The following is a 227,747-nucleotide window of genomic DNA, read 5'->3' as shown; positions in this document are numbered from 1 at the left end:
AACCAGTTAGCAATATATTAACTTAAGTCTTATCTAGTTAACCAGTTAGTAAGTTACTTATACCGCAATATATTAACTTAAGTCTTATCTAGTTAACCAGTTAGTAAGTTACTTACTAAGTAGAATTCGCAAAAAAGCCAAAAATGCATTTATAGATAAGTGGTAACAGGAATCTTATCTAGTTAACCAGTTAGTATGTTACTTATTAAGTGGAATTCGCTAAACATAACTAGTTAACCTGTTAATGTTGTACAGCTAAAATAAGGTACAGATGGCAGTTCTGGGCTCTTTCAAGCCTGTTTTTAGTCTTATGATATTTATCTTACAGAAAAGGTTTCGCGAATATTGACTAGATAGCTAGATAATTTTCGCGAAAATTAAGTGGTTAGCACGAAACAATTCGCTAACATTAACAGGTTATCTAACGGCAGTTATATGCCACCATAGAACCCTTAGTGTTATTAAGTAAATTAAAAAAAATCGATATTTGTCCATCGCCGATTTGTTTTCAGTAAAGAATGACCGGTGCATGTGCAAAAAGGGTACCGTTTAAGTAGATTTCGCAAAGAGGGTACCGATATGGATACGCACCGTGACTTATGTATATTGTGAACTGTTTGATGCATTTGTGGCGTCCATACTTTAGAACGAATGAATGTAAAATGAGAGTAGAATAAATTATTAATTTATTACTGATGCATCTTAAATTTTGTTAACGTATATTAGGGGTAACATTGCCATGCATTTATACTGCAGTATGTGGGGAGTTGCATAGATAACCTTGGTTTGTTAACAGACACGCACGATTGATTATATACTGGATTTAAGTACTAAACACTGGCACTTGCAAAAATATAATTTTATTTACCCAAAGTGCAGAAGGGAGACAATTTCATTTGTGGTTTTGTCTCAATGACTTGTGTATATCTATTAAAAGCCTAGATTTGAGTATGAACATGATTTAGACATTGTAAGAAATATCATATACAGACGTTTAATCTCGCAGACGAGGGCATGTGCGCATAAATTGAGAATCGACACGGGTAAATATAGAAGAACCAGGATTGACAAGAATCAGCGACTATGTCAACCGTGTATCTCACAGGAGATAGAAGATGAGTTTCACTTCCTAATAAAATGTAACACTTACTGTGATTTCAGGGATTAAAGACACTACTGGGTGAATCCAAGCGAATATCAACTGTTAGAATGTCCTTACATGCAAAATGCTACTGAACTGTTTAGTGTGTACGATACATAGAAAACGCAATGCATAATATCATTTGACATAACTTGTTAAATTAAATCCATAGGCTGTTTTTTTGTTTGATATTTCATACACACATATTACCTATTTGCCTGTAAAGATAGTTATGTCAATTCCTTCTCATTTTTCTCAACTTTATTGCATTATATTTCTCTCATTTGACATGAAATTTAATACATTTAAATGTGCGCATATGTGTTTATATTCTACGTTATATGTTTATAATAACGAGACACTACAGTATGCATAGTTTAAGTCAATAAACGCTCGGTTTTGTTCTGTTCTGTTATGTGCATGCTCACATGCAACTTCTAACAAATTGAGATTTGCACTTTTGAATATTTAAGAACTAATAACGAAACGTAATAATAAATTTGCCACCTAAAGTTTTATCTTTGTTTCGAACAAATGGTATGGTATGTGTCACTGAAACGTAGGGTTTGAAGATTTTTGTTACAATGTTGTGAATTTTCGACGCTTTCATTTTGAATAGAAATCAATTGCCAACAGCTAAAAGGAGTTCAGGGGTATTATCAATGTATATAAGAGAACATTTTTTACTAATGATATGTTTATTTTGTCACACTCAACGCAAGTTTTATTTCACCACAGCAAATACATGTGGAAACACGAAACATAGTTATACATGGAACAATTAAGTTAAGATGGTGGGTTAATGGCGACCATATGTATTTGCAGACGATATGTGTATACTAGGCACGTCACCCCAAGATATACAAACTTCGTTTGATAGACTTTTTGAGACTTTTGTACAAAGTGGGGATAAGAAGTAAAAGTTGCAAAGACGAAAAATGAAGCATTGAGAAAAAGAGGTGGTTTTATAAGAAATAAGTCATGGATTTTTTGGTAACAAAACCGTCGACGTTGTAAATGATTTTAATTATCTTGGAGTTACATTAAATTATACTGGTAATTTTAACCTTAATATACAGGCTTTGCACGGAAAGGCATTGAAAAAAAATGAATACGTTGTTAAGTAAACTTACACAATATGATACTATGGGAAAAGTAGCATAACAGTTATTTGATGCTTTTGTATCCTCAATTGTTTCATAAAGTTGTGAAGTTTGGGGCTTTATTGAGTCTAAACTTTTAGAAAATATTCATCTTAAATTTTGTAAAACTTTACTTGTTTTAGGGGGTTCAGTTTTCGACGTCAAATATGTAATTGACGTCAAATTGTACAAAAAATGACTTTTGTTTTTGTTAAGTGCAAACGACTGCCTTACTCTTATATTAAATACTAGTGTTTTACATTGCCACACAGAGTTAGGTTTCTTCTTTTTTTTATAAACATTTTTTTTATCACAAACTATCTTATAGTTTACAAAGACCCAGTTGGTATAAGACAATCCGCTGACAACGCTGCTGTATACGGAGAGTTTGGACGTTTTTTTCACTGTATATAAATAGATACAATAAAATAATTAAGTTTTGGTTTAAGTTGTATCATACAGACAACATTATATTAAGGATATGATATCGAATAACCATTTGGGTGTTGAAAATAATAAACCAAACTGTTTGCTAACGTTAAGCAAATGTAAGGTATGAACGGATTTTATGAGATTTATTTGCATTGGAAGACTTCACTTTTGTGAATAGATATTTCAGCATGTATTATAGGCGAAAAAAACCGTGCTCTTTTAGTAACTATCTGTTTTCGACTGCTACAAGGGAGGAATCTTTTTTTCTGAGACGGCAAGGGAGTGCTTGTTGATTTAGGTGAACGACTGTAAAATACTTGTCTTGCAAATTTTGAGCTACGGAGTTATTTATTTTCTCGACATGAATGACACCGCCTCCTTTTCCCTTTAAAGACACCCATCTGAAAATATATAAACACAATCGTTAGATTTTTGCCTTATAATACCTGAAAATACAGAATAAGAATTACGACGATCATTTGCTATCAAGTTTTAATTTATTAGACACCAAATGAACCTTGAAGTTCGCGAAGCAGTTTGGTAGTTGGTCATACTTTAAAAAGATCGAAAATGATATTGATTCAATGAATTGTTAATTTTCATGTTATTAAATTGCTACAGTTCTTTCACAATTCGTTTCCTACTAAATTACAATTCACGAGCACCACAACCTATTCATTGCCACCACAACGTTCAGAAAATCGAGCATAGTGCAGCAAGTATAACAAATAAAGTTCTAAAATTTGTAACGAGGCAACCTTTTGTCAATAAAAAAGCTACACACATGTACAGAAAATGCTTAAACCTAAGGTACGAGAACAATTCTCACGAAAATCCAGGTGTTTACGTTGTCAACACTGACGTCTAGCAAGTTATGCAAGTTCTAGGCGATCAGATTTTAAATTTTATTTAGAACTTTTACATTTAGAACAACTCATAGCCATTCCTATGTGGAACTACATTCTCCAATTTTATAAATTTACTCGTGTTAACCTCTAAAAATGAAAAAAAAAAAAAACATGCTCACTGTTTACATCCATATTCCACTCATTGGCACTATAACGGAAGACGCGTTGGAGCATTTTCAACACATAACAAAATGGTATGGCTCCAATGATTGCCCGCCGAGCAATATTATTTTTTAAGTGAACATGCTTTATACCCTTTACCTTGTGAAATTGTTTAAACTTATATATTCGATATAAGAGTCATTCTTACCATGTGTTATTATCTTATGTATTGTATTTTCATGTGTTTAAATGTAATTTTCGTCACAAATACCTTTATAGTTTACGTGAATAAAACACTGTTCTGTTCTGTTTATATTAGAGTTGAATTTTGGCAATCTACAGAAAACAGATCGGACGTACCTCGGCCACAAAGAATTAGCTATATTTTACTTATGACACACTCTTTATAGGTGAGCTTTGGTGGAAAAAATGAAATTATTTATGAAACTTTGTTGTGCATTCGTTAGAATAGATCTTTGTAAAATTAATGAACAGAAAAAATGAAAATACTCAATTGGCATTGATCCACAAAATATGCAAACACTAATTCATGGTTAACGGTTTGTTGTTGTTGTAGTTGTTGTTGTTGTTGCTGTTGTAGTAGTTGTCGTAGTTGTTGTTGTTGTTGTTGTTGTTGTTGTTATATTTTAAACATTATAGATAATTAGGGGGAAAATCTGGTTAGTTATAATATGTGGTTAAATATGACAGAGCACATTTGATCATAGAAAAAGGTGAAAGAGGAGAATGTCGAAACAGAGTCAAAGGCAGCGGAAAACTCAATGAATGAGCTAAATAACTCCATTTTATGTGCTCTTATATTATTTATATGTAAATTACAAAGTGATGATGTAATCGCAAGTTGAATAGTTTGCGCGGAATACAGCTTATTTCCCTTGTTATACAGAAATTGGCAGTGTTTGCCAGCCTTTATTTTCGAGAAAATCAAATGTGAGCAAAACACATATATTAAAAAGAAACAATTTTTAGTATTCTATAACAACATTTGTGCTGATGATAGAACGATATTTTACAAAGCATTTGATACAGGAGGAATAGTTCTCATGAAAACAAATTATTAATGATTGAAACTAGGATCAAATATAAGGTAAGCTTAAGATAATTTAATTTTCAGAAAAAGAAAGAAAAGAGTATAGAACTTTTACAGCGCAATATAGAAATTCAAAATATTCAGATGGAAATCATTGAAAGAAGGTAGTGAGCAAAAAACAACAACACAACAATAGCATGGTCACATTAACAGTGGACTTTCGGGTCATAAATTATCACATCGATATAGAAAAGGAATAAGCTGACAACAATGTTATTTATTTTTTATAATACTACAATGCAGAACAAATTAATAGTTTGAAGAAGTTGACATGATAAATTGCAATCTGAATACTGGAAGCAGTTCAGGACCAGATCTAATGTTTAAATTATCTTTTTATATCAATGGGAAGACTGAATTTTCTTGTTAAAACTGTTTAATAAAATTTAAGACCTTGGATATTTTCCAGATAAATGGACTGGATGCTAAATTTTGTCAAATAAATTCATAAACAGGGAGTAACACTGACGTATACAACATAATACTTATTTCACCGTAAAGCGTACCTGGAAAATTATTACCGAATTAATTAATAGTATGTGTAACATAATGGCTTCAAGGGTTAATAAGTTAACTTAATTCATGAAATATTAATTGCATGATATTTTAATTGTTGAGTCATTTAATAAAGTGTCGTTTTATTACGTGTTATATACTGAATTGTGTTGATTAGAACAGTACAGAGAAATAGTTGACTGTTTGAATGACATATGGGTGAACCAAGCAAGAACTCAAATTAACACCACATCAATTATTCAAAGAATAACAGATATCTATAAACAGTCATGGTACTCAAGAATAAACAACTCTAGTAAACTTGAAACATACTGTCTATTTAAACACGAATTTGTACTTGAAAATTATCTAGACCGAATTAAATGTAAAAAGTACCGAATAGCATTAACCAAATTTAGAACCAGTTCTCACACACTACAAATAGAAACGGGGAGATATAACAATATACCAAGAACACAGAGAATTTGTACAAACTGCAGTCAAAACCAAGTAGAATCAAAATACCATTTTCTTTAAGTATGTCCAAAATTGTCAAGTCATTGAGTACATACAAAAACACGAGTTAGCTCAAGATATTCACGACTGGATAAATACTACTACATCTAACTTCTGTTAAACAAACACTCGGACTTTGGTGAATTAATTTTTGTTCTAGCAAATTGTTAATAACAAAATGTTTTATTTAAGCATTCTAGATCTACCTTTAATTACAAAATAATTTACTACTACTGACTAACAATCATTTATCTTTATGTTCACATTTAGTTTTATGCTTCTCGCTAAGTTCTACCTGTTTGCTCATAAACTGTTTGTATGCTATAGGCATTATTGCCTGAATGCATTAAAAGTTGTTGTTGTTGTTGTTGTTGTTGTTGTTTTACATACTTGGGTATTAAATTTACCTACAATGGTACTTTCAATGATGCTGTTAAAATGCTTAATAAACAAGCCTTAAATGCATATATTAACCTTTTATCTATATTAAGCAGAGTTAAGCTAGATGTGAAGACAAAATTATTACTATTTGATGCTTTAGTTGTGCCTATTATCACGTATGCTTGTGAAGTCTGGGGATTCTATTGTTTTACTCAGGTTGACAAGCTACACCTTAAGTTTTGTAAACACAATTGTGTTGTCCGACAACAGACCTCTAATGCAGCTGTGCGTGGTGAGCACCATGGTCGTTTCCCACTGTCTGTTTTATGTAAAGGGAGAGCTCTCAAATTCTGGTATAAGGTTATGAGTTCCCCAAACTAAATTATAAGATATGTTTATGTTGAAAAGGTTAGAGACATTTTATTCGTAAATATAAAAACTAAACTATGTTGGATTTAAGCTGTTGAACATCTTCTTAATGAACTTGGGTTTAATTATATTTTCTTAAATTTTAACTACGAAAGAAATTATTTTCCATTGCTCAAACAAAGGCTACGTGATAGTATGCAAAGTCTAAAAAGGAATTTCAATTTGAAAAATATATCGACACCATCGACAAAGAAAATCATCGAATTGCTTTATCAGGATTTAGACTGATTGCCCATTCGTTAGAGATTGAAACTGGAACACACAATAACATTATTAGAGAATATGGAAATGGAAATGAGTGTGTGTACTACCAATATGGTTGAATCAGAATATCACTTTTTATGTATTTGTCCTTTATATATGGACCTTAGAAATATATGTAACATAAACAGATCGTTTAACACTATTGAAACATTTGTATCTGCCTTATCTCGTAATAATTCAAGGAATATCAGGAACCTAGCGAAATTTGTATATTTTGCCATGTCCAAACAAAACGATGAACCGGTGTTTCTTGATTTGTTTAAATGTTACATACAGTAGCATTTTGATTGTATTAATATATGTGTGTATTTTATATGCGTGAATGTGAGCATGTGTGTGTAATCATGTGTAGCTTCCAAATGTAGTTATCAAATATGTTTGTAAGTTAATGTTTTTCTCTTTTCCTTTTTGTCTCCATCTTAGTGAACTTTGATGATAATTCTGGCCAAAAGCATGTATTTGTTGATATTGCCAATACATTGAAATTGCAATATTGTCAGAAAATGTATTACAATATTATGTTAAGTTTCTGTGTTTACAAGCTGTTTAAGTTTCTGTGTTTACAAGCTGTTTACAAAATTCGAAAGTCATGGAATACCATTAAAGTAAAGTGTCAAAAGTTCCACCACGTGGCAGGACTTCAAATGTCATGTCATTGTAAATATATGATACATTGTTTACAAGTTCGCCTTGGGCTTGTTTTTTTTGTTCGAACCTATCTTTGGCCGAAATATAAATATTTGATACATATTTTACTCTCGTGAGGGGAGATCGAATTGAAAAAAGGAAACCATTTCACTATACGATCAAGACGGAATGAACTCAAGGAACGTGGATATTCCTTATTAGTTAAGTATTGCAGCGTTACATATGTTATCAAATCGGGCACAACTGGACAATAGGAAGAACGGGCAGGTTTTTGGGCTATCATGGGAACCATAGACAATAGATTTGTATTGCATGGATTGACAAGTCACTGTTTTGATCATATTAAGCTATAATTCTGTACATTTATTGATTTAACTAAAGTAGTTGACTAGAATATAAGGGAAACCCTTCGGTTTAAGATATAAAGAAAAAGCTAGTACACAAAATGCTTTTATCCTAGCAGAGACGGGTAGACTAGCTCTTATGACGTTAAGGACATTAAACATGATTAAGCACTGGTTAAAGTCATTTGTTCTCCAAAACACAAAAACATTAATCTTACTTATAAATTAATGGTGGTTGATTTTGAAATTCGACTTTAAAAAATACGGGGCTAAACAGTAAAATTTGTTTCTAAGATCTTTAGGTTTAATCATATTTGATAATATCCCAAAATGTTGGAGATTAACTTATTTTTTGTTACATTTTAAACTAAGACTTGCAAATAATGAATAATTTTGTTTATAGTTGATTCAATTTGTCTTCAAGCGCATTGTTTTTTAGAAAAACATTTTTTTTTTAAATTTGATTCTCAATTTTATCTTAAACGTGTTAATGTTGAGAAATATAGGAATGCTCTCAGCTAGTTGAGATAGTCATCTCATAGAATAAGTAATGAAACTGGTAGATAGAATTATACACAATGATTTTGTTCAATAGACTTGTCCATCTCGTAACATTATAGAAAATGAGTTTCACTTTCATTTTGAATGCAACATGTATTCTAAAATTAGACAAAGATACCAAATAATGTAAATATACTTAAAAGCCTCGCTGTATTTGTATATAGAGCTTTTGAAAAAGGAAAACAGTTTGCTTTTTAGCTTAAACATGATTATAGATTTATTGGAATTATTTAAGAATATATCCGAAATCTATAGAAATGTCGAATGTCTTCTGAAAAGATAATAACTATCAACACGTCAAGGTCTATTTTTCTACTATTTCATTTAAAATCTAAATTATGTTTTAATAACAATTTGCCATGTTGCGTGCTCAAATGCTTTCATTTCATGTATTGACTCGCCGATCATCATTCATATATGAACACGTATTATTTCTTGTCAATGATCAAGTATATTTTCATTGTATATAATTATGAATGTTTGAACTGAACAAAAAATTATTCTGTATTATATACAGCAAATTCAACGTTCACAAAAATGTTAGATTTTAGGAGCATAAAACATTAAGAAACAATATTGGATTTCGAAATTATATTTTGATAATAGAATGACATTATTTTTCAAATTTGACGTACATTTTTTTAGTTAGGGAGCAGTCAGTCGTTATTTTTGGCATAAGCCGAATTCAAGGTAATAAACAAAAACTGTTCCTTGATTAAGAAGCAGCAGATACACATATAATGAGCCATTGCGTTGTGTCATTGCCCTTAACCCGAGACCAAACCAGTTCTATGCACAATATTGTAAACCGGCACATTATGTTACAATTCAGAGAAAACGCAACACAAGTAATCCGATGTCAAGATGTAGCATGTCTTAACTATTTTTGTTGTAGATTTTGTTTTTACTGTGACAATTTCGATGATTCTATTGAGTCGGTGAGTATCTCTAGCACATCATTAATAAACATGTTTAAAATTTAGTCATTATAATAAGGAACCTTGCTCTTCTGATATTTTTTCCAAAAAATACTCTAAGATATAAAATAGATTATTATGTCAACATGATCACTTTTCCAGTTTATAACATCATAGGTCATACAATAATATACATCAAAAGCGTGTTTAGCCACGTATATTTAGAGATATAATGCTCGAACTCCTTCAAGGAACTGAATTGTTTGAAATAACGATTTCCTTGTCGATGAGTCATGTGAGACTGTCTAGCAGAGTTAACACTACACGCGGGTGCCAACAGTACCATCGGGTTGTATTTTAATCGAAGCACCAATACGGGACTAAGAGACCAGTTACAGCAAATTTTTGCCAAAAATATCAGGTGTTTCTGACCACGGCAAAAGAACCCCGATCACTTTCATATTGGTACTATGTTTTTTTCGAGCAAGAAAAACAATAACAATATATAATTTGTTATAATATGATGTGGTGAATATCCTAGTGTATGGTCCATAATTTGGGATATTTGCCGATATAATCATACAGTACTTTTTTATTGCATATTGTAACATTCGGAACTCCTCGGCCATTTTTATCGAAAACCAACCCCGGATGTATTTGGACGGATTACATACACAAAAAGTGGTACGTTTTACAAGTAGATCGCGTAGTAATTTATTTTAGCAGTTAATCTCTATGACTTAACTCTTGGGAATCTTAATTATGTTTGCTATAAAACACTTTATTTGCAATCAATTTAAACTCAGATCAATAAATACAACTTGGAAACACTACATTGAATTAATGATATAATTAAAAAATACGAACTACTTCAAATGATGTACTGGCATACATTCGAGGTTATTTTCGATAAAAATGGCCGAGGAGCTCCGAATGATATTGTAACTGGAATGTTTAAAACATAACTTATTGTTTATCAAATATTAGCTGATAAACTTTCTGAGACAGTATATATAATTATAGAATCGGTTACGAGTCGTCCCATAATGCAGAATGTTATTCAACGAGTTCAAGAAATACAATTGTGCATTTTATAATGACGAGTGCCAATATTATCTTGGTATTAAGGTATTGCATGTGATAAACTCTCTTATGTAACAGTTCATGTATGTGTACATGTATGTACTGTATACTACTAATTCATTATCTTTATTGACAATAGTTTTTAGTATTTTTGGTAGCATTTATACAAATTATGAGAAGTTTTAGCGGGAAACTTAAAATTAAAAACAACTGCCAAAGATGGTTTTTCCATTTAACCTACGCTCAATGTTACATTGAAAGTGAAAATGTGAAAAGAGCTAACTGATTTTTGAACTAATGGCGGGGGTCTTATCTAACAAAACAATAACGTTTTCTAGCAATGCAACAGTCCACAATCGGTTTGGATGCCATTGTTAAAATAGTATTAAATGATTTACTATCTTCTCTGTTGGCACAGAAACTGCATGATTTGTTTGACATAACTAGGAAATGAATTTCGTTATTTTATTGAATACCTTTCTTATTTGAAAAGATATGATCAGTCACTCACAAGACACCCACTTTTTACTGTGGAAGGCCCTTGAAAACTAAGTGTTTTTGCACTGCATTTTAAGCGTACGGTCAATACTTAGAAAATCAGTGATGGTTAAAAAAATGACGGTAAACTCTCGAAGACTAAAAAATGGAATTTTTAAAAGGAACTATTGGAAATTGTAGAAAACAGAAGTCATATTTTGAAATATTTGATACGAACATGGCGCCAATATTACCGTATGGTTCAGCGCTATGGGGCACTGAAGAACGCCTCATGAAAGATGTGTGCGTCTTGTATATGATGTGCTCAAATACATGGTCAAATTGGGACACAACATTGGACTACAAGGGTTAAACATGCTGAATGTGACAGGGTATAGCTATGTATGGATGGATCAACATGGTCATAATGAAAAAGGTTTGCCAACATTGTGCGAAGACATAACAAGATCAATGTGGTTGGAAAAGGAAAAAGCATATTTAGAAATTTGAACACTGATTTCAGTCACGCACCATCCTTAATGTAAAAATAAAAGTTTAAAGGGCTTTAGCTTGGATGTTCCGCCCCAAGTTAAATCGGGCAGATATTATTATCCCCAGTAACCGAGTACCATTTTACAAATGTATAATAAAGTGTTCTACTTTTAATGATCCGAGGATCAAATAACGTTTTGCCCACTATCCACATACCGAGTTATTTTTAATAAGTCAAGGGACATAACTCTGCATTACTATGTCTGACAAAAATAAATAACGTGCATAACCTCCACATTGCCCTCTTGTTTTAACCCATGTCCAATATTCCTTGAGCAATTGCAGGACAAGCTTTAGATTCCAAAAGTATGAATTTGAAATTGGACCAAGATATAAGAATTTGAAACTGAAAGACATTTAAATTCATTTACATGAAGCAAAACATATTCGAGGTCAATATCACTTATTTTGAGTTAAGATTTAGTTCCAGATATGTCAATATATCACTTCTATGTCCTGACATGTGACTAGTAACAGTTATTTAAAGATCACATTATAATACAGACTGAAATTTACAAAAAAAAGTCACCATCTTTTACAACAAGCACATATAACCAACGTTCAATTAACCCACAATATTGCCATTTGTAACACGTGAATCTTGAACTGAGGAAGAAAAAATCTTTTTAACACTTTATTACATAGAAAGTTGACTACAAATGGAACATCATGACAAGACTCATGGGTTTTTTGTAATGAAAAATAGATATTGAGAAATTGTAAGTACGAACACATGCACATAGCTATAAGAACATTTGACAACAAATAATGTTGAACCCTTCAATATATTGGTCGGCATCTATTAAACGAAGAAATGAGAAGACTCCTGGATCTTTTTTAAGAAAAATATGAGACATTCAAGACATTTGCTTCACAACATTTTCTTCAGAAAAGAGCTCAACCCAGAATACTTGAACATGCAGACAATGCAGGGTCTCTGTAACGGGTACAGCTGAAATGGCTAAATGTATGCAAAGGTGAATGAAGTTATGTGAAGAAACAGAAACACAACACTAATGACTGAATCTGACCAAACAGGCAAACAGGATTATATACACACTTGATAAGCAACAAGAAAACCCTAAGAAGACTATTCCTCACTTCACATTCAATAAATCATTAAATAACAATACATATTAATAATTCAACTGAAACACACTGATCAGCAACAAGAAAATATGTATTTCAGTGATTAAGTATTGAAAAAACACATTTACATTGCTAATATTGTACGAATATTATTGTAATACAATGTGTTCACAAAGGACAACTCCATCTAAATAGCAATATACAATTTAACGTCTAGTAGTTCCTGCAAACCAAAGCCACTTCTATAATCAAGTTTAATTATTTTCTTCTTCTCGACAGAAGAAACATTGTTTATAGTAGTTTGATGGCAATGTTGCAGCCATCCCCCACCAGGGAGGACTACACTGTTAGATAGCGACACTGCAGCACCTTCCCACCAGGGCACCCAGCTGTTTACTTTGTGTCCATAGATTCATCCTCCTTCTTATCCTTCTTTTCTGCAGCTGTAAAATCAACATTAAAAACTTGAAAGGGAAGACCATGGATATTTTAAGATGAGAGAACCATTAGAAATAATTCATGAAAATTCTTCTTGCATACCGGAGACATGCATATCGTTACCAAACATGGAAATCTCGTTCACAACTCACAGGCAACAACTTCATTAAGAATTAAATGCATTTTAATGCACCATTAAATGTACAATGTTTTAGAATTTTAGTCAAAATATCAAAATCCCCCCACATACATAAATAGCAAAGGTTCAAAAGCTAACCTTTAATTCATTTTATCTATTATGCTCAAGCGCAAACACTGTCTATCAAGACAACAATGAACAAGATGTGTGTGAATGTATGTTACCCGTCAGTGTGCATGTATGTTACCCATCTTATGTCAGTGTGCATGTGTGTTACCTGTGTTATGTCAGTGTGCATGTATGTTACCTGTGTTATGTCAGTGTGCATGTATGTAACTCGTGTTATGTCAAGTGTGCATGTATGTTACTCATGTTATGCCAGTGTGCATGTATGAAACTCGTGTTATGTCAGTGTGCATGTATGTTACTCGTGTTATGTCAGTGTGCATGTATGTAACTCGTGTTATGTCAGTGAACATGTATGTAACTCGTGTTATGTCAGTGAACATGTATGTTACTCGTGTTATGTCAGTGAACATGTATGTTACTCGTGTTATGTCAGTGTGCATGTATGTAACTCGTGTTATGTCATTGTGCATGTATGTTACTCGTGTTATGTCAGTGTGCATGTATGTTACTCGTGTAATGTCAGTGAACATGTATGTTACTCGTGTTCTGTCAGTGTGCATGTATGTAACTCGTGCTATGTCAGTGAACATGTATGTTACTCGTGTTATGTCAGTATGCATGTATGTAACTCGTGTTATGTCAGTGACCATGTATGTTACTCGTGTTATGTCAGTGTGCATGTATGTTACTCGTGTTATGTCAGTGTGCACTCGTGTTATGTCAGTGTGCATGTATGTAACTCGTGTTATGTCAGTGAACATGTATGTTACTCATGTTATGTCAGTGTGCATGTATGTAACTAGTGTTATGTCAGTGTGCATGTATGTTACTCATGTTATGTCAGTGTGCATGTATGTTACTCGTGTTATGTCAGTGTGCATGTATGTTACCCATCTTATGTCAGTGTGCATGTATGTAACTCGTGTTATGTCAGTGAACATATATGTTACTTGTGTTATGTCAGTGTACATGTATGTAACTAGTTTTATGTCAGTGTGCATGTATGTAACTCATGTCAGTGTACATGTATGTAACTCGTGTTATGTCAGTGTGCATGTATGTTACCTGTGCCTTCCCCTTCACCATCAGCTTGTGTGCTGTCTGTGCGGCGGCGTTTGCGGTTGGCAAAAGGTCGTCTGGCAAACCTTGGAACTGGGAGAGCGTCCATACCCAGAACTTTGTGGATCTGCCGGTATGCTATCAGCCGCAATGCATGCTGCAAATATATATAAAATGGTCAGAGATTATTTTTCTAAAAATCCTATGATTGGCCAAACTGTTAATGTTATGTACAACAACAAGAGGCCCAAAGGGGCCTATGCTCTACTGGCATGGCTTTTGTGGTCATATCAATCCAGAGCATGTATGTATGGGTAAAAGGCAACAGACATATACTTTATGTTTTGTGTTTGGGTTACCTGAAAACGTAGCACGTTCAACATCTGAGCCAGAAAGTATTGTAAGCAGATTAGTTGCATGAACTATTTTAATATGTGCCAAGTAAAAGTCATCTGACAAAAAAAAAAAAATGCTTTCAAAACTGTACTCATAGTAAAAATTTCTGTAGTTTTAAAAGTTAAAAAAAAGTTGGTCAAAAGGTCAAAGTCAAGGGCATCCTTGATCAATTTGAATAAACATTCACAATCAATTGTGCTGAGATGGATGCACGAACACACAAAAAGATTTTCAAACCTTTCCAGATTTATGTTTACCAAACCTGTGAACCCTGGGTGTGGCCAGTAATGACACCAGGTGCATAACTTAAACATTCACAACCAATTTTGTTAAGATGAATGCGCAAACTACAGAACTTAAAGCTAAAAAATGGCCTTTGGGCTTTCAACAAGAACAAAGCAGAGTAATTCACAAAATCAACTGCAGAAGCAAAAAGCAAATTGTCTCTCAAAATCCTAGACTTGCAAATTGTCTCCCTTAACTCTAGACTTGAATTTACATATACATGTAAACGTGGCTAAAAATAGAATTCGCTCATGCAGACCTGACTAAAAATAGAAAGCATTTCTTTAAAACTTTCATGGCCCATAATCTAGGCATTCATGGGCGGATCTTGCTGGTTTTCGAAAGGAACCAAGCTCTAATGGATATCTAGATACTGTACAAGTTTCATCGAGATACAATCAAAACTGAAGACTGTATCGTGTTCACAACCAATTGTATACACAATAGCATTTTTTTATACTATCAAGGGCCATAATCTAGGCATGCATGGGCGGATCTAGCTGGTTTTCGAAAGGAACCGAGCTCTAATGGATATCTAGATACTGTACAAGACTGTATCGTGTTCACAAGCAATTGTTTACAGACGCACGAACGCAGGGACGCAAGACCGCACATACTACGTACACATAACCATGGCATAAGCTCTTCTGGCCTTTGGCCAGTAGAGCTAAAAATCAAACCTACAGTTTATCGAGTCATTCCCTTCTCCACTCCATAGCTTTCATAACTCACATGTATTGCAAAATAGCTTATGAAGCTAACATTGCTCCCAACTACATAAATGAGGCGTTTCTCACCTGTGCTGATGCTGTGATGTCTTCACGCTCCTGGTTGCTGAGGCCGGACGCAGCATCCACAGGGTCCTTCTCGCATGGGTCAAGCAGTCCAGGACCTCCTGTTGGTTAATAATAGAAACAAGTAAGGCTCATATCTTTTGAATAGTTGCCGGTAAATATAGTTTTAACAACATTGTGAACATTCTGAACAACACAAAGTCTTATATCTAAGTAACATCAACAATAGTAACTGTTACAGAAGTAAAATTACATTCATTCGCTATCTGAAACATGTGATTTTTAAATGGAACTTAAATTAATCATAGCAAAAGTAAATCCTAGATCATCATTGTTTAAGGATAAAATAGGCATAATCATGCACCTTGAATTAAAGGGATATCCCCTCACTTGTAAGTTTACTTGGCGTTATGTGTGACATACCTGGCAGTAAAACTCCAGAAGCAATACACTCAAACAATCTGCGGAGGGCATCCCCAGGACTGAGAGGGGTCGGGGCGGAGCTCACACACTTCTCAACCAGCAACTCCATGGCCTGCACACAAAATTAAGAACATGCCACTAAGATATAGATCTATGAATTGAAATAATCAAGTTATTTTGAGATTTCCTTACACTTATGATACAAAGATAAAGATATTACAGACAGATATAATAGTAGTTGTAAGTTTACTCACCCATTCATTAAGCGGAGTCCAGGTTGGTACACGCTGACATAGATCCCTCAAGATTCGGATGACAATCACACATGACTGCAGACCATTGGCTCTAGCCTACAGTGCATATAAAAAACTCTTTTAAACCTGATCTCAGGAGTTTACGGCAAGGGTTGGAGCAACAATCTGGAATCTTCCTTAATTAGTATTGAGAATTCTTTATAATTTGTATATGCTATGAAAGATTCAACTGCCACACACACCTACACCTGTCATTATATAACCATTTTTATATATATTTCAGTGTAAACCAATACTAACGAAGGAGTGGCAGTTGGTCTTCATAAAAAATATTTGGAACTGGGGTCGCATTGTATTTTAAAACATCTTTTGGGGCACTAAGCACATTGAAGAGTACATCAGAACAACACTTGAATAGTATTTCTCAGCGCAATATTTCCGAAATAATATCTTTTAACACATTAAGATCTTTAAACAGCAAATAGAAGGGCCGTGCAACACATGACTTAGACTTGCTGTAAAATGGCGTAACTTAGTTTCCAACTTCTTCAATGTTTCACAAAAGATCAGACCTTTACCCGATGAAGGGCGCAAATGTACAGAGTCCAGATTGGTTGCTATAGGGCAGGTGTATGGAACTAGGGTCAGATTGCAAGCCTCCACCAAGTAGGGTGTACTTGGGGCAAGCTGGCATCCGCCACGCTACCTTTCCAGCCTCATGTGTTTTCATATCAATGATCAATCTTCTTGAACAGTCTCAAGGCCAGGTTAAAGTGATGGAACAGTTTCAAGCTTCATATCTCGCAGTAATCTTTATTTTACAACGACTGGCTTTGTTCACAACCGCCATACCCATAAACACACATCAAATAAAATACAGCACAAGAACTGTTCCAATCAAAGGCAATATCATTCATACACTACATTCAATCATCAAATGTCCATGAACTGGGGAAGTATATGACAATATGTTTCATAAAATATGAATACAATTAGCATACAAATATAGGAATAGTAAAAATTTGATGATTAATTGTACTGATGCCTAGAAATCTCGGACAGCAATCACAGAATGCCAAGTGTGTTTATATGTGCAGATTTAATGAGAAACTATCAGAGACTACCAACTAATAAACTAACATCTACAGTCAACTATGTGAAAGTCACAGTAAACATTTAGCAGCAACTGTGAAAGAAAGAATCATGCTTTGACCTTGATCTTCCCTTTCCAGGTCGGCAGAAATGCAAACGTTGATTTTCATATAGGGGAAACGAGGTATACATATGGAGTACTTTGAACACATTATAAAACTTAAAGATTGATCATTCATAAAGTCCTAACCCTACTTGTAATGAGCAAACATCAAATAAGGAAAATATGATGAAATATATATGAACACAAGTGATCACAAGGCTGAAAAGTAGTAAGAAAGTGTTACTAAACCTGGAACCATTTTGCATGTCGAAGGGCTGCCAGGGCATCAAGGCATTTCTGCCTATCCAGAACATCTGGTGGATCTTTCACTGTGCTGGCCTCTGTTATTGCAAACAACGATTGCCATATGGGTGTTTGATCATAAGAGCCTGGGTTCTGGGCTGTGACTAGGCCACATATAGGGTGTAGGGTGTGCACCCAAATTACACCCAATAGGGGTCACTTCGCTTGGAGAACAAGAGAAAAATACCTATTTGATCAACTCAAAAAAGTGTGATCCAATGTTTAATTTTTACGACACATAAACTTGTGTTCTTGAGGTTCTCTTGACTTGAGCATTTTAATGCTACCAAATAAGTGATGCAAACATTACTCAGAAAATATTTAACTGACTACTAAACTTTCGTTGAATGTCAAGAAATAGCTTCCTCTATAAACAAAAAAACTTCTTATTTATCAAAAAAGATTTAAAAATAAAATCCTATGGCTTTATTGACATAATAATATTGGCTTTATTATCAATAACAAATATTTAACAAAGCTCTGCCTATCATTCCTTAACAGCAAAGTGATCCCCCCACCCACAGACCCAGAAACCCTGACCATGGTCAAAAATCCATCTATACTGAACCCTGGCTCGACACTGCTTGCAAGAGAAGGCTTCACAACAAATGTCAGCATGATATTGAATACAATGTCAATTCAAGAACTAGTAAATGGTCAACTTTTAAGCAGTTATTCAGAATTTCTTTATTTCATGAACGTAACATTTTGTAAGCCTTCAACTTATGTAGCGAATAATTTTGAAGGAATTTGAAGCAGATAGGTCATGACATATATTAAGCATTAAAGCATAGATTAAGATGACAAATAATAATATCTGCAGCATTATATGTAGGAAACTGATTAAAATCTCATAAAAAGAAGCCATGACCACTCCACAAAGATGCCAAATACAAAATGCAACCCTAATGAAACAAATATTAACTGTAAACAGATGCATTTGTGGAGGCATACCTGCTTCAGCCGTCTCACGCATGATGGGGGATGTGAGGGTGATGGTGCATGACACATGGGGCTCCATGTTGTTGGTCACGATGATGGCAGCCTCCTCCACACAACGCTTCACATCATACTTCTCCTCCGTCACAGTCTGACATAAACGTTACATATTAGAACAGCCAGTTGTTGCTTTTAAACATATAAAGATACATGTAAATGCTCAGAAATCATACAAACATCGCTATTTACCGTTGGAATTTATATAATCAGCTCTTATTCCAGTATTACTTTTTTAACATTCAAAGATGAGGGACAAGAGTCATAAAGAATAACGGTCAACTCACAGTGAGCTGTTTTGGTAGGCCATCAGCAACCCTCTCAAGAAGAGTGCGTGTGGGTTTCTCTGAGCAGAGAACAACCAGATGAACGTTGAGGTCCCCATGCAGCAGAAGTCCCTTCGCCAGCACCCCAACCCTCATTACGCCCTTCAGCACACGAGGAGGGGCGGAGTCATCTGGTGTATCTCGGTGACCAAAACAACCAGTCGCACTATTATCAAATACAGAAGCTTTGTTTATTCTCAACATTTATCTTACATTTGTACACTGTTACTTTCAGGGATGTGAATGCTTGGTCACAAAATCTGCTGAAAATGGGGTCACCCCCATTAAACTTACAAAGTAAAATCAATTTTGAAAATTTCGAACCAGCTTCAAAATAATTTATAATTATTTTTTGGGGGCAAAAACAGCTGAAATCAGCTGATCCACTAAAGATTCTTATCCCTGTAGTTTAAATATTTATACACAAAAAAACGTGTAAACCATTATTTCTTATTCATCTTAAGTTATTAAGATTTAAAAATATTCTGTCACTCCAGCAAGGAGCAATGCTTACCCCTCCTTAATATCATCATCCTTTTTCGGGTCCGACGATGTTGCTACGGGCTTGATGGGCTTAGGAGCCTCTTTTTTGGGGGCCACTGGCTCCTTCTTTGGCGCCGCCACAGACTCCTTCTTCACCTCCACCTTGCTCACCTTCGCATCACTGTAGCAACAACGGAATATGGTATTATCTCACTTCTTACAGTGAAGAACTTGGAACCTAACATTTTATGTTTCAATCAGATAATACATGTGTGCCACATTGAAATGGGTATATTGATCTAGCACTCAGACTATTGGTTGGGTGAATGTGTATCACCAGTTCTGCATCTGTGTGGTACATGGTTGTCATCACTGTGCTACAAAATTAGTTTCATACTTAATTTACTCAAGTTTTCTCAAAAAGCACATTTTAATATAACAAGGGCCATGTTTTCTTGAAGCACTCAGATTATTGGTTGGGTGAATGTATATCACCAGTTCTGCATCTGTGTGGTACATGGTTGTCATCACTGTGCTACAATGATATTTTAAAAGTGTCAACGACAGTTTCTATTTTTGACACAAGGGCCAAACAGGTTTTCCAATATATACATTCAACTATTAACTGGTATTACAATGTGCAAGTTTCCGGAAATATATCAGGTCCAACAGAACAGAAATATGGCCATGAAATCAACAAAAACTTTCACAAGAAATAACTTTGTCATTTATGAAGAGGTTTTAGAGCCAGAATAAACTCAGACATTTAAGATGAAAGTTTCCTGGCAGTAAATTGACAAATTAAGCATGGCTGATTTCAAAATGAACAAAAACAAGGAAACTGGCAATTAGCAGTGCTAGATATTGTTTGTAAATACATTAACCTTTAGGAATAAATGCCAGATAAAATAATCCTTTGTCAGAGATATTATCATTTATAAAAAAAATAAGGAAACATTAAGAGTAAAAACACCTGGTGAACATTTGGTCACGGCCTGATTCATGTCAGCTTTAGTTTATGAGCATGATCTCACCTTTCAGCGACTTGGTCAGAGACAAGTTTAAGCCCCTTTTCACAAGCAGACACAATGTTTTGCACATGCTGGAGCTCATCTTCATTAGGGTAGATGGCAGCATGCTTTGCCATCACATGTCGGTCATCAGAGGAGTCAGGCTTCCTGATACCCTGCAAAAACACAATACATTCTGAATCCTGCATCAGACGTGCTTATAATGTTAGCGGTCTACAGGCCATGATACAATGCATCTTGTGGGACTCAAACATATATATGATATATACAGATACCTCAACTGTAATATGGATCTTAATTCTAGCACTTTCTCACATACTTATAGCTATAGTTCATTATAAAGTCGCACACCCAGGGCTTGACGCTTATTCTAATACTTGGTTGCGCTTCGGGCAACAACCAAGCCATTTCACTTGCCAGAATAAAATTTTTACTTGCCCAATTTATTAGACAATCTGTGCCATACCACAAATCTCATTTTATATTCACACTCACCTTGATTGCTTTAACTATATGAAACGTTTATAAAAGAATGTATCTATACACTCACCTTGATTGCTTTAACTATATGAAACGTTTATAAAAGAATGTATCTATTTTGGCTCAGCAAAAGTGTACTTGTTGCATAGTTTATCTCCAAAAAGCATTTAAAATGTAACAAAAACAAAGGCAGCTAAGCATTTGAAACAATCAGAATGGTCTCATAAAAGAACTGTAAAAAAACATTAAGAGTTGGTTGCGAATCTTATTTCGGTACGATCAGGATCAGGTACAAATGTCCATTTAGCTCTGCTTTTATTTACATGTGTTTGGTTAAAAAATCAATATGCTAACATTTTAAAATCAAATGAAATTGAAAATATCTGTTCTTAAAGGAAATATTACAAATACATACAAGAAGGTTGCAAAATAAACCCCTAAAATTGTTTAGACAAAATAGCGATCTCGCTGCATCCTCCATTTTGTAACATCTTAGACATGAGGAGTCAGGTTATTGATTTTCTTAGCGCCACCTCGCCAATAACAATAACCGTCTACTTCAAAAATGGCGTGATTTGTTTGTACAATACAAATATTAATTATGCAAGACAACATTTTTCTTGATAATGTCGCCTTTTCTATCGCATATTAACAAACTTAAATCATTTGATTAGGGTTTTCTCAATGTACATTCTTATTGCTTGCAGTTCAGCCTACTGGCGATCTTTTAATAATTGGATGATACATGACCCAATTATTGGATTAAGAGATTACCGATTATAAATAGCTAATTGCAATGTTTTAACAGCTTGAATAATGGCCAAATACTCATTGATTGACAGATTTACAATATGCTAAAAATTTGGCGGAGTCAATGTTGCTTTGATGTCACAAATAGGCGAAGTCTGGGAATTTTAGGCGACCACTTGGCCCCCGCGCGAGAGCCCTATTTTGATTTGGTAAAGCTCACATGATTGGTCAACCGATCTGGACAGAATTATTCGAGCTCTATTGGAAAATATTCGGCAATTTCCGCCATGCATTGTTTAAAACAAAATGGTCCGTATGACCCGATTTCAGAGAATACAAGCAATGAAAGCATTGGTTTCGGTTTCATAAATACTCCCCAGAAAGGAGATGCTCAATAAATGATGCAATATTCTTTTTTACCAGAAACTTGCCAATTTGACGATTTTTTTCTATTACTGTCGCTTGGGCAGGTAGATTCTTAAAACTACAGCCCGTCTACCAAAATTACTTGCCCCAGGCAATCGGGCAGTGGTTAATGTCGAGCCCTGACACCATCAATGCCACTTATTACATGTGGGTGCATTGACAACCTGTGGTGATGACAAAGTTTGGCACATTGATAACTTACAGGAGGAAGAGGTCCGAAGCGCGGTGGGGGCATGCCAGGGCGGCCCATGCGGTGCCACTCATACATTTCCATTTCCTGGAACCGACGCTGCTCAGCCCAGTAATACTCCTCCTCCATCCTGAAACATCAAACATGGGAATATTCAGAACCTCAACAGTATCATGCTGCAATGAAAGCATTTCAGACATCATACTTGTTAGGGACTCGCTTCGAGAATGAGATGATTGGTGATTGTATATAACCAGTTCTGTGTCTGTGTGGTGCATGGAGGTCAGCACTGTGCAAGAATGTACTTTTAACAGTTACAAAAACCATTGACAGCACATTTTCCTTAAGTTCAAATATCTCACAATTATAGAATGTAATAATTCTTGGTCAAATTAACCATAAGACAACAACCCAAACACTGCATACACCTTATACATTCCTTACAGACAAACCCTACCTCTGTTCCTGTTCCTTCCTGCGCCAGAACTCTTCCTTCTGTGCCTGTCTCCGCAGCTTCTCCTCCTGAATCTTCCGTACACGGATACTTGGCTTGATCTCAACCTGCAGGCTGGGGTCTACCTTTTTCTGGAATACAATGGGAATACAGGATTTTAGTATTTTGACAGAGTTTAAAAAAACAATTCATGATTATATAGCCGTTTGGCAAAACATGTTGTTTTTCTGGCTCATGTTACAAACAAGTTGGTCTAATTTCATTGTGTTGTATTTAAATTTATGTTACACACGGTACATTCTAGCAATAAGTTTGGTTACATTCTCTTTCCACTACAATCAGAAGCTGAGGGTTGCCCAATTCCAGATGACAGACAGATGTGTAGCACATTTGATGACAGACCAACGATTCTATGTGCTAATCAATAGTTCAGTATAATACCAAGTGGTTTACCTTGTACTGCAGTCTGTGTCTACGTCCCTTCATGTGCATGTCCTTGGCGTTGGGATCATTGAACTTGCACTCACACAGTTTACAGTTGAAGCTGATAATCTTCCCTGTCGCCTCATTCTTGATCTCTTCTATGTACTCATGACCTTCAAATATTAGTTCACAAGCTTAATACAATTATTCAAATATAATTATTCAAATATATGTTTTACTATTCTCCACCATTGTTATAAGCTGGAGGACCAATTATTAACATAGTTAAAAGAAGCAAAAATTTGAGTTAACATTAATACTAGCATATTATGACCAATTGACACATTGCCTTTATGCACTGAACACATGTGCAAAGTACTTGAAAAAATATCCTCGTGCATGACAAAGTTACAACCTTAACACGACCAACTTAACTTCATATGCTAATAATATGCAGCATTCAATAATGATAACACTTCAAGTGTGACCTTGAAATTTTAAGATGGGTTGTTGGTCTTAATAAATTACATCTCATTCATCGAACACATGCACATAAATGTTAAAATCCTTCAGTTCATGTCAAAGTTATAGCCAGACGGTACACAACCAACCATACAATATATGCATATATGCAGCATTCTAAACAATATTTCTATCTAAGATATGGTTCATGTGCATTGCACTTCTCCTTAATATGATCTATCTGTATATGAAGTTAGAAGTCAATACCTCAAAAGACTTTTGGAGTCAAGCTGTTGACAGGTCACTTCGACATTTTAACAAAATTTCGCAAACAAATAAAACTTCAATAATCTGTTTTGGTTATTTAAGCAATAACATCACTATATGCTCATTGCATACATCCTTATTATTCATATTCACTGATAAAAATAAACACTTATTAATCATGTGACTGATTTTCTGCATTTATGGAAGCTGCCAATGTGTCAGTCACGACTATATAGTTTATTCAGATTTGAACGCAGCCATTGCATTGGTTGATGAATTAGGCTATATCATCAAAATTAACTCCAATTAACCTAGATTGATGAATGCAGAGAATCAGAATGCATCAGCCATGGGTAACTGATGATGTTTGAGAAGACGCAGAAGAGCTACCTACCAACAGGGGCCACATCTTTTTCTCCAAGAATATTCAGTGGTCCATCATCCCCGTCATCAGCTTGAAAACAAAGACAAAACTTACAACAAAAGCAAAATATGATTAAGCAAGACACCCTTATTCAGTTTAACAAGCTCGGTGAGGAGTGAATGCATAAACTTGTTTATCATTTTTCACTAAGCACACAAACATTGTCTCGGCAAACAGTGTACTACCTGTGTGATTATCTTAGGACGGTTTTAGAGAAATGGCACAGGTTTTTGCATTTTGACGAAGACACCAAAGCTAGGACAGTTCCTATAAATTTCCTTAAAAAGAACAACAACAGAAGAAGTAAAATCCCCAACAGCACTTCAATATGGGATATAATATTCATCAGTGTGTGTATACCACATGATAAATTGCTTCAAATGAAGACTTTAAACTAAGATAACTTCACTATTTCTTCATCATTTAAAATGACACATAGCGCAGTCTACGCCGCTTATTGAGCCCTGCCTTCGGTCTTTTACCAGAATTTGATTTTAAACAAAATATTGCCTTCCGACCAGCATGTATGACGTAATTTATCAAGTGGTGTACACACACTGTTCATAATCAAATGTAGGAAAAACAAAATATCAGTGAGCTACATCAGACACTGTCATACATACTTATAGAACAGACAACTTTTGTTTACGTACAATCCATAGGAGCTGCCTGGGTTGCAGCCGGGGCTGGAGCAGCTTTCACCTCCTCCATCTTGATGCCAGTTGTCTTCAGCTGGTTCCCACCTGGGAGAAAAATAGGCATCTATACTACATTTTCCAGAACAACATTGGCAGAATGGGACAGACAATTTAACACAAAATAATTAAAAAATACTGGCTTCATTTTTAACACATGTAAACAATATACATGTGTAAGGTACATGTCAAAGAACCACTGTCAAAACTTACCAACAAAGGTGATTTTTGGTGTGGCAAGGACTTTCTTGACAGCAGCAGTGCTGGCAGCAGTTATGGTGGCAGTTGGGACCTTCGGTGCGACAGCTACAGGTTTGACTGCTGTGGAAGAGGTTGTAGACTTTGTCTGTCCCACCACAACAGGGTCAGATGAGGGGATTGGCTTGCCAAGTTTTGTATGCAGCTTCAATACCTGACAGGTGAGAGAGAAAAAGCTGACATGATGGTATTGAATGACTCTTCTTAAAAGGAATGAAATCTTACTTACAAAGATTCCATGAAAAACTCCAATCAAGACTTACCAGTGCAATTTAACTACATTTGTACATTAAAACGTGACAAGATACTGGGATCAGTCAGAAGCTAGAAGATACATCATTTTTTTTCCAATTATTTATTTATGCATTGCAATCTTACCTTTTGATGCTTTGCTCCTCTTACATGGGCAGCATAGGCATCCGCTCCTGTGCATGTGACATCACACAGCTCACAGCGAAGCTGATTCTGCCCGCCCCTTGCTGTAGAGGAAGCGAGTCCTGCTTTGGCTGCAGCCTCCTTCTTCTTGTGTTTCTGACCCTCCAGGTGCTCCCTGTATGTCTACAAGATCAGCAATATGACAACATTGGCATTTAATCACTTTCTTTTTACAGGTAATTTAAATTAAGAAAACTATTGCTAATAGTTGTAAACAAAGTAACACTTATGTCATGATCTGTCATATTAAATGTCTACATCATATTATATAATATAGGTCTACTTCCAATACCTCGTACACCTTATTAGAATTGAAACACATGAGACTTCATGAAATAACAAGAGATGTTTGGCAAACATCATGCCTCTCTAGGCGCAATGTTGTCCGAAATATTTGGACAATTGAAAGAAATATGCAAGGATGGAAATGCCAGCTGATTTAACCTGATGACCTCAAAATCAATAGGTGTCATGGTCGCAACATGTCAAGTTTCAGGACCATATGCTTAAAGGCCACTGTGACCTTTGACCCAATGACCTTAAAATCAAATGGGGTCATCTTCTGGTCAGGTCCAGTCTCCTTATCAACTCCAAAAGACCATTAGGTATGGGCATTAACAGGAAGGGGGGCATAATAATTATGTATGGAATAAACAATAGTTACCTGTGGGCCAGCACAGCTGATTTTGCAGACATCACAGTAGTGAAGCTGAGGTGGTTTATTAACCTTGGGTTTTCCTGCCACTCCGTTCTTTCCCAGTGTTGTGGGGCCGGCCTTTTTCAGGGTGGACCAGTTACCAGTGGCCTTGGCTGCCTGCTGCTGCTGATAGTAGCTGGTAGCAGCTGAGTACAGAGCAGCATCATAACCTGAAAAACAGGGTAACTCCAATAACAGCTTGTCAAAGAAGAAACTTAATAATCGGAAGTTACCTTCATGCCCTAAATCGCCCACCTGAGTGAAACCTTCAGTTTCTTACCTCTAGACATTGTTCAAAACCAAATATATTAGTTGTAGGCCTTTTGGTTTCAGACAATAAGATTTTTATTTTTTGCCTTTATATCCCTATGAAACACAGGTGACACCTTTGGATGGGCCAATTTAGAACCCAGGCATAATTTGAACAATCTTGGTAGAGGACCACTAGACGGAGCTACAAATTAACTATCTAAGCTTGATATTTGTAATCAAAACTGTATACATGGTCTTAATTTAATTGTTATAGCTTCAACGATAAAAAAGATGGTCAAAATGTCAGCTGTCAATATTGACATTTGTTTTCAAAACTGTACATATGGTCCAAATTTCATTACTAAAGCTTCAAATAAAGAAAGTAGGTCAAAAGGTCACAGTCAAGGTCATCGAGGACAACATTGATTTGATTGTTTGCAAAACTATACATGTGGTCAAAATTTCATTGCTGTCGATGCAAAAATAAGAAAGTATTTCAAAAGGGATGGGGACAGCTTTGACCCTAGGTGCATAATTTGAACAAACCTGGTAGAGGGCTATCACATGATGCTACATGCCAAATATGCAAGGTCTTGGACTAGTAACTGAGACGAGAAGAATATAAAACAAGAGCTGTCACAGTATGTGACGAATGCCCCCGAATGTGACACTGATGTACAAACAAGGTCAGTACATGAAAAGTTGATCTTGCCTTTACGTGTCAAATACATATGGCAAGTTATTTTAAATTGCCTCTGAACATAAAAAAATACCACCCATACTTGACAACCCACACTGTTATGTCCTTATATTCAGAATTCCCTTGTGAATAAACACTAAGTGTGACCTTGACCTTTGAGGTAGGGACACGAGTCTTGCACGCCACACGTCGTCTTGGTGTGTGGAACACATGTGGCAAGTTATTTTAAAATCTGTCCATACAAGGGAAAGTTATAGAGCCGGACGGACGGTGCAATTTTAATATGCCCACCTTCGGGGGCATAAAAAACACTTATATCAAGAGTATGGCCAGCAGTTTCGAACAAGAAGATTTCCTATATATCTTAATGAAAAACAGGTAATCCCTATGTCATGGTCAATTTAACCAAAGGGGCTTTTTAGAAAACCACTACACAATGTTACACACTAAATATCAAAGCTCTAACTTCTAAGCCTTATGCTTTTTGTCGAAATATATTTTTTTTCTTTTTTTTCTTTCAGATGCCTTAACCCTTTAGCACATAGGCAAGTGGCCAGATTACACCTCCCAGTCAATAGCCAACTAACTGATTAGCAGGCCCTTTTTAGGGGTATTGGAAAAGTGCAAATTTATACAGCAGTATGACCTTTAGATTGATATAACTCCCAAAATTTGTGGCCAAATCTTTTTAATATGAATATATTTTTTACAGATAAATTAAATTATCTAATAAATGGTGTCAATGATGAAATATTAAATTATTTTATTTCATCTGTGAATGCATTTTCAAGATGGACTTGTACCATTACTTTGAAATGTCATAATTTTATTCAATCAATGGGTTAATAAAACTACTGGGATCAATCTTAATTTTTTTACCCCTATCATAAAAAAGCCCCATCCAGATAAAAAAGCCGACCATTGAGGTTCATGTGTATAATACACAGAAATGTGGCAGGAATATCCTGTGTCATCCAGCAGAGAGATCAAGACGCCGCTGGTCATCCCTGTGTGTCAGCCTTGGTTCGGGATGACACAAAAATAAACTGATTGCTACAAATACTACATTGTACCATATGTTTCACATAACTGGATCAAGACATACAAGCATTACGTTTGTATCACTGAACCGCTTCTCAGTATGTGATAGTAACAAGTGTTTTACCAGAGTATGTTGATGTGGTAGCACTTGTGGTGGACTGGTAGGTGGTGGCAGGGTTGTATGTGGACACCGACTGGGTAGAAGCTCCAGCTGTGTACACATAGTTGGTCGGAGCTGAGGTCACCTGCACAGTTTGAACTTTAGGAACTGTTGCCTGCCTCTGAGCAGTGTATGTTGTTCCAGTTGTGTAGGATGGTTTTACTACCACTGAAATTAAGTTTAGCAAGTCTGTTGATACCACAATAACTGCAAAATAAATTGACCTTACCCTTAATGCAATTTCAACACACCTCAAGGAATGGACATATAACAAGAATATCCATTAAAATGAAAAGTTCATTAACTTATATTGATGCTTAAAAATGTAACTTCCCATTTAAAAAGCTATAAATATCTGTAATGTCTACGTACCGGCCTGCTGTTGGTACTGGGTTTCTCCAGTAGTGTACGTGGCTGCCGCCTGTGCTGGCTGGTAATACATTTTCTGTTCATATGTGGCTGCAGGCTGAAATTAATTCAATTATTGTTTTAGATTAAACATCTTAACTATCAGCAATTAACAAATCTTATTGTATTATTTCTCAAGCAGCAAACCTAACAACACCAATAAATGTGTAAATTGTATCTTTCGATAAATATTTCAATCAACAGTCATACTGTAACTGCAACTTGTGTCCTGGCATATGCATATTGTGGGGTTGTATGTTGTGTTTGATAAGCATCATAAGCCTGTCCAGCCCTTGGAGCAGTTGCATATGCTGCAGCCTGAGGAGTGGCTGCGACAAACGCTGTCTGCACAGCAGCTGGGTATGTCGGTGCAGACTGGGCAGCATTAGCTGTTGGGTACACGTAGTGTGCCATCAGAAATTGCCTGGAATGGAAAACAATCGGATAAACATAAATAAAAACACTAGCTTGCAGAGCTATTTTCCCACATAAAGCACTAGTATAACTTCACAACAAAGCTATTAAGTGCGTGATGATAGTTAAAACAATGCTTGCCTCGCACAAAAATATTGATTTGGTTTGTTGCTCAACTCTAATTGAGGTCCAAAGGAAATATCTCTTACAATTGAAATTTTATCTAATTTCCGGCCGTTGGAATAACAAGTATCTACAAATAACAAGTATCTACTATGTTCAATGAAGCAAAAACATCACCACATATAATTGGTTGTACATTATGGCCAATATTTTTTTATATCCAAGATATTTCAAAAAGATTTTTATCTTTTTCGTCTATACTCATTTGCCCATAAAGTCAGAAACAATTGGAATGTTTTACCAGTAGATATTGTAAATACAAATAATGTGATTATGTTTCAGTCAAAGCTAGATAAACTGTAGCAAGGTTTACTCTTGAAAATGAGTACTGATTAGATCCAAAACTAGATACTATTAAAAATATGCCAAACCGGACATTGGGGGGAAAGACAGGCCTTCGGGGCCTTACAGTTTCCCTCAAGAACCAGGTAGAACCAGGTAATTGGATTATATAAAAAGAACGCAAACATTGACAGGTTCTGCAAGTAAATTGGTTTGTTATTGCTTAAGCAAGTTCTACTGTGTTACAAAAGTTTGAATATTTATCAAACAAAACATGTCAACGAAGTTTACAAATTGCAATTTTAAAGAAATAGTTGAACTTTACGTCATAAAGTCCTACCACAGCGAAGAAACAATGACAAATTTGTCTTCCGACGAAATATGATGAGATGCCCGGATGTTCGCACGGCGTGCGCTACTTGAAATAAATTTATTTGTAAAAAACAGTGCTGAAATATTTAGTCAAAACGTCACCCAGTCACCCGGCGCGCGCCCCTCTAAAGTTGTCGAAATTTACTTTTTATATCAATATTGGAGAAAAAGGTTATAAAATAAGCTCAGAATGTACCATTTCCGACTACAAATTGCTCAATTTACCTTAAGGGAGTAACCCAAGATCCACATTAAAACAGGATATGCCATATACATGAACTTTCGGTTCTGAGGGAGGGGCGCAACGTTTTAACATGCGCCCCTAGGTTACGCCCCCTCTTACGTCAATTCCTGGATCCGCCCCTGTGATGAAAACCTTGTATCAGGCCTGACTCTTTGATAGTGGCTCTTGAGCTTGATGATAAGTTGCGCCTGAGGAAGGTTGTTTTGTTATTTGCCTTATCGATATGGGCATGCTAGGACAGGTTGGTGGTGAGGACAGCTCCAAGATATTTTGATATCTCTGACTTGATAAGCTGTTGGGCCATGGATGTTTTTTTTGCGGTTATGTTCTCCCACTTCTTAGAGATACGGAGGACCACAAACTTGTCAGGGTTGAACTCCATAAGCCACTTTTTCCCCCAAGCCTGTAATTTGTCAAGGTCATCCTGTAGGGCCTGAGCAACTGCAGCGGTTTTGATGATCATATACATCAGAAAGTTACTTGCAAACAGTCTAGTGGTAGACTGGACAGTTTGAGGATGGTCATTGATATACACCAAGAACAAGAGAGGACCATGCATATTAACGGTTCCTTGAGGGGCACCTGATGCTACCGGTGCAGACCTTGAAGACTTCCCTTCAAGGAGATCCACTGGCTTCGGTTAATTAGAAAGCTATTAATCCAATCCAACAACAAAATCTTAACTTAAAATAACCCTAAACAGTTTAAACACGCAGACACCCTAACAGTACATTGTGCACTATTATTCTCTGGAAATATTTGAACATTTACACTACATTTTGAAACAAGAGGCCCAAAAGGGCCTATGCTCTACTGGCATGGCTTTTGTGGTCATATCAATCTACAGCATGTATGTATGGGTAAAAGGCAACAGACATATAGTTTATGTTTTGTGTTTGGGTTACCTGAAAACGTAGCACGTTCAACATCTGAGCCCAGAAAGTATTGTAAGCAGATTAGTTGCCTGAACTATTTTAATATGTGCCAAGTAAAAGTCATCTGACAAAAAAAAATGCTTTCAAAACTGTACTCATAGTAAAAATTTCTGTAGTTTTAAAAGTTAAAAAAAGTTGGTCAAAAGGTCAAAGTCAAGGGCATCCTAGGACAACATTGATCAATTTGAACAAACATTCGCAATCAATTGTGCTGAGATGGATGCACGAACACACAAAAAAAAAAATTCAAACCTTTCCAGATTTATGTTTACCAAACCTGTGAACCCTGGGTGTGGCCAGTAATGACACCAGGTGCGTAACTTAAACATTCACAACTAATTGTGTTAAGATGAATGCGCAAACTACAGAACTTAAAGCTAAAAAATGGCCTTTGGGCTTTCAACAAGAACAAGGCAGAGTAATTCACAAAATCAACTGCAGAAGCAAAAAGCAAATTGTCTCTCAAAATCCTAGACTTGCAAATTGTCTCCCTTAACTCTAGACTCGAATTTACATGTACATGTAAACTTGGCTAAAAATAGAATTCGCTCATGCAGACCTGGCTAAAAATAGAAAGCATTTCTTTAAAACTTTCATGGCCCATAATCTAGGCATTTATGGGCGGATCTGGCTGGTTTTCGAAAGGAACCGAGCTCTAATGGATATCTAGATACTGTACAAAACTGAAGACTGTATCGTGTTCACAACCAATTGTTTACAGACGCACGAACGCACAACCGCACGGACGCACGGATGCACATACTACGTACACATTACCATCGCATAAGCCCTTTGGTCAGTAGAGCTAAAAACCAAACAACCAAATATACTCTTAATTTCTTTTGTTATTATTGTTGTCAATTTTATTTACACCTTATAAGACATATATACATCTAAGTTGAAATGTAAGGATAAACAGTAAATGTACTTGCACACATGTTTGCAATTTCGAAACATGGACCCTAAAAGCACCCCTCTAAAAGTCGAGTCTGCAAATATGTAGCGTTGTTTTATGTTTGCATTGCTCAGTTAACCTTGCTCAGGTCTGTTAAGAGGTTAAATTTTAGGATAACAATTCGTCGTTTTTTCTTGATTTTTTTCCCTACCCAATAGGTAGGTTGTGAAATTTGAACACGCTAAACAAAGAAACAGTTTGCACTATACCATAGTTTCTATTGCATTTGTACAAAGGATTTTTTTCTACAATGTTTATTGGTTCAATTTATAGCCAATGGCATTTATAGCATGTTCCGTAAATTAATTAAGACTGCATGGGCACAAGCCCCATCTTGCAAGACTGCCCTGGACTTTGCTTTAGCTAAAGCCCAGAAGCATTATATCCATAATCATATCCATGATATCATAAGCTAGTCATTTTTTATCATGATAAAATTCTTATGCAAGAAATGACTTGTAAAATTAACCAGTTTTGCATTTTTTAACTGAGCAGTATATCCCTAGGCAGAAGTAACACATTATGTTTGCGGATGTTACCCAACAATGAGGCATTTGGAATACACAAACATTAACTGTTCTCTTTTTTATTTGATACTATAAATCTATGAAAAAGGTTACACAAGAGACTAGTTTAAAACATACATTGTAGTTCAGGAAACAATATGACTAGAATTTGAAACAATTTACATGTAAATGCAGTGTTAAGAAAAATATACATATACAAAAGATAACAGCAATAAAAGAATGTAAATCATAATACAATAACATAACAATATGATAAATGTAAACACTAAAGATGGTACCCAAATCGTTTTTTAATAATTCCATTACGTGCAAAAGACTGACCAAGTGATTTTAAATTTCTTCATTTGATTTATGTGCATAATGGTAAAATGTTTGTGTACATTTCAAAAATAATCTAGAAGTAAACAAATGACATGATCGACATGTAAAGCTGCTGCTGTCCAAGAGCAATAACAAGTGAACAATGAACACAGTGTCTATAACGAACTATTGCACATGGGTATAGTTTGGAATTCAAAAATACAAATTTCATAATAAATCCAAGTTGCACTGTTTAGGGGACAAGGCAGAAAACTGGATAATAATATAATTTAAATTGGTGTATCTTTGTTTCGGTTCACAGCTTCTACATATCTGAGCATCTAGGAATACAGAACAGAATAACAGAAAGATATCTGGAAACTATGAAAAAATCGAGGCCTAAAAAAAACTAAAATGTCTCCCTCTTTAGGGTAACCAGGCGGTTTCTAAAAATATATGGCAGACTGTAGGATTTCTTTTACTGATATAGAATAATTAGGCTACTGAAATAAGCTTATAGGAAAATTATGAACGTTTACACATTTGACATATTTTACTCGTTTTAGATTGTAACCAATAAACTTCTCAAACAAGTTATATTCTTATGAACATGTTCATTACAGGTCTTTAAAAAATGAGAGAAGCAAATGAATTCGGAAGTAAAATATACCATATCAAAAACTCTCTAATGCGTCCAAATAGCAATCAGATCAGACCAGCTCATCTACAACCTTCCAACCACATTTACGAAGATAAAAGGCAGATGACGGCAACTTTTTATCTTTGGAAAAGTTAAAGTAAAAAAATAACAACATGCAGAAACTAAGTCATCATATACGTAACAAAACATACAAAAGTACATGAACATAGGGAATCTATTGCACATCATTATAAGTTTAAAATGTACCATTAAATATCCTGACAATGAACATTATTAACAGCATTTGGAAATGGTCCCGAGAGATCTGTTAATAGGTTACTCAACAATTCATACATGTCCTCCGTGCGAAAATATCTTCATCAATGTAGGCTTCAACCAACAGTACCAGAAGCTTCACTTGAAAATCCATTAATTCAAGTCAATAATGATATCCTATTTATGGTCAATATAGCAAACAACATCTGGAACCCTATTACAGAAATTACTTGTAAACCATTCTGCTTTTTTAAAAACATTTCCATCATTTGTCAAGGTGTAATATACAGTACATCTTTATGGGTTTTAAGTCCGTTAAAACAATATAATCATTCTTTATAAGACTTTTGAGATAACGGCTTGTTAACTCTTTCCTACAGAAATTACTAGCAAAGGAAACCTAATCAATTTTCCATGAGATTCTCAGATTAAATGATGTGGAAGAATTAGGAGCTAACAATGACAATAAAAGTATGTGGAGTTTAGTTAGACATAAAGAAGTAGATATATTGATTATTCACTTCATAAAATTTCCATTTACATTTTGGCTATCGTTACTTATTTGTCCCAATTTTGCCACAACTACAGAAAGTTTTAAGGAAAGTAGTTCATCTGCATTTTAATTGATTTTACTACATTTGCAAATTAACTTGCTCTTCAATTAGTTAAACAAAGCATGATCCTAATGCCATTTTGCCAAAAGTGACATTCAATTTGTGCTGCCTGAATGGCACCTTTGAGAAGTCAGTTTCAATAATTCAAAGAGTTTTGTTTGTAACTGTGCAGTTTTTGCGATTGTTATTTAAAGCTATGATTTAATTGAATCGTTGAACTGAAACCAATGTAAACCTTTTATGTATGAATACCACCTTATATATATGTCACAAAGAGAATGCCAAATCAGTCAGTGTTTCATTGAAGTGTTTCAAATCCATTTAGTGTTCTTGTGCGGAGGAATAGACATGATCATTCAATCCCTCAAAACCTTGAAATGCTAAGTTCATTTGCAAACACAGTTGAAGTAGGTTCATGGAATCCTTCAATATATTTTCATTATTGTGCTTTCTCCAACCCAACTTTTTCGGATAAAAACAAATAAACATCGATTGTAGTCCTCTAGAACTGGACTCCAATCATTCAAGAATTAGGCCCACACCTGAAAAAAATGAACCACAACTTATTTTCCATTAATATGACAACACAAAATTATGTGCAAAATTATTGTATCGATTGAGGAAATTGAAATATTTAAAGAATATATAAACCTTACCTTAATCTAAGAATTACTTGTATTAAAAAATATATTTTTGAAAATGATAAATTATAATAAGTTTAAGGCAGAAGAGGAACACTTGCATCAGTATATCTTCTTTTTAACGGTTTTATTATTCATTAAACATTTGCCTATGCAATGGACCTGTGCAAAGATATGTGTAATGTACCTTAAGTGTGTTATCCCAGCTGCCGGTGCAGAGTGCGGTGCCATCAGGGGAGATACCCAGGCAGCTTACACGGTTCTCGTGCGCATACAATTTTGTCACACGGTTACCCTTTAACACGTCCCAAACATTCACTGTATGGTCGTTGTACCCCCCAAACAACAGGCGCCCTAAAGTCAGGATTACACAGCATGTATACACACAAACAAAGGATGCAACAGTATTAAAATATTATGTCATCATTTACAGTATTTGAATGAGTTAGGAAGTACTCATGTAATAACTGTAAAATGTCATGACATGATGTACAAGCACTTTGGTTTAAAATAGTCACAGAGTTATTATTCTTGTACATCACACAATATCACATAGTTACCAATTGATTCTAAAAGTTTCATTGACAAAAATCCAATATTGTTCAACAACTTCAGACGAAAAGTAAATTAATTTGCTAAAACACAATGGTTGCAATTCGGAAATAGTGGGACCAAAGAGTAGTGAATAAGCAAAATAGGCCCATAAATCCAGCAATATTTAAGTTGGAGTTATATAGTGGTTATAAAAGTGTGTATTGTTACTGTTATCAAATATACGAAGTTGATATCTTTTCGACAGACTTTTATATGATTTTGAAGGAATTAAGAATATACATAAATCATGTGGACAGACGGACAGACAGACAGGATGATGACTATAGGGCACCCACATTTTGTGCAGGGTCCTTATAAAAACATATGTGATTTAAGAGTTCCTACCACTAATGGAGAAATCCACAGAGTTGCATCCAAAAATAATACTCTCCATTTTGTAACAGTTGGCTTCCCTGTCTGCTCTCAGATCAAACAGGCGACACTGCAATTGGCCATTAAATCCCACCAATGATTAAGGTTTTCAAATTCAAAATCTTAGTTATCAGTTATTCATGATTCTTCTAAATAAATGAAGCATAACATTTAAAATTTGGAGTATATCGTAAGGATACATTTAAAATTTGGCATAACATTTAAAATTTGGAGTATATCGTAAGGATACTTGAATAATCAGAATTATTTTGAACCAAAAAGTATTAACCAGTATGATCTTGTACAAAGTGGAACTCTCTGTGAGTTTGTCACCTACCGTGGCATCATCTGAGCCAGTGGCTCATCGTAAGGATACTTGAATAATCAGAATTATTTTGAACCAAAAAGTATTAACCAGTATGATCTTGTACAAAGTGGAACTCTCTGTGAGTTTGTCACCTACCGTGGCATCATCTGAGCCAGTGGCGAAGGCATCACCGCTCGGGTAGAAGCGTACATTGTTGATGTCAGACTCGTGTCCCTCAAACACCTGCACACATTCTCCAAACCTCATGTCCCAAACCATGGCAGTCTTGTCACAGCCCTAAAATATGGAAAAATATTTTTTCTGCTACAAAATAAAACACTAAACTTAGGACCAACTTTTTAAAGGTCAATTGAAATATAATTTTGACCAAGAGCAATGGTTCCAATTTTCAAATTTTACGTACTATGACGAAAGATAATGGCACAAGCTTATTACAGAACACAAAACATGATATGACTTCACAAACAAATAGTAAATGAAAATACTTGATATTTACCCCAGATACAAAAAGGTTTCCTGTTTCTGAAGGTGAAAGGTCAATGCTCATGACGTCCCCTGCATGTCCATGGAAACTCTGAATCAACTGACCGCTCTCAACATCCCACAATGCACAGGTGCTGTCACCACTTCCTGTCAGGATCTGAAAACTCACAATCATTAAAAGTCAACTAACCATGTAGTAAAACTAGAGTTCAACAAATGTCACCAACTTAAGCCACCCTTATGATAAATGTAATAGTTAATTAAATGGTTATAGCTCTTGAGTGAATAATGCATTGTAGCTGTTAATGGAACCAGTATGGTTATAATTTGATGCGAATTGCAAGTAGGTTAACATGAAAGTGTGCCACCACAGACAACAACAATGAAGAAGCCGGATATCATGATTCCTATATATCTGCAATGCTGCACAGAAAACACAATAAATGTGTAATGATATGTTTCCACCAAATAATCAATAAAATGCATATGCTCCATCATAAAATTTAGAAAAATGTACTATCAAATGAAATTTCATTCAAATAAGCTTTCTGAGATTTAAGGAGATGAAGAAATAGTAAATTAATCTATTCTCTTGTAAGTTCAATATAACAACTGTGTAAGGAATTCTTCTCTTTAAAGTACATTTATAACTAATACGGTCAAACACCTGGTTGTCTGAGCTGGTAAAGGAACAACACGAAAGGTAGCTGGTGTGCGTGGCCACTGCCTTTTTCTTGCTTGATATGTCTGTCTCCTCAAAACTCAGGGGGTATATTGTACACTTGTTGTCCAGGCCACTGCATAAAGTCAATGCATCAGTTTGCATGATCAACAGCTACCAATTAATGTTAAGCAGGAATAACATACTTATTTTTTAATAAAGCTAAGATATGATTTCTACAATTATCAAAGAAACAGATAAAAAAATTATGAAAAGGCAAATTATAATAATGCATGACAATATCCATGAAAATCATCAATGAAATATTCATAAAACAAGATCACTGAAATAGATATATTACTGAGTTATCAATACAATTGAATTCAGTAGAATGTAAATGAACATACCCACATGCGACCTTTGTTCCAGAAGGGCCATAAGCACAGGCCATGACCCAGGTTGTTGGCATGGTAACTGCATGTTCCTGAGACAACAAAGGCAGCCAGTAAGCATTGTAATATTGTATGTTTGACCAAAAAAATCTAAAAAGGTCATATATGTTTTAAATTTATATCGCAAAATCAACTGCATCAAACATTATATAAATTAATGGAATATTTCAAAATACAAACTAACCATTGGCCTCACCTTATTAGTAGTAAATGCATCCCAAACAAGCATTTTCCCATCCTGAAAGAAAGAGAAGTTTGAACAGTTAATGGCAGTTTTGGTTCAACTCTGACTAACTCTTACTCTGTTAGTAAATCCTGTAAAACTCATAAAACATTAAATGTTCTTTTTCTTAAAAAAAATGGTGAGGAGTCATTTCTAACTCAGGCCTTTTTCTGCCCATTTTGGGAAAAAGACCATTGACATTTTGGGAAAACTTGCATTGAGTAATATGCCTTATTGAAAATAAATCATCACTCCACTTCTACAGTTAAATGAACTAGCTATTCTGTCTCCTGCAGATGAGAAAATTATTAATATATAAATTTCTTTTCCCTTTCAATAGTCCTGAAATGACTAAAATATCAACACATATAAGCGTAAATACATATTGCAATAAATCATCACAGTTTATAGTGCATACTGATCTCTTAATGTAATGATAAACAAGGGTTTCTGATTTCATTAATCCCCAAAACTTTACATCATACTATTCATTAGGATGCTGAATAAACAAATACAAGTAAAAAAACCTAATACTTTATTATTATGTTTTATTTTTTATTGGGATTGGTTTCTCCAGATTGGGAAAAACTAGAGCTATCACTGAATGTGATTAATATCCCCCGAACGCCTTCCTGATATGAAATTGCAGTCAACTATTTGGAAAGCCTACCTATAAATGACAACTTTATTTTATGGACTATCGTCATTTATTCATTTTTTTATTATGTTTTTAAAAGTAAGAAAAAAGGCTTTAAACAATATCAGTCATGCTAATACTGAGATGTTAATACTTATATATTTGATGTTCTAAAGCACAGAACATACGATTGCCCATGACCATATGACCATCTATAAATAATCGGGACAAGAAAAAAGTATTAAAGGCCATAACTCTGTATTTAGCTAAAATAGAGTTATGGTTCTTGTGCACTGCACTTCCTCTCATTGTGCTTTACCATTGTATGAAGTTTCAATAAATTCCATCTAGTAGTTTGCAAGTTAATGTCTGGAAAAAAATTGACAGCAAAAAAACAAATAAAGGGCAATAACTCAGTAATTAGCTAAAGTAGAGTTATGGTTCTTGAACACTGCACTTCCTCTCATTGTGCTTTACCATTGTATGAAGTTCCAATGAATTCCATCCAGTACTTTTCAAGTTATACTCTGGACAAAAAAGTAACAATGGGCAATAACTCAGTAACAAGCAAGAATAGAGTTATGGTTATTGTACACTGCACTTCCTCTCATTATGCTCTACCATTGTATGAAGTGTAATTCAATTCCATCCAGTAGTTTTTAAGTTATGCTCCGGACAAGGTAAATTGCAACGGACCGACCGACAAACCGACTGACCGACCACAGGGTGACTCCAATATACCCCCTTCAAACTTCGTTTGTCAGGGGTATAATAACACTTCTTTTGATTGGGTCCGATAGTCTGACCTGTTGATACTAAAAAGGCCTGCAACTGTACTGTAAACCAATCTGTGGAGATGAAGATGTCAAAGTACATGTATGTACCTGTGAGGAGCTGACAATGTGGCGTTTGTCTGTGGACCAGTCCATGCACAGAACCTTGCCCTGGTGGCCCTTCAGGTGGCGGCGCTGTTTCATGCTGAAGTTGGTGATGATATCCAACTTCCCTGCTGCCTTACACACTGGAAGAATGTACAATCCAAACTTTAAAGGCAATTACTGTATATCTTAAAATGATTTACAGTCAAAACGTCCCCAGGGCAAAACGTCCTATGGTCAAAACATCCCCAGTGGCTCGACAAAACATCCCCCTTCATTTTGACCAAAAGAAAACCATACATTTGGTAAGTACTTTTTTCTTGTATTTTAACAAACTAGTTATGAAGTTGTTAAGATGCATGTATTTTCAAGTGCATACTATTTTGAAAGCAGTAATAGTGTACAACGTTTTCGGATATCTACAGCTGTAAAAATAAATAAACATGTATGATTATCATGTTTTGTAATGTATGCTACCAATTGTAGCGAACATTACACAGTTTGGATTGTTGTTATTATTTATCACAAGTGGTTCCAAATGACGAAAAATGTTACTTATTTATTTAATACTGTTCTCTTTACATTAAAATTACTTAAAACATCATAAATAATTACAAAATGGTTATGTGAATTAGAAACCTAATGAGAAATAAAGTAAAAGAGACACATTCTTACACTATTTGAAGTATTTCTCATGTCATCTTCTGGTGATACTTAAATACTCTGGAAATGATGTATTTCACTAGTTCACTCATCATACTTCATTTGAATATAAGTTTGATAAAACTATGATGCTACATATATGATACAATGCTAATTATCTTGGTCTTGAACCTTACTACATAGATGTCGCGAACATTACATGATGTTAAACCCCATTTTAACTTGTTTTTCACAGAAAACAATGGTGAAATCAAAATCAGAAATTTGTAGATATTACCAAAAATGATTAAAAGAGAAGGACACTGAATGAGACCTAACTAGGGAACGAGTAAGCAGAAGAAAAACCTATGTGCCAACAAAACTACTAAGTGAATTTGAAAAACCTGAAAGGCGGCAAAATTGTTGAGAGGCTGTAAGAAGATGCTGTGAACGATAGAGATACAAGAAACAATGTAAACGACGTTTACATTGTTTCTTGTTAATTATAACCCATTATGTACAAAATTTAAGATTTAAGCTGCACTCGCACAGATTTTGAAAACTTTTTTTATTTTTGTCTTGGAATGAGCCAATTTTTGCGAATATGCATAGAAACCAGTTATATAAGACCGCTGACAAAAAATTAGATTGCAGATTTTTATTTTTCAGTTAAAAAATTGACGTACTGAATGCTTGCAGTGGGTTCTTTGAAATAACGAGGCTTCTAAAGACATTTTAAATGAAAAAAGAAAACAATAAATTTGTTAATTATATATTTCTATCTAGGTTGTAAGTAACAAAGAACAATTGTTTATATCTACGTAATTATTATTATTATAATAATAAAAAACAATATATAATAAAATATTAGTGGGGGCATTTTTGACTAGCTATTGGAGATGTTTTGACTTTTGGTGGAGATGTTTTGACTTTTGGTGGGGACGTTTTTACCAAAATGGGGACGTTTTAACCTGGGGACGTTTTGACCTGCAATCCTTAAAATCCAAGCCGATGACCTACCATACCATACACTTTCATTATTGCCTCTACTGCAAAAAATAATACGTAGGTTGCATGAGAAACATATACAGTAACGTATCAACATTCAGCCCACAAATATATGAGGAAATATCCTATAACATAGAAGACATTGACAAACATATTGACTTGGGTTATTCATATAATGGGCCGCTGAACTGGAAATGCACCAACATTTATAGTTATACAAGGGAAGTTTAACTTAAGCCCAACACATATATACTTAAAACAGTTCAAACCGAAAAACTGCAAGCGTTCAGTACGTGGTTCTCTAGCCCCTGATCTATCAAAAGCCAAATGAAAATCATATAAAAAAAAAAACGGAAATCACTCTTGATCTAATCAATGAGCAAACTGTTATCATCGATTTCAGGTGTATCCCGTTCATTTTCAAGAAAAGAAATATTATCATACTTTCCACATCTTTCAACTTTGCTTTTTCTTCCTCCAATCGTTTCTTCAGTTCCTCTGCTTCTCGCTGTAAAGCTTCAATTGAGTCCTGTGTTTCAACTTTCAGCACCTCAGTCGCCATATTGAATTTAAATGTCAAAATTGACAAATAATTGGTTTATAAAAGTCGCACTTCAAATATGTTTCCCGTACTATTGCGTACCATAGTTCATCATCATCATCATCATCATCATCATCATCATCATCATCATCATCATCATCATCATCATCATCATCATCATCATCATCATCATCATCATCGGTGGTTGTGGTGGTTGTGGTGGTGGTGACGGTGGTGTTGTGGCGGTGGTGTTGACAGTGGCAATAGCAGAAGCAGTAGTGGTAGTATCAACAGCAATAGCTGCAGCATCACCACCTGTATTACTAAGACTTAACAGCACACGTATTAAATGACCAACATAGTCGGTTCTGTTCGGTGGGGTTAAATAACTATTTACAGTAACTATCGTTGGGAGTCATGTTATTATTTGGGGTGTGGGGGTGTGTCAATATTTTTTCTGTAACGGATCTCAGGACAATTATCTAATGGAATGTGTTACGCTTTGATATCATAATTGTAAAAAAAAAGTACCAAAATGAAAAAAAAAATTGTGTCGGAGACCGGGTTCGAACCCGTGTCGCCAAAATTGCAGTCCAGTGTCGTATCCACTGAGCTACGACGGCGTACTCTTTTATACACGTAACTCGGTTATATCACGTGATACCACCGACTAGGAAATCACGCATAAGGAATGAATTCTACCTGTTAGACATACCCAGTAATCGTTTTAATGGAAAAAATACGAAATAACTGCTAAACTTAAATAAATTGTAAACTATGTGGTACTTCAGTCAGTAAGTTTCAGTGCATTGTACATATCGATGCCAAGTTTATGTTAGTGTTCGACAATTTTCTTTTTTTCCGCTATTTTAACATACGGAGTACAGCCCCTTTAAGCAGATTTTCGACATCCACAGATAAACGACTCCCCGGTATCATTTTGTTAAATATACATGAGTCATAACATTTTGAGCCGGTAGTCGATAAGTTTGACTGGGGTTCGTGATTCTATTTGGGTCAAAATACATCCTCACGCCGACCAAATCCTAATATCCTCTTATAGAACAATACCGTAATCAAGTTGTTAAATTAAACGACTTGATTACGGTATTGTTCTGAGTCAAAGTATGAAGTTCCTTGGCCCAAGCGTTCGTTAGTTATTGAGCGGAAAGAAGTGTGTCCCTACAGATGCCAAAATCAATAGGGTCATCAACTAGTCATGAACAACTGACATACCAAGAATGAAGGTACTGGTGCAAGCGTTCTGTAGCGGACACCGTTTTTATGCCTCATGCTCACTGCTACATATACTACGACCTTATAGCCTTTGATCTACTGTTAAAAATAATTAATAGGTGTCATTAACTACTTTTTTTCACATTAAGGTCACCGCGACCTTGACCTTTAATGAAGTAATCTCAAAGTCAATGAGGTCGTCTAACAATCATGACCAACTGACAAAATATATTATGTTCTTGGTTGGAAGTGTTATTTAGCTATTGCATATGTATTGGAATATGTTTCCCTTCAAGGTCAATGCGATGCTGACCTTTGACCAACTGATCCCAAAATATGTAGGAGTCATCGACTAGTCATGACCAATTGGCATGTCAAGTATGAAGTTCCTGGGTGCAAGCGTTCTTTAGTTATTGAGCGGAAACCGTTTTTTTTTCGCGCAAAGTCACCGCGACATTGACCTTTGACCTATTGATCCAAAACCAGTAGGAGTCATCAACTAGTCATGACCAATTGGTATACCAAGTATTAATTAAAGTTCCCTGGTGCAAGCGTTCTTTAGTTATTCAACTAGAAACGGCTTTTACCTCAATGTCACCTTAAATCAATAAGGGTCATCAACTAGTCATGACCAACTGGCATACCAAGTATGACGAACCTGAGTGAAAGTGTTCTAAAGTAATTGAGTGGAAACCATTTTTTCACCTCAATGTCACCTTGACCTTTGACATACTGATCTCAACATCAGTAGGACTCATATCTACTAGTCATGACCAACTGGTATACCAAGTATGAAGTTCCTGGGTCCAAGCGTTCTTTAGTAATTGTGGTTATTGGGCAGAATGAAGTGTGGCGTACTTTTTGAGTAAGATACTAGATGGTCTTTTGTCAATTTGCTGTTGAAAAGACTGTTATAAAGACGATAGTAGTCATGTTGTTTTATATGTCTTTCTTTCGGTCGGTTTTCAGAATACAATATAAGACATGTTTTTATACACAAAAATATACTACTAAGACATAATCAACTTCTATGGATGTACATAGTCGAATACTATTGCCCTCGTTTGAAGCGATTTAGCCACCCGTAACCAGCGAAGAAAAATACGTCTTGAACAACATGTACAGTTTTTTGCAAAGCATTTAATATAAGAACACAAAAATACGAAATAGCACACGACATCATTAAAGGCAGAGCTGTCATGGAACACTTGCAGTGGACGATCAAGCACTATCAAGCCAATGGTTAACGTCTGTATCTGATTGAAATAACATAAACGACGAAGAACAGCACGAAATAAACAAAAAAGGGCGAAACCGTCATAAATGAAATAATATTTTTCATGATCAGGTTTTAAATCAGTTTTACTCGGACAGGAAGAGACGAGAAAAAGTATTGAAATCATTAAGCCAACATTCCATTGTGGCTGATCTTTATGTTTCGTGTTAGCGGGTTTTCAGAGCGAAAGGGCGTAACGCCGCCATGGAAAAACCTGCTACGTGAAAGTACGCGAAGGCGAAAAGCCACCAAATCATGCGCAAATACGCGTCAAAAGTAGACCCGTCATTGCAATAAACCGCCACATTAATATGCCATTGCTCTCGATTTGGTGACCTTTTACCTACAGTTTTGCGGTGTTCGTGTTTTCACGAGCGGGGCTTTCAATATTTAGGCCCGGCCTCTACCTGTACTTTTTTGTCAAATCTGTTGGATGCCTGCAGAACTGACTTTCATGGAATGTATCTCGTATACTTTTATAGCGGGAGACTTCAAACATATCAGGGTAGGAGATCTTGTCACATAGCTGACACAGAGCACTCTGGTAGATGAGATGGTAAGGCATGTTCTTAAACACGTTCTTCTTTTCCAGCATGTTTGCATAGCGTGGAACATCATCAATCAAACTTTTCAGGTGAGTGGCTAAAGCCTTCGGGTTCGGAAAGTCGTTAGCGTCGACGTACACGTCTTCGGGGATTATTTCCTTGTAATTCGCGTCCACGCCTCCCCGTGCCACCATAACTGTGTCATAATCGTAGTTCTCGAAGAACTTTTCCGTTATATAGTCTTCGCATAGCGCGTTCTCAAAGGCTAGATAAAACTTGTATGCATTTAGCTTTGAGAAGCATTGGTCGTGGTAATGGCGTTGCCCGCACGTCCATGGTTTCATGTTGGGAGAACATCGCCCGTATATGTCCACGTCAATGTACTTTTGTAACTCCTTAACATACTGTTCCCTCCAAGAAAACGTGTGGCAGTTCGAGGCGACCCAAAGCACTGATCTTGTCTTGTTTTCGGCCACTGCTGCGAAGTCCTTTGGTTCCGGCGGACTCTTCGGTACAAGTTTTCCGTACGGTACATAAACGTCGCTCCTTCTATGATAGGTCATCGTAAGGTTAAACTCGCCAGACTGATAGAATAAAAAAACACACAAGTATATTTATCTTCAGATACTAGCATAATACTAACTAGTAAAATAGTATTTAAAAATGTATAAATAGATTTGATTAAAAAATAATGTTACATGTACATTAAACATGACGGTAAAGTTGGAAGGTAGTTGGTAGTTGGGGATTCGAATAATCAACTACTTACCAGTTGCCAGTTGGGGATACGAATATTCAACTACCTGCTAGTTGCCAGTTGGGGATTCGACAAACACTGTTTTAATTCACTTTTATTGGTATATTCGCCAGTCGGATATTCGACCATTTCCAGTCGATTATTCGCGAATGTTCAACTGCTAACCAGTCAGTAGTTGGGGATTCAGATTATGTCTATATGTATGGTTTTAAAGGTCACATATGGGAAAATTAATCGCCAAATGTTTCTTTATGCATGTTCACATATGTATCTTTGCGACAAACACTGAAAATGGTCGAATATCCGACTGGCGAATATACCAATAAAAGTGAATTAAAACAGTGTTTGTCGAATCCCCAACTGGCAATTAGCAGGTAGTTGAATATTCGAATCCCCAACTGGCAACTGGTAAGTAGTTGAATATTCGAATTCCCAACTACGAACTACCAACTACCTTCCAACTTTACCGTCATACATTAAACGCATTATTACCAACATTAGCCCAACATCTACAGTGAATACAAGCCACTTTGACGTTATTTTTACAATTACATTCGTTATTGTTAAATCAGATCTTGTATGTTTTTTATCTCTTTTTTTCGGACGTGTGATTCGTATTTCAGCAAGTGAAAAGTTGTTACTTCATCAATTGTGCTTACAAATTCCTCCCAACCCTCCCCTGTCTCATAGTACTTGGACGGCGGCTCGTTTGCCCACCATACCCACAGCTGACCATACGGACGGCTGAAATTCCGGTAGTGGTGCGCAATCCGCCGTCCATCGAATATGACTGCCTTAGCCCGCGCAGCTTCCTCAAGGTCGAACGTAAGGCGGCAATGGGCCGCCGGACAAGCATCAAACGAGCGGGCGAGGGCTGTAGGCCGGTTCTGCAGATATATGGACGGATTATACCAGAGAACGACGTGGCGGTCGTCATGCACCGTCATATCCGGCGATACCAGTACTCGCAACTGCAGCACCGCGACAACCAGCACCAATTGCAGGACTGCGAACACTGCAAAAAGAAGGGGACATTTGAGACTACTGATAAACAGTATCACACTATATTTGGTACAATTCGGTACTGCTTGGACAACTCCTACAACATAAACAAATAAATAAAATAGCATAAATAACACTTTGTAAAAATACCGGTCAGTCTTATTGATGATGATTGGTTAAAGACAATTACCGATTGGCCCTAGGCTTACAGATAGTAATGTGCACCTCACGGTTAAACAAAGCATACTGGTTAATTATTCATATCCACATTGTACTCGATATCGATATTCACATATCTCGCCAAAAGTCGTTGCCATGGATTTGCATATTCTAATACAAACAAAGTAAATATTTATTGTAGCAGTTGGAAATGACGAGACTTACATTTCAAAGCGTTTGGCGCGTTCTTAATCACCGAGACCCGGATGGAGAAAACCATTGTATTACACTCGCACACTGTAAAGGAAATCTTATTATCATCAATTTGAAATAACATAAAGAGAATCCTAGCAAATATATCATTACATATTCTATATATGTTGAAAGAGTGATATTATTTAAACTTGTTATCCGTTATCATCATAAACAATAAAAGACAAATAATGAAATATTCGACCTACTTATTATTTTGAAAAGTAAACATATTTTGCAAGATTGTTAACATGTTTCCGATATCTGTTTGACATAATCAGTTTGAAGTGGGCCACCAATGGCCAAGTATCCTTCATTTTTTGTTTCTGTTTTAACAACGGTGAGCAATTAAAAGATCCCGCCGACTGTTTGGAACTTTTTAAAGTTAACAAGGTTGATAACACCATCGCTGTAAACTTTCAAAGCAGTTAAATGGACAGACTTGTATATGCTGTATTTCTAACAAGATTTAAGACAACTGTGTTTGTCTGTTTGTTTATTTGTAAATACATAAGAACATCATAGAAAACGTTTTTTTTAACGATGCCGTTAGTCACGTTGTTAACTTTAACAAAGTTGTGAACAATCGCCCCATTGTCACGTAACAAGTTTGCAGGACATTTCATCACTTCTATCATCGTCAGCCTGACACGAATATTATCAAATTAACTATAAAAATATTTTTGAAAATGTGAATGACCCGCGTGTGAAATTAAGAAATTGAAATCGAACAATGCTTAAACCGTCAATATATTAACTCTTAACTGCAATATTTTTATTTTAATAATGCCAGATTTTCAGTTGATTTTGTTTCTACACAAAATACAGTAGTATTTTTCAAAACGTTAAATAAGTACTTTTATAACACCGCCTACCTTTGCTGGTTCATCCCATAACGTGCACAGTAATTTGCAGGTGACAATACGAATGGCAGTTTAACCACCAGTGCAGATTCAATAATGATTCTAAAATGTCCAATATTCAATTCAACGCGGATCCATAATTCATGTGGCCAGTGACTGTATGGTTGTACATAAAACAAAGGTCATCCTTTAAGTTGACGTTATGGAAACCGAACTTTCAAGACCGCAACAACCAAGTTTCAAGTGTTCAAGTTTTATTCGTTCTCTTGGCCCATATGGGCATGCCAGGTAACTAAACATGTATCAAAACAAAAAACTGCAGGAAGAATAGAAATATGAGATGAACAGAAACACAAAAAAACACAAAAAAAAAACACAAACATATCAGCTCATCATGAAAAGTTTATTTTAGAATAAGATTAAGGAAGATGATTCGAATAAAATTCAGCATTATTATTTTTTGCAAAGAGTGCTAGCTTTATCAGTTTTTTATCAGTACTACACATTACATTTTTATAGTTCAAAATGTTTGAATATCTAAAGAAGTTATGATTAACATATTTACGTCTTTCATAAATAAAGTGATTACAATTAAAAAATATAATGAAATTCGTCTTCAATACTTGTCTATCACACAGTCTTTTTCCTCTTTCAATGCCATAGAAACGACCCTTTTCTATAGGTAAATTAAAATTTAGGCATCTAAATCAACAATGATCAATAGCCAAATCACGCGCGGAACCGAATACGTGAATCAAGCGCGGAACCGAATACCTGAATCACGCGAGGAACCGAATACGTGAATCAGGCGCGGAACCGAATACGTGAATCAAGCGCGGAACCGAATACCTGAATCACGCGAGGAACCGAATACGTGAATCAAGCGCGGAACCAAATACGTGAATCAAGCGCGGAACCGAATACCTGAATCACGCGAGGAACCGAATACGTTAATCACGCACAGAGCCCTGTCCACACTCTGGCGAACATGATCGGAGCAAAAGTAACGACAATCAGGAGTCACATTGGACTCATTTAAAAACGTCATTCCGTGTAGTGTACATTGTTACCAAGAATAGGAAGATGCATTGACACACTGCAAATGAAAAAAAAATCATTTGTTGATCGGTAACCGTGTTATAATCAATATGATTACGAATCAAGGTTTCATATTCCCTTCATTTCAACCTGGGTTTTCGTTTTAGAGGGCCGATGCATTACTCGGAAGACATCAATGGAGCATTGTCACAAGCAAACAGTATACAATTTATTTATTTTAAAAATAAAAGTCTTAACAAACATGCATATAGTATATTCCTACTGAATTTGAATTTGTACAAACCCGTCAACAATTGAACATGAATATATTATAATTATATTATGCACAGACACAATAACATCGGTAATGTTGGTTCTCTTGTTAGAGTCAAAACGTATGTCGACAAACACGAATGTAATTTTGAAGTATTGTCAACGCAACATATTCTACGGAATGCTGTTAGGGCCACCGTCTGTTTCGTGATCGAGTATCGCGTTTCAGATCAACACATTCACAGGCAATGACCCTAACGGCACTCCGTACCAAACGGTAGATGAAAGCAAGATCCAAATAAAGCCAAGCCGATAAATAAGATCTAGTAATATTATGGCACATAATTGTCATTTAATAAGTTCAGTGTGCGAAGATGTTTGGTTGACGTCGGTCTAGGCATGTAAGTTCTTTGAGACGGAATTCAGGTCGAAGTACGTTAGATAGGGTTGGGTAAAACGTCGACTTTTAAGTAGACTACGCGGGGGTGTCAGAGACGGTTTGGATTTTTAACGAAGCGTTAGACGGCTCCGCCCATGTTCTTCTCGACTATGACGACGGCACCGTTGTTATCGTCTTTCTCTACCAGCTCAGCGAACGCACGGGACACGTCATCCAAGCTGTAGACAAAATGGAAAAGTTTGTGAACAAGATCCAACGAGTTCAAACGTGTTCCTGTAGGGTTTTTTTTTCATCAGATTGGATTGAAAACAGTTTTATTTAATGATGCACCCTTACTCTCAAATAAGATTTATGACAATTCATAATATTGTTTTAATATTACAAAAAAGATGAATAAATGTCGTAAAACAATGATTCTTATGTAGGATTCCGATTTTTACACGGATTTTCTACATTATGAGACTATAGAAGATAACAGTTAATCTTTAAGCATTCACCAATCATTTAATATTTGTGCGTTTTCTGCTATTAAATACTCGGTTACAATCTTGTTATTAGTATTTAATATTTTCCATAAATGCACTATTTAGTAAGAAGTTAAAGGTTTATGATCCAAAAATAATTCTTGTTACACATGTTTATGTATTGATTTTGAATAAGAGAGTAACTTTAAATATATATGAATATAAAATGACTGTTGTTTTCGCAATCTACGGTATGTTTTTTACCCGTCTAACTAATCACTGCATGAACATGTAACGCCGAGTACCTGTTGACGCCTATTTTCTTGACTGTTGCGACAACCTGCTCCTTGTTCTCTTGGTAGGCGACGAGGGGCGGGTCGGGGCCGTCTAGGGCCAAAGACAGCATGCTCGTGTCGGAGAAGGCGTGGCACAGGACCGCCCAGCTCACAACCAAACCTCGCCTGGCACGGGTTCGACTACAAACAAAACACGATATTGAGGTGGTTTTAACAGGGCAAAATTTTAATTATACAAGAGATGTTTGTCAAACATTATGCCCCCCGACCCCCCCCCCCCCCCCCCCCCCCCCCCTGCGCGCCAGGTTGTCAGGAATTTTGGACAATTGAATGAAATATGCATGGACCGAAATGACAGCTAATTTGTCATTGGCATTGGATGCCTTTGAGACAGTTTTAAGATTAACGCCATTCAAAGTGTGAGGATAGTGGGCACAGTTTTTAATCATGTTCAGATGATGGCCGATATTTCCAGATAAACATGTATTCTCTTAGCAGCAGAGAATAAGTAAATATGACATAAATTATATTGACCTATATGAGCTGTGACCTTGACCAGTTTCTCTATGACCTCAAAATCTATAGGGATCAACTACTGCTCACCCACCACCTTAATGTCAAGTTTGAGGGTCATGGGCACAGGCAATGTCGAGTTATCACACAGACAGGATTTTTGTATTCAAGGTCACCGTGACCTTGACCTTTGACCAAATGACCCCTTAAATCAAAAGGGGTCATCTCTGGTCAGGCCGAACCTCCAAGTCAAGTTTGACCTGGGTGCAAGCATTGATAAGTTATCACCTTGACCTTTGACAAGATGACCCCTAAAATCAATAGGGGTCATATACTGGCATTGTTGAGTTATCACTCGACGAAGCTTTGTCAACCTTTTCGCGTTAAAGGGCACTGTGACCTTGGACTTTGACCCGATGGGCCCTAAAATCAATAGGGGTCATCTACTGGTCAGGCCCAATCTTATTGTCAAGTTTGATGACGATAGGTCCACTAAATAATCCTGACAACATGGCGCTCGGGGGGGCATAATGTTTGACAAACATCTCTTGTTATAATAGTGTTTCAACTATGGCGTACATATTGCATATGTGTATATTTATGTACGTTTTTTGTATAATGGAACGATAACTCACGGCCCAGCTGCGGGTAAATCCGACGAGGGCGTACTTGGAGGCCGCATACGTGGGTATGAAGAACACGGGGAACAACACTGAAACAAGTTATAATAACACTCAAAACTCGTGTGTTGAAATGTTTTGATTAGTTATGCTTGAAATATCAAATTATATCTGTTGCCTTTTCACCTACAAAGGATCATTATTACAAATACTAGGGTGTCGCCAAAATAATTCATATGCGTTAAACTACCAAATCAGGACTGTATATCTAAACCGCCTGTAACCCGCCCACAGGCGAAGCGGCATACCTCCGGTGGAAGCGACGTTGATGATGACTCCGCCCTTCCCTCCCCGGTCCTTCCGCATGTGTTCGAACGCCATCATCGAGCCCCGCATGGCTCCCATCTGACACCAAAAGAAAAACACCAATAGGACTCTCGCATTATATAACTTCTGCAGTATTATTTTCCATTTCATATGTCTAGTCTGAGTTTATGTTTGTCAATAAATCAAGAGCAAGTGCATGTGTAACTGCATATTTGATATGCATATAGCCGCACTTGGATGTTCTCGAAATTTCGCTTGTTGTTATAACGACCCTGTTGTGTCCGCACAGAGCGAGAGGTCGTGTGTTCGATCCTCGCCATATGCACATAGCATTTCATGTACTAGAGCATATTGCTCGCGACGGTTGAGCATAGTTTGTGGATAACTTTAGTAAAAGAAAAGGAAGCGTTGGTTAAGGCTGCGAGTATCTCACAAGGTTGATCTGCACAGTCTCCTCCACGAGGATTTCGTTCATGATGCCGACTTGTTCACCATCAGGTCCACCGTTGTGAATCGTTCCACCGCCACTCGTCACAGATCTGCAGTGATATTTGTATAACCGACGCAAAGAGATGGTTAGTCAATTGGTAAGAAATCATGATCTGTATGCATTGTTTGCCCTTCCAGAAACTCTACACATGAGAAAGATTTTGGAAGGCAAAATAATTGAGAATGCACCCAAACAAAATGGAACGGCATAATGACCATTATTTCACCCTTTCACGTATCATTTTGCGATTGCAAATGCTTTCACACATTGCATTTGATGATGTAAAACACGGAACGGGATATGGGGACCTCCAGAAACAGTTTAAAGTTTGTAGATTACATTGAACTACTGCATCAACTCATACAACGAGTTAAAAACGTTCACCTTTCATGTCGTTTTCCTTGCTAACGTCACATTTAACAAAGAGCGCCTTGTCCGCCCCGTATTGTCGCTGCAGTGCCGCCTCCGCCTGACGGCCCTCCGTCTCATTGATGTCCGCAACACACACCTGGGGACAGCAGATATTATCAGTGCAGGACAATAACAATTGAAAAGAGGTCTTGTAACGGGGCTCGCTTTTAGTTCTGACAGCAGTGCTACAGGATCTTCATTATCATAGCGGATTTTGCGTAACTATCGCTTGAAAACTATTAAACGTTCCATTGTTTAATGGGCCGATTGTTCAGAACAATCCTAATAATTGTTACCAACGTTATAAATGGTGTCGTCGTTAACATTCAAATATTGCTCTGGGAGTTTCACGGATACACTTATGCTCCGCAGATTTCCTAACAAGATTTGAGACAATGTTACCAACGATGCCGTTGAAAGTTTTTTGAAAAAATGGTCCATTCAGTGCTTGTTTGGGCGCATAATTATGCTATAGGTGCAACATCACACGAACTATACTCAGTACAAATGGAGCGATACTGAAGTACGCTATACTATACGCTTGTACGAAATTACAAGTTATTTTTAAAAGTCTCACCCTAGCGCCTCGTTTCAGCAACTCAACAGAGAATGCTCGACCAAACCCACGAGAACCGCCTGTTACTACGGCAACTGCGCCCGGTATCTTCATTCTTGAAAGTTAAAGAGGCCTTCACCTGTAAAATAGATCTTACAGAAAAAGCCAATCATGCATTTTTTCAATGTTCAACAGCTTCAGTGGTTCAGTATGATTCATCTGTTCTAGTGAATAGTATTGAAAATGTACTAATTAGGCATCGAAAAGAAATTTATAAACTGAGTTATTTAAATAAAATATACTTTAAATGACTTACTATTATTCCATATAGCATTCATGTTATTCTGGGCATTTCTAACAATACAAAGTTCCATCCGTTTCTACGCCAGTGGCCCAAGATATCCAAGTTATATTATTCCTTTCAATGATTGCATTCTCAATCCAGAACTTGGTCAGCCTACTTTTAAATTATGAAACCCAAATCAACATAAACTCAAATGCTTGAAAAGCTCTTCAAAAAATTAGAGAGGTCTTCAATTCAATTTAAGAGAGTTCCAATGGTAGTAATCTACGCACCTAGTTGATTTAGAGCGGATATCCGTCTATATCATTTGGAGAGCTCTTCAATCCAATTGAAGATATGCCCAAATCGACTGAATTGAATGGCTCTGCAATTAAAATCAATTAGATTGAACTAGCTCATCAAATATTTGAGTTTATGTGGATTAGGCCAAAAAAGTACATTCCTATCTGGAAACAGCACGTGTAAACAGTAGAACACAGAGACATTTTATTGATGTTATGCTTCTGTGTGTAGGTGATACCATTCCATTCCGAAATACCAGAAAAAAACAAACGTATGATTTGATGAACAACCAAAACAGTCTTCAAATTTAAGTTCACTTTAAAATTTCGTATGAAGCGGACATTTTCCTGACTGGCAAGCGCTCACATGATAGCAGTTTCCGACTACCGAATAAGACGAGAATGGGACATTGATTTTGGTTAGTTCGTCTAAAGACTATACAGTTATACCAACATAACACATACCATTTTAAAGGGAATCGATTCCGCTGTTCGTGGCACCTAGTTAAAAATGGATTTTTTTCTATACTGATTATGAAATTTGGACAACTGGACTCTACTGTGAGAGATCCGGTAAGTTTGAGTTACATACCTTGTATCTTTCTTGTATATAAAAGGCATAAAATATCTTCAGATGTGTTGTTTACCTCATCATATGTACCCAAAATGATATAAATCAACATTTTAGACACAAACAATGAGCCAGACGCCTGTGGATTTGGCGTCATAATATTAAATGAGTTTTAAAGGTGTAGCTGCTTGGCAATGTAATTCAAGGAGTGAACAACCCTCGGGCTCACAAGCGCCGTCCTGTCCTCAGTTCGTGATATATATATATTGTGTTTAATATTTTGAATGCATTATCCCTGGTACCATCACCGTACCTCATCCCCCGTCAAAATCTCATGTCATGGAATTTAGATGAGAACTGCTTTGAAAATTATCAGCCATTTTTATTGCAGTACAAACAACATTCTTGAAAAGCAATCGTGTTCTAAAATATAACATTTGCATAAGCAACAATACACGTACCTTTATCGAAGTGAATGATCATTTGTTCCTTTCAAATAATCAAAGTATTCATGATAATAGACCGGTGCTAATTATTGACCTTCCTTGATACATTAATGTACGGGTCTCACCAGGTCAAGGATAACCCGTGAAAGTGCAAGCACCTATTTCCAACGGGGTCTTTTGTTTTTGCCGAAGGGACGGCACGCGGAAGAGACAGTGGTGGGATACAAAGAAATCCGGTGCGATACCCTAGCTCTTTTTCGAAGAGACCCCTTGATTCTTTTACGTGCTCTGTGTAAAGCACCGATACACGGGGTACAACATTCCTGGGTTAAACCAGTACTGAGTACACCATTTTTCCAAACACTGCCCTTTAAATGCCGTGTGCCAGGCAAGGGAGCTACTTGTACCAACTTTTAACGTATTTCGGTATGACGCGGCCAGGGATCGAACCCACGACCTCCCGCTCCGTAGGCGGCTGCCTTAACCACTAGGAGACGGTGGCCGACAATGACCCAAACAACACGGAACTATCTAATAAAATGGAAACATCATGTAACGGGGTGATCTTAAATACGCAACATCAAACTCCAAGTCCAAGATAAATATTTTTAATAGAATACTTCTTAAAACAGCATTTCAACTCTTCTCTGCTCTGGAACACTCAGTTTATATACAAATCATTAATGTCAGCCGACATTTCAGCTAGGAGAACAGATATTTCAGCTTCTAACTTTGTTTGTACAAAATGACAATCAAGTTACTTTTAATAGATTATAGCTAATAAAGCTATATATAACGTGTAATGTGCTCTAACATTGAGCAATATAGAACAAGTTAACACAATAAACAAGGAAAACGTATCTAACATAATTATATATAATATGTATACATTTAGTTACACATATGTACATTGGATGCTTTTGTTTTTAGGTTTTGTATTCTATTTTTTCATCTTATAACGGGTCCACATTGTTATTTGAGCTAGCGATTTAATTAGAGATTATAAACATAGCTGTGATGAGTGTAATAACAGGAATGTATAAGAAAACGATGCATGCATTGTATGCAAGTATTGCTGTGTAATCACCCTAACGAAACAGAACAAGAGGCTTTTACGGAACATGTTTCTATACTGTTCGGTTTAACTGTGTACGTAGATAAGTTGAGGTAAACGTGATTATGATTATGGTTATAATCGGTAGTTGATTAGCAACCAAGCTACGGTTATTATGATAAGCGCTATTAAATGTCGCTTCAGCAAACTGTAGTCAAAGTATGCACGTATACATCGTAATGTATAATTGTATGAACATTGCAGAAGTAGAGCGTTGTTGTCCGTGTCTATAAAAGGTTCTAAAGGTGCTCCGAGAAGTAGCAGAGTCCATTGTATTTGTTCTCAGTTATTTAAGCTTTCATAGTCATGTCCATTCAAAATAGTATTCATTTGGGTAGTAAAGTCTTCTCTAATTGCCAATGTGTGGTAACACTCGCTTAGTATATGTACAAGCTCTTCTTGAAAGGTTAAGTTACACTTAGCACAATGTCTGTTTCGTAAAATCGACGGTCTGCACCACAATTTTGCTAATCCTTGCTGTGTGACGAAAACTACTTTTTCTTGAAATAGTATACATAATAGCAGGTTGTAAACATGGATGAAGAATACGATATAACATAAAATCGCAATCATTGGAAGTACGGATATCCCAGCATAACTTGCATTTAAGTATAACAGCATTGTTAACCATGCGTTTCCAAGTTTGTTTATCTGGGGTGGCTCTTTCTACGGAGAAGTAGCTATTTAGCACAAATTGCATGTTGTATTTGGTCAGCAGCTTACATATATCTGGTATAAATCCTCGTTTGATTGAGTTGTTATCAAGAATGTAAGAAATATATTTTCTCACAAAAATTTGTTTGCTTATACATTTGTTTGGAAGCATTAACAACTTGTGTAAGAACATCAGTTGTCTTTTTTCGACGTAGGTATATAACTTATTTAATCCTAGAATAGATTCCGACATATCCGATCTGGTACAGATAGGCAGTCCTTGTATCTTTTTGGCTACGAAGTGTTGGAGACGGTTGATAGCTAAGGTGTCAACGTTAGTCATTGAGTTTCAGAGTTCGGAGCCGTAGAGAGCAATGGGAATTACAATTTTTTTGTAAAGACTTGTGGATACTAAGGGGTTCACACCGAGATGGTGGACACCCTGACCCACCATTAAAAAAAGCATTTCTAGCTTTCTGTAAGCGTTCTGAAATGCGTGTACGTATTTTAAGGCTGCCCTCTTGGGAAATGCCTAGGTGCGTTATTGATGTAACCTGTTTTATTTCTTGGTCCCCATAGGTGATGTATACTTGTGGGACTCGGCGGGCTTGAGTAAATACGACTACGTTAGATTTATCGACATTGATATCAACGTGCCAACGTTTACAGTAACTATACACAATATCCACCATGCATTGCAGCTTATACGGAGATAACGAGATGGGAGAGATGTCGTCGGCAAATGTTGGGCTGCCGCAATTAACAGACATAAGCCGAGAGTCATTCTTACTTATCTCGAAGTTTTGTAATAGGCTATCGAGATAAACGAGATAGTAAAAACTGGACAAGACTCCCCCTTGACGCACGCCGCGGACTACGTCGAAGGTATCTGACATTAGGTCTCGACAAACACGTACGGTGCATTTAGGGATTCATAAGAGGACTTGATGGCCCTTAGTAGTTTACCTTTAAGGCCAAGTCGACCTAATTTGAGGATTAATGCAGAGTGCCTCACTGTGTCCAAGGCGGCTTTCTGATCAAGACATGCAACATATGCGTTGCTACCTTTGTCTATAGCATAGAAAATTGTTTCTTCGAGATTAAAGGATGTGGTCACACAACTGAGACCCTTTTGGAATCCGTTTTGTTGTAGGCTTGGGAAGGTGTTACTTGCTGACGACACATGAGAGTTGATCCGTTCGGCCATAACCTTTTCGAAAATTTTGCAAAAACAAGGGAGTAATGATATAGGTCTGTAGCTTGAAAGGTCACGTTTGTCTTTTCCTTTACCTTTACATACAGGGATGATAACGCTGGTTTTCCAATCTAAATTGAATAGTAGTGTGAGCGCTTTTGTAACAGCAAGTCCGCCAAATATGACATGTTCATTCATTATACCATCAAGACCAGGGCTTTTTCTCTTCGCGAGGGATTTGATTATTTTGTTAACCTCATCTTAGCTAATTGGGGTGACGGTGTTGTTAGTTGTTTTACATGTAAGATAACACTGAAGTTCGAACAAATCATCTTCTGATAGGATGTCATGCTCGTTTGGGTGACTAAAAACTTTTGAATAGTGGTTTTTAAATCCGTCAGTCACTCTGTCATCTTTATAACTCGTGTCGTCTATTTTCAACTCAGAGCAAGTCTCAAAAGATCGTTTGCTGTTTCGTTTTAACAACTTCCATAACATTCGATAGTCTACTTCAGCTGTTCTATTAAGTTCGTCATATTATTGGTTTTCATGGGACTCGCGACAATTCCGCTGTATTCTCCTGAAAGTGCGTTTGGCTTGTTTATAGTTTATGAATGAGTCTGACATTGTACTGGGGGTTCTGCCTTGAACTAACCATATATGCCGAGCGCGCCGGGCCTGCGCATGCGCCGCTTTGACCTCTTCCGTCCAATACGGTTTGGCTTTTCGGTTAAACTTACTTACAGGAAGTTGTGAGGCGGCCTGTTTTAAAGCATTGCAAAGCTATTTAATTCGCTACTTAGTTGGGTTTGGTAGTTCGATATGTTCTATGCACTGTGGGTTGTGCATTTCTCCCTAGGTCAAGGTTTATAGAAAATAATATTGGGGCATGATCTGAGGTAAGTATGTCTCTTTCAGGTATAACCGAGAATGAGTGAAACATATCTAATGATGAGTTATGGACTAAGACATGATCTATTGTCGACTTCGTCGGGTGGACAGTATATTTGTTGGTATTTCCTATGTGCTCTTTCAGCGACGTAAGTTGGTGTTTAGCTACAAACTCTGTAAAAATACGGGATTTTGGGGTGGATGACTGTGGGCCGAATTGAGAGTTTATTTGCGCATTGAAATCCCCGGCCAATATTACATTTCCGATCCGGGAGTAGAAGTTAAGAGAGCACAGACGTCTTTAAGGGTTTCCTTAAATAGTTCAATGTCGCTACAAGACGGCATGTATATGCAGAAAAGATACGTCGGAACCTTTTTGTGAGAAATAAATCGACCGCTGATATTCTATCATTATCTATGGCTGTGATTTTACTTATTTTACAACCAATAGTGTTCTTAATCATAATTGCTGTCCCTCCCTTACCACATTTTAAGAAATTAAAGTGTCCCAGCGATTCATCAATAGTGTAATATGAGGTATAATTCGGATGAACACTATCCAAAAAATGGGCTGAGTGAGGTAACAAATTATGCTCAGTAAGAAGGGCGATATCAATCGTATTGTCATCGAGTAACTTAGAGAGAGAGTATGCTGATGACATGATACCTCTAACATTCCATACTAAAATATTAAGTGACATAGGTACGATGAAAACAATAACAAAATGAGTCCAAAAAGAGTATGGCATTATAAAATGATGCTTGTAAGACTGGATCTTGTCAGTATTTTGCATCACTAAATATAATTGTTAGTCCCTCGATGGGTCCAACTCATCAATATCGTGGTAGTCGTCTCTATCAGAGTACCATGGGCTGTTCCTGTCGTTGTCATGTGAGCTGGTGTCTTCGACTCTGTGTTGTCGTTTGTTGTAGGAGTCATCGTATATCGGTGGTAATGCCGGTATGGCTGGTGCCTTAGGTGGTCACGACGTCGCTGACGTGACTCCTCCCGTTCGCGCTCCCACTCTTGTTTGCTGACCCACCGACGCCACGTTACATTTTCGGGCCAAAATGAGTTATCTTCAACTGTTTCTTCGTCTTCCGGATATATGTTTAGTCGTGCGGATGAACCATGACGTCCACGAAATAGTGTAAGACGTTTCACTCGAACTTTCATATCTGTCATGTAATCATGGATATCATGTTCGACGACGTCTGGGTCAATATTCCCCAAGAAGTATGATCTAGTCTGGCGGTGTTTCACGGCGATGAATCGATTGTTCGGGTGGGGAGTTGTATCGCTTGGTTCCGGTGTAGGATGTTTTGTGAAGTTTGTTCTACTTTCCTCGCTTCGATTTTCAGACCTTAGGCTTTGTTTTGAGCAAGAATTGGCAGTGTTTCTGTTATTTCCCGTTGCAGCGTAAGAAGTAGATTGCAAGGTGGTATGCTCTTTTGGAGCGATATGGGTTGGGTTTGCATTGCTATCGGCATTCGTTTTTATTTGTTCGGTAGAAATCGTTTCCATGCTGGGAGCTGTAATATGCGTTTGCATATGGTTTTGAGCTTTAGCATTTGAGTCGTTTGAAATTCGCACGGGAGATGGAGAACTAACGACCTCGCTGTACATCATTGGCTGATCCTTTTTCGGTATATTGACGTTTGTATGCGTTACCTTGATTTGCCAACGAATCGCTTGTTTATAGTTGTGACTGCTGACTCAAGCTTGTCCATATCACTTTGGAGTTTAGTTACCATTGCACTTCCGGCCGAATGCAGAGAGGCAAGAATGCTGTTTAAAGTTCCTTGAAACCGGCGGAATGCTATCGCTATATTGCAGACGTCTGTGTACGTCTGCTGAATTATGACGGAATCTTCAGTTTGTTTGCGCGTTATGTCTTCGACACTCGACTGGATACTGAACAAAACTGCATAAATATCTGGTTTAATAAAGTCATTTTCAGTGTCACATTCGATTACTTCGGCCTCCTGAGTCACTGTCGATGGACATGTAAAAACGTCATTTATTTCACGTGACCGTTTGCCATCAATGAATGATTGAATAACGTGACAATCGTTAGCACATTTTTTTTCTTTGCTTGCAGCGGACGAATTTTTCCTGTTAACAAGTCTTGTTTCGGGACACCATGGAGTTCCACGGGTCCTCTCAGCGAGTCTCTCGCGATAGGCATTTATTTTGATAGTTTGAAGTTTTGTTTGCAAATCGTCATTAATTCATCTACATATGATTCTTTAGGTAGATTAGACAAGTTATTATCTAGTTTCTGGTAGAAGCGTTGTGGCAGAATAGAGGGCTGTGATGATTCGACTTCGTTGTTGCATACTTCGTCGTAGTCGTAGTCATCGTCGCCGAGGCTCGAGTTCATTTTACTTTCATTAATCATTTCTTTTTTGATACGGAGTATGCTTGCATTTATTAAGCGCTTCGGGTCAGTTTCATCAGGATCGCTAGCCGACTCCATAACTGTTAATGCGTAATCCCTTTTGGGAAGGTTCGTATATATATATATATAGTTTGAGAGATCAAGCGAGTGGTTAGTTAATTGGGCATTTCCATTAACGGTAAATCAAACCAGTCATGCGTGACGATCCGATCTTCAGGGGTTTGTGAGCGTCGCTCACTCTCTCCGTGACATCTTTGACCTCTAAAACATAGCTTCTTTATTCATATTTTGAAGACAAAGCGTATATAGTTTGATGTCAAGAAATCAATTTAGCCTTCAAAATTCTTCACGAAACTTGAGATACTCACAATAACCGGTCAACTCTTCATAACTAAACACGTGGTGTTTACCTACGAAGTCACGTTGTACAATTGCATCAGAAACTCTGTCCTTAGCATTTTAGACTTATGATTTGAATAAGAGCCAAATGTAAACATTCCTGTATTTGACTAATATTGTCGTATTTTATACTTCATAGATATTTACATGAAAACACAGCCGAGACGTTTGAATACCATAACATATAATAATTATCAATCAAATATAACATACATAATTAATTTCAATATTACATTAATTAATTACACAAATATAAGGCCAACATAGGCCACTATGGTACACTCATCACTTGAGATATTGGGTCATTCCAAGACAAAATTCACTCCTTTAGTGCAAGACTTAGAGAAAAAGGTGCCTACGGTGTTCCAAAGGTTAAAGGTTTTGGATTAAAGTCATTCTGTTACTTAGGTTGTAGCCTTTGGAACAAATTGCCTGCAAGTATATCTCCCAAATTGTTCATATAGTGAATTTTAAGGTTGCTGTTAAGCGTCACATGCTTGATAATTTAGTATTATGATATGTTCATTTTTAAATAGTGTGTGTATGTGATTTTTTTTATTAAAAAATAATATTTCACAAGTAAATCGATGGAGGATTTAAATTTGTGGTTTTGTTTTAAGACAATTTCAGTAAGTGCATAATTGTATTTAATCTTATTATGTAACTCTTATGATAACTTTTAAAATCTTATTAATTGTGCAAGTCAGCATTATATTGTGATATTTTTCTAAACTCTGTGATTTGCTTTGTAAGTTATGTTATACGTGTAATAAAATACAAAAAATCTACTAATTTAAAGCGATATGAATATATATGTGTGTGGTTTTAATTATTTTTATTGTTAAGTTAAAAATGCCTCTCTATGTCATGCCACCGACATTAAGGACCTCAATGGAAAAAGGGTTCTCTGTGACCCTTTTTGAGTAATCCTTATTGCTGGTGTGCAGGGCATTGACTATTCATATTTACATGTATTATTTTTATTTTTACTGTACATGTTGTTTTCATTGTCCATGTTATGCACTCATTGCCGAAATAAATATATCTACATAAATTATCAAATGGGATTACGAAACAAGGTTTCATATTGTCTTCATTTCAGCCTGGGTTTTTGTTTAAGAAGGCCGATGCATTACTCGGAGGACATCAATGGAGTATTGTCAAAAGCAAACAGTGTAAAAATAATTTATTTTAAAAATAAAAGTCTAAACAAACAGCTTTTATACATATAATATATACCTACTGAATTTTAATTTGTACAAACCCGTCAACAATTGAACAATTTACATAAATATATAATAATTATATTATGCACTGACACAACAACATGGGTAATGTTGGTTCTCATGCTAGGGTCAAAACGTATGTCGACACACACGAATGTAATTTTAAAGTATTGTCAACGCAACAGACAGTAAATGAAAGCAAGATCCAAATAAAACCAAGCCGAAAATGATTTAAATAAGATCTAGTAATATTATGGCACATTGTCATTTAATAAGTTCAGTGTGCGAAGATGTTTGGTTGACGTCGGTCTAGGTATGTAAGTTCTTTGAGACGGAATTCAGGTCGAAGTACGTTAGATAGGGTTGGGTAAAACGTCGACTTTTAAGTATACGCGGTGGTGTCAGAGACGGTTTGGATTTTTAACGAAGCGGTAGACGGCTCCGCCCATCTTCTTCTCGACTGTGACGACGGCTCCGTTGTTATCGTCTTTCTCTACCAGCTCAACGAACGCACGGGACACGTCATCCACGCTGTAGACAGAATGGAAAACTTTGTGAACAAGATCCAACGAGTTCAAACGTGTTCCTGTAGGGTTAATTCATCTGCTTGGATTGAGAACAGTTTTATTTAAATATATATGAATATAAAGTGACTGTTGTTTTCGTAATCTAAGGTATGTTTTTGACCCGTCTAACTAGTAACTGCATGAACATGTAACGCCGAGTACCTGTTGATGCCTATTGACTTGACCGTGGTGACAACCATCTCCTTGTTCTCTTGGTAGGTGACGAGGGGCGGGTCGGAGCCATCAATGGCCAAGGACAGCATGCTCGTGTCGGTGAAGGCGGGGCACAGGACCGCCCAGCTCACACCAAACCTCGCCTGGCACGGGTTCGACTACAAACACAAAATGATAATTGAGTTGGCTTTAACAGAGCAAAATTTATATTATATAAGTAAAGGAAGTAAACTTCTATGATACATTTAAGTATTTCTGAATGCTGGAGTCATATTGCTAAGATGATTGGCCATATCTACAGTCCGAATTTCTATTATTCGTTACCACCGATATAGCTGGTTTATAATAGTGTTTCAACTATGGCGTACATATTGCATATGTGTACATATGAACGTTTTTTTTTGTATAAAGGAACGATAACTCACGGCCCAGCTGCGAGTAAATCCGACGAGGGCGTACTTGGAGGCCGCATACGTGGGCATGAAGAACACAGGGAACAACCCTGAAACAAGTTACAATAACACTCACAACTCGTGTGTTGAAATGTTTTGATTAGTTATGCTTGAAATATCAAATTATATCTGTTGCCTTTTCACTTACAAACGATCATATTACTAATACGACATTCTGATTTATTTACTAGGGTGCCGCGTATATAATTCATATGCGTTAAACTTGCAACACATGACTGTTTAACTAAACCGCCCACAGGCGGAGAGGCATACCTGCGGTGGAAGCGACGTTGATGATGACTCCGCCCTTCCCTCCCCGGTCCTTCCGCATGTGTTCGAACGCCATCATCGAGCCCCGCATGGCTCCCATCTGACACCAAAAGAAACACACAAATAGGCCTCTCGCAATGTATAACTTCTGCAGTATTTTTTCCATTTCTTCTTTCTAGTGTGATTTTATGTTTGTCAATAAATCAAGAGCAAGAACATGTGTAACTGGATATTTGATATGCATATAGCGGCACTTGGATGGTCTCGAAATTTAGCGTGTTGTTATAGCGACCCTGTTGTGTCCGCACGGAGCGAGAGGTCGTGTGTTCGATCCTCGGCATATGAACATAGCATTTCATGTACTACGGCATATTGCACGCGACGGTTGAGCATAGTATGTGGATAACTTTAGTTATAGGAAGCGTTGGTAAAGGCTGCGAGTATCTCACCAGGTTGATCTGCACAGTCTCCTCCACGAGAGTTTCGTTCATGATGCCGGCGTTGTTCACCATCAGGTCGACCGTCGTGAAGCGTTCCACCGCCACCCGCCACAGATCTGCAGTGATATTTGTATAAACAACGCCAAGAGATTGAAAGAAATCATGATGGGTGGTGCTTAAAGCCGGTACCCGATATCGCACGGTACCCGGTACCACTTGTCGATACCGGATTAAGTGCTACCGGAATGTTAACAGATGACTAATCTCATTGTGGCATGACCCGCTTTTTTATCGCCTATTGAAGGTATCGTTATCGGATAAAGATTTCTGATGTTGGCGGTATGCTTTATTGTTCTATTTTACCTGGTTTGTTAAATAGTGTGAGTTATAAAGCAATAACTGTTTTAACGGAGTGCAAAATAATACCAAAACAGAATTTAATTTGTTTAAAAAATATATATACATATGTATCTTTGAATTTAAAAACAGAAATAACAAAGAATAACGCATCAATGTGAAAACCCCGGTATCAAGACAATCTGGTATCATAGATAGTGATACCCGCTTTTCCCAATATCGATACCGGGTACCGGCTTTTAGCACCAAGCAATCATGATAAGTATGCATTGTTTGACCTTCCAGAAACTTTACACATGAGAAAGATTTTGGAAGACAAAATAATTGAGAATGCACCCTAACAGAATGGAACGGTATAAGGGCCATTATTTGACCCTTTCACGTATCATTTTGCGACTGCAAAGAGTTTCACACATTGCATTGGATGATGTAAAACATCGGAACGGGATATGGGGACCTCGATATGTACAGACACAGTGGAAAGAAGTTTTCATATCATAGTGTGAACATAAACCACTGTTTACTCTCATATAACGAGGTAAAACGTTCACCTTTCATGTCGTTATCCTTTGTTACGTCACATTTAACAAAGAGCGCCTTGTCCGCCCCGTATTGTCGCTGCAGTGCCGCCTCCGTCTGACGGCCCTCCGCCTCGTTGATGTCCGCAACACACACCTGGGGACAGCAGATATTATCAGTGCAGGATAATAACAATTGAAAGGATGCTTGTAACGGGGCTCGCTTTTAGTTCTACTGTACAATGCTACAGGAAGTTCGCTTGAAAACTATTAAACGTTCCATTGTTTAATGCATTATTATGGTCCGGTCGTTCAGAACAATGCTTATATTTGTTTCCAACGTTGTAAAAGTCATCGTCGTTAACTTTCAAATCTATATTCCGTCTCATTGATGTCCGCAACACACACCTGGGGACAGCAGATACTATTAGTGTATGATAATAACAATTGGCAAGATGTCTTGTAACGGGGGGCTGTTTGTTCAGAAAAATGCTAATAATTGTTACCAACGTTGTCAATGTCATCGTCGTTAACTGTCAAATCTATATTGCTCTGGGAGTTCACTTGCCTAACAAAATTTGGGACCGTGAATGTTTAAGCTGTAATTGTTTTATTGAAAAATATATACAGGCTATCATATACCATTTCACCTTTAAAAAGTAAACAACGATGTCGTTGACAGTTTTTTTGAAAAATTGGCCCATTCAGTGCTTGTTTGTGCGCATAATTATGCTATAGGCGCAACATCACACGAACTATACTCAGTGCAAACGGAGCGATACTGAAGCATGTTGTATACCTTGTTTAAACATAGCCGTTGTAACTTGATATCACATGATAAGCTATGAATATATACACTGCCCGTGCATGCTGTGGTGCTTTTGCCTAGATATTCACTATATACAATATAAATAAACTGTACATAATTGTACATCGACTGTTTCTTATTGAACCCACAAACTAATATATAACAAAGTGCGCTATAACTTGACATGCTTGTACACGTTTATAAGTTATACTTTAAAGGTCTCACCCTGGCGCCTCGCTTCAGCAACTCCACAGAGAATGCTCGACCAAGCCCACGGGAACCGCCCGTTACTATGGCAACTGCGCCCGGTATCTTCATTCTTGAAAGTTAAAGAGGCCTCTTACTGTTAAATAGATCATCCAGAAATAATGTCAAGTGGTCATTTAGCACGCGTACATGTACACAAAGCAAAGTCCGGTTTAAATAGTATAGTGAATCGTTCATGACTAGTTCCGACACATTTATATCACAGGGACGTAGCAGACTCATGAATATAAATACATTATTACCAAGATAAAGTCTATCATACATTTTTCAAAGTTAACATACTTAATTTATTATCATCAATGTTATGATCTGGCCGCTAAGATGGGCAAGGTTAGGGGCAATGAAACTGTCATGGCGGAGCTTTCCGGGGACAGTAGCACTACCTCTTCTCCAGTCCCTCCCTAACCCTCTCATTAATTTAAAAACAAAATCAGACAGTCAACATAGTTATGGTTTGTGTACAAAACATACAACAGCTTCAATTGTATATAACAAGGGCAGTGACGTCAGGTGCGTCCAGGTTTCCTGGCTCATTGTTTTGGCTAAAAACGTCCTCGATTCGGTGAGTATTAACACTATATGTTTCACCGATATATTTTATTACAGACCATGCGCACCGAATGAAGAGCCATTGCTTGTTTACGATGACGCTTGTTTTGGATGAAAGTTATGTCTGTATTAAAATATCTCGTGAAACAATGCATGTTTTTACTAGGCTTACCGACTCACTAAATGCATTTTATTCTTGAAAACTACGATTTAAAAACATTCTTTTTCGTGCAAACCTTATCCAATGCATTGTTTTAGTCAATGGCAGTATTGTAATTGTTTTCCGAGTGCACGTAGCCAGTTTTGGAGATAAATCGGCAACTCTAAGGAAATGCTTACTGGTTCATTCTGCACATTTTTAGAACCTAGGTACATCCATCCCAAATCTGGTAAATTTATGGCACACTAAAATAACGATTAAAATGCGACGATTGCTTTCCTAGTCCATGTATATTACTACAATACGTCTAAGAAGGGTCATTTTGATCCGAACTCTCTGTTTAAAGTAGATCTGTCATTATATTGTATAGGTAATATATTAAGCCGAGATACGACTAGCTCATTCGATTGAAGACGTCTCCAAATCGACTGAATTGAAAGGCTCTGCAATTGAAATCGATTGGATGGAACCGTAGCTCATCAAATATTTGAGTATATTTGGATTTGGCCAAAACAGTACATTCCAATCTGAAAATAGCACGTGTAAACAGCACTACACACAGAAACATTTAAGTGATTTTATGCTTGTGTATAGGTGATACAATTCCATTCCGAAAACATGACCTCAAAAAGACCGTTGAATCGTATGATTTGATCATCGGAACAACCATAACCGAGTCCAGTGCCGTAAGCCAGACTTAAAAAAACACCGAGGCAGAACGGTCTAGGGGGGTCCAGGGGCATGCCCCCCCCCCTCTCCCTCCCCCGGAATATATTATTTTTTTTGTAAGAAGCGATTTCCTGCATTCTGGAATATCTTTGGTCGATGGTTTGTGTACATTGAGGCAAATGAAGTAAGTCGAAAAGAGTTATTTTTAGAGCAACAGAAATTGTTATATGCCCCTCGGTGTGCCTCAGTGCAGCTACGGCACGGGAGTCTCCAAATTTAAATTCACTTTAAAATTTCGTATGAAGCGGCCATTTTCCTGACTGGCAATCGCTCAGATGATAGCAGTTTCCGACTGCCGAAAAAGACGAAAATGGGACATTGAATTTGAATTGTTCGTCTAAAGACAATACAGTTATACCAACATGTCGCATACCATTTTAAAGGGAATCGATTCCGCTGCTCATGGCACCTAGTTAAAAATGGATTGTTTCTATATTTATTAAAAAACTGGATTCTACCATGACGGATCTGGTAAATTTGAGTTACATACCTTGAATCTTTCTTGTATATCAAAGGCATTAAATATCTTCAGATGTGTTGTTTACCTCATTATATGTACCCAAAATGATATTAATTAACATTTTAGACACAAACAATGAGACGCCTGTGGATTTGGCGTCATCATATAAATGATTTTCAAAAGGTGTAGATGCTTGGCAATGGAATTCAATGAGTTTACAACCCTCGGACCCACAAGCGACCTCCTCTCCTCAGTTCTGGATATGTATTGTGTTTAATATTTTGAATGCATTATCCCTGGTTCCATCATAGAGCCGTAACTCATCCCCGTCAAAATCTCATGGAATTTAGATAAGAACTGCTTTGAAAATGAAATTATCAGCCTTTTTAATGCAGTACAGACAGCATTCCTGAAAAGCAATCGTGTTCTAAAATGTAACATTTGCTAAAGCAACAAGACACGTACCTTTATCAAAGTGAATGTTTATTTGTTCCTTTCAAATGATCAAAGTTTTCATGATGGTAGACCAGTGCTAATTATTGACCTTCCTTGATACATTTATGTACGGGTCTCACCATGTATTTTATCGATAACGTCGTTTAAGTCGTGTAAGTACGAGATTTAGTAAGCGATTACGCCAAGTAAATTCGTTAAAATATACAGAGCGGGAGATTCAAGATGGCCGATGACCCAAACAACACGGAAATATCTAATAAAATGGAAACATCATCACTTGAAAACGAAATAAAACCTGGAAAACGAATGAAGGCATTGCGAGACGTCATGAGCAAAACAATATCGTCTTACACGAATAACTTGAGGTACCTATTGTAATTTACTTCAACTGGGTTTATAGTTATTTCGTACCCAGACCATTTCGTGAACCGTGATTTTTGGTCATTTCGTACCCTTTAGATAGTCATTTCGTACCCGACCTATAGTCATTTCGTGCCCTATATTTAATTTATATTTAAAGTTATTTTTCATATGAAAAACTATTTATAATGGAGTGATTATAGACTCAATTAGTTAACATATACTGTATTAGTCCAAATAATTGTACGTTGACGGATTTTTTTTAGATTTTTGATATGGCAAATCCTTCACGTACAAATTGTTTAGTATCAAAAGTGGGTAGTTGTTCCAATCAGGATTCCGGGTTAAAGCATAAAGTGTCTATAAAATATCATAAAAAAAAGAAATATTACCAGATAATGTTATTTTATATTAGTTCCGTACACAAAAAATAAATATCAAACTTATAATTATGAGTTTGATGGCTTTTCTTCATTTCTTTCTGTCAAAGCAACGATATATACATGAAGGGCACCTGCAAGGCTTTAGGGCACAGTTTTAAATCGCTCGGAATATTTCGGCCATGGCCGAGTTGTTACGATTGTATAATGAGGTCTATCTCGAAGTTTTGTCAGAGGAGGCTGAGTTATTACGATTGTATCGAGTTGTTCCACTTCGCATAATTGTTGCCTGTGTCAGTCAACTTTCGTTTTATTGGAAAGGTAAACAGCTTGTTTTAATGCATTGAATGCTTGTTTAGTGCAAAATAACATTTCACTTACATGGTTAAATATGAATATAACTCTTTATGATCAATTTCAACCATAAAACGCTTCACTTAAAACAATTTCAATTTTTTTAAAACACCCCCATTTTTTGCACATTCCCGTTTAGACGTTAGGGATTGGAAGAATCCTGTATAACACGTCTATTATTTAGACTAATACTGTATATGAAAAAAAATGAATCTATACGCTCTTTAGACTTCTGATTTTATTAGTAGATTCTTTAATGAGGTGCTAATTGAGGCGAGACAACTTTAATTGATCAGACGGGCTGGTTTAAAATAATCAAGACGTGTGAAGTTCTTTGAGTATTCCTGGTAAGTTTTGTCACTTGTTATATTTCTTCTGACATGATAATTTTCTTTTTAAAGTGACAATAGTAACAAACAGCTCGATCAAATACATTATTATTTATTTCATTTCAACTGTCAAGCATATATTAAAACAGTAATTTTATACATACGTTAGGAAAATACAGCTCCTTATCGGTCGTCGACCCAGCCTGATTGTTGACCTACCTCATTTATCTCAAGAATTGCAATATTTTAGTTAGTAAATTCTTATCACCTCATAAATGGAAGTAATCAGGGATCAAATTTAATGGCCGCTAACTTGCAAAATGCGAGAAAATATCGAAAAATGCAAGTAGAAAATCCTGGCACTAGAAAGTTTATGCGACCGCATATATAATTGACGAATTAGCTCAAACTGTTTGCGCTTTAAATTTCCTTTCCGGAAGTTTATAATAGATAATCATGTTACCGTGTATGGACGCTTGCCGCTGTATACAAATGTTATTATCGGATATTTAAGTAAGCGCCTCGAAGAGAATTGTTTTCGATAATCATGTGACCGTGTATGGACAGACATACCACTGTACTCAAATGTTATTATCAGATATTAAAGTAAGAGCATTGAAGATAACTGTTTTCGTCTGGTTTGTGACTTGCAAATGCCAAAAATGGAGAGGAAAATAGCCAGTTTATTCACGCAATCAAAGGGCCTGTAGAAGGTAAAAAGGCTGATGTCGACGCAGATTGACGCAAAGGCTCCCAAGACGTCCGAATCTGGCGAAAAGCATCCATCATCAGTACTTTGTCGCAAAACCAAAATGTCCCTGTCCGATTCCATGGCATCTGTTAGAACCATCAAAAAATAGAAAATGAAGCTGAGCATAAAACTTGTATAAAACAAAAGAGAATGATAGCAATATTTTTGTCAGAATGAGGAGTGATAATACTAGATCCTCCATGCTTTGGCCAATTGTGCAAAATACATAACCATCAAAAAATGTTAATCTACGTAGTAATTTTCAAGAGAAAAACATCTACTCTGTGACGGATTTGAACCTATGAACCCCTGCTTGCAAGTCTGGTCCTATACCCAACTGGACTTGCCAGGCACATGGCTACTCAGAAGCCTTGAATTGCTAATAAAGACTGTAACTCTCCTCCCCACTTTACTTTTTGAAAGTATATTCTTAGGTGGGGAGGAGTGTAGTCACTAACTACTAGTGATGCAAGGCTTTGAGTAACCGGAAGCTTAGTTAGCACAGCTGGGTATATGACTTAGTCTTTGTATGAATTAATAACAAAATGTAAAGGTTTATAGTTTATTCTTATCTCAGTTTACTTGGTAAAGAGTTGTACATAATGCAAGAACAAAACAACTTATTAATTTGGCAACTTACAGCAAGTAAAACAGCCTTTAAATAAATGCTAGTTGAAAACACCATTTTGCTAGTTGAAAAAAATGGCACTAGCAAAAAAATGCTAGTGGCAAAAAGTTAAATTTGATCCCTTGTAATAGTCATCATTGCTAGTATACCTGTATTGTCACATCCTCTATGCTGCCAGCTTATACATACATCAAATTCTACAGCCTGGTTGTGGTTGAGAACACGTTTTGTACATACGATACACAGGTAAATTGTTATGGAAGTCATTGTTGCTTTGAAATAAGTGATTATACATGTGTTTCTTTTGCTCCCTTATTTATGCAAATACTTTGTTTTTTTTAGTTTTTCACTATGACTGGCAAAATGTGATATTACTGTTGAAATGATCAAAATAATTATGAAAATATGTGCTTATTTGCCATACTTTAAGTGCCGTTAATTCTTATATCTCAAGACGTGTGAAATTCTTTAAAAAAAAATAACACCTTTATTGAATTGCAATTAATTGTTACAATTAACTGACGAAATAACCACATTCTGAGATAATAACTTTTTTTCATAAAGCAGTATCAGTAATAATATCAAATTGGTAGTAAAGACATGAGCGAAAATCGAGGAATTACATTTATGGAATTTTATGATGAATGTAAGCATGAATGAAAATTTCTCTGTAGTTCCAAAGTTAGTTCTACTTTCATTGGAAGATGACTAGTTTTTTAGCTCCACTGGCCGAAGGCCATGGAGCTTATGTCGTCACAGATTGTCCGTCGTGAGTGCGTGCGTGCGTGGGTAAACTTTTACTTTAAACGACATCTCCTCTGAAACTGATAAGCGGATTTTGACAAAACTTCACAGGAATGTTCCTTTGGTGGTCCTTTACCAAAATTGCTCAAATGGTTCCGGTCCATTGCACAATATGGCCGCCAGAGCTAAAAATAGCAAAATCTTTAAACGACATCTCCTCTGAAACGGTTCGGCAGATTTTGATGAAACTTGACAGTAATGTTCCTTGGGTGGTCCTTTATTAAAATTGCTCAAATGGTTCTGGTCTATTGCACAATATGGCCGCCACAGCTAAAAATAGCAAAATCTTTAAACGACATCTCCTCTGAAACGGATAGGCAGATTTTGATGAAACTTGACAGAATTGTTCCTTGGGTGGTCCTTAACCAAAATTGCTCAAATGGTTCCGGTCCGCTGCACAACATAGCTGCCAGGGCAAAAAAATAGAAAAACCTTTAAAGAACATCTTCTCAGAAACCGATGATCAGATTTTGATGAAACTTAACAGAAATGTTCCTTGGATGGTCCTTTATCAAATTTGCTTCAATGGTTTCGGTCCACTGCACAAGATGGCCCCCAGAGGTAAAAATAGAAAAACCTTTAAACGACTTCTCCTCAGAAACCGATGATCATAGTCCTTAACCAAAATAGCCCAAACAGTTCTGGTCTGCTGCACAACATGGGCACCAGAGCTAAGAATAAAAAAAAACGTTAAACTACATCTTCTCAGAAACCGATTATCAGATTTTGATGAAACTTTACATAAATGTTCATTGGGATGCCCTTTAACCAAAATTGCCCAAATGGTTCCGGTCCGCTGCACAACATGGCTGCGAGAGTTAAAAATAGAAAAACCTTTAAGGACTTCTCGTCCGCAGTCTTCACGAAAAACATTTTAACCTACTAGCCAGTTGGACTAGCATAATGGCATATTTTACTAGTCCGAATGACAATCTAGTAGTCCGACTATTTTGCCACATTATAAAACTGTATGCTTGAGGTAAATACCTATTTCAATTGAGCAGCTTGCAGTTTGAGTAAACATTTCTTTATTATGATGCTCATGCAGTGATAGGGAGTGACATCCTTCTGTTGGGAATAGTGCTCCTTGTTTTTCAGAACCTATGGGTACTATGTAAAAACAAAAGGCATCTTGCTTGAATAGACTGTAATAATATCAACATGGTTAGAAAAGAAATGCCATGCTTTAATAGCTTTGATTACATTTTACTACTGAATTACCTCCCTTTAATAGAAAAAAAAATAATGTCTTAATTTTTCACGTATAGCATCTTTAAATAATTTTTAAACAATAATAATTTATGAGTAAACATATAAGCATAAAGTTCTCACAAAAAGATCAATTTAAAAACCTTACATTTATACATAGGAAAGTATATATAGACTGAACATTAATTTTCGTTTAAGTGACATTCTGAAAGTTTATGAAACAGCTATTTTTAGTAACTTAAATGGCCGAAAAGTGTAAGTGAAACACCAAGTCGATTCTATCTCGTCAGTTCTTGTTCAGGTTAGATATTTGCTTCATAATCTATTCAGATTAAATGTTAACCGACGATCAGATTTTGATGAAACTTGACAGAAATGTTCCTTGGGTGGTCATTAACCAAAATTTGTTAAATGGTTCCAGTCCACTGCACACCATGGCTGCCAGAGCTAAAAAATAAAAAAAAACTTTATACGACTTGTCGTCGAAACTGATGACCTTTTTTCGATAAAACTTGACAGAAATGTTTGTTTGGTGCTCCTTTACTCAAATTGCCCAAATCATTTCGGTCCACTGCACAACATGGCAGCCAGAGCTATTAAAGTAAAAAAAATTTTTAAATAACTTCTCCTCAAAAATTGATGATTGTATTTCTATGAAACTTGACGAAAATGTTCGTTAGGTGGTCTTTGCTTGAACCTTTTGGCCAGTGGAGCACAGGCACTGATGTGCCTCTTGTTTAAAACTAATTTTGATCAAACTAAAACACACAAATCACACATTAGAGTCATATATGTAATAATACAATACGTCTATATATTCATATAAGCATTGTATTTCAGGACTAAAACCAAAAAAAAAACAGGGTACAAAATGACTTAAGGGTATGAAATGACTATTTAAAGGGTATGAAATGACCAAAAATCGGAGGGTACGAAATGACTAGTTCCCCTTCAAATGTAGGAGTTTTGATTCACCGTGGAAAATTTCTTTCACAGTAGACGAGGTGTAACACCAATAGGTGGGATGTTGTTACGGGATTACAGTTTGTAATATTAAAAATCATACACAATTACGCGATATAATTTGCCACATCTAATTACTTTTTATGCTATTTTTTCATACGGTGTTCACATACATACATGTTCAATTATGATTAAAAGATAGAGATAAGGGGAATATCACGTTATGATCACATTACAGCTGCCACAGAACTGCATTGTATACCAGATACTCACAGAGTGGACTTACAGATTCTTGTTCTCAAATACAAAGCATTACATGACCAATTACTGATAAAAATCAAAGACATTCTTCAACTCTTATCAGCCAGCAAGTCATATCAGATCCAAGAACTACTCAAAACAACTAGATGTTCCGAAAAGCAGAACTGTGAATTATGGTGATCATTGTTATACCTTCCTCCGAAGAAGAGCGGTATCTTGCTTTGCACATGTGGGAAGTTTGATCGATAAGTCGGTAGACCAAAGCTTGACAATGCTGTGACCTACAGTCCTGAAACTTGACTTTGAGGTTGGGCATGACCGGTAGATGACCACTATTTATTTGGGTTATGACATCATGTGGTGATGTCAGATTAAGTATTCAAAATGCGCAATACATAGTCTCACTTGTAAAGACGTATCTTATGCAATATAAGCTGAAATTCACTTCCTGAAATGCCATTAAATTCAAATACTCAAAAAATAATAAAAGCAAGTGTATGTCCGAAGGTCCAAAATGGCGCAATGCAGCTTATATAATGTTTATCTTTCGTTTAATGTTTATCTTTCCTTTACAGGTTGATAAAGAGATTGAATAATGTGGACAGCAAAATCTTAAAACAACTAGAAAAAGACACAGTTTCACAGCTGAAAGGCAATATTCAGGTAATCCGTTCTGATTCACTTTTGCATTATCAATTTATAAATACTTTCATATTGGCGAGGACTGGTGTAAATAAAGTTGTATTCAATTGTGTTATTTGACGGTTGACAATTGTGTACAACTTTATGTCATACAGCCAATAAGATACATAATCACCTTATTTATAATTATTCATTATTAATACAGGCTAAGAGTTTTTATCAAAGTCCATAGACCGACTTTAGTACTGTTGTAATGTTATCAGTTAGGGCCTCTCTTTTTTTTATTCAACATACATATTACCAAACTTGTTGTCTAAAAGTCAATTAAGTATTATATCTTGGATGAGTTTAATTAAGAACCAAATCAGTTGTTAGGCCAGAGTAATAGCCCGTTAATTGTCAGAATTTGACTATATAATTGATTTTTGTCAACTTTGGAACCTGAACAACATTTAGCCTTTGATAAGCAAACTTGATTGTTCTGTCATTTATCAAAACCCAGCCAGATTGTTCTGTCACATATCAGTAACCATCCAGATAGATTTTGTCACATATCAATTACCAGCCAGATTGTTCTGTCACATTTCAGTTACCAGCCAGATCGCTTGTGTCACACCAGGGTTAGCAGATATGGTTGAACTTGTAATGTCGTTAATAACTATTTAAGGGTCCCTTATAAAGACTATTATTTAAATGTGGGCTGGTATTGGATGTTTCAGACGGAGCTGGAGCAGATGTTTGAGGAAGAGCAGGTGGAGCCTCTTCTCAACAACCTTGACACCTTGGCAGACCACACACCCTCACACAACACAGCATGGTGAGACATGATCAGCCACTCAATAACAGTACCCTTTCTCAACATAACAACATTTCAGAAAACTTAACTGCATCAAATTTTCATATAAACACAAAATAAGGACCAAGAGTGGTCATGTGATTAAGGTACTGGTTTCCACAGAGTTCATATCAGCTTTCATCTGTCTTCACAATCAAGTTAAAATGAGTATAAACAAGTCTTTCTGTAAGGGTTATATTACATTGAAATGATTATGCACCAGTCAATTGTAACCACAGCCCCCCTAGGTCTGGGGAAAAGTGGTGACTTTGACTTTCGGTCCAGCCAAGCCCGGGTAAAATCAAATGCCCCCTAAGTAAGGCCCATTCCCCGCTACTTTTGGTGCCAAGACAAGACCACCACATTCACCTGGCACTGCGTGGCCTCCTGGAAGATAAAAACACGGCCAATTTCTCTGGCTATTCCTGGTATACCCCCAGACCTTGTTGGTTGAGGGGCAATTGACTGGTGCATTACTGGAAAACTAATGTTATCACTTGTAGCAGAAAACAAAATCCTTGCTGACTGTTACTGTTAAGATTTAGAAGTTTAAAACAATTATTTGCTCATGTGTTTGTGTCATGTAGGCGACCTTGCGGTGATGTACGGAATGACTCTGTGGCCCACCTTGCGGCCCTCAATCGGGAGAAGCTGAAGGTGCTACAGGGACAGCTATCAGAGCTGGAGGCACAGAACAGGCTCATGGTACATAAGGTCGGCAAGAGGGAAGAACACCTGTTTAGGACCAAGGACAAGATCATCAACTGCACACATGATTTTAAACAGGTGAGCTTCCATGTGTTTGTGCTCCAGGATCATTACCCTACTGCATAAAGCAATACTTACACAGATTTTGTTTGGATTTTCAAGACGCTGTAGTGGATCTCTCTGTTAAATGATACAAATTTTTAAGAGGCCAAAATGGTTTGCAGATAGGTTTGCCATTTAGGCCCTTAATAGTACTCTTGAACAAACCTCAAATCATATGTTTATACAACCAGACACATAAATCATAACTTCACTGCATTTTCATAAACAAAACATGCCCTTTATTTATCCAAAATTACCCAAAGATTGATCCTCAAACCACTGTGTAACATATAAATTTCAAAGTCTACAGTCAATGGTCCTGAAATTTCATAGTTAATCTTCAAACTTGCCTCATAACTTGCAAAATTAAATTCAGTTGAACAGGAAGAGAACAAGTGGTTAATTGGCTTCATTTCCCTTCATAGTTAAAACCACTAGTATTAAAAGTGGACATATATCATTCCGGTGAACAATGACTCATCTCTCTCTCTCAAACTAGTCTAAGGTGATTTGCAATCAAGCTTAGTTTTGTATTAAAGTGAAATAAAAGTGGTTTGTTTACTATGGCATTATTTTGAAAGCAATAAAATAATAGATGCAAACTAGTTCGTTATGAACCAAATCATTTTGGAATGTTAATAATTGTTTATATTTCCAGACCCTAATGGAAGAGAATGCTTTGATAAAAAGCTTGTCAGGGAGGTGAAGCAGTCAACATAATCTGAAATAGAACTCCTCCCAGAAAAGGGACCCACAGCAAAGGGACACACGGAATGCCACTGGAGCAAATTCACGTTGTAGAATAACGCATGGATTCATGCACCCATCTTTCAGTAAAGGAGGACAAAATGATCTAGTTTCCAGTTTGGGCCCATATTCTAAACTCCACGGAACCTTAGTGTATTATTATCAATTACTTTGCAGTTGATATATCACTCAATTGTTGGGAAATATAATAACTGTTTACATTTTAATGTTTATTTTAAAACTGATATTAAATGATTATGTATAATAATAAAATATTTTAAAAATATTACACACACATGTTTATATGTACAATAAAATGTATAATTATTAAACTAATACCATGATGTTGTAATATAAAAAAATAAGATATAAAAGGCCATGCATACAATATATGTTTGTTTCATGGAAAAGTAGCATGCTAACCTAGGTTTATTTTTATAAGCATTTGCTTTTTGTGACAAACACACAACCGATTTTAATACCCACTTAACATGGTATGTACTTGATGTAGTCGTGCATCAGTTGTTTTTTGTAACGAACATTTCCTTCACTTTGATTGCAAACCAATCCATGAAAATGTCCAATATTCCACAACGTCATGGACACTGTCAATATAAGTTGTGTTGTACACAGCTTTAACCAAAAGGCATCTACCAGTTCAGGCTTTAACCAAAAGGCATCTTTCAGTTAAGTACTATTGATAGCAGCAGTCATGCAGTCTCGCTAACCAGTCATGCAGTTTCTCTACCCAGTCATGCAGTTCTACCCAGTCTTGCAGTCTCACTTTCCCATTTATTAGTATGCTGTCACACTATACCACACAATATCTTAATGCATGGTTTCTCTGCCTCACAGTTCGACTGCCGCCGGATTTGTTCTGGAAAAAAAATCGTCATTGATTATGCATAATTGCCATTACTGTGACAAGGCAGACAGAATGACACTTTATTGGCATGTTGTTTTGAGTAAAACGTTATCCCTGTTTGACTCTTGATGAATTAGTTATGACACAAGTTAGGAAATTTCAATTTTTGCTTATTCAAGGGTCATAACTCTGGAAATACTGTGTGCAGTGGCACACATAACCAAAATTGCACAACTTCATCACGTGAACAACATTACCCTACGTTTAATGACTGAACTAGTTTTAGAGTTTTGACAAGTCAAGGGCCATAACTTTGTTTTTACTAAGTGCAGCGGGACACAAAACTCAGATGCACATCTTCATCACCCTAGCGACATTCCCCTAAGCTTTCGTGACTCTAAGATACAATTTATTTCGAATTTTGTGCGACAGAAGTCCAGAAATGCCATTTTTTTCCTAATTAACGGTCCATAACTTGTTTTTTCAAATTGCAGCGAGGAACGAAACTCCCATTTACTATCTACAGCTGCAAACGAAACCCCATGTGCACAACTTCATCATATAACAATATTTCCCCTATGATTTCCGGGTAAAATAGTTTGAGAGTTTGAATGACACATGTTCGCATAATACTTGCGGACTGACCCACGCACGCACGAACGGAAGAAGGCAAATCTATATGCCCCCACCCGCCATATGTGGGGACATTAAGAGTACCATGTCCTGATTGCAACATTTGTTCCCTACGTACTGCACAAACTCGCTACATAAATAAGTTTGCAGGCAAACCAAAGCCTTGACTTATCCCACTACCTGCGAGATGTCGGCGGTCGATGGCAACGAGGGCCTCAAATAAAAGCTTGGTGACGTTCTCATCCTTCCGGACGCCGTGCAGCCAGATCATTAGCAACCGGAAACCGTGTTCCTTGTAGCTGTTTGTACCTGTGGATAATAAGTCATGTGGGCGAATACTTGAACTACGACACAAAGATACCGAATGTACTACCTGTACAATATTATAAGATATATTATCCGCAGCTTAAATCATTTAAGGTGGGATTTTTGGCTGCAAACTATTAACAGGGAAACAATTGGGCAAATATTGATAACCTTTAGAAATTACATAATTATTATGTTCTCTCGGAATCTCCGCTAACCTCATAAACAGCGAGTAGCACGAGCACATAAATGCACTCCTGATCGTGGTATCATCACGCATGGTATCAACAATCATACGCCGTGAGACAATCTGGATATATTGTCCTCGGATGGCTTGGAATTGCTTCCGCATTTACAGATGATTCATGTGCTCCACTTCTTGACGTGCTTGTTACCGTTATTGGACCTACCTGTGTACTGGTGCTCAATACAGCGTATATGCTCCGCGGTGAACTTCCAGTGGACGGCGAGCTTTTTCCAGTCTGTGCTCTTGAGGTGCTTAGTTGCGAGCGTCCAGAGTGTCTCCTTCATCTGGGGCCAGGAGGGGTGGGTGGGTTGGCGCAGGTAGCGATGGGCGTCCACCGAGTCCAGGTCCGTGTCGTGGTATTCCTGTGAACGACGAGTGGTTCGTATCATCAAGTGCATCAACAATCAATCTTACTTTGGCACTGGTTATTACGAGGGTTCCAGATTGGCGATTCCTGGTCCTATGCAGTCATTATGACTGTAGGTATTTCGTGTTACTGTATTACTGCGTATTTCGGACATTACGACTTACCCTGTTGAGGGAGAAATATCTCTCAGCCTTGACGATCATGTCCACAATGGTTACGAAGCTTCCCCGGGCCGCCAGGTGGAGCGCCGTCTTTCCGGACTGCGCAAAATATAGATGCTTTTAGTGTTTGAATTCACATCATGTTAGAACATAGATAAAATACAAGCTACATTTTTATTCCTATTACATGGCGATTACAAGTGTTTTCTGGCATGCGATCTATGTGAAGTTACCATATTAAGGATTGAGTGGATATATCGCGGGCAGTTATCATTAATCGATAGTTATCATTTTCATAGGCCCACAAGGCAAGTATGAATACCCTGACTGGCATACCTTTTCCCGTGCAGCAAGACTGGCGCTCCCGACCAGCAACACCTCGACCACGTCTTGAAGGCCGCTCTCCACCGCCACGTGCAAGGCCGTCTGCAGCCGCTACAACAACACGTATCATCGGCTCTAAGTATCGTGTCCCCAATTGCATACATCTAACACATGTATCACTGAGTCTGAACACAAACTACTGTGCTTTACAGAGACGGTAATAAGGCAGGATTAGAAAAAAACGCACAAATAATGTTTGTAACTAGCGTCAAATGATTTTGTTTACGCATTACTAAACAGCTTACGTGATTTGGAAGGTCGATTTCCGCCTTACTGGCTACTAATACTTGGCTGAGATCGCGGAAGTTGCCCATGACGGCGAGATGTAATGCCGTGTTTCCTTGCTGCAAGAATATAACAAAATACAAAAAGCAAAATAAGAGTACGTGGAAGATTCTTTAACGAGATACGACGCAGTATCAAGCAATGTGGTTTTTAGCACTCTCATTTTATTGGAAAATTACAGTCCATCGTTAATGTACGTACATGGTTTTGGGCGTTGATGTTAGCACCGTATTTAATGAGTGAGAGACAGACGGAAGTTAGGCCCTTTGCGGAAGCACAATGCAGTGGCGTGAATTCCTTCTGGAATATAAGCAGAACATGTAATTTATAGATGCTATGGGAAAGTGCATGCACAAGTGTTTTTAAAGATGAATACTACTGTTATTGATATGTTTGGTCCGAATGGTAATGGCGTCAACTTGGTGTCAATGCAATTTCGGTTATGGAACATATTAATGGCTGTTAAAAGTTATTGTGTGAGACATACTGTTCTTAAAATATCAAAGATGAAACAAAAGATTAAACCCACAATGTTTTCAACGTTCGTGCCGGCGTTGAAGTCCAAAAGGACCTCGACAGCCTCCACGTGCCCCTCCTCAGCCGCCATATGGAGCGCCGTCTGTCCCTCCTGTAAAATCAGGGTATACAAGACCGTACAAGTACTGGATGGCCATTCTATTATGCTAACATTCGGCGTCGCGGTTTTTTTCACCCATGGCACCAGTTAATTCTGAATTGCGGCGCCTCTGTCTCTTACTTATGGTATACATTATGCTAGGTTATGCTTACTTACGGCGTCAGCTTATGCCAACATACGGTACGGCGTTATTATTACTCACTTTAAATCGTTATACGGACTTTTGGCGCTACATTAAGCATACTTACGGCGTCCCTGTCGTCCACGTTGACGCCGACCATGAGCAGCCGCTTGACGACCTCGTGGTGGCCATGGCGCGCCGCCAGGTGCACCGCCGAGCTGCAGTCCTAGAAATATCATAACACACTTAAACTAATCGAATGTAATGACGCTACATTGAAGAAATTATAGCGTCATCACAGTCGATTAGATTGAAAGTAATTCAGTTAAAAATAATAATAAGATTCTAAATATCTTCTATGTATTGACGTGTGATATTCATGTTTCCCTAATTGAAGCCCGAACATCACGAAAATACATTAGACTGACATGTCTCAAAGCTTTTAAAGCGCGTTATAGATTATACTGATAGAAATATGTGACCAACTACGAGTATTTCGATATTCTGTATCTTCTAACACCGTATATGCTCACGCACCATGACTTATTGCTCAGGAATAAAGAGTTGTATTCAATTGTTGAATGCATAAGAAATGACGTTACTTAAATTTCACAACTGGCATTTAGTTTTATACTAAATTGAAGCAGTAAACCAGAATTTGAATCTAACAGGAATCCTTGTATACACTAGATTTTAAGTAATATATTCAGTCTAGTCAAATCTTAAGCACTTTTGTGATTCTGTATAAGGGTGCATATTTTGAGGAAACAAGGTATAATGATGTTATCCATGTGTGGAGTGTATCAGTGACGTGTTACCGCGTCTCTCTTGTTGACGTCTGCCCGCAGGTCGATGAGCCTCATGACGGCGTCCAAATGTCCCTCCTCCGCCGCCAAGTGCAAGGCCGTCTTCTCGTGCTGAAACACAACTACACATACACACTCTGGCTATGGTTTAATTTTCACTCTTGGTATTATGATTGCAAACTATTAAATATTGATTTATGATATGAAACACAAAGACATACTAAGACCCCTATGCTAGAGATAATGCTCCAAAGGAATGTCGTATGCATGTATGTGCATCGTATAAACGCCAGGAAATGTTCAAAACGTTGTCTTTCAGTGAGCTACATTTAATAGTCCAGAAAGTGACATACATGCTGAAGAAATACATTATTATGCAATTAAATGTAGGCGTTTATTTCCGAAATACCATACCTTTTCGGCACAGTTTATGTCGACATTTTCAAGCGCCTCGAAGATGAAGTTCATAACGTGAATGTGGTTGTTCTGGGCAGCGCAGTGAAGGAGACCCATACCCTGCTGTAACCGCAACATTGTTCAATTACTACATACACATATCATGTTCATGTTATGTGCCTCTTTCAGTTATGAGTTCGCTTTGGTGTTCTTGTTCTTCCGTAATCATTGTTTGGACGACTACAGAAAAAGATGATTACATCAAGAAATAATCACCACAAATTATCTATATCCGTCCACATGTGCTTACCCTGTTTGTGCACGTGGCAACAGCTCCGGCATTCACGAGGAAGCGAAGTACATCCAAGTGCCCGTACAGCGCCGCCCACAGCAACGCCCGCATCCCGTACTGAAACACATGGACATATCAAAATCAAAATCCGTTACTGAACTGTACACATATGCTTAGAATCACTTACTAAACTGCACACATATGCTCAGAACCACGTACCGAAATGTACACATATGCTCAGAATCACGTACTCAACTGCACACATATGCTCAGAATCACGTACTCAACTGCACACATATGCTCAGAACCACGTACCGAAATGTACATATATGCTCAGAACCACGTACCGAAATGTACACATATGCTCAGAATCACGTACTCAACTGCACACATATGCTCAGAATCACCTAGTGAAAAGTACACATATGCTCAGAATCACGTACTAAACTGTACAAACATGCTCAGAATCACGTACTGAATTAAACACACATGCTCAGAATCACGCACTGAAATGTAAACATATGCTCAGAATCACGTACTGAAATGTACACATATGCTCAGAATCACGTACTGGAGTGTACACATATGCTCGGAATCACGTATTGAACTGTACCTATATATGCTTAGACTCACGTACTGAAATGTACACATATGCTCAGAATCACGTACTGAAATGTGCACATATGCTCAGAATCACGTACTGGAGTGTACACATATGCTCAGAATCACATACTTGAGTGTACACATATGCTCAGAATCACGTTCTGAAATGTACACATATGCTCAGAATCACATACTTGAGTGTACACATATGCTCAGAATTACCTACTGGAGTGTACACATATGCCCAGAATCACGTTCTGAAATGTACACATATGCTCAGAATCACATACTTGAGTGTACACATATGCTCAGAATTACGTACTTGAGTGTACATAATGCTCAGAATCACGTACTGGAGTGTACACATATGCCCAGAATCACGTTCTGAAATGTACACATATGCTCAGAATCACATACTTGAGTGTACACATATGCTCAGAATTACGTACTGGAGTGTACACATATGCCCAGAATCACGTTCTGAAATGTACACATATGCTCAGAATCACATACTTGAGTGTACACATATGCTCAGAATTACGTACTTGAGTGTACATAATGCTCAGAATCACACACTGAAACCTACAAATATAAATCCTTGAAGTATGGACTCATACATGAACATTTTAACTTGAATCACGTACTGGAATGTATTAGAAGTGAACTAAGTATAACTGAAACGTTTTGATAAAGGTTAGGTTTGAACATAGGTTCAAAACACGGTCTTGCGAAAGTGAATTCCTGCTCTTCAAGGCAAGTGCGGGTTTGTATTCAGTAAGTTTGTTTAAAACGTTCAGGTTGACTTGGCAAGGGATGAAAACGGTTTGGGATACCTTTTTGAAATGAATATAATTATAAAACAAGAGCTGTCAGAGAGACAGCGTGCTCGACTATTCCACCGCTTTTCAGTGTAAGGAATTGCGGCAAATTAACTTAAAATTAACTACTATTGAAAAACAGATGCATGGTCGATCGATAACATTGGAAAGTTGACAGAGTCGTCTGTGACAGTCTAAGGCTGAACTTGCTTCACGAATCCTGGAAAAAAAAATATCAAAGAAAAGGAGCATCAGTTATAATTCGGTATGGGATAATTATCTCATTTGAGGAAGTACTCCCGTGATTTCATAAGGGTGACTTTGGAAGAGAGCGTATTGATCGTGCATGCACAAATTATAGATAAACGGTGCTCCGTTGTTTCTAATATTGAAGAAAGTATTTAAAGCTAGACAATGACATTAATATTTGATCAGCTAATGGAGGGATACACATAACAATTGCTTATCGTATAACAAATGTGAAATTGCACAACGATCTTGCAGTCCATTTTCCAACGCAATCGCCAGAGGTCGATCAACTTGCGTTCCTAAAGTATACACTAACAATGGCATCGCATCAATCAGGGAAGTATAATCCAGCTTCAAATATTATATCTTCCATAATATATAATTTGAAGAGACTTCTATTTCCGACAGGGGACTAATCATATCGATTCAAGGACAGTGGCTTATTGATTTCCGGGGCCGGGAAATGACCTTTGTTTCACTATCACTGTCATGGATGTTCCATTGTTAGCCGGCTAGTCATATTTCCCCTGACTCCTATGTTATTCGCAAAAAAGGATTTTATGGAGACGAACCAGTCAGTCACTAACTCATTGACAACAACATACGGTCGAGTAGGTCATTCCCCGCAAGCACAAGAAATAAAGACGTCAGCTGGTTCCGACGTCGGCTTTACATTCGGATATTAAAGGTTTTTTTCCGACGTCAAAGGTCAAAATTATACAGTCATACTGTGAAAGTTTGACATATTATTTATTTTTTTAAAAACTGTTGCATTTATCCAATTTCCATAATATAGCAATTTTAATTGAATGTATAGCCAGTGTTGGTAAAACGTCAATGGAAATAGCTGTCCTAAACGGCCGATTTACCACTGAACCAAATGACAAATATTTTATCCCTGGATATTCGCCTATATATATAATGCTACATGTATTGAAGATACAAAACCGATGGGACAAAACGTTCATTCTCACGAACACAAACGAATACATAATTATAGTGTATGTAATATTACAATATATCATGGTTACTAAATACATTTATATAATTTTTGTTTTTTGTTACCACGGTATTCGTATTCATAGATTTCGATCTATTTAAGAGATATTTGTGTTCGCTCCTGCGAAATGTAACCCTACATCAAGTTCAAAATGTGAATCATGTCTGAAATACAAAACTAAACGCCGAATGGCACCATGCCGCGCCCGTTGAAAGAGCATTTGACGCCCCCCCCCCCCCCCCCCCCCCCTCCCATGCTATAGCAACTGAGTTGAACATTTTGGGGAAACTACATCTTTATTCTTGCTTGGTATACTCAGTGTACAGGAGGCAGTGATCGAAGTAACGTTTTGCTTTAATATTAACTTTTGATTAATTTCAAATATAACCATTTACATTTGAACTAATTGCCCGTTCTGTCAAAGATTACCTTGTCTTTGGCCTCTAGGTCGGCGCCATGTTCGAACAGCAGCTCAACGACCGGAAGGTGGCCTTTTGCGCATGCCCAATGCAGTGGTGTCCGGTCAAGCTAGTGTATGCAGGGTGAGTAAATCGTTACTTAATGCTTGTAATACAGCATCGGTACAATACGTTTAGTCATTCTCATGTATGTAAGTATATTAGTTTACGTTGAATTTAAGATTTAACAAACAACGCCACAGATAAAGATGAATGTTATTTACACATTATTACTATATATATAATTCGTGAACACGGTCAGTGCGTGTTTGTGTTGGTGGGTATTTCTTACATTGTTCTTACAGTTTATGTCCATCCTGTCCTGTAGGAGTTTGGCCACAGTTTCCACCCGGTTGCATTTGCACGCCTCGTGCAAAGCCACCTCCCGCCGCAGCACTACAAAAAAAAACCCTAGTATGTAGTTATACTAGTTACTAATTGTTATAATACAAGTCATAGGTAGTTCACTTGAAACCCATACTTACGATTAATTTGCTAGGATAAAAAGTCTCAGCTTATATAAATTTAATAAAATCTAGAGCAAGTTATGTGTGTGGCCGGTCAAGATTAGGAAGGTCACCATGTCAAATATTTAAAAAAAAAACATAAATTAAATAATACACATGACTGAACACGAGCTAATTGTTTCTAGACACGCAATCTGGTCATGTTTAATAAAAAAAACAAGAGCTGACACAGAGACAGCGCGCTCGACTATTTCATCTCTTTAAATCAAAGGACAGAACAGTTTTGTTGAAACATGCATCGATCGCTGTATAATAAGATTACATGCAAAACCTTAGCCAACATTTCCAAGTTGAATAATAAAGGGTCATAATTAACATTACATGCACAAAAAGTCATCTAACTTGATTATTATGTTTAGTCGCTGAATATCTTTGTGCAAAGTCTTAGTGCAATACATCAAGTAGTTGCGGAGATATTAACCTATGTTTGCTTAAAGGGAAAACCCTAACAAGAATTTCAAAGTCGAATAATAAAGGGAAATAATTAGATTTAGTTATTTAACTCGATTAATGAAGTAGGTTGGATAGTTTGAAACACAAATCTAAAGTTGCAATGCAATACAAATACATGATGTATTTGCTGAGATGTTGACTTAAATATGGTTACATGCGAAACTCGAACCTGTTTTCATGTCGAATAATAAAGGGTCATTATTTGCATAATATGCAAAAAAAAGAGTTATGCACCAGTCAATTGTAACCCCCCCCCCCCCCCAGGTCCGGGGAATAGCGGGGACTTTGACTTACAGACCAGCCAATCCCGGGTAAAATCCCCGCCTTGCGGGTACGAACTGGTCCGGACCTGGGGGCCCGTGGTTACAATTGACTGGTGCATTACCTTACTTGGTTTTTAGATCGGATTTTGCATGAAAAACCTTCACATGAATTTCTTAATTCGAAAAGGCCTATAACAGGACCAAGCGGAGCTCATCAATATTTCGTTTTGGTATAACTTGTGCGATTTTCTCATTTTAGAAAGTTTTGATACTTTAAAAATAAATTATTATAAAAATTATCATGATAAATTACTTTCGCCATGTAAAATCAAAGGCAAGGATGTTTTTCGTCTAAAAGAAATAAGAGATTTAAACCTGTTATGGTTAAGCTTTTTCGAAAACAAACCCAAGACTTTTCGAGAAATTTGGGCCCGACATGACCATAATCGACTTTACCTAGATTTCAAAAGGCACATATTTTGACCAAATTCTATGACAATTAGGCTGAAGGTTTGGCTGTTACGAAGTATGTGCTAAGAAGAAGAATTTTGACGCAAATAAGAACAAAAACAAAGACTGATCACAAAAGGGCAATCTTATGGCCGAGGTGTTCCGATTGAAAGGGCAATATTAGAATATACATCCGACCCGAGGGCACGTGCGAAAACATGCAACCTGCAAGAAGAGCGGATTTTTCCATTCGTAAAGAAAACACATAATTGATGCTTTTCCTTGCAGTCCTTAAAATGTTAATCACCAATCAATTTGACGTCAAAATGCGCGTTTAATAACGTCATGACGCGCAATAAATCACCCATCACAATCGAACATGTGTGCCGGATTATAATTGATGTGTATCTCACCTTAGAAAAAGATATGTACACGTGAGTATGACTTACGGTTATTTTACCCCGGCAAACCAGAAGCTGTACATACGTTTTTAAATGATGACAAAAGGGAGGTAAGGAAGGCGACATATTTGCCCTATTTGCCAGTGCTTTATTAGCCAACAAAACCAATCGAAAGAATGTGCAACATGATAGTGATTTATAATACCAGCGTTGTTTACATATTCCATAGCGTCCAAGGGTGTCATACTCCTGAACAAGCAAGTAGCGAAACATTATTTATTTGTTTCCAAGGCAACCATCTTCCATTAAGAAAAGACGGCATATTTTTGTATTGACCCATAAATAAATGCCACCATAATGGCAAACTAAATTTGCTTGTATGTTTCAAGTAAAATTAAGATGAGATTGCCTGTGTCCTACCCCAATGGAAAAACCCACGAGCCGTCTATTACCGCCTTATCATTAAGTTGATCATATCTGCATTTAGAAACTGTCCATATATGCAGCTTACAAACTCTGACCCCATGGATGTCCACTGAGCTTATTCTCCTTTAAATCCAAAAGGCATACTTTGTACTTATCTTATGTCGAACACGTGACTTCCAAATGTATTTCGTTCAAAAGAAATGTGCTTAATTGCCTCCGGTTATTTATAAAATATTGCAACTGCAGAATAGGGTGTATTCATTATTTTGAGGAGTATATAATATTTGTATTTATTGAATGCCTTTTGTAAAATGCAGACAGGGCGACCCACAGGAATTCCTTATGGAGCTCCTGACCGTAACTTGTAGCTAGATATACAACACAGAGATAGGCAATTTTCCATTTGTTTCCATAAATGCTGGATACTCAACGGCTACCGAGCCTGTGTTAGACGTGTGAGGACATCTGGGATATCTGGATGAATAATAACGAGGCCGGATTAAATAAATTGTATATAAAACATACACATGCATCAAACTTGCATACTTAATTAAACCACTGGTCATGATTAGCGTGGTATCGCTTTAGTGAAGTAAACTTGTTTGAATACCCCCCCCCCCCTCCCCTGCCGTATCTAAACGTTTGACTGACCACAGTCCTGTATGTGAGAAATGAAGATTGTGTCAAAATTGAACTCCAATTGACTAATCAGAGTAATGCAAATTTCACCAGATATGTATTAAGGATAAAAATATACTAGGTGATCCTAACAACCCAATCCCACGGTCTTGTATTGTTATTGTTGTCCAACCACACAGCCTCACCACACCATCCCACGGTATTGTATTGCTATTTTTTATACGTAGTATGCATTAACTTTGTGCATTAACTTCAGTAAAGATCACCTTCTATCAATGCTGGCGCGGAGAGCGGTAACTCTAGTATGATGGACGTGTGTTGCTCGATTAGCAAATATTTGAAATGTACGCGATTTACGACAGCTCTGCTTCGTTTCAATGAAAAAAAAACTGTAAAAACTCCTGAATACCCATGCCAGGGGCGGATCCAAGATTCGAAATTAGAAGGGGCGTAACTCAGGGGGCTTTCGGACCTTTTGACTTGCGCCACTCTCTCAGAACAGAAATTAATATGGTTTCAAGCGTTGATAAGGGTTATTCAGGGGTAATCTATCATGAAAATTTTAACAATTTGTTGTCCGAATTGGCGCATTTTGGGCGTATTTTATTACCTTTTACTAAGTTATTGAAATAAATAGTAAACTTGAAACCGCTCGTGCATGGCCGCATCGAAGGAGACAAAGCTAGATAATTTAAACCCGTTAAACGCATTATTCAGCGGGGTGGTCCGACTTGTGTTATAGACTGTGTAGGGGTCCAGTATCTGTATACAAGAAGGTGTGAGGTACAGACGGACTCTCACCCACTTTATAAAGCAAGACGGGTATCTGGTCTGAAGTTAGTCCAAATAATTGTACGTTGACGGATTTTTTACGATTTTTGATATGGCAAAATGGAAAAATCCCGTATAAAACGTCTTTTATTAGACTAGTCTGAAGCACGATATGTCTTATAGAGTACTCACTTGCGGTTGGTTGAAGAATGGTTGACATGGCGCAGTCATCCTCCCGTCCGCCCCGCCGCGGGTCCTCGTCTATCTGAAACCCACGAGGCAAGCACAGTGAGTCCTGCCGGAACATAACCGACACACCCAATCAAAATACCCGCTTAACCAACACCACGTCATGCAAATAATCCTTTTATGCTCGTTTCAAGCATCTATTTAAGCAATTCATAGTGGTAACGTCTCACTAACTCGTTATTTACATTTTCCGATCTTACAAACATCTTTAATTATGCTAAATATGTCGCATCATTTAATGAGCACAGCACTGTCTAATACTTCATACACAACTTCTATCGATGGTAGACATTGTGGTCAACGTGGGCATATGACATCTGTGTTTCATAAAATCCAATACTTCGTCACTACATTCAATGTGGATCGGTATTGTACGAATTGTACTTTCTCCTTCCTTTATGGATTCATTACACATAACGCTATGTTAAAATGCTTCCCGGTCAAAATAAATAATGCAGTAATATCTCATTACTGAACATCTTAATATAATTTTTACTAGCTCAGTTTATGACTTGATAAATGCATCGGGGGATTCAAATTTTGGGCAAAATCGTGCAGAGTGCATAATAACAATATATTTGCAGTATACTTAATAGAGCATATTCATGTAAAATGTGTTAATTTAAACGTAAATATTTACTTCAAACATAATTCATATAAAGTTCACTTATGATGAATATATTAGTACCACTTAAATCACTCAGTGTTTAAAGGAAGTCCCACCGTATATTTTGGAAGATTAGTTTTATTAGTACAACAGCATGGAAACGAAAATAGAAATTAATTTAATTCGATTCAAATATGTACTAAATCATATGTTCGCTCTTACTAAACTTAAAGTATATAATTATACTGTGTGCAGGAAAACTTGCAAAGCATATACTCGGCAGTCAATTAATAAGATCACGTTCACAATCTCTTTTGCAACAAAAGCTGTTTCGAACATTTCTCGGCACTTCAACGACATTCGTTTGTAGCATCGCTGTCTTTGTGGGCGTTATTTACTATGATTTAATTCGATGCAAAACCAATGCAAAAATGTACTTGTGCTGATGCTCTGTCGAGGGTTAGAGCCCGCATCTTTATTAGTTAGTTCATGGTGATTCCCCAAAGTATATAACAAATCTTTGATGCCTGCATGCGGTGTCCTTTGATGTGGGAAGTCCATCGATAGGCTTGATTCTAAATTCACTTCTTTGATTTAGGTGGACATAAAGCCACTATCAGTCAATGCATCAAATACTTGAAATACTAAATTCATTTTCAAACAATAAGAGTAGTAAATTATGTCCTGCTGTACTATCAGCTATCTTACCGCGCCCTTTAGTTTAGTTAAAACAGAAACTACATATCAAACATCAGACTGCAACATGGTATGTTATACTATTATAAAAGAATAACGAATTGAAAAAAAGCAGAGCTTGAAATGAGTCTCTCCGGTGCTCTTTGGTGATTTGCATCAATGATTTACTTGTTGCCATTCCAGCAAGAGGAATAAAACATATTTATTGTGTGCTTTCCGGAGGTAAATAGAGATTTATCAGTGAAATAAAATTGATATCTCACTGTGTCAAACAGAAAGTAACATTTTGATAAACTGGTTTACTTCCTATCAAATGCAGGCTAACCCTGACAAATTCCAAGCAATTTCAGTTGGCTCAAAGTCTGTTGAAGAAATAATACAATTCAATATACTTAATCACACCATTGTTTGTGAAGAGCAAGTGAAACTTTTAGGTGTTGAGGTAGAAAGTTTATTAAATTAGATGCCAAGAGTTCTACAATGTGCAAAAAATCAGCTAAGCAATAATATTCTTCAAAGACTACGCAATTTTTTGACAACCAATACCAAGCTTATTTTCTTTAAATCTTTTATCAGATCCAATTCCAACTCCTGTCCTGTCGTATGGCATTTTTATGTATAGAAAGACTAACATAGAAAAATTGGAAAAGATTCAATATAGAGCTTTAAATTCTTTTTTAATGATTACACCTCAACTTAGGAAAATCTTCTTCATAGAGTTCAACTGCCAACATTACATTTGAGCAGGGTAAGATACATTGCTATTAAAACTTATAAATGTCTGTATGATTTCTCACCAGAATATGTTCGAAACCTTGTAACTTTTAAGACATGTAATTTTAATCTAAGATACGAAAACTGTATAGATGTTCCATCAGTAAGTACAACTAAATATGGGAAAATCTCTTTCCGCTTTGAGGCCAGTCAGATTTGGAACAGCCTCCCATAGGAAATAATGTGCTCCCAAAACTACCTGGAACTTAGAAGGCTGATCCGCACCTGGACATGTCCATCTTGTAAATGTTCAATGTGTAAATAATACCCTTTTGCTTTAAAAGATAAAAGAATATGAGAAGTATAAGATGTTTCACTGATTATAGTTTATTCTTTGTCTTAACGGAGTTTTGTTTTCAGTTGGATGGCTTACACCCACTGGACAAGATATGGCATTCAAATACCAGAAAAGATTTCAGCGGACTTTTTGAATAAAATAACAACTTATTAAATTAAATAACATGGGCTGATATATATTATTGATTGTTTCAAATTTATATAACATCTGTCGAACACATACAAGACCAGATTATTTTGGGTCATGTCTTTAGAATAAAAAATGGCATAGCCCCGGACTATATGGGAGACAATTTTATCTCCAAAGATACTGTACACACACATAGGACAAGGTTATGTCAGAAAGGGGCTTATGCTGTTCCAGAAGTCAAAGGTTTTTGGTTCAAGTCCTTCTTCTTTTCTGGCATTTCCTTATGGAACAAATTGCCATCTCGTATAGCACAGATTAAGAAATTACCTGATTTTAAATTGCTAATAAAGAACCTTTTTTTAAATAATTTGGCATAATTAGTTATGCTATTAAAAGGCAGGATTTTAATAAAGTTTTTTTTTCATTTTTTTATTTAAAGATTTTCAGTAAAGGAACTATTTTAACGTATCCTCCCATTTTATAAGTACTACATACTGTCATATTCATACTACAATGTGATAATTATATATCTTTCTAAACTTATAACTTATTATGTATAATGAATGTGATACAACTAATGAAATATTTATTTTAATGCATAAAGACTAACTTTTAATATATTTGTGCAATTTCGAGTACAGCTATATTATTACTTAAATATGCAATGCCTCCCTATGCCATGCCAGCAAAACAAAGGACCACAATGGAAATAATAGTTTTTATCTTTTTGTATCATCCTTGGTTCGGTGTGCCTGTCATGGCTATTGATAATATCATGTATGTATAATGTTATTTACTATACATTTTGTTTATTTTAAATGTCCATGTATGTGCGTTCCTTACTAAAATAAGTCTATCCATCTGTCTATAACTACTTGTGTTTATCTTTCAGCAAGTATTTTGTTTGGGTGTTACGACTTTACTTTTTCAATTGACATTTTTACAGTGATAGGTGTAATATCAAAATAACATGATACGTATAATACCTCCTCTAAGAAATACTTTCCAAAGTTTTTTCCTATCAAGCTATATTAATTTTAATTAATATTAAGTTGTTGTTTTTTTAACAACTATACATCGATGTACAAATCTGTTATTCCCTTGTATATTTTGCTACTTACAATTTTGCTGCTTCAATGTATATGATTACCCTTTAAGTTATACTTTTGAAAGAACTGACCATTCTACAGTGGTATGTCAACTAGTGGAACTAGTAATTACTTGTAATTACCTCCCTTGTTGAAGACTGTCGACTGTAGCATCATTGAAACCTTGTCTTGTGGCAATATTGAGAACGTTATTTAATTATTTCTCGCTTCAAATGTCACCATAAAACAGTTTTCACGCACCATTCAAGAAATAATGCTTCACTCTCGTTAGACCGATTTGATTATTAACATAATCTGAATCACTGTGCGCATATCCATGACAACCACGAAATATTGCATATCCATACGCAATTATTTTCACTAAGCACAAAAGAGTTCCAGCAAAAAAAAACATTTTTACTTAATTTTGTTTAACTGAGGTGGGAGTATAAGTATCTTCCATGGCCGAGAGTGTAAGATAGGTTCATTCCGACCCGAGCGTAGGGTGTTTTGCGGAAACGAGGTTTACCGAGTTTCCGCAAAACACCCTGCGCGAGGGTCGGGATAAACATTTCTCCCACCTCAGATTATAAGTATCTTCCATGGCCGAGAGTGTAAGATAGATTCATTCTGACCCGGGCGTAGGGTGTTTTGCGGAAACGAGGTTTACCGAGTTTCGGCAAAACACCCTGCGCGAGGGTCGGGATGAACCTATCTTACACGAGCGGCTATGGTAGATGCTTTTTTCTCCCACCTCAGATAAGTAGATCCATTAATTTAACCATGCTAGAAATTCTTATCTTGCCCACGGGCGAAGATAAAATGCCCGTATGGAACTTAATGGTCACCACATTGTAATTACCTCCCTTGTTGAAGACTGTCGTCTGTAGCGCATCAAGGAAACCTTGTCTGGTGGCAATATTTAGAACGGGAGTTAATTATTTCTCGCTTCAAATGTCACCAGAAAACATTTTTCACGCACCATTCAAGAAATAATGCTTCACTCTTCTTAGAACTATTTAAAGACCGATCAGAACATTTACATACTCTGAAACACTGCGCGAATATCCATGACAACCACGAATTATTGCATATCCGTACGCAATTATGCACAAAAGTGTTCCTGCAAAAAATACATTTTTGCTTAATTTTGTTTAACTGAGGTGGGAGAAAAGCATCTACCATAGCCGCTCGTGTAAGATAGGTTTATCCCGACCCTCGCGCAGGGTGTTTTGCGGAAACTCGGTAAACCTCGTTTCCGCAAAATACCCTACGCTCGGGTCGGAATGAACCTATCTTACACTCTCGGCCATGGAAGATACTTATACTCCAACTTCAGTTAAACAAAATTAAGTAAAAATGTTGTTTTTTTTGCTGGAACTCTTTTGTGCTTAGTGAAAATAATTGCGTATGGATATGCGATAGCACGTGGTTGTCATGGATATCCGCGCAGTGATCCAGTTAATGTTAAAAGTCAAATCGGTATTTTTAAATAGTTCTAAGGAGAATGAAGCATTATTTCTTAAATGGTGCGTGAAAACTGTTTTATGGTAACATTTGAAGCGAGCAATAATTAATCAGCATTCTAAATATTACCATAAGACAAGATTTCCTTGATGCTACTGACGACAGTCTTCAACAAGGGAGGTAATTACAATGTGGTGACCATTAAAAGAAGTTCCATACGGGCATTTTATCTTCGCCCGTGGGCAAGATAAGATTTTCTAGCATGCTTAAATTATTGGATCTACTTTTCTCCCACCTCAGATAAGTAGATCCATTAATTTAACCATGCTAGAAAATCTTATCTTGCCCACGGGCGAAGATAAAATGCCCGTATGGAACTTCTTTTAATGGTCACCAAATTGTAATTACCTCCCTTGTTGAAGACTGTTGTCTGTAGCGCATCATGGAAACCTTGTCTGGTGGCAATATTTAGAACGCGAGTTAATTATTTCTCGCTTCAAATGTCACCATAAAACAGTTTTCACGCACCATTCAAGAAATAATGCTTCACTCTTCTTAAAACTATTTAAAGACCGATCAGACCATTTACATACTCTGAATCACTGCGCGAATATCCATGACAACCACGAATTATTGCATATCCGTACGCAATTATTTTCACTAAGCACAAAAGAGTTCTGGCAAAAAAATATATTTTTACTTAATTTTGTTTAACTGAGGTGGGAGAAAAAGCATCTACCATAGCCGCTCGTGTAAGATAGGTTTATCCCGACCCTCCTGCAGGGTGTTTTGCGAAAACTCGGTAAACCTCGTTTCCGCAAAACACCCTACGCTCGGGTCGGAATGAACCTATCTTACACTCTCGGCCATGGAAGATAATTATAATCTGAGGTGGGAGAAATGTTTATCCCGACCCTCGCGCAGGGTGTTTTGCGGAAACTCGGTAAACCTCGTTTCCACAAAACACCCTACGCTCGGGCCGGAATGAACCTATCTTACACGAGCGGCCATGGAAGATACTTATATTCAACGACGCCATTTACGAAATGCGCATACAATTTGGCGCGCTTTTCTAAAAAATGCATCTAAATGTCATTTGATATCGTTTTTATGCATACATTAAAAATAAAAATAAAGGTTTATTTCGCAATATATTTCACCTCGTGAACACCAAAAGTGAATATTTCACTCGACGCTGCCCCACTCGTGAAATATAGCTTTTGTTGCTCACTCGGTGAAATATATAACGATGTGAAACGAACAAGTATCCTCTATTTAATTGTGCCTAATTTTAATCAATGGAATACGATGGGCATACACACATGTCATATAGATAGCTGATGGGCGAGTTATAGGCTCGGTCGACACTGACAGTATAGATAGCTGATGGGCGAGTTATAGGCTCGGTCGACACTGTCATATATTTGATGGGTGCAGTTATACTTTCGGTCGGAAATGACTATCATTCAATGCGATAATCGAACTCTCTTAAATTCTTCATTTTATTTTCTCGAAAATAGATTAATAATTCAGTTTGCTAACCGCAACAGTCACCGAATTAGTCATTAAACTGAACGACGGGAATTATTTTTGACAACACTTCGGTAAGTCTTACCTTTTGTTGGCGCGTCATGGCCACGATCGTCGCACATAGCACAGAGTGCCGACACAACTGTCTCCACGAATCTCACAAGTAATGCATAAACAACTATATCCTTCTGTCCTGTAGCTTGTCGCACTCAACATTCCGATTGCTAATCTAAATTCAGCCCGCTTTTAGAAGCGCTTGTACCTTTCAGGGCCAATTTTACGGAATACCCTAGAGACCATGATAGAAGAATGGATATGCTGTAATTGTTCTTTATTCGGTATATTTCCGTTCCATTTCATCGACTCACAGGTAATATGAACCAATACTTGGCAATTTCCTCGCTATAGATTGTTCCAGGGCCCTACAGATACGATGATCTAATTGCATAAAACATATTGACTCAGTCGCTCAGTATGAAATATTCATAAACCTCTAGAACCTTGGCATTCCACTGTTCACTGTAGAAATTCAACAAGCAATGATTTTGGAATGCCGCTGTCGCCTGCATACATACATTATTGCGGAACGCAGGACAAAGATGTTTGACCAGTAAAACTTGAAGAGCCCTCGGGGAAGGTGACCTACCAATATGGCAAACATTTGAGCGGACTTCATTCAACATAACCCCATTTCTATGGATCACCAAATCTAAATACACTCTAATAGGTCTTGTCCGGTTAGCGCAGTGGTTGGGCTCGATTACCGGCCTGGGCATGTCATGTGAGATTGGTTTGTGGCCACCAAACCGGACAAGTAGGGTTTCCCCGAGTACTCCTGGTTTTCCAACAACACAAGACCATCCTCTCGCGTAACATCGTGCCAACGAGAGTGATTAATATAATTGTAATAACGTGTTATACAATCTTTAATTCAATCAAAGAGGGCTCCAATTGAATTTATGAGAGCATCAATTAAATTCGAGACCTATTCAAATCCTTTAGAGACATGAATTTAGGCAACATATTGTTTTAAATGAAGAGCAAAACAATATAAAGGATTTGGTTCTTAATACTAAATATTTGGGGCGTATCAATGACAAATGATACAGTCGTTACATAATCTTTTGTGCATCGGTATAGTTTTCTATGCATAATTGAAAATATATTATGTTTATATTGACATTACGTTTCAATGCGCCTGGAGTTATTAATCGATGCATACCAACTGTGATGATATTGTTTTATAACACTTGAATCCATAAGCATTTAAAACTGATTCCCCAAAAACTAGCCAAGCCCGTATTCAGTTAGAATTTGTTTAACTTTATATGCCCAGTTATAGGCCTTAAAGTTAAGTTCGTTTTCTGTGTCAGTTTTGAGCATGTTACATGTTTTATATTTTATAGAATTGTCATTCAATGTGATTAGTTTGATCCAGTATTTAATCATTTATAGTTTTCTGTGAACTGACATAGGTATTTTACCAAGTTCACCGTAGAGAGTTTCAAGATTAGTAGGGCGTCTCATACCTAATTTTGCGACAAATTCAGAATGTATATTTTCGAAATCCGCTCCTTCATGTTAGCCCCATATTTCTGCCCCATAATTAAATGTTGGTAGTAAAAGTGAGTTGAACAATTCAATTATATTACTGACCGGGTGGTCCAGATTATTGTAAACAGCAAACAGGCTATAGAGTGAGAACGACTCTTTGCTGAGTCCGAAGCCGGTTTCCATTTTTTAAAAGAAGCCCACCTAAATATTTGAACGAGAAAGCTACATCCACCCTTGAGTTAGATATGTAAAAGTCAACCACTTAATTTGTCTGTTTACAAGTAACTTTGAGTATATTTTCGCTGATATATTATTGATTTCGCGAAAGTTCTCTGCCTAACAAGCCTCGCCTTTGAATATTGGAACAATGATACCCTCGTCCCAGTTCTCTGGAAAAACGACATCGTTGAATAGTTTGTTGTTGAAATTTAGTAACATATGAGATGTTATGTCGAACGAGTTTTTAAATAGTTTGGCAATAAGCAGGACTTTTATAATTATTTTGTGCAAACACAACACTTTCAACTCAGATTCTGTAAACTCAGCATCCACGTCAATATCATACCTATCTGTATCTGTTTGATTCGTTGTCTGGTTTGTATTAATGGTTGCGTGTGTGTGTGGGTATGTATGTGTGTATGTAAGAGTATATGTGTATCTGTGTATATATGTAAATGTGTATGTATATATACCAGTCAGTTAGACTGCAAGTCAAATTTATGACTCTACGATATCCTATGCTGGGTAACACATTCTGAATTCAAGCATAAAACTGCCGCCAAACCATGAATGTACATGTATATTGTATAAAACTCATTTGCCATACATTAATATATGGTATAATGAGAGAATAAACGCTGATTGATATGATTTGACTATAGACAGAACATGTCTTAAGCATACTTTAACGCATTCCCATGGATGTTTTGATGAAGTCTAAATTTAAAAATAGTTTAAAAGACTAGTACAATAGTTTAGGCTAACTATTGTATGTCCATATATACGGTTGTTAATTAATGATTGTGTATGGATTTACACACAGAAATACAATTTGAACGAGGATTTGCAATATGCCACTAACTCTCTTTACAGAGACATTAAATCGAGTGTGTGGTTATCTGACGGATGAGTGAGTTGTCTCCCCTATCTGATGTAATGTCAAAGCGTATATATATATTAGGATATTGACTTCCTGTCACTTGTCTACCCGGACCTTGTCTACCCTTCGCCAGGGTTGAGTTGGGTTTGTTTTGTTTCTTCGAAAAAAGTCGAGGTTTGGTCAAACCATTAATGCCGTTTTCGGTCGAAATGGGTTCCTTGTTCAACTGAGAAAAAAACAACAGCATTGGTTCCCGTGGTTCCTATGGGATGCCATGTAGCCTTGCCGTAACCTTCGCTCTCACATGTAGTGTGCGGGCGTGCAAGATATATGCACGCGTTCACCCACCACTACGTCGGCTAGTCGACGGCTAAAGAGGCTGTGATATATTACATAATTAAGTAGAATAGACTCTATGGTGTTGGGACTGAATACATCATATTGCACTCTTGTAAGTGCTCTTATTACTTTGATTTGCCTCAGTAATTACCGAGCAATGCCAGTGCGAGTTTTAAGGTAACGTCGCGCATCATTGTTTATTTGAACCTCGATTAATTAAGGGAACTGTTCCCACAATTGAGTTATCATGACATTATTACTATAAAAAGCTTCGTCAAAATGAGGTGTAATAATTGTTCATGTTTTTTTTTATAGAGGAAATATGATTATTTCGACACAGCCATCAAATATTTACCTGCAAGCAGTTTTTTGATGATTCCGGCATGGACACTGAGTCGAGAGAAGTCTGACTACGGCAGTTGTGTTGAATTGGCCGGCATCCCAAAGGGTGGAGTTTATTCCCAGGGCGAGGCGGGGTGCCCATGCTGAGTGATACCCCCGCCCTCCAAACGGCGTTTGACGCCTTTCGGCGTGGCGGGGTGGCATACCCCGCAGGGACAGACGGCTGGGTCCGCTGGGCGCTCTGGCAGCTGATAGAATTCCTCGACACCGAGGCCCGCTGAACACTCAGGTGTTCATCAAACGCCGACTTCGGTGTGTCTGTTGACAACAGTGCAGGCGATTCAACGTTTTCTGATTTCATTTCAACGACCAACTCTCCACTTTTACCACATGTTTTATGGTCAATTTCGCTGTTTGCAGACTGCTGTATGGTGTCTCCTTGAAACCGTCCATAGCGATCCGGAGCGCCATTACTTCTCGGCATCTGTGTTAAAAGTGTCTCAGACCTATTGTACTTTAATGTCACACATTTCTTTACAAATATGTCATTTGTCTCGTTATTACCGCACCGGCAACAGTTACCGCAGATTCCCTTCTTTGGCTTGGATAAAACTGCGCTGACATGTCTAGTTGGAGAAGAGTATCTCCTGATAAATGTCCCTGTTTACACAATGTCTCGTTTGCCATTCCTTATACGAACGTATACGAACTTTTATTAAAATTCAGAACATTAAACGACCGAGTTTAATCCATCTTCTACTACAATAACAGTACTGTATTATTGGACCCGCAGCATGAAAACCCTCCATGACAGTAGTTTCGAGAAAATATCATTAATAATTTCCATCATATTTAAACTGATTCAGTTCAGCTAAATGATGACGCTCTACTCCCGTAAGTCACCAGCTCGTAACAATGCAGCCCAGGTCGTCTGCATCTGGCTCCTGTCAAAGTGTCCTCAGCAGATGCTAACGACGCCTGTTCCGACAGAAACATCGATCACAATCCGAGCATATATATTTTATATGCATTCAACACAATTAAGAGGTGAATCCAATCGGATGTCTACTACTCTATAGTTCATTGATCTAATAACGATTATTCTGTCACATCAAAGGTTGCTGTTGTGAGATTCGACAATAATCCCTTCATGGAAATATTGTTAATATTCCATTTGAAATCCCTCGAGAAAACAAAGAATAAATGTTTTTAAGTAAACTTCAGATCAATTTCAGCACTTTACCGTGAGCCATAGAATCAAGAATTTACAAAAGAAATCACACACTGCAACATTTATCCTACAGACAAGGGGGATCATTGATCCACTAAAACAATCATTTAAAGCAGCAGACCTTACATAAGCCAGTCTCGGGCAACAGCAAACGTGGCGAGAGCACGTCCCAGTGGGCTGCTTTAGCGGTGTTGACGGACGGCGGTCGCGTCTCGGTTAAATCTGCACACACCAATTAGATTAACGAAATAAAATCATAATAAAAGCTCATAAATGTGTTTTTCCTAAGAAGTATTCCATATCGACTAAGGGCCCGTGACGTCGCGTCCATGCCAATTAGTGCCGTATTGGAATGTGTGACGAGCTCAAACGATCCTGGAGGGGAAATCGATAACATCGGATGCTTAAAGTGTTCTCTTCTCGCTTATAATTAAATTGCCTTGAACATAATTGATGACTCTTTGTAAGATTTGTCACTGAAACAGTACCTCAAGGTCATTGTGAGAAAAAATAGCAGCGCAAAGTACTGCCAGATAATTAACATTAAGTTTTAATACATGCTTTTGGGGATGAATGATCCCTCAGTTCATGTTTACATCCAATAAATAGTCGTACGAAGATATGTCTAAACTAAACTAGGAATAGAACATTGTGAGCTTCGGGATGCTATAATGCGGCAATGTCATTGAATTTGTGGGGCATCTCATGATAACTAAACCATGAAGCCTTTTTTTATCAGACGTCATGGCGTTTCACTGCTTCTGACGTTGTTACCATGACAAAAATGACGTGAGAAAATGTGCGTCTATACTAAATAACCAGCTATGTCAAATGGTATAACCGACGGACACGACTATTTCACGAGCACCTCGGAGGCGAGGGAATGGTTTTACCAGTTTGACAAGCGGTCAAATTTCCAGCCTCGCGTCCATCTCATAGTTCTAGCCGACCACAGGGACGTCACGGACAGGATGAGTGTCCTCATGACGGAACTTTCCCACAAGTGCCTATACACATACTTTTACCCGCATGGTGACGCCGTAAGTGTATCTTGGAAAGACAGGTAATTACATATTTATATGCGCGCGTTTGCCTTAAAAAGTAGAATATAAAAAAGTCATGTACAATATTATATTTTTTCACTTTCCTTATGTCTTATACTAACTAATTGAATGTAAGATGGCATATCCAGAAGCGTAGGGACTGGGTTGGCAGGGGCGGTGGCCGCCGCTCAAACATTTCGAGAAGCGGGAAAATTAAATTTGCCTTTTTATGAAAAAGTTACTATCATGGTGAAAAACTTGTGACTGTTCTGAATGTTGTGCTAGTGATGCCAGCAAAGATCGCGACCAGTTGATAATCGATAATATTATTATTGACATATGATTTTTAACGTTGTCAAAAATGTTGTTAATCTTCCTTTTAACATCTTAATCAATAATACAGGAAGACTCTTTACAATGGCATAGTTGAAAGGATACAAAACAACGAGCGTATATGCGCTGTGGACACGCTAGATGAACTGACCAGGTTTGAGATGAGCTTCACGGACGCCAGGGCGATCCTCTTCCTATGCGCGGAGGCGGAGGCATTCCGGCACAGACACAGTCTGAGCTTCCTGGAGACGCTGGCTGTCAGTCTACGCACGAAACCAGAGGCCATACTGCACGTGAATATGGAACACATGCCGCGAGATTTGTGAACATACACGTGGAGTGATACAGTTTGTCCACGTGTAAGGGTTAAATGAATATATGTCATCGTAAACATCGCATGCTTAACATTCATTATTCACTGTACAAGTATTTCAATAGATTTATCGATATATGAATAAAATAGCCCGACCTGTACAAACGTCTCTTTTTGTTGCCAGGACTCCGTCAGAACTAGCTGTTTTTCAGGAAAAAATGTACGCATTTGAGAATCGCTTAACTGTTCATCGAAGCAAAGTTATGAAAGTGCAACTTATGAGAGCTGCATAGTATCTGGTTTAGGCTATCAATTTTACATTATTATCAAAACTAACTGTTCGCAGTGGTTTACAATCAGATCAGACCTATTAATTATCTGCCGCAATTGACACTGACGGATCCAGGGTTGGGCAAACTCCTCCCACCTACAAATGATGGCCAAGTTAACGTTTTATGACGATGTGGTAGAAATGGTTTGCACTCATTGCACTGCATACATAAAAATACACAATTGCATACAGAAATAAACAAATATTGTCTTGAGGGTGAAATATTATCTGTTTCGTTTCCGAGGAAATGGGCGCCAGTAGCGATGTTGTGTTACATCCCCTCTTCCTTTAAATCATGGAGCCGCCACTAAATAGTGCTGTATGGTTTTAAACTTGATGTATTATTCATGTTTACTTTGTGTCTATGTATCTTCTTTATACTTTGTCATTAAAACTGACTCCCATAAGGGCCAAGTTCTTAATGGAAGTGAAAACATATTTATGACGTGGCCTTTTATGTCAGGACTGTATAAAACGCAGATAACAAAGATATATAGTTACGCAGATAATACAAACGAAGAAATGCATTTCCAAGGCGTTGTTGCGCATATAACATATGTACTGTATAATGTGTATAGGTTTTTATTTTGAATTTATACTTCAATATTGTATGCATGTAATTTCAATATTAAATAAGAGTGTTTGTAATATATAATAAAAAAATCATTAATCTTAAGTAATAGAGTTATGCTGTTCGATGAGTGTTACTGATGGAAATAAATAATGAGTACTCTATTGCCAAGACTATTTAACCAGTTCTGACAAATTCGAATGCATGACAAAACCTCCCTGAAAAATATTTTAATAATTCGTGAAATTCACCTTTGTATTCATTCTGACAAACGATTATGGCGATATAATGTCCAGGATGGTATGTTTTGACCACCATTTCAAAATGTTAGGGATGTTTTTTCCACCTTGTCAAAAGTACATGGGAGGTTTTGTCCATAGGAGGTTTTGTCCGGCTCCCGTCAAATTTTGTTTAATACGTTTCTGCTAGAAACATTGTATTTGTATGCAATACACACTAGATATGAATTCATTCCTCGCCGCGAACGTGGTGTCACCTTCAATAAAACACTTGTTATCTATAAAAAAAACACCACATGCAAAAGGTTGTGAAATTTATGGTTCATCCCAGCGTAACAAAGGTTACAGAATAAACGGAGGCAGTGCATTAAAGCATAGAGTCAATGCCCTTCTTTTATGGTGTCCATACATTTTTCTTGACATTCATACATGTAAACGACATAAATACAGACAATAACAATGTTGTTCTCTGAAATTTGTGAACTCTAGTGAAACAGTATCAAAGTATGGTTACATTTCATAAGCATCCAACAGTTGCATCCGTATATTAAAGGAACACGATACAAGCTCTTTATTTAAAGTAGGGTAAATGATACCAAGGAACATTAATTCAATGAGCCTTTTTCCGACATGAATAACAGACATGCATAACATAACAAAACATATCAATGATCTGGTGACCTAAATAGGTTATATAATGGAAAATGTAATTACAAAAAAACAACGTTTTTTATCATATTTGTGCAGAAAGATACAAAAAGTAAGATGGATAAGAGCAATGTATACAATGATAATTAGTTGATGATTCCCATATCTGAGATAAAATTCATGTCTTAAATGCTTCAAGGTTTGAACACATTCTGTTGAGATACCATACAGACATTTGTAAGTTTCAAAAGCGATCATCTTACTCTGATCAAATGTAATGTTGGCAATTAAACTATATAAAGAAGATGTTCATTGTAACCACTCTAGACAATTTTTAAAGATCTATATCGAATAGTTTCTAATTTTGTTGATCGTGCTTCAAAAATGCCAAACAACAGGCAAGTAATTGAAATTGCATCTGATAAAAGATTTAAAATAATAAGTACTGATTGTCATACAATTGCTTAGTCTTTAAAAGAAACACAGTTGTTAACAGCTTCTTAACAGCGTGTTTGCACATATTAGAAATATGGGCATCAAAATGTAATACTCTACCTCAACGCCTAAAAGTTTAACTTAACTATACAAACTATAGCGTGATTAAGTATTTCGATTGCATTGTTTCTTTAACAGACTTAAAGTCAACTGAAATTGCTTGAAATATGACTGGGTAAGTCTGCATTTCATTGAAAGTAAACCAGTTTATCAAAATGCTACTTTCTTTTCCAAGAGTGGTTTTCAACAAAATCAGGATTTTATCACACACAGAAAGAGCATTGCTATCTGCATTATACAAGGCTGACATATTGATAAAGGAGAAGATGTCGTTGAGAAATATGTTAAGACCATAATATTGATCCTTGCGGGACGCCTTATAGGATGGAGTCCCAATCACTGGTAATTTGACTAAGTTTGACCCGTTGTTTTGTGTGTGTACGATAGCTGTGCTTTAGTTTATATGGTGGGGTCTAGAGACCATATGTATTAAGGTTGTCTACGATGAGGTCATGGGGTAGGCAGTCGAATGCTTTTTAGAAGTCCATAAGAACTTCGTCTACATATTTGTACTCATCAAAGTTTTTTTCCAGCCTTCCACCAGTCTTAACAGGGTTATGTGACATCCGTATGTTGTTCTGAAAGCTGTCTGGAAAAAGTGAAAAATGTTATTAAAATGACTGATCGGTGCGCACTAATAACCCTTTCATATAATTTGGACATTGAAGGTAAAATACTGACTGGTCTATGGTTACTTTCTATAAATGTGTCATCTTTTTTAACATAGGGGTAACTTGTGCTTTTTTAAGACCTTGGCTCATGATTTTATTAACCATGTTAACCAGGATGGAAACTTTTGAAGTATCTTTGCCCGCAAATGATGATTTTGGAGGAAACAGATCTATTCCAGTTGCTAGTTTTTGGATTTAACCAATCAATTTTTTTTCAATATTTTTATCGGTGACCAGGATTAAATGAAAATCAGCTGACATATGGCAATTTTCCTGTATTTTGTAAATACTAGGGGGGTTATATTTTAACTGAGTTCAAGATATTCTAATAATTTCCGCTATTTTTGTGTGAAATAAGATTTGCCACCAGCTTTTGATCAGAAACCAAATTTCCTATGCTTTCTTTGAATATTATTAGGTTATCCGATTTATTTGTAGGTTTCTATGAGAGAAAAAGGTTTAATTGTCAGGCAATAAGTCTTTAGATTTGGGTTCTCCACTGCACCGTTCTTGGAAATAAACAGCTTTAGATTCTCTTTTGACTTTGGTTTAGAGGTTATTAAATTGTATATGTTCAGATACGGGATTCATTAACTCATTTAAACTAATCTTATTTTCCAACTAAGAATAGCTTGAGTACAAAATGTTGACAGATGTATTAACTAATGTTTCCATATCCTTGTTAGTATTGGTTAACAACAATATTTTCTTTCAACTCTACTAAAACATCGACTAAGTCGCCTTATGAAAAGGTCAAATGTTATATATTTTGAAGTTTGATTTAGTTAATGTTATCATTGCACTGATATTTAATGTGGGGTTAAAGTTATATGATGCTCCCACCTGTAGAGTTTAACTATACTCTTATACTGCTAAGCAAACGGTTGAAAAGCATGGCCTATTATCAGATATCACATTTTCTGGAAAGCCATTTTTTCAAATATGGCTTTCATACGGCTGATAAGCGTAACTGCTTTTCAAGTTTGGCAATTATTTTTTCTCCCACCTTAGATAAGCAAATCCAATAATTTAACCATGCTAGAAATTCTTATCTTGCCCACGTATGGAATTCCTTTTTAATGGTCACCGCATTGTAATTACCTCCCTTGTTGAAGACAGTCGTCTATAACATCATAGAAACCTTGTCTTGTGCCAATATTTAGTGTGCTAATTAACTATTTCTCGCTTCAAGTGTCACCAGAAAAAAAGTTTTCACGCTCCTTTCAAGAAATAATGCTCCACTCTCCTCCGAACTATTTAAAGACCGATTTGACTATTAACACAATCTGAATCACTGCGCGCATATCCATGACAACTACGAATTATCAAATATCCATACGCATTTATTTTCACTACAAACAAAAGAGTTCCAGTAAAAATTACATTTTTACTTAATTTTGTTTAACTGAGGTGGGAGAAAAAGCATCTACCATAGCCGCTCGTGTAAGATTAATAATATCTATCATGTGTTACCGTTCCGGATAGAAAAATCCGACCCGAGGGCACCTGCGTTGCCAGGTAACGAGGCTTGCCGAGTTACCGACAACGCAGCGTGCCCGAGGGTCGGATTTTTCTATCCGGAACGGACACACATGATAGATATTTTTTTCTAGCACAAATCAAATTACATTTTTGTGAAGAAAATACATAAAAAAGCGCATTTTTGTACATGGCACCAAAAAGCGCGTGCGATGATGTTTACTGACGTCATGACGCGCAGTAATTTGTATTCACTGCATACGTCAATAAGTTCCTTTAATATCACGTCTTTTAAGGGTAATTTTGTTTTGTTTTTGAAAGTACATTTTTGTAAAGTTAATGCTAATGGAACTCATCTATTTAAATCTCATAAATATGATTACATAAAGTGTATTATAAAAGGAATTGAAATTATTACGTCACAACGCGTGACTCATCTGGCATGGGGGGATGCCAGATGGAGTTTTCCAGCACGGCTGACGTCACCGGAAATGCCTATCCGGTGTGCTAGAAAGGTTCATCCCGATCCGAGCGCTTGGAAGATACTTATAATCTCAAAGAAATGGTAATAGTAATCTAAAACAAGTAGCTTTTTTATCATCTATTGAAAACAGATCTGTGGCTACCATTTGCCATGGATATTTTGAAATATCATGAGATTGCATGGGTTCTTTTGTGAGTTTCTGTGCACTTAGCATATAATAGAGCTCAAAACTAACATTTTAATTTCCTCTGAAATTCGAGGCAAAAAAATGACATCTCGTGTCCTTTTCAAGCACTCGTCCATACCAAAATGCATGAACAATGTCTAAACATGTTTTTCTGAGATAATTGGGTATGACAACTTTGTTTCCTTTCACACCAACATCTATAATTCCAGAAGTCTAGTATTTCTGACTTATAATTCTTTATATTGTTAGGCCACCCTTGCAAATTACTTGCTTCAATGGGACAAGTTGAGAGTCTGTGTCTGTCTCTGTCCTAATTTCTGTCATTTTCTGATCATTTATCGGTGAACTAACCATAACCATGTTTACTTGTGTGTCAATGTCTTCAGTCAGACTTGGGCATGTATTAGGAACATATTTCCTAGATAACTTATCTGGAATAGGCATGTTCTTGCCCGGTTGATATTTTACTTCAATGTCATAACGCTGCATTTGAAAGAGCATACGTTGAACTAGCCTTGCTGGGGCATTATTCAAATTCCTTTCTTGCTTGCTATAGGCGTGACAGAAAACACCTTTTAAAAACAAATGAGCGCTTCAATTGTTTATAGGTTGACTTTCGGAGTGATAGCGAAAATCCTTCTCTGGCACCCTCGAACTATGTCACCATATGAAAATGTTCGCACGCCAAATTTTGTGACCAAACCCGTGAATCTGTCAACTCAGTATATATCACAAGATACGTCTGACAGGTTTAACCCAAAGCAATTATTTTTTTACATGAATCAAGTCTGTGAATAAAAATGCTATTCTGCTTTTAAAATATTCGGAACATTATCAATACATTAAATTGGGGATAACAAACATCTAAAAAACTGATCTCTCCTTCGTAATCAATTGACTGCGTGACATATCATGTCCTTTTGTATATGATTTTTGCATATGACAATGCCCTTATTCGCTTATATCATCTGCGTAACCATTTTCTTGCATACCGGCCGTGTTTTTCCGGTCATGTGACCAGTGCTGGAAATACTCATCTTACACCACCCATGTAAGATGAGTCACACTCAACAACGCGCCACTTCATATTTCTTTTATTGTATGGTTTATGAAAAGTATATAGTGCAATTTCACTAAAGCGGAATCAAAAATATGATTATACAATACTTTTAATAAAAATTGAAAATAAATAATCGTTAAAGCGCCATTTTTAAAGAAACTATTTGACGTCGGTAGTGATTTAAAATTACTGCGCTTATGACGTCAGAACACAACGACGCACGCGCTTTTTGGTGAAATGTACAAAAGTGCGTTTTCTACGTCAATTTTCCACAAATTCATAATTTTAGGTATGCATGAAAAAATATCAATCATGTTTTTCCGGTTCGGATCGAAAAATCCGACCCTCGAGCACGCTGCGTGACCGGTAACTCGGCAAGTCTTGTTACCGGCTTACGCGCGTGCCCTCGGGTCGGATTTTTCTATCCGTACCGGAAACACATGATAGATACTTATAATCTGCGTTTTATCCTGCAGTTTTATGTCTAAAGCCGTTTTGACTAACTGCCTTAGTTTTTTTATGTTTTTGTTATTGTTTCGTTTTGCTGTGGGGAATGCTAAGTGTTTCTATTAAAGTTTATTCTTGCCAACGTTTAAGTTTGCTCTTCTTCTTATAAACCGATTGTCATAAAGCGGTCATCCAAGTTAAAAGCATAAATAAAACGGTTGAGCAGTGACTGCCATGACTATTAAGTGCATCGCAGTAGCTGGCTAACCAGGTCACAGAAGGACACGTAATTATCAACTGTCATTTCTAAATTTAAGTATGTAAAACATTTTGGAATATACAAACATGTCGTCAAATTACATGTGATTGCATAGGAGCACATGCAGTCAGAGTGTTAACATAGCAATTGACCAAGAAAAGGATTATATTTTATATCATAAATAAAAAAATATTTACTGTTACATACATGTACTGTACATGTGTAGTTTCATTATTCAATGGATTAACTTTAAAAGAACTTGCAAAACAACCACAGCAATTGATTTTGGTGACTGCAGGGTCAAATGTAACTGGATTGAAGGATTTTTTTACTTTCTTTGACATGGCACTTGATTCTTCCATAGATTAGTAAAATGCTTAATGTATAATTGTTTCCCAGAATAATTATAATAAATGCAAGTCTGCTGTATGTGCATTTGTTTGTCCATGATTTTTTCACAGATTTTCATTTAATAAATGATTATGATTATTTAAAATGTGCATCTTGTTTCCGAGTAAATTCTGAGATGAAATGTTCTTTTGTTCATGAATGTTTGAAAACTTTGGGGGGTTTTACAATGATTAAATGATGATAATAATAATGATGTGATGATAAATGCACAATTTACAGTACACATGAAGATAAAGGGAGGAAAAGAAATTGTAAATGTTAAGTGTACAGACTATTTCATTTTCAGTGGAGGTAGTCATAACACAAGAACTGTGATGTCTGACACTGAGATGTCAGAGGGCACATGTGAGGATTGGGCATTCGTTACTTCTGCTGGCGGGATTCCTGTAATTAGCCTATTACTGTTCACTGTGCCCCTTCATGTGCATCTCCTCCAATTAGCAACAAAAAATGTTGGCGGATTTTTCTTATATTTTGAAAGTGTAAACAATATCTGTGAAATTCATGGAATGGTCTGCACTATAGTCTACAAATAAGGAGGCAAACAATAGTTTTACAAGGCTGGTTAATGTGCATACATGTCCTATTACCAAATCAATTTCAATGAAAGTTTCAAATAAAAACAGAAAGAGGTGGAGTTAACTATAAGCCAGTTCACATTTTAAAATTATATTACAGTAAGACCCTATGGTTGCTAAATGCTTTGCCATATTTAAAAAAAAAAATGTTTTATTTTGTCAATTAAAAACATATTCAAAGCATAGTATTCATGATACATTATTGCAGATTTTTAATAACAATTTAACATTTTTGTCATTTGTTCCATTACTTATTTTTCAACATTGACCATCAGTGAAAGCAAGGTCAATTGTATGTCGTAATGATGAACATATCAGCTCTTTAGAGATTTTAAAGCAAATAAAATTAATTGTATTGCATAAACCTTTTGTTATCATCAAGTGCCACTATACTTGTCTTCTTTCATGAAAACAGTGACATTTTATTTGCATGTTTGTTGTCAGGATGATGAGACTGACAGCAGCTCGAGTTCGGTGGAGATTGTGGGTGATAGAGAGGAGGATTCAGGGGAGGAAACCCTGCAACAGGTCAACACAGCCAGGACGGGACCCGTGTATGTCCTCAGTCTACCCTCCAGGAATGCCGCAGGTATTTTTATAGATGTATTGTCTGACAGGTAGACTTAATTTAGAGTCATCCATTTGAAATTAGGGAATAAGACTATTCCAGTACTTGCTATTATAAACATTTTTAGCTCGACTATTCAAAGAATAAGGAGGGCTTTACTACTCACCCCAGCGTCAGCATCCGGTTAAAGTTTTAGGGCAAGTTAGGCTTTTCACTTATAAGTCCAATACCCTTCATTCAATTCCCTTGATACTTCACACAGTTGTTTATGGCCATCACATAATGAGGTTAGATAACTCCATATTATCCTTTATACAAATTATAGCCCCTGATTGACTATGGAACTTAGGTTAAAGTTTTAGGGCAGGTTGGGATACTTATTTATAGCTTCTATACCCTTCATTCAATTGACTTGATACTTCACACAGTTGTTCAAGACCATCACATAATGAGGTTAGATAACTCCATATTGTCCTTAATACAAATTATGGCCCCTGATTAACTTTTGAACTTAGGTTTAAGTTTTAGGGCAGGTTGGGATATTTATTAATAACATCTATAACCCTTCCTTTAATTGAATTAATGTTTCACACAGTTGTTTAGGACCATCACATAATGAGGTTAGATAACTCCATATTATCCTTTATACAAATTATGGCCCCTGATTGACTTTGGAACTTATGTTAAAGTTTAAGGGCAGGTTGGGATCTTCATTAATAACTTCTATACCCTTCATTCAATTGACTTAATGTTTCACACAGTTGTTCAGGACCATCACGAGCAAACTTGATATATATAAAGAGTTTATAGAGACCTTTCATGAGATTGTGTTTCGGGCTCCCTACAGTAATTATCACTGTTTACTTTTTAATTTGATTTTTATTGCTTTTGACAGGCACATACATCAATATTGTATTCACTTCTAAGTCAAAACTCTTGTTCTGTAATATATTTTCTAGTAGTAGAGACAGATGAGGAAACTGTATCTATCCCGCCACAGAGATTGACTGACTCTAGCCCTTCCACCACAACAGTCACTGACCTGTCACCCACCTCCAGTTCACTGCCACAGGTATTCCAATAGTTGTTAGATACATGTACTAAGTGTTGCTCTGGACTGGCAGTCCAATTGACTCATTATACATGTGCTCTTACATAATGTTATTGTGGACATTTTTTGTGGAAATTAGGAGAGAGATCATAAGTTTGGGTGTATTCCTGTTGAAGATGAATGTTTTCCAATGGCATGGTGGGATCATTTTTTTTGTGAAGCTGATATGCCATGTAAATGTTGCAGGCAAGCTACGAGCGTCAGGTGTCTGCTGAAGAGTTGGAGGAGCTGTGTAGAACCCTCGACTGCATCAAAGACAAACTCAGACCCCTTGACACAGCAGGACAGTGCAGGCATAATAGGTAGAGTCACTGACCATTTCTAATAGTGAACCTCAATGATCATTAGAATGGTGTCATTTGTAGTTCATGCTGTAAGAATACGCTAGCCATATTAGACCAGTCATTAGTATACATGTGGAGATGTTTGTACCATTGGATTGCAATCAATACTTTGTTTCAGTGTGACAAGTGACCAGTCTTTGGATGTGTCTATCAGTTCTCAGTACAGCTTGCTCCAAACTCCTGGCCAAGGTAACCAGTCTAGTGTCATTAGAATAACACCAGAAAACCTTCCGTTTTTATGCCTCTAAAGGATGGCAGTAATTAGACTGTCTGTCTGTCCCGACAGTTTCCGATCAATAACTTAATGCTCAGTTCTGAAGAACTCAAACTTGGTAGGCAGGTTGGTTATGCCCTGCAGATAAATGTTATTGTTTTTGAAGTAGTGGGACAAAGGTAAAGGTTGTGGTGACATTAAGCTTAAAATCTGTTTGTGTTCAAAAACTGAAGAATGTCAGGGACAAGGGATTCAAACTTTGTATGCTGGTTGGTCATAACCAGCAGATGAACCATATTGAGGTCAGTGGGTCATCATAGTCATGATGACCATGAGCTAAAAAACTGTTTTAATCAATAACTGAAGAACGCCTTAAGCTTGGTAGGCAAGTTGGTCATGACCAGCATATAAACTCTTACAATTTAGAGGTCAATGGTTAAGGTCAAGGATTGATGAACACTTTGGCCTTGGAAACTTATACTTGGTAGGCAGTTTGAACACTACCAGCGAATGACCCTATTGATGAAAATCATTCACTTAAAAGTTAGTGCTAGTTATTTTGTTTCCCCATACCAGTAATAGTTTAAAAAAATCATACCATTTTCCAATCTACTTCTATCAAATTCTGTTAACCATTTGCTTTTTGTATAGTTCTTGTTGTATATATATTTTGAAACTGTTAAAAAAGGAAATCAAATATCTTATCTGCACGCTGATTTTATTTGAAAATATATATGTTTTTATTTTGCATACTGAATGATTTTCAGAGAAGTTTAAAATGTGTTATACATTTCAGCGGCTGGTGAAGGTGTTGAGGACTTGGAGATGGCAGACACTGAGTTTCTTGGTGAAAAACAGGCACTGCCGCCACAGGAGGCAATTTTGGAGCAGGAAGCTGCAGATATTAGAGGCCGAGCTGTTGGGGTGGGGGAGAGGGACGGAAGAGATGGAGGCGTGAAACACGAGACTCTCCCGTGGTGTACTGGTAATAGAAATTCTGGGATGAAATACTTCCCAGTACACATTTTGAAGTAGAAATCACATTCATATTTGGAAGTATGAATTACAGTAAAACTGCAATTGCTCGAGGTCGCCAGGGACCGAGCCAAAACCTTGTTTCGAACGACCCGATTTTCAATTTTCCAGTTTCATACAATGTATGAAATATCTTTCAGTGTATTTTACAGTAAGTTTGAAGTCGTCAAACAGACTGTTTACTAATACACTGATTATGTGTTGCGTTGTGGAAATCGCCAATATGTTGACGTAAACTAAATGTAAAACGCAGAAGAAAAAACAATAAATGATTGAATAGAAATGTCTATTTTAACAAAAAAGCACATTTTCGTAACAAGCAACATTTGAATGACAGAACATATTGTGGCATTAGTCAGATTTAAGTTTCGCAAAATCAAGGTTTGTCGATTGGCGCATCTTGTCTGTTTCGCGAAACTGTTCAATCGTAATGTGACGTGACAGCGTACAGAGCGTCTGAAGATCACGGTCAGCATCGGCAGTGAATTCAAAGAACCTTCTGACCACATCTAAAGCGTTAACTTCTCTTCATTAACTTCTCATAATTATCATCTCAAATGCCCATATCAACTTATATCGGTCATGCGTTAACAGTGAAAAACGATTTTTCACACCTTATCAAATTGCCTTTCAACTGTCATTGCAATTTTTACTACTTACGAAAATTTTACCACCTAGCAATTGTTTGTTTATTTTGGAACACGCGTTCGGGAAAAAGTGTGAAATTATGTCCTTGAGGGAGCCATAAGGTCTTGTGCACGATTTGTGTACTTGGGACCGAGGATATTGCTTGACTGCTCAACATAATTAGGTTTCGATGCAGTGTGGGTATATTTTATATGAAAATAGAAGGAAAAAAGTTCGGGACCAAGCTCCGACCTCGAGGGAACGCCGGTTCTCGAAAGACCGCTTGTTTGAGGGAACGCAGTTTCACTGTAGTTTACTATAGGGCCTAAAATCGAATATTAAATGCTTCCTCTCCCAAGACTGACCTGACCCAATTAATTATATTGCTAAAATAGATATGTTATGGACTATTGTGATTTGGTGATTGTCCGTTGTGTGTCCGTCATCTGTCTGTCATCAACATTTTCCTTCAAACAACTTCTCCTCCTTTAGCACTGGAACAATTTCAACCAAACTTCACAGGAAAGTTCCTTGAGTGGTCTTCGTCTGGATTCAATAAGTAGTTCCTTGCAGAATTCTGGTTGGCATGGCAACTGAAAGAAAAAGCTTTGAAAATCTTAACAGAAACCACTGGCTGGATATACAAAAAAATCACAAAAATGTTTTTTAGGTGACCCTCTATCAAATTAATAAAAAAGCATGGCCGCCAGGGGCTTGGCTAGTTACCACTACATTTCTATATGTAACACTTTGATAATCTTCCCTTCAGAAACCATTACCTGATATCAAAATAATTTCTCAGAAATGTTCCTTAGGGGACCATATTTCAAATTCCTTGAGCCAATTGTGATTCATAAAAAAACATGGCTGCCAGGGTTGGAGCTAGTTTTCACTATATGTCTATATGGGATTCTGAAAATATTTTCTTTAAAAACCATTGGCACGATTTTAAAATATGTTCACAGAAATTGTCCTTATGTTATTATTTATATTTCAACTTCAAACTTCATGATCTTATTCACATTAAAAGTGTGCTAATTTGTGAAGAAATATAACTCCAACTTAAATAAACTACGAGTGGCCCTTTTTAACCTTATTAAACAAAATCATATTTTTAGATCGACTATTTGAAGAATGAGGAGAGCTATACCACTAACCCAAGCGTTGGCGTTGGTGTCAGCGTCACACCTTGGTTAAGGTTTTGCATGTAAGCACATTTAAGTCATTATCTCAGTTAATGCATCATTTATTGCATTGAAACTTTGGATATGTATTCCCAATTATCTAATCTACTAAATTAATGAAGTTAGATAACACTTTTTTGAATTTAATGCAAAAAATGGGCCTTTATTATTTGACTTAGAAATTCTGGTTAAGGTTTTGCATGTAAGCACACATAGGTTAATATCTCAGCAACTACTTGATGCATTGCATTGAGACTTTACACAATGGTACTCAACCATCCAACCTACTTAATTAACCAAATGAGATAACTCTAGTTTGTATTTAATGCAAATTATTGCCCTTTATTATTCGACTTAAAAATTCTGGTTAAGGTTTTTCATGTAGGCACACATAGGTTAATATCTCAGCAACTACTTGATGTGTTGCATTGAGACTTTATACAATGGTACTCAACCATACAGTCTACTTAAATAAACAAGGAAGATAACTCTAATTTGCATTAAATTCAAATAATGGCCCTTTTTATTCGACATAGAAATGGTTAAGGTTTTTCATGTTACCACTTATAAGTCAATACCTAAGCGAATACATCATGTATTGCATTGAAACTTTATACACAGGTTCCCAACCATTCAACCTTCTTAATTAATCAAGTAAGATAACTTTATCTTGCATATTTTATCATTTTTGCCCCTTTATTATGCGACTTAGAAATTCTGGTTAAGGTTTTGCATGTTAGCACACATAGGTTAATATCTCAGCGACTACTTGATGTATTGCATTGAGATTTGATACAATGGTACTCAACCACCCAACCTACTTGAATAACCAAGTTAGATAACTGTACTTTGAAAATAATGGCCCTTTAATATTGGAATTAGAAATTCTGGTTAAAATTTTGCATGTTACCAAATTTATGTTAATATCTCAGCAAATACATCATGTATTGCATTGAAATCTAATTTTACAGTGATCTATGCATGTTTCCCCAAATCTTTTCAATCCTTACACTGAAAAGCGGCGGAATAGTCGAGCGCGCTGTTTCTGTGACAGCTCTTGTTGATGTTTTTGTACACCGTTTAAAAAACAGGATGTGTTATAGTTTCACCTGTGGTGGGTTGTTTGGGCCGGTGGGGTCAAGTATGTTGTCCAATCAATAACTTTAGAACCCTTTGCCCATCGGGTGAGCTATATAGGCCATTTTGGCCCTCTTGTTTATTTTTTGCAGCCTGGAATAAAAACTGTTAGTTTCAAACACAGTTTTGGCTATATTTTTCTCAATCACTTCCCTTGCAGAATACTTAAATTAATGTATTTGAATATGTGTGGTTCTGCAAGTCCCCCATGGCATGTCATGCTATTCTACAATACACCATGGCATGTCAAGCTATTCTACAAATACACCATAGCAGGTCAAGCTATTCTTCTAGCTTGGCAATGAAAATATTTTCCAATTAATAACTGAAGAACTCTTAGGCCCAGAGACATCAAACTTGGCAGGCAGGTTGGTTATGACTAGCAGACGAACTCTTTGATTTTGGAATCAATGGATAGCTAAGAGACCTTGAACTTGGTAGGCATTTTGTTAATGATCAACAGATGAACCTTTTTGATTTTGAGGTCAGTGGGTCAAAGATCAAGGCTGTGGTGACCTTAAGCTGAAAATGAGTTTCTGATCAATAACTGAAGAACATTAGGCATACACATGTAGTGGCGGGTTGACATCCATTGTATCTTGCAGTGACATAATTTCCATATGCCGGTGCATACTTTGCTCTTTAAAAATGTTGTAGATCAATATTTCCAAACTTCATGGGAAGGTATTGGAGGTCATCATAAAAAGAAGTTATATGAAGGCTATGTGTCTGCACAAGTCCACATACTTACCTGTTAAACGAGGCTATTTGGGGGCATTTCTCACATTTTTGTGACAGCTCCTGTTTTAATTGATCTTATAGTTTTTGCCAAGAATGCTCTCTCAACACAGCAAATGTAGCAGTATTTCTCTTTGTCTGTTCGGCCCAGTTCTTTTAATGAAAAAAGCAACATCACTTCTTTTGTTTATTGTGGAAAAATATAGAAACAAAACTTTGTATCAACCAACTGACCTACACTTTACCTATCTGTGTCGAGGGACATGAAACAAAGAATATTTGAAGCCTGGCGACGACAGTTAATACTACTAGTATTTTAAGCAGCACTTAAATTATCGTGATACACCCGTTGATACCATCATTTTTAACCATAATTGAGATATATCTAGGCTTTAATGTCAATCATAAGCTATCAGAAAAAGTAAATATACAATCATTTGTTCAATAAAACTGTACAACTAGATTTGAGATCATGACATAACATCACATGACTTTAATCCTTCTTGTAGTACCTGAAGTGCTGTTTTTCCTCCTGTTGGCAGTCTTTTCTGTTCTGGCGGCATCATTTTGCATACTCTACATGAATAACACTTCTTCCGGTATTCATGTGTAAGTTGGTTTAACTTTGTTGATCATGGCTTCATTATATATGGATCTAAACAATTACTCATGTTATAAATTAGCTTATTCTTGATTACTTGTTTCAATTGTTTCTGTTATCTTTTTTCTCCCATTGCAATGGGCTCATGGGGCGGTCTTGTGCATTATTTACAGGAAGCCTGTTCAACAGGACTCTGGAGCTCAAGCGGACTGCTCAACATGGAGGCAGCAAGCAACACTGGTACTTCTTGATCTCCTCAACATGGAAGAGCCATTCGTATATCAAGGTGACCTTGTTCAAACTCTGGCTGATGTTAAGAAGACATTTGGGGATATGGAAGCATTCAACAAGCAAGCAGTTGATACTTTAAAGGCTAGGCAATATGAAGCTATCAATGAAAAAGACTACTTGGAGGCTGAACTAAGTCATAAACAAGAATTGGAAGAAGAAATACAGAGATTAAGGTTGGCAACAGAAAAAAAATCCTCAGTCATAAAAGAACAGGCAAGTGAAATCCTGACATTGAAGGATGAATTAAAAAAAGCGGATGGTTTTGAAAGAACAGGGCAGACCTGGGAAGGCTGCTTCAGTGAGCTCAGTGATGCCTTAAGAACAGAAATGTCAAAGGTAAATATCCTGATCGCATTCTTTTATTTCTTCTCTTTCTGATGCTGATGTCGCCCATGATTTCTTAACTGATTTGACTTTTCAAACCCTGATAAAGATACTATTCTGTCATTTGCAGATGAATGTAGCATGGTCAGAGGTCGGAGCCGGCCTGCATGAGTACGCTGATAAACATCTGCCGCACACTGTATTGGAGTTCCTGAAGTCGAGTGGGGTGTTTACAGGACCCACCCAGGATGTACCTCACCAGGGGGACAATACCTATAAGGAACCTCAGAGGGATTACAATACACAAGGGAGGAAACCTTACAAAAAAGACGAACCCGAGTCAAATGTACATGAGGAACATACACAGACGAAAGAAACATTTTCAAATACAGGCCATAAAGTTGCTGATGAGGGAAGTGAAAGTTCTGGAGAGCAGCATGCAGACAATTTGTGGACAGAAACAGTTTTCAAGATGATGAACAAAACACGAGGGCAGATTGAACATGCCTGGGAGAAGGTAGTGACTCTAACTTTCATAAAACAGCAACAAGTTTGAGTTTTAGAGGATAATGTTGTAATAAATGGTTAAATTTTGTATAAAATCAGTGTATGCTTTTTACCTTTAATTATATGCTTTGAGGTTGAAGCGCTTGCTATATATTGCTATATATTGTGTCTGTTGCATCAGTTCAGGTTGAAGCATACATACATGCCATATCCCCCGGCGGGGGTGCGGAATCCCCCGGAATTTCGACCCATCCCTTGGTCCCCCGCTGGGGGATCCACATCCCCTGGAATTTAAAAAAAAAAAATGTTTTTCTTTTTCAAAACTTGCTTAAGGTTGACAGTGGAAAGCATCAATAATATTATGTGTGTGAAATTCCATGAAGGACCATGATGACTAAGTCCAAAAATTATTGTAATTTGAATGTATTTCTGTATTTATTCTTATATTATAAATGCAGATATTGGGCAAAATTTCGTCGCGTAAAAATCCCCTGGTGTAATATCAAAATCCTGCATAGAACAATGAATTTTCGAATGTGAACAAAATAATTAAACCGATGGTTCAGAACTTAAAGTTAATAACGTGATTTACAACATCTTGTTATTTTTTTACGTGAAATTTGAACTATTTGATAATGTGCTCACATTTAAATGAAACCAGTATAGCTGAAACAGTTGTTATTGTGATAGAAATACTGCAGATCACAAGTGAATCAATTAATATTCAGAGCAATAAAGATGTGAAAGTTAACAACGATGACATTAAAAACAATGTTAACTTTAACAAAGTTCTGAACAATTGGCCCAATGGCATACAAAATAATTGTGACGTAGTCGGCAGAAAGGCTAGTGAAACCTAATTTCATTAGGAGAAAGGACAAGGCAGACTTAAAACAATTTGGCAACTTAGAAAATTTTAAAAATTTGTAAAAATAGCTATGATTGCTTGATTATGCTTGACCATATTCTCCTAGGTGAGGAACATTTCTGGTCAGTTCTGGGAGGATAATGAGCCGTCTGTCATGCGCATCCAGCAGACATTCACTGACCGCCTGCAGCAGCTCACTGACCGTTTCCACCAGAAAATGACCAATAAAGTGAACAAGTGGTTCCACAAAGGAAAATCACATCCTCGTGGCAACAAGAAGGGTGGAAAAAGCTGTAAAGAGAAGAAAACCTTCGATGAGAATGATAACTTAAAGGCGAACACAAAAAGGAGGAAGTTTGGTTCAAAAGTTGGTAAGTTCACTGATTTACCTATAGAGACATAGGGTTTCATTTTTTTTAAGATTTAAAAAACACTTGTCTAAATAGTTGAATTTATGAGCTTTGATTTCACTAATTTGTATAGTGAGCATGGAAGTAAGAAATTGCCTTCTTTATTTTTTTGCTTAATTCAATATTGCTTATTTCAGACAACAACGAAATGACAACGGCAGAGAAAGCGGAGGATGTGAGTAAGACAATCAGCAGCCTGAATGCCAAACAGTACCGACGTCTCATGGAGTCTGATCCATGGCAACTGATATCGCTTGCAGACTTCTTCTTTAACTATACTGGTTTGTTGTCATTACGTCCTTTGCTACGTGGAAAAATACACACGCGGGTTTACTGATTAAATTTATTTGCCCAACTAGCGTATGTCCGTCCTGCTCGTGTCAAATAAGCACCACATCGAGATGACGTGCAAAACCAACATTACAGGATCGCAGGCTCAAGGTCTAGGCTTCGAGTCGTACATTTCATGTCCACTCTGTACCCCCTAAACCCTTGAGACCCACTCTTTATCTCCTTAACCTTTTGTAGGATGTTCACGAAACTCGGTCAAAATATTTACCCCATAGACACAACACCCAAAATGCAATCAGGTTGAACAGAATGAGACAAGCAATGCATGGTTTGGAACATACTTTTGTTTTCAAAACAATAGTTTAGCAAGAATTTTCATGTAAAGTGCAGTGCATAAATTATATTAACTCTTACAAACTCAGCAAGTAACATGATGCCTATCACATTGTTGTAGAGGGTATGATGGTGCCGTTGCTTAGTGAAGCTGGGCAAGGGTGGTTTGCCAAACAGAGGCAGTGGTGGAGGCACCAGGCGGGCATTGAAATCTCCCCTCTACCCCAGGGCGATGACGACCATCGCTTCCTGTGCTGCTGGCAGGTACATGTCGCCAATGGTAACAGGAACTACTGTCGCAGAAAGAAGAAGATGCTTGCCATAAGTAAGTGACGTAACACCTCCATAAACGTGATATGGATGGAAATACAGCAGTGGTGTGTGTCACCTGGGACTAATAAGAAGTCCTACTCCCAGGTGTCACTCAAACTGTTTATTGATTTACACTATTTTGCAACTCTTAGTGGTTTTCTTCCTTGATTAAATTTTTAATATAAGTTATACTTCATAATAGAAAAAGCTTGTTTTCAAGTGACAATCATGTTTTAATTGTTAATCTGTGATTTGGTTGTTATTTCAGAAGAAAATTCATGTATTTTGAGTGAAATCAATCTCGAACCAGCAAACAAAAAATCAATAAAAGATTCGGAACAGAAAAAGACTAATACAGAGGAGAGGTTTAAAGGCACAAAAGACAAAAATGCACAGGAGCAAGGGTCTAGTGATGATTTCCTGCAACAGAACATTGATGGAAACAGTGATGCCCCACCAAGCAGGAAATACACGAAACACGCAAACGAAAAGATTCAAAACACTGATAAAATAAAGTTCAGTGACAACCAGCATTCACAGAGTTCAATGAATGATAACGGGGATGATGATAACTGGTACCTGTCGCTTGGCGAGGGTCGAGAGTATCTTCACCAGGTGCCCGACACATGGTACTTCCGCAGGAGTCAAGACCGCGAAAACAAGAATTTCTACCAGGGCGCACACAGTCCAGAGTGGGTGGAAAGTGGCGAGGACAACTTCGATGGAGATTTTATGAATGTGGATGAAACAGTAACGAGGAGAAAGCGTAGACCATTCTGTGTTGACTTATAGATCTGATATAGTCGCCAGTTGAATACATTTGTTATTGTGAAGTTATTATTTTAAAGTGAGCAGTTTTTCCCGTTCTTCATTTTATCTTTTGATAAATGTGTTTATTTATGATCACATTTCATTAGATAATTGTTATTTGAATTCAATTTGCATGGAATTGATTGAGCTGTATTGCTGAAAAAAGAAGAAGCATTTATTGCATAAACTGATGGATGACTTTTAGCACCATGAAATAACCTTATATAGTCATCAATATATTAAATCGTACGTTGTCGTCATTCCTTCATTTATGAAGTGTTGCATGGCATCTAACCAGTCAAGTTGGTACCTATCACTGTTCATGTTGTATATCTCACAGCTGCCTTTGCTGTTTGCTTATTTCACTCATTCCGGTTACCTTAAGTGTAACAGTTTTTGTTACAGTGCGTTCATTTACATCAGTTATGTTTGTCTGTTTGTTTGTTTTTAAGTAAAATAAGTAAATCTAGTTATTGTCCTTGCCTTTCTGTCGACGACGGCGTACAGAGACTTAAATCTTGGGGATAACCCCAACTGTACAAGTGTACTTTGGTACATGCGTTGCCAGGGACAATACGCGCACATACAGCAAGGCACATAACTCTGGATGTCATACTTGTTGCGTTTTTTGTTGGTGTTCGCTCTGCAGCATTCTTGTTATATTTATACTAAGATGTTTTAGTTATTACAGGCACTATATGGATATTTCACGGTGTGTTGGACTGTATTACAACAATTAGAATGCATGCACCCGTATATATAAATGTGCAATTGCCTTTTTATGAATAGTCTGGTTTATTTAGTGAGCGTCTGTGTACTTTAATTGCATGATAATTATGTTTTTGAAATGGTACTGTTATATAAGATATTATCAAACTTCGGGGATTGTGTTACTGTTAAGTTTCAATGCTTTGTTTGTCATTATATGATATTATCAAATTCACCTTTGTTAAACTATTCTCCACACAATGAGGTCATCCTATTGCGCCCATAGAATGTTAATGTTTATTAAATGGTTAATAAAATAACAATGTTGTGAACTTCCCTTGTAAGAGATCGGGAACAGTTGTGTTGGTTATAGAGCAGCAATAAAACCGGTGGCCCGTCGCTTGTCAATCGGTCTGTTTTGTCTGTGACTGTTTTAACCACCTTTTGTTTTGTACACTGAGGCGGAGATGTCTGTCTCCTCATAAAACATAGGATACACTTGTCGTAATGAAATTAAAACTATTAGAAGCTGGTGTCCTTACCTTGACTATGTCTTGCAAAGCATGGAAGACATAGATGATAATTGTGTGTTTCCGTGGAAGATCGCAATATATTTCACCGCAATCATCGTACACGGAAACAAACCTTTCCTTGTTTAGTATGTGCCGAAAAGAGATACAATATGTCGTTTTTTTGTAGTTTTACCAGAAAGGCAAGCCAAATTGTATGCGATTATATCGTCATTTCGGATATAACGTCGTTATTTTGTGTCCAAGCCCTGTGCGCTTAAATCTCAATTATTAGAGGTTCGACAATGCTCAATCTAACGTACAGCATTATCACTCTGGTGTAAAAGAATCATGTGTGCGCGCCAATCACATTCAAATCAGATTCACGATACTCGTTTCGGTATGTACACAACGTAATGAACTGATCATCACGATAGATATGTTTTTAATGAGTGTATGCGCGCTGACGTTTGATATATAAATTATGAGTGAGCGCGAGCTAAAGCAACAAAAAGCATGTAATAAAACCTTTTAAATACGGGAAATCTTATTTGAAAGCTGGAAGTCATATTTGAAACCTGGTAGTCTTATTTAAAAGCTGGAAGTCGTATTTGAAAGCTGGAAGTCGAATTTGAAAGTCGAAGTTGGAAGTGATATTTGAAACCTGGAAGTCATATTTACAAACTAGCAGTCTTATTTGAAACCTGGAAGTCATATTTACAAACTAGCAGTCTTATTTGAAACCTGGAAGTCTTTTTTGAAACGTGGAAGTCATATTTGAAAGCTGGATGTCATATTTAAACGGAAAAATCGCTCCGTCCGTCAGGTTTCCAGTGCCTAGGCAGTAACTTTGTCATTCATGGAGGGATTCTAAAATTACTTGGCTCATGTGCGCAGTACTAAAGACGACGTGCCGCGTGCAAGACCGACGACCCTACATCAACGTTCAAGGGCACCATTGGAGTTAAATCATTCTGGAATGCTGTAAATATGCATTTACAGTATGGTTGGTCGTGTCCGGGCTGTAGCTTTGTATAACACAGCGTGATTTTAAAACAAATTGGCACACAAGATTACAGAAGCATCTTAATTGAAATTTTACATTTTCCTTAAATTCAACAATTTCCTTTACTGATTTTTTTTCATTTAAAGAAAGTTTAATGCTAATTGTACATTCTTCAATTAAACCATGGACACTCATGTTTTTAAATGAAAACTCCATTTTAAAGAACTAGTTTTATAAGAAATATATCAATTCTAAATTTTACACTTAAATATGTTAAAAAATTCTTGAGGCGCTTCTGTATTACAGACCCAGTGCATATAGGCGATGTGTCGCATGTAAGACCCTACTTCAAAGTTCAAGGTCACGGAGTTTAATCACTATGCTACATATATGCATAGACAGAAGAGTTGGTCGTGTCCGGGCTATAACTGTATCATGTATGGAGGGATTTTACAATTAATTGCACATGTCTTTGGTACATAAAGGCAAGACCCATGTCCCTACCGCTTACGGCATCACTCGTCCACACTTGATGTCAACCATCATGGAGACCGGCATATGCTTTTTGTTTATGATAGCTCTGCCGGAATAAAGGCATATGAGTAATTGCATACTCCATTGAACTGGTAGGCACTTCGGGGGCATTTGTCACTTACTGTGACATATATCTTGTTTAGGATTAAGGCTTGATTCAGATCTTGCAATCAATGATATCCTTAACATGAAATGACATCATATCTGAAGAGGCAAACCCTGGCAGATAGCCTGACAGTTTTAGACAGTTTATTAACATAACATATAGACAAGTCCATGAGTATACATATATCCAAATTCATGTATACAATAAAATCAATAAAAACATACAAAATCAAAATATTTGTAATTACAGTCGAACCCCGTTGGCTCGAACTCCCAGGGACCGGCGAAAATACATCGAGCCTCGGAAAATTCGAGCCAAGCGGTATTTTTTGATATAAAGAAATTGGTCCTTTTACATCTAGTACGAGCAAACGAGGAATTCGAGCCAAGCGAGTTCAAGCCAACGGGGTTCGACTGTATAGATAAATATATAATTAGCTATAATAATAAAGTATGCGATAGCGAGAGGACAGTGTGTTTAAAGTTTCTGGTTGTTAATATTTTAATCTTATTATTCATAATAGTAAAATAACACGTTTTCGGATTTGAAAGCATAGTGGGCAAACCCTGGCAGATATATGAAGGAGATCTGTTGGCAACAGGTAAGATCCCGGCACTCTTGAAGTTTCCCGGTTCAATACACGTATACCAATTCCACCGGAGATGTGTTATATGGGTATATGGGTATGTGCTGAACGTTTCCTATGACACCTGTCTTATTCGGAGTAACTGAAAGATTACATATAGTTTTTTTGTATGGCCCGATCTGAACGGGGGACACAAGGACCCCGCACGTTCTTCCTAGACAGCTATATGGCCAATAAACTTGGTTAGAATGATTGTGTAACTTGACGCTGATTGAATTTACGTTGTTTACCTTTCAGAAAGTATCATATTTAGTTCGGGACCAATAACTTTTTAGGTAGAATAAATCTTCCTTGTTGAATTGATTGACCCCCGATAGCGTGCAATGATTTGTCAATATGTTGGTTATCTGTGCGGTAGACGTTGTTTGTCTACAAGCTCAAGAGTTAAAGCTGTGACAGAATCAGTCAAATCAATCTTTTTTAATAGCATTTTTGAGATAAGAGTTCTTAGAGTTCTTTTTATTTTACTGATAGGAACATAAAACAAAAATAAGCGTGTGTCAGAAACGGTGCAAACAATTGTGGATTCTAAGTAGTGCTTTAGATTTCTGCGACTATGTCAGGATTTAAAATCTGACGCGTGAAGAAGTGTTAACAAAAAGAAAGTTCTAGACACTCGGTAAGATCAACATTTTAGATCAGTCGGATTTGAACAAAGGTAATCTTTATGTGTTTTTTTTTTTAAATGGAGCAAAATAACTCACTTATTTGTATTTTACGCTCCATATAAACAAAATAGTTCATATTTTATTACAGGTTATTGCCCCTCTTAGACAGGACACAAACATGCACCCAAAGGTAACATGTTGCTTTTGGCCGACATTTTGAAGCAATGAAATTTTGCAAAAGAATGTATAATTTAATTATGTAAATTATTTTATTATCTCATGCATGAATATATACTTTGAACTAAGTAAATACATGTATTACGATTTTCAGTTTATCAAGTATTTATATTTACCAATTCAATAAATGATTTTTGTTTGCACTAAATAACACTAAATAATGACAGGAGCGTGGCGGAAAGCTGTTAGATGCCCTGTTAGCGGGCAAGGACGAGGATGCTCGCCAGCTGCTCAACGTCCGCTCACTGCGAGACATAGACTTCACCGTGGAAAATGTACGTGTTAACAACAGCAATAGAGCAGGAGACATATCTGACATCCCGCTCAAACCTTTCTTTAACGAGTTGCCCGGTCGTAAACGAAGTTAAATTGTCAAGCGAATGAAGACAAGTTATGTTGTCAAAAATAATCATTGTAGAAAAGTGGCCGACAATAATTATCGAACACGACCACAAGCACCGGATTAGGTTTGCAACTCAATTAACAAACTTTGACTACATTTGTTTTAATGCAAATGATTAATTGATAAATGGATTGATGGTTGGTTGTAGAGTTAGTAAAAACAATACATGTATATCATAAGTATCCTGACAGTGTGCATGTGTATTGTGCGTTTCAGAGGGGGGACAACCCGCTCCACCTTGCGGCGCGGCGCGGCAAACTCGAGCTCGTTAAGTTGATGGAAGCGGTAGGGGAGGACCTGCAGAGAACAAACATGGTCAGTACCATCCCTCTCCTTTATTCTTGCATCTGAGATGTTCAAACACACAAATTATAACAGCCAGGGTGTATCACTTCTATCGAGTACGAACAAACGTGTACTGGATACTTACACTTCCAAACACCAACATTCAGCCAAGGATACTGACACTTGCTGCATGTCCAAACACCAACATTCAGCCAAGGATACTGACACTTGCTGCATGTCCTAACACCAACATTCAGCCAAGGATACTGACACTTGCTGCATGTCCTAACACCAACATTCAGCCAAGGATACTGACACTTGCTGCATGTCCAAACACCAACATTCAGCCAAGGATACTGACACTTGCTGCATGTCCAAACACCAACATTCAGCCAAGGATACTGACACTTGCTGCATGTCCAAACACCAACATTCAGCCAAGGATACTGACACTTGCTGCATGTCCAAACACCAACATTCAGCCAAGGACACTGACACTTGCGCCATGTCCAAACACCAACATTCAGCCAAGGAGACTGACACTTGCTGCATGTCCAAACACCAACATTCAGCCAAGGATAATGACACTTGCTGCATGTCCTAACACCAACATTCAGCCAAGGATACTGACACTTGCTGCATGTCCTAACACCAACATTCAGCCAAGGATACTGACACTTGCTGCATGTCCTAACACCAACATTCAGCCAAGGATACTGACACTTGCTGCATGTCCTAACACCAACATTCAGCCAAGGATACTGACACTTGCTGCATGTCCAAACACCAACATTCAGCCAAGGATACTGACACTTGCTGCATGTCCAAACACCAACATTCAGCCAAGGACACTGAAACTTGCTGCATGTCCAAACACCAACATTCAGCCAAGGACACTGACACTTGCTGCATGTCCTAACACCAACATTCAGCCAAGGACACTGACACTTGCTGCATGTCCTAACACCAACATTCAGCCAAGGACACTGACACTTGCTGCATGTCCTAACACCAACATTCAGCCAAGGACACTGACACTTGCTGCATGTCCTAACACCAACATTCAGCCAATGATACTGACACTTGCTGCATGTCCTAACACCAACATTCAGCCAAGGATACTGACACTTGCTGCATGTCCAAACACCAACATTTAGCCAAGGATACAGACATTTGCTGCATGTCCAAACACCAACATTCAGCCAAGGATACTGACACTTGTGTCAGGCCCAAACACAAACATTCAGCCAAGGATACTGACACTTGTGTCAGGCGCAAACACAAACATTCAGCCAAGGATACTGACACTTGTGTCATGCCCAAACACAAACATTCAGCCAAGGATACTGACACTTGCTGTATGTCCAAACACCAACATTCAGCCAAGGATACTGACACTTGGATCATGTCCAAACACCAACATTCAGCCAATGATACTGACACTTGCTGCATGTCCTAACACCAACATTCAGCCAAGGATACTGACACTTGCTGCATGTCCAAACACCAACATTTAGCCAAGGATACAGACATTTGCTGCATGTCCAAACACCAACATTCAGCCAAGGATACTGACACTTGTGTCAGGCCCAAACACAAACATTCAGCCAAGGATACTGACACTTGTGTCATGCCCAAACACAAACATTCAGCCAAGGATACTGACACTTGCTGTATGTCCAAACACCAACATTCAGCCAAGGATACTGACACTTGGATCATGTCCAAACACAAACATTCAGCCAAGGATACTGACACTTGTGTCATGTCCAAACACAAACATTCAGCCAAGGATACTGACACTTGCTGCATGTCCTAACACCAACATTCAGCCAAGGATACTGACACTTGCTGCATGTCCAAACACAAACATTCAGCGAAGGATACTGACACTTGTGTCATGTCCTAACACAAACATTCAGCCAAGGATACTGACACTTGTGTTATGCCTTAACACAAACATTCAGCTTAGGATTCTGACACTTGTGTCATGTCCTAACACAAACATTCAGCCAAGGATACTGACACTTGCTGCATGTCCAAATACCAACATTCAGCCAAGGAGACTGACACTTGTGTCATGTCCAAACACAAACATTCACCCAAGGAGACTGACACTTGTGTCATGTCCAAACACAAACATTCAGCCAAGGAGACTGACACTTGTGTCATGTCCTAACTCAAACATTCAGCCAAGGATACTGACACTGACACTTGCTGCATGTCCAAACACCAACATCCAGTCAAGGAGACTGACACTTGTGTCATGTCCAAACACAAACATTCAGCCAAGGAGACTGACACTTGTGTCATGTCCAAACACAAACATTCAGCCAAGGATACTGACACTTGTGTCATGTCCTAACACAAACATTCAGCCAAGGATACTGACACTTGCGTCATGTCCAAACACCACAAACATTCAGCCAAGGATACTGACACTTGTGTCATGTCCAAACACAAACATTTAGCCAAGGGTACTGACACTTGCATCATGTCCTAACACAAACATTCAGCCAAGGATACTGATACTTTCATCATGTCCTAGCACAAACATATAGCCAAGGAGACTGATACTTTCATCGTGTCCAAACATTAACATTCAGCCAAGGATACTGACACTTGAATCATGTCCTAACACGAGCATTCAGCCAAGGATACTGACACTTGTGTCATGCCCAAACACAAATATTCAGCCAATGATAATGACACTTGTGTCATGTCCTAACACAAACTATCAGCCAAGGATACTGACACTTGTGTCATGCCCAAACACAAACATTCAGCCAAGGATACTGACACTTGTGTCATGTCCTAACACAAACATTCAGCCAAGGATACTGACACGTGCGTCATGTCCTAACACAAACATTCAGCCAAGGATACTGACACTTGTGTCATGTCCTAACACAAACATTCAGCCAAGGATACTGACAATTGCATCATGTCCTAACACAAACATTCAGCCAATGGTACTGACACTTGCATCATGTCCTAACACAAACATTCAGCCAAGGAGACTGACACTTGTGTCATGTCCTAACACAAACATTCAGCCAAGGATACTGACACGTGCGTCATGTCCTAACACAAACATTCAGCCAAGGATACTGACACTTGTGTCATGTCCTAACACAAACATTCAGCCAAGGATACTGACAATTGCATCATGTCCTAACACAAACATTCAGCCAAGGGTACTGACACTTGCTGCATGTCCTAACACAAACATTCAGCCAGGGATACTGACACTTTTGACATGTCCTAACACAAATATTTAGCCAAGGATACTGACAATTGCATCATGTCCATACATAAACATTCAGCCAGGGATACTGACACCTGTGTCATGTCCTAACACAAACATTCAGCCAAGGAGACTGATAATTGTACCATGTTCAAACAAAAATATTCAGCCATGGATACTGACACTTGTTGCATGTCCTAACACAAACATTCAGCCAAGGAGACTGATACTTTCATCGTGTCCATACACTAACATCCAGCCATGGATACTGACACTTGTGTCATGTCCTTACACAATTATTCAGCCAAGGATACTGACACTTGTGTCATGTCCTAACACAAATATTCAGCCATGGATACTGACACTTGTGTCATGTCCTTACACAAACATTCAGCCATGAATACTGACACTTGTGTCATGTCCTAACACAAATATTCAGCCATGGATACTGACACTTGTGTCATGTCCTTACACAAACATTCAGCCATGGATACTGACACTTGTGTCATGTCCTAACACAAAAATTCAGCCATGTTTACTGATACTTGCATCGTGTCCAGACACAAACATTCAACCAAGGATACTGACACTTGTGTCATGTCCTAACACAAACATTCAGCCAAGGAGACTGATATTTGCATCATGTCCAAACACAAACATTCAGCCAATGACGCACATATTCAACACTCTGTGATAATTGCACCAGGGTTCAAACACACATTAAACCAGGGAGGTTTTTTAAGCAAGTAGTTTTTTTTAATTTACATGGTAACTTTCGGACACTGTCGGTTTAATTTGGCAGTTTGTTATCTAAGATGCACATACGTATTTGGCATAACCCTGTGCTATACTTAATAAAAAGGACAATTGATCATAATTTTATTGATCATCATCGATTTTGTTTTTCTCACTGGTTGGTTTTTATTAATGATGACTCTTCCAGTCGTCTGTATGATCCAGCACGGGAACAGGACGATCATGAATCCTATAGTCGTCTATCCTTCCCAGAACCGGAACACGGCGATAATAAATACTTTAATCATCTATTCTTCCTGGAACTGGAAAATGGCGTTTATAAGTCCTCTCGTCGTCTATTATTCCCAGAACGGGAACACGGCGATAAGGCCCCAAAAAAAAACAACCTGTGTTTCCGGTAACCCGACCGACCCTATTTTTTCCTCGCCGACCCTTATCGTTTTTTAGGCATAAAAGTAAAAAAAAATCATATATTATTTCGTCGTTATTTTCGTTGTTTGGCTGTCTCTGTTCTCGGAAAATAAACTTTCATGCCTGATTATGTATTACCGAGACGCTTTGTCAACAGGGAAACAAAATGGCGGAGTTCGGCGATCCCTGTCCGATATCTTTAAATTGGCAAACGCATGTTTATGGTCCAAACACGTGGTTGATCACAGGAGACGCATTTTGCTGTCTTTATAATGAAAATATTTAGGATATAGTTCGCGTTGTTATTTATCCACGTCCAAAATAGAACTTACGTTTTTTAAATTAGGCTTTGCGTATATCATGCAGGCTTCTTACGATTAGGCTTTGCGAATTCATGCAGGCTTATCTGCGAGGTTCACATTTCATTAATCGTTACATTAATGTATCCGCAGTTATCAATGTTAATTTATTTCGCATAATTTAAGTCCCATCAATTGAAATCCAAACAAAAACCTGCGAAAGTTATAACAACACATGTATAGGAATGTGTCTGCCGCAGATCAAACAGTACAATTTGTGACGTCATAGCACGAGCTATAAGATCAGAGGTGCGTAGCTATGGTTTGTATTTAAATCGGTCGGTTGAATACCGTATGATACCATTTGATTGCCAGGATTTCTTCTAGGTTGGTAAGAAAATTAACCTACCTCCATATAAGAGAGCTTAAATAGTTTACAAGAAAATCGGCTATTTTCTTCAAGCAAATTAACAAATTTAGTTGATAAATGACTGTTTCGCTAGAACATCATCATAGATTTGTAGAAATTGAAGTGCTGGATTTGTTCTGAAAAACCGATCGCGACTTATAAAGGAGTATTGTATACAAAAACAAACAAATTTCATCGGCAAAATTGGCGGGAAAATACGGTAGTCGAAGGCAAGGATTTATTTAAACAATGCTTTTTTCTGACTATCTGTTACGTATGGAATGCTTGGATATAATAAAATTGATATGATGCACAGGATTTTGCATAAAATCGAAACTGTAAAAAAAAAAAAAAAACCAGACCGACCGACCCTATTTTTTTCGCCATGTTACCGGAAACACAGGTATATTATTTTTTTGGCCTAATATATCCTTTAATCATCTATTCTTCCCGGAACTGGAAAATGGCGATTATAAATCCTCATCTATTATTCCCAGAACGGGAACACGGCGATAATATATCCTTTCCTCGTTTTAATTCCAAGCAGCGGAACGCGGCGATTTTAAATCCTCTAGTCGTCTATTATTCCCAGAACGGGAACACAACAATAAATCCTCTCATCGTCTAAAGTTAATTCCCAGAACGGAAACACGGCGATAATAAATCCTCTCATCGTCTTTAATTCCCAGAACGGGAACACGGCGATTATAAATCCTCTTGTCGTCTTCTAATTCCAGCACGGGAACACGGCGATGCACTACGCAGCGCGGGGTGGCTATCTCGACCTTGTCCGATACCTGAAACACCGGAAATGCGCTCTAAACCCCCTCAATCAACTCGTGAGCTACATATTACAGTCATTTAATTAATGCTGTTTTGGTTTATTTGATGGGACGTGTTACGCATGTGTGTAATTACATGTGGTACATTTGCTACATACCAAGCGCGATAAAACTCTTTTTTACCGTTTGCCACAGGAGGGTGACGCGCCACTACACAAAGCTATACTCTCCCAGACCATGGACGTCATAGAGACGCTTGTCGACCTCGGCATGGACCCGAACGTGAAGAATAAAGTACGTTTAAGGCCTATATTTAAATATTTGTAATAGTTTTTTATAATTATTTCATACGCAGATCTATGCCATATCCGTCAAAGTCTATGCAGGTTCTTTTTAGTGTTTTAGGCAACTCGATTATATCTTGTGATTCTGTACGTTTCAGCTGACGGGAGATACGCCGCTCCACACGGCGCTGGCGACCGGAGCACAGGAAGCCATGGAAGGACTGCTCATTAAAGGCGCCAATACCGCTGCCACTAACAATGTAGATATACTGTGTCCACAAACTAATTAAGAAAATAGAGCCAGCACAGACGTACATTTCTATGAATATTAAAATAGCGACAACACAGACGTACATTTCTATGAATATTTAAATAGTGACAGCACAGACGTACATTTCTATGAATATTTAAATAGCGACAGCACAGACGTACATTTCTATGAATATTTAACACTAGCACAAACATGTTTTAAACAACCCCAAAATTCAATTTTGATAAAAACATTACAATATGAAGTATTTCAATTTACATCTGTAGTTGTTGTATATGCTTATTCGATATTCAGGCTTATTTCTAGTTAATTGTTATATTTTGTAATGCATTTATGAATGCACAATGTACACACATTGTAATTGTATTTTTATTTGTCTTTATGGGCAATGGCCTTCTGGGTATTTTGTAAATCAACCTTAAAACTTGAGTCCATATACATGTACTCGTTAAAATCATGTCTTCCTTTACGTGCAATACTGTCTTTTTAGACAGCACCCGCAAGGCGTGTTTACTTTTGTTGTTTCCCTGTAGTTTATGATGGATAGTAAACTTTCGATGCTTATATTCATGTAGTCGCTTTTACACAGGAGAAAAAGAGGCCTGAAGATGTCGCAAAGAACAGCTCCATCCGGGAGAATCTACGTATGTATGCCACCCTGCTGATCGCTATGAGCGCCGGGTACGATCCCTTTATATGTTTACTAGTATACCACACTAATCATATAGATTAATCATAAATGTGATAGTCACTTGTTGTAATACATTTTTTTTTCCAAAAGAAAATCACTAAATCTATTGACTCGTGTAGGTACATACATCGCTCAATCTACTGACTCGTGTAGGTACATACATCACTTAATCTACTGACTCGTGTTGGTACATACATCACTCAATCTACTGACTCGTGTTGGAACATACATCACTCAATCTATTGACTCGTGTTGGAACATACATCACTCAATCTATTGACTCGTGTTGGAACATACATCACTCAATCTACTGACTCGTGTAGGTACATACATCACTCAGTCTAATGACTCGTGCAGGTACATACATCACTCAGTCTACTGACTCGTGTAGGTACATACATCACTCAATCTAGTGACTCGTGAAGGTACATACATCACCCAATCTACTGACTCGTGCAGGTACATCACCCAATCTACTGACTCGTGCAGGTACATACATCACTCAATCTACTGACTCGTGTAGGTACATACATCACCCAATCTACTCACTCGTGCAGGTACATACATCACTCAATCTACTGACTCGTGTAGGTACATACATCACCCAATCTACTGACTCGTGCAGGTACATACATCACCCAATCTACTGACTCGTGCAGGTACATACATCACTCAATCTACTGACTCGTGTTGGAACATACATCACTCAATCTACTGACTCGTGCAGGTACATACATCACCCAATCTACTGACTCGTGCAGGTACATACATCACCCAATCTACTGACTCGTGTAGGTACATACATCACTCAATCTACTGACTCGTGCAGGTACATACATCACCCAATCTACTGACTCTTGCAGGTACATACATCACTCAATCTACTGACTCGTGCAGGTACATACATCACCCAATCTACTGACTCGTGTAGGTACATACATCACTCAATCTACTGACTCGTGCAGGTACATACATCACCCAATCTACTGACTCGTGCAGGTACATACATCACTCAATCTACTGACTCGTGTAGGTACATACATCACTCAATCTACTGACTCGTGTTGGAACATACATCACTCAATCTACTGACTCGTGCAGGTACATACATCACCCAATCTACTGACTCGTGCAGGTACATACATCACTCAATCTATTGACTCGTGTTGGAACATACATCACTCAATCTACTGACTCGTGCAGGTACATACATCACCCAATCTACTGACTCGTGCAGGTACATACATCACCCAATCTACTGACTCGTGCAGGTACATACATCACTCAATCTACTGACTCGTGTTGGAACATACATCACTCAATCTACTGACTCGTGCAGGTACATACATCACCCAATCTACTGACTCGTGTTGGAACATACATCACCCAATCTACTGACTCGTGCAGGTACATACATCACTCAATCTACTGACTCGTGTAGGTACATACATCACCCAATCTACTCACTCGTGCAGGTACATACATCACTCAATCTACTGACTCGTGTAGGTACATACATCACCCAATCTACTGACTCGTGCAGGTACATACATCACCCAATCTACTGACTCGTGCAGGTACATACATCACCCAATCTACTGACTCGTGCAGGTACATACATCACCCAATCTACTGACTCGTGTAGGTACATACATCACTAAATCTAGTGACTTGTGTTGGTACATACATCACTCAATCTATTGACTCGTGTAGCGTGCAGGTACATACATCACTCAATCTATTGACTCGTGCAGGTACATACATCACTCAATCTACTGACTCGTGTTGGAACATACATCACTCAATCTATTGACTCGTGCAGGTACATACATCACTCAATCTACTGACTCGTGCAGGCAGATGCATCACTCAATCTACTGACTCGTGTAGGTACATACATCACTAGATCTATTGACTCGTGTAGCGTGCAGGTACATACATCACTCAATCTATTGACTCGTGTAGGTACATACATCACTCAATCTAGTGACTCGTGTTGGTACATACATCACTCAATCTAGTGACTCGTGTAGGTACATACATCACTCAATCTACTCACTCGTGCAGGTAAATACATCACTCAATCTACTGACTCGTGTAGGTACATACATCACTCAATCTACTGACTCGTGTTGGTACATACATCACTCAATCTAGTGACTCGTGTTGGTACATACATCACTCAATCTAGTGACTCGTGTTGGTACATACATCACTCAATCTAGTGACTCGTGTTGGTACACACATCACTCAATCTACTGACTCGTGTTGGTACACACATCACTCAGTCTACTAACTCGTGCAGGTACATACATCACTCAGTCTACTAACTCGTGTAGGTACATACATCACTCAATCTACTGACTCGTGTTGGTACACACATCACTCAATCTACTGACTCGTGTAGGTACACACATCACTCAGTCTACTGACTCGTGTAGGTACATACATCACTCAGTCTACTAACTCGTGCAGGTACATACATCACTCAGTCTACTGACTCGTGTAGGTACATACATCTCTCAATCTAGTGACTCGTGTAGGTACATACATCACTCAATCTACTGACTCGTGTAGGTACATACATCACTCAATCTACTGACTCGTGTTGGTACACACATCACTCAGTCTACTGACTCGTGTAGGTACATACATCACTCAGTCTACTGACTCGTGTAGGTACATACATCACTCAGTCTACTAACTCGTGCAGGTACATACATCACTCAGTCTACTGACTCGTGTAGGTACATACATCTCTCAATCTAGTGACTCGTGTAGGTACATACATCACTCAATCTAGTGACTCGTGTAGGTACATACATCACTCAATCTACTGACTCGTGTTGATACATACATCACTCAATCTACTGACTCGTGCAGGTAAATACATCACTCAATCTATTGTCTCTTGTAGGTACATACAGGCCAAAGGAATGAAAATCAGCAGACGTCAAGTGGAAAAGGCAATGAAAATCGAGCGTGTCGGGGTCATAATCACAAAGTTTGACATTCCTGGGGAGTTTCCGACGGGGTTTTACTGCCGCCGGGAAAAGGCGGAAAACAGCTCGATGTCCTTGCCCCAGCACGCTGAAGAGACGGTTCTGAGCGACGTGTTTCACATCCGGGTGTTCGAAGTGAACAAGGACTGTCCGGCTGTAATCCACCTCCCGCTGTACAAGGCACCCTCTGAAAAGGAGCAGATGGTCCTCAGGTTCATCAACTGCAAGGACGAGGACCGGTCTGTGGAGGCCTGTGTCACAGAGAATAAGGTCGGTGGACACATTCACCTTGTACTTAAAATAGGGGATATACATAAAACCTAATACTGTTTCCCATTGCTCGTAAGAAACGATCTAAGATACCAACCAGCTATTATTTGAGAAAAACAAACAAATGGAAAATACATGCAGTTGCGATAGTTGTCCCCTTGCTCATTCCTACAATACAATGTTCCCTCGCTTTATAGGTTCACTACTGCCCCCTGGAGGTGGTGCTTGTACCAGAAACCAACTGTGTATGCGTGGTGTTCCTCCGTCCGCGGCGCGAGGAGAATCGTGTCTGCGCAGACGAGGGGACTAGCATCACCTCCGACATGGAGCAGCAGTTTCGACTGGATGTGACCGCGGGGACCTTCGAGGAGGACACTGTGCTCAGTCTGCAGGTAGGCGGCTAGCTGGCTGGATAAGGAACGTATAGCAATAAAAAGAGTATTTGCTACTTGAAAACGTGTTCATGGTCATAAATAAGTCATATATTGTGATGTAGAAACTTCAAAACTTCCGCCAGATTTTTTTTAAATCAGACCGGTATAATATTATGTCTCTAAAGCGCTAAGGTCACATCGAGCGGATACTGATCCTAAATCAATGTTAAAATTTATCGATATAAACTGATTGTTCCAGGTGTATGAGACGCACGACGAGGGCGGGGAGGAGTCGGTTGAGGAGCTGGAGCCGGGCGGTGACCAGCCAGGGGGTTCTGGTGGTAAGGCCCCGGATAAACCTGCCTCGCGAGGACAGATGAAATCCGGAAAGAGTGACTCTCGGACATCCAAAACAAAAGCCGTCAGACCTCCGCCGGTCGTGCAAAATCCAAACTTGCTGACGGACGTCTATCAAATAAATGTTCAAGGTTAAATTAAATATTTTCATTTCGGTTGTTTATTAAATTTGAACAATGAACGTAGTGTCAGTCAACATTTCTATCTAGAATATCAACCGATGCTTTAAAAAAATTGATCATGCGAGCGATAATTTTTTATTGTCCATGATGTTAGCCTTTTTATAAGAGTAGTTGATCCCCATTCATCGGAAGCTCATTATTCAATACCGCCCTCTTTCTGGGGGATAATATTTGTTTAATATAGATGTTTTCAGGTATTTGAACTCGCGATGGTTTACAAAACAATCATACTGATGTATAAACCTCTGTGCAGGAAAGCAGCCCAAAAAGGGCGTGCATGTACAGATCCCGATGTGTGCCGGTATGCGGCCGGATGACGAGATTGCGGTGGTTTGCGCGGACGAGGGGCTGCTGGAGGCAAGCGATGAAGCCCTCGAGGTGCTCCCCCTTAAACCGAGAGTAGTGGACTGTAACATCATCTTTGAAGTGACGCACTTCAGCATGTAAGCCGAGCATTACTAGTATATTGACATGCACTTAAGTTGCACTTGACATGATGCACGTTTGGATTTATAGGAATGATAATCAAGTACCAATATCAGAACAACAAATAATGCCATACTGTTTACTACCGAAGAAACGCAATTCAGCTGTTTAAATCGTAAAATGATTACGAGCATAATATTATGCATATGTAGTTTATCACTGTACATTACAATCTTATCGGCCAGAAATTAAGGCATACATTTTTACCGAAAAATACTGGTTATTGAATTCGCTGGATGGCAGGATTGCGCCAAAAAAGTAGTTTCAGCTCAAACACTTTATAAAGATTAAAAACTGCGTATCCGCAAAGTTTCATTACGATACATCGAGTCTTATGCACAAAGTTTCATCACCATACATCGAGTCTTATGCACAAAGTTTCATCACCATACATCGAGTCTTATGCACAAAGTTTCATCACCATATATCGAGTCCTATGCACAAAGTTTCACAACCATACATCGAGTCCTATGCACAAAGTTTCATAACCATACATCGAGTCCTATGCACAAAGTTTCACAACCATACATCGAGTCCTATGCACAAAGTTTCATAACCATACATCGAGTCCTATGCACAAAGTTAGTCACCATACATCGAGTCCTATGCACAAAGTTTCACAACCATACATCGAGTCCTATGCACAAAGTTTCATAACCATACATCGAGTCCTATGCACAAAGTTTCATAACCATACATCGAGTCCTATGCACAAAGTTTCATAACCATACATCGAGTCCTATGCACAAAGTTTCATCACCATACATCGAGTCTTATGCACAAAGTTTCATCACCATACATCGAGTCCTATGCACAAAGTTTCATCACCATACATCGAGTCCTATGCACAAAGTTTCATAGCCATACATCGAGTCCTATGCACAAAGTTTCATAACCATACATCGAGTCCTATGCACAAAGTTTCATAACCATACATCGAGTCCTATGCACAAAGTTTCATAACCATACATCGAGTCCTATGCACAAAGTTTCATAACCATACATCGAGTCCTATGCACAAAGTTTCATAACCATACATCGAGTCCTATGTACAAAGTTTCATATCCACAAAGTTTCATCACCATACATCGAGTCTTATCCACAAAGTTTCATCACCATACATCGAGTCCTATGCACAAAGTTTCATAACCATACATCGAGTCCTATGCACAAAGTTTCATAACCATACATCGAGTCCTATGCACAAAGTTTCATAACCATACATCGAGTCTTATCCACAAAGTTTCATAACCATACATCGTGTCTTATCCACAAAGTTTCATAACCATACATCGAGTCTTATCCACAAAGTTTCATCACCATACATCGAGTTTTATGCACAAAGTTTCATCACCATACATCGAGTCCTATGCACAAAGTTTCATCACCAAACATCGAGTCATATGCACAAAGTTTCATCACCATACATCGAGTCCTATGCACAAAGTTTCATCACCATACATCGAGTTTTATCCACAAAGTTTCATCACCATACATCGAGTTTTATCCACAAAGTTTCATCACCATACATCGAGTCCTATGCACAAAGTTTCATCACCATACATCGAGTCTTATGCACAAAGTTTCATCACCATACATCGAGTCTTATGCACAAAATTTCATCACCATACATCGAGTCTTATGCACAAAGTTTCATCACCATACATCGAGTCCTATGCACAAAGTTTCACAACCATACATCGAGTCCTATGCACAAAGTTTCACAACCATACATCTAGTCCTATGCACAAAGTTTCACAACCATACATCGAGTCCTATGCACAAAGTTTCATCACCATACATCGAGTCCTATGCACAAAGTTTCAAAGTTTTATAACCATACATCGAGTCTTATCCACAAAGTTTCATAACCAAACATCGAGTCCAATGCACAAAGTTTCTTCACCATACATCGAGTCTTATGCACAAAGTTTCTTCACCATACATCGAGTCTTATGTACAAAGTTTCATAACCATACATCGAGTCTTATGCACAAAGTTTCATCACCATACATCGAGTCCTATGCACAAAGTTTCATAACCATACATCGAGTCCTATGCACAAAGTTTCATCACCATACATCGAGTCCTATGCACAAAGTTTCATCATCATACATCGAGTCCTATGCACAAAGTTTCATCACCATACATCGAGTTTTATCCACAAAGTTTCATCACCATACATCGAGTCTTATGCACAAAGTTTCATCACCATACATCGAGTCTTATGCACAAAGTTTCATAACCATACATCGAGTTTTATCCACAAAGTTTCATCACCATACATCGAGTCCTATGCACAAAGTTTCATAACCATACATCGAGTCCTATGCACAAAGTTTCATCACCATACATCGAGTCTTATGCACAAAGTTTCATCACCATACATCGAGTCTTATGCACAAAGTTTCATCACCATACATCGAGTCTTATGCACAAAGTTTCATCACCATACATCGAGTCTTATGCACAAAGTTTCATCACGATACATCGATTCTTATCCTCATCACCATACATCGAGTCTTATGCACAAAGTTTCATCACCATACATCGATTCTTATCCTCATCACCATACATCGAGTCTTATGCACAAAGTTTCATAACCATACATCGAGTCCTATGCACAAAGTTTCATCACCATACATCGAGTCCTACGCACAAAGTTTCATCACCATACATCGAGTCTTATCCGCAAAGTTTCATCAATGGCCATACGTCGATTCTTACCCACAAACTTTCATCACCATACATCGATCCCTACCCACAAAGTTTCATCACCATACATCGATTCTTACCCACAAAGTTTCATCAATGGCCATACATCGATCCTTACCCACAAAGTTTCATCAATGGCCATACATCGATACTTACCCACAAAGTTTCATCACCATACATCGATACTTACCCACAAAGTTTCATCACCATACATCGATACTTACCCACAAAGTTTCATCACCATACATCGATCCTTACCCACAAAGTTTCATCACCATACATCGATTCTTATCCACAAAGTTTCATCACCATTATGCATACATAGATTCGTATGGTAATGAAACATTGTGCATATGACGATTATGTGAATAAATACTCTAGGATTATTAGTAAATTATTTTGGGTCAAAGTTAAGGTCGCTCTTATACAGTGTACAGTGTTTGATTAAGGTCAGAAAAATGGAAAACACTTTTGGCGTATGTTGCGTTTATATGACAAGGTTTACCCTCAGAGGAACATTTCCCCGTAGGCAATTTTAACCCCAGGGGGGGGCAAATTTGTGCATACAAAAGCACATACCCACGAGGTAATTTTTTCCATCTGGAGAAAATTTGTCTCTAGTCTGGAGGTGTGGTAAATTTTACCGCGTGGTCATTTCATGCCATATGAACGCAGCAAATGATTAGCCTCTAGATATATTTTGATTCTGTGCAGTGTTTTACAAATAAAATATAGTAAAGGATGGAAAAATTTCTAAATACAACAATTCATTTATTCTGTCAAACTTTCTTGAACATTCTCGGCAGACTGTTTCTACAAAGGACAATAATGTTTGAAAAACAATGCTTATGTCTAATTTTCAAGTTTGCAATATTTAGTTCTTCTTTGAGACTCATGTGCTATCAGAATTGAGTACAACTTATATCGAAGCTATCGCACTCCTGTTTCAGCTGATATTTTGGAAGTATCGATCTTCTCTGAATCGCCTCATCCCTACTTAAGCTTTATTCTGCAGTATGTCTACAAACTATTGGCATTTATTAAGAATATTTAATATACCGTTCTAGTCCGTTCTTTGTATTTCGTAAAATGCATCGCGTAATGATAAAATTCACTGTTTATTTAAGTTTTATTTATCCGTTATCTCAATAGCACATTCTTCGTGGTTATATTCGTATATAGGACCCGCCGTTATATAATCAATAACATTAATGTTTTGGTTATTACTACATGTATATGTATATCACCAGTAATATAACTGTACAGTTTCCTAACCACTTTCTAGCTACGTGGCGACGTGGAAAAAGAAGGTCGGGACGTCGGAGGAGCGGCAGCAGCTGCAGCGGCAGATCAGTAGCGCGCGGGAGAAGCGCCGCCCAGCCGCCTTCTTCACCGTCATCCGGAAGGACGACACCGATCCCGCCGGTAAGCGGTGGGTGAGAGGGTCTTAGGGGATGGGATTAGGGTATTCATGGTCGTGACACGCGCAGAACTATACTTATTTGTATGACTTCATCCCAATGAGCTATGGTAAAATCAGTTTAAGAACTTCGACCGCTTTCACCCATTTCACGGAGATTGTGTGTTTATTATATACAGTCAAACCCCGCTTTGTCGAAGTCGTTGATACCCCGGGAAATACCTCGAAATAAGTGTATAACTAGACCCAACACATGCGAAAAGTGTCGATATAGCCAATACTTCGAAATAACGAGTTTCGACTATGTATGAAATTATAATTGTCATAAATCAAAGGACAAAAAGACGCTCGATATCAGGTCGTATATTATATTCATAGCATTTTATTTATTATATTAATATTTTATATAGATTTTAAATTATTTCCAGCTGTTCTCCTATTAACCATAACAGAATTAATTTTTAAAAACCGGCGTCGTCGCTTTTCATTGCCAGTATTCATTTCACTTCAAGTCCAACAATCCATGTGTTCTTCTCTGTAGGTCGGCGGCACATTCTGGTAGTCGAGTGTGTCCAGGCAAGCAGGAGCGATGAGCGGCGGGCGCGCTGGCTGGAGCGCGACTACGATGAGCAGAATCCGCCGGAAACGGGCGCCATTATGATGACTCCTGGCGACACATTCTTCGTGGACGTCATCGTGAGTTGTATACTTGGCATGTTCTTAACACGGTTTTTCAAACGAAATGATTCTATTAATCTGTCTTAAATGTAATGATGTAATACTTTTTTCTGAAAACAACAACAACACGCATTGTTTATCAGGGGAACTCTAGCCTTGAGGATAAGTCAGACTCTACTGGGCGGAGGTTGCAGTTTTCTCAGTGCCGCTCCAGCTTTCAAGCCTTTCGTATTATCCTCCATGACGGCATTTACGACGCCGACCAAGCGTTCGGCCACGTTGTCATATCCCAGAAGACGGACGAAGGACTGGAGGAGGCCGCCCGGCTCCGGGTCCGCCTAACGCCTCCACCGCCACCGCCAAAGACCCCCACCAGTGCTATTCAAGATTTCTCCCGTAAACAGGCAGGTGCGTACCAAATAAAGGTCCTTTAATGTAAATATAATTTCGATCATCTTTATATTAACATAATGCTATATATTTACAACAGGGACGATATACAAGTTGCTTAAGTATCATTGATTTGGCCTGGCGACTTTTCTTCTTTTCAGCAAGACCTAAAATCAAGTTAAAGCGGTACCCAGATGTTAAGCCATTCTTTAAGCAGGAATGATAACTTAATTGAGTGCATGGTAATTCATTATCATGCGAGTTTTAGATGTTCCATGCTTGAACAGATCGCACGTTTGATTACACCTATTCAGAAAATTGTGTATCATTTACATTCATGGATTTTCTTGCATTCGCCATATAGCCATGCATGTGTTTCTAACTCTTTACCTACGCACATGCTTTATCGATGTGTTTCAGCTCTGCTATCTTTAATAGATTTCGTGCATATGACTATATAAGACATGTCTGAATGATAAAGTTAAAATGTATCATCATTTCTTTCGATTGAAATTTTCTTTGTAACAAAAGTAACAATTAATGGTCCCTTTGTCTTTAAACTTACTGTGGTATATGATGATTGTGTTAACGCTATGTACTGCAGACCACCGGCCACCCAGGTCCGTGTCGGACACCATCCTCGGCTTCCTCCGCCTCACGCCCCGGTCGTCCACTCCCGCCGCCTCGAAGTGACCACCGCAACCATCCCAGGCAGACGTGGGACAATAAGCGCTTTATGCATCGCTTTTGTCGTAGAGACAATAAAGAAGAGACTCATTCGTGATTTTATTTGGCAATCATATTTGTTCATTTTTTTCTAAAAATATTCTTCAAACGTAATTTCCTCGTGAAATATTTTTCCTAATGATTTTATTAGAATAATTTGTTTTAATTTTGAGATTGTAGAATAGATTGTTAATTGTAACAGTAGACTAATATTTTCAGTGACAATTAATATAATTATATTTCATGATATCGTGTTATCGACATATCTACTTGTATGTTTTAACTGTATATAAATTATTTATTTGATATAAGTTATCAAACGACGACCAAGTCTATGACAATTTTCATATCGCTTGAAGTCTATTGTTCTTATTAAAGGCTAAACAATCGAAGGGGTGCGTATTGTTATTCCAACTTCGAAGAAGGAGTGTGTTATGCTACCGTTTATAAAATGCTACATATGTAAAACACTGCGCCATTTGTCATAGAAACTCCATCAGATGTGACCTAATGTCAAATCTTTTTGCACCAGTAAAATATATTATCCATCTTGTAGCTACTGAGTCAAATGATTTCTTCAGGCATAAAACTCATTTTTGTTTGAAGAAAATAATAGTACAATGGAAAATGAATACGCAAGAAGATTCCCAAGAATTACAAAACATTCCTGCGCTGTGCTCAACATTTCATTGCCATATATCAATGCCCACTGTTTAATTCAGCTTCATTCAGCAGTTTCTAATTATTTTTAAATCAAATTTCAAAGTACTTCAAAGTACAAGAGGACATACCTTTGTCAAGAAATGTTGAAGACTAAAATTTCTTGCGCTGTGTAAAAATTCACATTACTATAAAGAAATGTTCAAACTTTCATTCAATCTCCTCTCGTAGTTTGCAAGTTATGTCTTGGGCGAATATTTTTAAATAATCAAAAGAGCAAAGGGAGATTACTATGCGATAATTGAACAAGAGTTATAGATAACTGTACGGATTCATTCAGATCCGGTCTGTTGGATTTCAACCAGATCCAGCGTGAAGGGTTTCATCCAGATCCGGCCTGTATGGTGTCATCCAGACCCGGCCTGTAGAGTTTCATCCAGACCCGGCCTGTATGGTGTCATCCAGATCCGGCCTGTAGAGTTTCATCCAGATCCGGCCTGTAGGGTTTCATCCAGATCCGGCCTGTATGGTGTCATCCAGATCCGGCCTGTAGAGTTTCATCCAGATCCGGCCTGTAGCGTTTCATCCAGACCCGGCCTGTATGGTGTCATCCAGATCCGGCCTGTAGAGTTTCATTCAGATCCGACCTGTATGGTGTCATCCAGACCCGGCCTGTATGGTGTCATCCAGATCAAGCCTGTAGAGTTTCATCCAGATCCGGCCAGTAGGGTTTCATCCAGATCTGGTCTGTAGAGTTTCATCCAGATCCGGCCTATAGAATTTCATCCAGATCCGGCCTGTAGAGTTTCATACAGACCCGGCATGTCGTGTTTCTTCAATATCCGGCCTACAGAGATTCATCCAGTTCCGGCCTGTAGGGTTTCATCCAGATTCGGCCTGTAGAGTTTCACCCAGACCTGGTATGAAGGGTTTCATCAAAAACACGGCATGAAGAGTTTCATCCAGACCCGGCCTGTAGGGTTTTATCTAGATCCGGAATGTAGGGTTTCATCCAGACCCGGCATGTAGGGTGTCGTCCAGATCCGGCTTGTAGGGTTTCTTTCAGATCCGGAGAGTAACATCCAGATCCGGTCTGAAGAGATTCATCCAGATCTGGCCTGTGGAGTTTCATCCAGATCCAGCATGCAGGTTTTCGTCCAGATCAGGCCTGGAGAGTTTCATCAAGATCCGGCCTGAGGAGCTTCATCCAGATCTGGCTTGAAGAGTTTCATCCAGATCCGGCCTGTAAAGTTTCATCCAGATCCGGCCTGTATGGATTCATGAAGATCCGGTCTGAAGAGATTCATCCAGATCCGGCCTGTAGAGATTCATCCAGATCCGGTCTGTAGGGTTTCATCCATATCCGGCCTGCAGCGTTTCTTTCGGATCCGGCCTGTGGGGTTTCATCCAGATCCGGCCTGTGGGGTTTCATGCAGATCCGGCCTGCAGGGTTTCATCCAGATCCGCCCTGCAGGGTTTCATCCAGATTCGGCTGTAGTTTTTTTATATAGATCCGGCTTGTAGGGTTCCATCCAGATCCGGCCTGTAGAGTTTCATCCAGACCAGGCCTGTAGGGTTTCATCCAGATCCGGCCTGTAGAGTTTCATCCATATCCGGCCTGCAGCGTTTCTTTCGGAACCGGCCTGTAGGGTTTTATCCAGATCCGGCCTGTGGGGTTTCATGCAGATCTGGCCTGTGGGGTTTCATCCAGATCCGGCCTGTAGGGTTTCATATAGATCCCGCTTGTAAGGTTTCATCCAGATCCATCTTGTAGGGTTTAATCCAGATCCGGCCTGTGGGGTTCATCCAGATCAGGCCTGTGGGGTTTCATCCATATCCGGCCTGCAGGGTTTCTTTCGGATCCGGCCTGTGGGGTTTCATCCAGATCCGGCCTGTGGGGTTTCATGAAGATCCGGCCTGTAGGGTTTCATCCAGATCCGGCTTGTAGGGTTTCATCCAGATCCGGCCTGTGGGGTTTCATCCAGATCCGGCCTGTAGGGTTTCATCCATATCCGGCCTGTGGGGTTTCATGAAGATCCGGCTTGTAGGGTTTCATCCAGATCCGGCTTGTAGGGTTTCATCCATATCCGGCCTGCAGGGTTTCTTTCGGATCATGCCTGTGGGGTTTCATCCAGATCATGCCTGTGGGGTTTCATGAAGATCCGGCTTGTAGGGTTTCATCCAGATCCGGCTTGTAGGGTTTCATCCATATCCGGCCTGTGGGGTTTCATCCATATCCGGCCTGTGGGGTTTCATGAAGATCAGGCTTGCAGGGTTTCATCCAGATCCGGCTTGTAGGGTTTCATCCATATCCGGCCTGCAGGGTTTCTTTCGGATCCGGCCTGTGGGGTTTCATGCAGATCCGGCCTGAAGAGTTCCACCCAGATCCGCCCTGTAGGGTTTCATCCAGATCCGGCCTGAAGAGTTCCACCCAGATCCGCCCTGTAGGGTTTCATCCAGATCCGGCCTGTAGGGTTTTTATATAGATCCGGACTGTAGGGTTTCATCCATATCCGGCCTGCAGGGTTTCTTTCGGATCCGGCCTGTGGGGTTTCATGCAGATCCGGCCTGAAGAGTTCCACCCAGATCCGCCCTGTAGGGTTTCATCCAGATCCGGCCTGAAGAGTTCCACCCAGATCCGCCCTGTAGGGTTTCATCCAGATCCGGCCTGTAGGGTTTTTATATAGATCCGGCTTGTAGGGTTCCATCCAGATCCGGCCTGTGGGGTTTCATCCAGATCCGGCCTGTAGGGTTTCATCCATATCCGGCCTGTAGGGTTTCTTTCGGATCCGGCCTGTGGGGTTTCTTCCAGATCCGGCCTGTGGGGTTTCATCCAGATCCGGTCTGGAGAGTTCCATCCAGATCCGGTCTGAAGAGATTCATCCAGATCTGGCCTGTGGAGTTTCATCCAGATCCGGCCTGTGGGGGTTCATCCAGATCCGGTCGCTAGAGATTTATCCAGATTTGGCTTGTAGGGCTTCATCCATAAACGGCTTGTAGTGTTCCATCCAGATCCGGCTTGTAGGGTTTTAACCAGATCCGGTTTGTGGGGTTTCATCCAGTTACGGCCTGTAGAGTTTCATCCGATCCGGCTTGTAGGGTTTCATCCAGATACGGCCTGTAGGGTTTCATCCAGATACGGCTTGTAGGGTTTCATCCAGATACGGCCTGTAGGGTTTCATCCAGATACGGCCTGTAGGGTTTCATCCAGATACGGCTTGTAGGGTTTCATCCAGATACGGCCTGTAGGGTTTCATCCAGATCCGGCTTGTTGGGTTTATCCAGATCCGGCCTGTAGAGTTTCATCCATATCAGGCCTGTGGAGTTTCATCCAGATCCGGCCAGTGAAGTTTCATCCAGATCCGGCCTGAAGAATTCCATCCAGATCCGGTGTGTAGGTTTTCATCCATATCAGGCCTGTAGTGTTTTTGAAAATGAAGCTCGTACAAAAATATCGACTAATGTACACTATATTAAAAAGAAAATAGCAAAGTGTCATAACTTGATAACAGTTTGACATAATGATCATAAAACATAAACTATAATGGATCCCCTTGACCATTAAGTGACCTCTATTGTTTGCGATCGGGACAATGTCCGTGAAAATTCTTTTGTATATTCTAGCTAGACGAAACTCTAACCAGTAAAGTCAACATGTTTGTTCTCTCAAAATCGACGACTTTATAATAGGTGACCGAACGGAATCGCATCACCGTTTCATCGAAATTGGAAATACGTATTTCTAGCAGACAATCTATAATGATAGCCGGCCTTCAGAAGACAATAAGTCAACACAATATGTATATGATTGTGGCCATCAACTTTTATTTGATACAGAGGTGAAAGGGGTGATCAATGACGAGTTCATTGTGACCTTTGAATGTTGAATTCCAAATACTAGTAAATTATTTTGTGTTGGACATAAATGACCTTGTAAACTTCTTTCCAATACACTGAAACGATGTACTAAAGTTTGTGAACGTATACATTTGTATTCACTAACCCTCGAAAGAAAAAAATGGTTTGATAAAACATGCAAATCGCTTTAGTATCATAAACAGAAAATGTTAGGATAGATAGCTGTGATATAAATTCGCAAGCTAATATATTAGCAAGAAAGGAATATAAAGATTATTGTGACAAAGGGAAAGGAGATTTTAATGACTATGTACCGGGTACTGAACGACTTGATAGATAATTGCAATGACACTAAATCTGTCTGGTTAAAATTTAAACGTTTATTCAGCACTCGATGAACTGAGAATACTATATCTATTGAAGAGTGGAAAACGCTCTTTGCAGTTTAAAGACATTGATATTACGGACATGACATTTCCATATGAAACTTAAATTAAATCTAATGAAATAACAGATACAATCTTAAATGTAAACATTTGAGATGACGAAATTATTCGAGCCATAAAACTGCTTAAGCCTTGTAAAAGTGTCGGTAGTAATGGTTTAGTGCCAGAATGCTTCATACACAGTATACACGAAGGGTGCATGGCCTCGCCTATACTCTTTATATTGTTTGCAAATGACTTTATAAGCCTTTTACAACCACCGAAATACAATCGGAGACATTTTTGTTCGGACTCGACACTTATAAATTCTTTGTATGTATGTATATATTTCTTTAGACCTTGCGATCAAGGATAACCCGTGAAAGTGCAAGCACTTATTTCCAACGGGGTCCTTTGTTTTTGCTGAAGAGACAGTACGCTGAAGAGACAGTGGTGGGATACAAGGAAGTCCGGGTGCGAGACCCTAGCTCTTTTTCGAAGAGACCCCTTGGTTCTTTTACGTGCTCGGTGTAAAGCACCGATACACGGGGTACAACTTTCCTGGGTTAAACCAGTACTGAGTACACCACTTTTCCAAGCACTACCCTTTAAATGCCAAGCGCCAGGCAAGGGAGCTACTTGTACCAACTTTTAACGTCTTTTGGTATGACGCGGCCAGGGATGGAACCCACGACCTCCCGCTCCGTAGGCGGACGCTTATCCACTAGGCCACGGAGACGGTTCTTTATTCTTTGCTGACGGTCTTACTATGCTAGCGGATATACCATGTGGTCTCCAACCTCTACTAAATGTACTCGATGACTTAAGTGATGATGACTAAAATTATAGTTTTAAAAAATGGCGGAAAACTATCAAGAGCGGAAAAATGGTATAATCACGTTGAACAAATAGAGGTTGCAACTAGTTTTATGTCGGCGTTACCTTAACCTTATCACTACCAAAAATTGCAGGGAAACAAGCAAACAAATCGGCGAAACGAATTCTAATATATATTTTGTCTAAACTATATGAGTACGGCCAATAAACTAAATCATCATTATTTAAAATAGTAAAGTTGCGCCAATAGTGTTATATGGTTCAGAGATTTGGGGTGTAGAACGGTTATGTTTAGTAGAACAAGTCCACATTGATGCCTGTGAGCGCTATATGAGCTTACCACTAAAAACTACAAATCTTGATGTTTTAGGCTAGCGTGGGCGTTTTCTTATGAACATGTATGTTGAATCTGCAAAGCGTGTTATGAATTACTGGATTAGAACGTTGAAGGTCAAAATGATATGTATATTAAAAAGGTTTATAATATGCTTATGATGGCAGACCAACCTGGTCATAGAAATTGGGTGGCTCATGCTGCTTAACTATAGATTCGGATACGTTTGGTATAACCAAGATGTATTAAATGGAACTTATTTTATTGTTTGTTGAAAAAAATCACTTAATGAACAATATCGCCAGGAATGGCGCTCTTCTGTTATAAATTCTGAAAACTTAATTTCTACACTTATTTTAAATCAAGTTCGTGTCAATTTACTTAGACTGCGTCAATATACGCAAATTCAGAAATGATCTTGCTTGTTTCCGATGCTCATCACATACCCTTGAGATCAAATATGGTCGATACTCTAATATTTATCGAGATCAAAGGTTTTGTAAATAATGTAATGATGCTTTTATTAAAACACTACTAGCATACCATTTTTTGCTTAAATATTCTTGTTATTACAATATTAGAAAAATGAAAAATATGAAAATGCTAATTTTAACAAGTGTATCATCTTGATGTGTACAAAAAATTAAAATTTGTTATGGGATATTGCTATGTATTTATACTTTGCTATGCAACAAAGAAATAACTTACTACAAGCTTTGCAAAAATGTAATGATTAGTGTTTACACTTATTTTAGCCATTTGTGATTTTTTTAGCAATTATGATTGTAGTTGTGTCACATCTGTAGTTGCCTGTGATATCGGGGTCGTGTGTAGGTTTGGTTGGCCATCGGTGTGCACCACTAGATCAACCGCACGCGTGGGTGGCTGTCTCGGTGACTTAGTTGGGATGTAAGTTAATGCATGGGTGTTTCTGAAGCTATATGTGCTATAGTATAGGATCATGTATAATATTTGATTACAATGTACTCCTTTACTCCCTTTTATTTCGTTTCGAAAAGGTATTTAATGCATGCTATACACTCAAACTTGTAAACTTCGAATTTGTATTCCAACTTGTACTTCCTTATTTCTTTACTCTTTAGTTTTTTTTTGTAATTGTGTTTGTATCATATTGTACAGGTTACCAATGTTGCGTATGCACATTCGCAATAAACATATTTGTTGTTTTTGGCTGGTGGCCCTTGGCAAAGACATATTAAACTTGAACTTGATGATTACAATTCAACAAAACATTTGTGTATGGAGAGGGATGGTGACTAGAGGGCCATTTGGGGAGATAGAAGGAACGAATGGATGAACAGAAGGTACAGATGGTAGGGAAGTACCTGGTGGTAGGAAGGGCGGAATGGAGGTGTAAAAGATGGATACAATGGGAGATAAGGCCGAACTTAACACAAGGAACCTATAACAGAATGGAAACACGCGGGTCAGACTGGTCGCGTGGCAAGGCGGACTGTCAGTAAACCTGCTCTTGGGATTATAAAGTCAACAGTGATTTATTTAGGTAATCCGACCCACAAAGTCAAAAATCAGTCGGAACGCCGTGCTGTAATTTAATTTTGAATACAATAGAGATCAAATGATAAAACGGATTTCTTTACCAACACCATTGGCAGACTAGCGAAAAACAATTGATATATCATGGCTCGTTATTTCAAGGCTTTGAGATCTATCGACCAACACGTGTAGAGCTAGACTTATGAATGATCTGTTTTGGAATGAGGAAAACACAAATGCGTACGGTGCATTCAGAATAATAATTCCCTTACGTCTCAGATACAACTGGATCTATTAATTTATATAGAAAATGGCATTGAAAGTATGAGACGCTAAGATTGATTTATCATTACAACAAAAGGCTTTACGAGTTATTATAGAAAGGCAAACCCGGAAACGAAATAACGACTGTTGATGCCCTGGGAAAGGGATGTGCCTTGGATTTGACGCTTAATTGAAGTAAGACATGTTTAACTTATATTTTTATCCTTAAGTTTCAGTTAATACTTTATCTAGACTATTCGACATCCATTTCATGCTTATTTTTATGTGTTAGGTCCATTATCTACAGTTATAAAGTAAAAGAACACGACACTATTGAAATACATATTTTGAAGTTCGAAGGTTGAAAATAAATCTTATTCTTGAACTATATATGTACGTACAGAATATTGGGGCAAGGGCTAAATATTCCATCAAGAGTCGTTAACATCCCAAACTAGGGTTGAGTTTCCATTGATCGATTGTGGAGACAGTTGTATGCTAATATGAAGATCTCTCGAGTCTAAGTATTAGTTAGATAACATGAAGTTAAATCGTCATGATTAAGAAAGGGCGCAGTGAGTGTAGCGAACGAGCCCTTTCTTTTTGATTTAGCTATTGCATGTACTTCATGGCATCTAACTGACCTAATATACAAACTCAATGGCTGACATATTGCCAACGCAAAATCTGACACAGGGATTGTGTATCGGACGAGTGGCAGTCGGCGGACCTTTAAACACCCGGGAAAGCTGAATTTTTTAACGATCAAGTCTATTTCTTAATCATTGCCTATCTGCAGTTTTCATTGGCTGAAAGAATAGTTTAATTGTGTTTTGATTCCTGGATAGAAGTCAGAATATTGTTGACATATCTATTACTTTCCCTTGGTTAGGATCCAACCCACGACCTCCTTGATGTTTGCATTTCTGTGTGGGCCAATGTCAGTCGAGGATTTTCTATTCGCTTGTTTAACGTAGATCGATTCTGATGAATGAACCATGTAGACGGAGGTAGCACGTTCTATTTTCTTTAGATCGCCAAAATCGAATTCTAACATTAAACAAAGTTATATATTTCTGTTGGCAGTTTTCGGAACCAAGAAGTTTGGTAATTAGAAGCGGCCAAATGGTTTAAATCAACCCATTTTGCTCTATATTCGTGAACATTAATTATTGAATCCCAATCTCTATAAATCAGCTAGTTTACTCCTTTTTAGTTTTTACGAATACAGAAACAAAACTCATATTGAACTATGCCTCTCGTGAGAGTGGGCTAGTGGTGTAGGGATTCGGCCTCCCACCGCCCCCACAAAGTATATATATGTTAGAGTTCAATTTTAGAAAAAAATGAAAACAAATTCGTTTACCATTGGCCCACACAAAAATGCAAACACCAAAGTATGTTAAAATAACTCATACGCAATAAACATGAACTTGTTAAACGAAGTAATACCGCATGTCGTACATTACGTTACATAAAACCCGTCACGTTCACAATATCTGTGGCCGGGAGGTAAACACGTTTTATATGTAATTGAATATTTCATCTTCGTATATCTATGTTTGTGTGTGTGTTTTTTACTGCATCAACTAAGATAAATTAAAGTTTGTCTTTAATAAACCTTTAAATACTAGCATGTTCTTATCTCGTTTTTGCAAAATGTACCCAAATGATATGGTTGTCTTTGCTTATTTCACGCCGGGCAGATCAAGACCTCAGGTACCCCCCCCCCCCTCCTCTCGCCCTACATCCCGTTCCCGGGCTGCAGATGGAGGAGGACAGCCGGTCGTGGGAGGAGCGCTGTGACCGCTACTTCTCATCCATCTCTGACACGGAGAAGGACCGTGGCCAGGAAAAACACCTGCCGCCTCCAACCACCCCCGAGTACACACCGGCCGCGGGAAATGGCCATTCTCAACAGATACCTGGTACTGATCGCGTAGAGGATAACGTCCAACCATGGTCGAATCTGTCAGATCTAAAACTTCCACTGGCGAAGAATAAGGTTTTGCGTCGTGTTCAGTCCGGTGCTTTAGCGCGTGTTGATGTCCACGGTACAAGAATGCTCGCGACATCTACATCGTTGTTAGAAGCTGCTGTCTGGTCTGTCTTTATGTTAGGAAGTCTCGCGGTAACAGCGTACTTAGGCTATCTTATTGTATCGAACTTCCAAACGAGTGGTACAGTATTCAAACTCCAAGAACACGCATTGAAAAGAAAAGAGTTCCGTTTTTCAGTATGCAATTTGAATTTAGTTAAAAAGTCTTCCATAGAAAACTCCCCTTCGAGTTCCTTCCTAGAGGAGCTTATAGGCCGCACAAACGAATCATCAAGGACGGAACAGTTGAAGAGGGATGTGAAACAGGTGCTGGAATCTAACGGGCACTTCTCGGAGTGGATTGAGGACGACGCATTTATAGAATATCTGGAGGCGGACGTGGTTGTGCAGGAGATGCAGAAGTTGAGCGGCGGGTCCCTGGTTCGGCGGCTGGCGGCCTACCAGAACCCGGGACTGTTGAGGCGACTAGGAGCCGTGGCGACCGCGGACGTGCAGAGGCACGGCCATACGGCAAGCGGTGCGTTGCTGGATTGTTGGATGGGCAACAGGCGCTGTCAGCAAACGTGAGTGCTAAGTCTGTATATATCAAGCGTGCAATGTACAAGTATATGCGACATTTTAAACTACATACCTCCACATACACCTTTAACTTGACAATTTTAATTTTAATGACATCTCGATTGCCGTTGTAAAGCTCAAACCATGTCTATGTTTTCGAAGAAGATTATAGTTATGATGAGTGCTAAAATTATATGGCCTGCTCCAGTAGTATATAACAAGAGGGTCCATAGGGCCATGGATTGCTCACCTCAAACATAGAACTTTGGCCGTGGAATGCACATAGTATTTAGATTTCAGATATGATTTGACATAGTGTCCTACTTTTTCATCTGGCAAAGCCTAAATTTAATCATGACATAGATTTGAAAAAGACAATCATCATGAGCCTTGCTGAAAATTAAACTTAAATTAAAAGACCTATATTTGAACTTGGTCGATATTTAACCAAGGCAAATACATAACTCAGATTGGATGATAAAAGCAGCCTCTGTTGCGTAAAGATTTGTCTAATATTTGACCTGTTGGCCTAGTTTTTGACCCGACAAGAGCCATATTCGCACTCGTCAGAGAATTCAACAAGACGACCAGTTTTTACCAAATTTCACAAGTTTAAACTTCTGTTCTCTACAAAGAAGACAAACCACTTTTAGACGGAAGGCGAACAAAAAAATAATCACAAAAACTCACCCTTTACCAATTCATGTGAGATGAGCTATACAACAAATACTGAAAACGGGATTTTTCTGATTGTAGTGACTACAGCAACCACGTGGACGGGACGACCGGCGGGTGTTTGACATTTTCCATCCTTCCACGTACCAGGGAGATCGTTGTTACCATGGACATACAGATCAGCGAGTACATACCCGACCTCACTACGGGGGTCGGGATAGCGGTGTACATCCACCCAAAGGACACCCCGCCTAACACAGGGACAAGAATCATAGCTACACATGGGGCCCAGCATATTATTGATATACAGAAGGTAGGTCGGGTTCGACGCGTTCTTTCTATCAATATAATACTGAGCTAATTGTTCGTGGCTTTTGAAGCTTCGTGCATTTTTACTGAACAATACGTTTGGTCACCGATTGCAAAATGTATTGTATTGTTCTTGTGGAACAGATTGTTCTATTTGTTCTCACTAATTGAGATTTATTTTGTATTTGTTCTTAGGTAAAATCAATTATAAGAAAACAGCATGACTGTGACAGCGGATCCAAAACCATTCAGGTAGGTTGTTTTGTTTCAGGTACCGAATGTCAACAATGCAAAAGTTAAGTGCAATATGTATTAAGCACAAGTGGCATTTTTGTTTAAAATGCTGTCTTTTACTACTCTCCTGTAAATTATCGTACTAGTATATCTGTGTGTATTCCATTGAAATAAGATTACCAACAAACTATGAAGATATAATTTTACTAGCCAATCCTGAACTTGCCCGATTGGGGGAGGCGGGTGGCGGGAGGGAGCCCACCTAAGAAAGATCAAGACACTTGGGACTTGCAAAGTGTTTCCTCTGAATACTGCCTTTAGCTGTCGATTTCATAAAACTTTCATAGTCGAATGAAAAGAAAATAAAGCAAAAATATTAAATGATTGGTGAATGCTAAAAGATTTACTGTGGTCTACTATAGTCCAATAAGGAATAAATACCGTGTTTTATGCACATTTCTTTCAAATTAAACTCAGTATCCTTCATAAGAACCATTGTGTTTTTTTGGAATATTAAAACAATAGTATTGATTGTGGTCAATCTTATTTGGTAGTAAGAGTGCATCTTTAAACGATTCCATCTTTTAATTGGATTAATAATTTGATTTCATAAACTAAAACTTCAAAAAGCTTGATTTTACAGCAGTTTGTCTTTAAAAGTATTTGTAAAATTCTAAATCTATGATAAAAGCAGCCATGCGGAACCAATGTTAAAAGATGTCCCCTTTTCCGGTGGGGCAAACTATTCTAGAAAATACTACCCTATAATGTTTGGGATGTAACTTCTCATTTCATATTTCTCGGCAAAATATGCCGTATTGTATATTCAGTATATAATTTGAAGCATTTTCCATCCAAATGTTTCAGGAATCTGAGCGAGCGTGCCTGGACGAGCGTGTGAATGTCGCGTGCGGCTGTCAACTGCGTGGAGACACTGATGGCGCGTGTGATCTACTCAGCTATGACACGTGTACGCAAATGGCTTTCTTAAACTCATGAGAAAATCTTGTCAACTTAATTTTTATGAAAATTGCTTTTGATGTTTAAATTTCTTTTTTCATCTTTATTTTTTGTTTAACCACGATCATTTAGCTACTGAAAACTATTTTCACATAAGCGGACGAAAAACAAACACACAACAACACACGTTTCAAGTTTATTTAACGCTTTAGAAAAGCGAACATATTTCCCATGTTATTAATATTTAGAATGATGTATCTGAACAATTACAACTGTGTTCTTCCCTCTAAACGTAAGAAAGGTAAAACAACCCGTTTCAGTATTCCGGAAGTTGTCAGAGACATATAATAACAAGCGTTTTGCGTTGCTTGGTGCAAACAGGAAAATAGTTTGGGCATTTTGTGTGATTTTTTGTTGACAAAAAAGAGTGGTCAGTCAAAATTATTTTGTTGCATTTTCTGATTTGCCCTCATGATTATATATTGCGCTCTTTACAGACATATGCTACCAAGCGGTTGTACAGGCGTTGAATATCAAGCAGGACTGTCCACTTGCGTGCCAGTAAGTTGTCCTTCTCAACATCTGGAACTAAATTAAATACGCTGTATGCAGGACTTAACTTTCTGTATTCAAAACCTATACATACATATCTCAGCTTTACAAGAAAAACGTATATTATGTAACATAAGTAACATAAGTAACATAATTCAACCAATAAGAATGCATTATTGTCCTTTATTCTGTTTCTCCGTGCCTTTTTAGGGAGACGCTATTTCAAGCAGATATGAAGAGTGACGGACTTTTCACCGAGGCCGACCTGGTATGACGTTTGAATGTACCCCTGTTTGGGGCTCTTCCGTAATGTTTGTATTCCTAATGGCTTATTACAATTTACTACAATATGTTGTTATGTTTTATATTATAAACATATGCACGGATATTTCAGAGATCGTTGCAAGATCTTCTTGGACATGGAAGAGGTCACTCCAATGTTTCTGCGAGCACTGTCCAGTAAGTGTATTTAACCAAGTTATAGGCACACCCCTTTTGATGTTAATTTGCATATTCTAGAAACACAGTGGGTTTTTTTGTATGAATATTGTTTGATTTACATAAGTATCTGTTGTTTCACGTTATTTCTCATTCAGAGATAACGTTGTCCGGGTGACGTTAGACGTCAGTCACGTTGTAGAGGAGGTGTGGCGGGAAGACGTCGAGATGAGCGTAAGTTGAATTATTCTTCCTAAACCTGATAGGTATTTTCCCTTCCAATACTGTTAAAAAGATGAGTTGCACCACGGAAAAATGCCATATTTATTTTACAAGATGGCAACTTCAACAAAATATAATGTAATAATGAAGACCTTTTCATTATCCCTCCTTGTATCTGATGTTCCCCCTTTCTTCATAACACTCTTTTGGTTTGTATCAGGTGCTGGCGCTGCTATCGGGACTTGGTGGATTGTCGGCCCTGGTTGCGGGCGTCTCCCTCATAACCGTGCTCCAGGTCGCCTGGCTGCTTGCTTCCTCCGCCGTCCGCGCCTGTCGCAAGTCATGTTGCAGGTATAACTCGTAAATGCTTTAGATAATAATTTGTTTATTGTCGCTTATAATTGTGTGTCATCTAAATTATCCTAATTTATTTAGCCAGACATAATGAACTCAAGGTGATCTATAATAATACCAAACCGTCACCGGAGTGAAGAACACTCCCACACGCATGGACACACTGGAATGATAAACTATTTCTTTGAAACAAACATTTGTTCATCAAAGTCGAATTTGACCTGTATTTTGTAGTGTTAACACGTGTACCACGGCACCCGAACACCAACATTTTGCAAATTAAAATTCAAAATCGGGGTCAAAAATTGGTAGTGTGTAAATAAAGTAAAACAAAATGACCTGTATGTTTTGGTGTTGAACATGTGTTCCAAAAAAATATTTTAATCCGTCGACCTTGTCAAAAATTATCATCCAGTTTTCTTGCTGTTGCGAATTTGAAAAGGGTACATACTCCATTACAAAATGGTTGTTTTGTCACGAAAGTCTAACTTGTCCTGTATGTTATGGTGTTAAAGATTTGTACCAAATATTAGTTAAGTTTGTCAGAATCATTGGCAAACTCTTGGTTGAAAAGATGCAAAAACCCAAATTAGTCGTTTGTATCCTAAGACGAACTTTCATGAGTGGTTGTCCGGACATCTTATTTTGGCAAATTCTAAGTTGAAAAGGGGTCATAAATATTTAAAAAAATGTTTGTAACAGTAGTTGAACATGACCTGTACTTAAACATGTGCATAAAATATCTTCGACTTTCCATTCGTTATCGTAAGGACAATATTGACCGACCGACCAACCGTCCGCCCGACCGACAAGCTCGCTCCTATATACCCCATCCAAAAGTTTGTTTTGTGGCTGTATAAATATGTGAGTTTTATAAATGCAGGAGATCAAGTGAGCCTCAGCTGCAGCGTCTTAGTGACTCGGAGATAACGTCGATCACGTGGGCCATGTTCCGTCAGCGGCGACGTCTGGAGGAGACGCGGAACATCACTTACAACGAACGATTGAAAAACGCGCAGGCGGATGACGTGCAGGTCTCGGCAATTTCCGGGAATGTCAACAGTCGCCTTTCAAAGCGATTAAGCTACCTGTCCTCTGGGAGCCGCAAAGAAATATCAGATAAAAACAAGACGGTGACAGAGGGTGAATCTTACTCCAGCCGTATACACGGCGGCCATGCGTACCAGCGCAGGTACAGTTCAAATTATGGCCGGCCTGACCCGCATAGTAGTGGCAGTAGAGAAATGGACAACAAAACAAACATACTTTACAAAGACGCAAACAATGTTCATACAATTACAAGTGAAAGTGAAGTTTACAGACCAAACAGAATAATGGAGTCCACTAACGGGCAGCTCGACCACAGCGCGTCTTGTGGTGTGTTTAGAGACACTCGTCTGGCCCCAGTGCACGAGGCCGTGTCGTATAGGGACGGAACGTTTACCAAAGAAGCGATGCAGGCAGTGAACAGAGACGCAGTTCAGTTTTACAAAGGTTCGATGGCTCATTATACTTCTAATAATATAAGTGAGCCCGTCTACCTCTAAATATGTCCGGTTCCTCATTGTTTTTTTTTTGTAATTTATAGAATCAATGATTTTATATTGATCTATATAAAGTTATATTATTGATCTATGCTCATATTTCGTATGAACTCATATGTAATTGATGAATAAATAAAATTTCACACTTTGTTCTAGAGTCTAATAACAGTTCAACAACTTGATAGTGGAAACAGTGCATTGAAGTGCATATACTATTTGATTTTTATCGACGCCGGAAACAAGCGAAATTTAAAATGTGTGATCATGTATGCACTTTAGCTCAGTGGTTTAAGAATAGGTGAGCGATTGTGATCCGTAATGGTACTCTTGGAAAACTTAAATTCATATGTTATATACCCCGACACATAAATCAGACCGAACTAGAAATGCATAGCTGTATAAGTGTAAAGTGATGAAACTCCATGACCACAACAGCTGGACACGATATGTTATCAGTGTAACTGCCAGCGGTTAGGATAAAATGGACACGTGCAATCTTTTGCAAAGTTTTTGTTTCAAACAACTTTCATTGATCAGGATGTTCGATCCCCACGTATGGCCGCTCAAAAAGGACACACTTATAGCCAGGATACGGACTCGAGCTCCCAGTTGCCTTTACAATCAACTTGTCAATGATCGTGACTTAATGCCCCAGATCAACAGGGTCATCTGATGGTCGAATGATAACAATAGGACGACGAAGGCACTATATCAATAAAATGACCGGACCATTGCTGTTGATGCGAAGACCGTGTATAACAAAAGGCATGAGTTTTCGAACAAATAACCTTCATGCAGTGACCAATGTTTTACCAAGACATGACCCAGGACTTCGATTTTTGGTGAGGCATAAGATATAACAAAGAATGATGTAAGACAAGGCATAAAGTGTAAACAAGCTCTTCGTAATAATTGACCTTGAAACTATTTAACTCGACATGACCCATACTCAAACTTGCACTTATTGTCAATGAGACACACTGTCTGGCCAAGTTTCGAAACGAGTAGATGGAATATGTTGTTAAGTTAAAAAATATCGAAAATTTGACCTAATGACCTATATCAACAAGAACTTAATTACAGACGATCGGGCTTCGTTGTAAAAAACGTGTGACTGAACATGTGCAGCACAGATTGGCAACTACTTTAGTTCTTCTCAACATGACCCATTACCATACTACAGATACACTTTATGGGTTTTTATTCTGGACCATTTTAATGAAGATCGAGAATGTGGCGTTTATGGTGTTGTCTTAATAAAATATTATCTACAGGCCGGACAGGATGTTCATAGTGGCCTGCTTTTTGATACACTATCGTACTTGACCATATTTGTTAGAAACGGTAGTATTTGTGTTATAAAAAGGTATGATGGCCTTCTTTCAGTCCCGACATAACCCATAGTCAAAGGATCTTAAGTTAAAAGGAAACATTCTGTCAACGTTTTATGATGACAAACACTTGCAGCCTCGGCTATATTTGACCTCGACCTAGTTTCAAGACACAAAATATCAAAGTGACCTTGACCTACGACGAGGACGTTTTCTACTATGTATGTGCTTAAAGCGACAAAAATACATCAAGGTCGGCATTTAATCGACTGACGGATATTTGTAAGGCTACTTGACAAGTGTAGACACATGTCATATGGTGCAAAGGTTGAATGAATAATGACATGTACAGTTTTATCAATTTATTGTTTTAATGAACCAACGGTTCAATGGTTGCGTAGTTTTATAACAAATATGCACACACCGTGATAAAATTCAATGACAAAAAACAAGCAAAGTGCGAACAAATGACCACTGTATGTCAAACATGATGAATATGTACGAACACAGCAATAACTGCCACTTGGGGAAAATGCATTATAGGCCCGGAATGAACATAGCTAGTATTGGCTTGTGAGCACCAAATATTGTCATCTTTTAACTACACATCTAACCAACCTGTTCTATTATACATTTACTCCAACTCACTACCGCCAATTAAGACACTATCCAGACCATTTTCCACAACTCATAAAATCATCAGCCAGTAACTTCAATTCTTATTCCAACCAATTACGTGAAGTAAAAATAAAATCTTAAATATTGCACAAAAATACAAACTACATGTACAAGACTGGCACACAACTCAATGCGTCAATATAGTATATACAAAAGTAATACAACCGCTTGTTCAAAACACAACATGCTATACTGACTTATCAAAACACATATTCGACTGTCACTTCGTATAAAACATTAACATAGATTTCAAAATATATTATAACACAACAGTACCTTGATTAGCTGCATAATAAATGTAAGACTTACATAACATTTTTTCTCACCCACAAAGAAATCTGAATGATTATATTTCATGGCTTTCAGCATTAATTAAATTCAGCAATTGTTATCCAGAAATTGAATCTACAAACATAAAGTGAAATTATGAATTGTTTGAAATATACATATTAATACAAGTGTTTGCCTCAAGCAGAACAATGGCATCAAATTGACACATTGAACAACAAACTTATATAACAGTTGTGATGGCTGTTCACCTTTAAATCAGCCCCCACATGGATGTGTACAGCTATTTTATCAATTTCAACCTGTCTTATTACAATGGTGTTCACCAGTTCCACTCGGTAGCTTTCCACTACTCCCTGTTAGTGGTAAATAACTTATAACTTAAGTTACATGTTCAAAATCAGCAAATGCTGTCTCAGAGCATTTGTGTATGGCCACATTACTCAATTTAAATTTTCAAACTGAATTGGGTTCTAATATGAAGTGAGTATTACACTGATAAATATTTCAAAATAATTTTTAAAAAGAATTCCAAATAAGATAACCGCTTTAACAATAGGTCTTACATATAACATATCAACATAGGCAAAGAAATCAGAAATATTCTATTTCCTGACATTCCAGACTAGCATGTCAGGCTAATATATACATGAAAGTAACGCTCACATAAATGCTGTTATCAAATTGGTTATACTGTCGTTATTATGCATTTCCGTTTGCCTCCATTTTCCTCCCCATCATCAGACTTTTCGTGTGTAGATGAGATCTGGGCCTGTCTCCGGGCCTGGAGCATCTCAGTCTTGGTCAGATGTTGCCCCGGTGAGGATTTACTAGAAGAAAGGGACCAGTCATTGCTCCCAGACTCACTGAGGTCACTGTAAGACAGATCATTGGCACATGGGTCAGCACTGATTGAGTTATTTGATGGCATATTGGAAGAGCTTTTAGGACCTAAAGATTTTGTTTTAGGTGTTGGAATGGAACTATGACTGGTAGCATTACTAAAAACTTCATCATCATCGGATCTATCAATGTCAATAAGATCTTCTGCACTTTTCTTCATACTGGAGGTTGATGATCTGCCATCTTCGAGATCACCACTTTTTTTACTTTTAGAACTTTTGCTGGACTTTTTCAATGTTTTCTGCAAACTTTTGTTCATTTTAACCTCTGCTTTCTTTTCAGCCTTTTGCTCGGCTTTTGAAAGTTTATATTCAGATTTGTTGATTTTGGAGTCCTCTTTTTCCTTCTTAGGTTTACTGCTTATAGTAATAAAGGATTTACTCTGTTGATCAGACACTTTTTTTGACCCCCCACTGAACATTTTACTGACTGCATTAAGGAACCCAGAAGAGCCCTTAAAACCCCGTTTCTTCTTGGACATTGTCATGTCAGATGCTCTGAATCTGTCATCCCTGCGAATCCACACATCCTGACCATCGTCATACTCTATATGGGACACACCCAGATGGGCGGTCAGGTTGAGGCTTTCAGATCTCTTGACCAATGGCAGGGTTCTACTAGTCTCATCAGCATTGGGTAAAGCTGCAAACTCATTCTGAGATTTCTTCTTGGTCCAAGTTCCAGAGTGTATCCGGCCAAACTCGAGCTGAATCTCGCTCATGGAGCCACTCTTGCTCAACCTATTAGCGGGCGAGTTGGTCAGGTCCATCTTACTGGTATCCACAAAGTCATCATAGAAGGTACTTCCGTCAATCTTGTTTTTGTTCTCTTCTATACTTCTAGACATACTTTCAATAGATTTTTCAATATTAGATGCCCATGCTTCTTCAAGATCATATTCTACTCCTATTTCAAACACAGAAATGTCTCTGCATGTTTTGTTTAGTGAACTGTCATCAAAGATTGGCTTTGCCTTACTGACATCAGCACTATTGAAGCAGGACATATTTCCACTCTTCCGCACATCTGTTTGACTTGTTCTCATTCCATCATGGCTTGGAATTTGACTTGCATCATTGATGGCATTTAGTTTATCATAAGTAGAACTTTTGCTTATTCCGTCAACAGTTGATTCAGGTAAGATGTATGTATTCCTATTTGAATTTTTGTGAATGGAATCATTTTTCTTGAATTCCTCTTTACCTTCAGATTTTTTGTTTTTCCCTTTTGTTTTTGCCACTGGTAACTTTGATACTGATTTTTTCTCAGACTTTGTCTTGTTTTTCTTGTTTTCAGACTTCCACAAGCCTGTTATTTTGCTTGTCACAGTTTTCTTCTCATTCTTTGCATTGCCTATGCTATCAATGGACCCCTTTCTGTTACTCATGACAACTGGAGTAGTTGGCCTTGAACCAATCTGTTTTAAGCTGTTGTTAGAACCAGTCACTTTAAGGCTTGACCCACTGCTGGATTTTACAACCTTCTCAGATCCCTTCTTTAGACTCTGCCCACTCGATGACTTATTCAGCATACTTCTGCTTGGACTAGGTATCTTACTATGTTGAGCATCGTTCATCAAATTTCTCCTCACATTACTTCCCTTTCTCTTTCCGTCCTGGTCTGCCTTAAAATTGTATGTATGGAGTGTTTTGGCCCAGGAATCAGGAGGGCTGTCACTGGAGGAGGTTGAGAAGCTATTACTGACATTGGAATTATTGCTGTAATTTGATGACCCACTAGAGTTCCTGTTGGTTTGGGAAGATTCACTAGGTTTCTTTTGGCGCATCTTTACACCATTTGTTGAATCAATGTTTTTAGACTTATCACTGGGGGAAATAACAGGGGCATTCTTATTTGTAGATTCTTTAATAAAAGTTCCTTGCTTTGACAATGCCCTTGGCTGTGCCTGATTGTCTTGAGAATTAGATCTGTTCACAGGGCTAGCTTTATTTCTAGACTGATTACTAAGGTTCTGAGACATGTTTGAGCTAACCCTATTCACAGAAGCACTTCTATTTGATCCGCTACTTCTGTTAGCAGAATCACTTCTATTGGCTGATGTGTTTCTACTGCCCCTCGGGTCACGACCTTGAGACCTTTGGTCCAGAGAGCTTGATCTCTTGTGTGGCTGTGTTTGGTAGGGTGAGGTATACTGGGCAGGGGAGCCAGACTTGACAGGAGTACTGCAGGCCTGGGGTATGGTCTTCAGTGTGTGGCCCTTTCTGCTCTCCCTGCTTGTGTTGCTGCCGGAGGTCACATTAGGGGAAGCAGCACCAATCACCGTCCGGCCTGATGTCACTTTAGGGGAAGCAGCACCAGTCACCGTCCTGACTGAGGTCATGTTAGGAGAAGCACCAGTCACTGTTCTGCCTGAAGTCACCGTTGGGGAAGGAGCACCAGTCACCATTCTGAAATATACAACAAAGACTAAGAAAACTACCAAACAGCTGTATAGCTAAAATGAGTCAATACATGTACCCTCATTAAGACTTCACTTAATGAGCAATTCATATTCTAAAGCAACACCATGTTAATAATCATTTAGTTTGAATTTCTTCATTTTAGTTTTACTTTAACAGCATGAATCAGTCTCAGGTCGATTTTATTGGCAGAAACCAATTATGGTGTCATTTTAGAGAGACCAAAAAAACATTCAATGTTTGAGCGCATAACCTCTTGGGTGAAAGGCAGACACATACAACTTTCACCATCTTAATTTTCATTTGTTTAATAAACAATTTAGAAATGTCAATACCATCTGTGATCGGATGTAGTTTCTTATACTTGTGTAAAGTAGCATAAGGTGCTTGGGAAATCCCAATTAGGTAAAACAGTACAAAAATGCTACAAGTACTAATCACTTGCCTTGGTGAAAGCTTTGCTGGACCTGTAGTTTTGGCCTTGTCTGCCTTCTTGCTTGCTTGATTAGGTGGTGTTGATGGTTTACCCGGGTACAGGGGCTTCCTCCGGCCCCTAACTCCCTTCTGCTCCTCACCCTGGACAGGCCTCTCAGCTTCTACCTTGTTCTCCGGCTTTATGATGCGTGGTCTCCGACTCGACTGTGAGCCGTCGCAGCCTTGACTGTTAGATCCTTCACTCCGCTGGTCTGATGCTGCAGACCACGTGTTTGAAGCCTCAGATGCTGTGTCTGACATGTAGTCATTGGATACAAGAGACAAGGTCTCATTTTCGATAAATCGGTCCTCATCCACTGTTGACACACCAGACAGGATCATCTGCTGCATATCCATTTCTGACATGACAATACTAACATTCTCAGCTAGAGCTCGTTCATCTTCTGAGGTGATGCTTGCTTGCATCCCGTTTATCATCCCATGATGCTGTTGCCTTGCTTGTGTAAAAGAGCTATTAAAAGACCTCCTATTCTTCTCAGTAAGCGTTCTGTCCCCATTACCATGGTGACCATCTGCATCATTTCTGTAATCCAAAACTGAGTCATCAAGAATGTCATCATCTGTATCTGGGGCCATGCTGCTGGGGAATGACTGTTTGCTGATATTTTCAACACTGATCTCTGTATTGCCACTGCAGCTCATGAAGAAGTTGTAGTCACTTGCCGGGGAGTCAGTCTTTTCACTCTGGTTATCCCCCTTCTCTACACTGCGAGTCATTTGCATCATCTGCTGAGTGAAATTCTTGGTTTCCGAGATCACTTGCTGCTGGTGGTTGGTTATTTGCATAAAGGCTGATTGGGTTTTGGCCAGTGAGTCAAAGGAACCTCTATGGACAGTGTTCCTTCCAAACACTTCAGCAAGTTGCTGGTTTGACAGATCTTTATTGCGTTTTTCATTATCTTGTGAGCGTGACCTGCACGGTCTACCTTTTGAATCGGCTACAGGTTTTCGGAACAGCTCATCACTGGACCTGTGTGGCTCTTTTCTCCACGCTGACATTCTAGAATCATGTGAACCTGTTTGGTCTAGTTCATCAGCAGACAATGCCTGGTTGGTGCGGGGCTTTCCTGCCAAGCTACTTATTCGCCCCTCCTTGGCTGGTCGGGTGCGGGGCGGTAAAGCAGAGCTTATACAGTCCTCCAGCAGAGCAAGGTCATCTGGATCTTCATCGTCATCATCTGACTGAACACTTAGTGAACTCAATGAACTGTTTCTAGAAAAGCATATTGGTGTATGTTCCACCTTATACCCAGACTTTTCATCTCTGGATGCTTGCTTGTTATTCAACATTTGTTTTGATTTAGGTGATTTGTTTGTTCTGTTGTCAGTCACAGTAACATGTATGTCACTAGCCTGATCCTGGTGGTCATCTTCATGAACAGACTGGTCCTCGCTTGACTGACCTATCACCTGTCTCTCCAGCTCTATCGGATAATACTGGGAACTGTTACTGAGGTTTGATGTTTGAGATCCAGATCTTTCCTTGTCTAAAGCTGCTTTCTGGTTTAAAGTAGATTGAGCATCAACTGGTACAGATGATTTTTGAGAATCTGTTTTAATATCTAGGTTACAAATCAGCCTATTTGCAAGGGCTTTCACCTGTTGTGCTACAATATTTGAAGATGAATCATCATCCATAATTCCAAGGGAGCTAAGTGAGTCATTACAAGAGAAGCTCTGTGGTGTTCCCTCCATTTTAAAGACTCTCATGGAGTCACCACCCCCTTCTGCTTGCAGAAATACTGAATTATTGCCTGCTGAATAGGTCATGGACTGCTGATAGTTTGTTGAAAGACTAGAGTTGTTCTGACTTGACACTGTGGGCCCAATGGGTTTACCCTTACTCTGCATGTTCCGGTTTTGGCTAAGGAAAGAATCAGTTGTCAGGTCACTGAATGAGGTAGAGTTGGACATGTTTGGTGTTCCTTCCTCAGCAAATGTCTTCACCTGATCATTGTCTGGTTCAGACATTACTCTTTGAAGATGGGACTTTTTACTTTTTTCACCATCCTGTGCAAGGCTAGATGTTCTTTGGGGTTGAAAATGGGAGGGGTAGAATGGCTCCTTACTCTGAGAATTCTTATAACGGTTAAGACGCATGTTGTCTTTCTCAGATGCCTCGGCCCCTTCTGCCTTTCTGTCCATTGACCTTCTGGACTTGGAACCTGGTCTAGGGGCTGGCATTGCTGACTGGATCATTTCTGACAACAAATCCTCATTGTCATCAAGGGAACTGCTGTCTGATTTGTCATCATCAATCGGAATGGGCTGTTCAATAATAGGTGGAGCAGGTTTGCCCGTGGCTAGAGCCCTTTTTTGTGAACTATCATGATAAGCACCTTGTCCACTTCGATCAATTTTAACTTTTTCCTCAAAGTTGGCATTCAAGCTGCTTAAATCACTGAAAGAACCAGTTGTAGAAAAATTCTGTGGTGTTCCTTCAGTAGCGTATGATTTGATAGCATCATCTCCATCATCATCATAATCATCTAGATAGCCAATGTTGTTGAGAATCTGGGGGTTAAACTGGGGATGTTTGGTGGGTAGTCTGCTGGGAGCATTGGTTTGTGGTACCGGGTGACTCTGGGAACCCTGCACATATGGCTTTTGTTGGAAATTCTGAACATTTTGAACTTTATTTTGTGCAACAATAGTGCTGGGTTCCTGGGATTCCTTTACAGAGACTTGTTTTCTCCCCATTTTAGGAGAGCCAACAGCTGATCCACTAAATGGAGTGTCCTCTGTGTTGTAACACTTGACAGTGTCAGATTCTATATCTATATCACCATTAGCAAAGTGGAGACGCTCGTTTTCTGCTGGAGGTGATCCAGGAATTGAGCCATTGAATGGGGTATCCTCAGTAGCAAATGTTTTCAGGCAGTCTTGGTTCTGGTCAGCATACATGACATGGTCTGGATATTTTCTCCCCATCTTTGGAGATGTGGGTATAGATCCTGAGAAAGGAGTGTCTTCTGTGGCATAGGTCTTGCATCCTTCACCTTCATCATCATAGTCAATATTGGAAAGGTTCCTGGCTTTCTGCAGTATCAGAGGACTTGGCTTTACAGCAGGCTTGGATTTTTGTGCAGACCTGTTAATCACTGACTGGGTGTTTGAGACATTGAATGGTGATTCTTCATCTTGGTACGTACGCGTCGAGTCGTGGCTTGTATCTAGCATACCTAACTGCTGTATCTGCCTGTGTTGAAGAGGTCTAGGGATCTGGGACTTGTGTTTCCCAGGGGATGATCCTTGAGACTTTTCATCTTTAACACTTTGTTTGCAGTCTGGTGAATTCTCCTTTGATGATTTGCTACTTGTTTTAGTGGGTTTCTTGGCGGAACTGTTAACACTGGAAGATTTACTAGAAGACCCAGACTGAGGCTGGGACTTTGCTGGAGTCTTGGATCTCGAACTTGAACCACTGTCTGGCTTACTGGAACTAGATTTCCTCCTCGAACTGCTGTCAGAACTTTTCTTAGCTTTCTTGGTGCTTATTGGCATTGCTGAATTGATAAAGTTAGCCAGAATTTCATCCTCACCTTCAGAAACATCAGAATTGGAAGACAGGGCCTTTTCTTCTGCTTTTAGGACAGTTACAACCTTTTCTTCTGTAATACAGGTAGTAACTAAGTTTTTCTCGCCCTCTTCTTGTTTTGAATCTACCGGTTCTGATGAAAATCCTACACCATTTTCTTGCACAGATGTTTTGTTAGGAAGTTCAACTTGGTTGAAATTATTATCAGCATTCTTTGTAACTACCTTCTTTGGTTCATTACAACCTTCCTCATTAGTATTTTCATCCTTCCATAGACTGGATGGTTGACTTGAGGTTATTGTGATGTCAACTGTTCTATTTCCACTACTGCCTTGGCTCTTAGCTCCTGGAGTTAGATGGCCCTGACTACCAACTAGCGTTCTTTCATTTATGTTATAGTTATCACCAGTAATGCAACTAAGCTCACTCAGATTGTCATTGAATATAGGTGGAGTCCCTTCATCCGCATAAACAACCGGTGCTTCAGATTTGCAGGAGCCTGTTTCATAATCTATTTGCTTCATCATCATTTGATTCATGGCCATCAGCTGTCGGGTTGGGTTAACAAGCTGTGCACAGTGACTGGCGCTGGTGGTGAACTGCTGTGGTGGGAAATGCTGGGGTGGGAAGAGTTCTTGTTTCACGTTTCTGACTCCCCCAGCATGTCTCTCTGGTGACTTGGTCCTCCTGGGGCTCGGTGGCATGGTCTCACTTGGGGAATCTGGCAGCTCACTTGGAGACACCACCTCACTGGCCCGCCGACTGTACTCGCTGAACACGGAGCTATGCACTGACTGGGTATCAAAACTGCTGAGGGAGCCAAGTGAAGTTGACCTGCTGAACATCATCGGTGTCTCCTGAATCTGCTCCTTGTCATCAAATGTTACAGTCTTGTGCTCTTTCTCGCTGCTGTTGTCCATCATGGACCGGGTGTCCTTCTGTCTGTACCCCTGAGGTGACCGGGACTGGGAGGGCCTCTTGAGGACGCTGCCATTCATATCCTCCGTCTCTTCAATCCTCTGTAGGGGCCCAGCTGGCCTCTTCTCCTGCCTGTCTGCTGCCTCACTGCTGTGCAGGGAGCTCAGGGAGCTGACCCTTGAGAAACATACCGGGGTACCTTCCTCACAGTATGTCTTCATCTGGTCTGGAGGAGCATGATCATTTCTGTTGTCATGAAAACTGCGTTCTTGCATTTCCTCACTCTGGTGTGTCTGGGATTCCTGCGACTGTCTATCAGCCTTGATGTGGTAGTTGGTGATGACAGTAGTGCCTGTCTGGATGTCAGTCATGTTACTGCCTGTCCGTGAACTCTTCTCTCCATCATGCCTTCCTCCTTTCTGGCCATCATCATGCTCACAAGACTGTTGTCTCTGGCCTGGATCATTTTCACCATATTTAGAACTAAAATTGTGTGTTTCATCACCACTGTAATCTCTTTCATCAGCTGGGCACTGTTGTTCAGCTTCCTCCAGTATTTTCACAGCAGTGCTTAGGTCAGTGAGGGATGTAGCTGTGCTGAGGTATGGAGTACCCTCAGTACAGAATGTCTTGATCTGATCCTCATCGATGGCCTGATCCAGCCGGTCATTGTATCTCCTCGCCTCTTCAAGCTTGCAGTCTGCACAGTTTGGATCTGACTCCTGATACCCTGAACTGTAGTTTACCCTTTCATCTTGGTTGTATTCTACACCATATCTGGCTCCGTAATCAGTCGGTTGTTCTGGATCATCCAAGTCAGTTTCAGCATATGCAGCGTTGTAGTGATACCTTTTGTTTATTTGCTGGTTCATACCAGGACGAGGAAGGTATGGCCTTGGACCAGACCCTGGAAATGGACCCCTCATATTTGCTTGAACATTGCCCATATAGCTACTGGGTTGAGGTTTTGGAGGATTCAATGGAAACCTTGGTCCAGCATGATGCTTCTGTTGCTGCTGCTGCTGCTGCTGCTTCTGGTGAGGAATACTGGAGCCACTCTCCTGGTACTTCATACTGTAATCAAGCGGCTTTTCGTCACTATCATCATCATCTGGTTGGAGTCTTTGGTTTGTCGCCATGGTGTAGTTTATTGAGGTGCTGTGGGCTGGGACAGTTGTCATTATGTATCTTTGGTATGCCATTGACTGTGCCTGGCTCATCATCTGAGTCAGGTAGACTGGATTTTGTTGGGATGAACTGATGTGTTGACTAGATGCTGCTGATGAAGATGGCATGTGGTGTTGCTGTTGCTGTTGTTGTCTCAAACTTGTTACTGGATATGGGACTTTAAATACTGATGTGTCATTTTCATTATGTTGACCATTTATCCCAGCATGCAATGCAACCTCCTGCATGACTTGCAATATTCTGCTGTTTGGTGAACCAAGTGGGTTTCTCTCTGTCCTGCCCTCGATACTGCCTCTATGGTTGAGTATGGAGCCCTCTTTGTACCTGTCTAGACTGCCGCCCATGAGGGAGTGTGTGCGAGGCCCAGATGGGTGTCTAGCTCGGTCGTGGGAGATGTCAGAGTGGGTACTGCCTACACTGTCCTGGCTTCCCGACCTCGCTACTCCATGCTGCTGGCCCTTGTCTGTATACAGGCTTGTATCTCCACTCTGGCTGCGGGGCATCACAGGAGCCCTCACCATAGGCCGTCGTGGGTCACCATCTTGTAGCTGATACACTGGGTACACAAAGTGGTCACTCTCCTGTTTCTTGCCTTCAACAGGACTGTCTCTTGGGCTTTCCATATTTTCACAGGTTTCTGATAGATTTTGGTCTATTTCAGATTCTAATGCCCTTTGTTTTCTTACATGTAATGTAGGTCTATTTTGATTAGAGTTCTTTTTGAGTTCAATGTTTTTCATGGCAGGCCTTGCAGCAAGGAGATTCTTTAAGGCAGCACTACTGCCCATGGAGATCATTTTGTGTTTAGAGTGTACGAGATTCCTCAGCATGCCAATGGCTCCCATTTCCCAGAGTGCCTGCTGGTCCTCGGCACAACGAGCAGAGAGGTTCCACAATGTACCACAGGCATTACTCACTATAGTGAGACTTGTGGCGCGTAAATGTTTCAGCAGAATCTGTAGACAGCCATGCTGCCTGAGAATTTTCCTGTAGTCCTCTCTTACTGCCAAGTGACTGCTTACATTTCTAAGAATTCCGCCACCATTTTCCATTATTGCAGAGGTCTTTGATGGACTTTTGTAAGTCAAGGAACAGATCAAGAACTCCAGTGCACCTTCAACTGCACAGATATCGGCCTTGTTTTCACTACAATGAGCAGACAAGTTCCAAAGTGCACTTAGAATACTTTTCAGCGTTGTCTCTTTTTGTACTTTCATAGAAGCCCTCATGAGCGATGTAACTGCTCCAACTTCTCTGAGTGTCTTTTTACTGGCCAGATCAGCCTTCCAGGAGAGGTTACGGAGCACACTAGCGGCAACCTGGCACAGCTCCTCATTGGAACTGAAGAGCTGTGCGACGAGAGCCTCCATGCTGGTTTTCATTGAGCATAGCAGGGCCTTGTTGGTACCATCCCCGAATGTCAGGTTGGTAAGAGCCATGCACGCATATCGCCGCATTGTGATGTTGTACTGCTCACTTGTGTCGGCGTTCACATCATTGTCAACCTGCATCAGCTCTGCTATGGCATGAAGGCCTCCTAGAAAACAATTATGAGAGATTTGAATTTTAAAAAGAAATCACATTACCGTAACTACATAATCTGGAAGAAAAATTATTATTATGTAATAACAAAGGCTGTCACTAGCAGCCTGGCCACAGGAATGGAAAACTGCTTCTTTGAAAAGGGGCCATAACTCAGTAGCACATAAGTTGATTGTAACCAAAGTCAAACCTGACCTTTATTTGAACAAGAGAATATAATCCGCCGAATTGAGAACAGTATCAACTTCACCTTATGACAAAGAATAACAATGGACATAAACAAGAGCTGTCACAGAGACAGCGCGCTCGACTATTCCGCCGCTTTTCAATGTAAGGATTGAAAAGTTTTGGCAAAACATGCATGGATCACTGTTAGATTAGATTTCAATGCAATACATGGTGTGTTGAGATATTGACATAAATGTGGTTTCATGCAAAATTTTAACGAGAATTACTAAGTCTAATAATAAAGGGCCATTATTTGCAAAATACAGTTATCTAACTTGGTTATTCAATTAAGTTGGGTGGTTGAATACCATTGTATCAAGTCTCAATGCAATACCTGAAGTAGTTGCTGAGATATTAACCTATGTGTGCTTACACGCAAAACCTTAACCAGAATTTCTAAGTCGAATAATAAAGGGCAATTATTTGCATTAAATGCAAACTAGAGTTATCTTACTTGGTTAATTTAGTAGGTTGGATGGTTGAGTACCATTGTATCAAGAATCATATCCAAAGTTTCAATGCAATAACTGATGTATTTACTGAGATAATGACTTAAAGGTGCTTACATGCAAAACTTTAATCAAGGTGTGACGCCGAGGCCGCCGCCGCCGCTGCCAGGGTGAGTAGTATAGCTCTCCTTATTCTTCGAATAGTCGAGCTAAAAAGGGCATTAACTAAAAAAAAACCTGCACCCAGAGTTATGGCTCCTGTGCATTGTTTTTCTCCGGAATAAAATCAATCTTTCTAGCACAACAGACAGGCATTTCCGGTAAATTCAGTCGTGCTGGAAAACTCCATCTGGCATCCCCCCATGCCAGATGAGTCACGCGCTGTGACGTAATACTTTCAATTTCTTTTATTAAACACTTAATGTAACCATAGTTATCAGATTTCAATAGACGAGTTCCATTAACATTAACTTTACAAAAATATTCCTTAACAAGAAACGCCGCAATGCAACGAAACCAATGATTTTTAATGATTGACAGAAGAACTTCAGCCGGTGTCTGTTTTTCTATTTTTAGTAAGTGACCTTGAACCTAGGGACCCCAAATGCAATCCATTGAAAGGTATCCATAAACTCTTCCTTTATACCAAGTTGTGTCAGGATATGTCAACCCTAACTTAAGTTGTTCAGTTTCAACCATTTTTCTATTTTTAGCAACAGTGACCTTGACCTTGAATCTAGGGACCCCAAACACAATCCCATGAAAGGTATCCATAAACTTTTCCTTTATATCTGGTTTGGTCAAGATATGTAGACCCTGACTAAAATAATTCAGTTTCAACTGTTTTTCTATTTTTAGTTACAGTGACCTTGACCTTGAATCTAGGGACCCCAAAACGCAATCCCATGAAAAGTCTCCATAAACTCTTCCTATAGACCAAGTTTGGTCAAGAAATGTCAACCCTAACTAAAGATATTCAGTTTGAACTGTTTTTCTATTTTTAGTAACAGTGACCTTGACCCTAGGGACCCCAAACGCAATCCCATGAAAAGTCTCCATAAACTCTTCCTATAGACCAAGTTTGGTCAAGATATGTCAACCCTACCTAGGGTTATTCAGTTTCAACTGTTTTTCTATTTTCAGTAACAGTGACCTTGACCCTAGGGACCCCAAATGTAATCCCATGAAAGGTATCTATAAACTCTTCCTGTACATCAAGTTTAGTCAAGATATGTCATCCCGAACTAAAGTTATTTAGTTTCAACCGTTTTTCTATTTTAAGTAACAGTGACCAGGACCTTGAACCTAGGGACCCCAATCAAAATCCCATGAAAGGTAACCATAAACTCTTTCTATAGACCAAGTTTGGTCAAGATATGTCAACCCTTACTAAAGTTATTCAGTTTCATAGGTGAGTTTGACGCCGACCAACGTGATAGGGAAGGAACTTATTGACGTATGCAGTGAATACAAATTACTGCGCGTCATGACGTCAGTAAACATCATCGCACGCGCTTTTTGGTGAAATGTACAAAAACACGCTTTCTTATGTATTTTCTTCACAAAAAAAATGTAATTTAAGGTATGCTAGAAAAAATATCTATCATGCGTGTCTGTTCCGGATAGAAAAATCCGACCCTTGGGCACGCTGCGTAGCCGGTAACTCGGCAAGCCTCGTTACCTGGCAACGTAGGTGCCCTCGGGTCGGATTTTTCTATCCGGAACGGGAACACATGACAGATATTATTAGTATATCTGGTTTGAAGTCAATAACTTAAAGCCTTTTCAAGTTATGCCCCGGACAAAAAAATATGTATTGGGCATTTATTAAGGCAATAACTAAAAAAATAGTTATAATCCTTGTACACTGCAATTCTCCTCAGTGAGATCTGTTGTCTATGTCATTACCTCAAGAAATTTTCAAGCTATGCTACAGACAAAAAATAAGTAAGAAAATTAACAAAAGGCATTAACTCAAAAAAAAAAATACAGCTAGAGTTATGGTTACTGTGCACTGCACTTCTCCTCAATGAGATCTATTTGTATAAGAAGTTTAATGTCAATACCTCAAGGACTTTTTGAGATTTGCTCCAGGCAAAATATAAATATGAAATTAACACAGGATAATTACTAAAAAAATACTGGATCCAGAATTGTGGTTCCTATGCATTGCACTTCTCCTAAATTATATATATTTGCATACAAACTCTGAAGTCAATACCTTAAGGACTTTTTTTAAGTTATGCTCCGGACAAAAATCAACTGTAAAAGTTAACAAAGGGTAATAACTCAAAACATACTACACCCAGAGTTAAGGTTCCTGGGCAGTGCACATTTCCTCAAAGTTTTTTATGGTGTTGAACATGTGTACCAAAAAAACCAAACCCGTTGGCCCTGTCATAAGTAATTGACCAGAAACCATATTTGCTAAATGCAAATATTAAGTTGAAAAGTGACCATTGCACCGCAAACAATTGGTAGTTTGTAACCAAAGTAGAACTTGTCTTGTATTTCATTTTTGTGTGTACACACTTGACCTGCATTTTATTGTGTTAAGCATGTGAATTAAAAGCATGGGTAAAAGTTGAGAATTTTGAAAATCCTGAAAAATGCTGGGGGCCTGGGGGCCGCAGGGCCCCCGGTCGGGTCCAGGGCGAAGCCTTGGCCAGGGGTCCAGAGGCCCCCGGAAGCTCCTTGAACATAGCCATTTTAGTGGATATGAAATGCCTTTTCCAGGCTTTAATTTTAAATAATGAGGAGTATTGGAATAAGGTTTTTCAGACAAATATGACTATGAAAAAAGTTTTAAAAAGTATTTACATCTGTCTACTCTTTCATGAATTATCATCCAGAGAAAAAACGCCAAGAAACACTCACACCTATAAATCCCACTCCCCCCAAAACTTTTGCAAAGGGGTATTATATGGTACAAAAACTTTTAGTCAACAAAATATCATTTCAAATCATTTTATTAGATTAGACATACCTAGAGTGCAAATAGCATGCCGGTGTTCCTCATCAAAAGAGAGTTTCATGAGCGTAGCAATAGCTGGCCCCGGGTGGTGGTCCATGGGATCTGGAGGGGGCACTGTAAACAATGTACACGTCAAAACACACTCAAAAATACAGTTGTTGTACATTATAACAACACTGTAAAACATTATTTCGAACAGAAAATTGTCAATATGCTCAAAATTTCTCCTATTTAAAAGCTGACACCCGATTTTCTTTACCCACATAATGATTATAATGAAAACAATAAAATTTGTCATATTCATTTTTCAACAAATCTATTTAATTAAAGAATTCATAGTGTAATCAAAATACAGATTTTTAAGCAATGTGAAGTTAATCTTTGTAAAGTCTTTGGAAGTGCTTAAGTTTTATGTATTACAGAAGGGATAACAGTTTAATAATAACAGTTATGCTGCATGACCAAATAAATTATATACCAAGTTGTCTGCCCTCCTCCTCTTCCTCGTCCGATGAGGTGTCACGGAGCTGGTCACAGTGGCCACGTATCTGTTCCAGTAGTCTGAGCACCCGTGCCTCACGCCTCCCCCTCTTGTCATCTGGGTGTGAGTGAACAATGTTGTGAAGGGCGGCCGCAGCCCGGGCTCGTGCTGCCTTGCTGCCCCTGGTGTTGCCTAGCAACCCAGAGTCCTGGTCAGAACCATGCAGCAGTTGAATCAGCAGCGGCAGACAACCTGCAAACATGAGGATTTGCTGGAGTGAAACCAACATTGAGTGAATTGCAGAATATTGTAATTCCGCTTGTTGTTTACAAATAAATATGACCAGTAGAATGCCTTATAGTCCTCAATTATGGATAAAAAAGTTAGTGGTTCATGGATAAATGAAAACACAATAATCCATGCACTTGGTCAATGGTTTTTTACAGCAAGGAAACCAAATACTAAACATTGAATGTTACTACAGGGCTAGACATTAACTTTTTATCAGGTATCCAGCAGGATAACCTAATCTTATAAGTTTACAGGGTGTAGGGTATAATTTCACAAAAAAGTGATGTTTTGTAAAGTTGCATTTATTTCTATACATTAAATTCAGAAGCAATCTAAAGGCGTTGTTATCAGTAAATCTTTGTTATTCAGCTACGGTTTTGGTTACATTTGGAGTGCACAAGATGTAGGAAACATAGATGTATTTAAAGATACTTTTAGACAAGGACTAATTGACTGGATCGTCCAAAACTTGCATAACAATGTTAGAAGTTCTTCAAGGTGGCACCATCATAAACATTACAAAACATTACTAAATACAGAAAGGTACATACATTTGGAAATTCCATAAAAGTATAAGATTGATTTTGCTAGATTTCGCTAGATTTCGCTGTTCAAACCATAAACGAAAAATGGAACTTGGTAGATATATAAATACTCCACAAGATGAGAGACTTTGTTTATATTGACTGGATCAAAATATGACAGTTATTGATTGAGAATATCATGCATTCTTCAATGTCCTAAATTCGATATTATTCATAGACAGTATCTTCTGAATTGGTATTCATCTTGTAATAATTTAAATCATTTATTCTCTTTAATGTCTACTGAAAATGATTATACAATATTAAAGTACAATCTGTAAACAATCTGTTAAACATGATAAATATTTATATCTTATGTTGCAACTATAATGTTTTTTTGTTGTGTATTTTGGGTCGGTGGCCTTAGCTTACTTGAATAACTTGAACTGAATTGAATAAATAAATTGAAAAATAAGTAAGATCATGCAAATTCTAAAACAAGATCCCTCACCAAGTACATTGCTATTTTCGCTGTTTGATCGTTTTGACAACTTTATTTGTCTTAAATGAGCCATTTCTTGCATAAATGTGTGGAACCCAGTGAGATAAGACTGCTGACAAAATATCAGATCACAGTTTTTAATTTTGACGTTCTGAATTTTTGTAATCTTGTAAAAACGATACTAACGCTTAAAGAACAAGAGGCCCAAAAGGGCCTATGCTCTACTGGCATGGCTTTTGTGGTCATATCAATCTACAGCATGTATGTATGATAAAAGGCAACAGACATATAGTTTATGTTTTGTGTTTGGGTTACCTGAAAACGTAGCACGTTCAACATCTGAGCCCAGAAAGTATTGTAAGCAGATTAGTTGCATGAACTATTTTAATATGTGCCAAGTAAAAGTCATCTGACAAAAAAAAAATGCTTTCAAAACTGTACTCATAGTAAAAATTTCTGTAGTTTTAAAAGTTAAAAAAAGTTGGTCAAAAGGTCAAAGTCAAGGGCATCCTAGGACAACATTGATCAATTTGAACAAACATTCACAATCAATTGTGCTGAGATGGATGCACGAACACACAAAAAGATTTTCAAACCTTTCCAGATTTATGTTTACCAAACCTGTGAACCCTGGGTGTGGCCAGTAATGACACCAGGTGCATAACTTAAACATTCACAACCAATTTTGTTAAGATGAATGCGCAAACTACAGAACTTAAAGCTAAAAAATGGCCTTTGGGCTTTCAACAAGAACAAGGCAGAGTAATTCACAAAATCAACTGCAGAAGCAAAAAGCAAATTGTCTCTCAAAATCCTAGACTTGCAAATTGTCTCCCTTAACTCTAGACTTGAATTTACATGTACATGTAAAATAGAATTCGCTCATGCAGACCTGGCTAAAAATAGAAAGCATTTCTTTAAAACTTTCATGGCCCATAATCTAGGCATTTATGGGCGGATTTGGCTGGTTTTCGAAAGGAACCGAGCTCTAATGGATATCTAGATACTGTACAAGTTTCATCGAGATACAATCAAAACTGAAGACTGTATCGTGTTCACAACCAATTGTTTACAGACACACGAACGCACAACCGCACAGACGCACATACTACGTATACATTACCATCGCATAAGCTCTTCTGGCCTTTGGCCAGTAGAGCTAAAAATGAAAATTTCAGCAGTTTTCCAAACAATTGAGATTTGCTCTAAAATGAGTTATCTTATGTGACTGAATTGAGGGTAATGATGCCAAAATAAGCTGTTTCTAAGACAATTTAAAAAAATATATGTCAAAACGGTCAATCTGTGAGAGCGCAGCTTTAAAGGTTACTTTAAAACTCTTGTGTGCATGACCTACATCAAGACACGACCACTAAAACACTGTCTTTAATAAAACTGCTACCTCTTGAATGTAAAAAAAAACAATTGTTGTTACCTACTTTTCTTATCAAAGATGATGCATTTCAGCAATTAATGAAGATTTTATCAACACATTAATTTAATCAGGATTCGTGATGATCCAATGAAAAAGCAGCCTCTATTGTGTACAGAAGGTTAATCTTAGATTTGACCTAATAAACTAATCTTTGACTGATGGCGCTATTACCTGACTGCCTCATGGCTATACAGCTGTCCTGGGAGCTGGACATGGCTAGCAAGGTCTTGCTCATGTCATCCTTGTCATGGGTGCCCAACATCGACAGCAGCCCGTACACCATCTCCACCTGGGCAAACACACACAGGAAACACACATGTAGCAGAGGAGGACAAGAGAATAAAGAGACCAGTTATTCAAAGAAAGCTAATATGGATCAAATGCAATTTTAATAGGTAACAAAAAATGATATTTCAGAGATTTTAAATGAAATAAAAACTCTTAAATGATGTATATTTAAGTTACAGGGCATAAATGGCATTAAAAAGGAGCTTAATTGATATTGAAGCTAAAAAAACAGTTACTCACAGGTTAATAGCGAGATGTGTGTAATCCCCCAAGGTTTACATTTCTATTGCTTTTATTTGATTTTAACCCTCCACTTTTGAATGAAAGGTTTTAAAGTTTGCTCTTGTAAAACCACCACAGTGGTTACAAAATTGAAAGCAAAATCTGATCAATACAACTTGCAGTAGCTTCTAACTGCACAATAATGATAATACGGTACAAGATCATTGCAGTTGACAACAAACCATAAACCTTTACCTTTGTGCCCAGTTGTTGGGGAGGAATTTGAAGAGAAATTGGACCCACTTGCTGGTGATTCTGTTGTGACCTTGACTGGGTTTGACCTTTCACACCTGACCCTCGGGAGCTGCTGGTGTTGGTAGAGTTGAAGGACATCACACTGGCAAGGTCACCATGGTGACCTCCACTCTGGGACCTTGGAATTCCTTCTTCTGTACAAAGAATTTGTGGGGTATTTAAATATACATATATGTATCTGAACAATATATATATCTATATGGTACACATGTTACTACATATAGTAATACTAATTCTGCTGAGATATATAAATTATTCCAGCGAAATGGCTAGGGTTATTCAAGGACAGATTCTTATGAAGCTGCTCCTAGGCCTGATCGACCCTTGCTGTGCTCAAATATATTAAAATTAAAGTCAAATTGGACGATGTAAATACAAGAAATACTTGAAGAATGGAAATATTGCCACTTGGGCAAATATCAACCAAATGCCATGGTCAACTTGATATTAATCTATAAATGATGAATAACTTTGCTATTAAGTTCATGGAGCCCATGCTTTATATTTTTCATTTTAGGCCTTATGGCTACAACTTTATTTTACACTAGAGTTATTGCTTCAAACACTGAATATCAGGACATTATTTCATGAAACAATCGCTATCACAGGAACGTGACAAATGCCCCTGAAAATTCTTGTTGGGCAGATCAGAATCAGTAGTAACACTTAAGATGTGAGATGAATATACTATAACATTAATTTGCTGAAATCCCTTTTGAAGTCTTGAAAATATTGTCAAGTAGTTGGTACAAGTATATTTAACAAAACCAATTACAGATGAGGAAAACCTTAAAGAATGATGCATGAGGGTATGATTTAACTAGCACCAACACTTGGAGGCGGACCCAAATGGAAAAGGCAGAACTCATGTAAATTGTGTACAAAATTCTATATCATTCAAATGAGAATAATAAACATGTTTGCATTGGTCCAAGGTAAGCAAAGGCTAAAAAGCTTTTTTTTTATTTGTCTCTTCCTTCTGGTATCAAACAAGACTTCTAAAGGCAAAGCTTATGCAAGTAACTTAAATTATTGATTTAAAATTATAAGGTCAATATTGGGAAATGATTTGGAAACAAAAAATTACAAGAATAAAAGAAATGACTGTACAAGCCTAGTTTGATTGGTGCCATATGTATCGTCATTGAAAATGTTAAAAAAAGCAAGCAAAAAACATGGAATGCTCAAGACTCACACCGTTACACCTCAGAATGACTAGGGGTCATTTGCAGGTAATGTTCTATCTGCAAGTATGAGGTTCATCAGCCGAAGTGTTTATCAATTATTGACCTTAACCTTTGACCAAATAACCTCAAAAGGGGTCATGTGCAAGTTATTGATCGGCAAACTGGGATGGAGAGTGCGATTACTAGGGGGAGGGAGGGTGTGTGTGTGTGTGTGTGGGGGGGGGGGGGGGGGCATTGAAATCTATAATTGAAGTCCTATTGCCAATAAAACAATAGTCCTTACCTAACTGCCAAGCCCCATGATAAATGGCCCCTGGTATATTCTGTCCATATGTAAATGCACTATCTCCGTGCTCTGCATCCTCAGTCTGTGTTGCCATGGTGATTGTGTCAAGCTCCTCCCCCTCGCTGGGCGATGAGTGGGCAGAGTCTGTGGATGAGTGGTGGCGCAGACGACCCTCACCCTCAAGGTGGCTCGGGTTTTCTTCTTGTAGGATCTGAATAAGAAACCATTATCTTAACATCTCACAATGATGCCTTGACTTTTGGTTCAACCAGTAAAATAAATGCAAATCTTGATGTAAACTAATTTGCTTCTCCTACAATGTTGTCTTTTTCTCTCCTGTTCAAACTGGAAACATTGTATTAGGTTTTGAGCTATTGTCTTTATATTTGTTTCACTTTTCCCCCTGCATGTGGCTGTTTTTTGGTTACCTGTTGCCTGTGTTGTTGGAGTGACTGCATCTCCATGACTAGACGGTGTATGCGGTGCATGCGGGCATCACGGCGCTGGCTGATCTGCTCGTTGGAGCCAAAGCTCTCTAGCATGGTGTCATGGAGTCGCTGGATCTCAAGCTCCAGGTGCTTCCTTGCTGGACCCTGCTGCTGCTTCCCAGGGTGCTGCAAACATGTAGAGCTGTTACATTTCCTCTAACCCACACCTTGTTAAATGGTTTGGATGAATTTGACAATCATGAGAACTGAATTGAATTTAGCTTCATTCTGAATTTTCTAGTGTAAACTACTCTTTTTTGGTAATGAAATGCTCAAGAAGACAGTCAAAATAGCAGTCATTCCAACCTGTCCACTATTATGAGTTTATGACTGTATCTTTAACTTCTTTCAGGTTTAAATGGAGTATGACAGAGAGAAAAGGAGGTAACTAATTAACGTTTAAATTTGTTTGTTTTGATAGTTCATGCCTAAAGATTCAGAATGAGAATGTTCTGCAATATGGCTTGCTTCAGATTTAGCATTCATTTCCAATAACTCTGCAAAAACAAGCAGCAAAGTGCTCAGTATGCAGAATTGTTTGCAGAAAATAAAACTTGCCAACTCCTGGAAAATTTCCCAGGAAAAACATGGTGAGCCAATGTTATAAAAACAGTGAGTCTATTTTTTTCCCAATTAAGCAGCTCTGTGGCTTCAGCACACTAGGCAAATCAATGGCAGTGTTCACTGGGCTGACATGTCAATCAATCAGGGCTAGAAGAGAGTAGTTGCTCTATGAGCAAGTGTGATAATCTCTGGGGGGACTTATCCTTTAATTATTTGGGAAAATATTGACATAATTGATTGATACAATACTGTGTGCTTATGTTGACCCTTTTAACCATTATCAAAGGAATTGCATTTGCCAGTGCTGGTTGATGTTTACTTCTTTTCAAATACTTTTACATGTTCAAATAATAAAGGTAAACTGCCTTTGCAAAAGGTGCACCCAATGCTCAACAAACATTTAATTGCTTTTATCAAAAAGCATGCATCCAAACATAATAACTTGCGATAACATGGTTATATTAAGATCCCAACATTATCACAGAGATGTAAGGGTACAGTGATGTTCCCCAAGTTTACTCAGGTATCTCTATTCCCGGGTAGTTACATCAGGGCCATTCTAGAACACTCATGATGAAGAAAGTGAAAACCTTCAATGAGCAGAGCAAACCCATTTGTAAACTGGCCCTGATCCAACTACTACTAGTGATCATTATTACAGCCCAGGTACATCCTCCTAATGTTAGACATACAATGTGTTCAGAAATGTTACCATTTGTGTCTCTCTCATCTATTGTGACATTCAAACAATTTAGCAATTCCATACAATCAATGATTCCATTCTTATAAAAGCTATATCCTTTCAACTCAATGAGCAACACAAGTAATAGGGACTAGTGACTGATACCTGTCCACATTACAAAAAGGGGCATTTCAGATTGGTTGGAAATAGATAAGCAAAAATTGGTGAAAGGGGCATTTTAGGATTGTTGAAAGTGGAAAAGCAAAAATTGGTGAAAGGGGCATTTTAGGCTCGTTGAAAGTGGAAAAGCAAAATTGGTGAAAGGGGCATTTTAGGCTCGTTGAAAGTGGAAAAGCAAAATTGGTGGAAGGGGCATTTTAGGCTCGTTGAAAGTGGAAAAGCAAAAATTGGTGGAAGGGGCATTTTAGGATTGTTGAAAGTGGAAAAGCAAAATTGGTGAAAGGGGCATTTTAGGCTCGTTGAAAGTGGAAAAGCAAAATTGGTGGAAGGGGCATTTTAGGCTCGTTGAAAGTGGAAAAGCAAAATTGGTGAAAGGGGCATATCATAACCAGTTGAAAATGAAAACAAAAAACTCATTAACTAAAAAAAAAAGAAAGAAAAAAAGGCTTCCCTTTCTTTTGTAGGCATGAAGAGCAGAGAATGAATGAAAATCTAAGCTTCTGATCAACTACATAGTTCTCGAATGATAAAAAGAACTAAAGTTTTTTGCAGTTTAATGGAATGATTATGGTTCAGAAAAACCTAAAGTTTTTTGCAGTTTAATGGAATGATTATGGTTCAGAAAAACCTATTTCGCTCAACAGTTCCAATCAACCACACTGATGCTATCAAGACAGGGCTTCCCCAGTATAACTACACACAGATCAGTATTCAAAAAAGGAGCATTATCACATATATTAAATTGTATAAGCATATGGTGTAATACTGCATTTGTCTGACAACCACCGATCCTCAATTAGAAAGTCTTGGTTTGGAGAACTATCACTGAACAACCACAACATCAGTAGTTAGACTCTGAAGAAAACTAACAATCTCACATTTGGTATTCATTTACAGTTCTTAAGCAAGTACCTCTGTTTTCTTACAGTTGTTTTTCACCAAAGTAAACTTTAAAGTGAAATGTTCTTTCATCAATGATTTTAAGTAAAGTATGGGTTTAAACACTACCACCATCATCATACATCTAAGGGGGTTTAAACACTACCATCATCATCATACATCTAAGGTCATGAATCCCTCCCATGTAGTCTGAATTAATGGTCTAAGAACATCTAGGTTTATAATCATAAATATGGTATCAATTAGCTAAACGGAAGCTTGAAATTAAACCCATGCAGGTCTGTTATGCTTCATAGGTATTATAGGATGTTAAACTGTTTTTTATAAGATGACAGTGTTTATTTTTCTCAAGATTTTGGGCTAAAAAAAACAAAAACATCTTCCATTGGATTGTTCAGAAGGGTAAAAGTTTTATGAAATAAATAAACATGTACATTTTTGATTTTTCAATACAGGCATTGGGGTTGTTTATTTCACTCTCTGGAAAAAATAATATGTTTTAGAAATTGGAATGACACCAAATTGTCCAGACCCCCCACCCCCCTCTCAACTTAGATATGACTATTTCATTGATTAATATTGTAATGATTATATCTGTTATTTAAAAAAATAAACATAAACAAAATAACACAATACTCTATAATGATAATCAAACATGATTACTCTGGAATATTGGAAACACTGTTTTGCAAGCAATTATTTTTCACTACTTAAATATTTAAATTTACTTCATATATCTTTAACTTGAAAAATGCCTTAAAAAACTTAAAGTTGTACCTACATGACAAAAAACTTTATAATTAGAAACACACTTTTTATAAAAAGTATTGTTTAAGTGAACCACTGTACCCATTCCATCCTGCCCAAGACACCTCAGGTTTATGTACATACCCCATCTGTGACGGGGAGTGAGCGTATGCGACGGGAGATCTTGTCAATCTCATCGTAATACCACTTCCTGTTCTTCTCCTCAGACTCGATCTGCTGTATCAGGTTGGTTCTACAACACACAAACAAGGCTTGAACCAATGTAACTAGGCTGCATCAAGGATGGGACAACGAAATGGGACATCATGCCACTATACCCCTCTATCAATCTGAGTGACATGGCTTTCAATGAGAATGCCAATGTACATATTAATAGAACTAAACATAAGAACGCTTCACCAAAACATTCAACTTTTAATCCACAATTTTCTTCTATAATGTATATGCCTAAGTATGTAGTAAAAGTCAACTTTAGCTTTGGATAAATGATCCAGTTTGGCCCAATACACTGCCAGAACACATTCTGCCTAGATTTGATGGTAAAGACATCCGGTTGTTTAACTTCTTGGTATCATGTATACAAAGACATCCTAGTATAGTAATGTACTAACTAACTGAAACATGTCTTCCCTAGATCAATTACCTCTCATTTTCCAACTGTTGGACACGCTGTAGTATGTCACTCTCTGACTCCTTGTGTACCTCCTGCCTGTCCCCTTCTTCTGGCCCGTCCCCCTGGATTCCAGGAGCATCTGTATCCACGACACCAGGACTGTCTAAATGTTCAGGACCATCTTCTGAAATGGTGTCAAAACATGAACATGAGCTTTCCAGTTTAAGGTTGATCACAGCTGGCCTGTTAAGGTTAGAAGGAATAATTATGTGGAGTATTAAGTTAAACTATCCATTTCTTCTGACAACAAGTGAACAACTAGTATGCTATGATGCTATTAAAATATGTAAATTAATATGTCTTATTTCAGGGCCTCATTCAACCTTCCGCATCAACTTTGAATTTAAATGACTTATTATGGATGTTTTGTCATTTGTTCAATACATCATGTTCACAGTGAGTGTCATCAGCATTAATTAAGTAGGCATCTGTTGGCCTGTGTTAGAAATCTGTAGTTGATTTTATCTTCATCCCTACTAAAGACAGGAGCAGAATCAGCAAGGAAAATATCATTTAATATGACAATTCTCTATTAAGACTTTTATTGGTCTCAAACGTTTTGTTCTAGAAAGAACATTATTTCAGAATTTCAGAAACTCAGACGGAAAGACAGATTTTTGTTCATCTAAACATCATGTTTAACTTCTTTTACAACGATTTGGAACAGTTCTACGTTATGCGTACAGTATTTCATTAATAACAGGTAAACTTTGCTCTATATGGATGAAAATGAATTAGCCTAGTATCGGCTGTATGGGTAGCCAGCCCAGCAAGGTCATCTAATGCAGAGTTGTACCTTCACTGGTCTCAGATGAGGTGTCTCCTATCACAATATCTCCATCGGGATCGCTGTCATCCAACTCAAAGAACTCTCCATCCGACATTTTACACAAAACACACAACACTTAAGGTGCCATCTTATCTAATGTCACATAGCACATTGTAAGAATATTTTTTTCAAAGTAAATAACTTCCTTTTTTGTACTTTGAGTCTGTGAAATGTTTCACCTTTGTAGAAAGGACTGTTTGTAACTACTTTTTCCATATAATGTGATTAAAGTGATTTCCGTATCAAGAGACCTGTTCAAAATATATAATTCTATAAATAATTGGGAAATGTGAAACAAAGATGACCACTCAAAGCAAAACCCATCATTAAACAATGCATCCCAGTATAAGCACAGGAACCTTTCACAACCAAATCACTGAGCATTCCAGATCAGAACTGCAGAAAACTAAATATGAATCAGCATCACTTTCACACCTGTTCTCTCTACCCATCTGCCACTATCCTCCACATCTCATCCCAACAGGAACTCAAGATGATTTCAATGATAGCTAACCAGCCTCAAATCATTTCCAGCAAAATCAAAGTTTTAAATTTGGAAAGTTTGAAAGCAGCCTGTGAACAGAAGCAACACAAGTGAAATAAGTGAAATACTTCACCATCTTCTCCATAATTTCTAAATGCTAGAGTCCGGAGTCAATTGCAAACTTGCAAATCAAAATGTTTTCAATAAATTTATAGACTCACCAAAGTTAAATCTGACCCTTTTACCATCCAAACAGCTCTTACTTTTCACGCCGACTCCACAAGGGCCATCCCACATGGCTGTATATACAACACATTCATTACCAGTCAGCAGACAAACAACTGCACATCTTGGCCATTAAATTCGCAAACAAATATACTAATTAACTTTCAATTCTATTTACATATTTGACATGTGAATGCTAAATGTGACACATTCATTATAATCTATCTTTTTCACTACAGTAACAGGGCACTACGGCCATGTTAATCAGTCCACAATGCCAACATTTGATTGTTGTAATGAAGTATCGAAAGGTAAAATCCAGAGAATTTCCAAAGAAGTTGATTGTTGATCAATACTCTATGATCTATTAATTAAATGTATCAACAGGTAAATCAATAAAATATGAACTAATTATGCAAATAAGACATTCAACCAAACTTCAAGGTAAAGATGCATTATAAATAAAAAGACACTTTAAATTCTTAAATGTACATGGTATCACAATGTGATCGGCACAATTTTCCAAGGTTTGCAGTCACCAAAATTTGGTACAATAGATTATATAAATATGAGCAAACATAAGACACGCCAGTTGGCTTATCAGCTGTGGTGAAAGCTGCAGACTGCAGGCACCAGCAGACACAGGACATCAAGGTCACCAGCAAACCCCGGTGTGAACCAGGCCTGACAAACCTTCCAAAATGTATACCAGTACACGATTGACTCGACAACAAATCGTGATTATCATTTATGATCTTGTCTGAAACACTTATTCCACTGAAACGTTAATTGACCTTTAACAATACACATAAAATCATTTGAAAATCTATAAAAAACACACACGTAAGAAAATCAGCAAAATTTCATACACAATCTGCATATCAATCCTGGGTTACGTGCACAAGCTACAGTATCAGATCAATGTTGCCTGCATATCCCAACTATAACTTTTCATTCCGTATTGATCACAGCACATCTGTTGCAAAAATGCCACTTTGGGGCAGAAAAGACAAATATCAATGAGTTTTTGAGCATAAAAAACTGTTATTTAATATTTATATTCACAGGCTGAACAAAAAATCGCAAATCCTTCATTCACACAAAACTATCCAAATGTTCATGGATGTATACAATTCAAACATGAACCAAAAATATTTATCCATATTGATATGATAATGAATCATCCCTTATACAAAATACCTGTATTGTTTTACATTAATTCAACATCAACTACACATATTTTCCCATCCAAACGTTACTACAACAATTCAATTTGCTCCTGGCTCTAATCTCCATCTATACGATTATTCCACTTTTGACACAAAATCAATGAATACGAAATTCAATGACAATACTCCAACCTATTTCCAGTAAATATTCACACAAAAATCAATGAGTTAACCAGACTAACTCCACAGAACTCATCTCAACATGGTCACACAGTTCCCAGGTCTATAGTGACTCCCGGTGACTCAAGCCAGTCAATAGTCTTTTTTCATCATCATCAGAGTCTCCTAGCCCATAAGACATGCTAGTTTTCTCTGGAGGCTGGCAGTGAACATTTCCCTCTATGATTCATGCTTGTTTTCCTCTAGATTAACTTACTGTTCACTGGCAGATATTGGAAGATTGGGAAATAACGTGCTACATGACTTTACTTTCCTGTAATTTGTGGTTTGATTTTCCTAGTCAACAACATCATTACCATGACCAACAGTTGAATTCAGCCTTATACTTAACTGCACTAGTCTATTACAAAAATAAACTGTACCTTCTTCCTTGCATGCATATCAGTTTTGCTTTATGTTTATGTCCAATAACATACCGGTAATGTTAACCAGAAGTTTTCATGATTTTTAATGAAATAATGTAATGCAGCATCGATCAATCTTGTATTTACAGCAGTTTGAATAAGTACAGGCCACACATCTTGTATTGGTAATACATTTGAACTGTTAGTTCAAAATCTAGAATTTCTAAATCATGGCTTAATTGTTACAATTGTTACCTTAGCCAGTATGCGAAAAAGAAGTATAAGAAGTATTTCTAACGGTTGCATTCTTTTGCTCTGTAAGTTCCAAAACATGAACAATGTACCAATAAATGTCCAGGGAGCAAAACTGTTCAATAAAAGATGCTGCATCAATACAAGCAATAAGTTCTTTCAAGTCTCTGACATTTTTGTTGTTGGGAGTAGGGACGTTCAGTTATTGACCCTATCAAACATTAAACATATAAATGGCAAACATCCCAAACTGTCTGGTCTGGATAAATTGCTGATCTTTTATTCCTATAGGCCAAAGAAGCACTTTCCACAAGACATTCAAGGCACAACCTCAGTTGTTGCAGAAAAAAATCTAATAACACCCTTATATATAGACTATGTGATACACAATACTGAATGTCATAGTTGAAGAACTTAGATGAAGGCATTATGACCATAGATTGGAATAATACAGTAGGAATCAATCTTTGCATAGTTAAAAGAGGTCAACGTTATACTTAAAATTGTTATTTCAAAGACAGACTGAAAAGAAAAGAAAAACTAAGAAAATGCAGAAATGGTCTGATTATCCATGGTTGCGATGTCAAAATTAAACTTATAATATCACCATTTGATGGATATGATATAGAATCGTCTATATTACATCAGCTTCTACAGTAAGTTATCTTAATTATTACATGATATATAAACAGACTGTCAATGATTGGACAAGAAGCAATTTTCATAGACAAAATAAAATTCAATCAGGGTTCGAATTTAACTTTTTTTGATACTCGCAAATTTTTGCAAGTGCTTAAATTTTCAACTCGCAAAACCAGCCCCCCACTCACATTTTTTTAAGGCAAACCTTTCTGTTTGCTAGGAAAATGTATATATTGTATGGAAAACAATGGTTTAAAGTATAGTGTTATTGTTTTAACGAGTGATCATGTAATTGTACAATATTTAAAAAGATATCATCATATATGTAACACTGACAGTACGAACTGAGGAAGTCTGGTCAAGCCAGTATTAGTCTGTGCAAAATATTTTGAAAATGTTCCTTTCGTCATCTGTGTTGAGGGTCAGTTTAATGTTCAACTCCCTCTTCCAAATCGAAACATTTTTAACGGACAGATTATTTCATTTTGGCTTCTTTTTTTGGAACTGATTGATCATTGCCATCAGCGATTTTAAAATCAACATGCGCAAAAAACCTTATCTTTCAGCTTGTCATCATTATACAGACTGTTGTCTCGATATGATTATCGCTAAATACTGCCGCCAAAAATGGACACTAAAGACAGTCTACAACAAGAGCTGTCACAGTATGTGACGAATGCCCCCGAATGTGACATTGACCTACGAACAAGGTCAGTACATGAAAAGTTTATCTTGCCTTTACGTGTCAAATACATATGGCAAGTTATTTTAAATTGCCTCTGAACATAAAAAAATACCACCCATACTTGACAACCTACACTGTTATGTCCTTATATTCAGAATTCCCTTGTGAATAAACACTTAAGTGTATCTTTCACCTTAGAGGTAGGGACATGGGTCTTGCACACGACACGTTGTCTTCGTATGTGGAACACATGTAGCAAGTGATTTTAAAATCTGTCCATACAAGGGAAAGTAACAGCCCTGACACGACAACCTATACTCTATGTCCTTATATGCAGCACTCCATTGTGAATAAACAGTAAGTGTGACCTTGACCTTTGAGGTAGGGACACGGGTCTTGCACGCGACACGTCGTCTTGGTATGTTGAACACATGTGTCAAGTTTTTTTAAAAATCTGTCCATACAAGGGAAAGTTACAGCCCGGACACGACAACCTATACTCTATGTCCTTATATGCAGCACTCCATTGTGAATAAACACTATGTGTGACCTTGACCTTTGAGGCAGGGACACGGGTCTTGCACACGACATGTCGTCTTGGTATGTGGAACACATGTGGCAAGTTATTTTAAAATCTGTCCATACAAGAGAAAGTTACAGCCCGGACACGACAACCTATACTCTATGTCATTATATGCAGCACTCCATTGTGAATAAACACTAAATGTGACCTTGACCTTTGAGGTAGGGACACGGGTCTTGCAGGCAACATGTCGTCTTGGTATGTGGAACACATGTGGCAAGTTATTTTAAAATCTGTCCATACAAGAGAAAGTTACAGCCCGGACACGACAACCTATACTCTATGTCCTTATATGCAGCACTCCATTGTGAATAAACACTAAGTGTGACCTTGACCTTTGAGGTAGGGACACGGGTCTTGCACGCGACACGTTGTCTTCGTATGTGGAACACATGTGGCAAGTTATTTTAAAATCTGTCCATACAAGGGAAAGTTACAGCCCGGACACAACAACCTATACTCTATGTCGTTATATGCAGCACTCCATTGTGAATAAACACTAAGTGTGACCTTGACCTTTGAGGTAGGGACACGGGTCTTGCACGCGACACGTCGTCTTGGTATGTGGTACACATGTGGCAAGTTATTTTAAAATCTGTCCATACAAGGGAAAGTTACAGCCCGGACACGACAACCTATACTCTATGTCCTTATATGCAGCACTCCATTGTGAATAAACACTGTGTGACCTTGACCTTTGAGGCAGGGACACGGGTCTTGCACACGACATGTCGTCTTGGTATGTGGAACACATGTGGCAAGTTATTTTAAAATCTGTCCATACAAGGGAAAGTTACAGAGCCGGACGGACAGACGGACGGACGGACGGTGCGATTTTAATATGCCCACCTTCGGGGGCATAAAAATGCATAGTAAGGAGTACCTGCCGCATAGTAACGAGTACCAGCCTGTGCGCATAACGTTAATCTACGTCATCAATTTCTGTGTGATTATCGGAAAACGAAAGTAGGCATTTCTAAAATTAGTTGTATATCTATTGTGCAGGAATTGATCACTGATTATGTTCATATCTATTTCGAGGATTGCATATTTTCTGCAAATTTTTGCGAGTGTCTTTAAATTCAACTCGCATTTTTAAATTTTGGCTCACATTTTGAGAGTGTGCGAGTGCTATATTCGAACCCTGTCAATATTGACCTGCCTAGTTTATCACATGACATAATAATAGCACTGGAAAATTCACTTCAATAACACCATATTGACCTGCCTGTTAAGAGACCGAGGCTGTAAAAACTGTCTAAAGACTGGAAACAGATTAGCATAAGTCATAATATAAATTATATCATGCAGTATTATGTAATATAAAACATTTATTTACTTAGAAGCTATAAATATTGGGCTATTGCTCAGTTTGTAAGGAATTTTTCGTTAATATGAAGCATATTTCACAGTTAATCAGTAAATAATTGTAAACAAGAGATGTTATGCCCCCCCCCCCCCTCCCCTGATCGCCATGTTGTCAGGATTATATGGACAATTGAATGAAATATGCATGGATTGAAATGACAGCTGATTTGTCACTGACATTGGATGCCATTGAGGCAGTTTTAAGATTATGACCATTCAAAGTGTGAGGATAGAGTGTGTTATGACCATGACCTTTCACTCTATGACCTCAAAATCCATAGGAGTCATCAGCTGGTCACCAAAAATCTAAATGTCAAGTTTGAGGGCCATAGGGGCAGGCATTGACAAGTTATCACACAGACAAGCTTTTTTTGTTCAAGGTCACTGTGACCTTGACATTTGACCCCTAAAATCATAAGGGGTCATCTACAGGTCAGACACAACTCCAAGTCAAGTTTGAGGGCCATGGGTGCAGGCATTGTTGAGTTATCACTCGAAACATTTTCGCATTCAAGGTCACTGTGAACTTGACCTTTGACCCAATGACTCCTAAAATCAATAAGGGTCATCTCCAGGTCAGGCCCAACTTCCATGTCAGGTTTGATAATCATAGTTTAAGGCATTGTTGAGATATCACTGGGAGAAGATTTGTTAACTTTTTTGCGTTAAAGTTTAAAAGGTTACTGTGACCTTGACCTGATGACCCCCAAAGTCAAGAGGGGTCATCTACTGGTCAGGCCCAACCTTCATGTCAAGTTTGAGGTCCATGGGTGCAGGTATTGTTGAGTTATCACTCAGACAACCTTTTACCATTCAAGGGTCACTGTGACCTTGACCTTTGGCCCAATGACCCCCAAAACAATAGGGGTCATCGACAGGTCAGGCCCAACTTCCATATCAAGTTTGATGACCATAGGTCTAGGCATTGTTGAGTTATAACTCGGACAAGCTTTAAAATTATTTTACCATTAAAGGTCACTGTGACCTTGACCTTTGACCCGATGAGCCCTAAAATCAATAGGGGTCATCTACTTGTCAGGCCCAACCTTCAGGTCAAGTTTGATGACCATACGTCCAGGAATTGTTGAGTTATCACTCAGACAAGCTTTGGTCTACCGACGGACCGACAGACCGACATGTGCAAAGCAATATACCCGAAGAGGGGCATAATAATATTCTGCCTGGTCATTTGAGTTCAGGGGTGGATTCAGGATATGAGGTTAGCGGGGATGTAGCTTATAGGGGCATAACCTATGTCCTGTGCCCTTCCCTTAGAACCCAAATTTACATGGTTCAAGTGTTGGCAAGGGTTTTAGAGGTACTCCCCCAAAGAAATTTTTTACAATTTCTTGTCCACGAAAAAAGTGTATTTAATCATCATGCTGCATGAAGCTTTCCTAACAAATGCAGTTACATAATTAAATGCGTTAAAGTCAATAAAACTTTTATTGATATTGATGCCTTTTTAACTGAAATACAAATGTCAATACACAAGAGCAATAAAGAAAATTATTTTACTCTAAGCTATACCTAAAATCAAACTTTAAGCATAACAAGAGCGGGGCATTTTTCGTAACGAAAGCCAATCAATGGTACGGGTAGTTTCTCAGGAACATAAGAAATGTGTAAAATTAAGAAAGGGCAATAACTCTTACTAAAATGATCGAATCGAGTTAGCCCGACAATATGCGCTGCGTCACTATATTGTCAACAATCTGTGAAAGTTTGGTAGAAATTGCATGAAAAACGTAAGAGGAGTTGCGAAGAAACCAATTTTAAATGTAAAAAAAAGGCCAATAACTCTTTCAAAAATGGCTGAATCACGAAAGCCCGACAATATGCGCTGCGTCACTATACAGTCATCAATCTGTGAAAGTTTGGTAGAAATCGCATGAAAAACGTAAGAGGAGTTGCCAAGAAACCAATTTTAAATGTAAATTAAGCAAAGGGCAATAACTCTTTCAAAAATGTCAAATCGGGAAAGCCTGACAATATGCGCTGCTTCACTTTATGATCATCAATCTGTGAAAGTTTGGTAGAAATCGCATGAGAAATGTAAGAGGAAATGCAAAGAAATGAATGTTGTACGGGCGGACACACGCACGCACGACCGCACGGAATTGCGCCCATCAACAAGTAAACCCTGTCATGAACCCCTGCACCTCCCTCCTCAACCCTGTCTGGAACTCCCTGCCAATTTTTTTATTAATCAAATGTTTTTTTATTTATTAATTTTATTTAAAACTAGATGTTGGTTGGACAAAAACAAACAATGTTGAGCTTGCCAATGTCTCAATCACAGAACAGTTCTGAGAAACCTTAAATTGAATTGTTGGAAGTTGATGGCTATGCATGAAAGTGATGTCAAACAAGATTTAAACTGAATAATTAAAAATATAATTAAAAATAAGACAAATAATCCCTGAATGTGACCTTCACCTTTGACCTACACATGAGGCTTGCATGTGATAAGCCATCTTATCAAGGTGAACAAATGTGCCAAGTAATATTAAAATCCCATGCATAGGCAAGTTAAAGCCAAGGCAAGCCAAAATACAAGGGGTTTTCACCAATGACACTTTTGTATGACCTTGCCATTAAACCTTAAGACATGTGTCTTGTTGGTGACACACTGCGTTATCATGGTGAACATTTGCTGATGTCATTTCAAAATCACCAAATGATTGGCCAAATTACAGCCCAAACAAGCCACAATACAAGGAATTTTGAACAATGACCTCAACTGTGACCTTGTCCTTTGACCAATAGATATAGATCTTGAACCAAACATGCCATCTTCTCATGGTGAACACTTGTACCAAACAATGCATATCCAAGTTACACCCTTGACAAGCCAAAACAGACAGAAGCATTCATGCATGGACACACATACACCAATCCGCAATAGTGGCAACTATGTCTTACTGCAAGCAGTTCGACATAAACTAGTATTCTGTGAATCAAGAATGTTACCTTCTATGAGCGCCAACTTGGAATGGAAAATGAGTCTATCTAGACCAATATGAATGAATAACATAATCTGGCTGTTTATCAAACTTGTTCTGATATTATGCCCTTAAAGATTGTTAGATGGATAACAAATGATTGACAAGAGATCTTTCAAAGTGAATTTGGTCAACTTTTGACAATTCAATGGCAATAAGTTATGCCCTTACTTCAGAGAGAATAACATGTTCTGGCTGTTGATCAAACTCAGTCCAGACATTATGCTCATAAAGATTGTAACCAATTTTGGTGATGATTAGATGAGATATTCTCAAGTTAGAGAGTGGATGAAGTGAAGTGAATTTAGTATCTTTTACACAATTTTGTGTTGTATTTGAGGCAATCTTGTAATTCAAAGGCCATAACTCTAGAGATAACTAGAGCTATCACTGAAGGTGATTAATACCCCCAAACGCCGCCTCTCATTATGATTTATCATTGTATGAAGTTTTATGGAATTCCATCTAGTAGTTTTCAAGTTACTGTGCGGACAAAAGTTTGACAAAAAACAACAGAATAGGCAATAACTCTGTATTTTGCTAAAACAGTGTAATGATTCATGTACACTGAACTCCTTATTGTGCTGTACCATTGTATAAAGTTGTATTACATTCCGTCCGGTAGTTTTCAAGTTATGCTCCGGATAAGAAATAAGTAACAAAGGGCAGTAACTCTGTAATTGGCTGAAATAGAATTGCGGTTCCTGTACACTGCACTTCCTCTCATTATGATCTATCACTGTATGAAGTTTTATTAAATTCCATCCAATAGTTTTCAAGTTATGCTCCGGACAAGAAAAAGTAACAAAGGGCAGTAACTCTGTAATTATCTGAAATAGAATTGCGGTTCCTGTACACTGCACTACCTCTCATTATGATCTATCACTGTATAAAGTTTTATTAAATTCCATCCAATAGTTTTCAAGTTATGCTACGGACAAGAAAAAGTAACAAAGGGCAGTAACTCTGCAATTAGCTGAAATAGAATTGTGGTTCCTGTACACTGCACTCCCTCTCATTATGATCTATGACTGTGTGAAGTTCTATTAAATTCCATCCAATAGTTTTCAAGTTATGCTTCTGACAAGAAAAAAGTAACAAAGGGCAGTAACTCTGTAATTAGCTGAAATAGAGTTATGGTTCTTGTGCACTGCACTTCCTCTCATTGTATTAAGTTTTAATAAATCCATCTAGTAGTTTGCAAGTTAATGTCTGGAAAAAAATGACAGCAAAAAAATAATAAATAAAGGGCAATAACTCAGTAATTAGCTAAAGTAGAGTTATGGTTCTTGAACACTGCACTTCCTCTCATTGTGCTTTACCATTGTATGAACTTACAATCAATTCCATCCAGTACTTTTCAAGTCGTAAAACACAGGACATGTTGACGCTAATCCGTTAATTGGTACGTGTGTCGTCGAGGTCATTGTCAATCACCCGATAATTGATCTATCGGCCTATTGTTGTGCTTAACGAGTGGGGGAGGGTTCTTGTATACAAATTCATTGTTTTCATATGGATTTGTTTGGTCTTATGAATGATAGCTTTTAATTGATGAATTGATATTTTTCACACATTTTACCGACAAACAAGCATGAAGTTCAAAGAAAGTGACAAAATGAGTAAAAAAACAAAATTAAAACACGGAAAACATCCCATATTCCTTTCAAATTTCAAAGTCGATACGTCGTTATACTTTAAACAACTTTAAACAACTTACGCATCCATAAGAAATTTTAGTGTTTTGAACTTTTTTTTTAACTATCGTGTGTATTTTTACGCCGAAATAAAACTGACGATATGGGGTTTACAGGTGGTTATATAGAGTGCTTTAATCATGTGACCATGGTAAGTCACGTGATCGCTTTATACAGCCAGGGCTTTTTCTGGCCATTTTGGGAAAAAGACCCTAGACATTTTGGGAAATTTTGCGTCGTGAAAATGCCAAAATTGGGAAAATTTACAGTAAAAAGAAAAGGCTGTCTAGTCTCCTGCGAATTAGGAAATGATTTAATATTAGTTTATTTTCCCTTTAAAAAACCCCCAAAAATATAAATCCTTGGGGTGTAAATATCTATTGCAATAAATCATGACAGATAATATTTCATACTGATCTCTGAATGTAATGAAAATCAATGATTTCCGAGTTCAATTATCAAAAAAACTTTACATCACATAATTTATGAGGATGTTGAAAATGAACAAGTACAAGTAAAAGACTTTCTAAAAAAAAAAAAAAAAAATTTTTTTTTTTTTTTTGATTGGGATTTTTTTCTGAAAATTGGGAAAAATATCTTATATTTTGCTTTGGGAATGGGTCCGATAGTCGGACCCGTGGGTACTATAGAAAAAGCCTTGACAGCCGATTGTTGACACGTCTCTATCAAAATTATATGCATCTCCAAACGGAAAAAAGCTCATCGACTGGAAAATCTTCTTTATCGTCTGGAAAATATTGTGTGTCATAAATTGCAAACGTTTTAAATGTGATGAAAAAATAAATATTTTGTAATGCATGTTCTCAAAAGCGCGGTAAAACAGGTGCCCGTATAGTTGTTTATTTCCTGTTTTGATGAATCCTCCTGGTTAGCACTTCATTTAAAGCCTGGGAAAATATCTGGTGGTTTTATTTTTTCAAGAAAATGCAGAAAAAAAACAACCATGTCAAGTAAAAACCATGTTATGCCCCTGGACCCCCCTAGTGTGCGTTGACATTACGACGAGTGTCCCAGAATCAACCCAAGAAATTATTACATGTATGGGTATAACTAGAGATTGCTTTTTTGAAGAAGTGCTGGTCTACTCCATTGTGTTGTCATAGCTGAGAAATATTCAATGATGGACATGAAGTTTAAACTTTTGGCCTGGAGATGAACCAACAGTGACCTTGACTTTCAGCCTATTCATGCATATTTAATAGTGAAAACGACCTTGACCATTGACCTACTGACATTTCGACATTTCAAGGGCCAGAATTCCAGAGTAAATAATATGATCTTGCTCTTGTGATCAAATTTGGTAAAGAATAAATAAGAAATCTCAAGCTAGAGAGCGAACTAAGTGAAATCAGTCAAATTTAGACAATTCAAGGGCCATAACTCCAGCCAATGGCAACTTCAAGACACAAAAACTGAACTTACCCATAGTTGCCATGTGCTCGCCATCCATGTCATCAGTGAAACTGAACTCCTCTCCTTGAACTTGGGACAGGTCAGCACTTATGGACAGGTCCCCTTGGGTGGAGCTAGAAGTCACATGAGCCTGCCTTGGTTGATGATTGTCTGGAACATCCTGCAGCTTTGACAGATGACTGATCGCTGACTCTTGGTTTTGCCAGGATGCAAATACTGAGTTTTGCTGGAACAACCTCTGTTGTAGAGCAGGGGATGGCTGACTGTGCCCAATATGATTCCTGGTACTATCCAGGCACCTGGGAGTGCTGGTGTGTGCAGGATGGGGCTGCCTGTTTATCCTTGGGGAAGAGTCTGAGGAGCCAGACTGGCCCCTGCCTGTGTGGTGTGAGGCAGCTTGGTGCCTGGACACGCGGGGTGAAGATGTGTTGGAGTTTGACTGGCTGCTGCTCTGAGAGGTGGAGCCGGATGTGAGTCTGGCTAGTTGGGTTGTGTTTTCATGGAGGCGTGATAGATGGGCAGAGTTGTGGAGTATTTCCTGCTGCAGGGATGTGTTCACCTGGCGTAAAGACTCCACCTGCTTTCTTAACTCCTCGTGGGACGACATGTCGCCCGCTGATCACACTAGTCCACTCCTGACAGGTAGCCTGGTGATGGACAATAACCTCATAATATCACATAGCAGTGAATGTTACCACATAGGTTCTACAGTATTGTAGAATAAATTATCTATTTATAAATTAAAAGCTAAACTTATTTAATAACATTAAAATGAACATATAGAAATACTTTGAATAATAATAATAATAATATCTAATTAGCATGCAAAACATTTTACTTTTAAGTTATTTTTAGTCATATTCTTTTCACAAAAACAGCACACTGAATCAATGAAAGTAATCCATTCAAGCAAAATCTATCAAACTGGGAGAGTCTGGGGTATTATTGTTATTTCGTTGTGCTGTATTTCATGGTCCATATCGATATCTTTTTTCACTAATTGGCCGATATTTTTGTTACCGATTGACAGACACAACCACCCACATTTTCTGTGTTGATTATGTCTAGTTTAATGTTTGTTTCGGTGGAACCATTTATAACTAAAATCAATTTCCCTACTTTGTACATAAGATCCTACATATTCACATTATTCTTGTCCCTTCTTGGCAATTCAGAAAAAGAAATATTACCAGGAAAAAAGCCCAATATTTATATTCCAAACTGATATGAACCTTGTTAAAATTGTAATTAACTAAAACAACATTATTTTTTCAGCCAATTTTCTTAATTTAATTTTGACCCCAAATTCATGTTGTTTTCAATTCAAGGTTAAGGTTTTGTTGATAAATCACAATTGAAAAATACTGGTAGCGGGGTTGTTCTGTTTATTCACTTCCTTATCCTTAATATCGAATATCAATAATGAAAAAAATAATAATATGATGGTGTCGCCTGACGAATTATTTACTGTCGACATTATAGCTGTTAGATTGGCATTTTATTCATTTATAGACAATGATGTTGCCATTTAACTTTCAAGTGTAGGTGGCATTTGAACTGAAGGTGACAACGTTAAGTCAGGAGCAAGCAATTGGTTATATAAGCAAAAATGAGCACAATAAATACTGAAGTCAATGGTGAGCTAAAAAAGTGTGCAAGGTAAAGTTAAACATGAAAATTAACAAAGGGCAATAACTCTAATATGGAAGCAAGAGATACAGTTTTTGTGCACTGCGATCCCCTTCAATAAGATCTATCTATCTATAAAGTTTCAAGTTGATAACTCTTATAGTTTTCGAGAAATGCCCCGGACAAAATTTAAGCTTGAAAATTAAGGGCAATAACTCTAAACATATAGATGCAATTATGAATAGTTACGGTTTTTGTGCACTGCACTTTCCCTCAATCAGATATACCTACGGAATAAGTTTCAGTTTGATACCTCCTATAGTTTACGAGATATGCCACGGACAAAACCTAAGCAAGAAAATTAACAAAGGGCAATAACTCTTATGCCCCGGACAAAACTTTAAGCATGAAAATTAACAAAGGGCAATAACTTTAAAACTAAGAAAGCAAGAGTTACTGTTATTGTGCACTGCACTTGCCCTCAATGAGATCTATCTACATATGAAGTTTCAAGTTGATAACTCTTATATTCTACAAGATATGCCCAGGACAAAACTTTAAGCATGAAAAATAACAAAGGGCAATAACTCTAAAAATATGAAAGTAAGAGTAACAGTTCTTGTGCACTGCACTTGCCCTCAACTAGATCTATCTACATATGAAATTTCAAGTTGATACCACTAATAGTTTAGGAGATATACCCCGGACAAGTGAAAATGGGACGCGGTCGAAGCCGCCGCCGACAAAAGTAACCCCTATATGTCGTCTTTTCAGGCGACACAATAAAAACCTTCATTTAGCAATATTCTTGTGAATTATAAGGGTAAGGCCTAACCAACAATTTATTCATTGTGGCTCAATACAGTTTTACCAGGAGTCAATGCAGAGTATTACCAGGAGTCAATGCAGAGTATTACCAGGAGTTAATACAGAGTTTTACCAGGGGTTAATGCAGAGTATTACCAGGAGTCAATGCAGAGTATTACCAGGAGTTAATACAGAGTTTTACCAGGAGTCAATGCAGAGTATTACCAGGAGTTAATACAGAGTTTTACCAGGGGTTAATACAGAGTATTACAAGGAGTCAATGCAGAGTATTTACTATTACCAGGAGTTAATCCAGAGTTTTACCAAGGGTTAAAGCAGAGTTTTACCAGGGGTTAATGCAAAGAGTTTTCCCAGGAGTCAATGCAGAGTTTTACCAGGGGTTAATGCAGAGTATTACCAGGAGTCAATGCAGAGTTTTACCAGGGGTAAATGCAGAGTATAACCAGGGGTTGATGCAGAGTTTTACAAGGGGTTAATGCAGAGTATTACCAGAGGTTAATACAGAGTATTACCAGGGGTTAATACAGAGTATTACCAGGGGTTAATGCAGAGTTTTACCAGGGGTTAATGCAGAGTTTTACCAGGGGTTTATGCAGAGTTTTACCAGGATTTTATGCTGAGTTTTACCAGGGGTTAATGCAGAGTTTTACCAGGGATTAATGTAGAGTTCTAACAGGGGTAATGAAGAAACCTCATTAAATCCAAATATTTCATTTTGACAAATGTGATTGTGCAGCAATGCAGGTCTATATAGGGAAAAGTAAATGCTGCTGACCCATTTTTACACTAGCCCAACCTTGTTTTTTACCCGAGATGACCCATATTCACATTAGTTCTAATATCATGCTGATACATAGTCTGCCTGAGTTGCTTGAAGATGGGATATAATATAAACTCTGTTGAATTTATGAATTCTTGAGATAAAGAACATTTGATATAAAGGAAATATGCATGTATAACTAAACCCAACACATTCGAAAAAAGTTTGTCATAACCAGAACATCGATATAACAGAGTTCGACATAGCGAGATTCGACTGTACGTAGAATTCCATCTTGAAATCATAGATTATGGGATAGATTTACTGGTACATTTTTATATATAAGCAACTATATATATGCAAGCAAACTGGGCATCATTGCAAATGTACCTGTAATGCCAAGAACAACAGCATAATACTGTTTAACTAAAGCCCAATTCCATTTTATGAATCATTTACAATGTATATATCTATCTACAGACTACTGGTAAAATACCTTTGATTTCCATGAGAAGTCTGTTCAGATGTACTGTATTGTCCTGGCTGGGACCTGGGTATGTTCTAAAAAAAAGAGTATTTCAATTAACTCATTATTAGATAATAGTAACATAGGAGTATCATTAATATTCATGACCATTTTCAAATGAAGACTCAACTGAATTTTGGATTTTTATTAGGGATGCAAACAAATGACAAAATTGATATTCGAATATTCGGTAATTCTTTCGATCGAATATTCGAATATTCGATAACCAAAATGTTTATCTAAGAAATGTAGTAAACTTCTGTTATTATTCGCTACAGTAATAGTCGGGGCCTTTGTAATAACCGGTACACGCAACGAAACTCTGATTTTCCCGAAAATTAGACTCTGAAATTCCCCGTTTACAAAAAATAAATCAAACAAAAATCAATAGATTTTGAATAAACAAAAACATTGTGATGCACCAATGGATGGTCGTTTTGTAGGACGCGCACCCTCGTTCTGGGATTGATCTCTGCTAAATATAATTATGGAAAACCAAACCTACTCGGGAAATAGTTAACTAATAAAACGAAAACAACCCTGAATGTTTTACTCATCTGAAGTACAACAATGTCCTAAAACGCTTTTCCATACAGTTACATTTCAAAGCACGGACGCTATATTGAAACATGAAGAATACTTAAGAGCACATAACTAGCACATGTCATATATATCATTAAGGCGTTTTGAGCAATATTGCACAGCTTAATTGGCAGCCATGACACTACTTTGGTGGCTGATTCCATTTATTCTTTATTGGCATGGTCATTAAAATTTACCGAAAATAATTGAAACGTGTTTGATGTCACTTGTCTAAAAGCCAATTTTCGTAAAATTACAGGTACTGTTTATAGTCCTGACGAAATGTCCCTAATTAACATATGACGCGTGTATAGTGTCATCACGTTCACGCCTCTGGCATTTATAAGGATCGTTGTAAAAACAAGACAAGCGAGTACAGTTGTATAAACAACACAGTTTAAGGCAAAAGGTTTAAAACAATATCAAACAAAAACCATCTAATATTCGAATACCGATTTTGACATTCGAATACCAAACGTTCGATCGAATATTCGTTTGCATCCCTGATTTTTATAGATTATGAAATAGATATAAATTCATTTTAACTCAAAAATCCCAAGGCTTATATGGCCATACGAAATGGGAAGTGGAACCTAAATGTATTTCCAGAGTGGATTTTTCTGCAAGAGAGGAGGGTTGTCATTTAAGTCTGGCTTACACTGTTAATATTTCAGCCCTGATTTCCCCAAATAGTCATAGAGACATTAATCATGATGAATCTGGATTAAATGCCCCAGTTTTGCCTTTTTGTGAGTAGAAAGATACCTAATGATTGCTTAAAGACTTGATACAATAGTAAACTGTGTAGCAAATCTTATTAAAGCATGAAATAATCCTGTCTATTTGTACTAAATAATAATAAAAAATATTTCAAATTATCCATGAAAGGCAGACAGTAAAATTATGCCCTACTGAATTAAAACTGTAGTACATGTATGTTTTCTTCGTTTTAAAACTTTGTAGCAAATCACAGCAACGCCATGAAAGTTTTTAACTTTAAAACATTTAAAAAAAGGTTGTAGCTTTTGCAAGTGTACCAAGACTACCAAAGACACTTGAAGCCAATATCCATGATTTGGGCAGATTTTGAAAATCATAAGCAACAAGGAAATCTTAAATGTTTTCAGTTAGAGTTAGGCTTAAGGCAGTTTTCTATGTCAATCTAGAAAACAGGAACCGGTACACTCAAGCTGATAAATGTGCAAGCCCAAGCCTTCAGTGTCCCATTGGTACTGTGCAAGCCCAGGCCTACAGTGACCAATTGGGTACTGTGCAAGCCCAGGCCTACAGTGACCCACAGGTACTGTGCAAGCCCAGGCCTACAGTGACCCAAAGGTACTGTGCAAGCCAAGACCTTCAGTGACCCAGGGGAACTGTGCAAGCCCAGACCTACAGTGATCAATTGGTACTGTGCAAGCCAAGACCTACAGTGACCCACGGGAACTGTGCAAGCCAAGGCCTACAGTGACCCAATGGTACTGTGCAAGCACAGGCTACAGTGACCCATTGGTACTGTGCAAGCACAGGCCTACAGTGACCCAGGGGAACTGTGCAAGCACAGGCTACAGTGACCCATTGGTACTGTGCAAGCACAGGCCTACAGTGACCCAGGGGTACTGTGCAAGCACAGGCTACAGTGACCCATTGGTACTGTGCAAGCCCAGGCCTACAGTGACTCAGGGGTACTGTGCAAGCCAAGGCCTACAGTGACCCAGGGGTACTATGCAAGCCCAGGCCTACAGTGGCCCAAAAGTACTGTGCAAGCCAAAGCATACAGTAACCAAGGGGTATTTTGCAAGCCCAGGCCTACAGTGGCCAAGGGGTACTGTGCAAGCCCAGGCCTACAGTGGCCCAAGGGTATTGTGCAAGCCCAGGACTACAGTGACCCAGGTGTACTGTGCAAGCCCAAGGCTTACAATGGCCCAGGGGAACTGTGCAAGCCCAGGCCTACAGTGGCCCAAGGGTATTGTGCAAGCCCAGGCTTACAGTGGCTCACAGGTACTGTGCAAGTGCAGGCCTACAGTGACCCAGGGGTACTGTGCAAGCCCAGGACTACAGTGACCCAGGTGTACTGTGCAAGCCCAAGGCTTACAGTGGCCCAAAGGTACTGTGCAAGCCAAAGCATACAGTAACCAAGGGGTATTGTGCAAGCCCAGGCCTACAGTGGCCAAGGGGTACTGTGCAAGCCCGACCATACAGTGACCCAGGGGTATTGTGCAAGCCAAGGCCTACAGTGACCCTGGGGTACTGTACAAGCCCAGGCCTACAGTGGTCCAGGGGTACTGTGCAAGCCCAGGCCTACAGTGGCCCAAAGGTACTGTGCAAGCCCAGGCCTGCAGTGGACCAGGGGTATTGTGCAAGTCCAAGCCTACAGTGGCCCACAGGTACTGTGCAAGCCCAGACCTACAGTGTCCCAGGGGTACTGTGCAAGTCAAGCCTACAGTGGCCAACAGGTACTGTGCAAGCCCAGACCTACAGTGACCCAGGGGTATTGTGCAAGCCCAGGCCTACAGTGACCCAGGGGTACTGTACAAGCCCAGGCCTACAGTGGCTCAGGGGTACTGTGCAAGCCCAGGCCTACAGTGACCCACGGGAACTGTGCAAGCCAAGGCTTACAGTGACCCAGGGGTACTGTACAAACCAAGGCCTACAGTGGCCCACAGGTACTGTGCAAGCCAATGCCTTCAGTGACCAACAGGTACTGTGCAAGCCAAGCCTACAGTGACCTAGGGGTACTGTGCAAGCCAAGGCCTACAGTAGCCCAGGGGTATTGTGCAAGCCCAGGCCTACAGTGACCCAGGGGTATTGTGCAAGCCCAGGCCTACAGTGGCCCAAAGGTACTGTGTAAGCCCAGGCCTACAGTGACTCAGGGGTACTGTGCAAGCCAAGGCCTACAGTGACCCAGGGGTACTATGCAAGCCCAGGCCTACAGTGGCCGAAAGGTACTGTGTAAGCCCAGGCCTACAGTGACCCATGGGTATTGTGCAAGCCAAGGCATACAGTGACCCAGGGGTAATGTGCAAGCCCAGGCCTACAGACAGTGGCCACTGGGTACTGTGCAAGCCCATGCATACAGTGACCCACAGGTATTGTGCAAGCCCATGCCTATAGTGACCTAGGAGTTTTGTGCAAGCCCAGGCCTACAGTGACCCATTGGTACTGTGCAAGCCCAGGCCTACAGTGACCCACAGGTGCTGTGCAGGCCCAGGCCTACAGTGACCCACAGGTATTGTGCAAGCCCAGGCCTACAGTAACCCAGGGGTACTGTGCAAGCCCAGGCCTACAGTGACCCAGAGGTACTGTGCAAGCCCAGGCCTACAGTGGCCCAGGGGTATTGTGCAAGCCCAGACCTACAGTGACCAAGGGGTACTGTGCAAGCCCAGGCATTCAGTGGTCCTCAGGTACTGTGCAAGCCCAGGCCTACAGTGGCCCATGGGTTCTGTGCTAGCCCAGGCCTTTGTTGACCCAAGGGTACTTTGCAAGCCCAGGCATACTGTGGCTCATGAATACTTTGCAACCGAAGGCCTACAGTGGCCTTCAGTATTATGCAAGCCCAGGCCTACAATGTCCCACTGGTACTGTACCAGAGTTTTGAAATAGATATAAAATTATTAATAAGCATTCAAATTCGAATTTAATATTTTTTTCTGACACCTACACACAACCTGCTATGCCTGGTGCAGGTGAAGAGCAAGGATAAAATCATTACCAGCTGTATGAGTCAGACTAGTTCCCTGTGGAACAGGACCGTTATTGGAAATCCAACACAAAAACACACATGCTAAGGGGGTGCAAATGCAGTATTACAAAAGAACTGATTCATCAGGCTGGTTTCCAAGAGTTGTTTACCATTACAACATCATTTGACAGAATAAAAACAAAGTCATGTATTGTCTATGAGAATGCACTCTTGTGATGGAAAATGGATTGATGCCTCCTTGTATTGTACAAATATCATATAATGCTCATTCTGTTACCAAAAAGGCCTTAAATTGTGATACAACAATATTTAAGCGAATTTTTTGCTGTCTTTCTAATGATTTTGGGGTCAAAATTTGGCCCCACTCCCTACCTTTAAAAGAACATATTTCCCCCCCAAAAAATGGGTAAAATTCCCTGATAGGTTGTCCTGTGTAATGTTAATTGTCTATGTGATGAAACAGTTCAATTACACGTAATTTAAATTTTGGAATAGGCCCTTTTTAGGCTGTAATAATCATATGAGTTTATTCAAAATACTGTTATTTCAGGCAAAATTCTGAGTGTGTGTTGGAAGGGCGTTTGAGCTGAGAGACAGCCCTGTTTGTGCTATGTAACTGTAACTTATCTACATTTAATCTGCTTACACATGTTGGAATAAGATTAAACAGGAGCACCACCTGCGGGTGCTGAACACTCATCTGATTTTATCCTATGGTCTATTTATTTCATATTATACATTTGAAAGTGACTGGTATTCCAAAGTTCGAAAGTGATAGCTTTAGTAGTTTGCTTGTAAGTGACCAAAGCACAAAACAGAAACAAATCAGACTAGCTAAAATCCTAAGTCCAAAAATACTAAAATATCCCCCACCCTCCCTCTATCCTTCCAAATGTGTGACTCAAAAACCTGTTTGATATATTAAAAGCATTATCCATTTATTGACTGTGAAAAAAAATGAAATCAATCCAACACAAATTAAAGAAGCTATGTGGAATTCTCAAAATTAATGTTTTTACCCTAAAAAACAGGTGAGACTCAGCATCTTTAGGGTACAATGTAAAGAAGGGTATTAGATGAACAAGTTTCCCAAGTTTTAAAGTGATAGCTTTAATAGTTTCCTTTAAAGTGACCAAAACGCAAAACTTAATATACGCCGACGGCAACAACAATGAAGTGACAACAACAGCTCGTCATTTTTACAAAAATTAAAGGAAGTTTGGAAGTATATTACTTCCTAGAAATGGGTCAAAACTTCACAAATTGTTCGACCTTCTGATTTTCGCAATATGGTCCAACGAACTGGGCCTTACAGTACTTGATCTGATTGGCCTTCATTATGGTCAAGCAGTCTGGGCATTATAATTTAGATATTAGAACCCAGGCCGTGACCCGTGGTCCATTAAAACAGACACTAGTGTTTTATGATTGGTATGTAGTGTGTGTGGGTTAGAACCAGCCGCCCGGTTAACTCAGTTGGTTAGAGCGCAATGCTAGTGTTCTGGTGGTCGAAGGTTTGAGCCCTTCTGAGCACATTTCCTCCTAGGTTTACTGTAATGTTGGCAGCGGTAAATGGCAGGAGCGCCTCTTACAGTACACTCAACGAGTTAGACCCACTTTCCTCGCTCACTCCGAGGGATAAAGTCGGTGATCACGGGTTTCCTCCGAGGGTAAAACTGTTGCCCTCACTAAAATTCCCCCGAGTTCCTTCGAGTGGCTGGCTTACCGCCGAGTTTAATATGAACGATAGCGTTGAGAATCGTCCGATTTTATGATCCTGCGGCGGAACTCCAGAGTCTAATCAGATAAGCAAGAAATCATTCTTGTTTAGAAGTTATTTATTTTTATGCTTATGCACATTGTTAAGCGTAAAAGATTCTTACATGTACCAACGTTTAATTTGTATTTATGTCCGTAAACGCCAATTGAATATTGTCTTGAATAATAAACATTGAATCATTAAAGTATATCCACTAAGTTATTGCATCATAAAGCAGCTGACTATTTACACGATTCTGAACAATGACCTCTACACTTAAAAAGAATTTTGATAAATCAAAAATAATTATAATTGCTATCACAAGTATAAAAATTTAAAGAGAAGTTAACATTATGCAAATTATTGAAAACCAAAAATAGAGTGCTTAGCTTAATCCTGTTATAAGGAACTGAAACTGTTTTCTTGTGGTAAGCTAACTTAATGCAAAACGGGCAGAGGAAAAAGAATAATAGCAATTTACTGGAGCCGTCGTATTCGGTTGAAAATTTTAATAAAATAAATATAACATTAGCGTAGATTCTTATCTAGTGTCCGCAGAGTTTCGCGGAGTTAACCCCTCCGAGGAACGCCGAGTTCGTTATTCTTCGGTCGACTGATCACCCTCCGAGGGCCTTAAATTCAACTCCGAGGAACGCGGACAGTCGATAAAATCATTTTGTTGTCCGCGATAGCAAAAATCCGCGGAGGGAAACGGAAAGTGGGTCTAACTCGTTGAGTGTACTGTAGTCTAAAATAATAGACGTGTTATACGGGATTCTTCCAATCCCTAACGTCTAAACGGGAATGTGCAAAAAACAGGGGTGTTTGAAAAATATTGAAATTGTTTTAAGTGAAATATTTTATGGTTGAAATTGATCATAAAGAGTTATATTCATATTTTACCATGTAAGTGAAATGTTATTTTGCACTAAACAAGCATTTAATGCATTAAAACAAGTTGTTTACCTTTCCAATAAAACGAAAGTTGACTGACACAGACAACAATTATGCGAAGGGGAACAACTCGATACAATAGTAATAACTCAGCCTCCGCCGACAAAGCTTCGAGATAGACCTTGTTATACAATCGTAACAACTCAGCCATGGCCGAAATGTTCCGAGCGATTTAGAACTCTGCCCAGAAGCCTTGCAGGTGCCCTTCATGTATATATCGTTATGTTTTGACAGAATGAAATGAAGAAAAGCCGTCAAACTCATAATTATAAGTTGGATATTTATTTTTAGTGTACGGAACTAATATAAAATAACATTATCTGGTAATATTTCTTGTTTTTATTATATTTTATAGACGCTATATGCTTTAACCCGAAATCCTGATTGGAACAACTACCCACTTTTGATACTAAACAATTTGTATGTGAAGGATCTAAAAAAAATCCGTCAACGTACAATTATTTGGACTAGAGCGCCTCTGTCAGCATAAAGCGTCAATGGGAAAGGATTGTAGTGTGTGTGGGTTAAAACCTAGTCCACCTAAATGGCCGTCAACCAGTCTTTTGACGATTTTTAGACTATGGCAGACTGGTGACGTCCACCATCCCAGCAAAAAGTAGCAAACGGGCCTTGCGCAGAGGATCCTCGCGGCCACAATTTTTAAATTATCTTTGTTATAAATTCAAATTTCTACGAAAATATCATTGCCTACTATCAAACACACATTTATTTATGTCATTATGCCGAAAAAACATGTTCAGATACCATAATGCACTTACATGCATCGATTGTATCCATTAATCTGTAAATCTAGGACAAATCTGACAGGTTGTGTACATGTATGAAACGGGGTAGAGGATTTCGAATATTTTGGTCGTTAATAGGCTCGGTTAAATAACACTATTAAAATTGCAACCATTTCAATGCGCTGAACGCTAACGTGTTTGATGGGTCAAGTTGGGAGAAGTTGATGATGATGATGTTCGTGATGATGATGATGATGATTAGGTATCACCATTTTTGAACACTGTTGCGTTGCTCTGCACAATACATAGAAAAGCGAGGATAACTGTGACTGCGCACAGGGTTAACAATCATTGACGGATGGGTACAAATTTATTCGATAAAAATCAACATGTATAAAAAATGGTGGACTGCTACGCTCATTTCGTGACCCAGAGTATATTTATGTGAAAATAACAACTCTAACGACAAATCCAACCCAGTTAAGATCACTTTCAGGTACATTTTGAACAATTATATCATTATCATTCAACATCGATGCATAATATTACTATATATTCTTTCGCCCAGTGTTAAATGGTAGAGAGTTGTAGCGTTACAGGGATACACATGAAATGTCAAAATAATAAAAAAGTATCCCTGATCGCTCATTATTGTAGCTAGGTTAAAACCAGGCGCCCAGTGAGCTCAGTTGGTAAGACACCGTGCTAGAATTCTGGCGGCCCCACACCTGACACACTTTATCTCCGAGGTTTACTTTTGGTATTGCCTATTGGCAGAAGTTGTGACTAAGGTGTCCATTTCTCTGAACACTGATTTTGATTTAAAATAATATCCAACTTTGCGAAATAACATTTATTTTCAAGTTGCATGTAGAATGCAACGTGGTAAAGCCACAGTTCAGAAAAAAACGTATAATATATACTTTAGTGAGAAGAACATCTGAAAAAATAGCAATTTGCTTTGTTCTGCATCCCAAATATTCAACAAACACGGGGAAAGAACATTCTGTCTCTTTACATAACCCAAATAAATATTAAGAATGTATGAAATATTTACCAATTACGTTATATTCTTTGCCAAAACTAATTAGCTACAGAGTAATTCCAGACTGTTTCAAAAGGCTTGTTATTTTAATAATTGGCCGCCATTTGCAAAATTTTGATAATACAATTTCCAAAGTTTTGATTGGTTTGTCTGTAACAAAGTACCTGCTACAGTAGCGTCTATTTTACGGCAACCACGAAAACATATCCATTCGACGGAGCGGTAACTGTAGGAACCCTCAGCTTCTACTCTGCACCATCTTCACGCTTGACTATAATGCAATGAGTGGTTGCTGGACAGAAAAAGAGAATAAATAAAAATTTGTCATTTTAATGAAGTTTGACATATTTCGTCACGGTTCGGCCTACGGACGGCCGCAAGGTGTACGACAGACAATACTCGTGCTAACCACTTTTGAAAATATAATGTATTGCTTTATATTATTATTTGCATTTATTATCAAATAAAATGACATACATGAGCATGGAACATTAAAAAATATATGCTAAAAACAGTTAAAACGTCAAATGAATAAGATTACGGTACGGCGGCCCGGGTTTTAGTTTACGGCCACATCGCAAGCCCTCGCTTTGTTTTTTGCTGGTCCGGAATGGGCTTTCTAGCTCGATGGCGAGGATAAAAAGCTCCACCGATTATAATGTATAGTATGTATATGTTTATGTAAGCGTTTACTTTGGATTCCATGGTGCACAATTTGTTTTATCTGCCTGGTGTTACGAACTGTTCGGCGAGGATGTCTACTAGATCATTGAAGTCCTACATGTATCTGAAAACATGGTAAGCTGTGCCTTGCTCAGTTTCTAAAAGCAAGATGAAATTCAAAAATCATATAAAATACCATACGATGATCAAGGTTGTAGGGGCTTCATTTCCCCCCGGATAACTCCTGAATATAATGGCTTTACTTTGTTACAGTTTTTAGGGCTGATCAAATTGGCTCGACCCGCTGCAATCGTGCATAAAAGCCGAATAAAGATCATAAAAAAGGAAAAATACCCTCATTGACTGAGGTATAAAGCCAAAGATACTAATTTGGCCCTCAAAACGTGGTTGTGTTACAATGACGAATGATATCTGAAACGTTTCACAACCCACGAGAAGGGAGGGGAAAGAGTCAGCTCCGATTAAACGGGAACCGACAAGTCCCTGTGCGCGCTACCCTTGTCCTGTTGCACAGAATCGCCCCAAGAAAGTCACATAGCCTCGAATTAGAACAACATTCTATCGCACTATAATCAGAGCTGTCACTGCCACCGACAAATTTTACCAAATAATAGTTAAAGAATATTAGTATGCATTTACCAAAATAAATTATCTTATACGCTCAGTGATAAATATTATATGTGCCTTCTGGCAAAGCCTCTGTGTAATCTACCGATCATTACCCGATTAATATCAATGACGTCTGACTATACATACGAACTATTTATATTCTAATGTTTACCCACTTTAACTATACCCACATACTTATAACTAAAACATGTATTTTCCATTACATATATATATAGTGTTCATTGTTTGTTTCAGTGTAAGATCGGTATACATTTCACATAAGCTGCGCGTGGAAGATAGCTTTTGGTGCTCTCCGTATTAACTATCAAAGGATCTTACATTGAGATACTATCTCGGCACTTCAGCGTATTAATTACCTTTATAATAATTATACTGATTCTATATTCATGAAAGTTAGTCAAAATAATTGTAAATATGATATTTAAGACATATGGAAATATTGGTCATCCCGGGTCAAACCTATGCCACTGTGTCAAATATCAAAATCTTGTGTTGAAGTTTCTTATTCCCAAATTAAACAGTGTTCCAATTTTTCAATGCTCAATAAACTGAGGCAGAATATTTCTCAGCATGACATTTAGGATATTTAGGACCAATGTAATTACACAAGCGGATCCAGCACCCCACCCCAACCAAACACACACACACTAAACTCGTCCAAGTACACGCATGCATTATAAAGATATAGGTAAAAAAAGTAATAAAATATGGCCAAAAGCACCATTCGGACTAGCAATTATTTAAATTTGCTTAATGTAGTACATCCAAACCCCCTGCTAACACTTTAAACCAAATAAATTTCGCTCCGGGCGGAGTCAATAGGAAATTCAATTTAAGTATGTATTTTGGCTAATTGAAATAAGCTACTTAAGCCTGTTAAGCTTAAGAAGTTTCGAGAAATTGGAGCCAGTTTCTGAAGTACACGATAGTGTGGAACTTTATCGAATGCTTTGGAGAAGTCGTATCCGGTACCGCCCCTGCTTCAGACACATTAAATAGGGTGAATATTAAATAACGTTTTAATTGACTGTGATTGTCCCAATTCAATACAAACTAACAGTCAAGTAATTCATAAGTTACCGGTTCTCTCCGCATTTTAAACGCTAAAGGAAACGCAGGTCGGCCAGTGCTCGTCAAGGTCAGCCAAACGCTTCCTGTTACCAGTGTAAACAAACACAAAAGAATGCTTTCTTTAATTAACACATTTCGGTCTGTTATACGCTATATGCTTTAAAGAAAATGGGAGCAGCTTCAAGCAATAACATCAAAAGTATCAAGCTTGATCAAAAGAACAGTTTCGATAAGTGAGTGCACTGTGGTCTTATTAAACTGCCATGAGTGTTTTTACGATTTTGCTTTTATCATACAATACATGATCTTGACCCTGCAGTGCGTTCAGTAGTCCAAGCATTTACCTAACACAAGCAAACTGTTTTTTATCCCTGTCGAAATGCAGTGCATAAATTGCAAGTGTGGAACCAAACATCTTTGAACCAGCCATCCAGTTAGCTCAGTTGGTTAGAGCGCTGTACGTGCTAGTGTTCCGGCAGTCGTTGGTTTGTGCCGGACACACTTTCCCCCTAGGTTTACTTTAGCATGGCTGTTGTAGTATGGTGACAAATATTACAACATTTCCTCGCCACACTAGAGTCAAAGTGATCAGGAAAATTAATCTGTTTTCTTAATATTGGTTATGAATGTGGTCACGCCGAAGGGTTCTCGTAAATATTACAGTTCTAGATTAGGCTGTGGGGTAGTTATCAGTTCCTTATTGTATTTGGAATAAAACTGAATTTAATACATTAATCTGAGTGTATATTATGTTGAAATGTTTTTTTTGTGCATGTTTTTAGTGACATGAGCTGTTATAACAAGATGGTTAACTGGTACTATATATAGCTTTATTTCCCCCATTTTCTGGAGATGTACATGGTATATGGTAATACATACATAAGCATGAATATTTACAAACACAATACAAATTTGATAGTACATAGTAATGAAAGGAAGTCACAGTAACATAAATTGCAACAAGTTTGTTTTATACGCATTACGTTGGTCTCGTTTATAATTTAGCTGCTTCATACAAGTCTGATCTTACAAACGATTAAGAACACTGATAATGCATCGGCTAAAATCAATAGACTGTTTCCTATTAATTTAAGCAATATTTGTTCGAAAAAATTGTAAATAAATCCATCCACTTATCAATTGTTGGTACTAATGCTGTGTTATTTAATCCTTTGCAGAAAAGGATAAGATGACTCTTTGTCATCATGTCGGTGAGGGACTCTAAGTCTACCTTTTCTAGCATTTTTGTCATACTTCCTTGTTCATAGTTGCAGTTTGATGTAATATTGTTATCATGGATACCAGACACTCTATTGATGCATTGTCTTAAAGATTTTTCAGGAAAAATATTATGAATTCAAATAAAGATCTACCAGTAAAATAAGGCATTAAAAGATGGGTAGGTGCTAGTATGCCTTCCTATAAAGAGGTATAGAGGTCTTATATGACTTACTGTTTTATTGGCTGAGTAAATATATTTTTGTGTACTTGAAAACCATTTATTACTGTTTATGAAATTGAAGTAGAATAGCTTTTAAATACAATAAAAAATAATTGGCATGTGATTTACATATAAAAGTGATGGTGGTACAGCGAACATAATAATGTCCAATTGATAACAAAAGTTTCCCTCAATGCCCAGTATTTCAGCTGCTCAAATACTGAGAGGGTGTTTATCTGTACAAGTCTGTACCCAAAACACAACTGATGTGTACATAACTTAATAATTTGTAATTTATAGATTTTGTATTATATTTAACAAAACATGCAAATTCATTATTATATTTATTTTTTATATTTCAGAAACACTTTGGCCTCAAACAAAGCCAATCAGGGAATTCTAGCTGACAAGGTATCTAATCCAATTATATCAATCATGTGGACTTGTCCAACTCTGCGATTGTTCTAAAGAATTTTGTCTGCAAACAACCGCATTTGAATCTCACATATGCCGAGATATGTAATTTCTTGATGTAAAATTGAATCTGATTTTTGGTTTTCCCTACTCATATATGGTCTCAATATGATGCCACCTCCTATCATCCTATGAAAAGTATGCTTATAGACTGGGAAAGCAACAACAGACAAACAAAAAAACTTCATGTTCATCTATGGAGGCTAAACAAAATATGCTATCCGTTTGTGTGCGTTCATGTGTCAGAATTTTTGAAAAAGAATTACATTTGAAAATACTTAATTTGGTTATAAGAGAATGGCAATTTCAATTTTATTAAAAAAAGCGACTTTTAAATACTTGAAGCTTCATCTAATCAACATGAATTTTAGATCATTCGCAATATGGATGTTTCCGCAAACTAAACAACAAAAATTTATCATTTCTGTTTTCTTATATCATATTTTGAAAAAAACACTCTTTTACTGTATCATTTTAATTAATGTTGATTTTGCATGCAGACATTTCCGTGATATGCATCAATATTAAGCCGATGATGACATTTTCTTAACAATAATGTGTTACCCTTTGTATCCATAAAAAGTCTTAATACTAAAGCAATATGATTATATACTTTTATATAAATATTAATTTGTTTTAAGTTTTAACTAAAACAGAGTATGGTTTTCTCACAATGCTCCACATTTGTTATCACACAGCAGTGTTACAACAGAATAAAACCAAGAGGCATTTGTTGATTATGCAATGACTTTGTGAAGTCGTTGGATGTAAATGATGTCAGAACCTTTCAAAAGTTTCTCATGCAAAACCATAATTTCTAGGAACCCAAGTTATATGAATTTGTTTTTGATTCCGGTACTGTGATGCTGTTTTGGATAGAAATGCGCCTATTTGTACAAATATATTTGTAAGAACTTGCCTATGTGGCGAAACATTCTAAAAAGTTTTAGCCGTGCCTGTTTGTACCTGCCCACTTGCCAGACCAAGTTGCTATATATGTGTATAGGTGCTTGTGTATTTTATCCATTCAGGAAAGAACATAAAGTCCATGTGTACTGTGAAATCTAGACAAGACAATGGACTTGACTGAACTTAAGTAAAATAAAATGCAATTTTTTAATGTTTATTATTGTCACATTGGTCAATTACACAACTCAGTGGGCCAAAAATGGTTAAAGTTCAGTTCCCCTTGTTAGGTCTCCTCAATGAAAGTTCAGTTCCCCTTGTTAGGTCTCCTCAATGAAAGTTCAGTTCCCCTTGTTAGGTCTCCTCAATGAAAGTTAAGTTGTTTTGAAATGTTTCAAATTTCCACTTCAAATGTTCAGTGTAACCACCGATGTTGGCTTGTTTAGACATAATTTATATCCCGAACACCAGTCTTTCCTATTTCACTCCTCAGTTTTTGAGAAAAGCATATCATAGGAACTAGTCAAACTAGTCAAGACATTGGCAGCTTGTTTACAAAAAAATTTACTTATTTATTTTAACTTGATTGTGAAGACAGTTGAATTTGAACCGATTATAAAATGTGTCTATTTCCTGGGTATAAACGAGTACTGGTGTACTGTTTGAGAGGTGATGAGAGAGTACTGCTGGTGGGGATTGAACCCTCAACCTCTTGGGTGAGAGGCTGACACCTGTATCACTCTCACCCCCCTCCCCACCCCCATTATTTTGCAAAACTTCAATAAAGATAATGAATTGCAGGAGCTGAAAGGTGGACTGTCAACCCACAGTGATGTTAAAACTGGACAAAATGATGAAATCACAAAAGATATTCTGAGTGCTAGATCTGTAGAAAAGACAGACATTGAAACATTGACACAGCAGCTTTGCGAAAGTGAGAGTCAACGCTTGGACTTGGAGGACAGAGTTCAGGCACTGGAAGAGCAGCTAGAGAAACAGCAGGCACAAGACATTGAGCACCAGGAAAGGCCCTGTGATGAAACCCTTCATGCCAAGGACCAGTACATCGTCAAACTGGAGCAGGAAAACAAGGAGTTGAAGGCAGAGGCTCAAAAAATGGTAGGCACTTGGGAGTTAAGTATTTTTGGTGAACAAATATTTTGGTTCCCTTGAATGACACTTGTAAGAATGTTCAAATACTATTTATTAAGTTTTAAGAATTAGGCAGTTATTTTAAGCACTGGTTTTCGATCATTTTTACAGATATGTTAAGTAAATTAGTAGTAAGTTATTGGGTTTAGACATGTTTGTTTCTGTTTATTTTAATTTTTCTTCAAAAATGAGATGCATTTGCGCATTTTATAAACATATGCAACTTTGCTTGAATATCTGAGATCTGCAGAAATTTAATGAAAATGATTCAATTGTTGAGTTTGACAATTTCAGCGAGGTAGACATCGGAGGAAGGTGAAACAGATGTCGTCACAGATGGCAGAGTACAAACAGGAGGCCAACTTCCAGATGATGGAGCTACAGGAGGAGATCGAACAACTCAAGAAGGATAACAAACGTAATTATTCCTATTACAATGAAATAGACAAATGCTTCGGAACAGAAAACATGCACTTTTCTGTGTCAGGCATCGTTAATTTAAAATAGTGAAGAAGTCATTGTTTCCTTTTTCAAAGTGAAACAGAAGATGGAAAAATCAAAATACCAATTACTATTATATGCATATCAATTTCTTATAGTGAAAATACAGCAAGCAATACTGAAAAATCAATATCCTGCTACTAATGTTTTACATCCTGTATCAGCATAGTGCCGTTTGTTGAGCATTTTACACATTGCAGTTTATTCAGAAAAAAATATATTTGCTGATGTATCAACAATTATTTTTTTTGTTCATGAGCAAACTGTATTCACATTTGAAGAAACCATTCCAATGGTAATTCAACTCCTGTTTGTGTTTATATTTTGAGAAAATGCAAAACAATTTATGAGATTTATTCATAACATCATTTCCGGAATAGAAGATCTGGGAGATGCAATGTAAAAGCTTAGTGCACTTTCTTTGGTTAAGATAACAAAAAGTGCATTAAAACATGGAATTTATCAAAGGAGGCATGTAATAAAAGGAATATAACTTTAGAATGCTTTTCTGACTACCTGTTCAATGTATTAGCATGATTCCATCGTGACTGCTGCATGGTCTTGACGGATGTGTGTCAACACACCAAACACAAAGTGAAACGGATTGCAGAAAAGCATCATGTCATAGTATCCTTTACACATGAAAGAAATAAAAGGAATATTTAACAGTAAATGATAAGCTTATAACTATAAATGTAATGTTATTTTTATTTGCAGAAAAACTACCTCAATTAAAAGACAGTCAGTCAGGAAATGTGAACACGACCAAGGTTGATGAAGGGGTGTCACTTCCAGGGGGAGAGAAGATGGCTCTCATCCTGGAACTATCCCAGCAGGTGGCTGAGCAGCAGGACAGGATTGCCTCCCTTGAGGGCAAGCTAGAAGACAGGGACAGGGTCGTGGAAGAACTCCGGACCAAGATGAAGAACAACTCCCAGTACCTGAAGGCTGTCAACAGTGCTAGAGATGGGGCCACTGAAAGTGCTATTGGAGATTTGCGGAAAACCACCAGTTTAAAATATAAGGTGAAGCCTGCAGGAAAGGGACAGAGCAGCACCAATACTAACAAGAGGTTCTCTGATGCAGACAGGATTGATGCTCTGTTTTCCCACGGGGAGGATGATGACAGTGACACAGGCAGCATGGCAAAACTGTCTTCTCTTCTCAGGGGAGTGAAAGCTCCAGCAAATAAGACAAAAGTAAATCAAGAATCTGACGATGATGAAATAGGAAATCGTCAAAATCAGATTCAAGAGAGTGACCCTAATAATGGAGGGAGAGACTCTGGGCTGGGCTCAGCTGGGAAGAGAGACGAGGCAACAAACAATGTGTCAAGGCCTTCTTTGGCAGACTGGAAAGACCATGTGCATTCCTTTGAATCTGGATCTGGGCTCTCAGACTCAGACTTTGATAACCACCCTCACATAGGCAGCAAAGTGTCTAGTGCTCCACCAAAACTCCAGAATAGGGACAATAAAAAGTTAAAGAAGAAATCTAACAGTTTAAAGAAGCACGTGTCAGGTTATGGGGAGGTTATAGACAAACCTCCAAGACCGAGTCTGGCTTTCATGAGCTCCTTGCACGAGGAGGACTCTGAATCACTGCTGCACGGCATTAAACCTCTCTCCCACATCAGCCCCGTCCAGGTCTCGTGACCATACCTATACACTTGTAAAACATTCCTCAACTGTCTTTTCCTTTACATATTTTGGCAGTAACCTTCTTCTAGAAAGTTACATATCTTTCTCAAGAGTTTATTGTTTTCAGTATAAAAGAGAAATAATTTTTAATAATAAAGATGTTTTATAATATTCATCATTTTTTTCATAATAAAAAAAAATAACTGTCAGACTGTGTGATTCAACTTTATTAAGACTGTGTGATTCAACTTTTTAATTTAGCTAATGATAAATAAAATAGTATTTCATTGATCAGTATTAAGCTGTTATGTTTAATCCGTGTAGTGATGTAGAGAGTTTGATATGTGTTTATCTTGTCGTTGTGTTATGTTTGCTATTACTTTATACATTTTATAAAGAATTTAGTTTAGGAGACTTTCTAATCTATTTCCATCATTTTATGATTGTCTTAATTTGTTTGTACTGTGTAAACCTGTTGATTTTAAGGCAGTAAGATGGTATTTATGTATATATTATAATATAATACATTGTAATATATAGAGAACATATCTTTGTGCTGTATGGTAATCTTTATCATTGCTGAATACATTGAAATCATTTTATAACTGCTCTGAATCTTCAACGGGTTCCTTGGTTTACTTGAAGAGTACCAAAACGTCATTATGTCATATTTTTTATCTAGCTGTCAGATTTAAAAACCAGAACTTCAATGTTTGATTACATTCATTGATTTTGCTTTGTTTTTGTTTATTGTTGTTTTTTTCTGCTGAGCTCATTGCTTTGGTTGTGCAATTTTGTATCTATTGTTGTTGTTTCTTGCTATTCTTCAACAAGAAATAAATCTGCTATATAACAGTATTTTCTAATGCCATTTTTTCTGTGAACAAAATCAGTTAACTTATGATCACATTCAATTGCTAAAAAATATACTCCATGCAAATGTAATGACACTCGTGTCAACTTGATGGAATTGGCCACCTGAACTCAAATGTTGCAAATGTTTCACAAAGGCTGCATTTTTGAATACCCGGTATGTTTGTCTCTCCACCAACTCGATATATAATTATTTACTGTGTCACGATTACACCCACAGTACACAGTGAACATGCATTCCTCTGTAGAAATCTGGAGCAGTCTGAAACTTTGTCATGTGAGACTTTAAAATGAATTTAGATGAATGTTGAACATGAGGACTCCTTGTGTCAAACATAATCAACAGGCCACATCCACAAGACGTAATATAGCACAATTGACCTGGTTGAAATTGTATTGTGTGTTTTTAGTCGTGAAGGGTTAATATGGGCAGCACGAGACTCACCAACAACCAGTCTAAAAGAAATAAACAGTTCCTGTCAAGATACACAACACACTGCTAGTCAAAGCTTGTTTAAAGGACCTCCATCCGATTGACTAGTCAGATCACTTGTACGGCTTTTACCACAGTAAAAATAATTTTGCTAAAATATAGTTTGTGAGTATTTTAGAAAACATTGACATTCCTTTGAACTGCTGAATAATCACAGCAGAATAAAAATCTATTATTAAACTGAACTAAACCTGACAACGATATTTCATAATTATCTAGAATTCCATGAACTGAATGTGTACCTGTAGGGAGCGCCAATAATTTTTCTTGCAAAGGTCACTTTGACTCCAAAATGAATAAGTCATCTACTGACCATGACTACAGACCCAGTTTATAGGTATTTGCCATGACCAATGTGCCAAGTTTGAAGACCACACCATGTCGTTCAAGTAATCCAATGGCCATGCTCTGCAGCCCACACAAAAACCATGATTTTACATGTAAAATAGTAAGGGTGCCATTTAAAAGAAAACACATGTCAGAAGCAAAAATCTTTATTGTTCGATGAGATTTTATACCAAAATTTTATACAAAATCAGATGTTACAACCAAATTACTTGAAATAAGAAATATTGAAAATATGGGCTTCTCTAGTTTCATACACTGTCACTTTCATTTAAGTAGTTTGTTTTTCTGTTAAGTTTGCATAGATATTGTAAGTTGAAAACATTTTGTTAACTGTTAGGTTTTGTTGAGAGGAGTAAAGAAACTGTTAACAAGGTATGTTATATAAAGATCAGAAGAAGGAATTGAATGATTTATCTGATGTTTGTGAAATCACAGTTCATTATTCCAGAAATGAAATATATCTGACAAGAGGGGACATTTACTCTACAACACATTCACAACAATATCATAACCACTGCAGTTTAAATCATTTTTCATTTTTAGAAAATTAGAATTAACACACTTACAAAATCAACAGACACTCATATCACAGATTTGATAAAAAAATATTACCATTTGAAAATATATAAACTTTGGACGGAAATATCTAAACTGAATAATAAATAAATAAATGTATATCAAAATAAATAAACTTTAACATAAATAAATGCAGAATTTTCTTTAAATGCATTCAGGTCAACTGAATAGTTTTATATTAGTGTATTGAGTTGGAAACATTTACAACATCTTGTGGACACAGTGCACTATCAACAACACAATATGTCATGAGTAAGTACAGTATAAAAACAAAGAAACACTGAGACAGATCAGGTGTTAAACAAAAGTTGCATAGATCAGCTTAGTTCTTCCCAGTCATCTGAGAATCATCATACACAATAAAGACAGTTAGTACATACAGCATAGACAGACAACAGGTGCAATGGAATGTTTATGTTACAATCAAATTCTTTATAATCAGCCTCATTGTCATTAAAAACAAACAAAAACTGCCTTGCCCTAAATTGAGTCAATGTTTCTTTCTAAAAACAACACTTTCTTATAAAATGCTTGAAGGAGTAAATAGAAATGTAAAAGAAGTAACACTAGCTTTTTTCAGTCAGTTCATGTTTTATATTTCACTTGTAAGTTTGTTAGTTTGTCAGTCTACTGCTGCACTTTGTCCATGTGAGCCATGATCTGGGATTTCTCCATCTCCAGCTTGGTTAGCTCCGCCCGCAGCTGAGCAAGCTTCTCATTGGCTTGCCCGATGATGTCCGACCTTGACGCTTGTGGCTGACTTTTCTTGCCCGACCTTGATCTCTCTGCAGCCTCTGTCTGGGCTGTGACCTCGTCTGTGAGCTGTTGAACCTGGGCCTGGAGGTCAAGGATTGATTTGTTCACATCGGAGAAGTCAGCACACAGCTCATCATACTTGTCTTCTGGGGATACCTGTGTGGAAATTTTGTTTTTAATAAAGAGCTTTATTATCATTCAAGGTTTAAGGCTATTTACCTCAAAATTCGAACTAACAGCTCTGTACTTACCAATGAATTTTAATAACAACAGTTCTACTGCTAGTGACTTCCAAAATGAAGTATTAAATCAGACTTACAGGATCAGGCATGGCGCCAGTGTCTGGTTCCTCCAGCTCTGCATGGTTTGCGAATGTCTGCCAGAGAGCATGACCTGTCATGTTGGCTGTCATAAAGCGCAGAGGCAACTTCCTGTTCAGAGGAGTTGTACCTACAAAAAAACATATAATGTACAGTACAAGAATTGGAATATTGCATCCTGTTATGGTTTCAAATGTACTGTAAAATATAAACTACATGTAGTATTGTAGTAATGTAAGACAAAAGAACTGAAAAAGTGATGCTGCTTAAGGGCACATACCGGGTGGAGAGTATTTGTTGGCAAGGGTGAGGAGTGATTGGTCGACATTGTGTGTCGTCCCTTGGGTCTTCGACTGGTGTACCTTATCCTCCATACTGCCTAACATTGTGTGCAGCTTGTTGGTCATTGAGAAACTAGAGTAGCGACTCAACCTGGAAAACATGGAATTTTCAAACAAAGTGAAACACTGATAATTTAAAAGGCAAAGTCTGCAAGCTTGTCATTTATCATACAGTCATCAAATAACATAATAAATACTTATAGTTTATTGATATTTTATGCTCAGTCTTCGTTCTTATCCATCCATTTACTCACCTCTCTTTGAGTCTCTGGGTGTTAAAGTGTATGCCCTCAGCGGTGGTTGAAGGCAGCAGTTTGACGTCAAGTAGGTCATCCACCATCTTAATCTTCTCGTCTTCTGTGTGGCACTGACCAAACATCTGCTGTAGGAGCTTCACACCACCCTCCAGCGATGATGGCTCATTCTTGATTGTTCCTTGAGTGTTACGCCTGAATCGGGCAAAGAACAGGTCGTCACAGACAACTGCCAGGGCGCGATGATATTCCTTCACAAAGTTCGGATTGTGGTCATTCCTCAAGTCACCTGAAAATAAACAGTTACAATATAACAAACTTCAATAGAATAAAATGAAACATTTTGCATAAATAAATCTACTTCTTAAAACACAGAAAATAACTTTTC

The 227,747-nt window shown here is 37.9% G+C and overlaps 14 protein-coding genes across 27 annotated transcripts in view; 6 read left to right on the top strand and 8 right to left on the bottom strand.

Moving 5' to 3' along the window:
• Window positions 1-12,124: 12,124 nt before the first annotated feature.
• On the bottom strand, window positions 12,125-30,682 carry LOC128227476 (zinc finger RNA-binding protein-like). Of its 2 annotated transcripts, none has more exons than XM_052938053.1 (22): window positions 30,585-30,682; window positions 29,576-29,789; window positions 29,330-29,423; window positions 28,922-29,125; window positions 26,772-26,974; window positions 26,051-26,230; window positions 25,628-25,826; window positions 25,373-25,462; window positions 24,690-24,749; window positions 23,597-23,739; window positions 23,147-23,274; window positions 22,702-22,819; window positions 20,847-20,998; window positions 19,844-19,993; window positions 19,291-19,495; window positions 18,962-19,097; window positions 17,954-18,045; window positions 16,510-16,605; window positions 16,256-16,367; window positions 15,836-15,933; window positions 14,364-14,514; window positions 12,125-13,035 (listed from the first exon to the last, which is right to left on the bottom strand). In XM_052938053.1, exons 2-22 carry the CDS (start codon window positions 29,777-29,779, stop codon window positions 12,986-12,988), a joined length of 2,865 nt encoding a protein of 954 aa, XP_052794013.1. In that variant the 5' UTR covers window positions 29,780-29,789; window positions 30,585-30,682; the 3' UTR covers window positions 12,125-12,985. The 2 variants fall into 2 exon arrangements, with proteins under 2 accessions (XP_052794013.1, XP_052794012.1); XM_052938052.1 differs by having other exon boundaries at window positions 30,570-30,662.
• A 2,638-nt stretch (window positions 30,683-33,320) lies between these two features.
• Window positions 33,321-42,594, bottom strand: LOC128228851 (guanine nucleotide-binding protein subunit beta-5-like). Its single transcript, XM_052940378.1, has 10 exons — window positions 42,471-42,594; window positions 40,383-40,519; window positions 38,835-38,876; window positions 38,594-38,670; window positions 38,193-38,322; window positions 37,539-37,682; window positions 37,178-37,318; window positions 36,688-36,784; window positions 35,936-36,102; window positions 33,321-35,649 (listed from the first exon to the last, which is right to left on the bottom strand). The coding sequence occupies exons 1-10, from the start codon at window positions 42,586-42,588 to the stop codon at window positions 35,638-35,640; spliced, it is 1,065 nt and encodes a 354-aa protein (XP_052796338.1). The 5' UTR covers window positions 42,589-42,594; the 3' UTR covers window positions 33,321-35,637.
• A 2,888-nt stretch (window positions 42,595-45,482) lies between these two features.
• LOC128226411 (3-galactosyl-N-acetylglucosaminide 4-alpha-L-fucosyltransferase FUT3-like) lies at window positions 45,483-47,822 on the bottom strand. The gene is made up of 3 exons (XM_052936286.1): window positions 47,768-47,822; window positions 47,041-47,396; window positions 45,483-46,208 (listed from the first exon to the last, which is right to left on the bottom strand). The coding sequence occupies exons 1-3, from the start codon at window positions 47,820-47,822 to the stop codon at window positions 45,483-45,485; spliced, it is 1,137 nt and encodes a 378-aa protein (XP_052792246.1).
• Window positions 47,823-50,486: 2,664 nt separating this feature from the next.
• On the bottom strand, window positions 50,487-54,449 carry LOC128226409 (15-hydroxyprostaglandin dehydrogenase [NAD(+)]-like). Its single transcript, XM_052936285.1, has 7 exons — window positions 54,362-54,449; window positions 54,067-54,184; window positions 53,463-53,586; window positions 52,570-52,695; window positions 52,248-52,353; window positions 51,138-51,308; window positions 50,487-50,586 (listed from the first exon to the last, which is right to left on the bottom strand). Exons 2-7 carry the CDS (start codon window positions 54,157-54,159, stop codon window positions 50,487-50,489), a joined length of 720 nt encoding a protein of 239 aa, XP_052792245.1. The 5' UTR covers window positions 54,160-54,184; window positions 54,362-54,449.
• A 9,024-nt stretch (window positions 54,450-63,473) lies between these two features.
• On the bottom strand, window positions 63,474-69,857 carry LOC128228568 (15-hydroxyprostaglandin dehydrogenase [NAD(+)]-like). 2 transcript variants are annotated; one of them, XM_052939950.1, is made up of 8 exons: window positions 69,744-69,857; window positions 67,339-67,432; window positions 66,339-66,462; window positions 65,440-65,546; window positions 64,994-65,090; window positions 64,694-64,770; window positions 64,257-64,426; window positions 63,474-64,059 (listed from the first exon to the last, which is right to left on the bottom strand). In XM_052939950.1, exons 2-8 carry the CDS (start codon window positions 67,429-67,431, stop codon window positions 63,930-63,932), a joined length of 798 nt encoding a protein of 265 aa, XP_052795910.1. In that variant the 5' UTR covers window position 67,432; window positions 69,744-69,857; the 3' UTR covers window positions 63,474-63,929. The 2 variants fall into 2 exon arrangements, with proteins under 2 accessions (XP_052795910.1, XP_052795909.1); XM_052939949.1 differs by having other exon boundaries at window positions 67,339-67,456; window positions 69,744-69,849.
• Window positions 69,858-69,928: 71 nt separating this feature from the next.
• Window positions 69,929-79,094, top strand: LOC128228569 (uncharacterized). The gene is made up of 5 exons (XM_052939951.1): window positions 69,929-70,099; window positions 76,349-76,436; window positions 77,135-77,232; window positions 77,838-78,036; window positions 78,719-79,094. The coding sequence occupies exons 1-5, from the start codon at window positions 69,957-69,959 to the stop codon at window positions 78,764-78,766; spliced, it is 576 nt and encodes a 191-aa protein (XP_052795911.1). The 5' UTR covers window positions 69,929-69,956; the 3' UTR covers window positions 78,767-79,094.
• A 201-nt stretch (window positions 79,095-79,295) lies between these two features.
• On the bottom strand, window positions 79,296-101,682 carry LOC128228567 (ankyrin repeat and death domain-containing protein 1A-like). Of its 2 annotated transcripts, none has more exons than XM_052939948.1 (16): window positions 101,551-101,682; window positions 91,558-91,630; window positions 87,728-87,831; window positions 87,407-87,505; window positions 84,326-84,424; window positions 84,034-84,138; window positions 83,632-83,730; window positions 82,941-83,039; window positions 82,585-82,683; window positions 82,257-82,355; window positions 82,016-82,114; window positions 81,723-81,821; window positions 81,390-81,485; window positions 81,022-81,220; window positions 80,486-80,614; window positions 79,296-79,684 (listed from the first exon to the last, which is right to left on the bottom strand). In XM_052939948.1, the coding sequence occupies exons 1-16, from the start codon at window positions 101,677-101,679 to the stop codon at window positions 79,614-79,616; spliced, it is 1,698 nt and encodes a 565-aa protein (XP_052795908.1). In that variant the 5' UTR covers window positions 101,680-101,682; the 3' UTR covers window positions 79,296-79,613. The 2 variants fall into 2 exon arrangements, with proteins under 2 accessions (XP_052795908.1, XP_052795906.1); XM_052939946.1 differs by lacking the exon at window positions 101,551-101,682 and adding an exon at window positions 91,883-92,091.
• A 1,910-nt stretch (window positions 101,683-103,592) lies between these two features.
• On the top strand, window positions 103,593-104,470 carry LOC128226408 (uncharacterized). Its single transcript, XM_052936284.1, has 2 exons — window positions 103,593-103,831; window positions 104,215-104,470. The coding sequence occupies exons 1-2, from the start codon at window positions 103,593-103,595 to the stop codon at window positions 104,468-104,470; spliced, it is 495 nt and encodes a 164-aa protein (XP_052792244.1).
• A 6,711-nt stretch (window positions 104,471-111,181) lies between these two features.
• Window positions 111,182-125,189, top strand: LOC128227942 (uncharacterized). 4 transcript variants are annotated; one of them, XM_052938912.1, is made up of 14 exons: window positions 111,182-111,415; window positions 112,086-112,185; window positions 112,822-112,966; window positions 113,908-114,017; window positions 114,243-114,358; window positions 114,519-114,589; window positions 115,411-115,599; window positions 119,845-119,944; window positions 120,110-120,563; window positions 120,682-121,068; window positions 122,033-122,297; window positions 122,474-122,617; window positions 123,082-123,285; window positions 123,541-125,189. In XM_052938912.1, the coding sequence occupies exons 2-14, from the start codon at window positions 112,114-112,116 to the stop codon at window positions 124,062-124,064; spliced, it is 2,781 nt and encodes a 926-aa protein (XP_052794872.1). In that variant the 5' UTR covers window positions 111,182-111,415; window positions 112,086-112,113; the 3' UTR covers window positions 124,065-125,189. The 4 variants fall into 4 exon arrangements, with proteins under 4 accessions (XP_052794872.1, XP_052794871.1, XP_052794869.1 ...); XM_052938911.1 differs by having other exon boundaries at window positions 111,182-111,445; window positions 113,905-114,017; XM_052938909.1 differs by having other exon boundaries at window positions 111,183-111,415; window positions 113,905-114,017.
• A 2,740-nt stretch (window positions 125,190-127,929) lies between these two features.
• LOC128228245 (uncharacterized) lies at window positions 127,930-147,260 on the top strand. Of its 4 annotated transcripts, none has more exons than XM_052939422.1 (16): window positions 127,930-128,210; window positions 128,348-128,389; window positions 128,604-128,711; window positions 129,056-129,154; window positions 134,984-135,085; window positions 135,224-135,322; window positions 135,471-135,572; window positions 136,173-136,264; window positions 139,192-139,546; window positions 139,744-139,938; window positions 140,180-140,408; window positions 140,713-140,902; window positions 144,946-145,085; window positions 145,622-145,776; window positions 145,902-146,166; window positions 146,753-147,260. In XM_052939422.1, exons 2-16 carry the CDS (start codon window positions 128,378-128,380, stop codon window positions 146,839-146,841), a joined length of 2,232 nt encoding a protein of 743 aa, XP_052795382.1. In that variant the 5' UTR covers window positions 127,930-128,210; window positions 128,348-128,377; the 3' UTR covers window positions 146,842-147,260. The 4 variants fall into 4 exon arrangements, with proteins under 4 accessions (XP_052795382.1, XP_052795383.1, XP_052795386.1 ...); XM_052939423.1 differs by having other exon boundaries at window positions 127,930-128,249; XM_052939426.1 differs by lacking the exon at window positions 128,348-128,389.
• A 7,410-nt stretch (window positions 147,261-154,670) lies between these two features.
• LOC128228292 (uncharacterized) lies at window positions 154,671-162,825 on the top strand. The gene is made up of 11 exons (XM_052939520.1): window positions 154,671-154,965; window positions 156,477-157,392; window positions 158,144-158,375; window positions 158,567-158,623; window positions 159,473-159,575; window positions 160,063-160,126; window positions 160,328-160,385; window positions 160,512-160,576; window positions 160,714-160,789; window positions 160,998-161,128; window positions 162,015-162,825. The coding sequence occupies exons 2-11, from the start codon at window positions 156,539-156,541 to the stop codon at window positions 162,676-162,678; spliced, it is 2,304 nt and encodes a 767-aa protein (XP_052795480.1). The 5' UTR covers window positions 154,671-154,965; window positions 156,477-156,538; the 3' UTR covers window positions 162,679-162,825.
• Window positions 162,826-164,353: 1,528 nt separating this feature from the next.
• LOC128227791 (adenomatous polyposis coli homolog) lies at window positions 164,354-215,244 on the bottom strand. 5 transcript variants are annotated; one of them, XM_052938643.1, is made up of 13 exons: window positions 214,912-215,244; window positions 206,084-206,148; window positions 202,380-203,017; window positions 189,384-189,537; window positions 188,864-188,972; window positions 185,587-185,772; window positions 185,156-185,369; window positions 183,626-183,819; window positions 183,032-183,149; window positions 180,106-180,360; window positions 179,640-179,741; window positions 168,741-175,971; window positions 164,354-168,283 (listed from the first exon to the last, which is right to left on the bottom strand). In XM_052938643.1, exons 3-13 carry the CDS (start codon window positions 202,975-202,977, stop codon window positions 165,661-165,663), a joined length of 11,784 nt encoding a protein of 3,927 aa, XP_052794603.1. In that variant the 5' UTR covers window positions 202,978-203,017; window positions 206,084-206,148; window positions 214,912-215,244; the 3' UTR covers window positions 164,354-165,660. The 5 variants fall into 5 exon arrangements, with proteins under 5 accessions (XP_052794603.1, XP_052794606.1, XP_052794605.1 ...); XM_052938646.1 differs by having other exon boundaries at window positions 185,587-185,757; XM_052938645.1 differs by lacking the exon at window positions 214,912-215,244 and adding an exon at window positions 213,888-213,946.
• A 2,119-nt stretch (window positions 215,245-217,363) lies between these two features.
• On the top strand, window positions 217,364-224,250 carry LOC128227792 (M protein, serotype 24-like). The gene is made up of 5 exons (XM_052938648.1): window positions 217,364-217,517; window positions 219,088-219,136; window positions 220,907-221,224; window positions 221,552-221,675; window positions 222,476-224,250. Exons 1-5 carry the CDS (start codon window positions 217,453-217,455, stop codon window positions 223,411-223,413), a joined length of 1,494 nt encoding a protein of 497 aa, XP_052794608.1. The 5' UTR covers window positions 217,364-217,452; the 3' UTR covers window positions 223,414-224,250.
• Window positions 224,251-225,242: 992 nt separating this feature from the next.
• Window positions 225,243-227,747, bottom strand: part of LOC128226407 (uncharacterized) — a 57,319-nt gene continuing 54,814 nt past the window's right edge. The window contains 4 exon segments of the mRNA XM_052936283.1: window positions 225,243-226,600; window positions 226,764-226,894; window positions 227,045-227,196; window positions 227,360-227,648. Of these exon segments, the coding sequence (XP_052792243.1) occupies window positions 226,316-226,600; window positions 226,764-226,894; window positions 227,045-227,196; window positions 227,360-227,648 (857 nt within the window). The 3' untranslated portion in view covers window positions 225,243-226,315.

This window comes from Mya arenaria, chromosome 3 (assembly GCF_026914265.1).
Source record: "Mya arenaria isolate MELC-2E11 chromosome 3, ASM2691426v1".
Classification (NCBI taxonomy): Eukaryota; Metazoa; Mollusca; class Bivalvia; order Myida; family Myidae; genus Mya; species Mya arenaria.
Note: the sequence above shows the minus strand (reverse complement) of the source record. Positions and strands in the feature narration are given on the sequence as shown.

Excerpts from the sequence above, each read along its gene's own strand:
- LOC128226409 (XM_052936285.1), bottom strand. The coding sequence starts at position 54,159 with ATGAAGATACCGGGCGCAGTTGCCGTAGTAACAGGCGGTTCTCGTGGG. Across the intron at positions 52,354-52,569 it reads CAACGTCGCTTCCACCGGAG|TGTTGTTCCCCGTGTTCTTC; the intron begins GTATGCCGCTTC and ends AACTTGTTTCAG. Across the intron at positions 50,587-51,137 it reads AAGAAAATAGGCGTCAACAG|CTTGGATGACGTGTCCCGTG; the intron begins GTACTCGGCGTT and ends TTTTGTCTACAG.
- LOC128227942 (XM_052938911.1), top strand. The coding sequence starts at position 112,114 with ATGTCTGACACTGAGATGTCAGAGGGCACATGTGAGGATTGGGCATTC. Across the intron at positions 122,298-122,473 it reads GAAGTTTGGTTCAAAAGTTG|ACAACAACGAAATGACAACG; the intron begins GTAAGTTCACTG and ends TGCTTATTTCAG. Across the intron at positions 122,618-123,081 it reads CTTCTTCTTTAACTATACTG|AGGGTATGATGGTGCCGTTG; the intron begins GTTTGTTGTCAT and ends ACATTGTTGTAG.
- LOC128227476 (XM_052938052.1), bottom strand. Across the intron at positions 24,750-25,372 it reads CCAGGCAGCTCCTATGGATT|CTGATGACGGGGATGATGGA; the intron begins GTACGTAAACAA and ends TTTGTTTTCAAG. Across the intron at positions 20,999-22,701 it reads GCTTCGGACCTCTTCCTCCT|GGTATCAGGAAGCCTGACTC; the intron begins GTAAGTTATCAA and ends GTGTTTTTGCAG.
- LOC128227792 (XM_052938648.1), top strand. The coding sequence starts at position 217,453 with ATGGGAGCAGCTTCAAGCAATAACATCAAAAGTATCAAGCTTGATCAA. Across the intron at positions 219,137-220,906 it reads AGGGAATTCTAGCTGACAAG|GAGCTGAAAGGTGGACTGTC; the intron begins GTATCTAATCCA and ends AATGAATTGCAG. Across the intron at positions 221,225-221,551 it reads AGGCAGAGGCTCAAAAAATG|CGAGGTAGACATCGGAGGAA; the intron begins GTAGGCACTTGG and ends TGACAATTTCAG.
- LOC128227791 (XM_052938643.1), bottom strand. The coding sequence starts at position 202,977 with ATGTCGTCCCACGAGGAGTTAAGAAAGCAGGTGGAGTCTTTACGCCAG. Across the intron at positions 185,370-185,586 it reads TCCAACAACACAGGCAACAG|ATCCTACAAGAAGAAAACCC; the intron begins GTAACCAAAAAA and ends TTTCTTATTCAG. Across the intron at positions 168,284-168,740 it reads CCAGCAAAGCTTTCACCAAG|AATGGTGACTGGTGCTCCTT; the intron begins GCAAGTGATTAG and ends TGTATATTTCAG.
- LOC128228851 (XM_052940378.1), bottom strand. The coding sequence starts at position 42,588 with ATGGCGACTGAGGTGCTGAAAGTTGAAACACAGGACTCAATTGAAGCT. Across the intron at positions 37,319-37,538 it reads GAAACCTTTTTGTATCTGGG|GGCTGTGACAAGACTGCCAT; the intron begins GTAAATATCAAG and ends TCCATATTTTAG. Across the intron at positions 36,785-37,177 it reads CTGGCTCAGATGATGCCACG|TGTCGCCTGTTTGATCTGAG; the intron begins GTAGGTGACAAA and ends GGCCAATTGCAG.
- LOC128228569 (XM_052939951.1), top strand. The coding sequence starts at position 69,957 with ATGGCCGATGACCCAAACAACACGGAAATATCTAATAAAATGGAAACA. Across the intron at positions 76,437-77,134 it reads AGCTGAAAGGCAATATTCAG|ACGGAGCTGGAGCAGATGTT; the intron begins GTAATCCGTTCT and ends TGGATGTTTCAG. Across the intron at positions 77,233-77,837 it reads CCCTCACACAACACAGCATG|GCGACCTTGCGGTGATGTAC; the intron begins GTGAGACATGAT and ends TGTGTCATGTAG.
- LOC128226411 (XM_052936286.1), bottom strand. The coding sequence starts at position 47,822 with ATGGTTTTCTCCATCCGGGTCTCGGTGATTAAGAACGCGCCAAACGCT. Across the intron at positions 47,397-47,767 it reads CGCGCCAAACGCTTTGAAAT|TGTTCGCAGTCCTGCAATTG; the intron begins GTAAGTCTCGTC and ends TTCTTTTTGCAG. Across the intron at positions 46,209-47,040 it reads GGGAGGGTTGGGAGGAATTT|TCTGGCGAGTTTAACCTTAC; the intron begins GTAAGCACAATT and ends TTATTCTATCAG.
- LOC128228292 (XM_052939520.1), top strand. The coding sequence starts at position 156,539 with ATGGAGGAGGACAGCCGGTCGTGGGAGGAGCGCTGTGACCGCTACTTC. Across the intron at positions 158,376-158,566 it reads ATATTATTGATATACAGAAG|GTAAAATCAATTATAAGAAA; the intron begins GTAGGTCGGGTT and ends ATTTGTTCTTAG. Across the intron at positions 160,127-160,327 it reads GACTGTCCACTTGCGTGCCA|GGAGACGCTATTTCAAGCAG; the intron begins GTAAGTTGTCCT and ends GTGCCTTTTTAG.
- LOC128228245 (XM_052939422.1), top strand. Across the intron at positions 135,086-135,223 it reads TAAACCCCCTCAATCAACTC|GAGGGTGACGCGCCACTACA; the intron begins GTGAGCTACATA and ends CGTTTGCCACAG. Across the intron at positions 145,086-145,621 it reads GGACGACACCGATCCCGCCG|GTCGGCGGCACATTCTGGTA; the intron begins GTAAGCGGTGGG and ends TCTTCTCTGTAG.
- LOC128226408 (XM_052936284.1), top strand. The coding sequence starts at position 103,593 with ATGTCAAATGGTATAACCGACGGACACGACTATTTCACGAGCACCTCG. Across the intron at positions 103,832-104,214 it reads AGTGTATCTTGGAAAGACAG|GAAGACTCTTTACAATGGCA; the intron begins GTAATTACATAT and ends TCAATAATACAG.
- LOC128228568 (XM_052939950.1), bottom strand. The coding sequence starts at position 67,431 with ATGAAGATACCGGGCGCAGTTGCCATAGTAACGGGCGGTTCCCGTGGG. Across the intron at positions 66,463-67,338 it reads TGCTGAAGCGAGGCGCCAGG|GTGTGTGTTGCGGACATCAA; the intron begins GTGAGACCTTTA and ends TGCTGTCCCCAG. Across the intron at positions 64,060-64,256 it reads AAGTCAATAGGCATCAACAG|CGTGGATGACGTGTCCCGTG; the intron begins GTACTCGGCGTT and ends TTCTGTCTACAG.
- LOC128228567 (XM_052939946.1), bottom strand. The coding sequence starts at position 92,029 with ATGTGTAATGAATCCATAAAGGAAGGAGAAAGTACAATTCGTACAATA. Across the intron at positions 84,425-87,406 it reads ACCTAGAGGCCAAAGACAAG|TACGGGATGCGGGCGTTGCT; the intron begins GTAATCTTTGAC and ends CATGTGTTTCAG. Across the intron at positions 83,040-83,631 it reads ACGTCAACAAGAGAGACGCG|GACTGCAGCTCGGCGGTGCA; the intron begins GTAACACGTCAC and ends TGATATTTCTAG.